Source organism: Pan troglodytes, chromosome 6 (assembly GCF_028858775.2).
Source record: "Pan troglodytes isolate AG18354 chromosome 6, NHGRI_mPanTro3-v2.0_pri, whole genome shotgun sequence".
Taxonomy (NCBI): Eukaryota; Metazoa; Chordata; class Mammalia; order Primates; family Hominidae; genus Pan; species Pan troglodytes.
This window is the reverse complement of record NC_072404.2, coordinates 10,537,690-10,821,651: the sequence shown is the minus strand read 5'-3', so window position 1 is coordinate 10,821,651 and position 283,962 is coordinate 10,537,690. Positions and strand designations below refer to the sequence as shown.

At 51.4% G+C, this 283,962-nt stretch overlaps 4 protein-coding genes, 1 long non-coding RNA gene, 1 other non-coding gene and 1 pseudogene across 17 annotated transcripts; 4 read left to right on the top strand and 3 right to left on the bottom strand.

Annotated features, from left to right (window-relative positions):
- Positions 1 to 10,690: 10,690 nt before the first annotated feature.
- RADIL (Rap associating with DIL domain) lies at positions 10,691 to 95,004 on the top strand. 5 transcript variants are annotated; one of them, XM_063815209.1, is made up of 16 exons: positions 10,699 to 10,813; positions 16,213 to 16,811; positions 57,772 to 58,019; positions 59,281 to 59,913; positions 62,342 to 62,379; positions 72,012 to 72,172; positions 77,212 to 77,324; positions 78,106 to 78,343; positions 79,251 to 79,423; positions 88,976 to 89,126; positions 90,941 to 91,149; positions 92,025 to 92,098; positions 92,319 to 92,440; positions 93,802 to 93,941; positions 94,344 to 94,445; positions 94,630 to 95,004. In XM_063815209.1, the coding sequence occupies exons 2-16, from the start codon at positions 16,277 to 16,279 to the stop codon at positions 94,687 to 94,689; spliced, it is 2,997 nt and encodes a 998-aa protein (XP_063671279.1). In that variant the 5' UTR covers positions 10,699 to 10,813; positions 16,213 to 16,276; the 3' UTR covers positions 94,690 to 95,004. The 5 variants fall into 5 exon arrangements, with proteins under 5 accessions (XP_003318330.4, XP_063671279.1, XP_016812534.3 ...); XM_016957045.4 differs by having other exon boundaries at positions 94,344 to 94,483; XM_003318282.7 differs by having other exon boundaries at positions 10,691 to 10,813; positions 92,098 to 92,440; positions 94,344 to 94,483.
- LOC129144520 (large ribosomal subunit protein eL22-like) lies at positions 28,503 to 29,023 on the top strand (annotated as a pseudogene).
- Positions 32,361 to 36,681, top strand: PAPOLB (poly(A) polymerase beta). Its single transcript, XM_016957046.4, has one exon. It carries the CDS (start codon positions 32,582 to 32,584, stop codon positions 34,493 to 34,495), a length of 1,914 nt encoding a protein of 637 aa, XP_016812535.1. The 5' UTR covers positions 32,361 to 32,581; the 3' UTR covers positions 34,496 to 36,681.
- Positions 95,005 to 102,568: 7,564 nt separating the features above from the next.
- On the bottom strand, positions 102,569 to 118,895 carry AP5Z1 (adaptor related protein complex 5 subunit zeta 1). 6 transcript variants are annotated; one of them, XM_003318281.7, is made up of 17 exons: positions 118,669 to 118,850; positions 112,962 to 113,099; positions 112,520 to 112,706; positions 110,809 to 110,953; positions 110,470 to 110,579; positions 109,918 to 110,086; positions 109,245 to 109,385; positions 108,841 to 108,878; positions 108,609 to 108,771; positions 107,876 to 108,054; positions 106,529 to 106,671; positions 106,011 to 106,151; positions 105,323 to 105,434; positions 104,373 to 104,470; positions 103,706 to 103,838; positions 103,410 to 103,624; positions 102,569 to 103,182 (listed from the first exon to the last, which is right to left on the bottom strand). In XM_003318281.7, exons 1-17 carry the CDS (start codon positions 118,707 to 118,709, stop codon positions 102,912 to 102,914), a joined length of 2,424 nt encoding a protein of 807 aa, XP_003318329.1. In that variant the 5' UTR covers positions 118,710 to 118,850; the 3' UTR covers positions 102,569 to 102,911. The 6 variants fall into 6 exon arrangements, with proteins under 6 accessions (XP_003318329.1, XP_063671281.1, XP_009450815.2 ...); XM_063815211.1 differs by lacking the exon at positions 112,520 to 112,706 and having other exon boundaries at positions 118,669 to 118,895; XM_009452540.5 differs by having other exon boundaries at positions 108,609 to 108,878.
- A 12,485-nt stretch (positions 118,896 to 131,380) lies between these two features.
- Positions 131,381 to 252,106, bottom strand: FOXK1 (forkhead box K1). 3 transcript variants are annotated; one of them, XM_063815212.1, is made up of 11 exons: positions 251,833 to 252,106; positions 249,524 to 249,635; positions 248,863 to 248,894; positions 153,088 to 153,273; positions 139,435 to 139,591; positions 138,667 to 138,813; positions 136,869 to 137,062; positions 134,855 to 135,021; positions 134,467 to 134,751; positions 132,775 to 132,999; positions 131,381 to 131,873 (listed from the first exon to the last, which is right to left on the bottom strand). In XM_063815212.1, the coding sequence occupies exons 1-11, from the start codon at positions 252,021 to 252,023 to the stop codon at positions 131,593 to 131,595; spliced, it is 1,977 nt and encodes a 658-aa protein (XP_063671282.1). In that variant the 5' UTR covers positions 252,024 to 252,106; the 3' UTR covers positions 131,381 to 131,592. The 3 variants fall into 3 exon arrangements, with proteins under 3 accessions (XP_063671282.1, XP_054543345.1, XP_003318328.3); XM_054687370.2 differs by lacking the exons at positions 249,524 to 249,635; positions 251,833 to 252,106 and adding an exon at positions 250,514 to 250,669; XM_003318280.6 differs by lacking the exons at positions 248,863 to 248,894; positions 249,524 to 249,635; positions 251,833 to 252,106 and adding an exon at positions 211,347 to 211,928.
- On the bottom strand, positions 204,637 to 204,741 carry LOC112209940 (small nucleolar RNA U13). The gene has a single exon (XR_002944924.1). It is a non-coding gene; the product is annotated as a small nucleolar RNA U13 (small nucleolar RNA).
- LOC107975685 (uncharacterized) lies at positions 210,156 to 249,083 on the top strand. The gene is made up of 3 exons (XR_001719056.4): positions 210,156 to 210,421; positions 245,835 to 245,968; positions 248,573 to 249,083. It is a non-coding gene; the product is annotated as an uncharacterized LOC107975685 (long non-coding RNA).
- Positions 252,107 to 283,962: the final 31,856 nt, after the last annotated feature.

Below are 283,962 nucleotides of genomic sequence, written 5' to 3'. Positions count from 1 at the left end.
TTGGTCAGAGGCATTTGAACCAGAGTGACTCCATCTTGAATAGGGGCTGAGTAAAAAAGACTGAGATCTACTGGGCTGCATTCCTAGGAGGTTAAGGCATTCTAAGTCACAGGATGAGATAGGAGGTCAGCACAAGATACAGGTCGCAAAGACCTTGCTGATAAAACAGGGTGTGGTAAAGAAGCCCACCAATACCTACCAAAACCAAGATGGCGAGGAAAGTGACCTCTGGTCGTCCTCAATGCTTACACTAATTATAATACATTAGCATGCTAAAAGACACTCCCACTGGCATCATGACAGTTTACAAATGCCACGGCAATGTCAAGATGTTACCCTATAAAGTCTATAAAGGGGAGGAGTCCTTAGTTCTGGGAATTGCCCATCCGTTTCCTGGAAAACTCATGAAGAATCCACCCCTTGTTCAGTATATAATCAAGAAATAACTGGGCCGGGTGTGGTGGCTCATGGGTAATCCTAGTGCTTTGGGAGGCCGAGGCAGGCACATCACCTGAGGTCAGGAGTTCAAGAGCAGCCTGACCAACGTGGCAAAACCATGTCTGTACTAAAAATACAAAAATTGGCCGGGTGTGGTGGTGCATGTCTGTAATCCCAGCTACTTGGGATGCTGAAGCATGAAAACTGCTTGAACCTGAGAGGTGGAGGTTGCAGTGAGACGAGATTGCGCCACTGCACTCCAGCCTGAGTGACAGTGCTAGACTCTGTCTCAAAAATAAATAAATAAATAAATAAATAAATAAATAAATAAAAGAAATAACCATAAAATAGCCAATCAGCAGGCCTTGGTGATGCTCTGCCTATGGAGTAGTCATTCTTTTATTTCTTGACTTTCTTAATAAACTTCACTTTACTCTGTGGGCTCTCCCTGAATTCTTTCTTGGACGGGGTCCAAGAACCCTCTCTTGGGGTCTGGATCGGACCTTTCTGGTACCACTTTTGCTCAAGGCAGCTGCAAGGGTCCTGCTAGCTTCAAGGGGAGTGCGTGTAGACCCCACTCCCCCACACCTGATAGAGGTACAGCCACTCCTCTTACAGCAAGACGAGTGCATAGGATGGGATCTATGTATTGAGGTGGCTATCTTAGAAACCACAATTAGTCAGCCGGGTGCGGTGGCTCGCGCCTGTAATCCCAGCACTTTGGGAGGTAGAGGCGTGAAGATCATGATGTCAGGAGTTCGAGACCAGCCTGGTCAACATGGTGAAACCTCATCTGTACTAAAAATACAAAAAATTAGCTAGGTGTGGTGGCACGCCTAGTAGTTCCAGCTACTCAGGAGGCTGAGGCAGAAGAATCGCTTGAACCCAGGAGGCAGAGGTTGCAGTGAGCCAAGATCACACCACTGCACTCCAGCCTGGACGACAGAGCTAGACTTCGTCTCAAAAAAAAAAAAAAAGAGAAATTGCAATTAGTCATAAACTCTATCACCTAGAAATCAACACTCTTAGTATGTTCTACCTGTCCTGCTTGCACATCTTTTAATTAATTAATTTTTTCAGATTTATTTATTTATTTAGAGCAGAGTCTTGCTTTGTCACCCAGGCTAGAGTACAGTAATGCGATCTCGGCTCACTGCAACCTCTGTCTCCCAGGTTCAAGAGATTCTTCTGCCTCAGCCTCCCGAGTAGCTGGGACTATAGGCACCCACCAGCACGCCCAGCTAATTTTTGTATTTTTAGTAGAGACAGAGTTTCACCATGTAGGCGATGCTGGTCTTGTACTCCTGACCTCAGGTGATCTGCCTGCCTTAGCCTCCCAAAGTGCTGGGATTACAGGCGTGAGCCACTGCGCCCGGCCTTGATTTATTTTTTATTTTGTTCCTTTAATTCACAAATAAAAATTGTTTGTATTTATCGTCTATGGTGTGATGTTTTGAAATATATATACACATGGTTGAATGGCCCAATAGAGCTAATGAACATTTGCATTATCTCACTTAATTATCATTTTTCATGGTGTGAACCAAAAGTATCTGAGACAGGTCTCAATCCATTTAGAAAGCTGATTTTGCCAAGGTTAAGGATGTGCCTGGGACACAGCCTCAGGAGGTCCTGACGACACGCGCCCAAGGTGGCTGGGGTACAGCTTGGATTTCCACGTTTCAGGGAGACATGAGATATCAATCAGTATGTGTAAGATGGACAGGGGTTCAATCAAGAAAGGTGGGACAACTTGAAGCAGGGGGCGCTTCCAGAACATAGATAGATAGATATAGATAGATAGATAGATAGATAGATAGATGATAGATTAGATAGATAGATAGATAGATAGATACATAGATAGATAGAGAGATAGGTAGGTACGTAGATAGATAGATAGATAGATAGATAGATAGATAGATAGATAGATAGATAGATAGATAGACAGACAGGTAGGTAGATAGATAGGTAGATAGATAGATAGATAGATAAATAGGTAGATAGGTAGGTAGGTAGATAGATAGATAAATAGGTAGATAGGTAGGTAGGTAGATAGATACATAGATGATAGATTAGATAGATAGATAGATAGATACATAGATAGATAGATAGATAGATAGATAGATAGATAGATAGATAGACAGACAGACAGACAGACAGACAGACAGACAGGTAGGTAGATAGATAGATAAATAGGTAGATAGGTAGGTAGGTAGATAGATAGATACATAGATGATAGATTAGATAGATAGATAGATGATAGATTAGATAGATAGATTGATAGATAGATAGATAATAGGAGACAAACAGTTGCATTCTTTTTTTTTTTTTTGAAATGGAGTTTCGCTCGTGTTGCCCAGGCTGGAGTGCAGTGGCGCAATCTTCACTCACTGCAACCTCCGCCTCCCGGTTCAAGAGATTCTCCTGCCTCAGCCTCTCAAGTAGCTGGGATTTCAGGCATGCACCACCACACCCAGCTAATTTTTTGTATTTTTAGTAGAGATGGGGTTTCACCATATTGGCCAGGCTGGTCTCGAACTCCAGTCCTCAAGCGATCCACCCGCCTCGGCCTCCCAAAGTGCTGGGATTACAGGCATGAGCCACCGTGTCCAGCCTCAAACAGTTACATTCCTTTGAGTCTTTGATCAGTTTTTTCACTGAATACACAATTTACATGTGAGAGTTGGGTAGACGAATAGTCATTTATGCCTTAGATGGGCTTAGTGAACCTGCCTTTTTTTTTTTTTGAGACGGAGTCTCACTCTGTCACCCAGGCTGGAGTGCAAGGGCGCGATCTTGGCTCATTGCAGGCTCCGCCTCCCGGGTTCACACCATTCTCCTGCCTCAGCCTCCCAAGTAGCTGGGACTAAAGGTGCCCGCTGCCACGCCCGGCTAATTTTTTGTCTTTTTAGTAGAGACGGGGTTTTACCGTGTTAGCCAGGATGGTCTCGATCTCCTGACCTCGTGATCTGCCTGCCTTGGCCTCCCAAAGTGCTGGGATTACAGGTGTGAGTCACCGCGCACGGCGAGAATCTGCATTTTTATTAATACATACTAGGGCAGAGGAAGCAATCAGATATGCATTTGTCTTCAGTGGGCAGAGAGATGACTTCGAGTTCTGTCCTTTGTCCCACACCTGTGAAGACCAGCTGTCAATTTATGTTGCCGGGGGAAATTCAACAGAATTGTTTTAGGGTAAAGATCTTGAGGCCCACAAGGAATTTCCTTGTGGATAAATTGTGAGGGAGCTATGTAGCTTTTTTTTTTTTTAATCTATGTAGCTATCATTTAGGAATAAAATGGGAAGCAGGTTTACCTGAAACAGTTCCCAGCATGACTTTTCCCTTTGGTTTAGTGATTTTGGGGTCCAAGATTTATTTCCCTTTCACAGTGGTGAGATTGCACATCTTTTAAAAAACATCTTGGCCAGGTGTAGTGGCTTACACCTGTCATTCCAGCACTTTGAGAGGCCGAGGCAGGAGGATCACCTGAACCCAGCAGTTCGAGACCAGTCTGGGCAACATAGCTAGACCCCATCTCTACAAACAATCAAAAATATTAGCTGGGTGTGGTGGTGCATGTCTGTGGTCCCAGCTACTCAGGAGCTGAGGCAGGAGGATTGCTTGAGCCCGGTGAGCTATGACTGCACCACTGCACTCCAGCCTGGGTGACAGAGTGAGATCCTATCTCTGAAAAAACAAAGTGCGCAGACATAATGATGTCCACCATACAGAGTGGAGGTGGTGTTTAGTTCTGTCTGGCAGATTGGATGATTTGTTCACACATCTTTCTTCCTCCTCATCCCAGACATGGCCACTTACCAGCTTGGGAAGAGCATGCTATCCTGACCCCTGGACGTTGAGTAGCCATGTGATTTGTTGCTTTTTTGTTTTGTTGTGTTTTTTGAGACAAGGTCTTGCTCTGTTGCCTGGGCTGGAGTAGAGTGATGCAATCACAGCTCACTGCAGCCTCCTCCTCCCAGGCTCAACTGATCCTCCTACCTCAGCATCCTGAGTAGCTGGGACTACAGGTATGCACCACTACATCTGGCTGATTTTTGTATTTTTTGTAGAGACAGGGTTTCACCATGTGGCCTAGGTTGGTCTTGAACTCCTGAATTCAAGTAATCCATCTTCCTTGGCCTCCCAAAGTGCTGGGATTACAGGCATGAACCACTGCACCTGGCCATGTGATTTGTTTTGGCCGATGAAATGTCGGTGGATCTAACATTAGCAGATGCTTTAGATAATCTCATGTGGTTTGGCTTGGCCTCTTGCATCTCTGCCATCTATCATGAGAAGACCATGCCCCTGGTAAGTGCTGCTCCCAGAATATGGAAGCACGTGGAGCAGATCTGAGCCCAAACTTTGCCAATTCAAACCCAGCTTTCTAGAGCCACAGGCAACCCACAGGGCTTACCTGCTCTCAATGTTTTGAAATAAACTTTGAAATTTTAGAATACTTTCAGATTTAGAGGAAAGAAGATGAACCTCAAAAACTATGCCAAGGGAAAGAATCCAGACACAAAATGTCAAATACTGTGTGACTCCACTTACATGAAATATCCACGAGAGGTGTGGCCACAGAGGCAGAAAGTGGATTGGTGGTTGCCGGGACCCAGGGGCAGGAGAGAATGGGGCGTGCCTGCCTAACTGGCGTGGTCTCTCCTTTGAAGGTGATAACAATTTTTTTTTTTTTTTTTGAGACTGAGTCTTGCTCTGTCACCCAGGCTGGGGTGCAGTGGCATGACCTTGGCTCACTGCAACCTCTGCCATCTGGGTTCAAGCGATTCTCGTGCCTCAGCCTCCCGAGTAGCTGGGACTACAGGTGCGTGCCATCACATCTGGCTAATTTAAAAATTTTTAGTACAGACAGGGTTTCACTGTGTTGGCCAGGCTGATCTCGAACTCCTGATCTCAAGTGGTCCTCCTGCCTTGGCCTCCCAAAGTGCTGGGATTACAGGCATGAGCCACAAGCACTGCTATTTATAGGTGTGGAGGGCCTGAAGAATGGAATCCAAGGATTAAATCACTTGTTCTGCCACACCCCTCTAGGGATACCAGATGTAAGAGTCTGGGAAGGAAAGGTTGGGATCTAATGCTCCCTGTGCACTTCCTAAAGCCTGCCTCCTCTCTCCTCTGGGCCCCGAAAAAGCCCAGTCTCTGCCCCTGGACGGCCATCCCTTGGGCACCGGAATGTTGGACCTTAACCAGATCCCTTTCCCCTGGGCTCACGTCCTTTCCTGGAGTCAGTTGCCGGATTCTGTCACTCTCTGGTGGCCAAGCAGGACAGCTCAACACTCTATTTTTGGCCAGTGGATTTCCAAAGATACTTAACCCGACAGTTCAAAAACTGCCCAGGAGCCAGATGCTGGGATACGGAGATGAATACAGCTTTGGACTTTCCCTGGAGGGAGGGGGTGAGAGTGGATGGAAATCTATTCCTTCATCTACTCATTTAACAAATATTTATTGAGCACCAGCTAGTTGCCAAGTATAACAGTAAACAAGACACATGAAGCCCTTGCTTTCCAAAAACACAAATTCTAGTGTGTGTTAAATACATAAGCAAATACATTGACATGGTGATAAACTCTATGAATTAAATAAAACAGGTGGTCAGGTTTGGTGGCTCACACCTGTAATCCCAGTACTTCAGGAGCCGAGATGGGAGGATCGCTTGAGACCAGGAGTTTGAGACCAGTCTGGGCAACATAGGGAGACCCCATCTCTACAAAAAATAAAAATAAAAAAATTAGCCAGGCATGTAGTCCCAGCTACTCAGGAGGCTGAGGTGGGAGGATCACTTGAGCCTGGAAAGTCAAGGCTTCAGTGAGCTGTGATTGCACTACAGCCTGGGCAACAGAGCAAGACCCTATCTCTCTCTCTCATGCTCTCTCTCTCTCTCTCTCTTTCTCTCTCTCTATATATAAATTAAACTTTATATATATAAATTATATATTTATAAATATATATAAATTAAATCTCTCTATATTTTATATATATGTATAATATATATATGTATAATAAAATCGAGAATGACTCGGGGGTGATGGTCAAGAGGTGGTCAGAAGACAGGAAGGGAGATGAGTTTCTGTGCTGGGAAGGGGCCCAGCATGAAAACACAGAGGGAAGGCTGTGGGGTCAAGGAGACCAAAGAGGAAAGGTCTCGGAGAAGGGAGATGACCTCAGAGTGCTTGAGGAAAGAAGTTCTGAGGGCTGGAGATCCAAGGCCAAGGAAGAGAGCAGTTGGAGCTGGGTTTTGCAAACCTACTTTATTCTAAGTGCAAAAGGAAAAGTTATGAGAGGGTTATAGGTGGAGGAGTAATAACATCTGGTTTAGGTTTAAGGAACATAGTGTGATTGATGTGGACTTGCTTAATAAAAAGGTAACAAAAGTAAAAGACTGTGGGCGCACACAAGAGGATGTGTAACCAGGTCTAGGAGACAGGAAGATCTTTCTGGATAAGGGGTATTAGTTATCCATTGCTACGTAACAAACTGCTGCCAAAACTGAGTAGCTGAGGTCGATAATAAACATTTATCAGCTGGATGTGGTGGCTCATGCCTGTAATCCCAGCACTTTGGGAGGCTGAGGTGGGTGGGTCACTTGAGGTCAGGAGTTCGAGACCAGCTTAGCCAACATGGGGAAACCCCATCTCTGCTAAAAATACAAAATTAGGTGGGGGTGGTGGCAGGTGCCTGTATTCCCAGCTACTCGGGAGGCTGAGGCAGGAGAATCACTTGAATCCGGGAGGTGGATGTTGCAGTGAGCTGAAATTGCACCACTGCACTCCAGCCTAGGCAACAGAGCAAGCCTCCATCTAAAAAAAAAATTATCATCTCATAGTCTTTGAGGGTTGGGAATTTGGGAGTAGCTTTGCTGCAGGGAGGAGTGAGCTTTTTTGGCTCAGGGTCCTTCAATGGACTCCAGCTGGGATGTCTGTCACCTAAAATCTCCTGGGGCTGGAGGACTCACATCCACCATGGCTCACTGACATGGGTGGCGAGTTGGCCTGGCTGTTGGTGGACACCTTAGTTTCTCACCATATGGACCCCTGTAGAGCTGCTTGAGTGTCCTCCCAACATGGCAGCTGGTTGACCTCAGAACTACTGATCTAAGAGAGAGCAAGGGCAGAAGCCACGTCTTTTATGATTGTGTTCCAGAAGTCACAATGTCATTTTGGCAATATCTTACTGATTACACAAGTCTGCCCTATTCAACATGGGCCTATACAGGAGCATGAAAACCAAGAGGTGGGAATCACTGGGGCCATCTTGGAGGTTGGCTACTACCAAAGAAACGCCTTATCTGAGTCTCAAAGGATGAGTAGAAATTAGCGTCCGGGTGTGGTGGCTCATGCCTGTAATCCTAGCACTTTGGGAGGCTGAGGCAGGCAGATCGCAAGGTCAGGAGTTCGAGACCAGCCTGGTCAACATGGTGAAGCCCCATCTCTACTAAAATTACAAAAATTAGCCAGGCGTGGTGGCAGGTGCCTATAATCCCAGCTACTCAGGAGGCTGAAGCAGGAGAATCGCTTGAACCTGGGAGGCAGAGATGGCAGTGAGCCAAGATTGCCCCACCACACTCCAGCCTGGGCGACAGAGCAAGGTTCCATCTCAAAAAAAAAAAAAAAAAAAAAAAAAAAAAATATATATATATATATATATATATATATACACACATTAAAAAAAAAAAAGAAGTTAGCCAGGTAATGAAGTTTGCTGTTATGGTCTGAATTCTGTCCCCCTAAAATTCACGTGTTTGTTGAAGCCCCGACCCCTCACACCTCAGAATGTGATTATATTTGGAGACAGGGCCTTTAAAGAGGTGATTAAGATAAAATGAGGCTGTTAGGATGGGCCCTAGTCTAATCTGACTAGTGTCCTTATAAAAAGAGGAGATTGAACACACAAAGAGACAGGTGAGAGGTGCACACCCAGAAGAAAGGCCATGTGGGGGCACAGCCAGAAGGTGGCCGTCTGCAAACCAAGGATAGAGGCCCTCAAAGAAGCCAAACCTGCTGACAACTTCACCTTGGACTTCCAGCCTCCAGAGCTGCCAGATAAAACATTTCCGTTTTTTGAGCCACCCGATCTGGCATTTTTTAATAGCAGCTCAGGTAATCTAATACAGTTGGAAAAGGTGTTTGAAGGTCAAGGGACCGGCCTGAGGGAAGATCTCGAGGCATGAAACAGCATATTCATACCAAAAAGTCAGCATTTCTAGATCAAGAAGCAATCTGAAAAGTTTCTCTATAAAGGGCCAGGTAATATTTTAGATATCTGGGGCTGTAAAATCCTGGTTGCAGGAAAGCAGTCGTAGATAATATCTAAACAAATGAGGGTAGCTGTGTTTGAATAAAACTTTATTTACAAAAACAGAAGGCAGCCCAGATCTGGCCCATGGGTTGTAGTTATCCGACCCCTGTGGAAGAAGGATGTGGGGAGTGTGGGAGATGGGCCAGGAGCAGGGTGAGGAATATCTCAGGAGGAAAACCCAGGCCTGAACCCAGGCTCTCCTTCAGCTCTGACCATTGTCTCTTCATGCGCACCTGAATGAAATATTCAAGCACGTCATTCCTTTCAAGCATCCCTTCCTGGGGTAGGCGAGGAGGTTGGTGTGTATACGGAGGGTCCTGTATTCCTGGCTCAGTTCTTGTCTCTACCTCCAGCAGCCTGACCTCTCTGCGTCTCTATTTTCTCATCTGAAAAATGGGAGTATTACTGAACAAAAGGGTTCTGTGCTTGCTCTGCTAGAAGCCAATCTTGATCAGGTGCAGAGGTTCATGCCTGTAATTCCAGCACTTTGGGAGACTGAGGTGGGTGGATCACCTGATGTTAGGATTTCAAAACCAGCCTGGTCATCATGGCAAAACCCCGTCTCTACTAAAAATACAAAAATTAGGTGGGCATGGTGGTAGGCACCTGTTAACCTTAGCTACTTGGGAGGCTGAGGCAGGAGAATCGCTTGAACCTGGGAGGTGGTGGTTGCAGTGAGCTGAGATCACACCACTGCACTCCAGCTAGGGCAATAGAATGAGACTCTGTCTCAAAAAAAAAAAAAAAAAAAAAAAAAAAAAAAAAAAAAAAGCCAATCTTACTGCATTAAGTTTTTGAGACAAAAGCTTTTTTTGTCCGTATTGTGAGTTGATCAATAAGGAGACAGGAGCCTGGCTCAAATCTGTCTCTCTGTGTTGATTTTGAGGCACTATTTTTTATTAGAAAAGGTTTAGGAGGTGGACTTTAGGATTAGCAGGTGATAGGTGGAGGAAAGGGGAGGCCTGGAATGTCTCAGACATCTCTGTCTCACAAGAATTGATGTGAGCATTAAGTGAGGTGACCTAGGTAAAGTTGCCTAGGGCCTGGCACACAGGTGGTCAATAAACGTCTGTTCCCACACTCATCAATGTCTGCTCCGACCTCCATCGCGAATATGGGGTCATGACTACGGAAATCATACCACGATAGCTGTCCACAAAAAGGTTCACTCCCGAGGCCCAGATTCTGCATATTGATATTCCGAACCACCTGAATCTCCCAGGTCTAGCCCACATTCCTCAAAGGGAAAACCCCAGCCAAAGTGCCGAGGACACGAGCTGCTTTTTAAACAAGTCCCCAGGGAGAGCAGTTGGGGCCAGAGCCCCAGAGCTGACCTGGTCTTTTTTTTTTGCATAATTGTAAGCAGGAATGCCATGACCTGATTTGTCTTTTAAAACTCTGGGTGGGAGACAGATGGTAGGGGAGAGGAAATTCCTCCCTTGTTCCTTTTCGATGTCTTAGAAGATGTTTATTAATTGGGGGCACAGCTCTACCCTCCCCTACACCCACTCACTGGGCTACTAGAAGGTGCTGTTTCGAAATAGCCCACCCAACCGCAGGAGCCCAGAGCCCACAAGCAGCTCAGGGACTTAGAACTGGTCCCACCCTTCCTCCGGGGACCCCCCCCCTCCTTAAGCTGCAGTCTGTGGGTGGGCTGCAAGTCCCGCCTCTCCACAACCAGCCCCACCCCTTTCTTCAAAACCCCGCCTCTCCGGTGAGGCCCCGCCCCCTGGAGGCTGCATCCCCGTCCATTGGGCGGCCGGCAGGAGGCGCCAGAGCACAGCCCGCCTTTTCTCGCAGGTTGGCCCCGCCCCTCTCCTGGAGACCCCGCCTCCTCGAGGCTTTCTTTCTGCCTATTGGGCGCCGAGGCCCAGCTCCCGCCCACCTGTTCTCCTCCGCCCCACCCTTTGTGGCCCCGTCCCCTTGAGGCCCCGCCCCGCCCGTTGCGCCGCCGGCAGGAGGCGCCGCGGCACGCGCGGGTCTGGGCGCCGGCCCCAGCCAACGGCGGGTGGGAGCAGCGCGGGAACGTGGCGGCGCGGCGGGTTGTGCCGGAGGTGAGTGTGGGGTGCGCGAGGAGTGACTGCGGAACCGGGGGTGGCTCGTAAGGGGCGCTGCTCGGCCGCTGCCGGGGACCTGGGGCGCGGAGGCCGCGGGGCGCGCTCGGGGACACTCCCGGCCGCTGGTCGGGGCGCGGAGGGCAGGCTTGCCCAGTTGCCATGGGAACCGACTGGCTGTCGGGCCCCGGCCTGGACCGGGGGGCGGTACCCGGAGGCCGGCTAGCGCAGGCAAGGGCGGCCCAGCCTGCGGGGATCCGGGGGTCCGCGCTGCCGACCCCCGAGAGCGCCTGAGCCTGGCTGTCCGCGTGGGCCCCGGACCCCCAACTCCAGGGGACTCTCGGCCCTCAGTTTTCCCGGCTGTGCCCTGGAGGGGGAGCTTCGTCCGGGGCGCGCAGCGGGGGAGCGGGGCGCAGCGGGGGAGCGGGGCGCAGGGTTCCGCGCGCTCTCCCACCTGGGCCGGCGAGACGTCCCCTGCACATACCCCGTCCCGGTTGCAGCCCGATCCCCACTCGTGCGCCAGCTCAAAGCATTGTTTCCCGGCTATTTATGTACCATTTCCAGCCCCTGGACAAATACCGCATCCAAGATAACAGATGCTGAGCCGAGCTCCTGGGGCCTCGCAGGAGGAGCCTGTTGGTGGGGTTGGCAGGGCCCTGGCGGGGCTGCGGACCAGCCTGCCCTGCCCTGTCGCCTGTCAAGTGTTTGGCTAATCTGAATTGCACAGAAGAATCTGATTGCTCGTGTCCCGCGGTTAATATAGGCCACCTCTTGTGCATTCCAGACAGGAACCAGTCTTGAAAGTCCCTTTTGCTCGGGGGCAAGTCAGTCCCCTCTCCAGCAGCTAGCAGGTCAGAATTAAATCTGATTGAATTATGTTTGCATTTGAAAGCGTGGCTCGGGCTGGGGCTGTAAAGATAGGATTCATGGAAGGAGGGCAGAGAGCTGAGTGTGTAAAGTCTGCGCTTCGTTTTCCCTCCTGCTGGAAATGATAATGGGTTCCACATTGTCCTGTTGGAGCAGAGAGGTCGCTCCACCCATGTCGTCAGCGCAGCACTGACCTCACTCCCTGTACTCGCCGCTGGGACTTGAGCTTGTTTTTCATCAGAAACTGGACCCTTCCTTGAGAACAAGAGAAAACATTCTCTAAGAGCAGCACCAGCCAGCGCCCCACACCCTCGCTGTCCGAGCCCTGCGCTTTCCCCAAGTATTTGTGTCACAGAGGAGCGAATGGGGCAGAAGAGGCCGGTCGCACTTCCAGAAAAACAGATCTTGTTACCCAGGGCGTGCTCCGCCCGCTCGGATTTTCCTGCACTCCCCTTGGCCTTTTAAAAAACGAGTCCATCCCATTCTCACAAACAGGCCAGGCTCCGCCTTCTGGGATTCGGAAGCGGGCAGCGTGTGAACAAGTGGGCACCCTCTGGTCTGGCCAAGGGAGGATGACCAAACGGAGAGAAATGCTTTCTGAAAATCCCAAAACATAAGGTTTGTGTGAACAGGGACTTCTGGGGGCTTAAGAAGGAGTTATTGGAAAGGAGTCAATCATATCCTCTCTGCTTACATTTTCTCCTGTTTCATGATACTGCTAACTCTGCCTCTGCCTTCGAATCCGGCTCCGGAAACTGTGGGAAAAGCAGGGGTGGGGGGAATGGGGGGGAACAACATTTCTGAAGTTCAAGCTTCTAAGACCCTGGGAGGGGACCTAGCAGTTGTGTGTTTGTAATTTTCTATTTGTTTTTTATTAAAGAAGAATTATGTAAATGTGGGACCTTACAAAACATATATCCACCCCTGGGCCCCAAATATCAACTCACTTTTCCATTGTATTTGGGGGCCTTTTTATAATTTTTGTCTTTTTTTTTTTTTTTTGAGACGGAGTCTCACTCTGTTGCCCAGGCTGGAGTACAGTGGCGTGATCTCGGCTCGCTGCAACCTCTGCCTCTGGGGTTCAAGCGATTCTCCTGCCTCAGCCTGCTAAGTAGCTGGGGTTACAGGCACCCGCCACCATGCCCAGCTAATTTTTGTATTTTTAGTGGAGACAGGGTTTCACCATGTTGGCCAGGCTGATCTTGAACTCCTGACCTCAAGTGATCTGCCCGCCTCGGCCTCCCAAAGAGCTGGGATTACAGGCATGAACCACCACGCCCAGCCAATTTTTGTCTTTTTTTTTTTTTTTTTTTTTTTTTTGAGAGGGAGTCTCGCTCTGTCGCCCAGGCTGGAGTGCAGTGGCATGATCTTGGCTCACTGCAAGCTCCGCCTCCCGGGTTCACGCCATTCTCCTGCCTCAGCCTCCTGAGTAGCTGGGACTACAGGTGCCCACCACCACGCCCGGCTAATTTTTTGTATTTTTAGTAGAAAAAGGGTTTCATAGTGTTAGCCAGGATGGTCTCGATCTGCTGACCTCGTGATCTGCCCGCCTCAGCCTCCCAAAGTGCTGGGATTACAAGCGTGAGCCACCGTGCCCAGCCATCTTTTTTTTTTTTTTTTTTTTTTTTTTTTTAACAGAGAGGGTCTCACTCCATTGCCCAGGCTGGAGTGAGGTGGTGCAATCATAGCTCACTGTAGCCTGGAACTCCTGGGCTCCAGTGATCCTCCTGCCTCAGCCTCCCGAGTAGCTGGGACTACAGGTGCACACCATGCCCAGCTAATTTTTTATTTTTATTTTCTATAGAGACTGGGATCTTGTTATGTTGCCCAGGCTAGTCTTGAACTGCTGGCCTTAAGCCATTCTCCCGCCTTGGCCTTTTAAATACTTGGCTCTGCTTCATGACTTTTCTGTGATATGGGCTTTCTCCTGCCTGGAGGGGGCTTCCCCAGTTTTTGGTATCATATTTATATCAGCATTCAGACTTCATCTCCGGAGGCAGAGGTTTCCTGAGCCACAGCTGCCTGGTGGCAGAGGCTGTACCATCCACCACCTGCACTTTGCCTTTGCACCCTGGGGAACCCGTTGGAAATGAGCACTATGAAAAGGTGGTGGCTGACCCTCTGCCAGTGTGTGCTGCCTGGAGGCTTCTAAGCCTGGGGCATCTGGAGAGGCGCTTTGGAGCCGGGTTGTGCAGCTCTCATGGATGGTTAATAAGTGCCGGCTGGAGAGGCTCTTTGAGGGGTTTTGTTCTGTGATTCCAAGTACTCACTTTGAAAACTGACCACAGGAGACTGAGGTCAGACTCGAGGGCGATTTGAAGCCGCTGGTGTGGTGTGCACAGGCCAGGCCGCACGTTTGTGATGTGAGCACTGTCTGAAAATGCTTTTGTTGTAAATGAAACCGAGGCCTTTGATGAGTCCGTGGGGGAAGCTGCGGCCGGCTCTGAGCTTCTTAGGATTTGACAAGGCCACTCGTTGCACCTTCCTCAGAGGAAGAGAAACAAAGGCTTTGCTCCTTTACTCCTTTATGGCCTGGCTCGATGGAACCTCAAGGATCCATCTGCTTATGACCTGTACTGGGAACTCCGTGACACCTGTTACAGCAAATTCACCTCTTCAGAAAGCCAGGCACAGCGAAAGCCTTTGCCGTGGTGAAGTGTCCGCAGTGGGCTATAGGAACAGGAGAAGGGCCAACCACCCACCCCGCAGGGCAGACGTCCGCGTTGGGAACCGAGTCTCTGGTGTGCGAAGCTGTCGGAAGTATTTCTGAAGAGTTCAAGGTCCTCGGAGAAAGCGCAGCTGCTGGCTGACCTGGGCTGGTTCTGGAGGAAGCGAGTGGTGGTCTGATTTCAGGACTCACCCATGACAGCTCTGGCGGGCAGTGAGAGGCTCCAGAGAAGACGACCCACGCCCCGGTGATATTAGAAAGAGGCCAGTTCGCAGTGTCAGCTTTGGAGGCCGGGACGGTTCCACTGTTTAGTTTCCTAAGGGACAGTGTGGCTCCTTTTCTTTGGAGGGGTTCCCTGGTTGCTTTCTGTGGCCCTAGGCAGCCACCGTCCTTTCCAGAAGCCTTTTGCAGCGCCCACAGCGCGACGAGTGAGTCAAGCCTGGACAGTGTCAGTTGGCTGCTGCGGGGTTTAGTACTGACCCCAGTCGCGGTGGCAGGCGACCTGTGCTGTGTTCACTGGGACCTGGCCACTCTTTCCAGAGCTTTCCAGAAAATAGGCTTTCCTCCTGGCTCACTCGTCTGCCGCCTTTGTCTTTGGTGAGAACATGAGCACGGAAGTGGGGTACAGTAATGGGGAGATGTGTGCGCAGTTTTCCAGTATTTTCCTGCCTTGCAGTCCAGCCTCACCTTTTACAAATCGGAGACCTGCCTTCCTTTTTCTCTGCCCTCCTGCCCCCACAGAGGTTCTGGAGGGAGACTGAGAAACCATCTGGAACTCCTGGCCCTGGGCACGCTAAGGACATTAGAAGTGTGATTGTATGACACGCCAACGCGTCCCAGGCTGTTTTCCAGTTTCCCCAGGAGACTGCATCTCTGTGGCCTGGAGCGCCGGGCACCCGCGGCCTGTGGTGGGCGGGACGCACGCATTCCGGCCATGCCTGCACCGGCTCGAGAGGGGCCCTTTGTGCCCGCTGTGCTTGCGAGGCCACTCAGTGCTGCCATCCCAGGGAGCATCTCCTTCAAGCCAGGACGGGTCTCTTGCCCAGAGGGGTAGATTCTGGGGGTTTGTGTCTGGAATGCCTGATGGTCTATTCTGTCAACGTGGCTGCGATTCGCCTGTTTTCCTGGTTCCACTGTGTTTGTGACCCATTTCCCACGTCGCAGCCTGTGGGGTAGGAGACACGAGGTTTACGGAGAAGCGAAGCTTTGCCCTCGGGCTGCCCGCTGCTCTTCTGTGGCTGTGGCGGTGCTGGGGGCGGCTCCGGGTGGGGCGCTCCTTGATGCTCACTGCACACGGGCGCTGCGCCCAGCACTTTCCAGAAATCCAAGCCCTGCAGCGGAGCGTGTCTTACTTAGGCGACCTCATTGTGTTTCCCAGTAATGGCTTTCCTTGAAGGGCGCTCCAGCCCGTTTAGTCCTCTCGGTCTCTGGTGGCCCTGCAGGCTCCAGCCACATCCTCTGCTCAGGTGCTCTGGTGGCAGGTCTGCGGGGCCAGGATGCCCATGGCCTGTTATGTCCATTAGATTTTGAGATGGGGTCTTGCTCTGCTGCCTGGGCTGGAGGGCCGTGGCACGATCATAGCTCACTGCAATCTTGAACTCCTGGGCTCAAGCCATCCTCCAGCCTCAGCCTTCAGAGCAGTGGGTACAGTGCACACCACCATGCCTGGCTAATTTTTAAATTTTTTGTAGAGCCGGGGTCTTACTATGTTTCCCAGGCTGGTCTGGAGCTCCCGGGCTCAAGCCGTCCTCCCACCTTGGCCTTCTAAAGCGCTGGGATGACGGGCAGGAGTCACCGCCTGTGGCCTCATTTGCTCTTGGTGGTCGCGATGGTTGGCGCTAACCTCTCTCACTTTTTCTCCCAGGTCACGGCCTCCCCACATCCTTCGGCTGAAGCCCGCGGTCCTCATCCATGAAGCCTCACCCACCATGTTTTATGGGACGCACTTCATCATGTCCCCGCCCACCAAGAGCAAACTGAAGCGGCAGAGCCAGCTGTTGTCCAGCATGCTGTCCCGGACGCTGAGCTACAAGTACCGGGACCTGGACTCCACCTTCTCCAGCCTGGGCGCCAGCGACGACCCCGCCGAGCTCTCCACCCAGCTCTCGGCCCCTGGTGTCCTGAAGGTGTTTGGGGACAGTGTCTGCACAGGAACCCACTACAAGAGCGTCCTGGCCACTGGCACCTCCAGCGCCCGTGAGCTGGTGAAGGAGGCGCTGGAGCGGTACGCCCTGGACCCCAGGCAGGCCGGCCAGTACGTGCTGTGTGACGTGGTGGGCCAAGCCGGCGATGCCGGGCAGCGGTGGCAGGCCCAGTGCTTTCGGGTGTTTGGGGACAGTGAGAAGCCCCTCTTGATCCAGGAATTATGGAAACCCCGAGAAGGTTTATCCCGGAGGTTTGAGCTGAGGAAGAAGTCGGACGTGGAGGAGCTGGCAGCCAAGGAGGTGGACACCATCACGGCAGGTGAGGGGGGCCACAGGTTCAGGAAGAGCCATGGGTCTGAATGCTGAGAAGGCCAGCCGAGGTAGGCGGAGAAGGAGTGGTGCAGGGGACACGCATGGGGCGGGCTCGCTCTGCAGGAGGCAGTCGGAGCCCGTGTCCTGGATGTTTGAAGGCTTCCTCTTTTGTTTTCTGAGACAGGGTCTTTCTCTGTCACCCAGGCTGGAGTGCAGCGGCACAACCACAGCTCATTGCAGCCTCCTGGGCTCAAGCGATCCTCCCACCTCAGCCTCCTGAGTAGCTAGGACTATAGGTGCACCACCACACCCAGCTAATTTTTTACTTTTTGTAGAGACAGGAGTCTCGCTGTGATACCCAGGCTAGTCTTGACCTCCTGCCCTCAAGCGATCCTCCTACTTTGGCCTCCCAAAGGTTTCGTCTTAAACTCACCATTTTCACCTCAGCTGTCTGGGAAGTCGTAGTTTGTCTACATGGCAGGAGCCTGGCTGGTGTTCCTCAGAGGCTCCTGATATATTCTTGCAATATTTGAGGCCACATCTGTTCTTTTGTCTGATCAGATTATTGTCCAGCTCTCCAGCAGTCATCTCATTGACCACAGCAACCACGCACGCCTTGTTAAATACAGTGTCCCGCCAAGTCCCTTAGCACCTGCAACCTTGTCGGGGAGTTTTTGGGGCAATGAAGTGAAAAGACAATCAAGGAATCCGTCCCAGGCCAAAACCTACGTGGCTTTGCCGGGTTGCAAGGTCTCCAGAGGTGACCACGGTGCACTCGGCGTACCGTGGGTCTGTGGGTGCCTGGGCGGTGGGAGGCCTTCCTGAGGAGGGCCTGGCCACGGGCAGCCGATCATTATCAGTCTGAGGAGTGCCGAGAGCGCGGGCGGTGTTGAGTGCCTGCCGCAGGGCTTGATAGCCTCGGGGCCTGGGGCCCACTGTGTCTGGTGATTTATTCACTTGGTGGAAAGAAGTTGATTATCTTAATAGGTGTGTGTCATAAAAAATAATTTTGGCCGGGCGCGGTGGCTCACACCTGTAATCCCAGCACTTTGGGAGGCCAACGCAGGTGGATCACCTGAGGTCAGGAGTTGGAGACCAGCCTGGCCAACATGGTGAAACCCCGTATCTACTAAAAATACAAAAATAAGCCAGGCGTGGTGGCAGGCGCCTGTAATCCCAGCTACTCAGGAGGCTCAGGCAGGAGAATCGCTTGAACCTGGGAGGCGGAGGTTGCAGTGAGCCGAGATCATGCCATTGCTCTCCAGCCTGGGCAACAAGAACGAAACTCAGTCTGAAATATAAATAAATAAATAAAATAAATTTGGCCGGGTGTGGTGGCTCACACCTGTAATCTCAACACTTTGAGAGGCCAAGGTAGGAGGATCGCTTGAGCCTAGGAGTTTGAGAGCAGCCTGGGTAACATAGTGAGGCCCCATCTCTACAAACAATAAAAAAATTAGCCAGGCATGGTGGTGCATACCTATGGTCCCAGCTCCTCAGGAGGCTGAGGTGGGAAGATGGCTTGAGCTGTAGATGCTGCAGCCGGGATTGTACCACTGCACTCCAGCCCAGGCAACAGAGTGAGACCCTGTCTCAAAAAAATAACAATAAAAAGAGTAACTTGTGGTTGCTTTAATTATGGCTCTTAAAGTCTGCTCAGACAAGCACCCCCAATTGCCTGCACCTGGGGATCCTTCCTCCACCCAAAGGTCGCCACTTCTGGGATTTGGTTTTCATCCTGACCCTGCCATGTCACGATCCGGTGGTCCCTTGGAAGGACCGGTGATCCGGTGGCAGAGATGGGGTCCCTCCCCTCCTGATGCAAAAAGACCTCCTGTGAGGCCAGGAAACCCGACAGGGAGGAGGCGCATGGTGGGATGTTTCCTGCATGGGAACAAAGGCTCTTCAATGTCAGACACAGAATTTCAGTCATTCTTCCACCACGCGTCGCCTCTGCCAAGCGGAGGGCAAAAAGCGAGTGGGACAGGGCCACCTTGGGGCTGCAGAGCACGGGCCAGGGTTGCTGCTGTGTGGCTGGGGATCAGCCTGGCCTGTCCTCAGGCCATTGCGTTGTGTGTCACCGGGCGAGGAGGAGCCCTGGGAAGGCCCGCCTTCTTCACAGGTGCTGGGTGACTGCCAGTGTAGGACGGTGGGGCCAGAGTGCATGTTGCAGGAGACAGGAGCTTGTCTGAGGCTCACGTGCTTCTTTTTTTTTTTTTTTTTGAGATGGAGTCTCTCTCTGTCACCCAGGCTGGAGTGCAATGGCATGATCTCAGCTCACTGCAACCTCTGCCTCCCAGGTTCAAACGATTCTCCTGCCTCAGCCTCCTGAATAGCTGGGATTATCGCATGCACCACCATGCCTGGCTAATTTTGTTGTTGTTGTTGTTGTTGTTGTTGTTGTTTGAGACAGAGTCTCGCTCTGTGGCCCAGGCTGGAGTGCAGTGGCGCAATCTCGGCTCACTGTAAGCTCCGCCTCCCGGGTTCACACCATTCTCCTGCCTCAGCCTCCCGAGTAGCTGGGACTACAGGCGCCTGCCACCACGCCCAGCAAATTTTTTGTATTTTTAGTAGAGATGGGGTTTCACCATGTTAGCCAGGATGGTCTCGATCTCCTGACCTCATGATCCGCCCGCCTCGGCCTCCCAAAGTGCTGGGATTATAGGCGTGAGCCACCGCACCCGGCCAATTTTTGTATTTTTAGTAGAGATGGGGTTTCACCATGTTGGCCAGGCTGGTCTCGAACTCCGGACCTCAGGTGATCTGCCCACCTTGGCCTCCTAAAGTGCTGGGATTACAGGTGTGAGCCACCACACCTGGCCAAGCTCACGCACTTCTTTTGGAATCATTCCTGTTAAATTATTCCGGGCAAGCGAAAGCGCCCCTGCTCACAGCCTGTCTAAGCTCGTGGCGGTTTTCCAAACCTGCCAAAGAGAGTCCATCAGGCTGCCCAGCCATACTGACACACTCATCTGGGCTGCAGCAGGTTGTGTTACCTACCCAGAGCTGGCCACCTGGGCCTCGGGGACTCATCCTTCCTTGCTGACCTTCTCTGGCTGTGGCCCAGGGACTCCTATAACCCTCAGCCATGCCAAGAAGGTTCACCAAGGCGGCTGGGTGGTTTGAGATGGAGCGGCTGGTAGAGGCATGCACACATGCTTCTGCTCATTACAGAACGGTTATTGAACCTCTGCATGAAGCTGGGGGAAGGCTAGACCCGGGGGGTCCCCATGTGGATAAGCCAGGCTCCGCTGGGGATGACCCCGCACAGACCCCACTGTAGCTGGACAGCCCCGCCTCAAACGGGCCCGCGCCCAGAAGCTTTGCGCTAGAGCGTGTTCGGTTGTTGTGGTGACACATGGGTACCTGGACAGAGAAATGTCCACACAGGTGCTCACACACACAGTCTCCCACTTGGAACTGTTCCCTGCGTGAGACACCTGCACGGCCTTTCCGTGGGTTGGAGGTGGCCTCTGTGCGCATCCCTGGAACCCGCCTCTGAGAGGTCTCTCCTGCTGGCTTGGAGGCACGGAACGGGGAGGGCGCTGAGCCTTTGCTGTGTCCCACGTCCCCCTGAGTGAGTTTGCAGCCGGCACTAGGCGATTCCTCCCTCGCCCCTCCAAGGGGAACGACTGAGAGCCAGAGAAGGGGAGGAGGTGGGAAGCCGAGGGGTTTTTTACTGTAGCAGCTTCTCCAGCAGCCATGGGCGCCAGCCTGCCTCAGGTTGGAGTGACGTGGAAGAATCGTGGTGGGGAGGCTTTCCTGACACCCACCGTGTCCTCTCCATTACATACCTCTGGTGATGGTGAGCTCTGCGCCTTCCAGCAGCCCACCTGTCCTGCGCCTCCCTGGGCACCGATGGGGCTGCTGTGGTGTCTGTCCTGAGAGCGGCCCTCAGTGTGGGGCATGCGTCACTGTGTCGCTTTGGGGGAAGGTGGGGGGCTGCAGTGAAACAAATCCTACTGAAGTGGGTGGTGTAGTTTCAAAAGGACGGCGGGATGGCAGGATCACATCTGCCCCCGCAGGGCAGGCCCAGTGAGGTCCAGCGCACGCCAGGGCCCCTTCAGCTCCTGCATTCTCTCCCAAGAGGACCCAGCATGGGGCTGTCCCTGATCCCTGGTGAGATAACAGTCTGATCTCACCTGGAAAAAGTGGTGAGAAAGGGAAGGGACCCCTGGCCTGTGCATGTGGTGATGTGGTGTGCACGTGTGACTGTGTGTGTGTGTGGTGTGCATGTGTGTGCATGCATGTGTGACCATGTACGTTTGTGTTAACGAGTCCAGCCCCAGGTTGCTCAACACTGTAACACTGTTTTTCAATAATTTCCCATTACTCCTATGGTAAGAGTCACACTTGGCCGGGCGCGGTGGCTCACGCGTGTAATCCCAGCACTTTGGGAGGCCGAGGCAGGCAGATCAATTGAAGTCAGGAGTTCAAGACCAGTCTGACCAACATGGTGAAACCCCGTCTCTACTGAAAATATAAAAGAATTAGCCGGGCATGATGGTGCATACCTGTAATCCCAGCTACTTGGGAGGCAGAGAATCGCTTGAACCCAGGAGGCGGAGGTTGTAGTGAACTGAGATCACACCACTGCACTCCAGCCTGGGTGACAGAGCGAGACTCTGACTCAAAAGAAAAACAGAGTCACATTGGTTCTGGGTTGGGCTAACGGGTTGCACCATTTCAGGGGAAGCATTTCGCCAGAGTCTCTCAGGGCTCTCCCCTGCCCCTCACCTCGGACTCCCCTACAGAGTCAGGTGGGGAAGGTGTCAGCCAGGCGCTTCCTGCCGGTTCACTCATCACTTAGTTCACTGCTACCCCCCTGTAGAAATGCACACAGGCACTTTGGGTTTTTGTTTTCCATAAATGTCTCCTTCTCATGGCCACCAGGTCCCCCCTGATTTCCAGAGTCACAAAACCTAGAGGGTCTCTTCCAGGAGGAGGCTGGTGCTGGAGGTGTGGCCGGGCTGGAAGTGGCTTTCACTCCCCTTTCCTAGAAGGCTGTATTTAGGGCTGGTGCCCCACGGAGAGGGCCTGGGTCCTGTCACCGAGATAAGACAGCAGTCACTTAGGTGCACTGGGGAGGGGCGATGACAGGGCCATGTGGTTTTTGTCAGGGGCTGGGGAACGGTGAGGGGAGGCTTGGTTTGCCTTTGCAGGAGGGGTAAGTGTTAAACCCGCGCAGAGCCCCGGGAGGGCTGGCCTTCCTTGCTTTCTCCCTTCCTCCCGTTACATTTTAGGTTGGGGCATCTTTGCTGAGGGAGGCGTCCGTGGTTGCAGGGCGATGAGCAGTGTCCCTGGCTCCTGTGCCCCCACCCCCAAGTTGTAACAACCAAACATGTCTGCAGACATGGCCAGATGTTCCCTGGAGGCAGACCTGCCCTCGATTGAGAGCTGCAGTATTGGACCTGGCTGCCTGGACTCGGTCACACGAGCCCCTGCCCACTGGGACCATGTGGCTGAGTACCCGCCCCAGGCCCTCAGGCCTGATCCACAGTGGCGACATTTGTTTCTCCTGGGCCACTCTCGGAGAGGCTGGGTGCCTGGCAAACCCAGGGTCTCAGGGATGGTGACGTGCAGAGTCTTGGCATTCATGCGTTCCTGGAGACAGGGACATCACCGTGGCTTTGGATACCCCCTTTGTAAAGAGGCACCCTAGAGAGTTTGTAAAGCCGCCGAGGTTTAGCCAGGAAGGTTCAGGCTAAACAAAGCCTGGGAACACCACCCCAGCACTCACTGGGCTTTTGACTGAAAAACAGCCCATCCAATGTCTGGTATACAGTAGGTGCTTATTAAATACCTGTGGAAGGGTTGGTGCCCTGAGGAGAGGAGGCCCCTCTGTGGGTCTTAGCTCCTATGCGTCTGCAAGACTCCCGAGTGGGGTCCGTTTTCTTTGTGTGTGTGTGGGAGGGTGGTGTGGGGACGGTGTGGCCATCCAGGAGTGTGGATGTGGCTTGAGCGACGGAGGAACCTGCAGCCCTGGCCACCCGGCGGCGTGGTGGGCTGCCCTCCTGCCCCCAGTGCTGCGATGGAGCTGACAGGCGGGTGGCAGGTCTGTGTTGTCACTGAGTGCCAGCTCTGAGTTTGCATTTGTCGTCCCGCCTTGTCACTCAGGACAGGTAGCAGGACTCGGCCTCCCCGATGACAGCCAGGGGTGTTCGGGCCGCAGGGACTGTTGTGTGCATGCGGGAAGCGCCGCTGCCTTCCTCTGCCGACGGGGTGCCGTGAGTTCTGTCCTCCCTTGTCCGCAAACCTCTTTGTGGTTGTTTTCATTTGAAATATTTTTCTTCCGCTATGACTCTGACTTGAAAATAACTCTTATCTTAGCACAGTGGAGGTGAAAAGATTGCTTTTCCTCTTTTTACATGGGAATAACTCACTGCCACTTAACTGGGACTTCCCTTCCAGTGGATTCCCAATGACAGAGTCACAGTGGGAAACGTTCATTGTATGTGGTCTGGCTAAAAACAAAACAACCCCAAACCTTTTTTCACCAGCCTAAAACTAGAAAAGTTGTTGAACTTTAAAGACATGTTTGAGCATTTCCAATTCAAAGAGAAAATAAAGTTGAATGGTTAGTTGCTCACAGCCAGTTTCATCCTTCAGTTTACTGCTTACACTTAAAAAATCAGTAACCTTCAGTTTGATCATAGAGGCACCATTGACAGCCCTGTTGTCCCCTGAGCTGAGTGAGTCCCGGAGGGGCAGCACCCCCTCCTGCCCTGGGGACTCGGGTGACGTCCAGCTACGTTCCATAAGGGGCCACTGACAGAGTTTAGCATTAACACCAAAAACACAGGGGGATGTTGTCGCTGGTGTGAACTGTTTGAAAGACATAAAATAGTCGGGCATGGTGGCTCACACCTGTAATCCCAGCACTTTGGGAGGCCGAGGAGGGTGGATCACCTGAGGTCAGGAGTTCCAGACCAGCCTGGCTAACATGGTGAAACCCCGTCTCTACTAAAAATATAAAAAATTAGCCAGGCATGGCGGTGGGCACCTGTAATCCCAGCTACTTGGGAGGCTGAGGCAGGAGAATTGCTTGAACCTGGGAGGTGGAGCTTGCAATGAGCTGAGACTGTGCCACTGCGCTCCAGCCTGGGCAAGAGAGCGAGACTCCATCTCAAAGAAACAAAACAAAACAAAACAAAACAAAAAACCACGTTAATATCTGTTGGTTCCCAACAGTGACCTATAATGTTGGTTGAAAGACGTTTGGGGATCTGTTTAAATCATATTGAGTAGTGTCTCTCATGGTTTTAGAGAATATACTGACAGAGAATGTATCGTTCTTTTGTTTTGAGGGTTTAAGTGGCAGAAGTGTTTTCAGAGGTTTCAGATATATACAGACTGAGAGGTCAGCTCGCCCTGCGTCCCCTTCCCTGCCGTGCTGTCCTTGCAAGACTTGGTGTCCGTCTTTGTTTTTGTTGTTGTTGCTGTTGTTGTTGTTTGAGACAGGGACTTACTCTGTTGCCCAGGCTAGAGTGCAGTGGTGCAATCATGGCTCACTGCAGCCTCGATCTCCTGGGCCCAAGCGATCCTCCCACCTCAGCCCCTCTGAGTAGCTGAGAACACAGGCACATGCCAACACACTCGACTTATTTCTTTATTTTATTTTTTTTGGTAGAGATGAGGTCTCACTATGTTGCCCAGGATGGTCTTGAACTCCTGAGTTCAGGTGGTCCTCCTGCCTTGGCCTCCCAAAGTGCCGGGATTTCAGGTGTGAGCCACTGCACCTGGCCTGAGTGTCCATCTTTGCGAAAGAGTCAGATTCTCGAATGCCTATGATAGGTTTGAACAAGACAAGCAAGAGTGGGAGGGATTGACCTTATTAGTCTTGAGACATACCTTAAAGCCATGGTGATTGAAACTATGTGGTTTTAGGGGCAGGAAGAGACAAATAAAGCAATGGAACAGAAGAGAGAGTGCAGATGCAGACCATATACCCTGTGGGAATTGGGTGGGCTATAGCATGCATCATAAATCCTGGGGAAAGAATTTTGTAAATTATGTTGGGATAACTGGCTTCAGCTATATGGAAAAAAAAAAAGGAAATTGGGTCCTTCCTCTAAATGCATCAGAGACCTACGTGTCAAAGGTAAAATTATATAGCCAAATGAAAGATTTCATAAAGAAGGCTTAAAAAGTGCAAAGTGGTTGGGCATTGTGGCTCGCGCCTGTAATCCTAGCACTTTGGGAGGCTGAAGTGAGAGGATCACTTGGGCCAGGAGTTGAAGCCCAGCCCGGGCAACATAATGAGACTCTGTCTCTACAAAAAAATATGAAAATTAGCTGTGTGTGGTGCCACAGGCCTGTAGTCCCAGCTACTCAGGGGGCTAAGGTGGGAGGATCACTTGAGCCCAGAAGGTCAAGGCTGCAGTGAGCTGTGATCATGCCACTGCACTCCAGCCTGGGCAACAGGGCAAGACCTCATCTGTTTTTGTTTGTTTGTTTGTCTTTTGAGATGGAGTCTTGCTCTGTCACTCAGGCTGGAGTGCAGTGGTGCAATCTCAGCTCACTGCAACCTCCACTTCTCGGGTTCAGCCCATTCTCCTGCCTCAGCCTCCTAAATAGCTGGGATCACAGACAGCTGCCATGAGGCCTGGCTAATTTTTGTATTTTTAGTAAAGACAGGGTTTCACCATGTTAGTCAGGCTGGTCTTGAACTCCTGACCTCAAATGATCTGCCTGCCTCGGCCTCCCAAAGTGCTGGGATTACAGGCATAAGCCACTGTGCCCAGCCTGTTTTTTTGTTTTGTTTTGTTTTTAAAGTGCAATCTGTAAGGAAAAAAAGTAGATAGATTTGACTATATCAAAATTCAAAATTTTTCTTTGACCAAGGACACTGTATAGATAAAAGATAGGTGATATACTAGAAGAAAATGTTTGCAATATCTAAAACTGATGTGATGAATAACTAGAATAAAGTAATGCATGTCTAAAGATCAGCAAGAAAACGGCAAAACATCCACTAGAAAACGTGAAGCTGGCACAAGTTTGCAGCTGGAGGAAGGTGAAGCAAGTGTGGCTAACACACACGATAGGGGAGGCTAGCTTCACTGATGCTGTTGCCACCCACAGCTGGCTCTGGCTGCAGAGGAAGCTAGACAAAGATTTCGGCTCTGCACCCTCTAGTACAAGGCAAAGAAGTTGTGAGGGTTGCTGATAGCTAATCCAGAGACTGCCACCCGTACACATATATGTTATTTAAAAAACAACAGTTCATGGCCGGGCAGAGTGGCTCACACCTGTAATCCCGGCACTTTGGGAGGCCGAGGCAGGCGGATCACGAGGTCAGGAGATCGAGACCATCCTGGCTAACACGGTGAAACCCTGTCTCTACTAAAAATATAGAAAATTAGCCAGGTGTGGTGGCGGGCGCCTGTAGTCCCAGCTACTCGGGAGGCTGAGGCAGGAGAATGGCGTGAACCCGGGAGGCGGAGCTTGCAGTGAGCCGAGATCATGCCACTGCACTCCAGCCTGGGCGACAGAGCGAGACTCCATCTCAAAAAAAAAAAAACACGGTTAATTTCCCCATAATAAGAAACCAATGATGTCAAAGTCAAAGTTATGAAAGTTAGTTTACTCTGGCCTGCAGCCATGACTGAATGCCTAATGCAGGACAGCCGTCTCACCAATATGGGGAACAAGGAAGTGCAGAGAAAGGGCCAAGCTTCTCTCTGCTTTGTGTGGCCATGGGTTTCCAATCTGTTGGCAGATGCTCTGGTGGATGGATAGGATCATTTTCTTTTTTCATTGTCATTGTCCTTGGGAACCCACTCTAGTGTATTAATGAATACCATTCCAACTTACCTTTCATATATTTGGATTCATATGTATCCTTAATACATAAATAATATTTCGTATATGTTTAATTTACCTAAGTGGGATTGAGCTATAAAGCTCATTGTTCCTTTTGTAACTCACATTACATTATTTATTTATTTATTTATTTATTTTAAAAATAGAGACATGGCCTCACTATGTTGCCAGACTGGTCTCAAACTCCTGGGCTCAAGTGATCCTCCCACCTCAGCCTGCCAAAGTGCTGGGATTACAGCCATGAGCCACCACACCTGGCCTCACATTATGTTTTTAACACCTACCCATGGTGCTCTACTCAGCTCATTGCTTTTGACTGATTCATAGTTTTCCATTATATGCCTAGACTACATATTCATTTCCTTAAGCACAGACACTCAAATTGGGTACAGCTTCTTCCTACTAAAATGGTGACACAATGAACCTGTTGAGGGCTTGTGCAGAGTTCTCGGAGGCATTCTTCCAGGAACGGAGCTGCTGGATTACAGAGCATATGTGCATGTCATTTCCTGGTGAGCATGGCTGGACAGTGGCTTCCTCAGAAGCCTCATGTGCCTGTGTGCCCCTCCACACCTTTAGGCGCTGCTTTAGTCCATTTCTTGTTGCCACAGCAGAATACCTGTGGCTGGTAATGTATAAGGAAAAGAGGTTTATTTATCTCACGGTTCCACAGGCTGCGAAGTTCCAGGGCACGGCCCTGGCTTCTGGTGAGGGCTTCTGTGCTGCATCATCACATGGCAGAAAAGGTCAAAGGGGAAGCAGACAGGTGCAAAGAGGGAAACCTGAGGGGTGCCCTGGCTTTATAGCAGCCTACTGTTCTTGGAAACCAATCCATTCTCGATCTGGTCTTGCCAGAACGAGAACTCATTTACTACGGTGAGCACAGTACCAGCCATTCATGAGGGATCTGTCCCCATGACCCAAACACCTCCTACTAGGCCTGCCTCCAGCACTGCCCCTTTGGGGATCAAATTGCAACATGAGTTTTAGTGGGGACAAACAAACCCCATCCAAACCATAGCACTGATTGTGCTGCTCTCCTCACCCCTCACTGACCCAGGATAAGTCTCCCCTGGAGACACTTTCAAATCAAAAGGCATTGCAGTGGAGTGGAGTGTTACAGGAATGCAGCCATAGAAACTCTGTAGCTGTCTTTTGTGAGCAGCTGTGAAACGGACAATTAAATGATTTCCCCAAGGTCACAACGTATAGATTTGAAATTGCCCCTCTATCTAATCAAAACTCAAGAAACAGGTTTTCTAGATATTGATTTCCCAGAGACTTGAATGAGAAATATTTTTTTGTTCTCATTTGTTCATAAGTAAAATTTGGCTACTCTGTGTTAGGCATTTGACTAGGCGCTGGATATGTTGCAATAGACAAAACAAATCCATTTCATGGATTTATAAATAAATGATTTCATGGAGTCAAGAGTCTAGTAGGCAATCAAAACAAAGATGTGGCTGGGTGCAGTGGTTCATGCCTGTAATCCAAGCACTTTGGGTGGGCAAGACAGGCCAGAAGTTCAAGGCTGCAGTGAGCTATGATCACACTACTGCACTCCAGCCTGGGTAACAGAGGAGACCTTATCTCTTAAAACACACATACACGCACACACACATGCACACGCACACACACAGATATAATCACTCAAAAAACATGTACAGTCATGCACCGTTAATGATGGTGATATGTTTTGAGAAATCCATCATTAGGCAATTTGTCATTGTTGGAACATCCTAGAGTGACTTACACAAACCTAGATGGTATAGTTTACTACACACCTAGGTTATATGGCATAGCCTATTGCTCCTAGGTTACATACCTCTACAGTATATTTCTGTATACTGAATGCTAAAGGTAATTAGAACATAACGGTAAATATTTGTGTGTCTAAACATATCTCAACACAGAAAAGGGGTTCACTCACCTCCCTTTCTGCCTCCGCTGCTGCCATGGCTCCTGTGAAGAACCTTGTGGTGAAGGGGGGCAAAAAAAATAAGCAGGTTCTGAAGTTCACTCTTGATTGCACCCACCCCGTAGAAGATGGAATCATGGATGTTGCCAATTTGAGCAGTTTTTGCAAGAAAGGATCAAAGTGAATGGAAAAGCTGGGAACCTTGGTGGAGGGTTGGTGACCATCGAAAGGAGGAAGAGCAAGATCACTGTGACATCCGAGGTCCCTTTCTCAAAAAGGTATTTGAAGTATCTCAACAAAAAATATTTGAAGAATATTGGCTACGCGTAGTTGCTAACAGCAAAGAGAGTTACGAATTACATTACTTCCAGATTAACCAGGACAAAGAAGAGGAGGAAGACAAGGATTAAATTCCATTTATCTGAAATATTTTGTATGAGTTCTTGAGTAAAACTTGGGAACCAAAAAAAAAAAAAAAAAAACCACACAGAAAAGAAACAGTAAAAATACAATATTGTATTCTTGCAGGGCCATCATTGTATATATGGTCTGTTGTCCAAAATGTCATAATGTACATGACTACAACTACAAGTTGTTTTATGTGCTATGAAAAAGAAGCACAGGTGCTCATTTGGAATGGGGGGTGAGGGAAATTCACTCTGAAGAGGTGAAATGTAAGCCAGTCTCAAAGATGACAACACACCAACCAGGTAGAGAGCAGTGGGCAGTCGGTGGGGCAGGAAGAGCATTCTGGTCAGACAGAACAGCATTGTGTGAAGATCCAGGGATGAGAGAGAATGAAGCAAAGGCAGGCACTGCAAGAAGGCCATTGCAGCTGGTGCAGAGGGGAAAGTTGCAGAAGGTGCGGCTAGACAGATAGTTGGGGAAAAGATCAACCTGGCTTGTTATGTATTTTGGATTTTACACTGCGTATAATGGGAGGTCATTGGAGGGATTAAAAGATGACTCTGGCTCCTAGGTAGAGAATACTTTGAAAAGGTCAGTAATAGGAGATTAATTCAGTTGTTGTAGAAGTTGAAATGAGAGTTGATGGTGGCTTGGGCTAGAGTTATAAGGGAACAGGTAGAAAGCAGTAGAGGGATTTTAAGTATATTCTGGAGGTGAAATCAACAGAACTTGTAAATGAATTGGATGTTGAGGATGCAAAACAGGGAGGTGTCCAGAATGACTCCCAGGTTTCTCGTATCAAGAGTTGGGTAGAAAGAGATGTCATTTCCTAAAATGGAGACTACTGAGAGAGAAGCAAACTATGGGAGGATGAGTTAGAGTTCTCTTTAAACTATGTTAAGTTAAAGACATCCAAATATAGGTGGCAACCACAGGCAGTCAGATAATATGGATCTGGAGTTCAGAAGAGAGTCTGATTAAAATATGAATTAATCTGTAAGTAAGTGGTATTTAAAGCTGTGGAAATCAGCAGATTAACCAGGCAGTGAATGTACATGCAGTGAGGAGAAATGAGGGCTTAGAATGGAAACTGGAGGAACTCCCAACATTTAGAGGTCAAGTAAAGGAGGAGGAATCAGCAAATTCGACTGAGGAGTGGCCAGACATGTGGAAGACAACATAAAGAGTATGGTGTCGCAGAGGCCAAGATGAAGCTACCATAGGTCAAAGAAGATGGAAATCATTGGGGTCATGGATTGGGCAACATGGAGGTCACCAAAGACCTTGCTGATAGCTGTTTTTGAGCATGTAAGCCAATGTTGAAATGGATTAAAAAGAAGGTATTTATATTTCTGGCAATATATGGGATTAACTATCCCAGAAAATCTTTCTATGTAAAGTGCCTGGAAATGTTGGATAAATATAAGAAATCATTTTTTTGAATGCATAGCTGAGTACCCAGGAAAATAAAGGAAGTCTCTAGGGCTGGAAAAAAAAGAGATACCTTGAAACCTCAGGATTTTAGCTGATTCTGAAACTAGAACCGCCCTAGAGGCATTGGCCAGTCTTGGAAACTGAGAAACTTAAGTTTAGCAGCTGTCCAAGAAGAGACAGAAAGCTCTTGGGACCTTAAAAGGTAGGGAGTTAGAATTGAGACCCCTCCAAATACAATTGGAATCCTCAAAGGGTGACACATTGAGTGAAAAAATGGAGTAAGAAGAATCTGTTACCTGGTGAAAGGAGATGGCAAAGGAAGTTCTCTCTCTTGACTTGGGTGGGAAAAACTAAAGACTGTTCCTTAAAATTGAAAACCACATGTCCTCTTACATGTATTTGGGGTTCAAAGTTGCACCATCTAGATGTTGTGGATAATCCCTGGATAAGAAATTACACTGACTGCAATTCTATAGTGTACAAGAACATCTACTGGAAACAAAGCAACTCCTCTTTGGAAGGACACAGCCTCTACACAGGCATTCCAAGCTTCACCAGAAATGAGCTCACAATCCAAAATTACAAGACCCAAGAGGTAATACCACTCTGAGTTCTTGGATAACAACAAACTATACACTTTCTCAAGAGCATTCGGAATTAGAATAATTAGTTATAGAGTACTAAGTATGTTTAACACGTTTAAAGAAATAAAAGGTAGGGGGAAAACCATGAAAGAACAGAATGCCATCTAAAAGGCAGAGAAGCTTGGAAAAGAACAAAATAGTGAAATATAAATATTTAAGTGGATATTTCAATGATGCTTAAACAGCAGACTAAATACAACTGAAGAGAGGACTTGGAGGTAATCTGGCATCACCCAGAAAGACACACGGCTTAAGAGACATGGAGGACAGAGTGAGAAGGTTGACAACGTGTCTAGATGAAGAGAATCAGGAGACAAGTGGGAGAACATATTCCCAGGAAGTGCCCAAGAAGCTTCTGGAGATCATAAAAAGCATGACTTCTGATTCGGGAATCATAGTGTATCCTGGGTAAGATTATATTTTTTATTTTTTATTTTTATTTTTAATTTAATTTAATTTTTTTGAGACAGAGTTTCACTCTTGTTGCCCAGGCTGGAGTGCAATGGTGTGATCTTGGCTCACCGCAACCTCTGCCTCTCAGGTTCAAGCAGTTCTCCTGCCTCAGCCTCCCGAGTAGCTGGGATTACAGGCATGCACCACCACGCCCGGCTAATTTTGTATTTTTAGTAGTGACGGGGTTTCTCCATGTTGAGGCTGGTCTCCAACTCCTGACCTCAGGTGATCTGCCCGCCTCGGCCTCCCAAAGTGCTGGGATTACAGGCGTGAGCCACTGTGCCCAGCCTGGGTAAGATTATTAAAGAGAAATCTATGCCTGGACACACAGTGGTGGGATCACAGGGCACTAGGGACAGACACTTTTATAGCTGCCATAAGAAAAGACAGACGAGCAGTAGTTCACCTAGCTGCGGAATTCTCAACGGGAACCAGAGGACAGCAGTATCGCGCCCTTAAAGCATGGCCAGAACACAAATGTCGACCTCGAAATGCAGCCCCAGCTAAACCAACGTCCAGCAACGGCCCAAGAAACAAGACAGAAGCTGCTTTCCACCGCGGGTTCCCACCACGAAGGGGTCTTTGGACTTCCAAAGGGTGCACGCTAGGGTGAAGAGTGCTGAGGGTGCCCCCAAAAAGGATGCACATCTGCGATGTCGAGGGACTTGGAGAGCAAAGAATTAGATGGGTAAAGTTGGGCAAATATGTAAAATAGTGGCAATAAAGGGTTGAGTTTGGCCGGTCGACAACGTGAATCCTGCCCACCCCCATGTATAGCCCCCCGCGCAGCGGTAGGAGCCCCAGCCCAGAACGCCGTGGCTCCCGTGAGCCCTCGCGCTGGCGGCGGGTGCGCAGGCGCCCGCGCGTGTACGGTAGGTTCTGGAACGCAGCCGCTGAGGGGTCTGGCGCCATGTTGGGGCTGAGGGGAAGGAGGAGAAGCTCCTGAAGCGGCGGGCGCGCAGAGGGAGTGGGAGTGGGGTCGGACCAGGGCAGCTAGAAGCCCTGCCCTTCCCGCCTCAGCGGATCATGACCCGGGCGGCGGCCGCGAAGGTCGCGGTGGTGGGGGACGTGCCCTGGCGGGGCGGGCGCTGAAAGATGATGCCGTTTCCGGTGACAACCCAGGGACCACCGCAGCCGGCGCCGCCGCCGAAGCGCTACGGCGTCTTCTCGCCTATCAGTCTAGCGGTCCCCAAGGAGACGGACTGCCTCCTCACCCAGAGGCTAATAGAAACCCTCAGGCCCTTCGGGGTCTTCGAAGAGGAAGAGGAACTGCAGCGCAGGATTTTAGTTTTGGAAAAATTAAATAATCTGGTAAAGGAATGGATACGCGAAATCAGTGAAAGCAAGAGTCTTCCCCAGTCTGTAATTGAAAACGTTGGAGGAAAGATTTTTACGTTTGGCTCTTACAGATTAGGAGTACATACGAAGGGCGCAGATATTGACGCCTTGTGCGTTGCACCAAGTCATGTGGATCGAAGCGACTTTTTCACCTCATTCTATGCTAAACTGAAACTACAGGAGGAAGTAAAAGATTTAAGGGCTGTCGAGGAGGCATTTGTGCCAGTTATCAAACTGTGTTTTGATGGGATAGAGATTGATATTTTATTTGCAAGATTAGCACTACAGACTATTCCAGAAGATTTGGACTTAAGAGATGACAGTCTACTTAAAAATTTAGACATTAGATGCATAAGAAGCCTTAATGGTTGCCGGGTAACCGATGAAATTTTACATCTAGTGCCAAACATTGACAACTTCAGGCTGACTCTGAGAGCCATCAAACTGTGGGCCAAGTGCCACAATATCTATTCCAATATATTAGGTTTCCTCGGAGGTGTTTCCTGGGCCATGCTAGTAGCAAGAACTTGTCAGCTTTATCCAAATGCAGTAGCGTCAACTCTTGTACGGAAATTCTTCTTGGTATTTTCAGAATGGGAATGGCCAAACCCAGTGTTACTGAAGGAGCCTGAAGAACGGAATCTTAATTTGCCTGTATGGGACCCAAGAGTAAATCCCAGTGATAGGTACCATCTTATGCCTATCATCACACCAGCATACCCACAGCAGAACTCCACATACAACGTGTCTATTTCAACCAGGATGGTCATGATTGAGGAGTTTAAACAGGGGCTTGCTATCACACACGAGATTTTGCTAAGTAAGGCAGAGTGGTCCAAACTCTTTGAAGCTCCAAGCTTCTTTCAAAAGTACAAGCATTATATTGTACTTCTGGCAAGTGCATCAACAGAAAAACAACATTTAGAATGGGTGGGCTTGGTGGAATCAAAGATCCGAATCCTGGTTGGGAGCTTGGAGAAGAATGAATTTATTACACTGGCACATGTGAATCCACAGTCATTTCCAGCACCCAAAGAAAATCCTGATATGGAAGAATTTTGTACAATGTGGGTGATTGGGTTAGGGCTAAAAAAGCCAGAAAACTCTGAAATTCTCAGCATTGATCTCACCTATGATATCCAGTCTTTCACAGATACTGTTTATAGGCAAGCAGTGAATAGTAAGATGTTTGAGATGGGTATGAAAATTACTGCAATGCATTTAAGAAGAAAGGAACTTCACCAGCTGCTGCCTCATCATGTGCTTCAGGACAAGAAAGCACACTCAACAGAAGGTAGAAGATTGACAGATTTGAACGACAGCAGCTTTGACTTGTCTGCAGGCTGTGAAAACAGCATGTCTGTGCCTTCATCTACTAGCACTATGAAGACAGGCCCATTGATTAGCAGTTCTCAGGGTAGAAACAGTCCTGCCTTGGCTGTAGTGACAGCATCTGTGGCTAACATACAGGCTACTGAAATTTCCTTGCAACAGGTGAATACCAATGAAAGTTCAGGGGTTGCATTAAACGAAAGTATTCCTCACGCTGTCTCTCAGCCTGCCATTTCTCCATCACCAAAGGCCATGGTCGCCAGAGTTCTTTCTTCAACATGTCTCATAAGCCATCCAGACCTTCAGGAAACTCAGCAACAAACATATCTAATCCTATAGTTGGAGTCTAGAGGATATTCTTGCCTCATAAAGAAAAAAGGACCAAGAAAACCAAAACGGAAGAGGAGAAACTCAATACAAAGACAAGTACAACTCCATTAGAAAAATTCAGACAGCATCTTCTCTATTGGCCTCTCGGGGAACATCAGTATAGATCTTTCCGGTATCCCTGTTCTCCCTGCAAATCCAATTCCTGTTATCAAGAATTCAGTAAAACAGGTTGAATGGTTAAAAACAACCTCAAGGGTCCGTGAACAATATCTGCGAACTGAACCTGTTGTCTTCAAATACTAAGGAAGGAGAATGAGGGGTACGGGACTAGATATGACTTGAAATAGATTGAGGCTCATTTGGTAACTTCCTTTACTGAGCCAGTCTTGATCAGAAGTCCACATTAGTATGTGACAGCTAGAGGTACTGTTATTAATGTATCAGCAACAGTTACATTAACTATTTCAAAGGACTACTGCCCTTAAAATGAAAAAACCTTTCAGCTATATTTGTACCCGTGACTGACATCTGGACTGGATTTATGCTTGATGCATTGTTGGGAAAATATGCAATACAAACTGGTATCAGAATCCTTATACTGATGAGGCACTTTATATTTTTTATTAGAAAGTAGAACTAATTTTAGATTTTTCAAATTGGTGAATTTTATTTTTCCCTGAAGAGGTTTCTTCACTATTAATCTTAAAATTGGATACCATTGTGCAGTGGTGTACTATACTTCAGAGAAAGCATAAAAGTACATCTAGCTCAGTCCCTATGAGGTAGCTGTAACCCTTTAAAATGAAATGTCAACTTTAAGGTATGTTTTTGACATCAACCATTAGTAGGTCTTTGGTTTTGATGGCACACTATGGAGAAAGGACACACTGGTTTTAATCTGTAGAACTGTTTTAGAGTAATCAGCAATCAAACATTTTCTTTGAGCTATCAAGGCTCCATATTCTCTTGTCCTCAATCATTAGTCCTAAAACAAAAAAGCTTTTTGCCTCCCTCTCTTCTCTTTGCTTGTATGCACACAGTATGCTTATGTGTCATTTCACAAGAAAAAAGGAATAATATTCTCTAAACCATGATGTGAAACTGACAATCCTGTGGGCACATGGCACAAAACACCAAATATTGGTTATGACGAAACACCACATTTTAGCAAAACTTTACTAAATGTAATGTCTATGAGATATGTTTCTGATCTTGGATGACCATTTGATCACTGCATATGAGAAGTTTTGTTCATTCCACAGAATACCTCCTTATAGGAAAGTTAATTTCCAATTGCACACATAAGCAAAAAGGCATTTTCTTCAAGAATTTTAAACACTTTTATTTTTAAACGATTTATCAAAATTCATCTCTAAATTTTACATGTAGAAACATAAAAAAGTAATTTTTAGCAAGCACTTGACATCTTACTGGCTTTCTGCTCTTTTAGTCTACAAAAGATCAGCAATACTTTAAGTTTAAAAAAAGTCATAATTAAGCAGTAGAGCATCTATGATTAGGAAATGTGAGGGGCAACAGATGTGAATGAATGAAGGTTGAGTCTTTCTTAATCTAGACAGCAAACTTAACAGGCTTTCCAATTAGCCTTGCTTTAACCGCCCCCCCCCCACCCGTCCTTCCTCTAACTCTGCACTTTTCATGTTAAACTGCAATTACTTAAACTCTTTTCCTGTCCTTCTGCATTAATTTTCCAAAGTTGGAATATAGGCATGTCCTTTTAGGCTGTAGAGACTTTTCTTTCACCATTACTTTCTGATATCTAGTATACAGTATTTCTTTTTCTCACATCTTTGCCCTTTCACCACAATAATAAATCGGGTGAAGTGTGCACAATATCTGTATTTTGAATGGCTATGGCGTTAGGTTGAAATGGCCAGGCACAAATTTAGTCTGGTCATTTTGTTTACACATTGGGAAAAAAATTAGTTTATTAAACATTACCTGTAACTATGTCTGTTTTACCAAGCTGGAACCTTGGGACTTTTTATTTCTAATTTTTATTACCTGAATGTCAGACCATTTTTTCATGTGATGAACCTAGTGAGTGGAGTTTGCTTTGTTTTATGGTATCTGTACTCCTGGTATATTCAAGCACTGTTTTGAAAACAGATGACTTATTTCTCCATTAAAAATGCAATAAAAATAAATGGCAAACAAGCAAAGTGAAACTAAAATACTGGACAATAGTACGATTTAAATCTAAGATATGAATTCAGATGTACTTACATTGTTCTGAAGGAGAGTAGAGTCACTGATGAACTTTTCGACCTTACTAAGTCTAGAATGTAGTAATGTTTAGGGAAACATGAAAAGGTTAAAATTTCAAGTAAGTAAAAGTAAAAAATGAAGTTAAGCTGAATCCAGAAGAAGGCAGGAAAGAAAGGGGGAAAGCATACAAAAAAATAGAGTAAAAAGAAAACACGATCTATGGTCATGGAAATGAAACCAAGTATATCTGTCACTACAATAAATGGACCAAACTTCCTGATTAAAAAAGGCAGAAATGGTCAGATTCCATGGGAAAACCAAGTCCAACTGTATGCTGTTTTACTTAAAAGAGACACAACCAAAATAAAAGAATGGAAAAAAGGCACGCTAATGAAAAGAAGCTGGGATAATAACAACATTATTCAAGTAAGTGTCAGAGCAAAAATAATTATTAAGGGCAAGAGCACCATGCATTAATGATAGAAGTCCTACAGCATCAGGAACATTTAATGATTTAAAACTTGTCTGCACCTAATAACTCAGCCTCAACATAAAATAACAAAGATGAACAGAAATTGCTAAATGTGTCATTATCATAGAAGATTTCAAAACAGCCTTTCATTAATTGATATCAAGCAGATAAAAATAGAAGGGAAACAGTTTTTGAACACAGTCCGGTGTAGTGGCTGGTGGACTTTTTGCATTAAGGACCAGACAGTAAATATTTTCAGCTTTGTGAAGCCATCCGGTCTCTGTCACAGCTACTTAACTCTGCCTTTGTAGAGGGCAATCAGTCATAGACAATATGTAAACAGATGGCCAGGGCCGGATTTCTCACCCATCCCTATCAGCCATTGTTTGCCATGAATGATCTGGTGAATGTTTATTATAGAACCTTCCACCCCACAATTGGAAAATGCATGTTATTCTCAAGTAAGCATTGGGCATGTACAAAAATTAACCTCTTGCTATATCAAAAGTAATATTTAACATACTTCAAAGTATCTGATTTATAGGACATGTTCTCTCACCACAGAACAGTAAGTTAGAAATTAAGTAACAGCATAAAGAAGACACAAAAAAGCTCAAGTCATGAAAGAAGAGATTGGTACAATTAAGAGATTTTGTTCATCAGATAATGAACCGTGAAAAGTGAAAAACTGAAAAACAGGCCCTAAGCTGGGAGAAGATTTTGTGATAAGATAAAACTGACAAATGATTACTATCCAGAATATATTAAGGGTGACAAAGGAAAAAGTCTGTTTTAAAGATCAACAGGCCGGGTGCGGTAGCTCACGCCTGTAATCCCAGCACTTTGGGAGGTCGAGGCGGGTGGATCGCTTGAGACCAGGAGTTCGAGACCAGCCTGGGCAACATGGCAAAAACCCATCTCTACTAAAAATACAAAAATCAGCTGGGTGTGGTGGCATGTACCTGTAGTCCCAGCATGTACCTGTCAGTCCCAGGAGGCCGATGCAGGAGAATCGCTTGAACCCAGGAGGTGAAGGTTGCAGTGAGCTGAGATCAAGCCACTGCGCTCCAGCCTGGGTGACGGTGAGAGTCTGTCTAAAAAAAAAAAAAGCTGGATTCAGTGGTTCATGCTTGTAAGCCAAGCATTTTGGGAGGCCGAGGCGAGCAGATCACTTGAGGCCAGGAGTTTGATTCCAGCCTGGCCAATGTGGTGAAACTCCACCTTTTGTATTTTTCTCTACTAAAAGTACAAAAATTCGCTGGGCATGGTGATGCGCACCTGTAATCCTAGCTGCTTGGGAAGCTGAGGCATGAGAATCACTTGAACCCAGGAGACGGAGGTGTCAGTGAGCTGAGATCAGGCCACTGCACTCCAACCTGAGCGACAGAGCAAGACTGTGTCTCAAAAATCGAAAACAATAAAATCCCCAACAACCCAGTTTAAAAAATGGGCCAAAGAAGCGCATAAGCACTTCACGGAAGAGGAGCTAGGAACGGCCAATAAACATGAAAAGATGCCCAATCTCAGTAGTAACAAGGAAAATACAATATAAGACCAGAGAGGTATTTCTTTTTTTTTTTTACAAAAATAAAAAAGTCTAACACTGTCTAGGTATGGTGAGGATGAGGAGCAATGGAAACTCGAACACGGTGCCAGTGAGAACATGGTGCAAATTGTTTTGTCCCCTTTGGGAAGCAGCTTGGTCTTATCTAGCACAGTTGACGGGCCCACACTCTGCGTTCCAATTAGTCTCCTCGTAGGTCTTCACCCTCGTGCTGCGGGACACTGATGTACTTCATCTTACTGATCCCCTTAGTCTTTGGGGTGACCAGAGTCTGTGGGACCACAGCCGTGTCCAGAACTCTACACACCTTCTAGTTTACCTTCAGTGTGCCATTTAACTACCATAATTTTCTCTGGTATTTCTCGTGGTGGTAGAAAAGTCAGGAAGCATTTGAAAATGAGTATGAGAGTGTTTATGTCAATGTTTTGTAGTAGCCGAAAGTTCCAAACAATCCACATATCCATCAATGAGGGAATGGCTGGATGGTGGCATATTCATGCAATAAATACCATAAAGTTGTGAAATTAGACCGTAGCTGCCTGCGTCAGTGTTAGCTGTGTGTCATCGTGTTGAGGGAAAAGCACAAAAATGCACACAGTGTGATACCATTTACATAAGGTTTCAAAATAAGCAAAGTAGAGCAGTATAATTTAGGGTTCCAAAAATGTGTGGTGTAACTATAAATGAAAAAAGGCCATGTTAAATACGGAATCCAGGAAAGTGATTCCCTTTGGTAGGGTGAGAGGTGGGGACAGGCAAGAAGATGTGCTTGGGAGGGTTGATGTGATTCTGGAACTAGTCCATTCTTTTTAGGTTGGGTGGTGGATGAAATGGTGTTCATTTTGTTATTAGTCTAAGTTACAAATGCTTTCATATGTGTGAAATATAATTAAACAACCAATACCAAAGTGGTATCTTTTTGTTTTTGTTTGTTTGTTTGTTTTGAGACGGAGTCTCGCTCTGTCGCCCAGGGTGGAGTGCGGTGGCACCATCTCGGCTCACTGCAACCTCCGCCTCCCGGGTTCAAGTAATTCTCCTGTCTCAGTCTTCCGAGTAGCTGGGATTACAGGCGCCCGCCAACATACCCAGCTAATTTTTGTATTTTTAGTAGAGACAGGATTTCACCATATTGGCCAGGCTGGTCTTGAACTCCTGACCTCAGGTGATCTGCCCGCCTCGGCCTCCCAAAGTGCTGGGATTACAGGCGTGAGCCACCGCGCCTGGCCCAAAGTGATAACCTCTTTATCAACAATGACAAAGACCAAACACCACCCTCCCCAGAAACAAAAGCAAACAGAAAACCCCACCTAATGCCGCCTCATGAGTTCGGATTGCATTTGGCCAGGTCAGAGTAGCCTGGGCACAATACAGCTTTATTTCACCTAACAGTAAGTTCAGGGCTGGTAACGGTGGCTTTCCTGGTCACCAGGGACCAGGCTTTTTCTCCTTTCGGCCCCATCATTCTAGTTCATGCCTTCTATCTTCAGGGTTACCTCAAGGTGCAGGATGGTGAATGGGGCCCCTGCCATCACATCTTCATTTAAGGCAGGAAGAAAGAAGGAAGACGGGGAAGGGCAAAGGTGTACCTGCAAACTGCCCACCTATGGAGCTTTCAGAGAAGTCCCAACAGCGGCATCCCCTCATCTTTCACTGACTGCACCGTAGTCACATGGCTGTGCCTACCTGCAAGGGAGACAGGAAAATGTCTCTTTTCTTAGCTGGGTACATCACCTCACCGATAGCTTAGGGCTTATGGTATTAAGAGGAAGGAGAGAATGTCTAGTAAATGGCAATGATAGTCTTCTCTTTCACAACACACATATATTTAGAAGTTCAAAATCACTTCCAAATAACTTTCCATGTACACCCAGCATTTTTTTTTTTTTTTTTTTTTTTTTTTTGAGACAGAGTTTCGCTGTTGTTGCCCAGGCTGGAGTGTAGTGGCGTGATCTCGGCTCACCGCAACATCCGCCTCCCAGGTTCAAGCGATTCTCCTGCCTCAGCCTCCCAAGTAGCTGGGATTACAGGCACCCACCACAATGCCTGGCTAATTTTGTATTTTTAGTAGAGACGGGGTTTCTCCATGTTGGTCAGGCTGGTCTCAAACTCCTGACCTCAGGTGATCTGCCCGCCCTGGCCTCCCAAAGTGCTGGGATTACAGGTGTGAGCCAACACGCCCGGCCTACCCCCAGCATCTTAAAGTCACCAGTGGCACATGGAATCTCCATCATTCTTTGAGTATTTGACTTCCTTTCTGCTATTTAAAAGGCCCATGTGTTTAGGTGAGGCCCACCTGGATAATCTCCCTTTTGATGAACCCAAAGTGAACTGATGAGAAAACTTATTTACGTATCTGCAAAAATCACTTTTGCCATACAACAAAACATAATCATGAAATGACACGAACAGTTCCCACTCACACTCAAGGTTGGAGGGCGGGTTATGCAAAGCAAGAGTCACTGGGGGTCATCTTAGAATTCTGGCTGCCACAGTCTGCCCTCTGGCCTCCAGTGATTCATAGTTACACCCGCATGCAAAATACACTCACCCCATCTCAAGGTCCCCCAGTCTCATCCTATTATAGTATCAGTTCAAGTCTAAAATCTCATCATCTTAATCTAAATCAGGTGTGAATGGGGTGTCTGGGTATAATCCATTAAGTACCACTCTTGGGGCGCTAGTTCTTTCCATCTGTGGACCTGTAACACTAAAGACACAAGTATCTGCCCCAACCCTCCCAACTTGCAAGGGTGGGACAGGCATAGGGTAACAGTCACTCTGGTTCAAAAGTGAGGGAAATGGGCCAGGCGTGGTGGCTCACGCCTGTAATCCCAGCACTTTGGGAGGCCGAGGCAGGTGGATCACGTGAGGTCAGGAGTTTGAGACCAGCCTGGCCAATATGGTGAAACCCCATCTCTACCAAAAACACAAAAATTATCAGGGTGTGGTGGCACATGCCTGTAATCCCAGCCACTCTGTGCTATGTGGGCAACATAGCAAGACCCCCATCTCTACAAAAAATAAAAAATTAGTCAGGCATGGTGGCACACACCTGTGTTCCCAGCTGCTTAGGAGGCTTAGATGGGAGGATTGCTTGAACCTAGGAGTCTGAGGTTGCAGTGAGCTTTGAACATGCCACTGCACTCCAGCCTGGGCAACAGAGCTAGACCCTGTCTCAATAAATATGTAAATAAATAATAGGAGAAAATGGAAGGTAAAAAGGTGCCACTGGCCTGGCCCAAAGCATTTTTGAACTCTAGTGAGGCAAATTCCAGTGGAAGTTCTTTTGTTCCGTTCCAAGGCCTAGGGTAGTCTCTCAGCTCTGCCCTCTGTCCTCTTGGTGCCACCCTCTGGGATCTTGGCTTCATCCTCTGAGTCACCTTTCCCTCTGCATGGACGGTAGCATGTCTATCAGCCCCACTTCCTGTCTGTAGCCACCCCCTTCATTTTTCAGTGTCTCTGTTCCCTTCAGTCTAGGCCAGCCAGTGTTTCTGCTGGTATAATTTTCTGAAAAGCCTGTGGGCTGGATGAGGATTTCCTGAGAATTCACTCCAGTAGGCAGAAGCCACATCCATAAATGTCTCTGAGATAATCCCTTCTCTACTTTCAGCTTCTGGTGAGATGGTGGAGGGACAGTGCTCTTGAACTTTCTTGAGGTCCTCTGTTTTGACTAAGAAAAATATATGAGGAACACCCTGACTCTACTGAGTCATTTATGTGGCCAGGTACCCTGACCTTTTGGTCTTCCTGGGTTTCAGCAAAGGGTTGTCTAGACCCACACTTGGTTTTTCCTCTGTGCCTCTCATCAGAAGCCATTTCTGACTTTTGGCATCTCTTGTCATCTGGGAAGGCTGCGCATTTTCAAACTTGTCCAGTCCTGGTTCTTTTTTTGCTGAACAGTTCTTTAATTTCTCTCTCTCCTGTTGCCTCTTAACCATAAGCAGCAAGAAGAAACCAGGCAGCACCTTCTACACTCTGCTTGGAAACCTCCTCAGCCATCTCTTCAGGTTCACCATTTGCAAATTCTCTTTCCAGCAATTGCAGGATGACATATTCAGTGAGCTCCCTGCCCTCACATCACAAGAACACACCTTCCTCCAGTTTCCAGTAACATGCCCCTCGCTTCCTTCTGAGCCTTCGCTGGCAGCCTTGTGAGCATCTAGGTTTCTGCTGTTTGCAGCAATTTTGCCTTTCTCTGAGGTGATTTAGGAAAGTTCTCACTTTATTCTGAGAAAGAAGCAATGTCTTTACTGTGCACATTTCCTAGTAGCCTGTTCAAGGGAATCTAGACTTTTCCCATCCTGCTTCTCAGAGTCCTTCTAGCCTCCACCTATTGCCTGGTTACCAAAGCACCTTCACATTTTAGGTATTTGTTACAGTAGCACCCCATTTCCTGGCCCTAAAATCTGAACTTTTCTTTTCTTTTTTTCTTTTTTTTTTGAGACGGAGTTTTGCTCTTGTCACCCAGGCAATGGCATGAGCTCGGCTCACTGCAACTTCCACCTCCCACATTCAAATGATTCTCCTGCCTCAGCCTCCTAAGTAGCTGGGATTACGGGTGTGTGCCACCATGCCCGGCTACTTTTTCTTGTATTTTTAGTAGAGATGGGGTTTCACCATGTTGGCAAGGCTGGTCTTGAACTCCTGACCTCAGATGATCCACCTGCCTTGGCCTCCCAAAGTGCTGGGATTCCAGGTGTGAGCCACCAAACTCGGCCCTGAACTTGTTTTCTATTGCTTGCAACTACAAGTGCAGCTTAAAACTATACTATTTAACTTACATTTTCCACAAGTCAGGAGTCTGGGCACGGGAGAGCTGGACCCTCTGCCCAGGTCTCACATGGCTGCACTCAAGGTATCGGCTGGGCTGCGTTCCTCTCTGGAGCTCAGGGGCCTCTTTCAGACTCACAAGGTTGTTGGCAGAGTTCAATTCTTTGTGGTTTTAGGACTGAAGTCTCTGCATCTCTCCCCTCGTCTCTCACTGGCTCACAGCCGTGGACCACTCTCAGCTCCCAGTGACTGTTGTCAGGTTGCCCCGTGATGCCCTGGACAACTGCCCTGGCATCACACACGTCTCATACTTCAAACCTCTCTGACTTCTCTTCCGTGACCAGCTGGAGAGAACTCTGGGCTTTGAAGGAGCACACGTAATTAGGTTCAGCCCAGCAAATAACCTCCATATCTCAAGGTCAGCTGATAGACAACTTTAATTATATCTGCAGAATCTCTTCTGCCATGCAGCATAATCACAGAGTGAGCCCAGGGGGGCAGAGACCATGGAGCCATCTTAGAATTCTGCCCACCATAGTGACCTTCCATGCTTTTTCTGTGCTTATATTATTCTGCAGGGGACTTCTTACACATGTATATACATACATACAGGGTTCTTTCTGTCAAACGTTTTTTTTTCTTTTTTTTTTTTTAAGGGATCGTCTGTGTAGTGTGGGTAAAAGGAATGAAGAAAAAAATAAAAAGAAAACAATGAGGGAATCATATACTTACTTTTCTGTATTTTTCATACCAGATCCTCTCTGGAAATTACATCGTGTGTTATACCTCCAATTCATTCATCTTAATGGTTATGGAATATTCCTTGGTGTAGACGAAACACTCTATGTATTTGGGGATTGTTAGGAACAATTTTGCAACATACATTCCTACATATACTATATTTCACCAAATAAAAGATGTTATCAGTAGTAAGATCACCAGTGTTAACCACCATAAAAAATACAATTAAACTAGGACATAATACTTTCTTATTACCTAGGATTTTTATTTTTGTACTTAAGCTATATTGTAGCTAAAGATTTATTTCAACACAGATTTTGATCTGTGTTCATTTTGTGCGTACGCAGAAAGGTATGCAGGAGTGAAATGAATTTAGAGTGTAAGTCTTTTCAAATGAGAGCCGTCCCTGTCCACACTCCCCACACAGTATCATTTTCTTTGTCCTCAAGAGGATTGGTGATGTGGCACCCCCTGCTGTCTCTAGTACATTCTTCCAAGCCACCTGCCATTCGGTCTGCAGGTTTGTTGCAGATAACAGCTGGAAGGCATGTTCATGCCTTGGATGGTCCTGAATGAACTGAAATGTTTCAGAACCTTGCCCCAGGCAACAAAAACCAAGCTGTAGCCTCACAGCTGCAGCCTGGCCGACATTCCACAGAATACAGGATGCCTTCCAGTTCCAGAGATGTTAGAAGATAAACACGTGTGTTTAGGAGTTGATGGAATTGATCCCATCAACGTTCATTCATTCATTAATTCATTCTTGCAGTAGAATGAAAACTATGTACACTTAAATATTTTTACTTATTTTCACCAAAGTTATATATATATGTGCACAGTTAAAGCAATAGTTTCTCATTACTGATTAAAAGCAAAACAGCAGTTCTCTGCCATAGCCGTTCCTTGTTCCCAGTTTTGAACTCCCCATAACCACTTTCAACTGTGAACTCTTTCTTTCTGGCTTTTAATTCCTTTTTTTTTTTTTTTTTGAGACAGAATTTCCCTCTTGTTGCCCAGGCTGGAGTGCAATGGCACGATCTCGGCTCACCACAACCTCTGCCTCCCAGGTTCAAACGATTCTCCTGCTTCAGTCTCTCGAGTAGCTGGGATTACAGGCATATGCCACCACGCCCGGCTAATTTTGTATTTTCATTAGAGACGAGGTTTCTCCATGTTGGTCAGGCTAGTCTCAAACTCCTGACCTCAGGTGATCTGCCCGCCTCGGCCTCCCAAAATGCTGGGATTACAGGTGTGAGCCACCATGCCCGGCCTAATTCCCTATCTTTAACAAACGTATCCTACTATGTCTTGATTTTTAAAAATTTCAGACATTTTCTAGTGACTTCCTTCAGTGGAAAATGAGAACTTAGGTCTTTTCACCACCCGCCTCTCCAAATTTCCAATTCCTATTGCCCGATCTTCTCAATATAGCCATGTTTTTTTTAAAATTAATAATCAGGGTTTACCTTTTTACGATCATGTATAGCTTTTCACAACTAAAGATGGGTCTATACGAATATTGTTTTTCCTTCCTGTCCAACTTTTATTTTTCTTTGTAGTTAATTATTGTCCTTCTTGCTTGTCCATTCTTTTCCTTGCTACTTTTCATTATTTCCACATTCCCTTAACACTCTGTTGTCTTCCCTCTTTTAAGATGTTCAGATATATTCGATATCTTATCAATTTCAGCTTCTCGGAGCTATCTTCCTTGTCTCTGTTGGACTGGGGGCTTATGACGTAAAGAAATGTATTTGCTGGGTTTTTTTGAAAAAAACTTTTATTATAAGAGGTATTTTTATACCATAAAATTACCTGTTTTTAGTATACAATTGAATGAATTTTTAGTAAATTTACAAAGTTGTGTGATCATCATCACAGTCCAGTCTTAGCAATTTTTTTTTTTTTTTTTTTTGAGACGGGGTCTCACTCAGTCACCCAGTCTGTGCAGTCACCCAGGCTGGAGTGCAGTGGTGTGATCTCAGCTCACTGCAACCTCCACCATCTCCCAGGTTCAAGCAGTCCTCCCAATTCAGCCTCCCGAGTTAGCTGGGACTACAGATGTGTGCCACCATGCCTGACTAATTTTTGTATTTTTGGTAGAGACAGGGTTTCACCATGTCACCCAGGCTGGTCTCGAACTCCCGAGCTCAAGCGATCCGCCTGCCGCGGCCTCCCTAAGTTGCTGGGATTACAGGCGAGAGCCACCGCACCCGGCCGGCACGTTTTCATCACCAAAAGATCCTTTGTGTCTATTAGCAGTCAGCCGGTCCCACCCCCAGACCCAGGCAGCCCCTGATCAGTTTTCTGGCTCTATACATTTGCTTTTTCCAGATATTTCATATATATAGAGTCATACCTGTGTGTTTTTTGTTTTTTGTTTTTTTTGCATCTAGCTTTTTTCACGTAGCATATTTTTGAGGCTCATCCATGTTGTAAGAGGTATCATCAGTATTTTGTTCCTTTTCATTGCTAAACAGTAGCCTATCGTATGGATAGATTTTGTTCATCTGTTCACCCGTTGATGGACATTTGGATTATTTCTCCCTTGTTGACTATTCTGGATAATGCTGCTGTGAACATTTGTGCATAAGTATTTGCGTGGACGTGTATTTTTTACTTCTCTTGGGCATATACCTAGGAGTTGAACTTATGAGTCACAGGTAAATTCATGTGTAACATTTTAACACACCGACAAGCTGTTCTCCACAATGGCTGCACCATCTTACTTTCCAGCAATCGTGTATGAGGGGTCCAGTCTTTCTGCACTCTTGATATTGTTTACCTTTTTTGTTGTTGTTGTTTGGTGAGACAGAGTCTTGCTCTGTTGCCCAGTTGCAGTGCATTGGCATGATCTTGGCTCACTACAACCTCTGCCTCCTGGGTTCAAGCGATTCTCCTGCCTCAGCCTCATGAGCAGCTGGGATTACAGGCACTTGCTACCACCCCCAGGTAATTTTTGTATCTTTAGTAGAGACGGGGTTTTACCATCTTGGACAGGCTGGTCTTGAACTCCTGACCTCAAGTGATCCACCCACCTTGGCCTCCCAAAGTGCTGGGATTACAGGTGTGAGCCACCATGCCTGGCCTGTTTACCTTTTTTATTATAACCATGGTAGTGGGTGTGAAGTGGTATCTTATTGTGGTTTTCCTCTGCATTTCCCAAATGGCTAATGATGTTGAGCATTTTCTATTGTATTTTAATGTACTTATTGGCCATGTATATTTATTCTTTGAAGAAATGTTTATTCAAATCCTTGTCCATTAAAAAATGTGGTTGTGGCTGGGCACGGTGGCTCATGCCTATAATCCCAGCACTTCGGGAGGCTGAGGTGGGTGGATCACCTGAGGTCAGGAGTTTTGAGGCCAGCCTGGCCAACATGGTGAAACTCCATCTCTACTAAAAATACGAAAATTAGCCAGGCATGGTGGCACACACCTGTAATCCCAGCTACTTGGGAGGCTGAGGCAGGAGAATCGCTTGAACCTGGAAGGCGGAGGTTGCAGTGAGCTGAGACAGCACCACTGCACTCCAGCCTGGGCAACAAGAGCAAGGCTTCGTCTCAAAAAAAAAAAAAAAAGACAGATGCAGGGGAGGGAAGGGAGTTGGAATCATTTTCTAGATGGCAAGGGAAGACTCCCCCACCAAAGTTAAAACTCAAGCTACTTAAAAAAACAATAGGGCCGGGCGCAGTGGCTCACGCCTGTAATCCCAGCACTTTGGCAGGCTGAGGCGGGCGGCTCACGAGGTCAGGAGATCGAGACCACACTGGACAACATGGTGAAACCCCGTCTCTCCTAAAAATATAAAAATTAGCTGGGCATGGAGGCAGGCACCCGTTAATTCCAGCTACTCAGGAGGCTGAGGCAGGAGAATCGCTTGAACCAGGGAGTCGGAGGTTGCAGTGAGTCGGAGGTTGCAGTGAGCCAAGATCGCACCACTGCACTCCAGCCTGGTGACAGAGCGAGACTCCGTCTCTTTAAAAAAAAAAAAAGAAGAAGAAGATTGTAGCTCTGGGACAAAAGAGACAAATAAGCAGTGGTGCCTGAGATGAAACAGCGCCCTCCATAGGGCTGTCGCTGTTGGTGGCGTGCCCAGCGCCATGCTGGACGCGGTGAGCAGGACTGTGCTTCGCTGGTCACCGTGACCCTCTCTAACGAAGGGCTCACAGCTTCCCGGGGTAACTGGCTACGGCCCATGGTTTCGGCTGGAGGAAGTTCTCGGTTACGCCACGCTGCTCTCTCCTCGGCACAGCCCCGGAGAGCTCTGTCTCCATCTGTGTCTGCCTAACAAATGGCTTAAGCATTTTATCTCCTCAGTTACCCATTATCTTAATTAGGTTTTCAGTTGCTTTTCAGAGGGCGCGATTGTTGTTCCCTGAGTAAGACTCTAATTAGTGTGAGGCGGTCCAAGTTTCATCATGGAAATAATACCCTAGAGTATGTAAAAAAATAATTTCTTCCCCGTCTAAAAAAATGGAACCTCTCAATTTGCTGAAAATTTGGAAAGTAAGTGAAAGTATAGAGAAAGGAGGAGAAATCACGTGTCAGGTCACCTCCCGGAGAGAATCATTTTCAACGCTTTGGTGCTTTTCATTCTGGTGTTTTCTTAGTGTATGCATTCATTTACTTCATTTATTGATCGATTAGAGATGGGATTCTGGTGTTTTCTCAGAATATGCCTTCATTTTCTGACTTCATTTATTAGAGATGAGGTCTTGCTCTGTCACCCAGGCTGGAGCCCAGTGGCACAATCATAGCTCACTGCAGCCTCCATCTCCTGGGTTCAAGTGGTACTCCTGCTTCCACCTCCTGAATAGCTGGGACTAAGATGTGTCCCACCACATCTGGTTCATCTTTTTATTTTTGTGGATTTGGGGTCTTGCTGTGTTGCCTAGTCTGCTCACAAACTCCTGGCTTCAAGTGATCCTCCCGCCTCAGCCTCCCAAAGTGCTGGGATTACAGGCATGAACCACCATGCCCAGCCTACATTAGCTTTCTTTAGGTTAGGTTTCTAAAGTATTCTGTAAATATGATTTTCATATACGGGATACCTCTCGCTTCTTTCTTCCTTTTTTTTTTTTCCTACGTAGGTCAAATTCTAACACCCCTCGTTTCTTAATTCGGTCCCTTTCCTCAGTCCTAGCACTCAGGGGCTACATGTGGTTGACTCCTGGGTCATGAATCCGACATGATTTGCTTCTGATCTTTAAATATATTACTGGCCAGGTGCAGTGGCTCATACCTGTAATCCCAGCACTTTGGGAGACTGAGGCCGGAGGATTACCTGAGCACAGGAGTTTCGGCCAGCCTGGGCAGAATAGTGAGACCCTGTCTCTACAAAAAATACAAAATTAGCTGGGCGTGGTGGTGTGCACATGTAGTCCCAGCTACTTGGGAGACTGAGGCAGAAGGATTGCTTGAGCCCAGTTAGGTGGAGGCTGCAGTGAGCTGTGATCGTGCCATTGCACTCCAGCCTGGGTGACAGAGCAAGACCCTGTCTCAAAAACAAAACAAAACAGCCTGAATTTTGCTTATTCACCATGTCTAGTCACCTTGCTAAATTCACTTGTTAATTGTAATAATTTTTCCATAGATTCTTTTGCATTTCCTACATACACAATCACATTGCCTGCAAAATGATAATTGAACTTCTTTCTTTTCTTTTCTTGTTTTTTTTAGACGGAGTCTCACTCTGTTGCCAGGCTGGAGTGCAGTGGTGCGATCTCGGCTCACTGCAACCTCTGCCTCTCGGGTTCAAGCAATTCTCCTGCCTCAGCCTCCCGAGTAGCTGGGACTACAGGCGCGTGCCACCACACTCAGCAAATTTTTTGTATTTTTAGTAGAGACAGGGTTTTACCATGTTGGCCAGGATGGTCTTGATCTCTTGACTTCGTGATCTGCCCGCCTCGGCCTCCAAAGTGCTGGGATTACAGGTGTTGGCCACTGCGCCTGGCAACTTCTTTGTTTTCAATCCTGTATCTTTCCCCTATTTTTCCCTGCCTGTTGTACTGGCTAGGACCTAGTACAAAGTTGAAGAGAAGTGGTTACAGCAGGCATCCTTGTCTTGTTCCTGATGGCAAGAGGAAGTTACATATACATTCTCCCTAGAATTGTTTCCCTAATGGCAGAATTGGTTCCCAAAACGAGGCTAATATGTTCCTGTCTAGCCACAGTTCCTTCGTAAGGCTTTTTTTTTTTTGAAATGGAGTCTCGCTCTGTCACCCAGGCTGGAGTGCAGTGGCGTGATTTCGGCTCACTGCAACCTCCGCCTTATGGGTTCAAGCAATTCTCTTGTCTCGGCCTCCCGAGTAGCTGGGATTACAGGTACCCACCACCATGCCTGGCTAATTTTTGTATTTTTGGTAGAGACGGGGTTTCCCCATGTTGTCCAGGCTGCTCTTGAACTCCTGACCTCAGGTGATCCACCTGCCTCAGCCTCCCAAAGGGCTGGGATTACAGGCATGAGCCACCATGCCCAGCCTTTGTAGGGTTTCTATAATGAGAATAAAATGGAATTAGATGCAAAATGCCCAGAGTCAGGCTGGCCATGGCATAGAGAAATGCTTACCAAATGATGCATGAGAAGTTCTTTTTTGTACATTTGAAATGATTTTCCTTCAAGGACTGCTTGATGGTCTTACGGCTCTGTGTCCTTTGCTAGCTTAGAAAAGGGTGCCTCAGCTAACAGAAGACTCGTTTCAGGCCCATCTGACCTCTGTGTTTTGCAGCAGTAACTGCAGAGTTTATTTAGCAGCGCGTCCCCGGTTGTTACTAGGGGCCACTTTAAAATCATCTCTTGGCCGAGCACGGTGGCTCACGCCTATAATCCCAGCACTTTGGGAGGCCAAGGCAGGCAGATCACGAGGTCAGGAGATCGAGACCATCCTGGCCAACATGGCGAAACCCCATCTCTACTAAAAATACAAAAAATTAGCTGGCGGGGGTGGGGGGTAGTGGGCTTCTGTAATCCTAGCTACTCGGGAGACTGAGGCACAAGAATCGCTTGAACCCGGGAGGCAGAGGTTGCAGTGAGCTGAAATGGCACCACTGCCCTCCAGCCTGAGTGACAGAGCAAGACTCCTTCTCAAAAAAAAAAAAAAAAAAAAATTGTCTCTTGCCGGGCATGGGGGTGCGCACCTATAGTCCCAGCTATTCTGAGGCCCTGAGGCCAGAATTTCGAGGCTGCAGGGTGTTATGGTGACCACGCCTGTGAATCCACACTGCACTCCAGCCTGGGCAACATAACAAATAAGTAAAATGGTCTCCGGTTCCCCAGTAGTGGTAAAGTTCCCCAGCCCAGGAACGTTTCATTATCCCCTCCGTCTCCACTCCTAGTCACTTCATCTCTGAGGCCCGCGAGTGGGGATGGGTGACAGAAACGGTTCCAAGTTGTATATATCATTATTGCAAACCATCAAGAGCCAGGGAGGGAAGAGAAAACAGGATCAGGAGGTGAAAGCTGCCGGCTGAGTTTATAGAGGAACTGAGCGACGTTCAGGAAGAGCCTGTGTTTTTCTTTCCAGGGCTGTTCAGAGTCCGTGGGAGCTGGTGACGGTCACCAGCTGCTTGTCCAGTTTCCCTGTGCACCCCCGGCACGCAGAGCCCTGCCCTCTCTGCCAGCAGTGGGTCACTAGGCACTGCCTTCTCGAGGAGGGGAGGGGGGTGGCCTAGACAAAGCCATGTGGCCGTGGCTGCATGCTGTCTCCCTCGCCGCTTCCTCCAGCAGCGAGTATCTCACCTGGGAGATGAGGCTGTGCTCAGCAGCTCGGCTTGGCCCAGGCTGGGGAGGAAGGCCGCTAACAGAGCTTCAGGGACACGGAGCTCAGCCCTCCTTTCCTTACGGCCTCTGCTGTGAGAGTAGAAGAAGGATGTCAACAACGACCGTCCCATCCCCATCTTCCCCATTGCCCCGGCGCCCTGCACTTTCTACTCCTTCTATCCCAGTGTCAAAGGCAAACATTTCATGACCAGGCAGACCTGTCTGCAAATCATGGTCCCTTACGAGGCCTACGCTGCTATTCCAGCCTCTGGCCTTGTTGCATCTTTTTTTTTTTTAGAGACAGGGTCTTGCTCTGTTGCCCAGGTTGGAGTGCGGTGGTGTGATCGTAGCTCACTGCAGCCTCGACCTCCTGGGCTCTGGTGATTCTCCCACCTCAGCCTCCCAAGTAGCTGGGACTGCAGGCACACACCACCACACCCAGCTAATTTTTGTATTTTTTGTAGAGACTTGGCGACGTTGATCAGCCTGGGCTTAAACTCAAGCCATCCTCCCGCCTCGGCCTCCCAAAGTGCTGGGATTACAGGCGTGGGTCACTGGGCCTGGCCTTGTGTTCTCTTCTTAAAATGTCAGAAAGTGTACATTTTGCTTCTGAGGCTGGGACCCTGTGTATTAGCAGATGTTTGGAGCCAGGCAGTTTCCTGAGGGTTGCTGGGGGTGAAGCAGGGCTGCCCACCAAGGTCCTAGTTACCCAGACCCCACCTTATTCCTGGGCCGGGTTGTTTTTCTGCCTCTCCACTAGAGTGGATCAACAAGGGGCAGCAGGGGAGACCCGCGCCCGCCGGCTTCCTCTGCAGGAACCGACAGACACTTATCCTGAGAAGGATTGAAATCAACACTAGATCAAACTGGATGCTCCCACCAAGCTCTCCCAGCGCTTGTGGGTGTCACTTTGCTCCCTGTAAGGAACTGCTGTGGACAGGGCTTTGGGGGAGGGGGAGTGCCCTGGCAGTGGCTCCTCTCCGTGGCTGCTGTTCTAGAAACTTCCAGATGGCATTTACCAATACAGATTCCTGGGCATCCCTTAAACCTACGCAGCACCTCTGATCCCAGTGAACTCAGTCACGCCAGGGCAGGAACATTCCCAGGGGTCCTTGAAGAAGACGAGGGCGTTGGGGCCACAGCTGACCTCGGCTAAAACCAGGCGGCCTGTCTTGTCCCTCACATGGGGTAGGCAACAGAAGACATGGGCGTATTCTGGCTTGCAGCCTGGAGGTGTCTCCTTCACCCACAGCAAGGTCTGGCGCTTTATTTAAGATGAGTAACTTCCCATCTAAAATTACTGTTATGAAAGGCTGCGGCCGTCCTGCCATTTTGCTTTATTAGAATTCATTTGTTTTGAAGTAGTGGTTTCCTTTCGTTGTTGTTGTTTTGTTTTGTTTTGAGACGGAGTCTCGCTCTGTCGCCCAGGCTGGAGTGCAGTGGTGCGATCTCGGCTCACTGCAACCTCCACCTCCTGGGTTCAAGCCATTCTCCTGCCTCAGCCTCTCGAGTAGCTGGGACTACAGGCGCCCGCCTCCACGCCCAGCTAATTTTTGTATTTTTAGTACAAACAGGGTTTCACCATGTTGGCCAGGATGGTCTTGATTTCTTGACCTCGTGATCCACCTGCCTTGGCCTCCCAAAGTGCTGGGATTACAGGCGTGAGCCACCGCGCCCGGCCAGAAATAGCGGTTTCTTGATGATGTATTTCTCACTGAACTTATTTCATGTTGGCGGAATCTCCCATTGGTTGCATAAGGGCCCCTGGGGTGACCCTGATCTTGGCAAAGAGCACACCTATATAAGACCCCCAAACCAGGCAGTCCCTAAAATTGCAAAGCCCTGGCCTACCCTTCCTGAGCAGTGTGCTGCCGGGTCTGAGGGCCTTGACAACTCCACGCTGTGTGTCTAGCGATGGCGCCATGCGATGCTTCTGAAGGTGGCTGGGGTCAGCGTCGCGAGGGATGCTCTCCACGTGCCTCGGCTCCTGTCTCCCTCCACCCAAAGGCCAAGTGGGGGCGATTTCTGTCCCAGTTGAGGCAGATCCGCCCTGGGTCTGCACAGAGCTGAGACACTCAGGTGACTCAGGTGACGAAGCTGTATCAGGTCAGGCACAAACAGGGCACGATTGCAGCTCTCTCTATGGGAACTTGGGAGGCCATGTCGGCCCCGAACAAGCCTGACAGCTGACCCCCTGGGAGCAGAGTGCTGGGTCCCATCTCCCGCAGCCTCGTCTTGGGACAGGGCCAAGTCACAAAGCCACACGTGAGCAAGAGGCCTTTCAAACTTCTGTGATTTTTACTTTAACAAAAGTGTTTATGCTGGGCACGGTGGCTCACGCCTGTAATTCCAACACTTTGGGAGGCCGAGGTGGGCGGATCACTTGAGGTCAGGAGTTCGAGACCAGCCTGTCCAAGACGGTGAAACCCTGTCTCTAAAGATACAAAAATTAGCCCAGCATGGTGGCACGTGCCTGTAATCTCAGTTACTTGGGAGGCTGAGGCAGGAAAATCACTCGAACCCAGGAGGCAGAGGTTCCAGTGAGCCAAGATTTTGCTACTGCTACTCCAGCCTGGGCGACAGAGTGAGACTCTGTCCCAAAACAAACCAACAAGAAAGCTTTTAAAAATAAAGTATCATCAGTTACATTTATCTGACACCTGGGTTCCCACCTCCCAGATTTGACAGGTAAAGATTTTTATCATATTTGTTTAGAGTTTAAAAAAATGAAATAAGTCAAACATGATATAAAGTTATGATAATATATTTATCATAAATTATATATAACATATATTCTGTTACATACTGGACACTATACTAAATCCTATGAAATTGAAGTCATTTTTTCCACCACGCCTAGGCTTCCCCTGCCACCTGTTGAAGACAGCCGCCATGTGGTAAACGCACTGTGTGCATTTCTCTTTTATAAAATAGCTCTACACTGACCACACGCTTGGCCATAAAACACATTTGTTTGAATTCTCAGCGAATTAAAAAAAACTGAAATTATACCAAGCACACTCTCCGACCCCAGCCCAATAAAAATAGAAATCAGTACTAAGAAGATTGCTCAAAACCATACAATTACATGGAAATTAAACAACCTACTCCTGAATGTCTTTGGGGTAAAAAATAGCTTTGCATGCGCATATATAGAAACCATAAGCCATGTACAGTGGTGTTTTAGGTGCTTTTAAAAAAACTGAGCCAACGCGTCATATCATGTGTTACATCACGTCACGTGTTACCTGCAGCTTGCTCTTTCACCCTGTGGTCACGTACAGAGCTGGCTACGGTCTTCTCTCTGCAGAGCTCTCCTCCCGTGCATGGCGGCTCCCTGTGGGTGGTGATTGGGTGGGTTCTGGGCTTTGCTAACTCAAGCGGTGCTGAATGCACGTGTGCATGCATGTGTGCACGAGTGCACGGGTCCTGCTGGCTGTTCCACAGCAGGGGACTGAGGAGCAGAGTGGCGTGGTCAGTTGCTGTCCACACTGGCCATGCCCACAGCCGTGCCAGTATTGGCAGTGGCTGCTGCTGCTGCTTCACCTCCCCCACACCTGCACTCAGAGGGAGGCTCTGTCATGCTTGTGGCCTTGGGTGCAGGGACAGCGCCACCGCCCAGAGGAGAGGCCTCACCTCCGGCCCCTCGTTGGAGGCTGGCAGCCTGGCCCTTCTGCACACATGCAGGCCTACCCAGCACCAGGAAGGAGACCCTGGGAGTGGCCCCTGCGTGTCAGCATTGGTTCCGACCTGCAGAGAGCCCAGCCCTGGGCCTCAGGAGGCTGTGGAGCCTTGCCTGGAGGAGCAGGGTACACTCAGCTGCGAGCCACTTGCCTGGGGCTGCAGCCCCAGGGGACACAGGCCTGGGACATCCCGTGCCGCATTTGTGGCCAGGTCCCCTGGGAGCCCCTGGGACTCTAGGAGGAGAAGCAACCCTTCCTGCCCCATGGCCCTGGGACTTCCAGCAGGTCACTCTGAGGTCACCTCCTACAACCTGGCCCTGGACTTGGGAGAAAGTTGAGGGCCGGAGCATCATTTGGAGCTGTTTTTGTTCTTCTTTCGGATCTGGCCCCATAGTTGTGCAATGAGGCTGAGCTGTGGGGCTGGTAATGCTTGTGGGAGTGGCAGGTGGGATGAGGTAGGGGAACTGGGCCCCACCTGCTGGGCACCTGCCGCCTGCCAGGCTGGGCCGGGTTCTGCAGCCGGCAGGAGCTCGGGCGGTGAGCAGCCCAGCCCAGCAGCCTCGCACTGCGGCTGGGCGGCCTCCCTCACGCCCTGGCCCCCTGCGGGCTGCAGATGCACAGGCTGCCGGCTGCCTTGGGAAGGACGGCGGGGCTGCTGGCGCTGGTAAGGGTCGTCCTCGGCCAGCTGCCGCCTCCCTCCATCCGGCTTTTGTTTGGTTTTATTGGGAATGGTTGGAGGAAAGGCCGCCACAGATGGGGACGGATCTTAACCTGAAAGGCTGCGTACAGGGAACTCAACAGAGGGCTCAGAAAAGACAGCGCTGGGTCAGCTGGGGACTGGTGAGCGGTTTTCATCTATCGCAGCCGGCTGGCTTTCCCAGAGCATGCATTTAGAGAGCGTGTCTGTATTTATGAGATATTAAGTCTTCTAAGGGTGTGTGTTATCTCTGAACTGTGCGCATGTTTGTGTGCATGTATGTGTTAACATGTGTGGGTGCATGTGTGTTGGCGTGTGTGTATGTGTGTGCATGTGTGTTTTTGTGTGGGTGCATGTGTGTGCATGTGTGTATGCGTTTTTGTGTGGGTGCATGTGTATTTGTGGGCATGTGTATGCACACGTGTGTTTGTGTGTGTGCCTGCTTTGGCTTGGGGGTATCAGAGGCAGCCTTGGGAAGGAGGCAGCGATGCTGTTGCAGGAGCAGGCCATCGGCAGCCCCATGGGCTGGGGTGATGTGGCACAGTGACACCTCCTCCTTGTAAAGTAGGGGCACGATGCTGACCAGTCCGTCTCATCTCATCAGAGCACCCCCCCAGGGGAGTTTCGCCTGGTGCACAGATGGATGGGGCAGGGCTCTGGAGGCGGCGTGGTGACCCTGCAGAGGCCCAGGCTGCTGTAGGAAAATGTCTGTGGTGTGAGGCCTGTGGGCCGTGGTGCTGGCTGGTTGGGCAGGCCGCGGTGCGACCCTGGGCTGCTGCAGGGGAGGTGTGGTCCCCTCAGCCTGAGGATTTGACAGGCAGGCTGCCTGCTCTGAGACTGTTCTGTGGGTGCCATGGTGGTGCCAAGGCACTGTCTGGTTTTTTGAGGGGCGTGGCTAGAGGGCAGAGTCCTTGAGTCTCCACCAGACCTGTTTTGACAGAACAGTAACAGGCATTAGGAGACGTGGCTTAGTGGGATTTGAACTCAGAAGGACCCGGGACATGGGCGCTATTAGACTTACCTATTTTTTTTGGCGGGGGATGGAGTTTCGCTCTTGTCACCCAGGCTGGAGTGCAGTGGTGCAATCTCAGCCCACTGCCACCTCCGCCTCCTGGGTTTAAGCCATTCTCGTGCCTCAGCCTCCTGAGTAGCTGGGATTACAGATGCGCACCACCACGCCCAACTAATTTTTGTATTTTTAGTAGAAATGGGGTTTCACCATGTTGGCCAGGCTGGTCTCGAGCTCCTGACCTCAGGCGATCCCCCCACCTCGGCCTCCCAAAGTGCTTGGATTACAGGGGTGAGCCACCGCGCCCAGCCCTGGTGTTAATAGACTTCTAACTGTTCACCTTGTGTTGCTTCTGTTCCAGGGATAAACGCCCAGGCCCGGAGGCTGCAGCGGAGTCGCGCGAAGGGAACCCCGGCCCTGGCCCTGGGGGATGCCCGGAGCTCCCCTCCACCCCGGTTGCGCCGCACAGTCAGTGAGACCAGCCTGAGCCCAGTGAACGCCCTGCCCGCTGCCGCCCAGGGCCCCGAGGAGCCCGGCCCCGACGCCATGCGGTACTCGCTGTACCAGTCCCCGCATCTGCTCCTTCTGCAGGGCTACAGCCAGCAGCACGTGAGCCTCCCCTCCTGACACCCACTGCCTGGTGCCACTGCGGGGACAGCAGGCGGGACTCAGAAGTCAAGGCCTCCTCCTGCCTTTAGCCCAGTCGGCCGCGAGCTCTGTGGCTGCAGCCTCTCTGGCTGTGCCGAGGCTGTGGAGTGGGATGGCGGGGGCACATGTGGAGTCATGCACATTTTCCCTGTCCAGGCCACGGTGGGTGGCAGTGGGGGCTTCTCACTTCCCCAATCCCAGAGTGGGTGCCCTCAGCACCAGGCGCCTTCAGGGAGAACTCCTCACGCCTTCCCAGCCTTGGTCTCCCGCCTGGCTCTGGGGAAGGGCATGGGCAGTTGGCCAGGGCCAGTCTGCTTCCTGCTTCTAGCGAGGGGGCTGCTGAGTCACCAATTGGTGGCCACATTCTCTGAAGGGGCACCGAGCAAAGGCCCATGCCACCCCTATCTGCCCAGAGCCGTTTCTCACCACTTCCATCAGAGCAGGCAGGCTGTCGCCCCGAGCAAATGCCAGGCGCAGGGCCACCTCGCCTCACCTTGCCGGACACTTGCCCTGCCAGACAACTGTTTTCCCCACCCCCTGCTCACCCTACCCCCGCCCTCCTGTGCAACCAGCTCCTTTGCTGCTCATTTCCATGAGCACTTTACAGCCATAGGGCTCCTGTGCCCAGGTTTTAGGTGGCATCTTCCCTCGGGGCAATGCTTTCACACAGGGGGCAGTGCTCTCACACAGGCGGTGGTGCTCCCACACTGGGGGCGGTGGTGCTCCCACACTGGGGGCGGTGCTCCCACACTGGGGGCGGTGCTCCCACACTGGGGGCGGTGCTCCCACACAGGCGGTGGTGCTCCCACACAGGCGGTGGTGCTCCCACACAGGCGGTAGTGCTCCCACACTGGGGGCGGTGCTCCCACACAGTTTTGGGGATGATCTGGGGGAAGTTATGTAGTCCTTGGCCCGTTCTGTAGAACCAGTGCCTGTTTCCTGGCCAGCCCTGACCTGGCCTGTTGCTGTCTCAAAGCTGGGTCTCTCCTGGGTCTCTCGTGTGCTCCTCCGGGAAACCGACCTCCTCTGGGATGGGCCCGGACATCGAGGGGCGGGTTCCTGAGAGCTGTCGGGGTTCTGGTGTGGGGGTGGCCAGGGACATGGAGAGCCCGTGGCGACAGCATCCCAGCCAAGCTGCTTCAGCAACCAGTGACTAGACACGGGACGCTTTTCCCGTGTGCTGCTCGCATGACGCCTGCCCTGAGCGGAGTCTCTGTTTCAGGACAGCCTGGTGTATGTGCTCAACCGGGACCGGCACACGGTGGGCCAGCGGACCCCCTCCAGCAAGCCCAGCATCAGCCTCTCAGCCCCCGACATCCTGCCTCTACACTGCACCATCCGCCGACAACCGCTCCCGGACAGCGGCCAGACCGGGGGGAGGCTGGTCCTGGAGCCCATCCCCGGGGCGCCCATCTCCGTCAACTTCTCCGAGGTGGGGCACAGGACCGTGGTGCTGCACCACGGGGACCTGCTCTCCCTGGGGCTCTACTACTTGCTGCTATTCAAGGATCCCGCGCAGGCCCAGCCCCTGCCCGCCCGGGCCTTGGCGCGCCTCCGGGCTGTGCCGCAGAGCTGCCGGCTGTGCGGGGCCGCGCTCGGGGCCCGGGGAGCCGCCTCCCCTACTCAGGCCGCCCTGCCCCGGCGCCAGCAGCTGCTCCTGGAGTTTGAGCCCCACCTGGAGGACACGCTGCTGCAGAGGATCATGACATTGATCGAGCCGGGGGGCGACGACCACAAGCTGACCCCCGCCTTCCTCCTGTGCCTCTGCATCCAGTACTCGGCCACCCACTTCGAGCCGGGCACATTCGGGCAGCTCCTGCTCAAGATAGCCAGGCGGATCCGCGAGACTGTCTGGGTCAGTGTGCTGGGGTGGGCGGTCTGGGTCCTGTGCCGGGCTGGGGGAGGAGGGGCCCGGAGCTGGCCCCGGCTGGGAGGCGGGAGCGCCTCTATCTGACCCCCACGGTGCTGTGCTGCTGAGCTCAGGGCGGCCTTTCCCTGCCTGTCGCTGCCCCCCAGCCCCACAGGCCACCAGAAGCAGCCCCAGAACCCAAGGTGTCAGCTGCAGCCCTTTGCCCCTGAGAGTGGGGTTTGCGTGGGGTCCTAGGTCTCCTCCTGAGCTCTGGGCTTGTACCCTCCCTGGGGTCCAGCTGGGCCCAGCACTGTCACGTGCCAGGAGTGAGCTGCCCCTGAGCCTGGGCACCACGAGGCCGAGGTGACATTGATAGCTCTCACAGGCCCCTGCCCAAGAGCCCCAGAAGCCCCTGTGTGTGCTGGTGCCCTGTGCTTGCTGCCAGGGGCCGGTTGAGCACATACCCACTGGAGCCATCCCTGATCCGAGTTTGGAGGTGCAGGGCCTGTCACCTTTTGTGCGTTGACAAACTTTCCTCCAGGCCAGCCTCTCTCATCCCCGGCCCTGTGGACACTGTGGCAGGAGAGCTCCTTGCTGTGGGGCTGGCCTGTGCATTGCAGAGGATTCAGCAGCATCCCTGGCCTCCACCCCTAGATGCTGGTCACCCCCTGCCGCCCCGCCACACACACACACGCACATACACCCATGGCTGCAGGCATTGCCAGTGTCCCCAGGAATCCAGTGTGGCCGCCAGTGAGCAGGACCGCCCTGGGCCCATGAGTGCTGGAACAGGCATCACACAGTCATGGCCCCCTGCTGGGCCCCACCCCACAGTGACTTGGCTCCCAGGGACCCAAAGGACAACTCGTAGTTGTTCAAGTTCGTTCAGAGACCCTCAGACCCTCGCTAGTCTGGGCCCTGCTTATCCCCGGCAGACATGGGAAGGGGGAACCACTTGACTGTGTAGAAACCTTATCAGTTTCTCATATCGAAATCCACATTTTAAATGTCTGAGACTTTTAAAAAGTAAAAGCCAGCACAGGCTGCCCTGTCCAGAGGTCAGTGGGAGCCGTCTCTGTGCACCGTGGGTGTTGTAATCCGGGTGTCCGTGCCTCTTCCCCTCGGGTTCCCGGCTTGGGATTTGATGGGAGTGCCACTGCAGCGTGCCCGTGTCCCCTCCGTGCAGTCATGGACACAGGGCCAGGTGATGTCCCTGTAGTGTGTGTCCACATCGTGGCCACTGTGACCGAGAGTTACCTGCTGGCCAGAAGTCATGGGTTTTCGCACGATCATTGTCATTTCCCGAGTCTCCTCTGCGCCAGGCACTTACTTGCAAACCAAACGCTGTTTAATTTCTTTATCACAACCACCCTGACGATGTAGATGCCACATCCCATGTCACAGTCAGGGAAACTGAAGCCAGGGGGCCGTAAGTCACTTGCTGAGGGACCCGGGTCCCAGCCTGTGTCCCAGCCACCTGGGGCTCGCTGTGTGGCTGGCCCACTCCCCGCAGCACACCAGGGCTCACCCTGCCCCTATGCTACAGGCTCTGAAACAGAGGCTCCCAGAGGTGAATTGCCTGGTCCAGAGATTGAGCTGATAGACATGAGACCGAGCCTGAGTCCACCTCTTCCCCCTGCACCCACTGTGGGAATCCGAAGCCTCCGCTGGGTGCTGTCCAGATCCCATGCGAATATCATTTGCGCGTTTGTTTCCTGAGAATGTGCAACTGTGTCGCCACTGCCCCGTCCTCATTCCTTACCAAATATACACGCTTAGAGTCTACACGCACTCAGCCATCATGGTTACATTCAGCCGCATAATAACTTACTACTCAGGCAAGAATAATTCTTTTTTTTTTTTTTTTTTTCTGAGACGGAGTCTTGCTCTGTCACCCAGGCTGTAGTGCGGTGGCGTGATCTCGTCTCACTGCAACCTCCGCCTCCCAGGTTCAAGGGATTCTCCTGCCTCAGCCTCCCAAATAGCTGGGATTATAGGCATGCGTCACCATACCCGGCTAATTTTTGTATTTTTAGTAGAGCTGGGGTTTCACCATGTTGTCCAGGCTGGTCTCGAATTCCTGACCTCAAGTGATCTGCCCGCCTCAGCCTCCCAAACTGCTGGGATTCCAGGCGTGAGCCACCTTGCCCAGCCTCTACTATTTTTTAAATAGCCGGTTGTTATGTAAGCTAGAGAGTTGTGAGATACTCTATTGTAGGAAACTTGTAGGTCATAGTCGGTAATGGAATGGGAAGATGTTGAAGTCACATGGAAAATGTCCTTTCCAGCACAGCTTGAATAAATAGTCAGCGTCACACAGGATGCCTGGGGCAGCATGGCTTGTTTTCCTGTCGATGGTATAATGTGTATTTGAACGCGTCCCTGTGTTAGCCTGTTTTTCTCACTTGCTTTTTCTCCCGCTTTGTAATTGTAGGAGAAAACCAAAGAACTAGCAGAGAAGCAGGCGCAACTGTGAGTATGACCTGGTTATTGTGCCCGCCTCTGGGCAGCAGGTCCTGGGGGCTCACACTTCCCGGGGGAGCCAAGTCCCGAGGGATCTCCCCACGCCTTGGGGTCAGCTCCAGGCTTTGTCCTTCCATCCAAGCTGCGGCCTTTTTTGCTTCTTTAGTCATCACCCTGGGAAGCTCTGAGTTTTGGGAAATTGCTTCAGGGCACCCTTAAGACTGGATGGGTGAGGTCTTCTTTTTTTGTTTGTTTTTGTTTTGTTTTGTTTTGTTTGCTCTATCGCCAGGCTGGAGTGCAGTGGTGCAATCTCTGCTCACAGCAACCTCCACCTCCCAGGTTCAAGGGATTCTCTTGCCTCAGCTTCCCGAGTAGCTGGTACTGCAGGTGCGCACCACCATGCCTGGCTAATTTTTTTTTTTTTTGTACTTTTAGTAGAGATGGGGTTTCACCATATTGGCCAGGCTGGTCTCGAATTCCTGAACTCAAGTGATCCACCTGCTTTGGCCTCCCAAAGTACTAGGATTACAGGCGTGAGCCACTGTGCCTGGCTTTTTTTTTTTTTTTTTTTTTTTGAGAATCTTCACAATTTTATTAGTTTATTTATTTTCCACTTTTATTTTAAGTTCAGGGGTATGAGTGCAGCTTTGTTACATAGGTAAACTTACGTCGTGCGGGCTTGTTGTACAGATGATTTCATCACCCAGGTATTAAGCCTTGTACCCATTCATTATATTTCCTGATCCTCTCCCTCCTCCCAGCCTCCACCCTCTGAAAGGCCCCAGTGTCTGTTGCTCACCTCTCTGTGTCCATGTGTTCTCATCATTTAGCTCTCACTTGTAAGTGAGAAGGTATTTGGTTTTCTGTTCCTGCGTTAGTTTGCTAAGCATAATAGCCTCTAGCTCCATCCATGTCCCTGCAAAGGACATGATCTCGTGCTTTTTTTTGTTTTTTTTTTTCTTTTTTTGAGATGGGGTTTCGCTCTTGTTGCCCAGGCTAGAGTGCAATAATGAGATCTCGGCTCACGGCAACCTCCACCTCTCAGGTTCGAGCGATTCTCCTGCCTCAGCCTTCTAAGTAGCTGGGATTACAGACATGCACCACCACGCCCAGCTAATTTTGTTTTTTTTTTTTTTTTGAAACGGCATCTCGCTCTGTCACCCAGGCTAGAGTGCTATGGCGCAATGTCGGCTCACTGCAAGCTCTGCCTCCTGGGTTTACACCATTCTCCTGTCTCAGCCTCCCGAGTAGCTGGGACAAGAGGCGCCCGCCACCACGGCCAGCTAATTTTTGTTTTTTTGTATTTTTAGTAGAGACGGGGTTTCACCATGTTAGCCAGGATGGTTTCCATCTCCTGACCTCGTGATCCACCCGCCTCGGCCTCCCAAAGTGCTGGGATTACAGGTGTGAACCACCGCGCCCAGCCACTAATTTTGTATTTTTAGTAGAGATGGGGATTCTCCATGTTGGTGAGGCTGGTCTCGAACTCCTGACCTCAGGTGATCCACCTGCCTCAGCCTCCCAAAGTGCTGGGATTACAAGCGTGAGCCACTGTGCCCGGCTGATCTCGTGCTTTTTTATGGCTGCACGAGGCCCTCTTTTGAGCCTTCTCCTCCCTTGCTCTCCCGATTCTGTGTTAGAACTAACCTGCTCCTTCAGGGAAAGGCGCAGCTCCCGGGTTAGAGGTAAGGCAGTGCACCGCCACTCTCCAAGGGTTGTTTGCGCAGAAAGCACTATCTCTACCCTAGACGCTGCTGGGGCACTTGGGAAACCATTCGGTTGATCTGATACAGACGTGCGGCCCCTGCGGCCTACGCTCCCACTCTCGAGTGGGCCCTAGAGAGACACCTGCTGGTGGAGGGCAGTGTGTCCGCACGGGAGCTGAAGCCGCCACGTGTCTCCTCCTGGTGGCAGGGAATGACTTTCAGCCACTGCTCTCTCAGTGCAGCTGAATCCAAGACAATGTTGGGAAAAAGCACCTAGCACAGTGTCTGTGATATGGTTAAATGCCCACACACACACACACACACACACACACGTATGTATGATATTCACAGCCAAGCCATCCTGTTTAAGACACACACGTGAGATAACACTGACGAAGGCAGAGTGGAAGGTGGTGGCCACGCTAGGCAGTGAGGGAGGGGGTGTGTCTGGGGGGGCTCAGGCTGAGTGGCTGGCAGCATCCCCTTAAGTCAAGCTGTGGTACACAGAGGTTTGCGTGATTCCCATCTGTGCCTTTATTAGTCTGTTCTCACGCTGCTAATAAAGACATATCCGAGACTGGGTAATTTATAAAGGAAACAAGTTTAATGGGCTCACAGTTCCACGTGACTGGGGAGGCCTCACAATCATGGCAGAAGGCAAAGGAGGAACAAGGGCACATCTTACATGGTGGCAGGCGAGAGAGTGTGTTCAGGGGATCCACCCTTTCTAAAACCAACAGATCTCGTGAGGACTCATTCACTATCAGGAGAACAACATGGGAAAGACCCGCCCCCATGATTCAGTTACCACCCACCGTGTCCCTCCCACAACATGTGGGAATTGTGGGAGCTACAATTTAAGATGAAATTTGGGTTGAGACACAGCCGAACCCTGTGAGTGCCTCATGTACCAAAAATGGTCCATCCATAAAGCCCATTATTGCCATATGTGCCTGCTGATGTCTACCCTGGGTCCATCCTTCTTTCAAAGGTAGGAGGGACAGGCATGGGACAGCTTGGGGACCACTGACCTGGAGTCCCCAGCATCCCCACTGCCCGGCCCAGGGAGAGCTGAGCTCCGAATACCTTCCACTTTCACTGGCAAACACCCGCTCCCTAGAGCCAGGTCCCGATGCCATGCACTGGGGGTGGGTCCTGGCCTCTGAGATCTGGGACTGTGTGAGGGACCCAGGCTCTGCCTCCCAGCCTGACAGGAGGGGGCTCCATAGAAGCCAGGCCCCGGACAGCATCGAAGGGTGATGGACAGCCTGACCCACAGCGAGGAGGTCCAGGCCCGGGCCCCTACAGTGGCACCTGACATCTTGTGGGCTTTCAGTGTTGAGGAGAAGTTTGCATGGGAGTTGGGAGTGGGCCCAGTAACAGGCGTGGTGGCCTCCCTCTGGGGGTCTGCTCCAGGACAGCTGGAGTTCTAGTGTTGAGGCAGGGTGTGGAGGGGATGGGAGTGTACCCAGCCCTCATCCTCCTAAGTGCTGAGGTGCAGGGAGGACTGGAACCTTCCACCCCGGCGCCTGTTTGCTGGGCAGCCTGCAGTTTGAAGCTGAAGCGCAGCTCTGGGTGGACCCAGCTTCCTCGTTGACGGGAAGGCCCGGGCCCTCCCTGCTGCAGCTGCCCGCTCATGCTGTGTGTACCAGAACCGTCATCATTAGGGCCTAAAAACAGCCGTTTCCATCCCTCATGCATGCCTGGAGGGCTTTTCCTTTTTCCTTTGTAAAATAATGAATCACTTCCAAAACACAGAACAGTACGGAATCTGTCACTCGCCCGTGATCCCACACCTGAAACTGATGTTATGATGATGATGATTTGGGATTTAATATTACTAACATTTTGTTTGCCCTGTTTGCCTCAGATCTTTGTGTTCTGTGTTTCAAATTGTGAATGATCACTGAATTTGACTAAATCATTTTCTGCATCTGTGATCAACATATTTTCCCCCTTTAATCTGTTAACGTGGAGTGCTACATTCCTAGGTTTTCTTTTTTTTTGAGACAGGGTCTCATTCTGTCACCCAGGCTGGAGCGCATTGGCACGACCTCGGCTTGCCGCAACCTCCACCTCCTGGGCTGAAGCGATTCCCGCTCCTCAGCCTTCAAGCAGCTAGGACTATAAGTGCGCGCCACCATGCCCGGCTAATTTTTGTGTTTTTTGTAGAGATGGAATTTCACTATGTTGGCCCAGGCTGGTCTCGAACTCCTGCGCTCAAGCAGTCCTCCCGCCTCAGCCTCCCAAAGTGTTGGGATTACAGGCGTAAGCCACTGCACCCAGCCTATATTTTTAATATTTTGAGGAGCCTCCATACTGTTTTCTGTAAAGGCTGTACTAATTTATATCCCCACCAACAGCGTGCAGTCCTTTTGAACACCTGTGATCTGTCATTGTTTTGATAATGGCCATTCTAACAGGAGTGAGGTGGCGTCTCGTGGTTTTGATTGGCATCTCCCTGAGAATTAGTGATGTTGACTGTTGATCTTTTAATTAGGATTTTCCCATCTGAATTTATCGGTAAAATTGGTCTACGTTGTTTTTTTTTTTTTTTTTTTTTTTTTTGCACTGTCCTTGTCTGATTTTAGTAACAAGGTTCACAGAACATGAATTGGGGAGCTTTCTCCGTTTCTTAGTTCTCCGGATCAGTTTGTATGAGGTAAGGGCTGGCCCTGAAGGTTTGCTGGAAGAACATCTGGGCCAGAGTCCTCGGGGAGGGAGACCCGTGTTGGCCGAATCCCTTTCTTTAATGAAGATTGGTTTACTTCATTTTTTATTTATTTCTTTTTTGCGATGGAGACTCGCCCTGTCCCCCAGGCTGGAGTACAGTGGCACGATCTCGGCTCACTGCAACCTCCGCCTCCCAGGTTCACGCCATTCTCCTGCCTCAGCCTCCCGAGTAGCTGGGACTACAGGCGCCTGCAACCACGCCCGGCTAATTTTTTGTATTTTTAGTAGAGACGGGGTTTCACTGTGTTAGCCAGGATGGTCTTGATCTCCTGACCTCTGGTGACCCACCCACCTCGGCCTCCCAAAGTGCTGGGATTACAGGCGTGAGCCACTGTGCCCGGCCCTTTTTTTTTTTGAGACAGTCTCGCTCTGTCGTCCACGCTGGAGTGCACTGGTGCAATCGCATTTCACTGCAGCCTCCGCCTCCCAGGATCAAGCGATTCTCCTGCCTCAGCCTCCTGAGTAGCTGGGATTACAGGCGCCTGCCACCATGCCCAGCTAATTTTTGTATTTTCAGTAAAGACGGGGTTTCACCATGTTGACCAGGCTTGTCTTGAACTCCTGACCTCAAGCAATCTGCCCACCTTGGCCTCCCAAAGTGCTGGGATGACAGGCGTGAGCCACGCTCCTGGCCTGTCCTGATGATTCTTATTGGCCTAGAATCTTTCTTTCCCTGGGGTGAGTACCACATCCCCTTTCACTGGTTTACTATTCGCCTCATCAGTTTTTTCCATGCCCGTACATGGAACCAGGGAAAGTTTAGGTTCACCCGTTCTGTGTCCTTTTGTTTTATGTTTTGAAAGCCATTGTTTGTTCACCTGTCTTATCTTTGTTAATGGGCAAGTCGAATTATTTAGGTTTATTGCCATTCCTGATGTCTTTGGCCACATTTTTACCATCTGTTTTGCACTATTTTCTGTGCGTTTTGCCTTTGATTTTTATACTTTCCTATCTGATTGGGTTTTTTTTTTTGAGACGGAGTCTCGCTCTGTTGCCCAAGCTGGAGTATAGTGGCTGGATCTCAGCTCACTGCAACCTCCGCCTCCCGGGTTCAAGCGATTCTCATGCCTCAGCCTTCAGAGTAGCTAGGATTACAGGCACGCACCACCACGCCCGGCTAATTTTTGTATTTTTAGTAGAGACGGGGGTTCACCATATTGGCCAGGCTGGTCTCGAACTCCTGACCTCACGTGATCCACCCGCCTCAGCCTCCCAAAGTGCTGGGATTACAGGTGTGAGCCATCACAACTGGCTTCTGACTGGATTTTTAAAAACTCCCCTTTTCCTTCTTTATTAGTTTCTGAAAATATTAATATCTTCATCCTTTTGTGGAACACTAGATCTTAGGATGCTTCGACCCCCATCCTCACTTCCGGGCTTTCATTTTATTACTGACATTATTCCAGCTTCAGCTTGCTTTTAACACTACTGTGTCTCAAATCATTCTTTGTTTTTACTTCATTTAATTTAATTAATTATTATTTTTTGAGACAGGGTCTCACTCTGTTGCCCAGGTTGGAGTGCAGTGGTACAGTCACAGCTCACTGCAGCCTCAACCTCCTGGGCTCAAGTGATCCTCCTGCCTCAGCCTCCCGAGTAGCTGGGACTACAGGCATGCACCACCATGCCCTGGCTAATTTTTTGATTTTTTTTGTAGAGACAAGACTCAAGTGATCCTCTAGCTTCAGCCTCCCAAAGTGCTGGGATTGCAGATGTGAGCTACCGCACCTGGCCCCAAAGAGCACCTTTAACAGTTTCCTGCAACATATTCACCATTTCATTTCCCTTTTTTTTTTTTTTTTTCTGAGACGGAGTCTCGCTCTGTAGCCCAGGCTGGAGTACAGTGGCACAATCTCGGCTCACTGCAACCTCCACCTCCCGGGTCCTGGTTCAAGAAATTCTTTTGCCTCAGCCTCCTGAGTAGCTGGGATAACAGGAACATGCCACCACACCCAGCTAATTTTTGTATTTTTAATAGAGACGGGGTTTCACCATGTTGGTCAGGCTGGTCTTGAACTCCTGACCTTTGTAATCTGCCCACCTCGCCCTCCCAAAGTGCTGGGATTACAGGCGTGAGCCACCGCACCCAGCTTTTTTCTTTCTCTCTCTCTTTCCTTTTTTCTTTCTTTCTTCCTGGGTGTGATGGCGCTGGCTGAGCTGTCTGTGGTTTGCTTTCTCACTCACAACCTCTCCAGGTGGGTGGATGTGGCTGACCCATTTTTTGGGGCACGCCATTCCCTGGTCCTCTCCTGATGGACGCGACAGGCATGCATAGGCTGTGGCCGGCAGCCCACGCTCTGGTCTCTGTGCTCCTTGTGGGCCCTGCGAGTGTTTCCATCGCCTTGGTTCCCAGGAGTGGGACTCCAGTGCTTCCCTCCACCCGCAGGAGATACCCGCGCCTTGACCAGCCTGCCTCAGCCAGCTGCGCCCGTTCCTCCTGCCGGGCCGTGCTGCCCCTGCTGAGTGCCCTTCCCCTCTGCCCTCTTCTAGAACTGCCCCAGCCAGCTGCGCCTGTTCCTCCTGCCAGGCTGTGCTGTCCCCCCCCGAGTGCCCTTCCCCTCTGCCCTCTTCTAGAACAACATGGGTTTTCCTTTTCCACCAGACCTGCTCCTCCGTCCACACAGGCCTGGGTAGGATGGGCTGGATCTTCATCATTCCCTGGGCCCCCACTCACATGGCCCCAGGTTGGCAGGTGGGGGCGCGTTCAGTGCCAACCTGGCCCGAGTCTGATCCCGAAACTCCAGTTGCAAAGCCTGGTCATTTGTTTCCTGGGAGAGGCCTGTCTACCCTCCGGGTTCCGGTGAAATTGAGAAGGGCAGCAAATTTTGAAAACAAGATGGAATTAGTCTCCGAAGAGCCCAGCGAATCCTTCTTTAACTGTATAAAAAGCTCCTTCTGCCCATCTGCAGACATGCGTGTCCTTCAAGCCAGTGTCCAGAATGGGCAAAAAGGAGCAGGACTTTGAGCTGTGCCAGACACATGAGCAGGCAGCGGACCTGCTTAGCCGCCAAAAACAGGAGAGACGGTCTCAGTGCAGTTTCTTCCCTCCCCGGGTGTGTGCACGCGAGAGAGGTCAACATTGTTTGTGGACAAAAGTGAAGTGACGTCAGAGAGAGCAGGCAACACTTTGGGTACCGGGGAGAATCTGGGACGCAGCCTGGGGTTCCTCCCCCAGCCCTGCTCGGCTGCCCAGCTGGGGAAAGAACAGGGAGGAAAACAGGGCCTCAGCCCTTCCCAGATGCCCTCACAAACTGGCTGCCTTAAGGTCCTGGTGGCATTTCCTGTGGGCTTGGCACCTTTCAAAGGACCCCAGGCCGGGTCCACACACCTGGGACTGAGCACGCGATGGTCACTCTGACGGCCGTCCAGCCTTGAACCTGGCTCTGCCCCGGGACTGGGGTCAGGCACTGGGCTGGCACCATGCCCTGCGGCCAGCAGAGTGGCAGCTGCCTGGCTCACCTCTTAGAATCCCCCCAGTAAGGGACACAGGTGACAAGGGGTACCCGGGCCAGCCATGGGGCAGGCAGCAGGGCCGCCCTCCACACCCCAGGTAGACCCAAGTCAGATCTGCGTGATTTGATCTGTTTGCAAAAGGATCCCTTCTGCTCACTGCTCAGGGGCACACGGCTATTTGTGTCCGCCAGGTGCGATTATGGAGACTTAGGGATGAATGCATCCTCTGAGCTGCCAGGACCCTGGGGCGTCCCAGGCATCTTGTCCAGTGGCTTAATGCTGAGCTGGTGCATGGACCAGATGAGGAACCTGTGAGAAAGATGTGTGGCTGGCATTTTAAATGAGGAATTACCCGGGCACCTCAGCACAGCCTTGCCACGTCCACCCCTCAGACGTTCCAAGAGGCCGCTGAGGACACTAGAAGGCAGTGTCAAGTCACACCAGACAGACACATCCTGTGGCTGGTGCCAGAGATGTGGGAGAAAGGGTTTGGGAGCTCTGAGCTTGGAAGCCAGCCTGACGGTGGAGGCTGCCGCTGAGGGAGGAGGCAGCCCTGATGATGCCGTCATCCCCTGAAAAGGGAGCACTGAGCCGGAAGGCAGCAGGCCTGGGAGGGAAGGGTGCCCCCCCACCCCTACCTGCATTGGGCTGGCCAGGCAGGGGCCTGAGCTACTTCTACTTTTGTTACTCAGAGTAACAATGAACCCCATGGATACAGAATCAGGGCTAGGCATGGTGGCTCATGCCTATAATCCCAGCACTTTAGGAGGCCAAAGCAAGAGGATTGCTTAAGGCTAGGAGTTCAAGAGCAGCCTGGGCAACATAGCAAGACCCTGTCTCTAAAAAAAAAAAAAAAAGTTTTTTAATAATTAGCCAGGGATGGCAGTGCATGCCTGTAGTCCCAGCTACTTGGGAGGCCTCCGAGGTTCAAGCGATTCTCCTGCCTCAGCATTCTGAGTAGCTGGGATTACAGGCACCCACCACCACGCCCGACTAATGTTTGTATTTTTAGTAGAGACGGGGTTTTGCCATGTTGGCCAGGCTGGTCTCAAACTCCTGACCTCAGGTGATCCACCCGCCTTGGCCTTCCAAAGTGCTGAGATTACAGGCGTGAGCCACCACGCCTGGCCTCAGTTTGGGTTTCTAACGATTGCCTCTGAGTCTTCAAATCGCATGCTTTGCCTGCTACCCCGCGATTCATGGACTTTACACGTGATTTTCTGACTTCCTGCTTTAATAAAGTAGCATTTCATTTTGCCTTTGTGCACCTCCCAAAATAGCTCTATTATTGTTTATTTCCTTTGGTAATTACCTTGTTAACTTAAATAATATAATGGAACTGACATTTCTTGTTCTAAAAACCATGGACCAGCCCCCACCCCCATGCACGCATACACGCACACACATACATATTGGCACACATTCTCTCAGCATTCACAGCCACTTTATGATCTCATTCCAAAAGAGAAGACATGCAAGCCATTTACTTACCAAGGTTTTTTACCTATGGCTGTGGCGCCCAGCTGTCTTCCTGCTAGGTTTGTAGGGGCCTCTGGCTGTCGGGTGTTGTAGGCAGGTGCCAGGCGGGTACACGTATTGTTAAATGTCCCCGCCCAGCAGTGTCAGGTTGATGGTTGCAGTTGTTGTCAGCGTCCCATGAAAATGCGCATCCTTACGTAGAAAGAGTGGTAGATTCAGCCTCCCGAGGGTCGGGTCCCCGCGTAACTCTTAGTCTTTCTGTCTTGGTAGCCAGGAGCCCATCTCGCTGGCCAGCTGCGCCATGGCTGATCTGGTTCCAGACTTGCAGCCCATTCTTTTCTGGATGTCTAACTCCATCGAGCTCCTGTACTTTATCCAGCAGAAATGCCCACTCTACATGCAGAGCATGGAGGAGCAGCTGGACATCACAGGTACGGCTGGCGCTGCCCTCCGTTCCCCCCGCCAGCACCCCAGGCAGGGGAGTGTGGCATCTCCTCGCCGTCCTCGGAATCTAGTTGGCCATGATAGCAGGGGTGGATTCATGCCGGGGGCTTCCTCAGCCCCTAGGCTGCCATGTGTCAGTTGCTCGGGGACGGCCTGTGAGGCTGGTGCTGGTGGCACGGGCCAGTCTGGCACCTCCCTCCACAGCACCTTGGCACTCAGTCTGTCCCCATCATTCCGTGTGCTCCGTGTGGTGGCGTCCCCTTGACCGCAGCCCCACTCTTCTGCTTGCAGGAGGGCCCGGGGGTTACACAGATCACTCAGTAGGGGAGACACAGATGCCACCGTGAACCAAATGTAAGGGGCGGTAGAGAGAGCGTCGGCCATGAGACCGCCGCCCGTTCTGAGACACACCGTTATTCCAGAAGGACAGATGTTGCCAGTCATTGTTGTGAAATTGTAGATTATGTCGGTTTCACAGATTAAGATGTGGGAAATACACATTTCAGGATTTCTTTTTCTTTTTTTGAGACGGAGTCTCGCTCTGTCACCCCGGCTGGAGTGCAATGGTGCGATCTTGGCTCACTGCAAGCTCCGTCTCCCAGGTTCAAGCGATTCTCGTGCCTCAGCCTCCTGAGTACCTGGGATTACAGGAGCATGCCACCTCGCCCGGCTACTTTTTGTATTTTTGGTAGAGATGGGGTTTCACCATGTTTGCCAGGCTGGTCTCAAACTCCTGATCCGTCCCACCTCAGCCTCCCAAAGTGCTGGGATTACAGGCATGAGCCACCGTGCCTGGCCATCATTTCAGGATTTCTGAAATGCAGTAGGAAGTGTTCTGAAAATACTAAGGGAGAGGGATTCCATCGGGGCAGTCTACGGGGCTTCGTGAGGAAGGTGGCATGGGGCCGGGCCCGGAAGCCGGGGTAGGATTTCGGCTCGTGTGTCTGCTAAGGACTGTGTGGGGCCTGGAATGGAGCCAGACGGGGCAGCAGGACTGTGCCGCTGTGCTGCGGAAGTGAGAGCCGGCCCAGGGGACTGGGGGCCAGACCTCTCATGGGAAGCCTTGGTTCTGCCCCCAACGGCCTTGCTGTCCACCCACTGCCCTCACATCTGTGGGGTGGGCTGTCAGGCGGGCACAGTGCCAGAGGGTCCTGAGTGGCCGTGGCGTGGCGGTCCGGCCTCTGGAGGATCCGGGTAGTGAGTGGTGCATTCAGAGCTGCTCCAGGCTGCGTCTCTGAGCTTCGAGGGAGGCGCAGGCCCGGCTTGCAGGGACAGGAGCTCCCACAGGCTCAGTCTACCAGACGCTGCGGGGTCTCTGTGTACTCAGCTGTGTCCCCGTCCCTGGGAGGGGGCTGTGGCTGTGGCTGCATCTGAGACAGCCCGGAGGACACAAGGCCAGGCGAGGTACTGGCCAGCCTGTGTTGGGGGCGCTGGGACCCTGCTGTGCCCCCCCATGCCTTAGGGGCAGGTTTCCTGAGAGGAGGGGCTCTCCGTGGTGAGAGGGAGGTGGCGGGGCATCTGCACAGTGACCCTGTGGTGGGACAGGCTCCCACAATGCGTCGGGGCCCAGTCCTCAGCCTCCGGGCGGGGGCCGGGCTGCAGAGACCAGGCTGGACTGAGGGTGCATGGAGGAGGCCGGGCTGGCCCTGGCCATGAGGTTGTGGGGTGGGGCCCCCGCTCCTGGGGGAGGCAGAGCCGGCCAGGATCTGTCCGAGTTCCTTCCTGCCGGCCACGGTTCCTTCCCACTGTTTCCTTCTCCCCTCCTTCACAGGGAAGGGGATGTGGGGATCTGCCAGGGTCTCCCCAGTCTGGGAATCGGGGCTGCCTTCAATATGTGGGGGTAGTGTCAACCCCTCCTGGCCTCGGTGGGCATCCGGGCATCTGGCCTGTGCCCTTGCCCCCCACGTGATGGGGCAGCCCCTGCCTGTCCATGGGGCCTGGGCCTAGGGTAGACCTTTCCTCTGGCTTTTTCCTGGAAAGTGACGTAAACGACTGTGGGTCCCTAAGTCTCCACGCAAGGTTCCCACCTCCAGCTGCCCGGCTACAGGCCTCCCCTGGGGCTTCTGGGCTCCCGGGACTACAGCGCCCGTTGCCTCTCCCTGCAGACCTGACTCTGCCATCCTCCAGGGCTGGATTTGCAGCCGGCAGGTGGCCCTGGGATGGAGGCAACTCCGGGGTTGCGGCCGGCCAAGGGTGACCCTCACTGACCTTGCAGTGCACTTGGTCCTTCCGTGTGACAGGGGGACGGGGCCAGCTTAGGAGCCCCTTTTGTTCCGGCCCCCACAGAAAGAGTCAGCTCAGGGACCTGTGATTTTTGGGCTCCGTGTTCCTGGAGAGTCCCCAGCTGACTTTCCACGTGGCTTCGTGGCTGCCTGGGTTTGGTGGCCGCAGGCAGCTGGGTCCCATGTGGTCCCCGTGCTGGCTGCTCTTCATGGGAAAAATTGCTCTGGGCTGTTGGAGCTGCTGCCTTTGGTCTTGGGAGGAAGTTATTTTTGGTCAGGGGCCTGAGTAGTGTTTGGCCCGGCGATGGGAGTCGGGGCCCAGGGATGCCTGCAGGCTCCGGGTGTCGAGGGCCAGGCAGGCACCAGGGAACAGAGTGGGAAATAGCCCCTAGCAGGGGCCGGAGGGGCAGAGCCCCGTCAGCCTCCCGACCCTCTGCAGGAAATGTCTGTGGGAAGAATTCGGAGAGCAGGGCTGTCGCGTCCCGAGGGTGGGTCACGTGGCTGTTGTCATTCCGCAAACACTGTTTTGTCCAAAGCTCTGACCCAGGCCCCTCCCGCGCCGCCTTACACCATCGTGTGCGCCTCAGATTCTCCTCGTGGCTGGAGCTCAGTGCCTTCTTCTTTAGGGATAGGGCCAGCTTCCTCAGTGGTCCTGGAGTTTCGGGGCAGGGCAGGGGCAGCCGGCTGGTGTGTCCTCTTAATGGCTCGTGGGTGTCGGAAATCCTCAGAAATCCCCACCAGCCCTGGTACCACAGGGAGAGGCGTCTCGCGGGGTTTAGAAATGGAGTCTCAGGGCTGGGCTCACACCTGTCCTCCCCGCACTTTGGGAGGCCGAGGCAGGCAGATCACATGAGGTCAGGAGTTTGAAACCAGCCTGGCCAACATGGTGAAACCCTGTCTCTACTAAAAATACAAAAATTAGCCAGGCGTGGTGGCATGTGCCTGTAGTCCTAGCTACTTGGGAGGCTGAGGCAGGAGAATCACTTGAACCTGGAAAGCTGAGGCTGCAGTGAGCTGGGATTGTGTCATTGCACTCCAGCCTGGGCGACAGAGTGAGACTCTGTCTTTAAAAAAAAAAAAAAAATAGAGAGAGAGAGAGAAATGGAGTCTCGGGGCCGGGTGTAGGGGTGCATGCCTGTAATCCCAGCACTTTGGGGGGCCAAGGCGGGTAGATTGGAGTTCCAGACCAGCCTGGGCAACATAGTGAGATCCCATCTCTACCAAAAATTAAATAAAAGAAGAAATGGAGTCTCAGGCCCGTGGTGGGTGGCTGGAGGCTGCTTTGTGGTTTCATTCAGCACAGTCCCTGCCACCTTCTCCTGTCATTCCCATGCCCCGTTTCCCTCTTCCCACCAGTGCCCTGCCCCTGCCCAGGGAGTGATGTGGGGCTGGGTTCTCAGACCTGGCAGCCTGAGGCAGCTGGGGTCAGGGCACCAGGACAGGTGGACGGGACAGAGCTCAGCCTCCTGACCCGCCTGCCGTGGCTGTGAATATCCTTTGCTGGCACTCGCTGTGGGCGCCGTCGGGCCACCTTGTGTGTCTCCACAGGCCTGGAGGCTTCTGGGCAGTGTTGAGGTTGGCAGAGCCCGAGAGCCCCTTACTGCCCCGGACCCCGGGGTCCCTCCAGCTGCCCTGCCTGGTTCCCAGATGTGACCCTGTGGGGCAGGCACTGGGGGGCTTCACAGGTTCTTGGGGAGTGGGCTTGGTGGGTGGGGGCCAGGCAGCCCCAAGCCCCTGAAGGAGGAGCACCAGGAGCAGCAGAGCGAAAGTGGCAGGGGCTTGTCCAGGGGCTTGGCGCACCATTGTCCTGGCCATGAGTGGGCCGGCCTCCGGTGCAGTCTGCCCGGCAGAGGGGCAGCTGGGGGCCTGTGCTCCTGGGAGGCCCGCGTTGGGGTGAGTGTTGGCCTGGCTCACCAGGCGCCGCCCATGCAGCCCTGGCAGGTGGCCTGGACAGGCAGCCCCCACGATGCGGCCCCTCTGCCCCTTCTGGAAGAAGGCCCCACAGGAGGGAGAGGAGGGGAGCTGTGGCCGCCTACCCGGCTGACAGGGAACACCACCGTGGTTGGCCGCCCACAGTCCCAGGAGAGAATGAAGGCGCCCAAAGGCGGAACACCCAGGGTCCTGGCCCCTTCCCCAGGTGCTGATGGGACCCTCAGTCACTGAGACCACCACATGCTCCCTCACTTTCTGGAAGCCCCCGGGGAAGGCTCCACCCTGTCGGGGGCCTCCCACCTTCACAAGAGCCCCCACCCAGACAGCAGGAACCACTCCGTGGGCAGCTCCCCCCAGCCTCAGCTCCAGCCGCCCCAGCTGACACCCGGGGGTGGGGGTGAAATAGCTGATTTGGGCTTTTTCTTCCCAAAAGACTGTTAAGATTCCACAGAGTGGCGGCCACTCAGGGGCTGCTGTCAGAGTCCTGTGACCCGTGTCGCGAGTGAGAGGTGACCTGTGGGGAGGCAGTTAGGACCTGCTATGTTGGGTGCAGTTGGTTGTAACAGAAAACGTATCCAGAACGTGGGAGTGAATGAGCGCTTGGGCTGGGCTGGGCTGGGCATTGAGATGTTGGGTGTCTGGACCCCTCCTGCCCCTCCCCGGCATTCCCCTCCCCAGGTAAGAGTGGCGGCAGGTTTGCTGCGCTCGTCCCAGCCAGGGCCCAGAGTCCCTCGGCCAGTTTATCGCATCTGGACCCCAGATGGGCGCGTTGGGTGGTGCCTGCGCCAGGGAAAGAGCTGGCGGCTGGCTGAGTTGCTGCGTTCCTGAGTGCTGTGCCCGTTGTGACCATTGGTGTGGCTGTCTCCCGGCAGGCTCGAAGGAATCGCTGTTCTCCTGCACGCTGACGGCCAGCGAGGAGGCCATGGCGGTGCTGGAGGAGGTGGTGCTGTACGCCTTCCAGCAGTGCGTCTACTATGTCTCCAAGGTGCACGGACGGGCTCTGCTTCTGCACTCAGGCAGCTCCTGGGATCAAGTGGGGCTCAAGCTTGTGCCTATGGCTCTCCTAGGACCCTTCTGGGGGGCTGAGGGAGGGGACCGTGACAAGCTCCACTTCAGCAGGGAGCAGTGGCTGCAGGTTCTGCACAGGCCCAGCTGCACCCCCCACACCCGTTCCTCCTCAGGTCGCACAGAAGCCCTAGAACCATCCCAGCTCCCTTTCCCTCGCCTTGAAACGCCCCCTTCCTGCCAGTATTTCGAGGGTCAGGGATGAGGTGGGGGAGGCCCCAGCATGGGGCTCAAGGGACATGGCCCTGTTGTCACCCTGGACCCACGGGTGCCAGAGGTGCTGCCGCTGGTCCCCCTGTGGCCCTGGCCAGCTTGGGGTGCATCGGGGGTGCGGTGAGCCACTTTCTGGGGGAGTGGTGGCTCTCCCGTCATTACCCACGGGTGTCTCCAGCCCCTTTGTTGGAGCCCATCCCCCCAGGCGCCACCTCTGTGCGCCTTCTGAGTTCATCTGTGCCTCCGACAGCAGATCCCCCTGAGCCCCCTGCACCCCACCTCTGCTCCCAGCAGCCCCAGGAGGCAGCTCCTGTGTCCCCACACCCCACACTGGACATTTGCAAAGCCATGGCCTGTCCAGCAGGAAGCTACCGAGGCCGGGTCCCTGCAAGCAGTGCGTGGGTGGGGAGCTCGCTGGGTCAGGCCCCCCGTTCGGCCGCCAGCGCTCCTGGAAATGCTGGTTGCTGTTCTCCTCTCGCCCCCGCCAGTCCCTGTACATCTGCCTCCCGGCACTCCTGGAGTGCCCGCCATTCCAGACGGAGCGCCGTGAGAGCTGGTCCTCGGCCCCCGAACTGCCCGAGGAGCTGCGCCGCGTGGTGTCTGTGTACCAGGCAGCCCTGGACCTCCTGCGGCAGCTGCAGGTGCACCCCGAGGTGGCCTCGCAGATGCTCGCCTACCTCTTCTTCTTCTCCGGGACACTGCTTCTCAACCAGCTCCTCGACAGGGGTGAGGGCCTCGTGCAGGGTTGAGGGGTCGGGGGCTCACATTCCTGGACATGACGGCTGCTGGCCCCTCCCTCGCCAGCTCCTGGAGGCGGCTCTGCCCTTTTCGGGCTCCTGCTCCCTAAGCATCTGGTGTCCCTGAGGGGTGAGAGGCCAGAGTGAGGGGGGACAGATCACCATAGCCCATCCTGTAGGAGCCAGGGTCCCATCGGGGTTTCAGAGAAGCCACGGCCGAGAGGTCTGCATGGGACCCCTTCCCCGTGACAGGGAGGGAACGGGCTCAGGGCATCACTGGACTGTCCCAGAACTGCCCGGTGGACATGTCAGGGCCAGGATGGAACCCAGGTCTGTGCAGCCGCGGACTCTGGCCTTGGACCCTGCCTTGTGGAGTGACTTCCCACATCACCTGCGGGGCTCAGGAGCACTGGCCACTCCCAGCCAGGGCCACTGGGGGGTGTGGGGAGACCCAGGTGGGGGCAGGCCCCCAGCACATGTGTATGGGAGTGGGAGAGGGTCCCAGCCAGGGCCACTGTGGGGCACAGGGCTCAGGAACACTGGTCACTCCCAGCCAGGGCCACTGGGGGGCGTGGGGAGACCCAGGTTGGGGCAGGCCCCCGGCACATGTGTCTGGGAGTGGGAGAGGGTCCCAACCAGGGGCTGCACTGTGGAGTCAGCGGCAGTCACAGCCCACCCTGCCCTGCTACGTTCACCTCCCACCGTACCCCCGCTCCAGAGAGGGGTTCAAGGCTGGTCAGTTGCCTTGAAAACCGAGGGAAGGTCTCCTGCCTGTCATCGAGCTGTGATGTCCTCAGTGGTCCAGAGCCGGGAAGGGCAGGCTCTGGGGACAGGCCCATGTCTGTGTCCCCCCGGGAGGGCAGCCCAGGCATCACCCTCCTTCCTTCCCTCCACAGGCCCCTCCCTGAGCTGCTTCCACTGGCCCAGAGGTGTCCAGGCCTGCGCCCGCCTGCAGCAGCTCCTGGAGTGGATGCGGAGCGCCGGCTTCGGGGCGGCCGGAGAGCACTTCTTCCAGAAGCTCTCCTGCACCCTCAACCTGCTGGCCACGCCCAGGGCCCAGCTCATCCAGGTAGGGGTGCGCATGGGAGGCGGCGAGTGTGGGGAGGGGCGGGACCACATGCTGTGGGTCCCTGGCTCACAAACCAAGCCTGGGGGCTGGGACGGGGCTTCTAGGCTGGAAACCTCAAAGCTTACGTAGGTAATTAGCAAAGTTGCTTCCATTCCATGGCTGTGTCCACCTGCGGTAGACAGGATAATGGCCCAAAGATGTCTGAGACCTGTGACCGTCTTACCCTGTGACCGTATGACCCCACATGGCAAAGAAGCCTCTGTACGTGTGACTACGATTAAGGACCTTGAGATTCGGAGATGACCTGGGTATCTGGGTGGCCCAGTCCACTCAGACAAGTCCAGAAGGGTGGGTCAGAGAGAAACAGAAGAAGAGGGGATGTGGCTCTGAGGCTGGAGGAGGGGCCAGGAGCACAGGAGTGCAGTGGCCTCTAGAAGCTGGAGTGACCCCAGCTGACAGCCAGTCTGGAAGCGGGACCCCAGTCCTACAACCACAGGAATTGAATTCTGGCAGCAACCGGAAGAGCAGGGAGACAGATCCTCCCCCGGGAGCTTCATCTTGCTGTCAGCTCTGTGAGACCCGGCTGAGCTGTGGAGCCGTGGAGCTGTGAGTGCACTGTGTGGCCGTGACCGCCAGGCGTGTGGGCATTTGTCACAATGGCAATGGGAAACCGACATGCCCCTCCCCCCGCCGCTTCCCTCGCTGCTCACCACCCCCCTCCCAACACAGTCAGCCACTCACCACCCCCCTTCCCAACACAGTCATCACAGGTAATTAATGGAAATAGACCGATGGTTTCCTCTCCTGCCTGGAAAACGCTGAACATGCTGTACGGTGATGGTGACAGTGGCCACAGGGCAAATCGCTTGAACCCGCGAGGCAGAGGTTGCAGTGAGCCGAGATCATGCCACTGCACTCCACCTTGAGCGACAAAGTGAGGCTCTGTCTCAAAAGAAAAAAAAAAGTGAAGCATTTTTATTGACTATAGAAAATTCGTAAAATGAGGCTGTCTGGATCCTACGTGTGGCAGATTGAACACATGAATTTAGTTTGCTTCTCCTACGGTATCACCAAACAGAAGTAAAGCAATGCTTTTTAATGCCACAAACCCATGAGGATAAAGTCTAGAGGCAAAAGCAATGCGATTTTGGAAGGTAGAAAGCAGATGGGTGAAGAGCAACTGCCTTAGCAGATTGAAGAAAGCTGACTCGGCCAGGCACGGTGGCTCATGCCTGTCCTCCCAGTGCTTTGAGAGACTGAGGTGAGAGGATCGCTTGAGGCCATTGGTTTGAGACCAGCCTGGGCAACACAGCGAGACCCCATCTCTACAAAAAAGAAAAAAGCAATCTGACTCCTGAGAAGCAACCCAGTTTACAGGAAGCCACCAAGAGCTCAGGAATTGGTGGCACCAGGTACCTCTGGACACCGATGTCAAGATGGGGCTAAAACAGAAGAACAGTTGATAGACATTGTGGCAAGCACTGAGGCTTGGATGGAGCAGCTGAGCCTGCAGTGCCACTGAGGACAGCCCGCACAGCCGGAAAGAAACACAAAGTCATCTGTTGAAAGGCGTGAGCGAGCTCCTGAAGGATGAGGAGAGAGTGAGCCTCCACAAAGAGCTGACTGAAGTTCCTGTTGCTTTTCCCTGGGGACATTTGCTGTCCTGGGAGCAGGTGACGGTGTGAGGCTGAGAATCTAGGCTTTGTCCAGGCAGGGGCCACTGGTGGGGAAGCAGAAACCGGAACAGCACAGCACTGGCCATCTCACAGGAGAGAGGCAAGCTCAGAGACTTCAGGGGCCTGAATTGCACGGCCGGCTTTTCCCTAAGACACTTGCCAACATTCTGAATCTCCAAGGAGTGCGATGGAGAGAGGCTTTAAAACGGAACCAAAAGCATTGAAAAGGGGAGTGGAATCTGTGGTGCCTTCACAGTGTAGAGGAGACAGAGATGACGAGTCCAGGACCCCTTGGGAAGTAAACACCAGGCCCCCAGTGGAAACACTGGGGTGAGAGGCAGGCATGGGGCAAACGCCTGTAGTCCCAGCTACTTGGGAGGTTGAGGCAGGGGGATCATTTGAGTCCAGGAATTAAACGCTTCAGTGAGCCATGATCACACCACTGCACTCCAGCCTGGGCAGCAGAGGAAGACCTCAACTATGACAGAAAGAAAAGAAAGAAAGGAAAGAAAGAGAGAGAGAGAGAGAGAGAAAGAAAGAAAGAAAGAAAGAAAGAAAGAAAGAAAGAAGAACCTTGGGGTAGGGATCAAGCAGAGGCTGTCTGAGCCTCACCAAAAGCTTGCCAACCCCAACTCAGCATTAAGTTCATTGGCAACAATGAAGATACAAAATATCCAAACCTGTGGGCTGCAGTTAAAGCAGTCTTAAGAGGAAAAGTTATAGCCTTATATGTATATGTTAGAAAACAAGGAAGGCCAAGCATGAATAATCATGAGGTAAGAAAGAGAATGACAAATCAAACCCAAGGAAAGCAGAGGAGATGACGGATGAGAGCTAAAAATCAGTGAACTAGGAAGCAAACAGGGTTGAGATAAGCAATAAAGCCAGGAGTGGGTTCTTTGAAAAGTTGAATAAGAGGCTGGGTGTGGTGGCTTACACCTGTAATGCCAGCATTTTGGGAGGCTGAGGCAGGTGGATCATTTGAGGTCAGGAGTTTGAGACCAGCCTGCCCAATATGGCAATACCCCGTCTCTACTAAAAATACAAAAATTAGCTGGGCGTGGTGGCACGTGCCTGTAATTTCAGCTACTTGGGAGGCTGAGGCAGGAGAATCCCTTGAACCTGGGGGGCAGAGGCTGCAGTGAGCCGAGATCATGCCATTGCACTCCAGCCTGGGTGACAGAGCAAGACTGTCTCAAAAATAATAATAATAAAATAAAAATAGAAAGTTGAATAAGGGAGAAAACACAATTGCTAGTATCAGAAAAAGGAGGCCATCACTCAGATTCCACAGTAAAAATTAAAAATTAGTAGTAAGAGGAGATCATAACCAACTTTTTGCTGATAAATTTGACAATTTAGATGAAATGGACAAATAAGAAAAAGAATACTTATTGAAACTGATTCAACAGGAAGTTAAAAATCTGAATGGTCCTGCATGCTTTAGAGAAACTGAAAGGCTAGGTGTGGTAGCGCCCACCTGTAATCCCAGCACTTTGGGAGGCCAAGGCAGGAGGATCCCTTGAGACCATGAGTTCAAGACCAGCCTGGGCAACATGGTGGAACCCCTATCTCTACAAAAAACACACACAGAAAAAGTAGCCAGGCATGGTGATGCATGCCCGTGGTCCCAGCTACTTAGAAGGCTGAGGCAGGAGGATTCCTGGAGCCCAGGAGACTGAGGTTTCAGTGAGTTATGGTTGTGCCACTGCACTCCAGCCTGGACGTCAGAAATGAGACCTTGTCTCAAATTAAAAAAAAAGAATTTAAATTGATTAACATTTTCCCCTGAAGAAGATTCAAGGTCCAGATGGTTTCATTGGTGAATTATTTTAAACATTAAAGAAGAAATAGGCCGGGCGTGGTGGCTCACGCCTGTAATCCCAGCACTTTGGGAGGCCGAGTTGGGTGGATCACGAGGTCAGGAGATCAAGACCATCCTAGCTAACAAGGTGAAACCCCATCTCTACTAAAAATACAAAAAATTAGCCGGGCACGGTGGCGGGCGCCTGTAGTCCCAGCTACTCAGGAGGCTGAGGCAGGAGAATGGCGTGAACCTGGGAGGCGGAGGTTGCAGTGAGCCGAGATGGCGCCACTGCACTCCAGCCTGGGCGACAGAGTGAGACTCCATCTCAAAAAAAAAAGAAAGAAAAAAAAGAAATAATACCATCAGTACCAAATTCTTACCAGAAAGTAGAAAAAGAGGAAACCCTATCTCACTTTAAAACATCAGTAATACCTTGACAGCAAAACCCGAAAAGGGGCTGTAAGAAGAGAATTACGCATGAAAGATGGACAACTTCATTTGTCATCAGAGAAACGCAGCCCAAACTCTCCACATTTCAGGCTGGTCCGAGTGTACTGGTGTTTAGAACTAATTCATCACAACCAGTTACAGATTTTGTTGTTTCTTCTCCACTCGCATTGCTTCACTTGACTAGCCTTAAAAAACAAAAGCAAAAACAAACCTCAGCAGTTTTTTTTTGTTTTTTGAGACGGAGTCTCGCTCTGTCGTCCAGGCTGGATGGAGTGCAGTGGTGTGATCTCAGCTCACTGCAACCTCCACCTCCTGGGTTCAAGCAATTCTCCTGCCTCGGCCTCTTGAGTAGCTGGGGTTACAAGCATGTGCCGCCACACCCAGCTAATTTTTGTATTTTTAGTAGAAACGGAGTCTCACCATGTTGACCAGGCTGGTGGACAAACTCCTGACCTTAGGTGATCCGCCCACCTCAGATCCCCAAAGTGCTGGGATTACAGGTGTGAACCACCACGCCCGGCCTAATCTCAGCGTTTTAAACACCGAACACATGAGAATGGTTGAAAGGAAGAAAGCTAGGCCCTGGTGAGCAGGTGCAGTGGTTTGAACCCTCAGGTGTTCCTGGTGAGGTTGTAAATGAGGCTCGCCACTTTGGAAAGCTGTCTGGCAGCGTCAGCCGAAGCTGACTGAGGGCATGTGCTCCGATTGAGCAATTTCCCCGACGGAGATGCTTCCGTGGGTCCCTCGCCACGGCCCGCTTAGGGATGCTTCCAGTGGCGCCACTCGTAACCGCCCCAGACTGGGAAAAACCCATATTCTATTTATCAACAACATGAGGGATGAATGAAGCAGTCTCTTCAGTACAGTGAAATACGGCAGAGCAACGTGACTGAGCAAACTCGTTCCGGGGAGACACGGACACACCTGAACCGTCGGCTGGGCACTTTGGGAGGCCGAGGCAGGAGGATCACTTGAGCCCAGGAGTTCCAGACCAGCCTGGGTAACACAGTAAGACCACCCCACATCATCTTTCCAAACATAATTTTTTTTAAAATTAGCCAGGCATGGTGATGTGTATTCCCAACTACCTGGGGAGGCTGAGGCAGGAGAATTGCTTAAGCACAGGAGGTCTGCAGTGAGCTGTGATCGTGCCACTGCACTCCAGCCTGGGTGACAGAGTAAGACCCTGTCATAAAATTAAATAATAAAAGAAAATAAATAAGGCCGGGCATGGTGGCTGACGCCTGTAATCCCAGCACTTTGGGAGGCCGAGGTGGGTGGATCACCTGAGGTCAGGAGTTCGAGACCAGCCTGGCTACCACAGTGAAACCCCATCTCTACTAAAAATAGAAAAACTAGCCAGGCATGGTGTAAATATACAAAAATTAGGCAGCTATTCAGGAGGCTGAGACACATGAATCACTGGAACCCGGGAGATGGAGCTGGCAGTGAGCCGAGATCACGCCACTGCACTCCAGCCTGGGCGACAGAGCAAGACGCTGTCTCTATTAAAAAAATACAAAAATTAGCCAGGCGTGGTGTAAAAATACAAAAATTAGCCAGCTACTCGGGAGGCTGAGACGTATGAATCACTTGAACTCGGGAGATGGAGGTTGCAGTGAGCCGAGATCACGCCACTGCACTCCGGCCTGGGCGACAGAGCGAAACCCCATCTCTAAATAAATCAATTAAATAAAATAAATAAATAAATAAAATAAGATATAAAATACTCCTGAAAGGGCAGGTTGAGCTGAAGGAGTCGAGTTCAAGGAGCGTGTCTGCAGGGCTGGAAGTGGGGCGGGACCTGCCGTGGTGCCTGGGCGGGCCTGGGGGCTCCCGAGCAGCCGCCGCCCACGTTCTCATTCTTGTTTTGGGGGCTGGGCACACAAGCGTGTTCCTCGGGGGAAATTCGTTGGCTTGTGCGTGTCAGATGTGTGGTTTTCTGTGTGCACGGAAAGGAGGCAGCAGCGACACTCAGGATCTCCGCCTCCCCCTGCTCAGCCGGGCAGGGATATTTCTAGAACGTTGAAAACAGGAGTTCTCCTGGCTAGGGAAACTAGGCCGAGCCGAGGGCAGGAACCTCGTGCTGGAAAGGGGCCCCGGCCTCTCGCCCAGCTTGGCAGCCAGGCCCGAGCGCCCCTGCGGGAGATGGGCAGGCCCGAGTCGGCAGTGACAGCCCGGGGAGGCGGGGGACAGCGCCAGGGGTCTTCCAGAAGCGTTTGGGCCACCCCACGCTGAGGCCACAAAGCGCCTGTCCTGCGCCCCGCATCCTGAGCAGAGCGTCTAAAGGAGACGCGGAGGGGCAGTGGTGTTGGAAGGGGACGCGGAGGGGCAGTGGCGTTGGAACGGGGGGCAGTGGCGTTGGAAGGAGACGCGGAGGGGCAGTGACGTCGGAAGGGGATGCGGAGGGGCAGTGGCGTCGGAAGGAGACGTGGAGGGGCAGTGGCGTCGGAACGGGGGCAGTGGCGTCGGAACGGGGGCAGTGGCGTCGGAAGGAGACGCGGAGGGGCAGTGGCGTTGGAAGGAGAGACCAGGGCCGCAGGCTGCTTTTTGTAAAGGGCCAAGCTGTGAGGACTTCGGGCTTTGCGGCCGCTTTTGTCTCTGTCCCATCTCCTTCTTTGTTTTGTTTTTCTCAAACCCTTTAAAAACGTGAAAACCATTTCTAGCTTGGGGGCCCTATAAAAATAGGCCTCGCGGGCCCTAGTTTGATGACCCCTGAAACAGACAATTCAAGGAGAAGCTTAGTGAAAGAGTCACTTATAGCCTCATAAAAATAAGAGACGATATAGTATACATAAAATAATAATAAGATTGTATCCATGAGAGAACAAGAGCGGTCTTGGAAAATAAAACTGTGGAAGCAGAAATAAAAAGCTGTGCAGAGCCTGGGAGAAAAGCCCTCCAGAGAGGAGGGTGAGGAGCGGGGAGAGAGAGGGGGCAGAGGGATGCCAGGGTAGGGAGGGGAGTAAGAAGGGAGAAAAAGATACAGGGAGAGAGGGGAGAGAGAGAAGGACGGGGGAGAGAGGAAGAGGGGAAGGAGAGGAGGAGAAGGAAGAGAGGAAGAGGGAGGAGGGAGGGAGAGAGAGAAGGAGAGGGAGGAGGGAGGGAGAGAGAGAAAGAGAGGGAGGAAGGAGCTGAGAGAGACTGAGGGAGGGAGAGAAGGAGAGGGAGGAAGGAGCGGAGACGGAGGGAGGGAGAGAGAGGAGGAGAGGGAGGAAGGAGCGGAGACGGAGGGAGGGAGAGAGAGGAGAGGGAGGAGGGAGGGGAGAGAGACGGAGGGAGGGAGAGAGAGGGAGAGAGAAGGAGAGGGAGGAAGGAGCGGAGAAAGATGGAGGGAGAGGAGAGGGAGGAGAAAGGGGAGAGAGGGAGGGACAGGGAGAAGAAGAGGGAAGAGGGAGGGGAGAGAGACGGGGGGAGAGAGGGAGGGGAGAGAGATGGAGGGAGAGAGAAGGAGAGGGGGAGGAAGGAGGAGAGAGAGGGAGGGAGAGGAGACGGAGGAGGAAGGGGAGAGAGACAGGGAGGGGGAGAAGGAGAGGGAGGAGGGAGAGGAGAGAGATGGAGGGGGAGAAGGAGAGGGAGGAGGGAGGGGAGAGAGAGAAGGAGAGGGAGGGGGAGGGGAGACAGAGGGAGAGAGAGAAGGAGAAGGAGGAGGGAGGGGAGACGGAGAGAGAGAAGGAGAAGGAGGAGGGAGGGGAGACAGGGAGAGGGAGGAGGGAGGGGAGACAGGGAGAGGGAGGAGGGAGGGGAGACAGGGAGAGGGAGGAGGGAGGGGAGACAGGGAGAGGGAGGAGGGAGGGGAGACAGGGAGAGGGAGGAGGGAGGGGAGACAGAGGGAAGGGGAGAAGGAGAGGGAGGAAGGAGGAGAGTTCTGTTCCCTTGAAGCTGATCTCTTGGCCCCGACCTCCGGCCCCCTCTGACACCAACCCCGGACCAAGCACAGAAGTGAGAGTAGAGAAGGTTCTAGGAACTCACAATTAAACAGAACCACCCCCGGGCAAACCAGAGGCTTTCTTGAAGTGTGTGTAAGGGGTGAGGGTGGTGGGGGCCGGTGGTGTTGGAGGATGTCGTTCTGTGCCCTCACCCCTCCTGCACAATGCCCGAGACACCGATTGTCCTTCAGCGTGGACATCTGGTAGCCACAGCCCAGGCCCCTGGATACGGGCAGAAAAACACATGGGAGAGAAACAGAGCGAGGAAGCAAAGGTGAGAACAGAGGGGACCCACCAGCGAGGCCACATCCAAACAGTGGGAGTCCAGAAAGAGCCAGCAGAGGGGCGGAGGGCGCGGGGAAGGCAGGTGCAGGCAGTCTCCAGAGCCACGCATCGAGGTGGAGGAGCTGTTGCCAAGAGTGGGTTTACAGCAAAACTCAGCATCCCAGGACTTCAGGACGATGTGTGCAGAGAACCCACAGGCTTCCAGACAAGAATCAGTACAAGGCAGATCCTGAAGATCTGCACTCAGGTTGCTTTTGGACGAGCAGCACGGGAGTCACAGGACAAAACAGCACCTGCAGAATCCGAAGGGTGACGCCCTCCCACCTGGAGTTCTGTGCCAGCCAGATGACCAGTCCAGGGTGGAGGTGAAGACAGTTCCAGCACGCAGGGCAGTGGGTTTCCTGCAATGCACCCCTTTTGGGAAGCTACTAGATCTATTCCATAGAAACAGGACAAACCAGAGAGCTGAAGAAATGAATTGCAGAAAATAAGAACCGGCTGGGAGCCGGGGAAAGGAACCCCAGAAGGATGATGATGGAGGTCCCGGCAGGCCGCAGAGGCTGTTTAATTTTATTGGAGGAATCCACCCTTCCTTACGGTGTAGGCTTTTTGTCTTGCCTAAAACGTTTTCCTGGGCCGGACCCAGTGGCTCATACCTGCAATCCCAACACTTTGGGAGGCTGAGACAGGAGGATCGCTTGAGGCCAGGAATTTGAGACCAGCCGTGGAGTTTGAGACCAGGAGTTTGAGACCAACATAGTGAGAACTCCATCTCTACAAAACAAACAAACAAACAAAAAACTAATGAGCTGGACATAATGGTGCAAGCCTGTGGTCCCAGCTACTCAGGAGGCTGAGGTGGGAGGATCGCTTGATCCTGGGAGGTCGAGGCTGCGGTGAGCTGTGATTGAGCCACTGCACCCCAACCTGCATGACAGCATGAGACTCTGTCTCAAAAAACAAGCAAACAAACAAATGTTTTCCCTGCCTCCTGTCACCTAAATGATGAATGTCCCTGCCTTCCAGGCAGGTTTTTAGCCAACTTGATTGACTTCTTTCACACCGTTGGAGGCAGGAATCTGATTTCACTGTTCATTTCCCAATAGTGGTTTCTCTGGTTGGCGGCCGCCTGTGAGGCCGGCCCTTGCTTGAGATGGGGGTGGGTTCCCTGGGCAGGGGGTTCCCGATGGCACTGGCCGGCCTCTCCCTGGAGCAGCTGCCCTTGGAAGTGCCAGGGGTGAACTGCTGCTGTGACACCGTCCCCCTCACAGATGGCCCCTGGTGGGAGTGAGGACCACAGGGCCCCTCAGCTGGCTACCCCCAGGCCACCTGTGGAGGCCATCCCTCTTTGGGCTGGGGTCTGCACCCAGAGACCTGTGACCATGAGCTCCTTCTTGTCACCCAGATGAGCTGGACAGCCCTGCGGGCTGCGTTCCCCGCCCTGAGCCCAGCACAGCTGCACCAGCTGCTGACTCACTACCAGCTGGCCTCGGCCATGGGCCCCATGAGCGCCTGGGAGCCAGGGGCCCAGGACAGCCCCGAGGCCTTCAGGTCAGGTAAGCCCTGCCCCAGGGCAGGAGAGGGCTGGTGACTCAGTGGGAGACTCGCCCCGAGGCTGGAGGCAGCATGCTCTCATCCCAACTGAAGTGGAGTGTGGGGGACCTCTCTCCTGGGGACCTCCCTGGAGGAGCCTCCACCCAGAGGACCCCCCCGCCCCATCCCCAACCTGGGGATCCGGGGACCTCCTCAGCGGGGGAGTCAAGGAGCCGAGAGTCCAAGCCGAAGTTCCAAACTCCAGGCTCAGGTCCAAGGCCCCCTCGTTCCCTCACGGAGCCGGAGGATGGGGCCTCCCCTGTTGTATGGCTACCCAGGAAGGGAGCAATGGTGGTACACAGCCGTGGGGACGCATCCCTGAGCCATGTATGTGCACACGCACACACATATGTCCATACGGAGGGGTCTGTGTGCGTATACATGTGTACGTGCATACATAGGGGTGCGTTTTATTTTATTTTATTTTTTGAGACAGAGTCTTGCTCTGTCATCCAGGCTGGAGTGCAGTGGTGCAATCTCAGCTCACTGCAACCTCCACCTCCCAGGTTCGAGCGATTCTCCTACCTCAGCCTCCCTAGTAGCTGGGATTACAGGTGTCCGCCACCACGCCCAGCTAATTTTTGAATCTTTAGTAGAGACGGGTTTCACCATCTTAGCCAGGCTGGTCTCGAACTCCTGACCTAGGTGATTCGCCCACCTCAGCCCCCAAAGTGCTGGGATTACAGACATGAGCCACTGTGCCTGGCCGAGGGTGCCTTTTATTGATTGATTGACTGAGACAGAGTCTCGCTCTGTCACCAGGCTGGAGTGCAGTGGCTCGATCTTGGCTCACTGGAACCTCCACCTCCTGGGTTCAAGCGATTCTCCTGCCTCAGTCTCCCAAGTAGCTGGGATTACAGGTGCGTGCCACCATGCCTGGCTAATTTTTGTATTTTTGGTAGAGACGGGGTTTCACCGTGTTGGCCAGGCTGCTCTCGAATTCCTGACCTCAGGCGATCTGCCTGCTCCTGCCTCCCAAAGTGCTGGGATTACAGGCGTGAGCCGCCGCCCCTGGCCAGGGGTGCATTATAATGTGTAGATTATACACACATCTCCCTTCATTTGCATTATGTGTTAACACCTCAACAAAACAGAGTACGGGATGGCGGGAGGCGCAGAGGCGATGGGGCCTTGGATGCCCCGCCGCAGCCCCGGGTCACCGTGGAGAACATCTCTGAACAGGACCCCTGGCTCCACCTGACACCTTCTAAGTCCTCCGTCCGCATTGATTCATTTCTGTGGCCTGAATTCTGTGCTGGGAGCTAGGAGCTCAGTATGCACGCACTCTACCGCCGCCTGAAAGGCGCTCCTGTTCCTGGGGACAGAGAGCAGCCCGCACACAGGCCGTTTGGGTCCCGTGATTCCTGCAGGGAGGCAGTCGGCTCCAGCCCTGGGAGCACCTGGGAGGAGCTTGCGTCCAGCTCTGCCGGGCTGGGGGAGCTCCAGTTACCCGGAGACACCATCAGAGACCAGTGGGGCAGAGACAGGCCCAGTGCAGAGCGGCTCAGTGGGGCTGGAGGGTTCCTGGCAACAAGGCCTTGTTCTCAGTCCTGAACTGCTCAGACGTCATACCGGGTGGTCAGCGGGGATTCAGAAGGGATGAGTCCTAGGGTGGGGCCAGTTACTGTGGCCAGGATCCCAGCCTCCTGTGTCCACAGGGCAGGGGACTCAGGGCTCAATCTGCTGGCCCCTGGGTTCCCACACCGTTGGGCGGGGTGGCCTGGCGAGGGAGGCAGCTTCTCCTGTGGCCATTACGGGCATCTTCTCTCCCCCGCAGAGGATGTCCTGGAGTCCTACGAAAATCCCCCACCCATCGTCCTGCCCAGCGACGGCTTCCAGGTGGACTTGGAAGCCGACTGCCTGGACGACAGCATCTACCAGCACTTGCTCTACATCCGCCACTTTCTGTGGGGTCTGCGGAGCAGAGCCAGCCCCGGCAGCCCTGGCAGGCCTGGCAGTGGGGCCTCCCAGCCAGTGTGCCCCGAGGTACCTGGGGAGGGGACCCCCCAGCCAGCATGCCCCGAGGTGCCCGGGGAGGGGGCCCCCCAGCCAGCGTGCCCCAAGGTGCCCGGGGAGGGGGCCCAGCCAGCGTGCCCCGAGGTGCCCAGGGAGGGGACCCAGCCAGCGTGCCCCGAGTTACCTGGGGAGGGGGCCCCCCAGCCAGCATGCCCCGAGGTGCCCAGGGAGGGGGCCCAGCCAGCATGCCCCGAGGTGCCCTGGGAGGGGACCCAGCCAGCGTGCCCCGAGGTGCCCGGGGAGGGGCCCAGCCAGCGTGCCCCGAGGTACCAGGGGAGGGGGCCCCCCAGCCAGCGTGTCCCGAGGTGCCCGGGGAGGGGACCCAGCCAGCGTGCCCTGAGGTGCCCGGGGCGGGGGCCCAGCCAGCATGCCCCAAGGTGCCCGGGGAGGGGGTCCAGCCAGCATGCCCCGAGGTACCCGGGGAGGAGGCCCCCCAGCCAGCGTGCCCCGAGGTGCCCCGGGAGGGGGCCCAGCCAGCGTGCCCCAAGGTGCCCGGGGAGGGGGTCCCCCAGCCAGCGTGCCCTGAGGTACCCAGGGAGGGGCCCCCCCAGCCAGCATGCCCCGAGGTACCCGGGGAGGGGGCCCAGCCAGCATGCCCCGAGGTACCTGGGGAGGGGGCCCCCCAGCCAGCGTGCCCCGAGGTGCCCGGGAGGACAGGAGAAGGGTTGGAAGCTGGGCTGGGGGCAGCAGGCGGGAGCTCTGGGAACCCTGGGAGTCCTGGCCCAGTGCAGGCTGTGCTCTGGATGGCGGGGAGCCCCTTTGCCTCTTGTGCGTCTCAAGCTGCACAGGCTGCGGGAGTCCTTTGCTGACCTCTGCCCCGTGGCCTGACGGCCCTTCTGCTGCAGGCTGCCCAGTTGCCCGAGTGCTGTGTCCACCTGGCCACTCCTCTGCCTGAGCTGTCACCCTTCCTCTCCCCAGGGTATGCACCACGTGGTCCTTGACGGGCACCTGGAGGCCCCGAGCTGCCCCCTGGCTCCCAGGGACCCTGGCCCAGCAGCCCGGGAAGTGGCCCCGGAGCGTACTCTTCCCTTGAGGGGGGCTCCCTGGGCACAGGCACCCCCTGGAAGGCAACCCGGCCGTGGGGGCTCCCAGGCTGGCCCCCCGCACACGGACTCGTCATGCTTGCTCACGCCTCCCAGCACTCCACTTGGCCCTGAGCCTGGGGACCCCGACTGGGCAGAGTCCGGCGGCCCCTGTGGAAAAGCGCTCCCAGAGAGGCAGAGGAACGGACGCAGCGGCCTCCGGGGTGCAGCTCCGGAAGGTGAGCCCTGCCTGGTGCTCAGGCGGGAACCCACCCCAGACCCCGCACAGCACCTTGATGGCTGGTCCCCTGGGATCGTTCCACCCTTGGGTCCTGGGTTTCATTACCTGCCCCACAGACACCTGCAACCTGAGACGGGGCCAGATGGAGAGGGCTCAGGGCTGCTCAGCCCCCAGCAGCTGGACCACACGGTCGCTCAGTCGCTGACACGTCTTGGGCAGATACTCACTGTGATCTGGGAGGGAGAGAGTCTAGAAAGTGGCTCAGAGTCACTCCTGCACTGGGCAGAGGAAGGGATGGCTGAGCCAGTGGAGAGGATGTGCTGAGGGGGAACCCAGGGGTCTTCAGGGAGAAGGTGGAGCTGGAGTCCTCCAGGGCAGGGCCTGTGTGTGCCTGTGTGCTTGTGCGTGTGGATATGTGTGCTCACAGGTGCATGGGTGTGCTGGTGCGTGTGTGCATGGGTGTGTGCATCTGCATGGGTGTGTCTGCATGGTGTGCATTGTGTGTGCATCTGTGCATGGGTGTGTCTGCATGGTGTGCATTGTGTGTGCATCTGCATGAGTGTGTGCATGCATGCATGGGTGTAAGTGCACGTGTGCATGGGCATGCTTGCACATGTGTGCATGGCTGTGAGTATATGTGTGCATGAGTGTGTGTGCGCAGCTGGCCTAGGCTGGGGAGGGCATTGAGGTTGAGGCAGCCCCAGCCGGCCCTGGCCTCCTGTGAGGGGCTTGGGTGTGCCTTGCAGGAGCGAAGTGTCCTGGGTGCGGGTGCAGAGTCAGAGTGTCCCCTGTGGCTTGGGGCCACCTGGCCAAGCTGGGTCCCAGGCAGGCCACCTGCTCAGGTACACAGCTCATCTCTGACCTAAGTGCCCCCACAGCAGGATCACCATTATGGAGAGGGCACCAGCTGGTGGCCCTCAGGGCAGGTGCTTGGGCTGGGCTGGGCTAGGGCCTGGGGCCCCGGTCTGGTCAGCGGTGGGAACCCCTCAGGGTGCACATGGCCACATCTGGGTGTGGAGGGAGGAGGAGGAGGAGCAGAGATTGCTGAGGAGGCGGCATAGAACCGCGTGGGTCCCTGGAGCTGGAAAACAGCCGCCCCCAGAGGGGCGAGTGTCCTGGGACTGCCAGGGGCGGGGACTGAGGTGCTCCCTCAGGGAACATGGGGGTGTCGCCCATGGGCGGACCCCGACCCTAATGTCTGGGTTGCCGGTCACATTCTGCCTGAACAGTGTCTCCTGGGAGCCACAGGAGGCTATCCCATCCCTGACCCCCTACAGAGGCAGCCAGGCCAGGACATCCCATTCCTCGTCGTGATTCCTGGCGCCTCACTCCCACCCACCTTTCCTGGCCCCCACCCAGGAGACTCTGCAGCCCTTGCGGACGAGTCCCCTCCAGCCCCGTCCAGCCGCAGCTCCAGCACCGAGGACTTCTGCTACGTCTTCACGGTGGAGCTGGAACGAGGCCCCTCCGGGCTGGGGATGGGCCTGATCGACGGGATGGTGAGTGGCCCAGGACCCCCGCCGCACCCCCATACTGGCTGCCTGGCCCCGCCTGTTCATGCAAGCCTGGCCGCAGCTTGCGTGGCCATGTGGCTACAGGAAGGCCTTTGGGGAGGAGAGTGGGGTTGGCCTCTGCAGCTGGGACGGAGAACCCAGCCTGTCCAACGGCCACGCCCCCTGGGCCTGCTGTCTCTTGCCTCTGTCCTCAAGCCTTTGGGGTCTGTCCTGGGCCTGTGGGGACGGTGGTGTCCACTGCTTTTCTGGAGGGACGCGTGAAACCATGAGTGGGCCTGGCCGGATGCCAGGCGGGGGCCTGTAGGTGCCAAGGGAGGGGCTGCGGTGGTCCTCGCTGGGGACAGCGAGTCGGGCCTGTGGAGCTCTGAGGCCTCTGCTTGTCCCCAGCACACGCACCTGGGCGCCCCCGGGCTCTACATCCAGACCCTGCTCCCGGGCAGTCCCGCAGCGGCTGACGGGCGCCTGTCGCTGGGGGACCGTATCCTGGAGGTGAATGGCAGCAGCCTCCTGGGCCTTGGCTACCTGAGGTACCCCCACTGCATGCACGCCCGGCCCCTTCTCCCAGATGCCCTGCTCAGGGGAGGGGACCTGGGGTAAAGGAGGGGCCCGGCTGCACCCTGTGGGGCTCCCCTGGTGCTCTCCTGCCCACCCCCACCTCTGGCATGGATTTCAGAGCCGTGGACCTGATCCGTCATGGCGGGAAGAAGATGCGGTTCCTGGTCGCCAAGTCTGACGTGGAAACAGCCAAGAAGATCCATTTCCGCACGCCCCCTCTCTAGGGGGGCTGCGAGGACACCCCCCCAGGCCCGGCACCCGGTCCCACCTGATGACACTGGGCTTCCTCCCGCCTTCGTCCCTGTTTTGTAACTGACCAAGTTGGGTCCCGGGTGGGGAGCCTCACCCTGGGGACACGCCTGTTGATAACACACATCTTAGTGTAGGTTCTATTTATATGGCAGATGACGTGAAGTTGTGATGTTTGTTACAGAGCTTTTATGTTTAAGGACTTCAATGGAGAAGTACGGTTCAATAAACTATTTTTCCCGTTCTTAGAGGGTGCCCTGCTGGGGTCTCAACTCGGGCAGCAGGCGTGGGCTGCTCGGAGGGGCTGCAGGGGCTCCCCATGGCCTCTGCCTGCCACTGGCACGGGAGAATGCGGTGACAGCTGTCACCAGGGGATCATCTGAACTGACTCTCCCTGCCCCCGTCCCACCCAGACACAGGGCACTGCAGGAAGCAGCTCCAGCAGCCCCTCCCAGCTGAAGCAGGGCCAGACCTGGCAGAGGATGCTGGACTTCTGATCCTGCTGCTCAGCACAGGCCCCAGAGAAAGGTCTAGACACCCAGGGGTTGGAAAGTGGACCGGCCTGATGGTCTCTGAGGCGCCGAGCCCACCCTGGGCCCTGCCTCCTCTCCCAGGACTCCTGCTCCCTCCTGAGTTCCTCTCCACTACTAAAGCCACCAGCGTGGCCCTGATACCAGGCTGGCGGCCCCAGGCCCTTAATCCTCACCAGCGTCCCCCTGGCCACCGGCCCTAACCCGGGCAGGAGGCCAGCGTCCCTCTCCACCAGCCAGCTGACCATGCGCAGGACCAGGGCAGGGCACTTACCGCCTCGGGGTGACAGCGCGGGTCGCTGGGCATCTTCAGCAGCTCCACCGACTGGGTGTGGGCGGCTTCCGCGCCCTCCTGGCTGTGGTGGAACTGGTGGCCCAGGGTCATCTTTGATAGCAACAGAGAAACCCTGGGGAAGAGGGGCCCGGCCAGTCAGTTGCAGATACACCTCTCACGGGGACAGAGGTCTGCGCTGGGTCCCCAGATCGGTGTCCTGGGTCCGTCCCAGGCCCTGGGCCTCGTGCAGCTCCACGCTGCCCCCTGGTGTGCGCTACGGCGAGGTGCAGCGCGTCCGCCCCGCGCCCTCTGCTGACCCGCAGTTCTGTGTGCGGCTACGCATTGCGCCTGGCTCGAAACGGCGACCACTGCCAGGTTCCCAAAATAGTGGATAAAATATATATATATATATATAGTGTTTGTATATATATTTAAGATATGTAAAATATATGAATATATATAAACATATAATTATATATGAATATATTACATATTCATGTATATGTAATATATTCGTATATTTTATAAACGTTTTTTATATTTTATTATATAAAGTATAAATATTTATTTAATTTTTTTTATGAGACGGAGTCTCGCTGTGACCCAGGCTGGAGTGCAGTGGTGCGATCTCAGCTCAGTGCAACCTCCGCCTCCCAGGTTCAAGCAATTCTCCTGACTCAGTCTGCTGAGTAGCTGGGATTACAGGCACCTGCCACCACGCTTGGCTAATTTAGTACTTTTAGTAGAGACAGGGTTTCACCACGTTGGCCAGGCTGATTTCAAACTGACATCAAGTGATCTGCCCGCCTTGCCCTCCCAAAGTGCTGGGATTACAGGCATGGGATTACCGTGCCTGGCCTTGTTCTGTTTCTTTTCCTAGGCGTCCCACAACGTGTGTGTTAGCACTGCCGAGAATGTCTCACAGCTCTGGACGGTCTGCATTTCTGGACCTGGTGCAGATCCCAGGATCCTGGACTCTGATTTGATGCCTTAACGGTGGAAGGGGGTTGAGTATATTTTTTATGTGGGAGGGGTGTGGACTGTGGCCAGAGGAAAGACAGTGGCAAGGCATTTCCAAAGGTGGCCACCAACAGTTCCTCCCACAGAGAGAAGGGGGCTTATCTCTTCTTCCCTGCAATATTCTCCGGCCTTCTGACTTGCTCCGAACAACAGGATGCAGCATAAGTGATATTCTGGGACCTTCCAAGCCAGACTGAAGGGCCTTTGGTTTTTATTTTCATGCTCCTGGAACTCAGCATCCATGGAAAGAAGCTCTTGGCATCAACCCAAGGAAGGGAGGCCCCGTGGAGTTGGGGAGGCCCAGCCAGCCTCTGGCCGCTGAAGCACCCAGCTGAGGTACAGGACTGGTGAGGGCCGCCACTGGCTGTTCTGGTCTTGCTGAGCATCCAGGCGAATGCAGTCCCACCAGTGATCCCGGGGACACCACGTGGAGCAGAACGACTTCCCACCCAGGCCCCAGACAATCTACAACACTGTGAAAGGTAACACTTCTTATGGGTGTTTTGTTTTTTGGTTTTTTTTTGATGGAGTTTCACTCTTGTCACTCAGGCTGAAGTGCAATGGTGCAATACGGCTCACTGCAACCTCCGCCTCCCAGGTTCAAGTGATTCTCCTGCCTCAGCCTCCTGACTGGGATTACAGGCACCTGTCACCACACCCAGCTGATTTTTGTATTTTTAGTAGAGACCAGGTTTCACCATGTTGGCCAGGCTGGTCTCAAAACTCCTGACCTCAGGTGATCTGCCCGCCTCGGCCTCCCAGAGTGCTGGGATGACAGGCGTGAGCCACCGTGCCCGGCCTGTTTTTGTGTTTTAAAAGCATTTTATTTTGACATAATTATAGATCCAAAGGAAGCTGCAAAAAATAGCAGAGTCCCGTGTACCTCCACCAGCTTCTCCCACTGCAAAACCTGAAAACTGACATTGACTTGTTACTATTAATATAGCAGTTACGCTTTGTACATATTCAGTTGTCACCACTTTTTAAGTTAAAGTGAAATTCACATAGAGTTAGCTATTTAAAGTGTATAATTCAATGGCAAGCAGCACATTCACAGTGTTATGCAACCATCACCACTGTCTAGTTTGGTCACCTCCAACGGGGAAAACACGGCCACTAAGCAGGCTCTCCCCATTCCCTTCTGCCCCTAGGCCCTGGCAACCACAAACCCACTTTCTGCCTCTGTCTACACCTCTTGTGGATATTTCATGTAAGTGTTATCAGAAAGGGGTCCTGATCCAGACCCCAAGAGAAGGTTCTTGAACCTCGAGCAAGGGAAAATTCAGGGCAAGTCCATAAAGTGAAAGCAAGTTTATTAAGAAAGTAAAGAAACAGGCCGGGCGCGGTGGCTCACACCTGTAATCCCAGCACTTTGGGAGGCCGAGGCGGGCAGATCACGAGGTCAGGAGATTGAGACCATCCTGGCTAACACGGTGAAACCCCGTCTCTACTAAAAATGCAAAAAATTAGCCGGGCGTGGTGGCAGGCGCTTGTAGTCCCAGCTACTTGGGAGGCTGAGGCAGAATGGTGTGAACCTGGGAGGCGGAGCTTGCAGTGAGCCGAGATCGCGCCACTGCACTCCAGCCTGGGCAATAGAGCAAGACTGCCTCAAAAAAAAAAAAAAAAAGAAAGAAAAGAAACAGGCGCAGCGGCTCATGCCTATAATCCCAGCATATTGGGAGACTGAGGTGGGTGGATCACCTGAGCTCAGGAGTTCGAGACCAGCCTGACCAACATGGTGAAACCCCATCTCTACTAAAAATACAAAAATTAACTGGGTGGGCCAGATGCGTTGGCTCACGCCTGTAATCCCAGCACTGTGGGAGGCCAAGGCCTGATCACCTGAGGTCAGGAGTTTGAGACCAGTCTGGCCAACATGGTGAAACCCCGTCTCTACTAAAAATAGAAAAATTAGCTGGGAATGGTGGCAAGTGCCTGTAATCCCAGCTACTCAGGAGGCTGAGTCAGGAGAATCACTTGAACCTGGGAGGCGGAGGTTGCAGTGAGCTGAGATTGTGCCATTGTATTCCATCCAGCCCGGGTAACAGAGCAAGACTCTGTCTCAAAAATAAATAAATAAATAATAAAATTAGCTGGGGGTGGTGGCACACACCTGTAATCCCAGCTACTCAGGAGGCTGAGGCCGGAGAATCGCTTGAAACCAGGAGATGGAGGTTGCAGTGAGCCGAGATTGCGTCATTGCACTCCAGCCTGGGCAACAGGGCAAGACTCTGTCTCAAAAATAAATAAATAAATAAATAATAAAATTAGCTGGGGGTGGTGGCACACACCTGTAATCCCAGCTACTCAGGAGGCTGAGGCCGGAGAATCGCTTGAAACCAGGAGGTGGAGGTTGCAGTGAGCCGAGATTGCATCATTGCACTCCAGCCTGGGCAACAGGGCAAGACTCTGTCTCAAAAAAAAAAAAAAAAAAAAAAAAATGGCCACTCCAAAGGCAGAGCAGCAGCATGAGCTGCTAGTGAGTATACTTAGAGTTATTTCTTGATTATATGCTAAACAAGGGGCGGATTATTCATGAGTTTTCTAGGAAAGGGATGAAGATTTCCTGGAACTGGGTCCTTCCCCTTTTTAGACTACATAGGGTAACTTCCTGACGTTACCGTGGCATTTGGAAACTGTCACTGCGCTGGTGGGAGTGTCTTTTAGAATGCTAATGAATTATAATTAGCAACTAACGAGCAGCAAGGATGACTAGAGATCACCGTCGTTGCTGTCTTGGTTTTGGCCAGCTTCTCTACAGCATCCTATTTTATCAGGAGTGTCTTTGGGACCCGTATCTTGAACCTGTACCTTGTGCTGACCTCCTATCTCATCCCGTGACTAAGAATGCCTGTCCTCCTGGGAATGCAGCCCCGCAGGTCTCAGCCTCGTTTTTACCCAGCCCCTATTCAAGACACGGTTGCTGTGGCTCCCACGCCTCTGACCTGAGTCATGCAGTATGTGGGCCTTGGGTCTGGATTCTTTTGTGTCCGGAATTGGTGGGTTCTTGGTCTCACTGACTTCAAGAATGAAGTCGCAGACCCTCGCGGTGAGTGTTACAGTTCTTAAAGGCCGCGTGTCCGCAGTTTGTTCCTTCTGATGTTCGGATGTGTTCGGAGTTTCTTCCTTCTGGTGGGTTCGTGGTCTCGCTGGCTCAGGAGTGAAGCTGCAGACCTTCGCGGTGAGTGTTACATCTCTTAAGGCGGTGCATCTGGAGTTGTTCGTTCCTCCCAGTGGGTTCGTGGTCTTGCTGGCTTTAGGAGTGAAGCTGCAGATCTTCACGATGAGTGTTATAGCTCATAAAGGCAGTGTGGACCCAAAGAGTGAGCAGCAGCAAGATTTATTGCAAAGAGCGAACAAACAAAGCATCCCGGTGTGGAAGGGGACCCGAGTGGGTTGTCACTGCTGGCTCGGGCAGCCTGCTTTTATTCTCTCATCTGGCCCCACCCACATCCTGCTGACTGGTAGAGCCCAGTGGTCTGATTTGGCAGGGCGCTGATTGGTGCGTTTACAATCCCTGAGCTAGACACAAAGGTTCTCCATGTCCCCACCAGATTAACTAGATACAGAGTGTTGACAAAAAGGTTTTCCAAGTCCCCACCAGAGTAGCTAGATACAGAGTGTTGATTGGTTTGCATTCACAAACCCTGAGCTAGACACAAGGTGCTGATTGGTGTGTTTACAAACCTGGAGCTAGATACAGAGTGCCGATTGGTGTATTTACAATCCCTGAGCTAGACATAAAAGTTCTCCAAGTCCCCACCAGACTCAGGAGCCCAGCTGGCTTTCACCCAGTGGATCCTGCACAGGGGCTGCAGGTAGAGCTGCCTGCCAGTCCCGTGCCCTGCTCCAAAGGCACTCCTCAGCCCTTGGGTGGTCGATGGGACTGGGTGCCCTGAGCAGGTGGCAGCACTCGTTGGGGAGGCTCGGACTGCACAGGAGCCCACGGAGGGGAGGGGGGAGGCTCAGGCATGGCGGGCTGCAGGTCCCCAGCCCTGCCCCGCAGGAAGGCAGCTAAGGCCCAGTGAGAAATCGAGCACAGCAGCTGCTGGTCCAGGTGCTAAGCCCCTCACTGCCCAGGCTGGCGGGGCTAGCCGGCGGCTCCGAGTGCGGGGCCCACCGAGCCCACGCCCACCCGGAAGTCGCGCTGGCCCGCAAGCACCGCGTGCAGCCCTGGTTCCTGCCCGCGCCTCTCCCTCCACACCTCCCCGCAAGCTGAGGGAGCCGGCTCTGGCCTTGGCCAGCCCTGAAAGGGGCTCCCACAGTGCAGTGGCGGGCTGAAGGGCTCCTCAAGTGCTGCCAAAGTGGGAGCCCAGGCAGAGGTGGCGCCAAGAGCGAGCGAGGTCTGTGAGGACTGCCAGCAGGCTGTCACTTCTCACTTTCACTTAGCATATAATGTTTCTAAGGTTTATCATCTTTTCTGTAAATCTGAAACTATTCTAAAATTTCAAAGTTTATTTAAAAAAAAAGTTGAGAGCTGGTGAGCTTTGCCCTTTTCCCAGCTGCCTCCTGGAGGCCACCTGAAGGTTGCTGGGGTCATGCCTGGGCTGGGGTCATGCCCTCCGAGGCCCTGTGGCCATGAGCTCCTTCTTGTCACTTGGATGAGCGGGACGGCCCTTCAAGTCACACTCCCAGTCCTAAGCCTGGCGCAGCTGCACGGGCTGCGGACTTAGCACCAGCTGGCCTGGGCGGTGGCCCCACGAGTGCCTGGGAGCTGGGAGCCAGGACACCCCCGACGCCTTCAGGTCAGGGAAGCCCCGCCCCAGGGCAGGAGGGGAGCTGCGGACTCAGTGGGAGACTCATTCCGAGGCTAGGGGCAGCCCCGCGCTCTCTGAGCTTCAGGATGAGCCCAGCAGCGCCCCCACACCCCCTGCTGCAGGCGGGGTCGTGCACCGCACTGGGAAGTGATCCCAAGACCCGCGCACTGGCATGCACGTGTGCACGCACGCCTTGGTATGCACAGTTCTACACGTGCGCTGCTGTTTCCACGTGGAAACACAAACACAGTGCTGCCGACGGAAGCGCCAGCCTTTCCTGCGGCCCCGGCTCAGCGGCCCTGGGCTGTCATCGCAGGCCGCGGGGGACACCACCCGTCCTGGAGCTCGGAACGCGACCCAAGGCCCAGGCTGTGGGGCAGGCGAGCGCTTCCTGGGCTGGAACCTGGCGGTGAGGACCCCGCGGTTCGGCTCGGGCATCTGGGGAGCTCCTGAGCCCACACGGTGTCCCCTGCTCCGTTCCTTGCGCGTCACTCGCCCCCTCCATAGTCCTGAGGCTGGGCAAGGGGCAGGACCCTGCAGTCGCCTTCAGCGTGTGGTTTCTTAGCCGCGGAGCTATGGGGGATTGGGGGCGGGGCCGAGGCCGGAGGGGAGGTGGGCGGGGCCACAGCAAAAGAGTGGGCCGGGGGCGGAGCCAGAGTGGGGAGGGGGAGAGTTTGAGCCTGGGGGCGGGGCGTGAGGCTTTCGGGGCGGCGGCGCCCCCTGGCGGCTGAGCCCGTCCCAGGCACCGGGCGGAACGTGGGACGCAGCTGTGCCTTGGTAGTCCGGCGGGTGGGACCACAGGGCCCAGGAAGGTGGCGGGGCTGGGGCAGCACGCTCAAACACCTCCCCTTCGCGCGAATCCAGTGTTCTGAGCTCCACTCAGGTGGCGCAGGTGGCTCCCTGGGGCCTTCCCTCCGAATGGCCAGAGGCCGCAGCCTGCATAGGCGATGGCGCTTGCAACCCTCCCCCGGTCCCCTTCATCTTCAGGCTATTCAAGGGCATCAAAAGGGGCACTGACAAGCGCACCACCCAGAGCGGTGACCACACCCGGGAACTCGCGCTGCTGCCTTCTGGGCTGTGCACAAATGACCTGGTTTCTGTAGCAGCAGTGGCACGCCGGGCTGAGCCTCCAGGACTGGCAGCAGCTGCCAGGGGTTCCCATCCCTGGTCCTCTCCCCAGGGTGCAGGGCAGGTAACGGAACTGATCGCGCACTCTTCACACAGACGCTTATTAAAGGAGATTTACTTTTACTGCAGCTCTTCTTGCCCATCAACTGTCCAAAAACAAAAGACTAGGAAACAGACCCAGCAGCCTCCACCCAGCCACAGGGCCTCAAGCCTCCAATCAGAGCTGCTCCATGGTTCCCCTCAGCTCAGCTCAGTGTTGCCTGGGAGCAAAAGGCTCGGAGACAAAGCCCAGAGGGTGAGCAGGGGGGCCAGCCCCGCGTGTCTCTGAGGGTGCCAAGCCCACCGTGGGCCTTGCCTCCTGAGCTCCTATCAGCCTGGCCTCAGTAGCAAGCTGGCCGCCCCAGGCTCTTAATCTGCACCGAAGTCCCTGGCCACTGTCCCTTCACCCTGGCATGAAGCCGGCCTCCCTCTCCACCAGCCGGCTGACCGTGCGCAGGGCCAGGGGCAGGGCCGTGTTGGCATCGCGGTGATAGCGGGGGCTGCACACCTCCGTGCTGGGTGTGAGCACAAACTGGGCCACGCTGGGCATCTTCAGCAGGGTCAGCAGCTCTGTGGCCCGGGTACGGATGGCTTCTGCGCCCTCCTCGCTGTGCGTGGAGCTGGTGGCTGGACTGTGAGCCAGGGTCCTCATCTTTGACAGCAATAAAGAGGCCCTGGGGAAAGAAGGTCCCTCCGTCAGCTGCAGATGCTCCCCTCCCAGGACAGGGGTCTGTGTGGAGGGGCCAGGCCTGAAGCGCCCAGCAGAGTGGCTTTAGCTCAGCAGGGCCCACCCAGGACCTGCGCTGCTGCGACCATTTCACAACACCTGGATGGGAAGACCTCAGAAGCCACCTCTCTTCCCCAGGAGCCAGAAGGCTTCGCTCCCTCCCTGACCAGGCACCTGGGGATCAGATCTTGGCTCCGGGAGGCCAGCTTCGTCAGCGTGGTCATCAGCACGGTGACCACCTGGGGGGGACACCTGGGCAGGGCAGCAGAGGGGCGGCACTGGGTGACCTCGAATAGCAGGGCCTCCAGGGCTTCGAAGAACTTGTTGATCTGCTCCACGGTGCACCTCCGATCGTAGGTCACCGACAGGTACTCGCCGATGGCCCACACCTAGGCCCGGGGACAGAGATTCAGCCCCCACCCAGGCTTCCTCGGTCAGGAGCGGCTGGGGGAGGCCAGCGCCCGCCTTACCACGCTGGTGACGAGGCTCGCCCTGCTGCAGAGACCATTCACGCTGCCCAGGAACTCCAGCAGGTCTCTTGCCAGCTCCACCACCAGGGAGGGTTTCAGCGTACACAGGGCCAGGAACTGAGAACTCAGCACACTGCGCAGAAAGCCGGGTCCACGCCTGCTCTGTGCAGACCTCTGACCCCATCCCCATCCTGGCCACCCCATTCAGGCCAAGGGCCTGGAGGGACCCGGGAAGCGTCTGAGTGGTAGGTGTATGCTGCACCCTCCGATAGAGGGACACAGACGACTGCCAGCCCTAGAGAAACTGTCCTCCTCACTGGGGAGAAGGCTGGCACCAGCGCTGGCCTAAGGCCCGGGCTCAGAGTGGAACCAGGATGGGCCTGCATGCATCAGGCCTTTGGAGAGAAGGACCCCAGGGGACAGGACGTGGAAGAGGGACCTGAGCTAACCCTGAAGAGGACACGCTCGGCAGAAGGAAGGACAGGGGAATGTTCTTGAGAGGCAGAGAGGAAGTGCCTGGGGCTGGGTGTGGGGCTGTGGGTGGGGGTGGCAGGGTCTGAGGCTGCTGAGGGCCCAGCAAGGGGTGGTGCCGAAGCCACTGAAGGGGAGGGGAGAGGGGGAGGGGTCCAGGAGGCACCCGCCCAGGGCTGTGGCAGGAGGGACCTACCTGTGCACACCGGCAGCGTACCCTGGGGCCGGGTAGAGCGAGTCGCTCCTGCCCAGGAGCAGCAGCGCCAGCTGGTTGATCAGGGACCCGTCAGCCACCTGGGGGTCAGGAGTGGGAAACAGGCTCAGCCCCACCCCCACTGCAGGCCCTAAGGTTGGGGGTGAAGCCATGGTGAGGGCTGGGGGGCAGCTGAGGGGCTGGAGACTCCTCGTCCACTGCCTTCCCCAACCCCCAGGGACACAGAGACTCAGCTGGCAGCATCCAGGCACAGGGAGGGAAGCCCTGGGCCGACCCAAGTGCCCCCGGCAGAGGTGTCGCTTCTGTTCCACGGCTCCTCTGCCAACTCCCGCTCTGCAAGGCCAGGCACACGTCTTGTTTGGCCAAGGGTGCGCCCAGGCAACGCCCAGCCCTGTGCCCAGCCCCCTGCCGGCCTCCCCACCTCCCAGGCTCTCCTGCACTGGCTTGTAGAGCTCCCCGAGGTGGGAAGCAGCAATGGGGGAGATGGGGGGCACCAGCCTGTGGGAGCCTTTATTTTGGCCTCAGATGGGGATGCTGAATTATCAGGGGCAGCAGGGGGACAAACTGCTCCGGCCCCAGCTGTGCCGCCAGAGCCCAGGCCACTCACTTGCCCTGTCCTGGGGATGGAAGACAGGGCCTGCTGGGGCAGGGGGATGGAGCCTGCTGGGATGGGAGACAGGACCTGCCGGGATGAAGGGGGATGGGGGACAGGGCATGGGGAACGGGGCCTGCTGGAATAAAGGGGACGGGACAGGGGATGGGGCCTGCCGGGGCTGTGGCATGTGCCTCCCTAACCCTCACAGTGGCCATGGATGGTGGGTGTGGTGGGAGCAGCCTTCTGCAGAGCTCAGGAGGGCCCCACAGCGCTGGCTCTGGCCTGCCCCTTGGTTGTGAGGCCCGTGGGAATGGGGGGCCCTAGGCGGCGAGCTCACCTGGGTCACTGCTGAGAAGAATGCCTGCAGCAGCGTGGGCACGGCCTGGGCACACTGGGCCACGCGGGCACAGCCGGCCATGGGCTGTAGCAGCTGGTGGAGTGGCGCCAACCTGAGAACACAGTGTGGCCGTTTGAGTGCCGCCCGCTCCCCGACCTGGTGACTGCAGGCCAGGGCCAGGCACCGGGGCCACGTCGCCACTGCTCCCTCTCGCACAGCTGAGCCCGCTCCCATCCTCACTCATCGCCTCTTGGGACCTCCTGCTCCCCTGGGTTTGGGGAGACCCCTGGCGTCAGCACACCCGGGACAGTAAAGCCATGGGGACAAAGGCTGGCGTGGGCTGAGGGCAGGAGGCCTGTGGCCAGTCCCAGGCCTCCTGCTTCCTGGGCTCAGGCTCGGTTTGTCCATCTGCAAAATGGAGCACCCACAGGGCGGACCCCCAAGCTTATGAGGGTTGATGTGGGCAGCAGAGAGAGCTGAGACCAGGCCCCGCCCCCGGCAGACCCGTGGTACAGAAGCAGGGCCTCTATAATGGTGATGACAGTTGCTCCCCAGGGCGGGGACGCAGCCTTGTCTGGGACACAAAGCACCCTGGCCTCAGCCTAGGGCTGAGCAGCGAGCCCCACCCCAGTGGCTGTGGCCTGGCTCTCTGAGCCACTGGTGGCCCCCTGGCCCTAGGGCCCCGTACCTCTCAGTGGTGCCACTGGCCTTGGGGCGCAGCAGGTATTGGAAAAGACCCTGGAACTGCGGGTCCCGGAAGGCCTCCAGGCAGCTGGGGGCCCTGAGAGAGGTGTCCCAGAGTGGCCTCTCGGATGCAGCCGGTGCTGACCTGCGTGGACAGACGCCCAAGGCCAGGCTGGGATGCAGCCCCTGCACTCAAGGGCATCCCCATCAGGGAGACACACGGCAGGTGTCCCTAATATCACAGCACCTTGGGTGCCGGGAAGGGCTTGGCATGGGAGGCTCCAGGCCTGGGCGTGAAGACGGGTGAGGCACTCCAGGGTGCAGGGGCTGCCCTGGGCGAGTGGCCAAGGGTGACAGACACACTCTGTCCTAGAGGTGGCTTTGCAGGGGAGGACTGGTCAGGTGTTGGGGGGGGAGGAAGGAGGGTCCCCGGTGTAGGGGTCAGGAGCAGCGAGGAGGGGGCCCAGTGTGTGGAACCAGCTGGCTGGGAGACGCAGCGCTGGCAGAGGGTGAGGGGCCCACCTGAGCTGCAGGTCCAGCACCGCCGTCAAGCAGGGCAGGTCCAGCAGCGCGTGCAGCATCTCCAGGGCTGTGCCAGCGTCCACCAGGGCCGGGAGGAGTGCCACAAACTCGGAGGTGAGGGGTGGGCTGTTCCAGGCCAGGAACTGTGGGCACAGCACAGCGGTTCGGACACAGCTCGGAGCTGTGGAGCAGGCGGCAGAGGGAGCAGCCAGCTAGGGCCCCACAGCTGTCCCAGACCTGCAGTCCCCAGGAGGGCTTCTACATTTGCCTCCTCCCGCTTTTTATTTTTTTGAGACAGGGTCTTGCTTTGTCGCCCAGGCTGGAGTGCAGTGGTGCAATCATAGCTCACTGCAACCTCAACCTCCCAGGCTCAAGTTATCCTCCCACCTCAGCCTCCTGAGCAGCTGAGACTACAGGCACACACCACCATGTGAGGCTGTTTACTTTTTGTAGATAAGAGGTCTCCCTGTGTTGCCCAGGCTGGTCTTGAACTCCTGGCCTCAAGATCCTCCCGCCTTGGCCTCCCGAGGTGCTGGGATTACAGGTGTGAGCCACTGCCCCCAGCCTGTATCTACTTTTGTACCAACAGGTCAATAATTTTCCACTGTCCTGGTTTTTCTCCAGAAAGAGGATTCCCCACCTCAGTTGAAAAGACCTTACAGCGAGGCGAGGCTGCAAAAGACACTTCAAAAGCAAATGGCACCAGGCCGGGTGCGGTGGCTCATGCCTGTAATCCCAGCACTTTGGGAGGTCAAGGCGGGAGGATCATCTGAGGTCAGGAGTTCGAGAACAGCCTGGCCAACATGTCGAAACCCCATCTCTACTAAAAATACCAAAAATTAGCTGGACATGGTGGTGGGCGCCTGTAATCTCAACTACTCAGGTGGCTAACGCAAGAGAATCGCTTGAACCCAGGAGGCGGGGGTTGCAGTGAGCTGAGATTGCGCCACTGCACTCCAGCCTAGGTGACAGGAGTGAGATCTATCTCAAAAGAAAAAAAAAAGGCAAATGGCACCCAAGTGCCCAAGGCACCAGGCAGGGCTCCCGGGGGAGGGATCCTACCAGGCGGCAGCCCTGCCCCAGTGCTGTGAGAACAAACTCACCGTCTTGTGTCACGCCCCCCTCTCCAAAACACCCACAAGGGAGTTCTTGGACAGCACCGTCGATCACGTGACGCTGCAGGGACACCCCAGATCCCCATCTCACCCTGCACACCGCATTCCAGGCCCGGGACTCACAGGGCTCTATGCTCAGCCAGGACTCGCCCTGAACCCCACTGGAAAGAGGGGAGGAGCCCCAGGGACTTACCATGCCCCTGCCCTGGCACCCAGGGATGCCCAAATATACCTTAAAGAGGTTGGGGAAGCTCAATCTGAGGGTGCTGAGGTGCCCGCTGAACAGGTGGAGGTTGTCCCTGCAGAACTGGATGAATTCAAAGGCCAGCATGGGGCTGTGGAACTGCTCCACCGGGATCCTGGTGAACAGGTGCTGGTAGACGGCTTCCGAGTCCACTGCAGCTGCCTCCCCTGCAAGACCAGGGCCCGCCAGGGCACACGTCTTGACCTCGTCCTGGCTGTGCTTCTGTGACTGGTTAGGGGCCCTGAGTCTCAGGCCTGCTCTCCAGGACACCAAGGGCTCCGAGGCGTCCTACGCTGGGACGCTGGGGAAGCGGCACTTGGTCTCCCTCGCCCAGGGACATGGACAGCTCGTGAGTCACACAAACTATGGCACATTCTTTGGAAGGTGCTGGTTCCTAGACTTTCAGGTTTCCTGGGCTAGGGACACAGCAAAAAGAGTTTATTTCTCTATTTAAAAGTTTAAAAATTACCAACATCTGGCACAGCAATCCATCAAAAAGAAATATGAGCTGGGCATGGTGGCTCATGCCCGTAATCCCAGCACTTTGGGAGGCCAAGGCAGGAGGATCGCTTGAGGCCACGAGTTCCAGACCAGCCTGGGCAACACAGCAAGACCCCTGTCTCTATTCAATCAAGAAAAAAAAAAGGGAAGAAGAAATTCCATCCTAAAACTAAAGGCAGAAGCAGAGCCCCGAGTCAGTGCCACCCCACCCTGGGCTCACCGTGGCTCAGGAAGAAGTGGGCGAGGGGCAGCAGCACCCGCACAGAGGCCGGGTCCCCGCGCACCCGCCCGTGCAGGGCCTTCAGGCAGGAGAGACTTCGGTACAGGAAGGACGGGTCCTGCCGGCACAGCACGTCCAGCACCAGCACAGCCTCCACCAGGCACTGCGGGACGTGGACCACATCAAATGGGCCGAGTCGCTGCCTCCCATCCCCTGGTCCCCAGCCACTTACAGCTTTCTGCAGGTCGGAGTCCCCCTTCCTCAGGGCTCCTGGAAGGAGGGGAAAAAGTCAGCCGGCTCTGTCTCAGCCTTGGAGTGGCCCAATGAGGGGGCAGCTTGTGCTCTGGAAGCTCCAGGCAGGACCGGGAGCAGGGGGGTGGGACAGGCCCCCAGGAGGACTTGAGTGGGACTGAGGCGAGGGGCCCAGGCGGGACAGGGCCGGGCTGGGGGCTGGGGTGGAGCCTGAAGAACACTTGGGGCTGACCCCAGAAGCAAAAATGCCCCTGCTCCAAACCGGCTACCCAGGGACCCCCTCTGTGGAGCAGCAGCTCAGGGAAGCTGTGCTGGCCTCAGGTCGCCTTGCAGAGCAGGTGGGTCGAGCCCTGGGGAGGCCAGTGCCCTGGGTGGGGGACTCACGTCGGTTACTTTGCTCAATGAGGCGCTGGCAGTACTCGAAGGCCACCTCCCGAAGCCGCTCCCGGGGCGGCAGCAGGCGGCCGGCAGAGGAGGTGGCGGAGATCACCGACAGAGTGGAGCCCTCCTGCTCTGACCTGTCATCTGCGGGAGGTGGGAACTCTCAGCAGGCTGACGTGTGGCTCCCCGGCTGGGACATGCCTGCTGCCCTGCTTGGAAGGGCAGGAGGAGAGCACAGGCCGCAGCCCCTCCCGGGAGGCGTGAGGCGTCACTGTCTCAGGACGTCCACCCACCCGGCAGCTTCCCCATCACGGCCGCCCTTCAGGGTGGCTGAGGCTTCTTCCCCAACAAGTCCACAGAGCAGCCGGGAGGAGCTCAGTGGCGTCACTCCAACAACCTTAAGGGTGCCTGCCTTAAGTGGCAGCTCTCACATCTGCACATTGCATGAGGGTCACGGGGTGTCCAGAGGATCCCCGGTGCTGACCCTGGACCCCAAAGATGCTGGCCAGGGAGTGCTCTCAGCCTAGCTCCAGGTCAGCAGGCTGCGCTGCCCACTCCTGACCTCTGCTGCATCCTGGGCACACCTGAGTCCCCCCACCTCCGCCCGTGTCCCCCTGCGACCAACCCATAGTGTGCCCACCTCCCACCCCTGACGTCATCCCCCCGCCCCGCACACCTGTGTCCAGGGTGCCTGGGCCCTCGGGGCCGCTGTGCAGCAGCCACGCCCGCAGCATGGAGAAGGCCTGCACGTTCAGCCACTGGTCTTCTGTGAAGCGGTGGCCGGTGGAGAGCACCGTGAAGAAGTCTGTGGCTACTGCCCCGTCCACCTCGGTGATGGGGCCCGGCTGTGGGAAGGACAGGCAGGAGTGGGCGGAGGGGGCCGAGGCCGGGAAAAACGCCAACCTTTAGCACAAGCTCCTCAGGAGGTGGAGGAGAAGCTGCCTGAACATGAGCCCGGGCAGCGGCCCGCCCTGTGTGATGCAAAAACACCATCCCCACCTGACCCCCGGGCAGACGCGCATCGCACACCCTGCTCCGCAGGCCCTGGGAATGAACCCACGCACAGACCCCCAGAGCCACACGCGTCAGGGGGCTGTGGCCCTGCCTGACCCAAGCCCCTGGACCCTGTGGAACGACAGCAGGCCTCGCCCCTGTGGGCGCAGGAGCTCTCGGGGAGGGGTTGTCTGTGACTCTGTTCCCCATGGTTCCAGAACAGTCCCAGCCTCACCTGCCGGGCCCTGGGCGTGGAGAAGAAGCTGCCGGAGTGCGGGAGCCCTTGCTGGAGGCTGGCGTAGCGCAGCCAGTCGACCAGCCGCTTGCTGAGCAGGGTGGCCTGGTCTGCAGTGGGTGGGGTGGCATGGGGAGGTGAGGTTAAATCCTACGGATGCCCGGGTTGTTGGGATGCTGGCCGATTTTTCTCAGAAAACAGAATCCTGCAGCGTCCCAAGCCCTCGGGCCTCCCCGTGTCCCCCACCCGCCCCCCACACTCCCAACCCACCATGGGCCCTCAGGGAAGGACCTGGGAAGGCAGACCCCCCAACAGCCTCTTGGGAGGGGCCCCACGTACCCTCCTGGAGGGTGCCCGGGCTGAGGACCACGACCTTGGCCATGACGGGGAGGAGGTGTCTGAGGCTGGGTCCCTCAGGCTGCCGGCTCTCCAGCGCTCGCAGCACGCCCTGGCCCACGGCTCTGACCTCCTCGTTTCTGTCACCCTTGAAATCAAACAGGGCAAACGCTGGGGTACTGGCCTGTGCCAGAGACCAGCTCCCCCATTTCGGAAGTCTGTGTGACACTCCTGAGAAGCGTCGGTTGCTGAGACCCCAGCCTAGCAGGTGGCAGGGAGGATGTCGTGCCCAGGCCCACCCCAGGTCACAAGGTGCCTGCTCCGCCTCCAGCCTCTTTCCCTGGGAGCTGCATCGCTGAGGCTGGAGGGGGCCTGGGTGAGGGCACGACTGAGTCAATGCTAAAAACACACTGGCGGCCACCATGGGCCTGGCCGCAGCCACAGGACATCTCGTCCTGCGGGGCCTCCAGTGTGGATCCCAGTCTTTAAACCACCCACCTCACTTCGCACACCCAGGTGCTGAAACATCTGAGCAGCACCAGAGACACCCAGCACAGGGGCAGGGTCGTCAGGGCAGGGAGGAGGGCGGCTGGGTGGCTGGGAGGCCACGTGCCGGGTGGGGGGTGCACCGCTGGCGCCTGGCAGCAGTTCTGCAAGATCATCTTCCACTGAAAAAAATGAGTTGCTTGAGGAGAAGGGCGGGTGAAACAAACAAGAAGAGCCGGAGTCATCTTGTTCCAAAGGCCAGGAGCTACCACAGCATTACCGGGGTCATCTCGGAGGCCTGGAGGTGGCCTGCAGGAGGTCTGTGAGGTGAGGGGGCTGGGCACCAACCAGGATGACCCCAGTGATGAAGTACAACGCCCTGAGTACGCCAGGGCCCACAAGCTCTTGCCCACACAGAACTAAAGCAACCGCAGGCTGCACCCCAGCATAGGAGGCAGCTCATGACACTGCAGACTGGGAACGTAGGGAAAACCCCAGCTCCATCGCAACCTTCCTGCAGACTCTGCACCCCGGGGCAACCCATGAGCAGAGATAGCAGCTTCTCTCACACAAAGGCAGCCTGTGAACCCCTGGATCCCCACGCTGAGTGCCCAGGCCTGCTCCCGACACAGAGGGAGGGAGGACATGGACTTCGCAAAAACTCCTGGCCAAGGAGGGTGGATTGCTTGAGCCCAGAAGTTTGAGACCAGCCTGAGCAACATAGTGAGACCCCGGGTCCCTACAAAAAAATACAAACATTAACTGGGTGTGGTGATGGATGCCTGTAATCCCAGCTACTCAGGAGGCTGAGGTGGGAGGACTGCTTGAGCCAGGGAGGTCGAGGCTGCAGTGAGCTTTGATCACTCCATGGCACTCTAGACTGGACAGCAGAGTGAGACCCTGTTTCTAAAAAACAAAACAAAACAAAAACCCCAAAAAGAAGGTCTGGAGGCCCAGCCTCCACTGACTCGCTGTCTCAAGGCTCTGTCTGAGAAACCAAACTCCACCACCTCTCCTGAGCACCAACATACCACGTGGGCCTGCTGGGCATGGGACCCCGTTCCAGTCAACAGGGCATGCCCCAGCCTCAAGTGTGCCAGGCACTCAGCACCGAGATGCGTCTAGAACAAGCAGCCACCTGCCAGCTCTGGCGCCCCTGCTTCCTGTCTCCCCTGTTCCTTGGGAAGCAGCCATCCGGTGCCAACTGGGGTGGTGACTGCTGCGCTACCTGGGCCAAGAGAACGGAGGCCGCCAGGCTCAGCTGCCGGCTGTTCTGCGTGTGGTCCCAGGCCAGGCTGAGGCTGTCAGAGGGGGACATCTCTCGCAGGATGGCGGCACAAAGCACCTGGAGCTGTTCGGGGCATGCAGGCAGGCCGAGGGTGGCCTGCAGCAGGTCTACGCATGTCTTCTCCAGCCTGGAAGGCGAGATGCCCGTGGTGGGCGGTAACACGTCACGACCGTGGCAGGAGCACCCGGCGCCCCAGAGCACCTGGCCGGGCACCCTTGGGCCAGTGGACAGAGCATTTTACATGAGGATGGACCTTCAGCACTGGTTTAAGTGGACAAATGACTCAACCCCCAAGGAGCATCTGCAGTGACCTGCTGGGCGTGGGCTGGGTTCTCCTGGGGCTGCTGTGTGAGGAGCTGGCCTGAGCCGTCGCCACACTCACCTCCGGCTGTACTTCGTGGCTGAGATGATGAGGAAGAGCCTCTGCAGGGAGTCGAGGGTGTCCGGCCCCAAGTCCTCCGCCTGCAGCAGTTTACAGATCCGGGAACAGAACTTCTTCAGCTCCTCGTCCTGGATCTCCCTAAACAAAGAAGAGGACTTCACGACCCAGAAGCACTCGCTGCTCGGAACCAAAAAAAGGATAACCCTTGGAGCAGGGAAAATCCCTCTTTAGAAAAGAGAAGCCGAGTGTGTGGAGGAACACGGTTCCACGGCTCATGGCTCTCGAGATAAATTCGCTGATTCCCTGAGCTGGTTCCTCTCACCCTGGGATTTCCCGATCCATCGCTGCAGGGCACTATGATGAATCTCACTCACAGAGGCCCCACGCACTTAGATTTTCTTGTTCCCAGGGCAGAAGGACTAAAACCGATTCTTTTTAGGGGTCTCATTCAAGAGTAGGAAATTTACTCTAGAATAAGGTGCCTTTCAAAAGATGTCTTCAATGAGCCTTTTGCTTATGGGAACAAGAATAAATTTTTTTTTTCCCTGAGATGGAGTCTTGCTCTGTCACCCGGGCTGGAGTATAGTGTCATGATCTCGGGTCACTGCAACCTTCGCCTCCGGGGTTCAAGCAATTCTCCTGCCTCCGAGTAGCTGGGATTACAGGCACCCACCACCACACCCGGCTAATTTTTTTGTATTTTTTAGTAAACACAGGGTTTCACCATGTTGGCCAGGATGGTCTTGATCTCCTGACATCGTGATCTGCCCACCTCGGCCTCCCAAAGTGCTGGGATTACAGGCGTGAGCCACCGCGCCTGGCCTACGCCCGGCTAATTTTTGCATTTTTAGTAGAGACGGGGTTTCACCATGTTGGCCAGGCTGGTCTCAAACTCCTGACCTCATGATCCGCCCACCTCGGCCTCCCAAAGTGCTGGGATGACAAGCGTGAGCCACCACGCCTGGCCTGAGAATAAAATCTTATATATTAAAGAACAAATGTCATCACATATTTAAGGTAAGCCCATTATGTTTTTTTACTCGAATAACTAATTGGCTTAATTTTAAAATCTCCCTAGTAAGCCACAGGTAAGATACTGAATAAAGTTCCAAATGGAAGCCTGTTTTTAGGTTTCTATCCCAGTCTAAAAGAAAGAACCAATAATGCGCAAAGGGGCTGCTGTGCCAGGGGACTCTGGGGACTCCCTGAGAAGGGCCCCCTACGTGGCTGTGCCCTCCCCAGGCCACCTGTAATCCCAGCACTTTGGGACGCTGAGGTGGGAAGATGAGTTGAGCCCAGATGTCTGAGACCATCCTGGGCAAAACAGTGAGACCCCATCTCTACAAAAGAATTTAAAAAATTCGGCCGCGCACGGTGGCTCACACCTGTAATCCTAGCATTTTGGGAGGCCGAGGCGGGCTGATCACCTGAGGTCAGGAGTTCAAGACCAGCTGGCTAACATGGAGAAACCCCGTTTCTACTAAAAATACAAAAAAAATAGCTGGGCGTGGTGGCACAAGCCTGTAATCCCAGCTACTCAGGAGGCTGAGGCAGGAGAATCACTTGAACCCGGGAGGAGGAGGTTGCAGTGAGCTGAGATCATGCCATTGCACCCCAGCTTGGGCAACAAGAGCAAAACTCCGTCTCAAAAACAAACAAAAATAAAAATAAAAAAAATTCACTGGGCATGGTGTAGTCCCAGCCACTTGAAAAGCTGAGGTGGGAGAACTGCTTGAGCTGGAAGATCAGGCTGCAGTGAGCTGAGATTGTGCCACTGCACTCCAGCCTGGGTGACAGAGTAAGACTCTACTTCAAAAAATATATATATATAATATAATATATATGTTATATATAGTTATATATGTTATATATGATATGTTATGTCATATATGATATAATAATGTTATATACGATATATAACATGTTATATATCGTATATAACACGTGTTATATACGATATAACACGTGTTATATACGATATAACACGTGTTATATATGATATATAACACGTGTTATATATCACATATAACATGTTATATGTGATATATAACACGTTATATATGATATATAACATGTTATATGTGATATATAACGTGTTATATGATATATAACATGTGTTACATATGATATATAACGTGTTGTATGTGATCTATAACATGTATGATATATAACATGTTATATATGACATATGACATAACATGTTATATACGTTATATATTATTATATATAATGTATATATACATTATTTCTAACGTTATATACGTTATATCTAATATATATGTTATATGTTATATATTATGTTATATATGTTATGTTATATATAATATATGTTATATATAGTTATGTTATATATAACATGTTATATATAATATGCTCTATCTCAAAAATGTATATAATATATATTTTATATATATTACATATAAAAATATATTTTTATATCTATCTATCTATCTATATATTTTTTGAGATAGAGTCTTACACGCTGTCACCCAGGCTGGAGTGCAGTGGCATAATCTCAGCTCACTGCAGCCTGATCTTCTAGCTCAAGCAGTTCTCCCACCTCAGCCTTTCAAGTAGCTGGGACTACACTAAGCCCAGTGAATTTTTTTTCTTTTTTTGATTATATTATATATATAATATATAATTATATAATATATAATATATAATTATATATATTATATATGTACTAAATATATATGTAATACATAATATATAAAATGTTATATATAAATTATATATACACACATATACATATATACACACAACGGAAAATCTTTCCCAGAAAGGTGGAACCCCTCATCCCGATTTAATTCCCTTCAGCATATCCTCCAAGTCTCAAGCTTCTCTCTAAAATCCAACCCACCCAAACCCTTCAATAGCTCCCCACTGCTTTCAAATCCAAACTCCTACAGACCCTAACGCTGCCTACAAGACCCCGGCCCTGCCTTCCTTCTCCAGACTCCATGTCCTGTTTCTCTTGCTTCTGTCCCTTCGCACAGACCCTGTGCCTGAAACATGCCCCACTAGCTCCCGAGCTAGTGGGCTGAGGCTCTTCCTCCTGGAAATCCCCAACCTTGCGGGGCACCCCTCCATGCTCCCATCCTTTACTCGCTTCCCGCTCTCTCCATTTATCCTTCAGCTTACAGAGCTATCTTTGATCACTTTTTCCACCCTTGCTTTCCGTATCTCTGACACATTTAGAGAGAAACTAAAGTTCACTCCAAATCTTTTTGGCTTTCTTTGGAGACAGGGTCTCCCTCTGTCACCTGAGCTGGAGTGCAGTGGCACCATCATAGCTTACCACAGCCTCAACCTCCTTGGCTCAAGTGATCCTCCTGCCTCAGCCTCCTGAGTAGCTGTGACTACGGGTACGTGCCACCACACCTGGCTAAGTTTTTTTAAAATTCTGTTTTGTAGAGACGGGTCTCGCTATGTTGTCCAGGCTGGTCTCAAAGTCCTAGCCTCAAGCGATCCTCCTAACTCGGCCTCCCAAAGTGTTCGGATTACAGGCGTGGGCCAGTCACTGCGCCTGGCCGGCTCCAAACCTTAACCCTCAAACTACAGTCATTTATTTTAAAATATCATCAGAAATCACAGGCTTAAGAATATTGTGAAAACCGGTAAGCCCTAATAGATTAGCCTTCTTGAAACCCTAACAGAGGGCAACTGCAGAACTCATGTATGTTACATAGGGAAATTCAACCACACTCTGTCCTCAAAAACGGCTGCCCACCCGAGCCAGGGAGGCAGAGAAACAGGTATCTAAATAGTGAGGGCTCAGCCGGGTATGGTGGCTCACGCCTGTAATCCCGGCACTTCGAGGGGCCGAGTCAGGCGGATCACCTGAGGTCAGGAATTCGAGACCAGCCTGGACAATGTGGTGAAATCCCATCTCTACTAAAGATACAAAAAATCAGCCGGGTGTGGTGGCGGGCACCTGTAATCCCAGCTACTTGGGAGGCTGAGGCAGGAGAATTGCTTGAACCCAGGAGGCGGAGGTTGCAGTGAACTGAGATTGCGCCACTGTACTCCAGCCTGGGTGACAGAGGGAGACTCTGTCTGAAAAAAGACTCTAATAAAAATAAATAAATAAATAAATAAATAAATAGTGAGGGCTCTTCCTTTTGTCTTTCATGTCACAAGTTTATGACCTTGAGCAGAATGTGACTGGGAATGAAGTTCTCAGTGGGTGTTTTTCCTTGTCTCTTGGCAAGGACCTTGGGATTAACATGTTACATGCTGAGATGCCAGTATTTTTCATTTTCATATAGTCCCCACATTCACATGAATGACATATCTGTCCAGGATTGAAGGGAAGGTTGCCTATGTTGAGCTGCTGGGAGATGGTGCTGCATATTCACCAAGCCTCTTCCTAATGAGTGGACTCTTAAGGGTTATTTTGATCAGAGATTTTTGTCCTGTTCAGTCTTTAGAACTTAACCTGCCTTCAAGACCTCACTCACTATAATCACAGCAATTTCAACCACCCGAATCTTTCCCACCAATTGGTCTAGCTCTGAATCCAGGTTTGCTTGTTTGTTTTGACATGGAGTCTCGTTCTGTCACCCAGACTGGAGTCCAGTGGTGCGATCTTGGCTCACTGCACCCTCGACCTCCTGGGTTCATGCACTTCTCCTGCTTCGGCCTCTCACCTCACCAAGTTTGTTTACGTTTACCAAGGGGCTGTAGTGCTGGCTGTATTTTCTTTACTTTTTTTCTTTTTTCTTTTGAGACGGAGTTTCGCTCTGTCCCCCAGCCTGGAGTGCAGTGGCGCCATCTCAGCTCACTGTAACCTCCACCTCACAGGTTCAAGCAATCCTCCTGCCTCAGCCTCCCGAGGAGCTGGGATTACAGGCACCCACCACCACGCCCGGCTAATTTTTTTTTTTTTTTTTTTTTTTGTATTTTCAGTAGAGACGTGGTTTCCTCACGTTGGGCAGGCTGGTCTCGAACTCCTGACCTCAGGTGATCCGCCTGCCTTGGCCTCCCAAAGTGGTGGGATTACAGGCGTGAGCCACCACGCCCGGTCAGCATTTTCTTCTTTTAAACATGTAGTATGAAGTCTTTGCCTGTTTGGTGGACCGTGAGTCTGTTCAGTCCTGGCTTACACTGTTTTCCCCCATGACTGATTAGTTGGTGAGAAAGGAGCTACTCACTCGTTACTGGGAGTCCAGACACAGCCTGAAACCAGCCTGGAGGGTGATTTCTCAGCCTAGCTAATACATCCGCGCAAGAGAGATCTTTTTAAGTCACAAAATCCTCCCACGGTTCCGTAAAGCCCTCGGATGGCCTCCAGCTCCCCAGCCTGGCACACAGCCTTATTCCTTAGCAGGCCTCCGGACACTCTGACTTTGCGTTCTTGACTGTGAGGCACTGAAATCTCCCGGCTGCCCGATTTCCTGCCAGACGCGGAGTTCTCACCGCCAAGCCTTTGACTAAACTGTCGACTGGGTCCCACCCCACTTGCTTTCACTCACCAAGACTCTGTTCAGGTGTCACCTCCTCCGGGGACCCACCATGACCCTCCCCGACCTCCTCACCCCAAGCCTGGCCGCCGTGTTGCCTTCCCCGATCCCCAAGTCTCGAGGGCGAGTCCAGTCGGGTTCCTGCAAGGCTGGCGCCCGAGCCCCTGCCCTGTGAGACCCACCCCCGTGTGCCCCTAGGGAGAGATGCAGGAAGGAGGGCCGGGGCCGCAGCTCCCCCGTACCTGGCCTGGTGGAGCAAACTCTCCGCTCCTGCCGAGAACATCACGCCGCCGCCACCAGACACGCACGAACCTCGAAAACTCCAGGAGCTGCAGCCCAGAAGCTCCGCAGCCCGGTCAACTTCCGGGACCGCATCACGTGAGCGCAGCGGCCTTACGTGGCTGCGTCACGTGCCGCATCACATGAGCAGGAGGGACAGGTTGCCGACCAATGGGCTTTGGCGTGGAGCGACTGGGGCGGGGCGTAGGTGCCGCGGCCGGGGGTCCGGGTGGGCGCCTGGGAGTTGCGGAATCTTGCGACCCCGGAACCTCGGCACTCTGGAGCCCCGGCGCCCTTCGACCCCGGAAAGCATTTCGGCGGAAATTGGGCGCCTGGGGCTTTGGAAGAGGGCATTGCTGGCCCCAAAGTGTCACTGCCCCAGTTCTGGTTTCTGTTTCGTAAACAGCTTTGTCGTGCGGGAGTCCCCTTGCTAAGTACGACCTGAAAATCTGATGCAAACTCCGACACTTGTGGGCTGAGCCCAGCAGCGTCCAGCAGTTTGCAAGGAATAGCCGCGGCTCTGGGCAGTTTTGGGGATTTTTTGAGCTCCCATTTATTGAGCACCCATCCCGCGCTGTTCCTGCTGCTTGAAACGAAAAAATCCCTTATTCAATCCCCACGGTATTCATGGGATCTCGCGATCTCTGTTGTACAGATGAGGCCACAGGCTCGGAGAGGGGAAGTTTCTGTTCATTCTAACGGATGTGTTGGGTGCCCAAATGTGCTGGGCCCTGGCCATAAGTTTGCCATCCTGCAGACGGCCGAGGGACACAGGGCGACACGCCAGCGTCATGATAAACGCTGTCACAGCCTGACCTGGTTGGGGGTCCAACCGGAGGAGGAAGGCTTCGGCGACTGCGGCCTAAGATGAGCCCAGAGGGTGTCCAGACCAAGGGGTGGGGAGGGGCGGGCCTAGGGCAGCGATCTGCTTCCTATGGCTTAAATGCACCCCAGGGGGAAACTGACCTCTGGCCACAGGGAAGATAATGGATTGGGAAGCTCCCGAGGGAGAAAGGAGGCTGGTGCAGTTGTCCAGGGAAGGGAGGTCGCCCCGAAAGTAGGCAGATTCAGTACCATTTAGAGGTAGGATTTGCACGACCTGTGATTGAGGAATTTGCAGGCAGGAGGAAGAAAGTGGAAAAATCAAGGGTAACTTCATGTTTGTGGGGTGTCTGTCTGGGGCAGAAAAGGACGAGAAAATTTGTGCCAAGAGTCATTCATTAAGTGGACAAGCGATGATTGAATCCTAGCTGCGCTAGGCACTGCTGAAGGTTCTGGGGAACAGGGTAGGGGGTGGGAATCAATGTTGCGTAGATAGGGTGGGTCAAGGTTAGGCCTTGAAGGGATAAGCTCCGAGAAGACCCCTGGATGGAAGGAAGGAGGAGGAGGAGGGAGGGCTTCCTGCAGGAGTTCCAAACATGGCTTTGAGATGCCCTAGGGCGCCCAGTGATGTCTGAGGGCACCTGGTGCAGAGAATGAAGAGATGGGAATCGGTGGATGGTGAGCGGTGGATGGGAGTCGGTGGAGTGCGGCGGGTGCCCCTGGAGCCGCAGGTTGAAGACTGGCAAAGGAAAGCTGGTGACAGGTAGTCTATGGAAAGCCTACTGCCAGTGTTTAACGTTTACTAGGGTAAAACGTCCACACCAAAGCGCACAAATCTTAAATGAACTCCACTTTTTACATTTCTAGAAATCGGTGGTAAATTGGCAAATATCTTAAGCCTCGGCTCCATTGGCGACGGTGGGGAGCCGGGGGTTGATTTGTGTTTGATAATTTCTGTGGTGTAAATTTTCCTGCCATGGTTTGAGTTCAAGACCTAGACCATTTCCAGCTCCCCAGAGGTTCCCCGCTGTGGCCCCCTCCCAGTCAACGCCCACTCCCCTCCCCCACAAGTAACTGCTAGTCTCTCTTATCACCAGAGATTAGTTTTGCGTCTTTTTATACTTCATGCAAATGGAATCCTACCGTACTTAGCTTTTCTTGTTCGTCCATGAATATTTGGTTGGTTTCCAGATTTTGACAATAACGAATAGAGCTGCAGTGCACAATTGTATGTCTTCTGGGGTTCTGAGAGATGCACCCCTCTTTGTTGTATAGATACCAGGTTCACAGGGCAGCTAACTTTAACTGAGATTCCAACTGTGTGCCAGGAATCTCAATCTCTCTCTCCCTCTCTCTCTTCACACAGACACGACCTTAAGCAATTTTACCAGGGGTAATATTTGACTTGTTTCTTACAAAATATTTACATTAGTGTAAAATATTATTTTAAGGTCTCACTAGTGAAAAATGGTTGTGCTAATCAAAAGCAAAAAAGGCCAGGCACGGTGGCTCACGCCTGTAATCCAAACACTAGGAGGTCGAGGCAGGAGGATTGCTTGAGCCCAGTTCAAGACCAGCCTGGGCAACATGGCAAGGCCCTGTCTCTAAACAAGCAAGCAAACAAACAAACACAACGACAACATCTTAAAAAGGAAAGATGCAATTAATAATTAGCCAACGCAGATCCCTGGAGGAAGCCTACATACGCTTCTCACTTATGTTTGCTATTGGGCTAAAATGTTTTTCTTTTTTTTCTTTTTTTGAGACTGAGTCTTGCTCTGTCCCCCAGGCTGGAGTGCAGTGGCGTGATCTCAGCTCACTGCAATGTCCACCTCCTGGGTTCAAGCAATTCTCCTGCCTCAGTCTCCCAGGTAACTGGGATTACAGGTGCAAGCCACCATGCCTAGTTAATTTTTTGTATTTTTTTTTTAGTAGAGACGGGGTTTTACCATGTTGTCCAGGCTGGTCTTGAACTGCTGACCTCAAATGATCCACCCGCCTTGGCCTCCCAAAGTGCTGGGATTACAGGCGTGAGCCACCGCGCCCAGCCTGGGCTGACATCTTAAACTAGAACTGATCTGTTAAAGTTATGTTAGCCTCTTACAATGGAAATGGAGTAACTTGAAGGAAGACAGAGAAGCAGTGAAACCTTACCTGCAACGGTGGGTAACTGTGCCATTGGAAAAATGCAAGTTATTGAACTGAGGGAGTCATATGCAAACACTACAGAACCTTGACAGAAGAGAGACATGTGACAAGCACGCACCACTCTCAAGTCTGTCGGAGGCAGTCACACAGACACACCCAAGGGTCTCATAAGTCTGGGGGACTCTCAGAAGAGACAGTGACTGATGGCATTGCAGCTGAGCTTCGGGGCGCCAGGCCTGTGGGGTGGGGGTGCCTGTGCCGCACGTGAAGAAGTGGGGCGCATTGCAAGCTGAAGTCCCACAGCTGGTAAGGACACAGTAGGAACTTGAACCCAGGTCTGTGTAGTTCCAAAGTCAATGCCATCCCCACCCCCCAGGCCCCACACCTACAATAAGTAAGGCCTGAGACAATTTCTACCCACGTACATTTCTACCCATCTTGGACATGGATAGAAATTCTCATCTAGCCAAGGGCCAGCAGGAAGGACCCACAGTTGCCCAGGAGCCACTGGGGCAGCAATGAGTACCTGCAAGTGCCCCCCAGCCAGGATGTGGGCGTGTGCCAGGGGCAGGGGGTTGGCTCGGCTGGTTTCTGCCTTTGCCACGTCTGAGGGGAGACACACGTTGTCTTCACATTCCTGGAGCTGCAAACATCCTCGCTTAGAGCACTCTCAGTGGGTGGCGGTCACCGAGTCCAGGAGCCACAGGCACCTGCAGAAGCATCTCCTGTGTGAGCCAGGAACGGGATACCAGGGACCTATGGGCGACTTCCCTTAGCAGCAGCCGCCCTTCAGCCTCTGGAGCAGGGGGGCCCAGTGCCTGTGTGTCCAGGGGGTCAGGAGCCTGTGTGTCCAGGGGGCCGGGAGCCTGTATGTCCAGGGGCTCAGGGGTCTGTGTGTCCAGGGGTCAGGGGTCTGTGTGTCCAGGGGGTCAGGGGTCTGTGTGTCCAGGGGGTCAGGGGTCTGTGTGTCCAGGGGGTCAGGAGTCTGTGTGTCCAGGGGATCAGGGGTCTGTGTGTCCAGGGGGTCAGGGGTCTGTGTGTCCAGGGGGTCAGGGGCCTGTGTGTCCAGGGGGTCAGGGGCCTGTGTGTCCAGGGGGCCGGGAGCCTGTGTGTCCAGGGGGTCAGGTGTTTGTGTATCCAGGGGGTCGGGAGCCTATGTGTCCAGGGGTCTGGTGTCTGTGTGTCCAGGCCGTCTGTCTGTCCGCCACCTTCAGTAGCCACCTGCGCAGAAGGACCATGCCGGAGCCGCAGGGTCATTTCTTTAATATAGAATTTTATTTCTGGTTATAGAAACAAATGCTAAGAGGAGAAACAAAACTTCCCCATCCACATACAACAATTTAATAGATAAAAGAACAGTTAAAATAAATGAAAAACAAAAAGTAGAAATTTTAAACTTTGTTATAGCTTTAAAACATTAACGTCTGATACAATTAGAAATCACATTCAGATCTCAAACTCTTAAAAAAAAGTATGGCTCCTTATTAAAAAAATACTGTATCCCATTTGAAATGAAAACACAGGTCGCCTGCTGTTGACATGGGTGGGGCTGTCCCTTCCTCTGGTGTCGTGCGTGCCCCCTCCCGGTGCTGGGGTACAGCCACACCCCCCCCACCGGGCGCCCACCTTCACTCCTCCAGGGTGAGACACGCAAGGTGACATGACCAGAACTTCACATCCAATGCTCTAGAACTGACATTTCCACTTCATAGGACACTGCTGCTTTTAAAAGCACTGATTATCAAACATGTTGTGAAAAATACTTTAGACAGGCAGCCACTGTAAAAAAAAAAAAAACACTCACATACACACACACACACACACACACACACACACACCGAACAACACCTGCCCCTCCCAAGTTATTTTTACAGGAGAATAATCGTTCAGATTAAAACAACAAGAACAAAAACTCAATATTGGCTTTAACCCCTCCTGCACGTGTGCTGAGCTGCCGGCCTTTGTCATCTGCAGGGCACGTGCAGCCCAAGTGTCTGGACTCAGCGACATCTCAGGACAGACTCTGGAACACGGCTGTTGTCTCTCCTCCCACCCCCCTTTTCCTGAAACAGAAATCAAGCCACATACATGAAGGTATTCTAGGTATCCAAAAAGCCTTTCTTGAAAGAAAGAAGAGCCAAACTTAAAATACTTGATTTGATTATTATTTTTGAGACAGAATCTCCCTCTGTTGCCCAGGCTGGAGTGCAGTGGCATGATCTCGGCTCACTGCAACCTCCATCTCCCAGGTTCAAGCGATTCTCATGCCTCAGCCTCCCTGGTAGCTGGGATTACAGGCACACGCCACCACGCCTGGCTAATTTTTTGTATTTTTAGTAGAGACAGGATTTCACCATGTTGGTCAGGCTGGTCTCAAACTCCTCAGGTGATGCGCCCGCCTCGGCCTCCCAAAGTGCTGGGATTACGGGCATGAGCCACCGCACCTGGCCAAATATTTGATTTTAAATTCCCATTGTTACTGATTAAAAAAAAAAATCTGGACCAGTTAACCTGGAGATTTAGAGGCTACAGACACAATTTAACATCCATACAGGCCTGTGAACTTCATGCAGAGAACAAACAAACAGAAACTCTAATTCAGAGTCTCTCATTTCAGCTTAGCCAACACATTTGGAGACTTAGGGGCCAGTTCTAGAAGCTGCTTTTAACTCTAGACTCGGAGGGGCAGGTCCTGTCACCGAAGGGAGGAAAACTCTTCTTGGCTATCAGCCCGGATTGAAGCCACTTCGCTTCCCCTGGCCCCAGCTTTCCTGCACTCTTTTCACCGTGTCTGACACAGGGCAAACCACCAACCACTCAAATGAGCAAACAATTCCAGAAAAAAGAATCCGAGATAAAGAATAACCAACTAGGAGTCTTTCCATTGTAGTCTCACGCTAAAAACAAAACAAAACAAAACAACAAAAAACAAAAACTGGGTAAGGAGCAAAAAAAGTGACAGAGGCCAGGCGCGGTGGCTCATGCCTATAATCCCAGCACTTTGGGAGGTTGAGGTGGGCGGATCACCTGAGGTCAGGAGTTCAAGACCAGCCTGACCAACATGGTAAACACTCTCATCTCTATTAGAAATACAAAAATTAGCCGGGTGTGGTGGCAGGTGCCCGTAATCCCAGCTACTTGGGAGGTTGAGGCAGGAGAATTCGCTTGAACCTGGGAGGCGGAGGTTGCAGTGAGCCGAGATTGGGCCACTGCACTCCAGCCTGGGCGATAGAGCAAGACTCCATCTCAAAAAAAAAAAAAGTGGTGACAGAGTGACTTGGAGACCGCTTCAGTCACCTTTGGCAGCCTCTGGTGGCCTGAAATCTGGACGATGGAACTTAAGACGCAACTGGGTCACTGGGGCCTGGAGCGGGATGGGGGCGGGGGGTCCCCCGCAGCCAGTGTTCGGCAGCTTCACCAAAGCAAATAAATACATTCACGGCTTCTCCCTGGCCCCGGGATTTTTCTTTTCAACGCATTTTCCCCATGGCGAGAATGACAGGGCAGGTGCAAAGAGTGACTAAGATTCTTCCGAGGGGTTTCTCCCTGGACAGAAAGAAAGATGCCTAAAAATAAACTGACTGCCCTCTTAGTGATATTCTCTGATACTCCAAGCAGCCAAAACCAGCCATTAGGATGAGTAAAAGAAAAAAAAAATCCCAAAGGCTCACCAATTCAGAGGAGGAACGCTCACTTCAGTCCTGCACAAAAATACAAGGAAAATGCCAGTCTTGGTGACCCGCAGAGCTTCCGGGTCACACTCAGGCCTCCCGGGAATGGCTGGCCCCGAGGGAAGGCCTCCACTCACTGACCCTCAGGGTTTCATTCTCCAAGGACTGGGCTGTTTCTCAGGGCAGGAGTCTGACCTCCCAGCAGCTGGCACAGACTTGGATGTGACAGACAGGCACGGCGAGGTTCATCAGTCAGAGACGAATCCTCCTCACCACTCTCCCCGCTCCCCCCTCTCTCGTGGCCTTCTGATTTGCCCGGAGAGCCTTCTCACCCACCTCCAGGAAAAGCCAGCCCAGCTTCACACCCCCAGGTAGCACCCCTGCTCATGGTGCATGGCAGGCCTAGCCCTGGGCCCTCCACCCTGCCCACCTTCCCGGAGAGGGTTGAAATGTTCCATCCAGCAGCAGAGCTGAGGGCTGCAGCCTCTGCCTGAGGAGGAGTTGGGACGGGGCCGGAAAAGCCCAGCAGAGACAGGGTCCCATGCCCGTGGGCTCACAAGACAACCCAAGACTGAAACTATTTTCCCTAAAGAAGTCAGTGAAATGGGTCTATTTTTAAAATTTCAGTCCAGAGGGAAATGTGTGTGGTTGTAGCCCCAAAATCCCATTCTTCCAAGCAGCTGTGACTTCGGGGTTTGGGTGACAGGGAGGACAGAGGAAAGGACGCGGCAGCTCTAATGGGACAATCCTTTCCACAGATTCAACTCCGACAGAATTCAAGCCGCACGGTGTGGGTAAGGGCCCCCTTCTCGAGGCACGGACCCCACTCGCCACCCTGCGAGGGGCCGCGGTACCCACCGAGATCCCCTGCAAAGCACAGATTCCAAACCCTCCCTCTGGTCACCAAATGTAGCAGCTTTTCGTATCAAAACCCAACCAAAAAAACAGTAAGTATGTGATGAAAACCGTGTCCTGAGCACTGAAAAACAGGCCTGGAGAAAGGAACTTTGAAAAGAAAAGGAAATTGTAAGATGCAGGAAAACAATCTAAAAATAAGGGACAGAACCGGGCGAGAGACCATTTGTTATATTTTAAATTCTACCCTCATTTCCAAGAGCCAAAATACATTACCCAGGAACCTCCGGAGCTGAGTCCCGTCTACAGACTAATCCTGTCTTCATAGCAGCACATGTGAGCAATGTAAAGTATTCTCATTAAATAATATTGCTTTGAAGCAGCGGTATTGTCAAGGAGGCTCGAGGCGAGGCCGTGGGTAAACACGTTTTCATCAGGAGTGTGGCGCAGTCCCCGTCGTGGCTCCTTGCAGCAGACCTACTGCAGCCAGGCCGCCCGCAGGGCCGAGGAGGCCTCCATCCAGCATCCTGGGGCTCTGCGTTTGCAAAGAGCCTTACGATCATGTTTTGTAACTTATTCCAGCGTGAGGAGCGCGCGATTCCGTCCTGCAACGTGAGGCGGCATGCCGATGACTCTGAAGCCTTTTTTAGGGGGACTTTCTCAGGGCGGTGAGGAGGAGCCCAGGATGGACTTGGGGTGTCCTCTCTAGAGAGGTCAACAGTTCCTCATCCCGCATGAAGTCACTCAAGGGCAAAGCAGAATGTGAGGCTTCTGAAGCAAAACAGACCTGCACTCCCGCCGGCTCTGAAAGCGAAGGGGAAAATCCTTTCTTCTCCGACGCCTCCCCGTGTTCCATTACGTTTTCATTTTTCCCACTGAGGTCTGTTCTTTGTCTCCATAAAAACACTCATTTCAAAGCCAAGGAAAAGCTTCCTCCTCCTCCTGAACTCACTGAATCGCCCAAAGAAGGGATTTCTCTCTCTCTCAAGATGGAGCCCTCACCCGGGGCTTTCTGGAGAGTCCCAGCTCCCCGGGGGTGCTCCAGGGAGGGCCCTCTTTATGCAGAGGACACAAGAGCATTCGCTGAATGATGCCTGTGATCTCAAACCAGTACAGAAAACGGACCCAGGAGCCGGGGAGGCGAGGCCCAGCTGGGCTCAAAACTTCTTGGGGGCTTCGGCAGTCTGGAGGGGGCAGGGTGAAGCCCCCGTCCTGGCCCAACTCCACCGAATCCATCTCCTCCCTGCCTGAGAAGCACAGAGTGCGGTACCTAGGAGCAGGGAACACTCAGCAACTCAGAAACTCATTCCCAGCTTTTTCACTTGGCATTGTTCTTAAATCAAAGAAAAGGGAAATACAAATAAACAGCAAATCCCAAAGAGGACCTAGCAGACCTCGGGAAGGAAAGTGAGGGGCGGCAGGTGTGAGACACACATGGCTCCACCCGCCTGGTCATGGTCCCCGCCACCAGTGTCTTCCCAGCACTGCCTGGAGGGTCTCTGGATAGGGACCTGAGGGTCTCTGCATGGGGACCCCACACCAGTGTCTCATTTCACCCAGAGCGCATGGCGCCCTCTAGCGTGAAGCCAGTGGGAGAAGACTGGGGCGCGGCAGAACCATGAGGCCATACTCGGCCCAACTGGTGAGGGATTAACGTTGAGGTTTTTAGGAATGTAGAAAGCAAGCAGAAGAGGGATGGTCCACCTGGGTCCCTCAAAGGCATGAGTGACAGATTCCACCCTCAACGGAGGGCAGGTGTCACCGGGACAACTCCCACATGGAAAGAAAGACACAAGTGGCTGAGGACGGGCACACACCGGGATACTGGGCACCATGCCCTAGACAGCCAGGTCTCCCTGAGCTCCTCTGGCCCCGCTGCTCCGTGGACACTGGGCTGGTGGCAGAAGCTGGCACGAGAGAGTGTGCCCTGAGCCAGCTGCTGCCCTAGCAGCCTGGGGACGCTCAGGCCCTGCTTCCCCACTTCCCAGGGGCCACCAAATGGCCTCGGTGGATGCCTGTGCTCTACTTAAGACGTTCTTTTTGGGACTTACCTCCTAGCCAAAGCGGGTGTTTTCTTGTATTTGATAAACCTGGCAATTTATCCACCAGGAATCAGGAGACAGAAGCGGGTTACTGGGCCCAGGGGCTCTGAGGGAGCCCCTTTCCGAACAGGGCAAAGCAGGAGGGGCCCTTCCCAAAGCCACTACTGTGACCTGCTGTTCTCATCCGCTGTGGACCGTGCCCCCAGTCCCTGGTGACCAGAGAGCAGGCCCTCAGCCTCTGCCTCCCCAGTGACCCCAGAACGGGGCTGGAATCAGCTACTTTTGCTCCCCACATTCCTGCACATTGCTCGGGTCAGCTCACCCTTGAGAACCTAGAGAAGGTTCTTAGTCCCGGCTCCACACGGCTCAGGGTCACAGGCCGCCCAGGCTGGGGGCTGAGGCTCTCCCGGTCCCCCTAGCCTGTGCTCTTGCTTCTGCGAAAGCGCCTGGCTGGGAGGCGCTTGCTGGGCTGGCTCAGGGCACACAGGGAGGGCTTTGTGGCCGGGACATGCAACCCTTTTGGGCCCTGTCCCTTCCTGGGCCTCTGGCTACCGGTTCCAAGACAAGTTCCGGCATGAGCCAGGCATGGTACCTGCTCAGATGACCAAAAACTCTTTCAAAATCTCATGGTTATGAGCCCAGAGCAGTGGATCCAGGACCCAGGCCTCCTCTCCTTGCCCTCCTCTCCCTGCCCTGCTCCGAGTCTGAGCCGACCCCTAGGACCACGTCCCTTCATCCCTCTTTGCAGTCCCCGCAGAAGCTAGACAGTGCAGAACCCCACACGGCAGAATGCAGCCCAGGAGTCCTGTGCTCGCCACCTCCCAGCTCCATCCGCCACCCCCTTTCCACGCCCTTGGCAATGAAGCAGTGAAATCAGAGAACGCTACCGCTAACAGGAAGAATGCGCTGCGTCTCAGAAGCCAGGAAAGCAAGTGGGTCAGGGCCAGCCTGAGCAGACCAGGCCAAAAGGCGACCTCGATTTGTGACCAACACGTGGTGCAATCCCAGCACACGGCGCTCCCTGCAGACATCAGCTTGTATGAGGAGGCCAACCTGCAGTGGCCCAGAAGCAAAGAGAGGTCTCCCATCAGGGTGGCCACAGGCAGCCCTGAGGACATACAGTCACCACGGGGGAGAGAGCAGCAGCAGGTAATCACAGAGGCCCCCCGTGACGGGCGCTCCCGGGAGGGCGCCGGCTCAGGCCACACAGGCACCGGTGTCGGGGAGCCACCTCCAACCCCCACCCCCCGTTCTCTCACGCCATGCACGCACACACCAGGCACCACGGAAAGAAAAGGCCCACAGACGACAGCAGGCGACACAAGCGTGAAACGGGGCGCAATCTCTCACCCTCCACGGACGTAACTGCACCCAGGACAGCCGGCTGTGTTCATCCTGCCCCCGTTTCTCTGAAACCTCACCCAGGGCAACAGGTACGGACTTCCACAAAGAGCTTATTTCCCATGGAAAGGTTAGTGCCATAGAAACGACTCAATTTGGGGGGCTTAGAAAAACAACGGAACAGGGGAAGGAAACCGAACAAGGGGTTTTCTCTATCTAGGTGGAAGGAGGGGGCCCACAGAGGTTCTGCACTTGTCCTGGGGGACGGGGACTCTGATGGGGGCCACGGGCGACCCCACTCCACTGCACAGCACGTGTGTCCTCCCGCACTGCCTCGGAATCACTTTGAAAAGTGTTCTCCCTTCTTCTTCAGGGAGACACCTGTCCAGCCACCTCCCTCAAACGCCCTCCAGGCACCTGGGTCCCTCTGCAGCTCTCCCGCCAGGGCCCGGGCAGAGGCTGCTTTGCTGGTGAGAGGCTGTGATGCGGAGGACGGGCGATTTCCAAGAACCACTGCTCCTCAGGCACTTCCGGAGCTCTGCGTCGAATCTGTCGCTGTTTCTCGTTGTGGTCCCGGACAGGAGAGCCAGCGCCAGAGCGGCCAGCAAAACTGACAGCTGACCTTTACGAGGACGCACTTCGCATCTCCAAGACACACTGAAGGACTCCTCTCTCCTTCCCGAGCTGGGCTCAGCATTAGACAGCTCTGGCTCAACGCCGCTTGGTGACAAAGATCCAGGCACCACTGGCTGTCTTAATGGAAGTGCAGGAGGGGGCTTCCTCAGGGACCCCAGAACCACCCAACTGGCTGGAGCATCCCGTCCTCCGGTTCTCACCGTGTGGCAAACAAAACCAGTCGTGTTGGCGGGGGCTGGGCGTGGAGGCACAGGCCTGCTCACCACTGCTGCTGGGGTGGGGTCTCCTGCTCACGGACAGCCCAGGGAGGGGCCCTGGAGTTTCAGGCAGGAGAAATGGTTCCAATTGAAAAGAGCAGATCAATGTGGGAGTGGTGAGGACTCTGTAACTGGGTGAAAAAGCAGCTGGAGCAGATGGCGTTTGGCACTGTTAGGTCCCCGTGTGGCCGTCAGCACCCGGACATCGGAGCCACGGAGAATTCGGGAAGGTCTGGTCTGCAGAGCAGCGGCCCCGATCGTCCCCAGCAGCGCGATGTCTGCGGCCGGCGGATCCAGGCTCACCTTTCATCCTAGGAGCCTTCCACCGCGAACGCCAACCCAGGAAGCCGCCGCTCTTACTTGAAGTTATCAGACAGAGCGGCAGGTTTACTCTTCGAGGGGATTAAACCCAGCGGGAACCCTGGACCTACGGCCAGTCATCAGACCGTCAACAGGTAAAATCCTCAAAAATACATGATCCCTTTTGTGTCTGTCTCAGGTGTACAATGAAGTCTGAATTCCATGTTTAAACAAACAAAGAAAAACTTGGGGTCTGAAGTGAAATCGCACACCCCCCGAGTTAATGCCAACACTCTCTATGTCACGTTCCGGGCGGAGAGGCTGTTAGGCGGTCCGTGGCTCGGCAGCTCCTGGCTTCCCAACAGGCATCTGTCCGGTGCCCAGGCCTCCCCGGCAGCCTTGGTGTGTGCCTTGCTGCGTTTCTGTCTGTCCTCCCGGACAAAGGCGGCTGGCCATGCAGCGCGGAGCAGAGGGGCTGTCTTGACACATTCCTCAAGATGCTGAGCTCCAACCTCCTCCCCATGCCCGACAGGGAGGCCTGGGAAGAGGAGGTGGTGCCGAGGGAGAAGGAAAGGAAAGCAAAGAATTCCCAGAATCATACAATCAGTTGTCTGAACTTGTTTATGTGTTTTTGTTTTAAACCACGGGAAGGCAGGTGATCAAATGGAAAGGGCTGGGTGTGTCCAGGTGCCGCTGATGCCCGCAGGCCGCCGCGGGCTGTTCTCCTCCGTCTGTGGGTGCGGCCGCCTGAGCTGCCGGGTCCAGCTTCGGGGTCGCCGCTGGGTGAGTCCCACTCCCCCGCGTTGCAGGTGACCTCACTCCCCAGTGCCTGGCCCCTGGGGGCCGGCGGCTGCGATCACTCCGGCTGGTGTGGTCACAGCCCCACTGGGCTCCTCCACCCGGGACCTTTTGACCTCGGGCTCTCCAGTGGAAGAGGCGGAGGCAGAGGCGGTGGTGGCAGTGGCTGGGGTGGTGGTGGCCGTGGCTGCGACGGCTGCTGCCGGCTCCTTGGGCCCCACCTCGCACACCCGGGTGACCACCACCGGCGCGGATGAACTCGCTTGGGTCGCAAGGAGCTGCAAAGGGCTGGTGAGGGCTGGAGTGGAGGAAGAAGAGGGTTACTCTGGGGTCTGGTTAGGACCCAGCTGCTTTTTTCAAGTCCCCTATACAGGGGCTAAGCCACTAAGCCGGAACCGGAGGTCAGTGCACCCCTGCCAGGCAGGACAGCTCCCCTTGCTCTGCTCCCTGCGGGCCCCGCCGTCCCCTCCCCACCTCATCTGCCCTGTCTCTGCTGGCTCCAGCCTGTTGGGTGGAGGCCCCTCTCGTTGCTGTCTAGATCCTGCTGGACATCGACGGCTTGCCTCACTCCTTTACACAGATGCACTGCCCTGAGCCACCCCACTGACACCCCGCCCGGTGCCCTGGCACCCTGCACCCCCGCCCAGCACCCTTGCACCCCAACTCTCCTCCTTCCTTCGACCTCTTGCCTCACCCCATGGAGTGTGAGCTCCAGAGAGTGGGCAGATCTGGGTTTTCCTTCCACCCTGTTTTCTTCCCCTCCCTTTTTTTTTAAGGGACAGGGTCTCGCTCAGTCACCCAGGCTGGCAGGTAGCGGAGCAATCACAGCTGACTACAGCCTCACTCTCCCGAGCAGCTGGGACCATGAGTGTGCAACACCACACCTGGCTAAGTTTTTGAACCTTATGTAGAGATGGGGTCTTGCTATGTTGCCTGGGCTGGTGTCGAACTCCTGAGCTCAAGCGATCTGCCTGCCTTGGCCTCCCAAGGTGCTGGGATGATAGGTGTAAGCCACAGTGCCTGGCCCCTTCCACCCTCTTTTTCTTTGCATTACCCCAGTGCCTGGAGTATAGCAGGTGCTCAATAAATTGAACTGAGTGGAGGATCAGGAGATACTGGGAGAACATTCTCGTGCCGCACTGACTACCGGGAGCCACAGAGCTTGGGATGTGGCGTGGAGAACAGGGCCAGGGCCTCACCGTAAGCGTTGCCGGCTAAACTGTTCGTGGGAACCGCATGCTTTCCGTTCTGAGTCACGGCCCGGACTGGAAGGTGGTGCTGCCCGAGGGTCACGGGTGTGGCGGGCTGCAGGATGGTGACCGTGTGTCCGGGGACCCCGGGGGCCATCTGGCTGGCCACCGTCTGGATGACTCCACCAGCCGCGGGGATTGTGGCAAACGCAATGGTGGGTTTCTCCTCCAGGCCTGCGGGACAGGAACCAAGTCAGCACCACACTCGGCCAACGAAACAATCAATTTCCTCGACGCCTGGGCAGCAGGTCGGCCAAGTGGGGAAAGTGAGGTCAGCACTGGGAAAAAATTGGTTTGCTAGAGGAAAATCCTATGGGTGAAATAGGTTTGGGAAGAAAATTACTAGGGTTTTAGAACAATATTTTACTTATTTATTTTTTGAGACAGAACAGAATTTTGTTGCTCTGTCGCCCAGGCTGGAGTGCAGTGGTGCGATCTCGGCTCACTGCAATCTCCGCCTCCCAGGTTCAAGCGATTCTCCTGCCTCAGCCTCCTGAGTAGCTGGGACTACAGGCGCCTGCCACCACACCCAGCTAATTTTTGTATTTTCAGTAGAGATGGGGTTTCACCATGTTGGCCAGGCTGGTCTTGAACTTCTGACCTCAAGTGATCTGCCTGCCTCAGCCTCCCAAAGTGCTGGGATTACAGGCGTGAGCCACCGCACCCGGCCTAGAACAGCATTTTAAATACCTTAGCTTTAACCAACCCAAATTTAGTCTGAGAAAGAAAATGTATTACTTAGAATGAAATGATCCTGATTACAGCTGTAACTTGGCCTTCCCTCACCAAACTGCAGTTTCATTACGGCAGCATTGAAACAAACGCCACCGCGGAAAGGAAGTCCAGGGTGGAGAGTGGCGTAGGAGGGCGCTGCCTAACTGCAGGCATTCCGGAGAGGAGCTTCTGGGGTCAGCTGCATGTTCAGTGTGTACCCCGTCAAGCCCTGGGATCGGATTTCTTTTAGCAATTCAGAACTACTTTTTCCCTAAATGACTTCTAAAGTCTTTAACTTACGAGGGAGTCGAAAAGAACAGTCTTCCCAGGCTCATTCTTTCTCCTGCAGAAAACACTAAATTCCAAATGCATGCAAGGCCGCAACACAACTCAATTTAACGTTACCTTAGGGCAAGGACACAGCTATGGGCATCCGAGGGCCCTATTCAACAAGGAAGGACGCATCTGCGGAGATTCATGCGGTTTTTTTTTTGAGACAGGGTTTTGCTCTGTCGCCCAGGCTGGAGTGCAGTGGTGCAGTCTAGCTCACTGCAACCTCTGCCTCCAGGCTTCAAGCGATTCTCTTCCCTCAGCCTCCTGAGTAGCTGGGACTACAGGAGCGCACCATCATGCCTGGCTAATTTTTGTATTTTCAGTAGAGACGGGGTTTCAGTATGTTGGCCAGGCTGACCTCGAACTCTGGACCTCAAGTAATCCACCCGCTTTGGCCTCCCAAAGCACTGGGATTATAAGCATGAGCCACCTGCCCAGCTCATGCTGATTTAAAGGGACAAGGCAGCGAGAGGCAGAAGCAGAGAATCATCCTCCTCAAGCCCCAGGCCCAGGCCAATGGCGCTGCCTTGGGGACTTGCCGGCCGGGACCACCACAAAGGGTCTTGCGAAGGCTGCCAGCCGCGGCTGCATTACCTCTGGCCTCGCCGCCCAGGTCCAGCACGGCTGCGCCCGCCGCATCATGGGAGCCCCCCGCCGCGCCCTGGCTGGTGAGGATGTATCCGTTGGCCGAGTTGGCAGATGTGGTGACCACCCTGACCATGGTGACGGTGGGGGCCTGCTGCACGACGTGGATGGCGTGGCCCGCGGGCTGCTGTGAGGTTACGATGGAGGCGGGCATGTAGGCCACGGGCTTGGCCACGAGGCTGGACGGTCGGGGAGGCACGGCCATGATCACTGGCTGGGCGCTGACGGGGGAGCCTGCACGGAGGGCGGAGAGCGGACGGTGACCCCTCCCGCACCCCCACGAGTCCCGCCCCGCCCCACCCCGCCCTGCCCCGCAAGAGGGCCGCCCGCTCCTTACCGGGTGCGCTTTGGGAATACCGGTACTCTGGGACAGAAGCTAACTTGGACCCAAACTCAGGGTCGTGTGGAATGGGGGAGCCCTCCCGAGACAGGCACTCTGGGGTCTGCAGGCCGCTGGAGCGAGGGGACATCAGCCCGGGGTGTGTGGGCGAAGCTGGAGCGCTCCTGGAAGACAGGCAAGGGCCGCGGCAGTCAGCGCCCGCGCTGAGGGATGCGAGGACGTTTCCGAGACATCACACATCTCAGCGCCGTCACCCGCCCATGCTCCCTGAAGCTCGTCTCTGTCCTCCGCATTCAGACGGTGAGAAACGCCCCCGTAACCTGCACCCAGCCTTTAAAACTCCATTTGAGTGGGGGCTGCATCGGGGGAGGCTCCGTTCCATGGGAGGGGACGGTATCACGTGAGGTGCTGCAGTGAACGCAACAACCTACGCAGTTCACTTCCACCGAGGTCCAGCCAGGTGTCCATGAAAATGGCCCGGGCCTTCTGTGCCAAAAACATAAGCTTCTGTTTGGTGGGCGCAACCGTCCCACCATGAAAACTCTACCCCTGAGAGGGGTGTTTGAACATCATTTGGAGCTCAGTTGAAATGCTGCAAATGACGTTCGAACACTTTTTTGAAGTCCTACCTCAACCATACGCCCAGTTCACCTGAGAATAACAATGCCAGACCCTGTGCTCGAAATGAATTTTCAGATATTTCAATCTTTCATCAAATCGTGTTGGAAACAGAATTTTGAAATGGGAAGCACGAGAGGCTAACGTGTCCTTCCACGGGGAAGGATTTCCGAGACTGCCGCTCAGGAGATCTCCTCCTGGACACCTGGGACGGCCTCATCTGATGGGCAAGCTGGGAAGCGCTGCCCAGACCGCTCACAGGCGGTGCATGCTCCTCCAGACTGGGCTTGGCCAAGACTGAGCTGGGCAGGGGAGGCCCTGACGCAGCAGGTGGGCAGCAATGGCTGGAGGAGGGTCTGTCCACCCCGCCTGCAGCAGAGCTGCGTTCCCAGCATCTGCGAAAAGCAAAGGCGGTTGTGGGCTCCCCAGGTCATACCCCTCATCTGTCCCTTCGAAGATTTGGCTCTCCCCGGGTCCTCTCACACACTGCAACAGAAAGCTTAAGTGCTACCAAAAGACCCACAACCGCAATCCATTTATTCTTGGCCTTAGGAACCGTTCCCATTGCTACACACATTTCCACTTCTAAGAACTAAAATCTTATTTTTAATACAACAGTCAGTGGCTTACTTAGTAACCTATTTTAGGAGTTCTTGGTCCTGAGATATTCTCTCAAAACAAAAACAGAAAATGGTGCAGTCTTGAAGTGCCGAAACGAGCAGTCACCCCTCGGTACTTGAGGGGAGAGGGTTGTGGGTACCAAATCTGCAGATGCTTACCCAAGTTCCTCATAGAAATGGTGTCTCATTTGCATACAACCTGTGCACATTCTCCTGTAAGCTTTAAATCATCGCCAGGTCATTTATAATCCCTAACACAATGTACCTGCTATGTAAACAGCTGTTGTAGTGTGTATTGTTTCATTTGTATTTTTTTTTTTTTTTTTTGAGACGGAGTTTTGCTCTTGTCGCCCAGGCTGGAGTGCAGTGTACATAAAATCTCGGCTCACTGCAACTTCTGCCTCCGAGATTCAAGCGATTCTCCTACCTCAGCCTCCCCAGTAGCTGGGATTACAGGCACCTGCCACCACGCCCGGCTAATTTTGAATTTTTTTAGTAGAGGCAGGGGTTTCACCATGTTGGCTAGGCTGGTCTCAAACCCCTGACCTCAGGTGATCCACTTGCCTCGGCCTCCCAGAGTGCTGGGATTACAGGCGTGAGCCACCGCGCCGGCCTTTTTTTTTTTGGAATATTTTTGACCTGTGATCAGTTGCATGCCCGCACACTGAGCCTGAGCCCACGGATCCGGAGGGCTGACTGCGCCACGTATCTCTAAACTCCAGGGCAGCTCAGCTTTCCTAACAGCTGGAGGACGGGCGCCCAGAGAGCTTTACCTTGAGGACAGAGGCCCGAAGGGGGTGCGGAAGCAGGAGACACCCCTCTGCCTCCGTTTCCGGAATGCCTGTTCCACGAGCTTGGCTTCAGAGGCAGGGTCTATTCGCCAAAAAGACCCCTTCCCAGGCTCCTCCTGGGAACGTGGGACTTTGATAAAGTAACGGTTCAAAGAGAGGTTGTGCCGGATAGAATTCTGCAGGGAAGCAGAGATATTCACCCGTCACCAGCAAATCAGAAAACGAGTCCCACCCACCTCAAATCTGCAACAGATGTGGGACCAGGGTGAGGGGAGGCCGTCCCACTGTGCAGAGTGCTGTGCTGGCTGGGCCTCACGGGAGCAGCACCGAGGCACAGGGCAGGTCATTCCTATCAAAATTTGACACCGCATAATTACCATTTTACCTTTTTTTTTTTTTGACGGAGTCTCATTCTGTCACCCAGGCTGGAGTGCGGTGGCACGATCTCGGCTCACTGCAAGTTCCGCCTCCCGGGTTCAAGGGATTCTCCTACCTCAGCCTCCTGAGTAGCTGGGACTATGGGCGTGGGCCACCATGCTGGGTTGATTTTTTTGTATTTTTAGTTGAGATGGGGTCTCACACTCTTGGGCTTAACCAATCCTTCCACCTCGGCCTCCCAAAGTGCTGGGATTACAGGCGTGAGCTACTGTGCCTGGCTGCCATTACCACTCTTTACAGAAAAAGTGAAACAGAAAGACAGATCCTGGTCTAGGAGCACATCTGGGAGAAAGAAAACACTGGGTCTTGGCCGGGCACAGTGGCTCACGCCTGTAATCCCAGCACTTTGGGAGGCCGAGGCTGGCTGCATTACCTGAGGTCAGGAGTTTGAGACCAGCCTGGGCAACATGGTGAAACCCCATCTCTATTAAAAATACAAAAAATAGCCAGGTGTGGTGGTGGGCGCCTGTACCCCAGCTACTTGGGAGGCTGAAGCAGAAGAATCGCTTGAACCTGGGAGGCAAAGGTTGCAGTGAGCCGAGATCGTGCCACCGCACTCCAGCCAGGACGGCAGAGCGAGATCCTGTCTCAAAAAACAAACAAACAAACAAAAAAAACCAAAGCTAGTGGATGGCCTACACTGACTTTGGAGAAAATACAGGCAAATGCAACACGCATCAGTCATGGCTGGTGTGGACAAAGCTCTTAAAATCCCAACCACAATTCAGATATGTGGATTGTTTGAATAACAGTATATGGTACATTTTTCCAACTTAACGTGGGATTGTAAGGTACAGCAAGCACAAAAATCTAACCAGGTGTACATCCATCTTCTCAGTTCTGGGGCTCAGAAGAAGGAAACTAATAAAAAAGAGTATTTAGACACAATGGTATCACAGTGCTAATGCCTTTCAGGTGTACCATATGCCATCCGTGAAAACATCCCTCTTTTATATTTATCTTCTTAGTTAAAAAAATATTTTTTTCTTTGTAGACACAGGGTCTTTCTCTGTCTCCCAGGCTGGAGTGCAGTGGTGTGACCATAGCTCACTGCAGCCTCCACCTCCTGGGCTCAAGTGATCCTCCCACCTCAGCCTCCAAGTAGCTGGGACCACAGGCGTGCACCACCACACTCAGCTACATTTTTAGTAGAAAAGAGGTTCTCTCTATGTTGCACAGGCTGGTCTTGATCCTCCTCCTGCCTCGGCCTCGCAAAATGCTAGGGTTCCAGGCGTGAGCCCCCTCACTGGCCCTCTTCTGTTTTAAGGGAAGCGATACGCCTGTGAGTTCCATGTTCTAAGGGCCTTCAGAGGCGATCCGGCCCCCGGGGACTCGGCTTCACCTGCCAGCCTTTGTCGGCTGTCCGGTAGTAGGGGTAATGCTTGGTGATGTGGGCGTAGATCCCGCTCAGGGTCAGCTGCCGGTCCTGGGCGGAGGAGATGGCCTGCACGATCAGCTGCGCGTAGGAGAACGGCGGCTTTGACTCATCCTGCGGAGAGACACGGCTCACGGGATGAGCTCCAGCAAGGTCCCCGAGTCCACCCCACCCACCCGTCACAGCTGATGGGGAGGAACCTTCCCACGAGAATGTGCGCGTCTTGCCGGCACCCGTCCCAGTGCCCTCCAACTATCCCATTAATGTGCTTGCATTCAACTAGGAACAACCATTTTTGCCTCGTGGGAAGGAAAACTTCGGTTTTATTATAATTTAATTCTGAAATTTCTCACCTCTTCCACAAATCAATTTGAAAACAGCTGTTGGACAGAAATGAACTAAGACAAAGTTATAAGGAGAACGCCATCCTGCTCAAGGGCTGTATGAAGGCTTTGACGCCGGGCTGCCAGCGGCAGATGAACAAGGAGCGTGGCGGGAGGGGCCCTCGGTGACGGCGCCACCCCTGTCACCAGCAAATGACCAACGGGGATGATTTGGGCACGAAAAGGAGAAAGGGCCGACGGCTCTACCGCCAGCTGCGGCTCCATTCCCTGTGGGCTGAGACCACCTCGAGCACACGCCCGCGGGCCCTGGGCTGTCTGTGCCGCCCGCGCCGGGTCACTATGGCCCGATCCTGGGTCACCAGGTGCACCACGGCGCCGGGTGGGCTCAGACCTTGGGGCTGTCTCCTCCAGACGTGTCTGCCTGCTGCTCCGACGCGGCCTTTGCTGCAAACTCTGCTGCCAGCTGCAGGTCCGAGGTCACGTTCTGCACAAAGCGGTAACTGGAGGAGCCGGCACCGCGTGGACTGGCTGGGCAGGAGTTGGGGACGCTGAGGAGAGAGAAGGACACTGTAAGTTCATGGCTCTGAAGAGGGGGCCCCTGTGGGGCTCAGGACTTCAGGACCTACCCAGAGGGTGGGGCTGTGGGGAAGAAGCTCACACTTTCCAATTGTAAGCGCCACCACACTGCCCGGCCAAGGTCACGCAGCGTCGGGGACAAGATGCTGGAAACGGCAGGCAAGTTTCCTTCCAGTGGTGACTTCTGCTCGGGGGCTGAGAGCACCGCGGGCCCTCCTCCTGCCATTATGCAGGGCCCAGGGCAGCACCTGGTCAGGCAGCTCTGTGGGGCCCCTCCTCAGGTCCCCCCCCCCCACACCCCTACAGGACTTGCACCCTACAGGATGTGCACCCGGAGCAGGTAGCCTCCGCGGGCTGCTGGCTCCTGCACAGGTGTCCACAAGGCGGCGCTGTGGGAAAAGGCTCGGGCCCAGGACAATCCCGTGTGGTCACAGAAGCAGATGCTGGAAAGAGGCTGTGGAGGTGCCATTGCCCCGCAGGATGAAGGCGTGGCAGGTGGCTCTCCTGGAGACACCGCCCTCAGGAAGAGATGACCCCTGCAGTTTTGCCCTGAACCGCTGAGATGCCCCTGCCCTCATCCCCTCTCCCTCCCAGGCTGGAGCAACCACAGATGGCTGGGAGTGACCTACACCCCCGGCTGCAGGTGAGGCTCTGGGTTGAGGCTGGGACCATGGGCAGGAGGCTGCGTCCGTCCGGCTGAGGGGTGTGCTCTGGCCTGCTTCCCTAACTCACTAAGGCAGGCTTCCGTTAGCAAACCACGGTGATGTTTTGCTTCTGAAAATGATTTCTATTACAGGTATTCAGAGAAAGCCAATGAAGACACGAAGAGTGGGTACAGAACCTCCCGAGAGAAAGAGATCCCACTGTCCTGAGCTCACGGGCACCCACCTGGCCCCGTCCTGAGATGGACCCTGCCCACCTGTGATGCTGACATCCCCCCTCTCAGCTGACTTAGAGCCCCCGTGGCGGGCAGGATGCTCCCTGCTGCACTGCCCTGCAGGCCACCCAGAACCATCCAGAACCACCCAGAACCATCCAGAACCATCCAGAAGGTCCATTCTCCTCCTCCCGCCTTGCTGCCCCTTCCTCTGCCAGGAACATCCTTCCCTAACTGTCCAGGCACAAGACTCCTAGATCTCCAAAACTTAGGTTAAGTAGGAACCCCCTTGGGTGCAGGCGGGGCTCAAGAAACATTTTTTGGATGGAGCAGAGGAATGAATGAAAAAAAATCCTGTGGCTGAAAAAAACCTGACAGCTGACGTTAATGATCAGTTCAGGTCTGGGGCATTTTCAGGAAGGACTCAGTGTCACCCACACGGAACGTTAAGGACCCTGATCTGGAATTCCCATTCTCTCTTACAACGGACTCCCCAAATATGGCAGAGATAGGTAAGTTCCACACGTGTCGAAACTTAAATGAACACCCACAAATGGCTCGATCGAGGTAGGAAACAGTCAAAAGGAAACCTTTTCTGAATTTAGTTCTGAATCCAAAATACAAAACCCAAGTTTACAAGTAAGATGAGAAGGGGAGAGAAAGGTTTTGACTGATAACAGCACAGAGCCCCCAAAATCGGCTTTGTCAAAGGCCTCTGGGAACCAAACACCTCCCTGCTGAGGCAGGATGGCCTCGTGGCCAGAGGGGCTGCAGACAATGGGGCCAGCACGCGCCTGTGCACCCGGTCCCAGACCCAAAGCCACTGGACGTCCCCCTTGGACTCAGCAGGAAGAACTGAAATGTCAGTCCTTGCTGGGGACCACTGAGCCGAGGTGTCACTCACATACACTCTGATCTCCGGCCACAGGCTGGGGAATGGCCACTCAGCTCGAAAATCTCGTCCGAGGCCCATGAGGTGGCAGGCGGGCTCCTGGATCCTTCCTGAGGACCAATGAGGGGCACCCCCCCGCACTCCACAACAAACAGTGATGGCCCAGCACGTGTGGCAGGGACCTGCTCCTGTTCCCAGCAGTTATTTTGCAAAAGATCATAGAAAATTCATGTCTGCCGGGTGCGGTGGCTCATGCCTGTAAGCCCAGCAATTTGGGAGGCCGAGGCGGGAGGATCGCTTGAGCCCACATGGTCGAAACTAGCCTGGGCAACATAGTGACACCCCCATCTCTACAAAAAAATCAACATTAGTTAGGTGTGGTGGTGTGCACCTGTAGTCTCAGCTACTCAGGAGGCTGAGGCAGGAGGATTGCTTGAGCCCAGGAGTTTGAGGCTACAGTGAGCTATAATTGTGCCACTGCACTCTGGCGGAGCAAGACCCTGTCTCTAAAAATAAATAAATAAATAAACAAACAAACAAAGTTTTAACATTTTAAAAATTAGCTGGGCGTGGTAATGCACACCTGCATTTCCAGCTGTTCAGGAGGCTGAGGCAGGAAGATGGCTTGAGCCTGGGAGGTCGAGGCTGCAGTGAGCTATGATCACACCACGGCACTCTTGCCTGGGCAACAGAGTGAGACCTTATCTCAAAAAACAAACAAAAAACCTCATGGAGTAAAACCCACAGGAAAGGTTGTCACTCCACAGAGAATGATTTCAAGTGGAAATAAGAAAGATTGGCGAAGCCTGGCTCCAACACGGGGGAGAGAGGAGGGTGGTTTCTCTGCCACTTTCCCCAGCACTGGACCTGGCCTGGGCTGCCGGATCCTGGTGTCACTCCAGCTGGGACAGGTACGACACCGCAGCTTCTGAGGTTTTCCAGCCACCTGGGCTGAGGGACCACATGTGTTTGTTCACATGGCTCCTCCAGCCCTCGGAGCAGCCCGTCTCTCAATAAGCCCCATTCAACTGTCCTCCGCAGGCGGGCCTTGGCCATGGGGCTGTGCCTGGTACCAGGCTCCTGATACCAAGGCCCCCGATACCAGGCCTGCAGCTGAGGGAGGCGGGAAGCAGAGGCTGCTCGAGCCTCACAGCCGCTAAGAGCTGTAAAGTGCTCTGGGGGAAGACAGGTCTGAGGGCGCCCAGCCAAGGTGGGATGGGACACCCAGCTCCAAAGCCAGAGGCCTTGGAGCCGTCTGGAAAACTAATCAAGACATCCCGTGTCTGATGCTGGGAGTCCACGGAAACATTCCCTTAGCAATCTAAAGAAAATGCTGGGCCGGGCACGGTGGCTCACGCTTGTAATCCCAGTGCTTTGGGATTGGTAATCCCAATGCTTTTGGGATTACCCGAGGAGGGTGGATCACAAGGTCAGGAGAGCGAGACCATCCTGGCTAACACAGTGAAACCCCGTTTCTACTAAAAAAAAAATACAAAAAATTAGCCGGGCATGGTGGCAGGTGCCTGTAGTACCAGCTACTCTGGAGGCTGAGGCAGAAGAATGGCATGAACCTGGGAGGTGGAGTTTGCAGTGAGTCGAGATTGCACCACTGCACTCCAGCCTGGGCGACAGAGCAAGACTCCATCTCAAAAAAAAAAAAAAAAAGTGCTGAAGGCCAGGCACGGTGGCTCACGCCTGTACTCCCAGCACTTTGGGGGGGCCAAGGTGGGCAGATCACCTAAGGTCAGGAGTTTGAGACCAGCCTGCCCGATTTAGAGAAATCCCGTCTCTACTGAAAATGCAAAATCAGCCAGACGTGGTGGTGCATGCCTGTAATCCCAGCTACTCGGGAGGCTGAGGAAGGAGAATTGCTTGAACCCGGGAGGCAGAGGTTGCAGTGAGCCGAGATTATGCCATTGTACTCCAGCCTGGGCAACAAGAGTGAAACTCTGTCTCAAAAAAAAAAAAAGATGGGAGACCGAGGCATGTGGATGACGAGGTTAGGAGATCGAGACCATCCTGGCTAACACGGTGAAATCCTGTCTCTACTAAAAAATACAAAAAACAAAATTAGCTGGGTGTGGTGGCGGGTACTTGTAGTCCCAGCTACTTGGGAGGCTGAGGCAGGAGAATGGCGTGAACCTGGGAGGCGGAGCTTGCAGTGAGCAGAGATCGTGCCACTGCACTCCAGCCTGGGCGACAGAGCGAGATTCTGTCTCAAAAAAAAAAAAAAAAACGCTGAAAACGACGGCATACACGTGCACCCATTTCCTCCTGCGGGAATGAGAAAGAGCAGGAAGCTGAGGGGACCCCACTGCTCCCTGACAGGGACCCCCAGCTCAATTCCAGGAAACAGGGAATCACTCCTTCTGGGGTAAGTACCCCAGGCCTCGGTCAGGCCCCCCCAGTCCCTAGCTGCCCGGGTGTGGGACGCAGAGGCTGGACAGTGACAGCCCACAGACGTCGCGGGAATCAAACGCCTGTGCCCCCCGATTGGAGGCTGAGAGAGGGAAGAAGCACAGTAAGCAGCTCACCCCTAGGCCCTGATTTTGCTTCCTTTATATGGAGGACAATTCCCAAGTCACATTTCCGCCTCAGGCGAGAGAGCTGGAGGATTCTGAGTAGGGGTCTCCCGGAGCTGTGCTCGCAGGGACAACCCCATGCTGACCCACCCCGGGCAGCCTCCACCGCATCCAGGGGCCGGGCCTAGAAGGTGCCACTGGGACCACCCAGGACATGCCAGTGCAGGGAGACTGGAGAGGGACGGACGGGCTGTGGGACACATGGGTCGCTGGGTCACGTTATGATGAGAAGTCATGCTGAGAAAGGCAAATCCAACAACAGACCTAAAGCCACCTCTGGAGCCGCCAGCTGGGCTCCGTCCGCAGAGCCTAAGACAAGCCTTCCCCAGGGCACAGGGCTGCGGTCCTTCCAGTCCACCCTCAATGCCCTTGGCTCTGCTCTGAGGCTGAGAAGGCCACCCTGAGAGGCCTAGGGTCGAGACGGTTATCGCTTCCAGCAGGCCCAGGGAGGGCAGTGCTCTGTCAGAAGGGACCTGATCCCTCCTGAAGCCCTAGAGACACAGAGGGACCCGCCTGGAGGGGCTGGAGGAAGGAGCTGCGACGGAGCCTTGTGGGCAGTGGAGGGGCGAGAAGGCTGCCGGGGTCTGCGATGTTCTTTGCGTCCCAAGGCGGCGCCTGAAGCCTCCTGGGGGAACCTCCCTGCAGAGGAGGACGCTTGGGGTCTCTGCCCCAGCCCCTGCTCCAACACCAGCCGCTCTAAGAGGGTTTTTAGGACCTCACTGTTAAACACAACAACCGGCCAAGGCATATCTGTGGTTTGAGGAAGCTTCTACCAGGTGGGACATGGTACAAAACAGAAGAGAAGAGGGACCCAGGGAAGCCTACGGGAGCTCGGGAGGAGATGAGACATGGTTCCCGTCCCTAGGGAGGTAACGATGCCGTCTCTGTAGGACAGTAAGAACAGCATGCAAAGCACACCTGCAGAGCAAGAACACGCTCTTCAAATTAAAAAATAAGAATTCAAAAGAAGAGAAATACAAATCCAAGAAAGGGTAGAAGGAGAGACTGGAGAAAATCTCTCAGAAAGTAGAGAGAGAAAGGAAAGGAGAGGCATGAGGGACTCAGCTCAGAGGCCCGCCGGGCACAGCCAGTCCCAGAAGCGTGGACAGGAACCTGGGGGTCCAGGCGAGGTGGCTCACACCTGTAATCCCAGCGCTTTGGGAGGCTGAGGTGGGCAGATAACTTGAGCACAGGAGTTCAAGACCAGCCTGGGCAACATGGGGAGACCCCACCTCTACAAAAAATACAAAAATTAGCCGGGCATAGTGGTGCACACCTGTAGTCCCTACTACTCGGGAGGCTGAGGCAGGAGGCTCGCTTAAACCCAGAAGTACCAGCCTGGGCAACAAAGTGAGACCTTGTCTCTTAAATCAGTAAATAAATGAAAAGTCTGTCTCCTGTGCCCTTTCCCAGGAAGCGACTGGGGGATGGACTCTAGTAAAACAAAGGAACAAATCAGGAAAGAGGAAGACGTGGGAATCAGGAAACAGCCCTCTCTCCACCACCACCTCCTGAGGGGATTCCCGGGATGGTGGAGAAGATGATCCCGTGGTCAGAGGGGCCCAGAGGAAGGCCTTCACAGTAAAGGGAGAAGAGGCCATTATTAACCCCAAGAGCGGGGGGAGTGTGGCGGAAATAAGCCAAAAGTACAAGGAAGGAAATGGCTAAGCGCTACAATCACTACACGGTTCTAATACAGAAAACGCTCATGCAAGGTAAACCAGACATGATGACGTAACTTTACTGGGATGGGGAGGGGGGAAGCTAAATCCTTAATTTCCATAGAGGAACCTCATGTGTAATATCTAAAACGGAAAAACCAAGAGACAGTCACGTACGAATACGACTCAGAGACACAGAAGTGAGAGAGAAGGGCTCAGCTCTGGGGAGCGTTGTGTGGGGGAATTTTCACTTTCTGAAATGTTTGCATTTTGTAAGATGCATATAGATAGATAGATAGTCTCTTCGTAATCTGAAAAAGGAAAAATAAACAAATAGGGAAAGAAAATTTTCAGAGGCAGATTTCTTAGAATGATCTTAAAGAATGTGTTCCTTTAAGATAAATCCGACATTGTAAAATGCTGGGAAGCTGTTTTTAAAAATTAACTAGCGGATCGCTCCTGTAGTCACGGCTGAGGTGGGAGGATCGCTTGAGTCCAGGAGGTCGAGGCTGCAGCGAGCCGTGACCGGACCACTGCACTCCGGCCTGGGTGTCAGAACAAGACCCTGCTTCAAAACAAAACAAAACAACAAAGGCAACAACAACAACAACAAAAACAGGCCCAGGCTTGTAATCTTGGCACTTTGGGAGGTCAAGGTGGGAAGACTGCTTGAGGCCAGGAGTTCAGGACCAGCCTGGGCAAGATACCATCTCAACAAAAATAAAAAATGAGCTGGGTGTGTGTGGTGGTGGGTGCCTGTAGTCCTAGCTACTCAGGAGGCTGAAGTGGGAGGATCGCTTGAGCCCGGGAGGTTGAGGTTGCAGTGAGCTGTGACTGTGCCACTGCACTCCAGCCTGGGCAATAGAGTGAGACCCTGTCTCAAAAAACAAACAAAAACAAAATCAACCCCCCAAACCCAAATTGGAACCAGCATTAAAAATAATAATTTAGAAAATAAAACTAACTTGTTTCTGAAGTGCACTTTGCCCTGGTGAGAATAACCAGCATGGTGGCTTCAACAGGAGCTGCTCTCATGTGAGGCATAGACCTCATAGAGCTGAGTGGGTGCTTGAGCGGAGAGGCGGCCCCGCAGCTAGGCAGGTTCCGGGGTCAGCTCCGTGTCTGCAGGCGCCTCCTGCTTCCCCTGAGGCTCATGGAACCCGGGAAGGGCTGTCTTCGTGCGTAACGTGCCTGCACAGAAGCCATGCAACAGGCCTACTCCACACAAGCCGCTTGTCAGCCGAGGTTGACCTGAGAAGTCGGGCGCTAGGACCCTCCCTCAGATTACAGGAAACGTGGGTGTGGGGATGTCCTTTCAACAGATTCGGACAAACACAAGGACTTCCCTACCAAGCTTCATTCCGAACTCCCAACACTTTAGCGCCAAAGTCGCCCCTCGAAGGGATCTAGGCAGGAGGGAAAAATAAAAGGAAGACAGAAAGTCCCAACCTTCCCATGTGGACGAAGCAATAGTTACTTCCCCAGAGTTCTCAGCTGGGAAAAGACATAAGAGGGTGTGGTGGGGTGGGGAGGGGCAGCAAGGCCTACAGGGACACGGACAGGCAGACAAGGGAAGAGGGACCCTCACTGGATTTGCAAATGCTGGCACAGCCAGCCCAGATCAGCCAGGCAGGATTCCCGCTAGGGGTGATTCACACATTCGCACCACAATCCTCCTGCAGCCCTGCTGAAAACACACGGAAGGCTGCAGCCACAAACTTGTGTTTTTTAATTATTATTTTTTTGAGACAGGGTCTTGCTCTGTTGCCCAGGTTGGAGTGCAGTGGTGACATGATAGCTCGCCACAGCCTCCAACTGCTGGGCTCAAGCGATCCTCCTGCCTCAGCCTCCCGAGTAGCTGGGTCTAAAGACATGAGCCACTGCACCTGGCTAATTAACAAAATTTTTTTTTTTTTAGAGATGGGGTCTCACTATATTGCCCAGGCTTGTCTGGAACTCCTGGCCTCAAGCAATCCTCCTGCCTCAGCTTCCCAAAGTGCGTCACCACGCCCAGCCAACCAGAAACTTTGAAAGAGATGAATCACCCTGCAGGAAGGAACCAAAGTTGTCAGAAAAAGAGTATTTCTAACGTAGATCCAATAACCTCCAAACTCAAAAGACCTCTAACTTTACAAAACAACATAAACCAAGTTAGGACTGAATGTTATCTAGCAATAAGACAGAACTGTTTAAAAATCATGATTAAAAGGGAAAGATTTTGAAGTCAGTTGCTGCATTTTTACTGTATATTTACATACGGCTGACCTTCGCCGAATTGTACGAGTTACTTTCATTTTTGATCTCCACGTTGGAGAAATCAGGAAAAGCCTTAAGAGAAACAGCTCCTGAAGTCTTGCCCTCATGAGCAAAAACAGTCACTCTCTGTGCAATGTCCTTTCACTGAATTTCAGCAGTTTTCTTAAAACTCTACCTCTAAGGAACACTTTTTAGACTGGTGTCTGTCTGATGGAACCTAGAAAATGATTAACTACTTTAATTCTTTCATTAAATACTTTAATTCCTTCCTAAAAACACTTTTTTTTTTTTTTTGAGATGGAGTCTCGCTCTGCCGCCCAGTCTGGAGTGGTGCAACCTTGGTTCACTGCAACCTCTGCCTCCTAGGTTCAAGCAATTCTCCTGCCTCAGCCTCCCGAGTAGCTTGGATTACACACCTGGCTAATTTTTGTATTTTTAGTAGAGATGGGGTTTCACAGTGTTGACCAGGCTGGTCTCGAACTCCTGATCTCAGGTGATCCGCCTGCCTCAGCCTCCCAAAGTGCTGGGATTACAGGCCTAAGCCACCGCGCGCCTGGCCTGTAAAAACCCTTCTTTGCAAAAAGGAAAGAAAAGGTCAAACTTCTGCTAAAGATAGCAGAATTTATTTCAAAGAGAGTTCATTCATTTTCTGGGTGGAGTACTTCAGGGCAGAAAAAAATAAATCAGAAACACACACACACACACACACACACACACACACACACAACCACACACCCACACCCATACCCACCCACCCTGGGAAAAGGAGCGAGGGCCTGCGAGAAACGGAAAGGAAGGCAGGAGGGTGGGGCGGCGGGCGGGGGCAGGGGCAGCTGATCAGGGAGGCTCCCCCAGGAAAAAGCCGCTCCCAAGCCACTCCCGACTCCTGGGAATGAGGGGCCCTGGGCGAGCCCGGCCTACACCGAGCCAGCCACTCCACGGCCAATGAGGACTGGCGAGGCGAATGCACACCAAATTAGGAAGGCAGGCACCGCGGAGGCGGGGCGGCACCGGGAGGGGACAGCCTTGCAGGCAGCCAGCTCTTCTGGCCTGGCCCCGCTCCCACCTCCCGATCTGTTAGGGAGCGCAGCCAGAGAGGAGGAGAGTGGGGAGGTGGCAGGGAAGGGCAGGGAGTGTTTGTAAACACACCGGCTCCACCCTACAGCAGAAACTCAAACTGAAAAGTATCTTGGCAGGGAAAACCTCAAGGGCCTCTGAGGTTTCTAAACACTCAATTGAATTCCACGGTGCTAAGATAAACGGATGTAAACAGAGAGGCTTTTATTGTAACAATGGAAGGCCAAAAAGCCAGACAGCCAGTCCCTAACTTACTGCTTTCTCCGCGCAGAATTCTCCCTAACAAGAATCCGGTCTTTGCACAGGGCGGTTTCAAAGAACAGGACTGGGCGGAAGGAGGGGAAAGGGGTGGCCCCCCACCTTCCTGGCTCCCGCAGCAAGAGCAGGGCGGGTGCAGGCCCAGGGAGCTGCTCGCACCCCCTGACGGGGACTCGCAGTCACAGGAGGCCGCCACCCAGCTTCCCAGAACAGCTCCAGCTGCAAGAGCTTCAGGTGCTCAGTACACAATTTCTTTACTCCCAGCTATAAAAAAGAATGAAATCTTGACCTGGGCAGCAACGCGATGGAGCTGGAGGCCCTTGTCCCAAGTGAACTAACTCAGAAACAATACCTCACAGCGCCTGCTCTTGCTTACAAGCAGTGGCTGAACAGTGAGTACCCGGGAACAGGAAGATCGAAACAATGAGAAACTGGGACTCCTAAGCAGGAAGGGAGGCGGGAGAGGGCGAGGGGTGAAAGATGACCTACGGGGTACGCGGTTCACCCTTTAGGTAACGGGAACCCCAGAAGCGCAATCCCCACCAGTATGTAATATACCCATGTCACAAATATGCACGTGTACCCCCTGAAGCTAAGATAAAATAAAAATAAACAGTATTTTCCCTGCCGTAATTTAAAACACAGGTATCACTTAAGTCCTTCGCAAACCACGACCTCTCTTGTAATAAAAGCGACTTTACTATGCAAATTTGGATTAACACTGGGAAATAGTTTTATTTTTTTAAGCCCCCTCCCGGAGCAAACCAAAACATTTTTCTTTCAATACAGTGAAACCCCATCTCTACTAAAAATACACAAAAATTAGCTGGGCGTGGTGGCATGTGCCTGTATTCCCACCTACTCTCAAGGCTGAGACAGGGGAATTGCTTGAACCAGGGAGGTGGAGGTTGCACTGAGCCGAGATTACGCCACTGCACTCCAGCCTGGGCGACAGAGCAAGACTCCGTCTCAAAAAAAAAAAAAAAAAAAAAAAAAAAAAAAAAAAGCTTCTGTTTAGCTGGATTACAACCTGCTGATTTATAACCCACTGCCAGGCTAAGGCGGGGGCGCTGGCCTAGCCCTTCCTCAGGAGCCCCGGATCGCTGCCTGGCCTGCTTCTCTCTGGACCTGAGGCCTTTGCTACCCACCCCAAAAGCAGCAGGACCAGCATCTTCTGGTGTGAGCTTCCACTAGCACGTGAGCTGGTCTTGGCCACCATTTCTACAGCGCCTTTAAGGTGGTACTAGGTGAAGACTTAAGTACATATACTGTGCTCAACTGCTTTCTTCAGATGCAATTCCCATAACATACAATTCACCATTTATTTATTTACTTAGAAATGGAGTCTCGCTCTATCGCCCAGGCTGGAGTGCAGTCGCGTGATCTCAGCTCACTGCAACCTTCACCTCCTGGGTTCAAGCCAGTCTCCTGCCTCAGCCTCCCGAGTAGCTGGGATTACAGACATGTGGCACCATGCCTGGCTGATTTTTGTATTTTTAGTAGAGACGGGGTTTCACCATGTTGCCCAGGCTGATCTCAAACTCCTGGCTTCAAGTGATCCACCCGCCTTGGCCTCCCACAGTGCTGGCATTACCGGTGTGAGCCACCGCGCCGGGCCAGTTCACTCTTTAAAGTGACTTTTAGGATATTCACAAAATTGAATAACCATCACCACTATCTACTTCTGGAACATTCTCAAAGCTGTATGGACTGCATAAAATACTGCATGTGCACTGCTCAGCACAGGGCCAGGCGGGCACACACCAGGCTTTCGGTCACTTAGGATTCACCATCATCGTCATCCCAGAGGGTCATGACGTCACAGCACTGGCTCAGACGGGAACCGAGCCCGGGAAGGTGGGGGGCTGAAGTGACCGCACAGAGTCACACAGGTGACCATGCCCGGCCTGAGCCCGGGGCCTCGCCTTTCCGCAGCGGCACTGTCCCTGAACTTCTCTCTCCACGAGAGACACTCCCACCCACTGGCTCTGGAAAAAAGGAGACCTACTCCAGGCAACTCAAGTGGAGATGACTCCCACCTGGTGACTCCCACCTGGTGACTTGTGGTCAGTCACTTGTCGGCAAAGCAGGTAGAGGAGCTGCGCCCCTGATGGCTGCGTTCCAAGAGAAGCCAGTGTGTAGTTCTAACTGTGGACCCTGAAAAGGTGCAGGCCACGTACGGGCTGGGTGTGTTGGCTCACACCTGTAACCTCAGCACTTTGGGAGGTGGAGGAGGGAGGATCTCTTGAGCCCAGGGGTTTCAGACCAGCCTGGGCAACATAGCAAGACCCTGTCTCTACAAAAGATAAGAAAATTAACTGGGTGTGGTGGTGCATGCCTGTGGTCCCAGCAACTTGGGAGGCTGAGGTGGGGAGACCACTTGAGCCCAGGAGTTGGAGGCTGCAGCGAGCTATGATTGCGCCACTGCACTCTAGCCTGGACGACAGAGTAAGACGCTGTCTCTGAAATACAAACAAAAGCCCTTTCTTCTCCTACAGCTGCAAGAGGAAAAAAAGAAAAAAGCAAGCCAAGGTGCGGCCGGGGTTCAGCAGAGTGCGCAGATCAGCAGGGAGGGACTGACGTGACCAGCCCGGGATTGCCACAGCGCTCGCTCCAACAGATCAGCATGCCCAGAGTGTGCTTCACAGATGTCCCCAAGGGCCCTGAACCCCTTTCAGGGTATATGTGAGGTCAACACCATGTTCACAACAGCCCTAAGATGTGATCTGCTTTTTCCACTGGGGTGACCTTTGCTGGTGACGCACGAGCGACGCAGAAACTGCTGGTGCCGCGGAGGAGCCACAGCTCCGGCACCAAACCACGCGCAGCCACGCATCTGCAGGGCCACAGACGTGCGGTTGGGAGAGAAAAGCCAGCCACGTTTAGAAATGTCCGCAATGAAGAGGTAAATCATTAAAGAATGTATGAACCCTCCAGCCTCAAGTACACGTCTGTTTTTGCATCCCTGTATGACAGGACCAGGGCCAGGGCTGTGTGCCACGCATCCAGGCTGTTGCCTGAGGTTCGTGTGTGACTCAGTCCAGGGCTCACCGGCACTCCCTACACAAAGCTCTGTTTATACTTTTCACCCTGCAACCCCTACTCAGGGGCTCATCATTGTATAACATGCCAGAGATGAGGAAGTTTGAGGACTTTCTTCAAAATCTAGATTAATTTCTAAAAGGTCATAGAGAATTTTCACAAATGAAGCTTAAAGAAACAAAGTTCACCAAATCCTGGTGGACAAATATTACTTTAAAACATTTTCAGCCGTGCGTGGTGGCTCACGCCTGTAATCCCAGCACTTTGGGAGGCCAAAGCGGGTGGATCATTTGAGGTTGGGAGTTCGAGACCAGCATGGCCAACATCGTGAACCCCCGTCTCTACTAAAAATACAAAAAATTTAGCCAGGCGTGGTAGCAGGCGCCTGTCATCCCAGCTACTCGGGAGGCTGAGGCAAGAGAATCCCTTGAACCCGGGAGGTGGAGGTTGCAGTGAGCCGAGATCGCGCCACTGCTCTCTAGCCTGGGTGACAGAGCGAAACTCCATCTCAAAACAAACAAAACCATTTTCAATGTCCTTTAAAAAAAACAAAAAACAACAAAAAAACCTGTGCTTGCTTTAACAAGCCCTAATATGTAAAATTTCCAGTGGGAAAAGTGATGATCAGGCAGTGATTTTTCCCTTTGTAAGAGAATTCACAGAAATTTCAGCCAGGTCCCGGATGGACGTACAACACTTTCTGTATTTCCATGCACGTGCAACTTTCCAGAGAGATTTGGAACCCGGTGCTGCGTACGACAGGCACGCTCGCATCATCCCCCTCTCTCCTGGGGGCCCAAGGGCAGGCTGGGGGGCTGCTCACCTGATGGTGCCCGTCGGGGAGGGGACGGGGCTGACCATGCTCCGGAGGTCTGGCTCCGGGATGTGGATCTTCAGAGGGGAGATCTGTGGGTACAGTGGCCGCAGCGGGGAGGCTGGGGCCTCTTCTTTGTGGTAGAGCGACGTGAACTGGATCTTGATGGCCGTGCTGGGAAACCGGAAGGTACACCTGCAACAGGAGGAGGAGCGGGTGTGAGGTGCAGGAGGAGACTCAAGAAGACGCCAACACCCAGGGAAGGTGCGTGTCTGTGTGTCTAAGTAACTGGACCGTAACTCTCAAACCTGGGCCCCAGAGAGCAGTTTCGATGCTTTTATCAGGACACTTAGGAACTGAGACTTTGGCTTATTTGGAAGTCACTTGTCTTTCTATTTCTTTATTTTATTTTATTTTACTTTTTGAGAGGGAGTCTCGCTCTGTCACCCAGGCTGGAGTGCAATGGCGCGATCTCAGCTCACCGCAACCTCAGCCTCCTGGGTTCAAGCAATTCTCCTGTCTCAGCCTCCTGAGTAGCTGGGATTACGAGCGCCCACCACCACGCCCGGCTAATTTTTTGCTTTTTTTTTTTTTTTTTTTTTTTTTGAGAGGGAGTCTCACTCTGTCGCCCAGGCTGGAGTGCAGTGACACGATCTCAGCTCACTGCAAGCTCCGCCTCCTGGGTTCACACCATTCTCCTGCCTCAGCCTCCCGAGTAGCTGGGACTACAGGCGCCCGCCACCACGCCCGGCTAATTTTTTGTATTTTTAGTAGAGACGGGGTTTCACTGGGTTAGCCAGGATGGTCTCGATCTCCTGACCTCGTAATCCGCCCGCCTTGACCTCCCAAAGCGCTGGGATTACAGGCGTGAGCCACCGCGCCTGGCCAATTTTTTGCATTTTTAGTAGAGACGGGGTTTCACCACGTTGGCCAGGCTGATCTCGAACTCCTGACCTCAGGTGATCCACCTGCCTCAGCCTCCCAAAATGCTGGGATTACAGGCAAGAGCCATTGTGCCCAGCCGTCCGTTGTCTTTCTACTGTGCGTGAGAACAGAAGAGATATAAATATCCCCAGACAAGTGCCGCTGATGCCATCTCCCACGCAGGCTCCAGACAGACACGGCTACTTCCTGTCTGCCAGGGCAACTGCTGTGGCACCCAGGTGGGATCTGCCACCTCTCAAAGGACACACTGGAAGACTGAAATAGCACGGCAGCCACCTATGCAGACATTTTCAAGATGATTCCCTGCCACTGCCTAGAAGATCTGACAACGGAAGGAGCAATTCCACCCCTGCTCCGGCAGGCGGGAGTCGCAGAGAGCGTGCATTATCCACCCAGAGCTTAATGGACCGGCTTCACGATCAGTTCTGGGCTTAAAACCGTGAGCCTCGGTTTTTCTACTGGAGACGACCAAGTGCAAACAAAGCCAGCCGCAAGCGTCAGGGTCAACACCAGTGTGCTGTGAACAGTATCCAAGGTTCATCTGGCTTGAAGAAACTGCCACTTTTTACAAAGCTGAGCATTACTTATCCAGCTCACCTTTCAATTTCTAAACTGAAGAGGCAGCAACTATCAAGTTGCTAACTGCGGGACTCAGTTAAAAACAAAACAAAACAAAAACAAAAACAATGTAAAGCAGCAGCCTGCCCACACAGAGATAAGGAACGCTGGCCGCCTGCGCAGCTGTTTGGAAAAGGCTCTTGTTTAAAATTGTGGGAGGGGGGTAAGAAAGAATGTACATAAGCCACCAGTGATAATGCGCTTTTCAGAGTTCCCGAAGGCATTCAGGACAGGCAAAGTACTCAACACTTGAGAGACGCTAAGGTCTCTTGTAGTGGAACCTGCATGAAGCACCAGGCTGCTGGGTCTATGCCTGACTGTGTTTTTAAATCTGCAGCAATGTTTAAATAGTGAATCTACGTAAAATCCTGCATGGACGTGCGCAGACACCCCTCTTTCATATGAAAGTCCCTTTGCTCTTCGTCAAAGCGTTTTTGAAAGACAGGACTGAGGAGCAGGTCAGAGGGTGACGAAGGGTGCCTGGCTGTCGGCAGGGGGTCCTCTTGAGTCTTCTTCCCAGGGACCCGCTTCAAAGGAAGTGACTCAGCATTAAAAATGTGCGGCTCCTCCCATAGGTCTGCTAGCCAGGCTGCCCACATGGAAGAGAGAAAATCAGGCACTTAAGCTGGCTCAACTGGGCCAGTCCTGATTCTCCCCGAGATACTGGTCAGAGGAGGCTGGGCCGCATCATTCAGTGCCAGGCGCTGTCAGGCCTGTGGGCACCAGGTTTCTATTTCCAAACACAAAAGGGACTCTGAGACTGTTTCCAAGATGAGAAGCTGTCTGGGAGGCACGGCCCAGCGAGTGAATCTTGGCGGTAAGGGTGGTTGGTCGGTCACCCCTGAGGTTCAGAAGGGCAGCCCAAGGCTATTTGAAAATACTCCAGAATTCTGTCCTCTTAAGTCACATTGAGAGGAACGTCTGATGTCCTTTACACTTTCTTCAGTCCAGCCCAATGGAGATTTCCCGCATCAGTATTTTGACTAGAAAGCTCCATCACCCATTTTCTTTTTTCTTTTTTTTTTTTGAGACGGAGTCTTGCTCTGTCATCCGGGCTGGAATACAATGGCGCAAGCTTGGCTCACTGCAACCTCCACCTCCTGGGTTCAAGCGATTCTCCTGTCTCAGCCTCCCGAGTAGCTGGGATTACAGGCACGCACCACCACGCCCGGCTAATTTTTGTATTTTTAGTAGAGATGGGGTTTCACCATGTTGGCCAGGCTGGTCTTGAACTCCTGACCTCAGGTGACCCAATCACCTCGGCTTCTCAAAGTGCTGGGATTATAGGCATGAGCCACCGTGACTGGCCACATCACCCTTTTTTTTTTTTTTCTCTTTTTGAGGCAGAGTTTGGCTCTTATTGCCCAGGGTGGAGTGCAATGGCGCAATCTTGGCTCACCGCAACCTCAGCCTCCTGGATTCAAGCGATTCTCCCGCCTCAGCCTCCCGAGTAGCTGGGACTACAGGCATGTGCCAACACGCCCGGCTAATTTTGTATTTTTAGTAGAGACAGGGTTTCTCCATGTTGGTCAGGCTGGTCTGGAACTCCCGACCTCAGGTGATCCTCCTGCCGTGGCCTCCTAAAATGCTGGGATTACAGGCGTGAGCCACCGCACCCGGCCTTGCATCACCCATTTTCTAAGATGCTCTATGAAGCCCAAGGGCTCTTCAGTCCTGGGGGCTGTTAGCTTTTGTGGGTCCCAGAGCTGACATCCACCCAAGCTGGTGTCTGAGGATGGGACTGGTGTCCCTGACCTAGGGAAGCAAGGAAAGAGGTTTGGGGCCAGCATCTGGCTAAGGGTCCAGGCAGGGGACCTAAGGTGAACTCCAGCTGTGAACAACGGTGCTGAATGAACACAGTGTCCATGTCTATATCAACACATGCACACACACACACACACATGCACGCACACATGCGCATGAACGCACACATGCATGCACGGACACACCCACACACCCACACACACACGCACATGCACGCACACACACCTACCCGTTCCACCAGTGCTGGACACGATGGCAGTCATGATGACAAATGTTTAAAGATAGCTTCTATGGCCCTTGCCATTTGTCTCTTTTTCTCCAGTTCCCTCAACCACTGCACATCAACGAAACAAACCATGTTCTCCTATTTGTCAGAAGGGCACAGTTGAGACCTCTGACTTTCTGTGTTGTGAAAGTCCCTATGTTAATATGGGATCGGATCACGCTGCAGCCATCAAGGCCAAGTAGAAAGAAGATGTGGCTTCTGGCCCATGACTGAGGTCACAAGAAGAAGGGGATCCTGGAGATCGGGGTTTGGATATTAAGACATGAAGAGGTGTTTTTTCGTAAGACATTTGCACACGCACATGCACACACATGCACAGAAGAGGAGCATGGTCCCCCTCTGGACTGGCACCTGAAAGCCAGGTACTAGCCAGAGCCCATCTGACCTTGGGCTAAATCACTCCCCAACTCCAGTGGGGTGGAAAGGCCTTCCCAGGCTTGACTTCTCCCCTTCAAAGAGCAAATTGTGGCAGGAATGAAAGCCGTAAGGTGTGCGGATTTGAGACAAAGGTGAACGCCACCAAAAGAGAAAATTGGTTTAGAACCACTCGACCTAACCTCTCTGCGCTTCTGTGATCTTTGCTAATAAAACAGAATGGTTGGAATAGAAGACACCATCTCAAAGGTGCTTTCCAGTTCAAAACCTGATTATGGGCTGGGCACGGAGGCTCAGGCTTGTAATCCGAGCACTCTGAGTGGCCAACGTGGGCGGATCACCTGAGGTCAGGAGTTCGAGACCAGCCTGGCCAAAAGGCAAAATCCCCCTCTCTACTAAAAATACAAAAAATGAACCAGGCATGGTGGCACACACATGTAATCCCAGCTACTCGGGAGGCTGAGGCAGGAGAATTGCTTGAACCCAGGAGGCGGCCATGTCAGTGAGCTGAGAACGCGCCACTGCACTCCAGCCTGGGCAACAGAGCAAGACTCTGTCTTTAAAAAAAAAAAAAAAAAAACTGATTCTAGATGATATGTACATGTATACTGAGTTTTCAGTAAAACAAAACGATGTTTTATAGGACAGGCAGGGATCTAGGGATCTAATGCCATCTATAGATGACAATTTCCTACTGTAATAGTAGCTTTCCAATTGAAGTTTAACAATAAATATTTTCACAGTATCTGCCGTAAGAGTGACTGTCCTGAGGCAGGTGGCCTCGTTACTAGGAGGAGGAGAAAATGCTATGAAGCATGCTATTTGATTTTATTTATTTTTTGAAACAGAGTCTCACTCTGTCACTCAGGCTGGAGTGCAGTGGTGCGATCTTGGCTCACTGCAACCTCCGCCTCCCAGGTTCAAGGGATTCTCCTGCCTCAGCCTCCTGAGTAGCTGGGATTACAGGCATGCGCCACAACGCCCAGCTAAGTTTTGTATTTTTAGTAGAGACGGGGTCATGTTGGCCAGGCTGGTCTTGAACTCCTGACCTCAAGTGATCCACCCGCATCAGCCTCTCAAAGTGCTGGGATTATAGGTGTGAGCCGCTGCACCCGGCTTGATTTTTAAATAGATGTTTCCCCAGCGTGCTCACGGAGTTTGCCAGTTACATCTCTCCCTGTAATATCTTGATGGAGGTGCAGGGCTCTAGCTGGAGTCTGAACGAGCACGTTTTGCATCGTGAAGGTGCTGCACGGTGGTTTAAACCCAGCCACACACACTGCCGGTTTTGACCGGTGGAGATTCTGCTAAGGTTAAGTGTGTCCACAGAGTAGAAATCTCCGTCCACCAGCCCGGCGGAAAGGTTCCTGTACGAGCAAGTGCCCATCTGTGGAGGACATCTCTCCAGAACATTCTTGCCCGACTTAGAAAGGAGCTTAGTGGTTGCCTATGGCTGGAGTGACGGGTGGGACAGGCAGGGGGGATGGAAAATGACTAAGAGCTAGGGGGTTCTTTCTAGAGTCAGGAAAATGTTCCGAGGTTGACTTGGCCGTGCAACTCTGCGAATGCGCTGAAAACCACGGACTGGAACAATGGAAAGGGTTGTAAGGTATGTGCAGTCGATCTCAGGCAAGCTGTGTTTGGGGAGAATTCTTGCCCAAAAGCTCCCACACTGAGGGTCTACTCCAGCCCTGGGTTTTTCCCAGGTCCACCCAGAAGCTGATGGCTCCTGGAAGTTGGGCCAAACTGGTGACTTGGTTGGAGATGACACTGCCTGGCTCAGCCTCAGACCACAGAGCCGTCTCTACACAGCGAGCTGGAACTGGCCACCGCTCCACCAGTGCTGAGCCCGAGTGACTTGGGGCATGTCATGTGCCTTCATTCCCATCCCCTCCTTAGGCCACAAATCCTACCACCTGCCCGGCCAAACAGAAAGCTGTCAGGAAAATAAAAATAGCTCACTTAATTCTCGATGACATAAATATAAATACAATTGTCATCATTTCAGACACAGAGAAATAATCAGAGAGGGAAGGAAGAACCCGTGAAAACTTCCGGAGGCGATTTTTAAAATGAATGTGACAGATCGCTCCTGTCCACCGCTGTCCCCTCGCCCTGTCTCTCCCAGCAGAAGGACGGGTTTACTTTCTGGAGGGGGTGAACCCGAGGCCTGGACGAGGGCACCCAACACAGAAGCAGCAGACGGTGACATCTCACGCCAAAAATAGCCTTGCGACCTGAAATTCTGCAGGAGGACCGGAGGCTCTCAGCCCCCCAAGCTTCCAGAGCTGAGCCCAGCTATCAGCAGACGATGGCCCAGGAGAAAAGCCTGAGACCCAGCCTTCCTGAGCCTCCCATGAAGCCCCAGGGAGGGAGCCCCGTGCACCGATGCCCACGCACACTTGGGCAGCGGGGGGGTGGGCCGGGGGGCACCTCCCCTTCCACAAGAACAGACACTTGGGGAAAGTCCCCATCAAGGAAGACAGGGACTGAGGCAAAGGAGTTTGAGGGGCAAGGAGGAAGCAGATGATCTGGGGAGTGGTGGAAGCCACAGAGCATCTCATCCTCCCAAGGAGGGAGCGGGCCCTGCACCTGCCCACCAAGGCCAGGCCAGGACCACAAGAGCCACATCCAGGGGAAACGGGAAATCTTGCACAGTTTAAAGTGACTCAGAAAACGTCAAAAGGAAGAGGCTGGATGAGACCTGTCTCAGGAAGGACAAAGAAAACAGGAGCTTCAGAGGCTCTGTCTGGGAGGCCTACGGCTTGAGTTAGAGTCACCTCACACAAGCCGCTCCTTCTCAGGAGCTCTGGGAATGCATCTGCTGTCTCCTAACTGCTGTGGAGTCGCGTGTCTTCTAGGAGCTGAGCAGCGCGGTCACTAAGGTTAAAACACAGGCATCGCTTCAGTGGTTAGGGGTTGAGGACACGGGTGATGAGCTGGAAGTCTGATGGCCTTCCCTGCGCCAGGTGAAGCTTCACCCGCGGCACATGGAGGGCAGACTCCACGTGGCCAGCACCTGCCACCCAGATGAGCTCTGGGGGAAGTCCAGGGTTGGCGCGTGCCGGGAGGTCCCTGTGGCTTCCACAATCCCGTGGGGCTGGCTATGACGGCCAGAGAGAGGACGTCAGCCGGACTAAAGACCAGGGAAAGGCTCCCACCGTCCCACCCAGCCTGCAGCTTCGGGGACCTCAGAGCAGCCACTCCCGTGAGAGAAACAGCAGACCCAAGAGCAAGGGCCAGAAGACGCCAGGCCGGTTTTCACGAGCGATACCTGCAGGATGCAGTTCCCATGTGGGCACTGGGCAGCTTCCTGGACTGTGGCTGAGACTGTAGTTCCCAGAGCACCTTCTCTCCTGCTTCTATAGCAAACATGGAGACAGAGAAACGCCCACCCAACTGAAGACCATGTTTCTCTGCCCCTCTTGCAACCATGAGACTATGAGCTGGTCAACGGGATACAAATGGGTCATGTCTATATGAGGAACCAAGGGCCTTCTTCACTCCTTCCCTTCCCAACGGCCAGATACTGCTGTGATGGCAGGAGCCGAGCAGCCACAGTGGGCCATAAAGGCACACTGCATAACGGAGCAACAAGCAACGTAATAGAAAAAGTCTGGTGCCTCCAGGTCATAGCTGACATTAAGATGGTCATGTGTGGCTGGGTATGGTGGCTTACATCTATAATCCCAGCACTCTGGGAGGATGAGGTTGGAGGATTGCTTGAGCCCAGGAGTTTGAAACCAGCCTGGGCAACACAGCAAGAACCCAGCTTGAAATAAAAAAATAATAAAATTAAAAAAAAAAAAAAGACCGTCACGTATAAAAGAAACAAACTTGGCCCTTGTTATTTTTGACCTTTGTTGCAAAATCAAAACTATGTCCTAACTGAAAGAATCCAGGAAGAGGGTGAAAAGCCCCAGAACAGAAGCTGTGCAGGAGCCCAGAGCTGTGCAGGAGCCCAGAGCTGTGCAGGAGAGAGCCAGGGCTCTCAGGAGAAAGTTCCCAGGAGAAATGAAGGACAGGAATGTTGTGTTACCCAACTGCTGAGCGGAGTTCTAGAGTTGTGTCAGCGTCCAGACATCAATTCACAATAGGTACAGAGAACGCTGGACGAGTAAGAAGATAAAGAAACTCTGCGCTACGGGAAAGAGGCACACGTGTAAGGGGCGTGCGGCGCAGACCTGCGGCTCCAGATGAGGAGGGCAGCAGGAGAGCCAGACCCTGTCTTCTCTAACAGAAAGCCATGTGTGTCTACAACAGGGCGAAAACTCAGTGAATAGCAGCTCAGACTGTTAATCAGGATGCTTTAAAAGCCACTGCCTCTGCGAAGTGAGACCTGAGGACTTCTGTTTGAAGCCTTGCGTTACTATGGCCATTTAAAACTATGCATATTGGCTGGAGCGGTGGCTCATGCCCGTAATCCCACGGTGGTTCACGCCTGTAATCCCAGCGCTTTGGAAGGCCGAGGTGGGACGATCGCTTGAGCCTAGGAGTTCGAGATCAGCCTGGGCAACACAGTGAGATCCTGTCTCTAAAAATTGTTTAAGAAATTAGCCAGGTGTGGTGGCACACACCTATAGTCCCAACTACTTGGGAGGCTGAGGAGGGAAGATGGCTTGAGCCTGGGCAGCGGAGGCCGCAGTGGGCTATGATGGTGAATGAATGAATGAATGAATGAATGGAGAACTGTCAGCACTGGGATCTTTGGTCAGTCTCTTCATACACTGGCCTGGTTTCCCTCATCAGCGAAACTGGGGTAATGATGGTGCATAATCAGAGTTCTTGTGAGGACTGAACAAATGATTCCAAGCAACGTCATCAGACGCACACAGGGCGTGTCACACATAAGGAGCCCTCGCTAAATACTGAGGCGTGGGGGAATATGGAAACGTTTACAACAGCTTGATAAATGTAGCAGAAGCCCAAGTGGAACAGTGCAGCGGCTCACGGCAAGGGAGGTGAAGTCAGACCTGCCTGGCTGGAGCCTGGGCTGCTCGGATGCCCTGGGGGCACCTGGGCAAGTCACTGAATCTGAGCCCCGCCCTGGCCAGCCCGGCCTCTGTGTGGCCTCAGGTCTCCATGCCGTGAACATCAGTCCTGACCGGACGGCTGGCATGTAGCAAGCGGTTACTGAAAATGTGCTTCAGTTATTCTTGTTATTAGACAAGGACTGGAAGGAGAAAGGAAAACAGCCCAGGATAAGGATGGTGTTATAAGGAGGCCTCTCTCTTTTCTTTTCTTTTTTTTTTTTTGAGGCAGAGTTTCGCTTTGTTGCCCAGGCTGGAGTGCAGAGGTGCAATCTCAGCTCACTGCAACCTCCGCCTCCAGGTCCAAGCGATTCTCCTGCCTCAGCCTCCCGAGTAGCTGGGATTACAGGTGCCCACCACCATGCCCGGCTAATTTTTGTATTTTTAGTAGAGACGGGGTTTCACCATGTTGGCCAGGCTGGTCTTGAACTCCTGACCTCAGGTGATGCACCCGCTTTGGCCTCCCAAAGTGCTGGGATTACAGGCGTGAGCCACTGTGCCCGGCCGCCTCTCTCTTTTCAAAAGGTTCTTTAAATGTTGCTACCATGTCCTTGAAGAAATGAAAGACTCAAGAATGGGAGGCAAAAGCTGTTATATACTCCATAACAGGTACTTTTCGAATTTTGCAGGCTGCAACGTGGCTTTAGGATACCCGATAAAGTATTAAACCTGGCTCGCCTGGTTCTGTTAAGTGGTTTGGCTCTGAGGCAGGGGGAAAACGTCCCGCAGGGCCCAGGCCCCCAAGAGTCTCAAGGGAAGGCCGGGGAACAGCAGAGCTTGACTTGCAGGGATGCTCACCCACCACCTCGGGGGCCCCTCACCACCCCCTACCAGCAAGTTCTCTGTGCAGGGACAGGAAGTCAGGTGACGGTCCCAGGGTGGGCCACGTCAGATAAGGCCTGAAACTGGAATGCCGGAGGCCCTGCAGTGTTTGCTTAAACTCCTCCGAGAAATAAGACTGTTCAGCAAATGGTTTTGATTCTTTGTAGAGACAGGGTCTTGTTATGTTGCCCAGGCTAGTCTCCAACTCCTGGCCTCAAGGGATCCTCCTGCCTCGGCCTCCCAAAGTGCTGGGATTACAGGAGTGAGCCACCGCGCCCATCCTCAGGAAATGGTTTTGAAAGAAACGTTAACATATAAAATCCCCAAATCAGAGAATTCTGACAACCTTAAATTTTTTAACCTAAAATACTGTCTTTCTATTAAAAATGGAAGGCATTTATTTATGACAACCCCAAAACGAACACAGGTGGCTGCAGCCATAGGCGCCTCTCTATTGCAGAGACCACGTCTTTGCCAGCGTGCTAAGAGCAGTGCAAGGCAGTGAAGGGACACAGGTTACAGAAGAACCCGCAGCAAGGACGTCTCAAGTGTGGCGGCTTTGGAATATAAGGCACAAACTTGAAGGCGGGGCAGGGGCTGGGTCGGCAAGGTCCCTGACAGCAACACAAACGTCCAGCCCCTCCCCGACAGACACGGAACCAGCACTGGTGCCTGCAAACCACGCCCTCTCCACTGGGCCTGCGTCCCTCCTCCAGGAACCAGAGCTGCCACCGTGACTCCACTTTTGGTCCATGCCGCAGCCTTGTTCTCCTGAACCCCACGGCTGACAGCGGTGGCAAGCTGGGTAGCAGGGTGGTCAGGGACACAGCTCTGTGCCTGCCCATCACTCACCCTGGCCGAGTGTACTCGGCTCTGGGCCCTCCGTTCTCGTAGTGACAACAATGTGGGGGTGTGCGTGGGGTGTGTGAATTAAAACACGGTAGCAGTTTTAGTGTTTGTAAGTTCTTATGTGTTCATAGGGCCTAATTTTTTTAAATAGGGAGAATGCATCTATTTTTGTAATCAGGCAAATAAGCACGTCCTATTTGGAAAAAGAAAAGACAGCGAGATACTCAAGCCCATATGCTGAGTTGGTGACACGCGGTGAAAACCGCAGACAACGGTCTGACCGAAGCCGGGCTTTCTTTTTCCTTTTCTTTTTTTTATTTAAATTTTTTCGACAGAGTCTCGCTCTGTCGCCCAGGCTGGAGGGCAGTGGCTGGATCTCAGCTCATTGCAAACTCCGCCTTCCGGGTTCAAGTGATTCGCCTGCCTCGGCCTCCCGAGTAGCTGGGATTACTGGTACCCACTACCAGGCCTGGCTAGTTTTTGTATTGTTAGTATAGACGGGGTTTCACCATGTTGGCCAGGCTGGTCTCAAACTCCTGAGCTCAGGTGATCCACCTGCCTCGGCCTCCCAAAGTGCTGGGATTACAGGCGTGAGCTGCCGCACCCGGCCAGGGTTTCTTTTTGAAGCTGAAGTCTCCGTCTCTGTCTCAGGAAGACCCTGGAGGAAGGTGGCGAGAGACCTCACTGAATTAGGATGGAGCCCCACAGAGGCGGCCAAGCACAGCCATGGCCACCGACCCTCCCTGGGGCTCAGGTGTGTGTCCTGCCGGGTGGGGCTCCCGGGGCCCGGCAGTCCTGAGCACCCCATGGCAGCACGGGCGAGGACGGCACCCTCGGTGTTCACAGCTCCTTCAAAATCCCCCCACCTTCCCTTCGCGGAAGGAACGCTCATCGGTAGGTGACTGCTTCCCAATCCCGCCATGGGGACCCGCGGTGACTCCCACAGCTTTACTCTGCAGAGTCTAAGGGACCCCCAGATGACTGACACGGCCAAACGGCGGTGGCCCCAGCAATCTGCATTTCTAGCAGACGTTCCACTCCCCAGACAACCCTGCCTGGCCCAGGAGAAAGCCACTGCCCGCTGCTCCCGAAGAGGATCCTGAGGATCGGAGAGTAGGCTCCGAAACGACCTCCGCTCCCCACCATGCTGTGTGGCTTAAACAGACATAAAAAGACCGCGTAAAGATGGACTGGGCTCTTTAAGACAGTGGACACAGACACAGTGTTCTGCAACCCTCTGGGGCTGACCCGGGCAGAGCTTGCTCGCGACGAGCAGTTCAGGTTATCTTTCATCTTCTGTCTCTACGCTGGTTTAAGAAAATGCTTCTGGGAAGTCAAAATGGCTTAATCTGCAGATCTCAAAATGCTGTCCACAGTAATTCCACGTAGTCATTATTCACTGGCCACCTGACTGATACCAAGTACCAGACGCTGGTTTATCTGCATAGACTTTGCGTCCTCTAAGACTGCTCCCCAGGGTCCCCTTCTCTATCTAGGCAGCCTTCCTTGAATTCCCTGGCTCACTCTCATGCCCGACTTAAGAAGAATACGTTTTCTTTTCTTTCTTTCTTTTTTTTTTTTTCAAAAAGAGACGTGGTCTCACTATGTTGCCCAGGCTGGCCTCAAATTCCTGGCCTCAAGTGATCCTCCTGCCACAGCCTCCCAAAGTGCTAGAAGTATAGGCTTGCACCACCACGCCTAGCTGGTAGCAGGTTCCTGGAGGAGGAGTCCTATCTGCTGCTGGTCTGTTCTCCCCACAGCACGTGGCTCCCACAGGGCAGAGGGTCAGTACACACACAGCACGTGCACTTTAGTGCACACGAGGAAGAGTTCATAACCATGCAGTTCTCTCAGGAATGTGGAGTCTCCCAGGAGGTAAATGCATATAAACAAGTTTATATGTGAGGTGGAATGAGCTTAATGCTCAACAGCGGCACAGCCGCAGCCGGACAACCCCGAGGACTGAGGGTTAAAATCTGGGTGCTCTTTGGAAATTCCAAAAACCACAGAGAAATGATTAGACTTTTCTGATCCTGGATTAACCTTGAAAGGACAGCAACAATACCGCCTTTGCTGTGTTAGGATCGATGATCCAAAGAATCAGAGAACGTTTGGCAGGCAAGAAAGAGTCGTGTCACATCTCCACTGGAGGCGGGGGGCTGCCAACAGAACTGCTCCAAACAGAAGCTTGTGAGCCGGTCCCGGCTGCCATCCAGGGCCAGGGCAGTCCCCTGGTTGCTGTCCCGGGGGCCCAGCTGCCTGAGGTCAGTGCCACTAAACATGGCTGGGGAAGGGCCCCTGGAAATATCTGTGCAGTGATCGGTATCTGTCTATACCAATGCCAGTCCAATCGGCAAACACACGCCACCGACTGTCTCCATTTTACAGGCCGCTTTTCCTCCCCTCCCGAAGGACGGGTGTCCAAGCACCAACGTGAAGACGACGGACAGACCCAGGAGAGGTTCAGGCGTGGCCACAGGAGAGGTTCTCTGGCAAACAAGTTATAATCTCGTTTACTCTGGTAAAGTGTTTCCTCCGTGCGCGGGTTCCCACCCAGGAGCGAGCACTCTGATGTGACATCGAGGAGTGACGGGCAGGTGGGACAGGGCCCAGTCTGCCGCAGGGACGGACAGCAGGCCGCCCTCAGCACTGAAGCCTAAATGGAGAAACACCGCGCTTTAGAACAACCTGCAAAATCAGGCCGGGCGCCGTGGCTCAAGCCTGTAATCCCAGTACTTTGGGAGGCCAAGGCAGGAGGATCACCTGAGGTCAGGAGTTCAAGACCAGCCTGGCCAACATGGTGAAACGGGTCTCTACTAAATATATAAAAACTAGCTGGGCGTGGTGCTGCACGCCTGTAATCCCAGCTACTCCAGAGGCTGAGGCACAAGAATCACTTGAACCCGGGAGGCGAAGGTTGAAGTGAGCTGAGATCACGCCATCACACTCCAGCCTGGGTAACAGAGTAAGACGCCCTTGCCAAAAAAATAAATAAATAAAATTTAAAAATAAAGTAAAAGAATAACCTGCAAACCTTAACATGAAATTCTATAATAATAATAGGCTGGGAGCAGTGGCTCATGCCTGTAATCCCAACACTTTGAGAGGCCAAAGTGGGAGGATCACTTGAGGCCAGGAGGGCAAAACCAGCCTGGGCAATAGAGTGAGACCCCATCTCAACAAAAAATAAAAATAAAAAAATTAGCCTGGCATAGTGGTGCATGCCTCTAGCCCCAGCTACTCCAGGAGACTGAGGCAGGAGGATCACTTGAGCCCAGGAATTCAAGGCTGCAATGAGTTATGATTGTGCCACTGCACTCCAACCTGAGTGACAGAGCAAGACCCCGTTTGTAAAAAAAAAATTAAAATTAGTAGTTGACAACTAATATCTGCTATTATTATATATACCAGGTACTGTGTGCTAAGCACATTAAGTAAATTAACTCACCAAAATATCCCACTTCTCTGAACACTCTGGTGATGTATGAATACACAGAGTTTGAGGGAAAGCGCCTGTGTTGTCATTTCCCCCTATGAATAGAGTGGGCGAAAAGAGAAGACTTGAGGGCAAAGCAGCTGCCGCCCTGCAAAGGGGAGAAGAAACAAGAGCGACATGACAGGCGTGAGCTCCCGCTGTCTGTCTTCTGGACCCAGGCACCTCCAAGGCCCAGGCACTGTTTTTTTTTTTTTTTGAGACGGAGTCTCGCTCTGTCGTCCAGGCTGGAGTGCAATGTCACAATCTTGGCTCACTGCAACCTCCACCTCTCGGGTTCAAGCGATTCTCCTGCCTCAGCCTCCTGAGTAGCTGAGACTACAGGCACGTGCCACTGTGCCCGGCTAACTTTTTTGTATTTTTAGTAGAGACAAGGTTTCATCATGTTGGTCAGGCTGGTCTCGAACTCCTGACTTCAAATGATCTGCCAGGCCCAGTTTTGCTAAAGCTGGTGGAGGAAACGCTTTCAGAAGCAGAGGGCAGAGTCCAGGAGGGGCCTGCCAGGAAGGTGATCGCCGTCCTGCCGCGGCCAGCTCCAACAGACGGTTTGCAGCACACGTCTCGTGCTTCCTAAGTAAAAGCATTCGTTGGCCAAGAACAAGAACGTTCTGGTGAAACACACGGAAGCCTCCTGTCCCTCACTGCATAGACATTCCTATCCAAATTCAAAGTTATTTATTTTAAGACTTTCCCTTTAGATACCATCCTTGAAGACATCGGCAAAGCTCAAGAGAGCCCACAAATGCAAACCCCAATCACACCCCAACAGAGAGCAAAAGGTCTTCGCTGCTTAAAAAAAAAAAAAAGTTCTGTTTGTTGAAAGAAAACAGGGACAGTGTCTAAATGGCTTGACAAATCACTTCCTTGCTTCAGCCACTGCAGCCGAGCTCAGCTCACCTTCCTAATATGGGGAATCCCACCAGGCCCAAACCCACACCCCCGCCAGCCAGAAGCCCCAGCCCACGCCCAGCACATGTGCCCCTGGCTCCCTACCCCTCTGAGCGCGGGCACCTTGCCTGGATCCCAGCCTGTTGCCCTGAAGAACTGAAACCTACGGGGCAGCCCAGCCCGGGCAGCCACGGCAGTTGACGGAGATTGAGAAATCACATGTAAGTGGCATCGCCACCCACTGGGCCAGTCGGCAGCCTGGGTGTGTCCACTGCCAAGCAGTAGAGCTCCCGTCCTCCCAACACAGCCACACGCCCAGAGCATGGGCGAGGCCCGGAGAGTCCGTTCACACAGACTGGCCGGAGGGGCCCGGCCGCGCAAAGGCAGTGAGGTCCTTGCTTCTCACTCCTGCGGAGCGAAAGAGAAAGCGGACATCTGGCCCCGGGCCTCTGCCTGTGGGCAGAAGGCCGTGTCCCCCTGGCTGGCTGGGCTCCTGAGACAACAACTAAGCCCGGTTTCACTTTGGGCAACAGCAGTGAAAAAAAATCCGATGACATCACCCCCACCTATTTCTGAACAAAAGCAGCGCCCCCGGTCAGACCAAGGGACTGGGCTCTGTGCTCGCTGCATTTCCCGGAGCCGATGGCGTCGGTGCTCCAAGGGGCGTTCTGGCCACTTGGGCCAAAGCCTGGGCACTGCTATTCTCAAGAGGCAGCTCCGATCTACCCCCGCGACCCTAACTTGCAGTGAAATGAAACAAATTCAGAGAGAGAACACGCGCCTGCAGGAACTGCGAGCGAGCACAGCACAGTGGGGTTTAGGGCAAGGTGGGCGCGGAGGACGCTGGGGGTGGCGGGTGCACCGCGCTTGGATGGGCTCGGGGGAGCTCCTGCTGGGGACAGAGGGCAGCAGGCAGGGTTAGGAGGGCGGGGCTCCCCCCAAACCCACTTCTCCTCTCCCTGTCCCCACTATTTTTCTGTGTGGCCACGCACTCAGCTAAAAGATGACTTTCCTGCTCCCCTTGCAGCTGGGGGCCAGCAATGCAAAGTGGGTGTGGTCTACGGCACAGCCCTCGTGGGAGTCTCTGAAGAGGTGGGCAGAGAGCTACCCAGAGGATCACCGCCCACCATCCCTCCCTCCTCTCTCCCCTCTGGAATGGAAACATAATGACCGGGGCACTGGCAACCATGCTGAACACTGAGGCCACCTTGAGCACTGAGACAGAAGCTTCACAGACCAGTGGAAGCAGCCTGGCTGTCTGCTGAGCCCAGAGCCCTGGCCTGGACCACAGTCTAGGATGGGGGCCGTGGAGCCACGCAGCGCACACACACACACACACAACGAGGCACAGACCCCTGATTCACACATTTGGACAAAATAGAAATGCTTGGCTTCAGAGAGAAATTAAGTCAGAGCTCCCCAACCAAAGAAAAAGCGAACTCTGGGCCAGGCACAGTGGCTCACGCTTGTAATCCCAGCACTTTGGGAGGCCAAGACACGCAGATCACTTGAGAACAGGAGTTCGAGACCAACCTGGCCAACATGGTGAAATCCGTCTCTACAAAAAAATACATAAATTAGCCGGGCGTGGTGGTGGGTGCCTGTAATCCCAGCTACCCGAGAGGTTGAGGCAGGAGAATCGCCGGAACCCGGGAGGCGGAGGTTGCAGTGAGCCGAGATTGCACCACTGCACTCCAGCCTGGGTGACAGAGGAAGACTCCATCTCAAAAAGAAAAAAACAACAACAACAATCCCCAAAACACAAACTCTGGATGTGCACAGAATCCCAGCTGGGAGCACGGAGGTCTTGGGCGCTGCCTGGTGCGCAGCCATTCAGAGCACCAAGAGCTGCTATGGCAAGGTCATTACCATGTTCACTCACACAACTTAATAATCCAAAGTACCAAAAGCCCTCGAAAAAGTAGGCAGCAGAAGACGCAGGGTCATTTAAGGTTTTAAAAATCGAATGGGCTGAGCACAGAGGCGCACGCCTGTAATCCCAGCACTTTGGGAAGCTGAGGTAGGAGGATCGCTTGAGCCTAGGAGGTCGAGACCGGCCTGGGCAACATAGTGAGACCCCCATCTTTACCAAAAATACAAAGAAGTCAGCCAGGTGTGGTGGTGCACACTGGTAGTCTCAGCTATTTGGGAGGCTGAGGCGGGAGGATTGCTTGAGCCCAGGAGGTTGAGGCTGCAGTGAGCTACGATTGCACCACTGCACTCCAGCCTGGGAGACAGAGCAAGACCCTATCTCAAATAAACAAACATTGGTAGTAACGGTTTTGAGAGAAAGGAAAAGCTTCCTGCACTGCTGCAAGTCTCCACGCTCGGTCCTGTGCCGTGTTGATTGTACCACAGCAAGGAGGGACCTGTGTTTGTAGAGGCACCGTGGGCTGACGGGATGGACAGGCCCGAGAGGCGACAGGAAGGCTCGGGGCTGCATTTGCTATTTTTAGTCTGCAACATTATTCAGCTGAGCAAGATTATTCCAAGATGGTCCCTGAAGGAAGAATGCAAATTTAGTCAGCTGGGAACGTCCAAAAAAAAAACCCCACAGAAAACAAAAACAGCTTTGAGAAGACAAATTAAGCCAATGTTTTCAGGCAGTATTTACCAACAAGCTCTTTTGCTATATTTGTCACTCTGGAGTCGGGCAGCAGCCACATCCTTCAGGGTCCAGGCCCACTTGCTCGGTGCAGAGCCGGGGGACGTGCAACGTGCAAGCCGCCCTGGGTGTCCACCCACCCTATGGGTGACCGCGAGCAGGCGCCCTGCACCCAGTGCTTTGAAGCTTGCTCCGCTCACAGCCACGGCGTTGGAGTGAGCACGGTGCCGTTACCATCATCGTCAACAGGCTTGGGAAGACGGGTTTTTGTTCGGGATCACAAGCTGATACAGGTTGTGTGGTGATCTGAACCCAGCGCTGCCTCTTGCCTGGATCTCAGGTCTGAGGGTGCCTGCGTCGGCCACCTGCTCCTGGGGGTTCTTCCTACAATGACTGCCCTGCCTCTGACCACACCCTCTTCCATCAACAGCTCTGCCCACAGGCACCTCACCTGGATGCCAATTCTGCGGGAACCGGAGCCCAAACGAGAGAGGGATGGAGAACGTGTACAGACACAGCAGAGGGCTGTGGAGGCCTGTGGCCAAGGCAGCAGCAAAGGAACGGAATCCCTCAAAGCCAAAAGCCATGCTGGGCGGTTGACTCTCCCCAGATGTGCAGCCGAGCATCTGAGGTGGGTCTCCTACAACTTCCTCGTTTCACCCAAGGAAAATCCCGTTTCTCAGAAAACACTAGAGACAGCACATGAATGTGCATGAGTGTGCGCCTGACGTGCATGTGTGCCCGTTGTATACGAGTGTGCCCGTGCTGCACGCAGGTGTGCGGTTAACAGGCACGAGTGTACCCGTCCCAGCACGCTGGCACCGGGCTGAGGCCACTGGTGCTGAGCAGCGCACTGCCCTGCCGTGTATGTCCGGCACCGCTGCCACTTGGCCACGGGACCTCCTCTGGCCAGGATCTCAGGGAAGGCCTCTTCACAGGAGAATGGTTTCTAAGCCTAGGAAATACGAACGACCAAAGTACATAAGAGGCAACAATGGGAATCTGGGTAAAACCTTAGAGAGTTTGTAGAACAACAGATTTTGGAATCTGAGGCAGGGACGCTTGGGAAAGGCAGAGAATGCAAAGTCAGCTTGCACGGTGCTGGCATTTATTTCCAGGCGGCCGTGGACGTGAAATCCAGCATCTGCTGAGACACAGACACCTCCTGCCCCGCCATCTTCTGAATCAGGGCAGGATGTGACCAAGAGCCCAAGGCCCCACCAAAGTCCCCTCCTCAAGCACGTCCCGCCCACAGTCAGGAGGCTGCTGGGATGGGTGGAGGGTATGGGATGCAGCAGGGTCACCAGTCTCACCCCGGCTGCCTCCTCTGGGAGAAAGTAACACGGCTGTGCGTGTCCCCGTTACTCCTGCACGAGAAAGGGATGCATTTACATTTGAGAAATCTAATTTGGAAAAACAAAACTCAAATATTAAAATGAAAACAGGCCGGGCGTGGTGGCTCACGCCTGTAATCTCAGCACTTTGGGAGGCCGAGGCAGGAGGATCACATGAGGTCAGGAGTTCAAGACCAGCCTGGTCAATACAGTGAAACTCTGTCTATACTAAAAATGCAAGAATTAGCTGGGCGTGGTGTCTCACGCCTGTAATCCCAGCTGCTTGGGAGGCTGAGGCAGAAGAACTGCTTGAATCCAGGAGGGAGAGGTTGCAGTGAGCCAAGATCGCACCACTGCACTCCAGCCTGGGTGACACAACAAGACTCTGACTCAAAAAAAAAAAAAAAAGAAAAAAAAGAAAAAGAAAAGAGAAAAGTCCTTCTTAGGCTGCCATCTGTGAGCTCTTATCATTGGAGAGCTGGAATTATTCTTATTCTCAAAGTTTCAGAAAAAGTTCTTTCTGAAGTTAACTGACAGCCGACGCCTGGAGATTAGAATTCAAGGCATTTTACTGAGCCACTGTCACCTGCAGGAAACAGGCTGGAGGTCGCAGGGAATGGTCGCTTCTCACCAAGGTAATCAGAAGGTTGCACCATTGTGGGCTGCAGCGACACAGGGCTAGGCCGGCAGCTCAAGGCTGGGGAGCTCCGGGGGGTTCCCAAGGCCCCTGTGCACTGCCACACACAGGCAAAGCCCCCACGATGTCCAGGATCCAAGCTCCAGTCTGAGCTGCTGCACTGAGCCAAGCGTGCAGACTCAACGGAGAACCTCCTCCAGGGCCCTGATGCGCAGAGGGAGGCTGCTGACTCGGGAAAGCACTTACGGCAACAGTGACAGAGTAAAGCAAGAAAGGGACGGGGCACGGAGGGCCCGTGCAGAGAAAACTACAAAACTTAACTGAAAGACAAAAAAGACCTAGGTAAAAAGCTAAATTTGGGAGGCCGAGGTGGGCGGATCACATAAGGTCAGGAGTTCGAGACCAGCCTGACTAACACGTGTGTTGAGTTTTTTCTTTCTTTTATGGATCCCCGTCTATACTAAAAACACAAAAATTAAGTGGGCGTGGTGATGCATGTCTCTAATTCCAGCTGCTCAGGAGGCTGAGGCAGGAGAATCGCTTGAACCCAGGAGGTAGAGGTTGCAGTGAGCCAAGATCGCGCCATTGCACCGAGATCGCGCCATTGCACTCCACCCTGGGCAACAGAGACTCTGTCTCAAAAAAAAAAAAAAGCAAAAAGCTAGGCACGCAGCATACAAAGCCAGTTTCCAACAGGTCTGCCTAATTCTCAGGAAGCATCTGCCTGCTCGGGAGAGATGGGGCTGAGGCTGGAGTCTCCCCGGCCTGGCTCTGCCAGCATCGAAGTTGGCCACAGGCTGCCCATCCCCACTGAGGCACAGGGGAAATTTTACATCTAAAAAGTACAGCAGCTGAAATGAAACCTCAATGAATGGGCTCACACAGAATGAAAAAGCCATAGGAAAGAAATCAGCGAGCTTGAAGCTGAAACAGTAAAGATTACCCAACCTGAACAACAGAGAAAAAGAGGCTGAAAATAAAATCTTAACAGTCTCAGGGACACACTAGACCATACATAACAAAAGCTCTCCCATGCATGTCACTGAATCCCAGAAGAAGAACAGAAAGCAGATGAGGCAAAAAACCCTCAAAGAAATAATGGCTGAAAAATGTACAGATTTGGCCAGAATGATAAACCTACAGACTGAAGATGAGTGAGCCCCATGCAGGATGAACCCGAAGAAACTCAACCAGGCTTCTGAAAACCAGAAACAAGGCAGCCAGGGAGAAACCAATGAGGGAAAAACTATTCAAATTTCAAAAAATCCTTCAGGACCTGGGGCTTGGTGAAGAGTTCTTAGCCATGACACCAAAAACAGGATCTATAAAAGAAAAAAAAAAAACTCAACACATCGGATGTCATCAAAACGTAAAGCTCTGGATGGGCGCAGGTGTCCAATGAGAGGATAAAGAGGTCACAAGCTGGGAGAAGAGACTCCTATCTAGAATACAGGAAAAACTCAAAATTCAGTATAAAAACCAAACAATTCAATTAGAACGAGGACAAAACACACGAGGAGGTATTTCACTGAAGAGGCTCTGCAGATGGTAAATAAGCACATGAAGAGATGTTCAATGCAGGCCGGGCGCGGTGGCTCAAACCTGTAATCCCAGCACCTTGAGAGGCCAAAGCGGGCAGATCACCTGAGGTCAGGAGTTCGAGACCAGCCTGGCCAACATGGTGAAACCCCATCTCTACTAAAAATACAAAAATTAGATGGGCATGGTGGCGTGTGCCTGTAGTCCCAACTACTCAGGAAGCTGAGGCAGGAGAATTGCTTGAACCCAGGAGGCAAAGGTTGCAGTGAGGCAAGGTCTCGCCACTGCACTCCAGCCTGGGTGATGGAGTGAGATTCTGTCAAAAAAAAAATGTGCAGTGTAGTTAGCTATTAGGGAAACACAAAGCTAAGACAGCTACCTACTCCCTAGGCACCGTGGCTCACACCTGTAATCCCAGCACGTTGGGAGGCAGAGGCGGGAGGATCATTTGAGGCTGAGTTTGCAACCAGCCTGGACAACACAGCAAGACCTCATCTCTATTAAAAGAATCTTTTTTTAAAATTAGCCAGGCATAGTGGTGCACGCTTGTAGTCCCAGCTACTCGGGAGGCTGAGTCGGGAGGAACACTTGAGCCCAGGATTTCAAGGCGGCAGTGAGCCATGATTGTGCCATCGCACTCCAGCCGGGCAACAGAGTGAGACCCTGTCTCAAAAACAAACAAACAAAACAAACAAACAAAACAAAAAAAACAAGGTTGGCTGTGGTGGCTCATGCCTGTAATCCCAGCACTTTGGGAGGCCAAGGTGGGTGGAGCACCTGAGGTTCGAGTTCGAGATCAGACTGACCAACATGGTGAAACCCCGTCTCTACTAAAAATACAAAATTAGCCGGGCGTGGTGGTGGGTCCCTCTAATCCTAACTACTCGGGAGGCTGAGGCAGGAGAATCGCTTGAACCCCGGAGGCGGAGGCTGTGGGGAACCGAGATTGTGCCACTGCACTCCAGCCTGGGTGACAAGAGTGAAACTCCGTCTCAAACAAACAAACAAAAAAACAAAAGCTACATACCTATCAGAATGGCTAAAATTAAAACAAATACAGCAAATGCTGGTGAGGCTGCAGAGACACTGGGCTTCTCATACATGGGTGGAAGGAAGGTAAAATATGGCAGCCACTCTGAAAGCGAGGTCGGCAGTTTCTTTAAAAACAAAACCTATGCCAAGGACAGGCCTTAGCCACTGCACTCCCGGGTACTCACCCTGACAAGCGAAACCTAGGTCCGCTCAAAACCTAAACATGGTTGCTCATAGCAGCTATTGTATTTGTAGTAGGTCGAAAAATGGAAAAACTAATGTACTTCAGTAGACAGGGGGTCAAACAAACAGGGGAACCTCCACCCAGTGGCATCTCAGCAATAAAAAGGAATCCACTCCTGAGGCCCACAACTCAGAAAAGACGGCCCTGAGCTGCGGACGAGCCCGCTTCTGAAACCTTCTCATAACGACAGGCCTGCAGCCATGGAGACGCATTTACTGGTTGCCAGGGTTACAATGGCTGCGTGACCGCCACGGTGGGGATGGCTCTGCGTGGTGACCGAGGTGGCGGTCACGCAGAGCCACACGGGATGAGATGACGGAACCACACACAGCGCACCGATGCCAACTTCCCGGTTGTGATGCTGATGGACGCGTCGGAGGAGGCTGGTGGGCTGTGCAGGGACCTCTGCAACACGTCTGCTGCTCCTTGTGAATCTGTGATTGTTTCCAAATGGAAAGTGTGTCCATGGAGCTGGTGGGAACACGGGCAACAGGGCCCCCAGAGGTAGCGACCCCCACTTTCCTTTCCTTCAACACTGAAATGGCACACAGGGGGAGTAAAAAAACATAAACCAGGGTCTGTGGACATTTATCAGGAAGAAAACGTGACGAGGCAAAAATGCTTAATATTCTCCCACTTTTACAATAGAAAACCATCACCCAATCTGAGACCAGAGCCCAAAGACGCGGGCAACACACGGCGGTGGTCGGTCTTCACCTGGAGCATGGACTAGTGTGTTTGTAACTAAACATACACGGTGCAGCAAAGCTTCAGAAGAAACAGCATTTAGAGGCAGGGTTCAAGCGCCTCCTCGTGCAGATGAAGCTGCAATGCTCAGAGAGACAAGGAGGCCACCAGGACCAGGCGGGCAGTGAGGTCAGGTGCAGGGAAGGGCCCTGCCTCTGGGGCTAGGGTGGAGTACCTCCCGTCACGCGCTTCACAGACACTTGCCTTACAGCTACGCAGCCCAGACATTTGCTTCCCAGCCATGCACCTCCCGCCACTGCCTCCCAGCCACGTGCCTCCCAGCCAGGCACCTCCCAGCCATACGCCCCCCAGCCACATGCCTCCCAGCCACACACCTCCCAGTCATGCACCTCCCACCACCACCTTCCATCCACACACCTCCCGCTACCACCTTCCAGCTTTATGCCTCCTGCCACCATCTTCCAGCCACATGCCTCCCAGCCACACACCTCCCCAGTCACGCACCTCCCGCCACCACCTTCCATCCACACGCCTCCTGCTACCACCTTCCAGCCATATGCCTCCCGCCACCACCTTCCAGCCATACGCCTCCTGCCACCACCTTCCAGCCACATGCCTCTCGCCACACACCTCCCAGTCATGCACCTCCCACCATCACCTTCCATCCACAGGCCTCCCGCTACCACCTTCCAGCCATATGCCTCCCAGCCACACACCTCCCAGTCATGCACCTCCCACCATCACCTTCCATCCACACGCCTCCCGCTACCACCTTCCAGCCATATGCCTTCCCAGCCACGCACCTCCCAACCACGTGCCTCCCGCCACCACATTCCAGTCACACGCCTCCCAGCCACCTCCCAGCCACATGCCTCCCAGCCACACGCCTCCCACCACTACCTTCCAGCCACGCGCCTCCCAGCCACCACCTCTCAGCCACACGCCTCCCAGCCATGCGCCTCCCACCACGTACAACTTGCCCTTCACCTGGGGATGTGCTGCACATACAAGCCAGACACAAACCAACCAATTTTAATCTCTATTAAGATAAAGAAAAATCAAGCAATCAGCTTAAAATAGTTCATAAAATGAAAACTTGTAGACACCTGTTTTGTGACGCCTATGTAAGCCAGCTCCAAACCAGTAAAATGGAGATACCCACAGCCCCTCTCACACAGCTTCCAAGGAGCACCTCCACCCGGAACCTGCTGTGCCCTCACTGGCCTCTGTACTCACCCGCTTCCAAGAGCAGCACTGGGTCTTGAGAAGGACCCAGGCTCAGGCTCTGGCCCTGCCCGTGGCCACAGCGGGCCACAGTGACATGTCTGGGGCCCCTCCCACTGTACTGGCTTTTTGGAGGTGGCCCATTCTGCTGGTTTGTATTTCTTTTCTCTTTTTTTTTTTGGACACAGGGCCTTGCTGTGTCACGCAGGCTAGAGAGCAGTGGTGCCATCATAGCTTATGGCAGCCCTGAACTCCCAGGCTCAAGTGATCCTCCTGCCTTAGCCTCCCAAGTAGTTGGGGCTATGGGTGCATGCCACCACATCCAGCTGACCACAACAAAATTTTTTTTTGTAGAAACAGGGTCTTGCTATGTTACCCAGGCTGGTCTTGAACTCCTGGCTTCAAGTGAACCTTCACCTTGAAGTCTGTATTTCTTTCTTTCTTTTTTTTTTTTTTTTGTAGATAGGGTCTTGTTCTGTTGCACATGTTGCACAGGCTGGAGTGCAGAGGCGCAATCTCAACTCACTGCAGCCTCTGCCTTCTGGATTCAAGCAATTCTCCTGCCTCAGCCTCCCAAGTAGCTGGGATTTCAGGCACCCACCACCATGCCTAATTTGTAGAGACAGGGTTTCATCATATTGGCCAAACTGGTCTTGAACTCCTTACCTCAAGTGATCTGCCCACCTTGGCCTCCCAAAGTGCTGGGATTACAGGCGTGAACCACTGCGCCTGACTGAGGTCTGCATTTTTGATCCTTTAAGCACAGACAGCAGATATTGGTGGCCAATGTTGAAGTTCAGCAACGGCCATCCTGTGACCAGTGGCTGGAAGGATTGTCTTGTGAGTTTTGCTTTTCCTACATTTCTTTAAATATTCAAAGAGCCGGCTGTGGATGGGAGTGCTCTTTGGTGGATTCGCTGAGAGGGAACCTCAGGGTGCCCGGAGCTGGCTTGGCCAATGACAACCAATCTAACAGCGTGCACTACAGACTGACTTGGCAAGCCCTGGTTCCTGCCAGTCAGTCACAGCAGGGAACAAAAGGGATGGCCGCAAGAACTCGCAAAGTTCCGTATTTCACAACACCAGAGCATTTCAAAATATCCTATTCATTCATTCTAAACTTGGCTCTGCTTAAGTGGAAAGCTGACTGCTGATAGATGAAGAGCTTCTCAGAGCTCGGGCATTCCAGCTCCTACCGCCGGCCAGCGGGGCCCGAGTTCCAGCCAACCCCCTAGAAGGAGGGAGGCAGGGCAAGGATGGGTGCACAGACGATCTGGACCACCATGCGATCCCATTCCTGTACACGGGCCGCCCACAGCTGAGCCCCCTGAATACTTGGGCTTGATCCTATCGGCTTCACTCTGAGACACACTTTGCCAGCAAACTGAAGCCATGACTTACGATCTCTCCTTGAAACAAAACACCATGCACCGTATCACAATTTCGCCATGCCCGATATCATCACAGTTCCACCGTGCCCCGTATCGCCACAGCTCCACCGTGCCCCATATCGCCACAGCTCCACCGTGCCCCGTATCGCCACAGCTCCACCGTGCCCCGTATCGCCACAGCTCCACCGTGCCCCGTATCGCCACAGCTCCACCGTGCCCCGTATCGCCACAGCTCCACCGTGCCCAGTATCGCCACAGCTCCACCGTGCCCAGTATCGCCACAGCTCCACCGTGCCCCGTATCGTCACAGTTCCACCGTGCCCCGTATCACAATTCCACCGTGCACTATATCACAATTCCAGCTGCACTGGCTTTGAATATTTTCTGTACTAAAGCCGTGAAACTCATCTGATCAGAAAAGCTACGCCCCAAGCCTATGTAACCTCTGATTGTCGCTGGTGTGTGGCTTCTGTTCTGTACCAAGGAAAAGATGCAGAACCACGTTACAACAAGACGCTCCCTGAATACACACAACTCCACGTGCACGCAGACTTCCCAAAAGCACACAAAAGCATGATGCTCATCGCAGCTCTCTGGAGAAATCGGACTCAGGTGGACAAAGCATCTGGGTTTTATGCCCTTCCTGTGCAAGACGCTGGGAACTGATTCTCTAAGGAGGGAAACTGAGATGAGAGAGAGGAAAAAAAACCAAAACAAATTTTTTAACCGCATACCTTTTGAGTTTTGAACTGCGGGAATGTAACGCCTACTTAGAAAATACGTAAGCCAAAATCCTTAAGATGAGCCTTGAAAAAACAAAGCAAAGCAAGCACGCACTCCTACTTTCACATACAAAAGTAATGTCTTTAAACCTAAACTTTTCCTTTCAAAGTGAAAAGAGGGGCCAGGCTGGTGGCTCACGCCTGTAATCCCAGCATTCTGGGAGGCGGAGGTGGGCGGATAGCTTGAGCTCAGGAGTTGGAGACCAGCTAGGGCAATGTGGCGAAACCCTGTCTCTACTAAACAAAAATTAGCCGGGCATGGGGGCACACGCCTGTAATCCCAGCTACTTGGGAGGCTGAGGCAAGAGAATCACTTGAACCCCAGAAGTGGAGGCTGCAGTGAGCCGAGATCGCGCCATTGCACTCCAGCCTGGGTGACATAGCGAGACTGTCTCAACAAACACACACACACAGTGAAAATAGGGTCAACATGAAAAGATGATCTCTGTTCTCTCCTTGTTCTGTCTTGTAAAGGTGACAAGATTTGGGAGTTACGGGCCAGTTTTCAGAGCTCAAGAATAGATGACTTTAAAAACCATCTTAAAGATGGGTAACAAATCAAGAGGCTGGGCACAGTGGCTCCCATCTGTAATCCCAGCACTTTGGGAAGCTGAGGTGGGTGGATCACCCGAGGTCAGGAGTTCAAGACCAGCCTGACCAACATAGTGAAACCTCGTCTCTACTAAATACAAAAAATTAGCCGGACGTGGTGGCGCATGCTTGTAATCCCAGCTACTTGGGAGGCTGAGGCAGGAGAAATCACTTGAACTCAGGAGGTGGAGGTTGCAGTGAGCCAAGACTACCCATTGCACTCCAGCCTGGGCAACAAGAGCAAAACTCTGTCTCCAAAAAAAGAAAAGAAAAAAAGAAAAAAGAACTCAAAAGAAAACATGGGGCTGGGTGCGGTCGCTCACGCCTGTAATCCCAGCACTTTGAGCGGCCAAGGCGGGCAGATCACGAGGTCAGGAGTCGGAGACCAGCCTGACCAACACGGTGAAACCCTGTCTCTACTAACATTACAAAAATTAGCTGGGCGTGGTGGCACGTGCTTGTAATCCCAGCAACTCGGGAGGCTAAGGCAGGAGAATCACTTGCACCCGGGAGGGGGAGGTTGTGGTGAGCCGAGATCGTGCCACTGCACTCCAGCCTGGCGACAAAGCAAGACTCCGCCTCAAAAAAAAAAAAAAAAAAACAAAACAAAAAAACACGGTGGTTATGCAAATTCTCTTGTTTAAGGAGCTGACCTCGCAGGGCTTTCCTGGCCCAGAAGCTGCGGTGGCTGCACCGTGGTCTAATTCTTTCTCTGCCTTCGTTTTTTCCGCGACACCAAGCCCAGTGAGCGGGAATCCCAGTGAGTGGGAATCCCAGTGAGCGGGAATTCCAGCCCGCCCCAACCCCAGAGCCTAGCTTGGGGCCTGGCACAGAGCACTGTTACGATCAGTACAGAAAAGAAATAATAATTTTCAACGACTTTAAAATTACACAATGGGCTGTGACCAGAGCTATGAACTTTGTTGACTATTTCAAAATGTAAGTAACTAGCAAATTAATAGGGCAGGAAAAGAATTCTTTTTTCAAGCCACAAATGTACTTGGATTAAATGACCTGAACCAAAGTTATCTATGAGCTCCAGATGTGGAGTTATCGGCCTAAGGGGGCCAGGAAGAAGGCATGCCCCCTTTGCCGGCATGGGTCATTATCGCTCCTCTTTAATGTATTTTAAAAATGAAATCTCCTTTGGAGTTCTGCAGAAGTCACAGAGCTCTGAGCACGATTTAAAAATAAATGTCACCTCTTGTCAATTGGAAATAAACAGAACAGAGAGCAATGATTCATCCCCTACCACTCCATCCTCATCACGCCGCTGTGTGTCAATAAACCCTGCCCTGGCTGTTTGAGCAGTGTTTAATCATAAACGGATTTGAACACACTCTGCAGCATAAACAGAACCAAGTATCTCCTATCTGAGAGAGCAACAGATGAGCGAGGTAAGAGGATCGGAAACCCTTGAGGTGTAAAATGAGAAGCCTGATCGCTGGTACACTTAAAGACAAACATGACCAGTCTTTTCGAGACTGCAATAATACACCCAGAATTCAGAGAGCGGCGGTTTGATTCTAACAACTCTCCGTGTTCCTTCTCAAGTAAGCGCGCGGGGCAGGACAAATGGGTTCAGCTGCCTCTGAGAAGTGTTTATGCCTTGATGGTAAATAATCAAACTGAAACTAACACGTCTCCTTTCCCTTCTCAATTATGATGATGTAAGGCGAAAGGCGTCTGAATGCGGAGCCTTCACTCCAAGGAACGGTCAATCCTCAGTTGGGGTTCTTCAAGACCACCGGCAATCAATACCAATTTACAGCCCTTTTTACATTCTCTTTAAAGCAGCCGCATTTATGGAGACAGGAACCAAGTGCCGGAGTAAATCGTTTCCAAGTCCATTACTGCACCGAGGCGGGAGATGCTCTTGGTGAAGTCTGACACATCGAACGTCTCACCCCAGGGAGGCGACCATCGGGGAAGGGAAGCGATGCTTGGATTTCATCTCAACCCTACTCCCCATCTTATGGTATAAAGGCAAATAAGCTGTCACAATTAGATGATGGATAAAAAGTGAGAGACTGATTAAAAAAAAAAAAAAAAGCACAGATGATCCACCTCTGAATATCAAAGAATCTGAACTTCCAGCTTCGGACTTGGTGGGCTCTGTGACCTGCCGCGTCCTCCCTCCTGCTCGGCGGCACCTGCCCTCTGCCCCTACCCCGGAGTCCCTGCCCCATCTCAACCTTGAGTCATAGTCCATCAAGTTCTGCCTCAGCTCCAGGCCCAGCTCACAGGTCCCCCGCCTTGACACCGGCCGGCCGCAATCTTTTCTCTCTGACCTTGCGTTGCTTCTCCACGGTCCATGGCATCTGCCCTGGAGGCAGTACGTTGCCGACTTGTGGCTGAGCCCAGCCTGGTGGGTGACACAGAGCTGGCCTCCTGACAAGACACAGCAGCACCACTGCCCACCCCTTATGGGTGATGCAGATACGAGAGGGTATGATGCCCTTAGTAATTATTCTCACTACCGCCCATCCACACAATGCCGAGGAGTGGCACTCTTGAGACCCACTCTGATCTCCCCATCCAACTGCTCTAGGAGCTTCTGCCAGTTCTCCAGTGGCCATGGGATGGGGCACACCTCTTCACACTCTTCACTTGCCAAGACGTCTGAGGGCCACTGAGAAAGTCACATCTTCCTTAACTCCAGATCTCTCCCTCCTCAACATCCAGGAATCACTCCAGGGAGAGCTGGCGGCTGGCTGGGACCCACCCCCGGACTGCCACACCCTCTCACAGGAAGCCCTTCCACGCTGGGCGTGTTTATTACTGCGCCCAGCCTCCCTGACTGATACATCCCATGGACACTTCCCAGGACACTCAGCCTTCCCACCCTGTGCAAACACCCCCAGGTGTCGGGACCCAGGAGGGCACACAAGCACAACGCTTCCTGAACAGAGCTGAGCACATGCTGCCCAGGGCAAGGCATCAGGAACGGACATCCTGCTTGAGTAGAAGAAGTCAGAGAGACTAAGTAGGATCCAGGCCCAGCTTGGCCCTGCACAGCTGATGGACAGCCGTCTCCATCCATCTCCATCTTCTCTAAGCGTTCTCTAAAGCCAGGCGGCTCTGCAACTCCGTGAAGCTCAGGCACCATGATGGGGTTTCCCAGAACCCAGTGGCTAGGACGGTGTCGACAGGTAATGCTGACAGACACATCTCTACCCAGAAGGAACTACACAGACGAGGAGAAGGAACAAGAGTCACAACAAGCTGAAAACAAATGGGAAAAATCCACGACGGGGAATGGCTGTAATTCTCAGTGGTGGGAACCGGTGGCTCCAACTGAGCTCAGCTTCTATGAACAGCATCGTGGCCCGTGCAGACCAGCCCAGAACCTGCACCGCTGGGGCTGCAGAGCCACCACCGCACCCTCGCCCTGAATGTGACCCTCCCTTCCAAAGCAAGAACATGCCCTTTTGGTCCCACAAGGAGCAGAAGGCCATACACCCGGCTGCACCCATTTCTCCAAAATACACAGCTATTTATTATCATTATTATGTATTTATTTATTTATTTTTGAGATGGAGTCTCACTCTGTTGCCCAAGCTGGAGTGCAGTGGCGCGATTGAGGGTCACTGCAACCTCCACCTCCTGGGTTCAAGCGATCCTCCTGCCTCGGCCTCCGGAGGAGCTGGGATTACAGGCGCCCGTCACCACGCCCAGCTAATTTTTGTATTTTTAGTGGAGACAGGGTTTCACCGTGTTGGCCAGGCTGGTCTCAGACTCCTGACCTCAGGTGATCTGCCTGCAAACTCCTGGGCTCAAGCAATCCTCCTGCCTCAGCCTCCCAAGGTGCTGGGATTACAGGCGTGAGCCAGTACACTGGCCTATCCTGTACTTTCTGAGACCTCTGTTATCTTAGAAAGGAAGCAGGCATTTGTGTTGTTTGCGACTGAGGAAACTGAGGCTTAGAGCAGATGAACTACTCGTCCAAAGTCATCAAAACAGTCAGTCACAGATTCTATTTAAGTGCCAACCTTCTCATTCAGATGAGGAAACCAAGAAACTGAATTTTGTGAAATTTTTTGACAATACAATTAAAACCGTAAGAAGAAGTGGTGCTGAACTAACTGACCGCCACACAATTTAACGTTTAAAAATCATGGATTTTGCCTGTTTTTCTACCCCTTCACGCGGGAACAATGTTAACGCCTAACACACAGGCTTCCGTGTTCTTCCGTGTTCAAACGTGTCACGCGTTGTTCTAAGTGAACTCATTCGATCCTCTCTCCCTCCTTGGAGGTGGGGATGGCTTTTGGACCTATTTTACAGACAGTGAATTGCTGGCTGAACAGCGAGAAGACGGACAGCACATCGTGAGGTCACTCAACGCCAAGAATTATCATGACACTGTGGAACTTCACTGCTCCAGGGTTCAAACCAATGGCGTAAAATGCAATTTGACGTTTTTTATCATGTGAATTACGCTTTACTGCGGCAAAATCAGTTCATGAGTTTAACAAAGTTAAAATCTTCTGCAACCTCCCCTTTTCTAGCAGACCACACGGGCCTGCTGCAAAGCCAACTGTGCACAGACAGGGCTCCCAGAGAAGGTCCGCCTGCCCCGGTCACGGGCCAGCCTCGATCCACCAGCAGGGGTCGCGGGCCAGCAGTGGTGGGCCAGCCTCGATCTGCTCGGAGACATCGAGTCCAGATGAGCAGCCTACGTGGACTGTGCGCTTGGGAAGAGCCTGGCCCTGTCCAGACCCTGAGAATGGAAGCGGAAGCCAGGCTCGTGGACGCAGCAACGTGACACTGGGAAGGAGGCACAGCAGGCGGCCTCACGCTGACCTGGCCTAACAAGGAGGGATCCCGGACGGATCCAAAACATGCAGTGGGGATTCTCGGGATGACAGGGTGGGGATGCCAGGCAGCAAATAGCGTGGGTAAGGCACGGGGGGATCCTGGGGCCTCGGGCCCCCAGTGTGCACAGCAACAGCTAGGCGAGGCTTCCAGGAACTACATTTTCCCACCAGCCTCTTTTCTTTTTTCCTTGTTTTTCTTTTTCTTTTCTTTTCTTTTTTTTTTTTTTTTTTTTTTTTGAGACAGAGTCTCGCTCATTGCCCAGGCTGGAGTGCAGTGGGGCGATCTTGGCTCACTGCAACCTCCACCTCTCGGATTCAGGTAATTCTCCTGCCTCAGTCTCCCGAGTAGCTGGGACTACAGGCACACGCCACCACGCCCAGCTAATTTCTGTATTTTTAGTAGAAACGGGGTTTCACTATGTTGGCCACGATGGTCTTGAACTCCTGACCTCAGGTGATCCGCCCGCCTCAGCCTCCCAAAGTGCTGGGATTACAGGCGTGAGCCACCAAGCCCGGCCTCACCAGCCTCTTTTCTAAAAGCAGCACTTGACGGCCACCGATATCCAACCAGGCTCCGAGAAGTTGTCAGGAATGAAGTTCACCCCAGGCTGGGAGCCCCGGGAAGGGAACAGCCTCCCGCGCGCTGCAGCCACAAAAACACCAGGGAGAACTCTCCTTACCAGGCCACACACAAGTTTATACCATTGGGGGCAAATTGCTATACTTTTATGATATCAATTTCTTAAACCTGGTCATCTTTAGTTCTTGTTCTGCCATGTAAAATTCCACCCTAACCCTGGAGAGAGACTTTGGATAACTGAAGGTCAAGTTAGAGTTAACCTAATCAACCTTTCCCAAGGAAGTGGTCTCTTCCCAAGATCCACTCTTATTTACCTTCGGGTGAGCTTCCCCCGACCAGCAGCCCTGGATGAAGGAGGCCGGATCCCGATCCACGGGGGCTTCCAGTTTTCCGAAGGGCGGCTGGGGTCACTGCGGCAACTAGGTCATGTTTACAAAGCATCGGGGACTCATTTTTAGAGACCTCTCTGCCAGCCAGGATAAAAACTGAACCCAAACAAAGCCACACAGCATCAGCACCAAAATCAGCATCTGAAAAAGCCTTTATTTGGTGGAAGACTCGGGCCCTTCAAAGAGCACATTCCAAGCACTCCTGGAGGGCGGGGCGGGTTCCAGGCTGGGAAAAGGAACTGGTCTCATCCTTCCAGTTCATTCCCCACCAGTTACTAGGCGGTACCCCAGCACCAGGGCACTCTCTCCCTCCACATTTACTCAGATTTCAGAAAACAGGTGAAAACAGGCTGAGCGCAGTGGCTCATGGGTGTAATCCCAGCACTTTGGGAGGCTGAGGAGGGTGGATCACTTGGGGCAGGAGTTCGTGACCAGCCTGGCCAACATGGTGAAACCCCATCTCTACTAAAAATACAAAAATTAGCCGGACATGGTGGCGGGCCCTGTCATCCCAGCTACTTGGGGGGCTGAGGTAGGAGAATTGCTTGAACCCAGGAGGCGGAGGTTGCAGAGAGCCACGATCGCGCCACTGCACTCCAGCCTGGGCAACGGAGAGAGAGTCCGTCTCAAAAAAAAAAAAAAAGTGAAATGGAGTACTGGTCGCACACGCATGAATCAGATACGAATGGCACCGGGGAACACGCCAACTGCAAAGACCCAGTGAGGCAGCCTTCTCCACGCAAACCCGGAAAGGAAGGCGTAAGAGACAATTCACCGACTCCCACACCCACCCTCTCGCTGCTGCAGATACTTGAGTCGCTAAATACATCTTAACACTACCAAGGCGAAATTACCCATTTGGGGAAACTGGGTCATAAAGTAGATTAATAACACGGAAAGCCTGCCCAGGGAGAGGCCTGGTTTCAGCAGCATTGCAGGATGTACTAAACTAGCTTAATTGTTATGTAAATTGCACTCTCCGTCCCATCTGTTTATCCCGGATGGCCCATTCATCACAAGAGTTTTCCCTGAAATAAGCACTGAGCCAGACCTGCTCTTTACCAGCGTCCCCTCCACCAGAACACCACCCTGAACGCCCTGAGCTCCCCGCGCCTCTTCCCTCTCCGTTAGCGTTTGGGCAATGTCTGTGTCCACCGCACCAGGGGTGGTAACAAAGAGGGCAAGGTAACATCATGGGAAACCCGGAGGGGAGACATCGCTGCTTCTCTAAGATTGGAAGGTGGCCATTACGGACAAAGGCAGGAAGCAACCGTTAGTTTTTAGTCTTTTATTTTAAGAAGAAAATGCAATGGAATTCAATTAGGGCATGAAGTAGATAAGTTATTTCCTGGACAAGGGTAGAGGGAAGTGGCCCGGAAGTCTAGGGCACAGCCCTCCTTGGAGAAGGAACTCAGAAGTCCCGGGGGGAGGTGAGAGGGAGAAGGCACAGGCCGACCCAGCAGTTCCAGGCTATAGGGGCATTGGGGGTCGGCATCCGGGCGGCCAAGGAAGGTCAGCCCAACTCCGGGGTCAGCGATGACCTGGCTGATACTGACAAAGGAAATCATGCCTCATTCACAAAGCTTGCGAACGTTTCACCCTGTACGTGTCTTTCACGAGGATGATGCAGACCTCCTTTACATTTCTGCACTCCGAAAACAATTCAGACAGAACTGTAAATCACATTTTGCTTTTTGGTGACTGTTGGCATTACCTCATCCAGCTGGTGGGGTGGGTGTCAGGATTCTGCCCACATTGAGGAAGGGTGGAGAGGTTCCTTCTTGATAGGAGGGAACCACAGACACCCAGCCATGCTGCTTGGGACTGTCTCCGCTGGGCCCCCAACTGTCAGCATCCACAGCCCCACCCCACTCTAGGGCCAGAGGCCTGCATTCCTGGAACTTCCCTGACCACCTCCCCTTGCTGTTTAGCTGGAGGGAAGGAGTGTCACAGATATAAACTCCTAACTTAGGGTGCCAGAGCACTTTACCCACTTAAACAGATCATTCACAGAAAAGGGGTATTTTATTTTAAGTATTTAAGTCCCTAACCAGTTGTGATTCTGATCAGCAGCCGTTGTGAATATGCAAATACAAGGTTTCAGCCAAGTCCCTGCTATAGATCTCTTTAAATGGAAACAGGAGGAAAACACGCTGAAATGACGTTCGCTGTTACCTTTGTGGAGAGTTCTATGTGGCTTTTCTCCTGCTCGCATTTCTGTATTTTTCAATTTTCTATAAGCATGGATTGCATATATATATATATATATATATAATTTTGAAAGTCTGAAACGATATAGTTTATATAGATATATAACCTAAAAGCTGAGCTCTTAAAATTGGCTTTCTTTTAAAATTGGTTCCTACAAAAAGAAATGACATGTGAAGGCCGTGGCGGTGGCTCACACATGTAATCCCACTTTGAGAGGCTGAGGCGGGGGGGGGTCACGAGGTCAGGAGATCGAGACCATCCTGGCCAATGTGGTGAAACCCCCTCTCTACTAAAAATACAAAAATTAGCCGGGCGTGGTGGCACAAGCCTGTATAGTCCCAGCTGCTTGGGAGGCTGAGGCAGGAGAATTGCTTCAATCCGGGAAGCAGAGGTTGCCGTGAACAGACATTGCGCCAGTGTACTCCAGCCTGGCGACGAGAGAGCGAGAGCGAGAGCGAGAGAGAGAGAGAGAAAGAAAAAGAGAAGGAAATGACACATAAGAATTCTCACTTAAGGCCAGGCATGATTGCTTATGCCTGTAATCCCAGCACTGCGGGAGGCCAAGGTGGGAGGATCGCTTGAGCCTAGGAGTTCAAGACCAGCCTGGGCAACATACCAAGACCCTGTCTTTACAAAAAAAAAGTTGGCCAGGGTGATGGCATGCGCCTGTAGTCCCAGCTACTGGGGAGGCTGAGGTGGGAAGATGGCTTGAGCCCAGGAGTTTGAGGCTGCAGTGAGCTGTGATCATGCCACTGCCCCCAGCCTGGGTAACAGAGTGAGATCTTGTCTCTAATAACGGCAACAAAACAATAAAATTCTGACTTTAAAAAATTGGAGAATGTAGACTGATGAAAAATAAACTTTTAGGCCAGGTGCAGTGGCTCATGCCTGTAATCCCAGTACTTTGGGAGGCTGCTGCGGGCAGATCGCCTGAGGTCAGGAGTTCGAGACTAGCCTGGCCAACAGGGTGAAACCCTGTCTCTACTAAAAATACAAAAGTTAGCCGGGCGTGGTGGCATGTGCCTGTAGTCCCAGCTACTCGGGAGGCTGAGGCAGGAGAATCACTTGAACCAGGGAGGTGGAGATTGCAGTGAGCTGAGTTCATGCCACTGCACTCCAGCCTGGGTGACAGAGCCAGACTTTTTCTCAAAAAAAAAAAAAAGAATAAAACATAGATTGGTTTAGGAGGCTGGCTGGAGGCCAGGAGTTTGAGACCAGCCTGGGCAACACAGTGAGGTTCTATCTCTACAGAAACAACAGAAGAAAAAAAATTTAAAAAGTATAACTACAGATGGGCCCGTGATCCGAGCACAGCCTGACGCTGCTGTCACTGATGTCAGCCTTGCCTAGCACACAGGGCAATCCCTCCTGCTGCGTGGATCCCAGCTTAGCTTATCCACTTCCGAAATAGGGAAAACATTTATTCACAAAGTACCCGGTAATCCTTTGAGCATTTTTTTTTAATTTTTGAAAAATATTTATTTCTGTTTTGATGAAAGGAATGTTTCCTTTTCTTTTCTTTTTTTTTTTTTTTTTGAGACAGAGTCTCACTCTGTTGCCCAGGCTGGAGTGCAGTGGCGTGATCTCAGCTCACTACAATCTCCACCTTCTGAGTTCAAGTGATTCTCCTGCCTCAGCCACCCGAGTAGCTGGGATTACAGGCGTGCCCCACTACGCCCGACTAATTTTTGTGTTTTTAGTAGAAACGAGGTTTTACCACATTGGCCAGGCTGGTCTCAAACTCCTGACCTCAAGTGATCCACCTGCCTCAGCCTCCCAAAGTGCTGGAATTACAGGTGTGCGCCACCACGCCCGGCCAGGGATGTTTCTTAGCAATGCATTTTAAAAAATCTTTCACCTTTAAATGAAAAATGTCCATAGTGTACCCTTGGTAGACCCTTTCGGTGTGGCTACTGGCAGACGCTACCAGGGTTAGACACTGATCGGAAGCCTCACCATGAGTAATTCATTCCCAAGTTATTTTGTTAAGCATGCGGTAGCCAGTTTTCCACACGTAGGGGTACGTATACACGCATTTTTTCCCACCAGGTTTGGTTTTCTGTATTTATAGTGACTGGGAGTATTTAGCCTTCATGGTCATAATGTAATGTGACTGCCATATGTTACTTTTCTCCCTTCCCCAGATTAAATCATGGTTAGGGGAGTCTCTCTAAAGCTCTCGGCAGGCTGCGAGTCCCTTTTCACCTACTTTTATCTAGTCACGATGCTCTGAAAGTGCCTCCTGAGCACTGAAGGGCCTCCTGGTCGCCCGAGCAGCGCTATGTCAATTGCATGGCGCACCAGTCCCCCGCTGCAGCTCTACCCGGGATCATTTGGTCTTAATATTCAAGCTTTTAGTTTGGCCAGATATAAAAACAATTCTTAATGATGTTCTGTCCCCAACCCTAAGATGAGCAAAATGTACCCAAGTCTCCTGGGCACCTTCAACTTGCTGTGGCTCTTTCCCTCCCGTGCAGCAGGGTCGGGCCACCCTGGGGGAGCCTTGCGGAGCGAGGACACCAGGACCCTGCCCTGTGCCGGACGCCACCAGCCCTGCAGACGCGGGTTCTCCGCATGGCTTGGGGCCACGAACTTCAGGGAGTTGTCCTCCCATCCCCTGAAAGCCAGGCTGTCACCACGCCCTACCCACTCCATGTCCTAAATGCTCTGCCCCCTCGGGTCCTCCCCCTCCCTCCCCTCACCCCAGAGCTGAGAGGCCCAATGGCTGGAGGTCTGTCTCCCTGACTCCTCATTGCCAGCTCCTGCCTGTAACTTAGACCTCGGCTAAAACAGCGCTTCCTCAGAAACGCCCTCCCAGCCGCCTGCCCTGGAATCCCCTGAGAGAGCCAGTCTTCCCAGTCCAGCCCAGCCCAGCCCAGCCCCCGACACAGAGGCGCTCTCACCCAGCAGTGCAAGCAACCAGGGGTCTCGGTCCCCAACCGGACCTGGCAGGGGGAGCTGAGGACGGCCTTTTAGGTGGAGACACAGGCCAGGAGCTCAGGAGGACGAGCAGGACACGCAGCCCTGGGGACGAGGACAAAGGAACCCAGAACCCGAGCTGGGTAGGGCGGGCAGGCTGGGTCTGTCACCCAGAGGGACACAAGCTTCCATCCCCTCTGGTCAGAGCTGAGAAGAGGAAGGCAGGGGAGGAGGGCAGAGGCCCCGTCAAGGCCCCGTCCAGGATGGGGGGATACACCCACTAGGGTTACGCATGTCTGATGGCACCAACCTATGAAGCGGTCTTTCCAGAGAAGTGGAAAACACAAACAGGATCATGAAGAAGATGTCACGACACCACTAACGCGAACCTGAAAACTCACGTGAACTAAACAATGAATGCTGGCCAGGTGCGGTGGCTCATGCCTGTAATCCCAGCACTTTGGGAGGCCAAGGCCGGTGGGATCACCTGAGGTCAGGAGTTTGAGACCAGCCTGGCCAACATGGTGAAACCCTGTCTCTACTAAAAATACAAAAAAATTAGCCAGGCATGGTGGCGCGTGCCTGTAATCCCAGCTACTCCGGAGGCTGAGGCAGGAGAATCACTTGAACCAGGGAGGTAGAGGTTGCAGCGAGCCAAGATTGCACCATTGCACTACAGCCTGGGCGACAGAGTGAGACTCTATCTCAAAAAAATAAAAATAAATAAAAAAACCCCACAAACAACAAATGCCTCTTAGATGTCTACGTGTGTATGTGACATACGCGGGAGGTCTAGGGTTAAATTCCTCCAGGAGCTGCCTCTGGAGAAGGGACAGGAACAGGAGGGGAAGGTGGAGGACAGGGGACCTCAATTTTATCTGTCATGTGTCTCTTTAAAAAGGGCTTAAAAACATGACAAAATATGAAAAGCACGGATTCTTAGTGGGTACAATACGATTTGGTTTTGTTGTTGTTGCTTTTTGGGGTTTTTTTTGAGACAGGGTCTTGCTCTGTTGCCTAGGCTGGAGTGCAGTGGTGCAGTCACAGCTCACCGCAGCCTCAACCTCCCAGGCTCAGGCGATCTTCTCACCTCAGCCTCCCAAGTAGCTGCGAGTACAGGCAAGCACCACCATGCCCAGATAATTTTTTACTTTTTATTTATTTATTTATTTATTTTTTGAGACGGAGTCTCGCTTATCGCCCAGGCTGGAGTGCAGTGGCGCGATTTCCGCTCACTGCAAACTCCGCCTCCCGGGTTCCCACCATTCTCCTGCCTCAGCCTCCTGAGTAGCTGGGACTACAGCGCCCACCACCATGCCTGGCTGATTTTTTGTATTTTTAGTAGAGACAGGGTTTCACCGTGTTAGCCAGGATGGTCTTGATCTCCTGACCCTCATGATCCGCCCGCCTCGACCTCCCAAAGTGCTGGGATTACAGGCGTGAGCCACTGCGCCTGGCCTTTTACTTTTTATTTTTTGCAGGGACAGAATCTTGCTATGTCGCCCAGACTGGTCCCGAACTCCTGAGCTCAAGGGATCCTCCCACCTCAGTCTCCCAAAGTGTTGGGATTACTGGTGTGAGCCACCACGCCCGGTCAATAGTACTTGTTACATATCCTTTGTACTTTTCCACATTTAAAAAAATACCTTAAAACACATACGAATTGGCTGGGCACGGTGGCTAAAACTGGGAACTGTTTTGAGATCAAACCTTCTTATCTCAGTGTCCTCCCTAAGTTTTGGCCAGTCTCTGTACCCAACAAACGTTACTCAAACTAATTCAAGGTAAAACCTGAGTTTGTCTCTTCTAGCCCCCCTGTCCTTGAGCTCCCATTCTCTAGATAAGCAGCTCAGAAAAACACAAGAAAACAAACCCCTGCTGTTTAGCTCTGATCGTGCAGCCTTCACAGCCGCAGGGAGCTTGGAGATAGGAAGCCCGTTCTCCAGCCAGTGCAAGATGCTGCCTAGGAATGACAGCCTTGCTGGTGAGCGGCTGCCCCTGCTGGAACAGGCTGGGGCAGGGAGCTCAGCAGACCTGAGGGCCAGTCTGCTCCACTGTGAGCAGCTCAAAGCACTGCAGCCATTTCCCACTGCCCTGCAACAAACTCCGCTTCTGACATCACAGGATGAATAATACATCCTTGACAGTAACAGCAGCGATGATGGCAGCACAGACGCATGTATGTGGGATGTTTATCTATCAGCACTGTCTATGTGCCAGGCACTGAGGTAAGTACTTGTTTGTTTGTTTTTTGAGACAGGGTCTTGCTGTGTTGCCCAGGCTGCAGTGTGGTGGTGCGATTATAGCTCACTGCAGCCTTGACCTTCTGGGGCTCAAGGGATCCTTCCCCCTCAGCCTCCCGAGTAGCTCGTACCACAGGTGCATGATACCACGCCTGGCTAATTTTTGTAATTTTTGTAGAGACGGGGTTTCACCATGTTGCCCAGGCTGGTCTTCAACACCTGGCTTCAAGCGATCCTCCCACCTCGGCCTCCCAAAGTGCTGGGAGGGGATTACAGGTGTAATCCCACTGAGCCACCACATCTGGCCCAGTAAATACTTCTAATGTATCTCTAGTAATTCTCACAATTACTTATGAAAAAGGAAGTGTGCCTACTTTACAGATGGGCAAACAGGAGCTCGGGGTCAATCCACTTGCCCAAGGGCACTCAGCAAAAGCCAGACCTTTAGAAGCTAAGCTAATGGAACTTCTGATCACTTTCTTACACCAGGTTATTTTTGCATTCAGATCTCTCCTATTTGTTTATTCATTTTGCCAACAAATATTTACAAAGTGCCAACTATGTGCCAAGCATATTGGTATGTACTGAGGTTATGCAATAAACAAGAAAAACGTGGTCCTGCCCCCACAAAACTCAGGGTGTCTCGGATAAATATAACCACAAACAACGACAGGCCACACAGGGTGCCGTGGGGTGCTGCAGTGCACGCCAGTGGGGCCTAAGCTCAGCCAGGCACCGGGGAAGGCCTCCTGACGGAAATGGCTCTCAGGCAGGCAGAGCAATATTTACTCTGAAACGCTTCACAGGCGTTTCTTTCCAAGCTAGGAACAAGAAGGAGCCCATTATCATGGTACTCGGTCAATGTTATTTGGAGGTCCTAGCCGATTCAACCAGACAACACAAAGAAATGAGATCTAAGATACTGGAACAAAGAGAAGAAGTATTATCTGCACATGAGGATTATGGCCCAGGAAACGCAAGCACATGAATTAAAAAACTGTTACCAGAAATGTAAATGTGACTAGACAGAAAATTAATATTTTAACACTTGTACTGAATCTCAAAAATTACTTAATTACAAAAGAAAAAACACAGCAACTCTTTGGTGGAAAAGCCGGCCAGACAACACCTAAACCAAGTGATCAAAACTAACCCTGTGAGGCCAGGTGCGGTGGCTCATGCCTGTAATCCCAGCACTGTGGAAGCCTGAGGTGGGTGGATCACTTGAGGCCAGGAGTTCGAGACCAGCCTGGCCAACATGGTGAAACCCTGTCTCTACTAAAAATACAAAAATTAGCCCAGCATGGTGGCGGGCACCTGTAATCCCAGCTACTCGGGAGGCTGACACAGGACAATCGCTTGACCTGGGAGGCAGACGCTGCAGTGAGCCGAGATCGTGTCACTGCACTCCAGCCTGGGTGACAGAGTGAGATGTCTCAAAAAAAGAAAACCTAACCCTGTGGATAAGGACCCCACGAGTCGTGTCACTGCACTCCAGCCTGGGTGACAGAGTGAGACTGTCTCAAAAAAAAAAAAAAAAAACTAACCCTGTGGATAAGGACCCCACGAGTCCCACGGCCAAAGATGCTCGACCTGAGTGAAGTTGGGATTTTGTCAAATCGGACAAATGTACGTGGAGAGCCAGCCCAGAACATAACTGGCCTGTTTTTAAAAATGTCAAGGTCAGTAATGACAAAGAAGGGCTGATGAACTGTCCCAGATTCAGATGACTAAAAACGCAGGACAACAGCATGCCAAACTCCATCCTGGGCTGGAGCCCCAGCAGGCGACAAAGCACTGCACTGGGCGATACTGGGACAAATGGCAAAAATGGTATGTGGGCCGGGCACAGTGGTGCACGCCTGTAACACCAGCACTTTGAGAGGCCGAGGTGGGTGGATCATTTGAGCCTAGGAGTTTGAGACCAGCCTGGGCAACACAGCAAGACCCCATCTCCATAAAAAATAAAAAGCTAGCTGGGCATGGTAACGCAGGCCTATAGTTCCAGTTACTTGGAAGACTAAGGTGGGAGGATCACCTGAGCTCAGGAGTTTGAGACCAGCCTGGGTAACATGGTGAAACCCCATTTCTAGAAACACACAAAAAAATTAGCAGGGCGTGGTGGCACGTGCCTGTAGTCCCAGCCACTCAGGAGGCTGAGGTGGGAGGATCACTTGAGCCTGGGAGGTCGAGGCTGCAGTGAGCTATGACTGTGCCACTGTACTCCGGCCTGGGTGGCACAGGGAGTCCCTATCTCAAACAACAACAACAACAAAGAGGTACGTGGACTGCACATGAGCTAATCATATGGGATCATCGTTAATGTTCCTAAATTTAATAACAGACTGTGATTATGTAAAATATCCTCCACCCCATTTTTGGGTGTCCTGGGGTAGGTGTGAATAAAATATCTTTATTCTTGCATATGATGAAGCGAGAAAAAAAAAATCCTTATTCTTAGGAAATGCATGTTGTGGTATTAAGAAAAAGGGTACTATATATATATATATACACACACACATATATAAAATCGCACTCTCAGATAACATACATATATAGAGAAAACGCTAAACATGGCAGAGCACTAAAAATGAACAAATCTGGGCAGAGGACATGCAGGAGTTATTTGGACTCATCTTGCAACATTTTTGGAGGCGTGCAACTTTTTCAAAACGTAAAATTTTAATAACAAATTAGGGCTGGGCACAGTGGCTCTCGCCTGTAGTCCCAGCACTTTGGGAGGCCAAGGCAGGAGGATCACTTGAGGTCAGGAGTTCAAGGCCAGCCTGGCCAACATGGTGAAACCCCATCTCTACTAAAAATACAAAAATTAGCCGGGCATGATAGCGCACCCTTGTAATCCCAGCTACTCGGGAGGCTGAGGCAAGAGAATCGCTTGAACCCAGGAAGTGGAGGTTACAGTGAGCTGAGATCACGCCACTGCACTCCAGTCTGGATGACAGAGAGAGACTCCATCTCAAAATAAAAAAAAGAAAAAAAACTTAGTTACTATAAAACTCATACCAAAGACACACACACACACACACACACACACACACACACACAGCCTATCTTTCCTGTATGTAAACACTAACCTTTAGAAAATAATAAGAAAAAAAGATCCTATTCATATTCCCAAAACCCAGGATTCAACCTGACAAGAAACACAGGCGGTTCGATGTGGAGAGAAATTGGTAATAAAAGGTGCTGATGAACCCAGGTAAACGCACTGATGTGGAAGGGTAGAAGTCTGTGGCCTAAGGCAGGGGTGTGCAGACGGGCCACCAGGCATGGCCAGAAGGAAATAACACAGGCTCTGGGGTCCACATGGTCTCCAGCTCAGCTCAGCAGCCACAGACAGCACTTAACAAATGTGCCTGGTGTGTTCCAATAAAACTTTATTTACAAACACAGGCAGCTGGCAGGGTCTGGCCCACAGGCTGCAGCTGGCTACCCTGATCTGAAAAGTTGGCCGTGAATACCGGCTAGCTGTTCAGTGGGCCACTGTCATCTTCTTCCTGAGCACGTTGCCTTCCCTTGGAGTGGCCGGAGACTGAGCTCTGGGCACTGGCTTGAGTGGAAGTGAGATCTGCTACTTCTGGGCCTGGCCTCCCCTGAGCCTCCCTCTTTTCCTCCAGATGCAGACAGCACTGCAGCAGGTGCAGCCATGCCCAGGCCGCCGGACTCCAGACAGTGCCAGCCTGGGTCCCTGAATCACACCTTAAGGGAGGCATTTTCTTTTTTTTGCTTATTGAGACAGTCTCGCTCTGTCGCCCAGGCTGGAGTGCGGTGGCAGGATGATCTCGGCTCACTGCAACCTCCGCCTCCCGGGTTCAAGGGATTCTCCTGCCTCCGTCTCCCACGTAGCTGGGACTACAGGAGCACACCACCATGCCTGGCTAATTTTTGTATTTTTAGTAGAGATGGGGTTTCACCATGTTGGCCAGGCTGGTCTCGAACTCCTGGCCTCAAGTGATCCACCCACCTCAGCCTCCCAAAGTGTTAGGATTACAGGCGTGAGCCACAGCACCTGGCCCGAAGGAGGCATTTTCTGCCCACCATTCAGAAACATCTACTGTGGACTTTCCATAGGCAAGGTTTTGGGGTTTATCTATTAGAAGGGCTAGCAGGTTATAGCAGATGACACCTGGAAGTGTGTCTTCACTGGCACTGGGCGAGGCACTGAGAACAAAATGCCTCCCGACAGAACCAGCCCCTGCCCACGAGGGACTCGCAGCTTCTGGGAGACGGAGACACCCGGTATTCACACCAACGCTGAATGACCACCTCGCAAGTCCCACCAGCTCAAAGCACGAGTACTCCGAGGGCTTATTAAGCAAAGGCTACCTGGTACAACCGTGTGACGGGTAGACGACAGACATGTCACGCGCACACACCTGCTTATCAAGGAAATTACAAATCTGCAAGGACATGAGCAAAATACTAATATTTATGAGCTCACCTGTAATCCACCCACAGCCAATACACACAGTAAATCCAAGCTAGACAGAGCCTCGGCGATTTATTTCCCCTACATCAGCAAGCTTGTCCCTCTTCTTTATTATCCATCAGAATCTCCTAGATGATTTGCGTCTTTCCTTTGGCTTCAAGAAGGAGAGTTAAGACAGGGACAAATGGAAGCCTCCCCTCCTAATGTATGTCAGGGGTCAGACTCAGCACAAGATTCTTTTTTTTTTTTTTTTTTTTGAGACAGAGTCTTGCTCTGTCGCCCAGCCTGGAGTGCAGTGGTGCATCCTTAGCTCACTACAGCCTCCACCTCCTGGGTTCAAGAGATTCTCCTGCCTCAGGTTCCTAAGTAGCTGGGATTGCAGGTGCACGCCACCACACCCAGCTAATTTTTGTGGGAAATTTTTTTTTTTTTTTGAGACGGAGTTTCGCTCTTGTTGCCCAGACTGGAGTGCAATGGCGCCATCTCGGCTCACCGCAATCTCTCCCTCCTGGATTCAAGCAATTCTCCTGCCTCAGCCTCCCAAGTAGCTGGGATTACAGGCATGCGCCACCACACCCGGCTAATTTTGTATTTTTAGTAGAGACGGGGTTTCTCCATGTTGGTCAGGCTGGTCTCGAACTCCCGACCTCAGGTGATCCTCCCACATTGGCCTCCCAAAGTGCTGGGATTACAGGCGTGAGCCACCACGCCTGGCTAATTTTTGTATTTTTAGTAGAGACGGGGCTTCGCCATGTTGGCCAGGGTGGTGTCGAACTCCTGACCTGTGATCCTCTCACCCTGGCCTCCCAAAGTGCTGTGATTACAGGCATGAGCCACCGCGCCCCGCCTTGAGCCACATTTCAAACACTCAACAGCCACACATGCCTAGCGGTGGCCATGTTGGACAGCACAGATATAAAACATTTCTACCACCACAGAAAGTTCTACACTCGCCATGGCATCCCTGATTGGCCAATCCAAAGGTAGGCAGGCCTGTAAAATCTGTCCACACCACAATTTACGGAGAAAAAGAGAATTGCAAAGGAAGCTGGATATTCTAGCAAAATCTTCTTGCAGGTTAGGAACCAAATTAGGGCTGCAAGTGTTCCCTGGTTAATATGGACTCCAACCCGAGGGAGGTGGGTGTTCTTAAGGGAAAGATGTTTTCATCAAGCAGCGATGAATCACTGTTCCCAATGCCAGGGCTGTACGGCCAAGCAGACAGAATGGCTCCATCCCAAGGGCAGAGGTAGCGGACACAAACTTTGCAGTTCTCCTTCTTCTGGAGCCTCATGGCTAAGGCCGGCCTGTTCTGTTGTCTGGCAGTATCAGCTATCATTTTAAACATTCTTTCAAAGCCAGCTCCAAAGAGTTACTAAGTTTACAAATCATTTTTCATTGACTAAGTTCCAGCCACAGCTTCTTGGTAAGGCGCAGGAGGTTCCCTAATTTCATCAGTAAACTGTATCCAAGTCACAGGATGGGAGGGTGTATTTCTGGGAAGGTTTTCTATAGACGACTAATCCCACCCGGGGCGGCTTGGGCATTTATCCGGGCGTCAGTCCCTTTGGCTCCTGGGTTTGGGGAATGAGACGGTCTCTGCTGACAGACGCCCTGCAGCTCCCTGCTACTAACTGACCCCTGTGGACTCCCAGTCACCAGGTGAGACCCACACGGGCCATCCTACAGACAAGGCTGGCACAAAGCTCCAAATCTAGGCTATGATACTATTTTTGGGTTCCATATGCTGCCCCCAACAAAAACAAAAATAAAGACCAAGCCCCAGAATCCATTTGTGAGAGAGGGCACTGTTGGGGTCTGTGGGCGGGGCTGGGAGGAGCCTCTATCACAACTGTAGGTCTGGAAAAACAGTAATGACCTTTCCCCCTCGTGATACAAATCACAAGAAGCAAAGCTTTTTCACAACAGGCAGAAGATTGCTTTTATTCTCTGTGTACTGCTGATTTGCTGTGATTTATAGTGAGAAGGGAAAGAGAGAGAAATTTCCTCCAAGAGTTCCTATCAGACTGGGGAGGGAGAAAATGAATTTTTATGTTTATCCAAAGTGGCATAGTTTTTCAGAAAGTCTGCTTATTTTGATGTAAATGTTCCAAAGTAAAAAATAAAATAAAACAAAAAAAAAACCTAGAAAAGTTTCATGAAAAATCCCACACAACAATGTCTCCATACAAACACATTCTGGCTGGGCGCGTGGCTCAGGCCTATAATCCCAACATTTTGGGAAGCCCAGGTGGGAGGATCATGTGAGCCCAGGAGTTCAAGACCAGCCTGGGCAACATAGTGAGACACTGGTCTCTATAAAAAATAATAAAAAGAAAATTAGCCAGGCATGGAAGTAGGCACTGTAGTATCAGCTACTCAGAAGGCTGAGGCAGGAGGATCGTTTGAGCCCAAGAATTAGAGGCTACAGTGAGCTGTGATCATGCCACTGTACTCCAGCCTGGGCAACAACCCCTTGTCTCTACAGAAAAATAACTTTTGTTATTTTATTAAAGAGATTATTTGAAGCCAGATGAGGTGGCTCACACCTGAGCACACTGGGAGGCAGAGGCTAGAGGATCACTTGAGCCTAGGAGTTCGAGGCCAGCCTGGGCAACAGAACAAGACCGTCTCAAAATCAAACAAACAAACAAACAAAAAACCAAGACAAATTCTGTTACTGACTTTACTCCAGGACTCACCTGGGACACCCCAACCCTGTCCCACCTCCCCCATCACTCTGCTGTTCTCCAGGGGAAGGGACACCCACATCCGTGGCTGAAAGGCCAAGGGCACCATCAGAGAGCGGCTTGGGCGACAGAGGCCCCCAGGGAAAATAATGGCAGTAACTAACAGGATGAATCGTGCCACTCTAAATCATCAAAAAATTACTGTACATTTAAAAAAATATACTAACTGTAGCCAAGTCATATCACAACATGCTAATAAGGCCAATGACTAAATTATATAACTTTATTTCTATAAAAATATGCTTTTGCTGTGAACCTAAAACTGCTCTATAAAAAGTCCATTTAAAATATGCTGTGTCACTCAACTTTTAAAACAGCTTTAAAAATTAACTGACTACAAAAAGCCTGTTCCTATAAAAGATTTCTGTTTTTAAAAACAGAGTTTATTGGGTTCGAAGGGATCAAGTTTAACTATCAGCTGAACCTCAGGATAAAACAGACTTTGTTTTGTATAATTAACATTAGAAGATCTGCATAACTCAATCAATATTCTTGCCAATGGCCAATGTATGATGTTACAAAATCACACAGGGGTGGCAAAGGACTCATTCAAAATGAAAGAGCAATAGGTTTTAATGTAACACAGTATAAAACATCTACGGATATTATAGCAGAGGATGACTTAAGGATATTATAGCAGAGGATGACTTAAGGCCAGGAGTTTGAGACCAGTCAGGGAAACGCGGCAAGACCCCATCTCAACCAAAAATAAATAAATAAATAAAAGAAATTAGCTGGTCTGGTGGTGCTCACCTGTGGTCCCAGCTACTTGGGAGGCTGAGGCAGGAGGACTGCTTGAGCCCAGGAGGTCAAGGCTGCAGTGAGCTATGATTGCACCACTGCACTCTAGCCTGGGTGACAGAGCAAGATGCTGTCTCAAAAAAATAAATAAATAAAAAGAAACTACCCAGCCGGGCGCGGTGGCTCAAGCCTGTAATCCCAGCACTTTGGGTGGCTGAGGCAGGCGGATCACCTGAGGTCAGAAGGATGACCTGAGGTCAGGAGTTCGAGACCAGCTGGCTTACATGATGAAACCCTGTCTCTACTAAAAATACAAAATTAGCTGGGCATGGTGGCACATGCCTGTTTATCCCAGCTACTCGGGAGGCTGAGGCAGGAGAATTGCTTGAACCCAGGAGGCGGATGTTGCAGTGAGCTGAGATCGTGCCACTGCCCCTCCAGCCTGGGCAACAGAGCAAAACTCCGTCTCCAAACAAAACAACAAAAAAAGAAACTACCCCTTGTCAGGTTTTAGTGAGGTCTCAAGGAACATCCACAATATCTGAAAAGGCTACAAAAATACTCCCTTTTCCAACTACGTATCTGCAGGAGGCTGGCTTTTCTCCATGTACTTCAGCCTGAACACGCATCACAGCCGACTAAAAGCGGAGGCAGCCATGGATTCCAGCTGTCTTCTATTAAGCCAGACATTACAGAGTTCTACCAAAAAACTCTTATTCTTTTCTTGGGGTGGGGGTATATAGTTTTTTTTTCATAAAAATATTTTTGAAATAGAGTTATTATTACCATTTTTGAGTAGATAAATAAATATGTATATTTTAATTTCTAATACGGTCAGTGTCAACAGATATAGCTCATATAAACCAAAGCTCTTTGGGGTCCCCAGTAATGTGTAGGAGTATAAGAGTATAAAAGGGCCTTGAGACTAAAACAAATCTGGGAATTGCTGGTATAAGCAGAGAATGTCCAGCAGCCATTCTGCCCAAAGAGAACCATGCCCTTTGACACTTAGGGGAACAGGTTAGAGGACAGCTTCATAATAACAGGGTCTCTGCTGAGGGGCAGGGCCTCTCACCCTGGGTACATGGGAGCCACTGAGGTTTCTGGGCAGAGAGGCAACATGATCAGAGCTCAGCGTCCTCTGAGGAAACAGATGGAAGACAGTTCACCCCTTTCCCAGCAAGGTTAAATGCAGTACTGAGGGCAGACGAGATTCTTCTTAATCAAATCATGTATAACGGCCTGGGCCGGGCGTGGTGGCTCATGCCTGAAATCCCAGCACTTTGGGAGGCCAAGGTGGGTAGATCATTTGAGGTCAAGAGTTCAAGACCAGCCTGGCCAACATAGTAAAACCCCCGTCTCCACTAAAAATACAAAAATTAGCTGGGCGTGGTGGCAGGCACCTGTAACTCCAGCTACTCGGGAGGCTGGGGCAGGAGAATCACCTGAACCCAGGAGGCGGAGGCTGCAGTGAGCTGAGATTGCACCACTGCACTCCAGCCTGGGAGACAGAGGGAGGCTCTCTGTATGTCTATTGATCAGTTTGTCTACTTCCTGAAAAGTATTCTTAGGAGAGAAAAGCTACGCTTTGCGAGCAGTTCATGATTTAATGATGAAACTGTTATGTTTAAGTAAAGCAAAACATGCCCAAACTCATCTTCACAGCATCCGAGGAAAACATACATCATCAACACTGTAGAAATGGGTCAGGTGAGGCGAGTTCTTGAACCCTGGTTCCTCCGATTCCTGGCAGCACGCCGCACGCCTTCCTGGTTACGCACACTCTGTTTTTTACCCTTTTTAATTACCCGGCAACATTTTACCAGGAAACTAGAAACTCGTGAAAAGTAATAGTCGCAATGAAAATTAAGTACAAGATCGCCCAACAAGTCACGATGCAGGGGCCTATTTCCAGGAAATCAAACTAAAAGCATTTTATATAATCCTCTCATTTTAATATGAAATGCTTTAAATGTAGGGTAATTATGGAAATGAGGCATTGCTGCAATTTGAGTTGTCATTAATTTAGCAAGTTTATCCTCTGACATTCACAAGATGCAAAAACAGCAAATCGTAAATTACTCTATCTCCAAATCAAATGCTTTAGTCTCATTTCAGCACATAATTTTAAACATAGCTGCGTCTTTTTCAAAAGTACTAAATATGAACACCACTACATCCTACACTTTTAGCACCCACAAACCCTTTTTCTCCATCAGTATGACAAAGGCTTTCATGCAAATATTCTAAATTCAGTTCAATAATACTACACGACAACACCCTCCTCATAGACTGACTTTTAAAATTCTATGTAAGTTTTCTTAAATGGGCGGCAAGCCCAAAAAATTCAGCATACACCAAATACTAGAAAGTGGCTCATATTTTTAACATCGACCCAATGTACTTGCTACTTGCCCACAAAGCTTTTTAAAGTAACTTTAACCAGTTGACAGTCTAACTTGGAACAAATTTATGTGATACACAAAAACTGCCAACTAGCAAAACACTAAGAATAAAGCCTTTATTTGGAGATGCCGCATTTCATTTCTTGGCTATCAAGATACAACCGGACTGAAACTAAAGCTTCACCCCGTTCCGCGAAGCGGCTCCCCCTCCAACCTCTGCAGCAGTGATTGTTCTCCCCAGCTCCGGTTCAAAACCATCACCCAACGGGAACGTTCCTTCCTTCAGCAGATCCTGCACCTGGATCTGCTCCTCTCCAGTCCTGGGGCCACCAGGTCTCAGGAGTCGGACCTGATGCCCGTCTTTGTCTCCTCTGTGGCTTCCTTCACTAACAGACCAACCCTCCCTAATCACAGCTCTTCCCTTCGCCTTTGGCACTGCAGGCTGATCCTTCACGTGGAGAAGCAAGACAGCACCACCTGAGTTTTCACGTCTACTCGCTGGAAAGAGACTGATCTGACACCCTTTCTTGTCCCAAGTGCAAAGCACAGCTCAGCACATACGCCCACTCCTGCACCAGCCAAGCGTGACCCACCCAGGCGCTGGGTCACCTAAGGGGACTGGGTGAGGGCAGTGACAAGGATGGGAAAACCCCAGGAGAAGAGGAATGCCGTCACCGTCCTTGATGCCATGTAGTTGGGCATTCGACTTCCCCAGGTCTGGGGCACTTTTCCCATTAATTTCAAGATAATGTCACATCAATCTGTAACTAATTTTATGATGGTTATACAATGTATAACTAATTGTATAACTAATTCCATATTCTTCAAGTGACTAGTTGGAAATAGCCATGAGAAACTGGCTTCCGTATGTTTTACTTATTAATTATTTTTCAGGTCAGACAGGTAACGTGCGACGTCGTTAACAAGGTTCCAGGGTGGCACATCTCACTCGCTGCATGAAAACACCCAATTGTCATGCTCATGAACAACAAAAGGATCTCCGGATGTTTTTATAGGGGCTAAAACGTTTATGTAGTAAAATGCTTTGCTGGTTACAATTACTTTTTCTGCTGGCACATATGCAGAGGCTGTGATCCATAACACCTGCCACTCACAATACGCCTCTCAGCAGGTGGAGCATGGCAACCCAGCCACGTATCCGATGCTGGCAGCCAAAATGAACCACAAAAAAGTACAGGTGGCCGGGTGCAGTGGCTCACATCTGCAATCCCAGCACTCTGGGAGGCTGAGGTGGGCGGATCACCCGAGGTCAGGAGTTCAAGACTGGCCTGGGCAACACGGCGAAACCCCCTCTCTACTAAAAATACAAAAATTAGCCAGGCGTGGGGGTGGATGCCTGTAATCCCAGCTACTTGGGAGGCTGAGGCAGGAGAATTGCTTGAACCTGGGAGGCAGGGGGTTGCAATGAGCCAAGATGGTGCCACTGCACTCCAGCCTGGGTGACAAGAGTGAAACTCCATCTCAAAAAAAAAAAAAAAAGTGCAGGTGAGAACAAATTAAGGGATCCAACGCAATGACCACCAAAAGCTGCTAATGTTACAAATTGGGGGGGACACCCAGACATTTTCACCTCTGCGTGCACCACCACCTAGAAGGCAGTTCTGGCAAAAAAGCAAAACAAAACACTTGAGTCTGATGGAATCCCCGGGTCTAGTAACCAGTTTACAGGAATGACAAGGGGGAGGGACATAGTGAATGCATGGTGGCAGAATCCAATCTGTAAAGGCAGGTGTGGGGAACTACACAGGACAAATGACTCCATGAGAAAAAAGCAGAGGGTGCCGGGCGTGGGGGCTGCAATCTCAACACTTTGAGAGGCTGAGGCGGGCAGATCACTGGAGACAGGACTTCGAGACCAGCCTGGCCAACATGGTGAAACCATATCTCTACTAAAAATTAGCCAGGTGTGGTGGCGAGCGCCTGTAATCCCAGCTACTTGGGAGGCTGAGGCAGGCGGAATCGCTTGAACCTGGGAGGTTGCAGTGAGCCAAGATAGTGCCACTGCACTCCAGCCTGGGCGACAGAGCGAGACTCCGTCTCAAAAAAAATAAAAATAAAAAAAAGAAAAGAAAAAACAACCATGCTGACAGTAAGAGAAACCTACGCACTGATTATTTGAGGACAGTAAGAAATTATTATTCATTTTTTAGGTGTGATAATGACACTGTGGTTTTTTTTTTTTTTTAAGAATTCTTATCTTCTAGAAATTTTGGTTGAAATATTTATAGACAAAGTAAGATGACATCTGTGATTTGCTTCTAAAGAACTGGGGCGAGGGGGAAAGGTGAATGAGGGTGAAGATAAAACAAGCCTGGCCACAAGATGATAGCTGCTGAAGCCGGCCGCAGCCATGTGGAAGCTTGTTACTCTGTGTCTATGTTTGAAATTGTCCATGATAAAAAGTATGTATTTAAAAAAGCAGCTGGGCATGGTGGCTCATGCCTGTAATCCCAACACTTTAGGAGGCCAAGGTGGGAGGATCGTTTGAGAGCAGGAGTTCCAGACTAACCTGGGCAACATGGTGAGACCCTGTCTCTACAAAATTAAAAAATAATTTTAAAAAGTAACCACATTCACTTCAGAAAACATGGAAAACACAGAAAAGTATAAAGAAAAAGACACCCATATGAATCTTACCACTCAAAGTTACCACAAACAGAAGTCTTGTTCTCATTGTGATTATTCAAGCCACCCACATTTACTATAAAAATACTGGGCGAAAAGCCTTTAGAGAAAGAGGGAAGAGCAAGTATGGGATACGCACAGGGTCTCAGGTTCATGAGGAAAACAAATATTTTGAATTTTGAATTGGGTAAATGAAATTCAAAATTAAGTGGCATCAAGAATTCAGTTGGGGCCGGGCGTAGTAGCTCACGCCTGTCATCCTAGCACTTTTGAGAGGCCAAGGCGGGTGGATCACCTGAGGTCAGGAGTTCCAGACCAGCCTGGCCAACGTGGTGAAACCCCGTCTCTCCTAGAAATACAAAAATTAGCCGGGCGTGGTGACGTGCGCCTGTAATCCCAGCTACTCAGGTGGCTGAGGCAGGAGAATCGCTTGAACCTGGGAGGCGGAGGTTTCAGTGAGCTGAGATCACACCCCTGCACTCCAGCCTGGGCAACAGAGTGAGACTCCGTTGCAAAAAAACAAAAACGAAAACGAAAACAAACAAACCAAGAATTCAGTTGGATACATTAACTATGTAAAAAGGAAAAAAAAGGCCGGGCGTGGTGGCTCACGCCTGTAATCCCAGCACTTTGGAAGGCCGAGGCGGGTGGATCATGAGGTCAGGAGATCGAGACCATCCTGGCTAACACGGTGAAACCCCGTCTCTACTAAAAATACAAAAAATTAGCTGGGCATGCTGGCAGGTGCCCGTAGTCCCAGGTACTCGGGAGGCTGAGGCAGGAGAATGGTGTGAACCCGGGAGGCGGAGCTTGCGGTGAGCCAAGTTCGCGCCACTGCACTCCAGCCTGGGTGACAGAGCAAGACTCTGTCTCAAAAAAAAAAAAAAAAAAAGAAAAAAAATTAAGTGGCATCAAGAATGACAGCACACACACACATGTGCACACACACACCTCACCCCCCTCCCCATAACCGAAGGCTGTCTGAATTCCCCCCCGTGACAGGCTCATGGTCCTTTTAGGACACCAGACTAAATCGATGATGCCGTTTTTCTCCTACAGAAGCTGCAAATTCATGTACTCATTAATTTGTTCACTCAACAAACAGAACCCAGTTGTTGCATACCTAATAGGAGCCAGTGCCTGCACTAGGTCTCTGGTGAAAGATCATAAATTCTCGGCCCCAGCCACAGGGAGCTTATGGTCTAGAAGAAACGCTATCACGGAGACCCGGGCAGTTCCTCCAAGTCAACACCAAGCAAAGCTGAATCAGAATCCACACACACTCCCCCTGTGCCTGGGAGCTCTGGCGAGATGCTTACCCACCAGGCGTAGTGTCACCCAGTAGAGCAAGATCAGCTCTAAGCTGGGTCACAAGTCTTTTTTTTCCCCCACCAATAATTAAAAATATTGAAGATTTGGAATTACATACTTCCAGTAACAAATAGGGGTTGAATTCTGGCATCCTTCCTGAGTGGGAGCTCTACTGGAAGTGTGTGTGGCATGTACCTGTCCCAAGGTGAAGAGGGTGGCCCCGGACAACATAGCTTTGGAAAATGGTGTGGGCACCAACACAACATAGACCTCCCACCAAATCCAAGCACGTCCAAGGCAATCACATTCCAACACAGCAAGAGAATCTGTAGTTTACAGTAAAGAAATTCACAATTTCCAGTAGCAGTGGCAATACCAGGTATCAAAGCCGGAGAGAAAACAGACACAGTAATTCCTGACATTCGGTGATGAATTTCCCATTCAGGGTGACAAAAACTTACGCATCTAACTTCCTTGCGCTGAAATCCTTAAAATTTCTTAATGACTTTCAACATAATAGGCTTAAGAATCGTTTTTTGGGTTTTTTTTCATTTTGTTTTTTATTGAGATGGAGTCTTGCTCTGTTGCCCAGGCTGGAGTGCAGTGGCGTGATCTCAGCTCACTGCAACCTCCACCTCCCGGGTTCAAGCGATTCTTCTGTCTCAGCCTCCCAAGTAGCTGGGACTACAGGCGTGATCTACCACGCCCAGCTAATTTTTGTATTTTTAGTAGAAACAGGGTTTTGCCACATTGGCCAGGGTGGTCTTGAACTCCTGAACTCAAGTGATCCACCCGCCTTGGCCTCCCAAAGTGCTGAGATTACAGGCGTGAGCCTGTAGTCCAGGCTTAAGAATCTTTACCTAACCAAATGTAGTCCAGGCTTAAGAATCTTTACCTAACCAAAAAAGTTTATGACAGCCTGTTCTACATATGTGACTACTTAGGTGTTAAGTTTTCTAAAATTTAAAAAAAAAAAAAAAAAAAAGTGAGGCCGGGCGCAGGGGCTCACGCCTGTACGCCTGTAATCCCAGCACTTTGGGAAGCTAAGGCAGGCAGATCACGAGGTCAGGAGATCGAGACCATCTTGGCTAACACGGTGAAACCCCATCTCTACTAAAAATACAAAGAATTAGCTGGGCGTGGTGTTGTGCGCCTGTAGTCCCAGCCACTCAGGAGGCTGAGGCAGGAGAATCTCTTGAACCCGGGAGGTAGAGTTTGCAGCGAGCCACTGCACTCCAGTCTGGACAACAGAGCGAGACTCCATGACAGAAAAAAAAAAAAAAAAAAAAAGCAAATAGCTCTTTTCTAGGAGGGTGGACATGGACATCCACTTAATGTTTTTCCTTCTGCACATTTGCTTTGTTCTTGTAAATTTTACATTGCTGCCTACATAGATATTGCTCACATGTGCAGGTGAAGTCAAATAAAAACAGACAGGCGCAGTGGGCCAAGCACTTCACGCACATCTAATGCACCAAGTCAGCGGGCGGGCATCTGTGTAGCCTGACAGCTCCACCACGATGCCTGGTAATGCACCCACTGAGAACACGAGCTCCCTGGAGCATAAATGTGCAAGGACTGTATACACCGATAACATTTCATAAATAACAGGCTTGCTACTGGCCTATTCGTAGACGATCTGAGGTTGAAATTTTTTCCCCTTGAGTTAGAAAAAAAAAATACCGTGAAAGCCTCCTTCAAGATTCACTAAAGCTGGGTCTGACTCAGGAGTGTACCTGTTTCCACGGCAGGGGCAGGAAACCTGAAAACAAGACTTTAATGGAAGTACTTAGTGAACCTGAGTTATATAAAGGTGCGTCTGTAAAGCAGGCCTCTAAGGGGGGCCTGGGGAGCCTACCTGTCATTTTCTTACTGGAGGGGAGAGTGGCCAGGAAATGCATTTAATGGCCCCAAACGGAGAGAGTGTATTGGTTATGGAAGAGAGAGAACACACTAATATCTGAGGCAAAGAACAAATTTGTTATCTCCTGAGTTCTGATTTTACCAAAATGCACACCTTTCAGCACTGTTAGAAAAAGGTACACTTCCCCTCTCACGCCCCAAGAGGGAGTGAGTCATTGTTGATGTTGCATTTTAAATTATTCAATGCGATATTTGTAACCAAACATGCCAAGACTAAAAAAGGGGAGAAGTTTACAGACACAAACTTTGGGCCCTGGGAATTACCCCAGCAAAAATTCCCCAGACGCAAGGCGTTTATAAAAGGGAGTAATTAGACAGACAACCCTGAACAAGAACCACATTGAAGAAATATAAACACTGGTGATGAGTTAGAGGCAATCACTAAATAGAAAAAGAAAGTGGCTCCAGAGGAAATGAGTAATTAAACAGGCTTTCTCCTGATCAACAGACCTTGAGGTCCGGGGCAGAGCAGAGGGTGCGGAGGGCAGTGGAGCTGGAAAGGAGGGAACCGGAATGGGCGGGAGGTGACCACGGGATGCTACGAAAAGGCACCGACAGGCCTGGGCAGCCGTCCAGGCCCAGCTGGGTCTCTCTGCCCTGGCGACCTCGGGCCCGGGGGAATCTAATTTGATCTTGGGGTCCCGCTAGTGTTCCATCCAAGGAACACTAGTTGGGGAGGTAAACTGAGGCACAGGCTTCCTGTCCTCGCCCCTCCCCGCCAGGCCTCTGCTCCTTCAGCACAGCCCACACTCCTAGGGACCTCGCACTTCCCGGAGCAACACCCTCCCACTGTCCTGGGTGAGTGTGTTGGGGTCCCCCAGGACCCAGACTGGATGGGGTGGGGGTGGCCCAAGGGTCCAGACCAGACAGGGTCAGGGGTGGCCACTGGGGTCCAGGACGGCAGGGATCAGGCACTGGGGTGACTTGAGGCCCTGGCTGGTGGGGGTCGGGGGTGGTCCTGAGAACCAGGTCAGGCTGGGGTGACCCTGGAGTCCAAGCTGGTGGGGGTCCAGGGTGACCTGGAAGGGTTGAGGGTGATCCCCAGGCCCAGGCAGCAGGGACTGGGGTCAGGGTGACCTCAGTAACCCAGCTGGGTGGAGCTGGGGTGGGAGTGGCCCTGCGAGCCCAGGCTTGTGGGGTTAGTGGTCAGGGGTGACTCCGGGGGCCCTAGGAAGTGGGGGTCGCGGTTGACCTTGCGTGTTTAGGCAGGGTAGGGACGTAGATGACCCCAGGGATCCAGGCCAGTGGGAGTTCAGAATGACCCCGGAGTCCAGGCCGATGGGAGCTGGGGCGCAGCAGGGATCTGGGTCAGGGGTCTAAGAGGCCCAGCCAGATGGGCTTGGGGTATGGGTGGCTCCAGGAGCCCAGGCCGGTGGGAGATGAGGTCAGGGGTGACCCCAGGAGCCGCAAGGTGTGGGTCAGGGTTGACCCCAGAGTCCAGGCCGGTGGGGGTCGGGAGCGACGGGGTATCCAGACCGGGGAAAGTGGAGGAGATCCTCAGGCTGGAGCCTCCAGAATCGGGGTCGGGGTGACCCTAGGGACCCAGGAGGCGGGGGTCGGGGTTGACCCCGGAGTCCAGGCCGGTCGGGAGTTACCGGGGGTGGGCCGGGGGGTGGGGGTCGAGGCCGAGGAAGCTGGAGGGGGATCCCCAGGCCCGGGCCTCAGAGATCGAGGTCGTGGGCGAGCCCCGGGTGCGGGCGGCGGGGGTCGCGGGGCCACTCACTGCTTGGGCAGCTGCAGGGCGGGCGCGCCGCGTCTCTGGAAGGCCCCGTCCACGAAGACGCCGTTCTTGCCGAGGCAGCGCAGGTAGAAGTGCGGCTCCTGGAAGCTGAGCTGCAGGTGGCGCCGCGAGATGAAGCTGGACAGGCCCATGCTCAAGTCCACCGAGCCCTGCGACGAGTTGCGGCCGATGGTGACGCTGGGCTGGCGCATGAGGAACTCGAACTCGCGGCCCTCCAGCCGCGCCAGCGCCGGCCCCGGGCTCTGCCGTACCGAGGCGGCCGCCGCGGCCACCAGGGCCGGCGCCGCGCCCGCGACCGCGGAGTCCCCGGATACCCCGGAGGAGCCCCCGGAGGAGCCCGCGCCCGCGATCGCGCCCGGAGGCAGCGGCGGTGGCGGCGGCGGCGGCGGCCCGGGCGGAGGCTGGGGCTGCGCGGGGGCCGGCGGGGGTGCGGCCGCGGGGAAGGCGGCGGCGGCGGCTGCGGCGCACAGCACTGGGCTGCAGGGCGCCGAGCGCAGCGCGAGCAGGGCGCGGGCGCCGCTGTCCTCGCCGACTTCGGCCATGTTCGCGCGGCTCCGAGCGGCCTCCGGCGGCGGCGGCTGCAGCGGCGGCGCGGGGGGCGGGGAGGTCGGGGCGCTGGGCGGGCGCGGAAACCCGGGCCAGATCGCGCCGGCGCGGAGCGGAGCCTCCCAGCCCACCGTGCGCCTCGCCTCGCCCGCCCGCCCGCCGGTCCCGCCCAGCGCAGCCCACGTGGCGCGCGCCAGCGGGGGGCTGGGGGCGAGGCCTCTGCCGGGAGGGCCGGCGGGCCCCCAGTAGAGCTGGGCCCGGCGCACCTCGTCCCCTCCCCGCGGGGCTGCAGGCGGCGGGCGCCCTTTCCTCCATCCGGGGGGAAGAGGGGACCCCTGAAATGCCCAGCCGGAAAGTTTTGAGCCTGGGTCATTGGAGAAAGGGACGGATGACCTCAGCAGTCTCCCCGCCCCAGACACTCCAGGCCCCCAACCCTAAAGTGTAAGATAGACAGAAGATAAAATATATGTGTATTATATACAATACATATGTTTATATTCTAACCTCGCTCTGTCGCCCAGGCTGCAGTGCGGTGGCAAAATCATAGCTCACTGCAGCTTCCACCTCCTGTGCCCAAGTCACCCTCCTGCCTCTGCCTCACAAGTGCCACCACGCCCAGCTAATTTTTTTACTTCTTATAGAGACAGGGTCTTGCTATGTTGGCCAGGCTAGTCTCAAACTCCTGGTCTCAAGTGATCTATCTATCTCGACCTCCCAAAGCACTGGGATTACCCGTGTGAGCCACAGTGCCAGGCCTGATCATTCTTAAGCCCTCAGATTAAAGGTCATCATACTCTACTGTAACTGAAGACCACTTGAGATCCATCCCTGAATCCCTGATCCATCCTTCCTTCCTTCTTTCCTTCCTTCCCTTCCTTCCCTTCATTCCTTCCCTTCCCTTCATTCCTTCCTTCCCTCCCTTCTTTCCTTCCTTCCTTCCTTCCCTCCCTCCCTTCCTTCCTCCCTCCCTTTCCTTCCTTCCTTCCCTCCCTCCCTTCCTTCCTCCCTCCCTTTCCTTCCTTCCTTCCCTCCCTCCCTTCCTTCCTCCCTCCCTTTCCTTCCTTCCTTCCCTCCCTCCCTTCCTTCCTCCCTCCCTTTCCTTCCTTCCTTTCCTTTCCTTTCCTTCCTTCCCTCCCTTCTTTCCTTCCTTCCTTCCTTCCCTTCCTCCCTCCCTTCCCTTCCTTCCTTTCCTTTCCTTCCTTTCCTTCCTTCCTTTCCTTTCCTTCCTTTCCTTCCTTCCTTCCTTTCCTTCCTTCCCTCCCTCCCTTCCTTCCTCCCTCCCTTTCCTTCCTCCCTCCCTTTCCTTCCTCCCTCCCTTTCCTTCCTTCCTTTCCTTTCCTTCCTTCCTTCCTCCTTTCCTTCCTTCCTTTCCTTTCCTTCCTTCCTTTCTTTCTTCCCTTCCTTCCTTCCTTCTTTTTTTTTTTTTTTTGAGACGGAGTTTCGCTCTTGTTGCCCAGGGTGTAGTGCAATGGCGCGATCTCGACTCAACGCAACCTCCACCCCCTGGATTCAAGCAATTCTCCTGCCTCAGCCTCCCAAGTAGCTGGGATTACAGTCATGTACCACCAGGCCCGGCTCATTTTGTATTTTTTTAGTAGAGACGGGGTTTCTCCGTGTTGGTCAGACTAGTCCTGAACACCCGACCTCAGGTGATCTGCCCGCCTCAGCCTCCCAAAGTCCTGGGATTACAGGCGGGAGCCACCGTGCCCAGCCGCCTGCCTGCCTGCCTGCCTGCCTGCCTGCCTGCCTGCCTGCCTTCCTTCCTTCCTTCCTTCCTTCCTTCCTTCCTTCCTTCCTTCCTTCCTTCCTTCCTTTCTTCCTTCCTTTCTTTCCCTCCCTCCCTCCCTTTCTTCCTTCTCTCTCTTTCTTGTCTTTTTCTTTTGAGACAGGGTCTCACTCTGTCACCCAGGCTGGAGTGCAGTGGTACAATAATAGCTCACTGCAGCCTCAACCTTCAGGGCTCAGGTGATTTTCCCACCTCACCCTCCCAAGTAGCTGGGACTATGAGCCACCATGCCCGACTAATTTTTAATTTTTTTTTTTTTTAAGGCAGAGTCTTAATCTGTCACCCAGGCTGGAGTGTAATGGTGCAGTCTCGGCTCACTGCAACCGATTGTCCTGCCTCAGCCTCCCAAGTCGCTGGGATTACAGGCATCTGCCACCACACCCAGCTAATTTTTGTATTTTTAGTAGAGACGGGGTTTCAACCATGTTGGTGAAGCTGGTCTCAAACTCCTGACCTCAGGTGATCCACCTGCCTCGACCTCCTAAAGTGCTGGGGCTGCAGGCGGGAGCCGCCTCACCTGGCCTTTTCCAATTTTTTTATAGAGACAGGGTCTCATTATATTGCCCAAGTTGGTGTTCAACTTTGGGGCTCAAGCAATCTGCCACCTCAGCCTCCCCAAATGCTGGGTTACAGGCGTGAGCCACCACGCCCAGCCTATCTCTCTTTCTTTCTGGAGCCCTTCACTCATTCAATATGCTAGATCCAGCTAAGACAGATCTGAGAGAATGCCCCAGAGAGAAATCTTAGCTGAAAACAGGGAGTGGCAAACGTGGGCATCATTGGGATCCCTTTGGGACTTCAGTAGCCTGGTCCTCCATTGCCAGTTCAGGTTCCCCTAAAAAGGCGGTGCAGTTTCCACATTTCCCTCATTTACGAATTATTAAGGGTGGGAAAGGAGACACAGTTCCCTCCCTAGTGGAGCTTATAGTTGAGGGGGAGATGCAGACATAAATCAAAGACACATCCTAGAAAAAGTAAAATCAAGTCACAGCTGTGATACATCCGGTGAGGGACTGGTGCATGGTGACGTGCAAGTGTAAACGAGAGACTGGGCCTGTCTAAGGCAGGAGCTTCCCTGACCTGCACACCCACGCTCCAGTCTGGGGCTGAAATAGGTATTAATCTCATCTCTCAGCCTTGAATATGTGCATGCAGAGATAAGTGTTTGGGAGGCAAGGAAAGCTTTTTTTTTTTTTTTTTTTTTGAGACAGAGTCTTGCTCTGTTGCCAAGCTGGAGTGCAGTGGTGCGATCTCGGCTCACTGCAACCTCTGCCTCCAGGGTTCAAGCAATCCTCCTGCCTCAGCCTCCCAAGTAACTGGTACTACAGGTGTGCGCCACCATGCCCAGGTAATTTTTGTATTTTTAGTAGAGATGGGGTTTCACCAGGTTGGCCAGGGTTGTCTCGATCTCTTGACCTCATGATCCGCCTGCCTCGGACTCCCAAAGTGCTGGGGTTACAGGCGTGAGCCACCGTGACCGGCCAAGGAACGCATTTTTAGCAGGAGCAGTAACTTGAGTACCTGCTTGATTGAGGTGAGGGGGATGGTAAACAGAGTCAGGGGGCTCCTCCTTGAGGTCTAAGGGATGCCTGATTAGGGAAGTGGTGTGAGACTGTGAGGGTAGTGCCCCTGCCAGGGAACTGTGCGTGATACAGAAGGAAGTATGGGCCGTGGAGGGGTAGGCAGGTGGTCACTGCGTGTGGAACCGAGTGGCCATGTTCAGCTGAACCAGGAGGGAAGAAGGGCTGAGGTGGGTCCTGTACGATCTGGGGCTGGTCCTGTAGGATCTGGGGCTGATCCGAGAGCAATGGGAAGCCACTGAGGGGCTTTACGTGCAAGACAGCAGGCACACCGACATGCAGTATCTGAAATGCAATCACTCTAGCGGCCATGGGGATCCTGAACTGGAAATAGGTCAGAGTGATGGCGGAGGTTGCTCAGGAAGCTGGAGACCAGCGAGAGAGGTGAAAGGAGAGAGGTGCAGAGAAGCAGAGGGATGCAGGAGATACTGATTTCCTGCAAAGGCATTTACACATACTGTTGGTGGGAATGGAAGACAGGGCAGCCTCTGTGGGAAACAGCATGGAGGGCCCTCAAAAAGTTAAAACGAGGCCGGGCCCAGTGGCTCTCACCTGTAATCCCAGCACTTTGAGAGGCTCAGATGGGTGATCACCTGAGGTTAGGAGTTTCAGACCAGCCTGGCCAACACGGCGAAACCCTGTCACTACCAAAAATACAAAAAAATGAGCCAGGCGTGGTGGTGTGCACCTGTCCCAGCCGCTCGGGAGGCTAAGGCATGAGGATTGCTTGAACCTGGAAGGCAGAGGTTGCAGTGAGCCGAGATCATGCCATTGCACTCCAGCCTGGGTGACAGAGCGAAGCTCTGTCTCAATAAATAAACGAATAAATAAATAAATAAATAAATAAACTAGAGTTCCCATAAGATGCAATGCAGACTTCCACTTCTGGGTTTATACCCCCAAAGAATTGCAAGCAGGGTCTTCAAGAGATACTTGCATGCTCTGTTCACAGCAGCATTATTTATTCACGAGAGCCAGAAGGTGGAAGCAATCCAAGTGTGCGTTTACCCCTGTGGTACCACATACAGTGGGGTATGATTCAGACTTGAAAAGGAAGGAAACTCTAACATACGTGACATGGGAAGTGATGAGCTTTGAGGACATTATGCTCAGTGTAATAAGCTGGTCACAGAAAGACAAATGTGATGTGATTCCACTTCTATGGGGTCCCTTGGGCAGTAAGATTCATAGAGACAGAGGGTAGAATGCTGGGTGCCGAGGACTGGGAGAGGGGAGACCGGGAGTTACTGTGGAATAGGGACAGAGTTTCTGTTGGGCAAGATGAGAACATTGTGGAGGTGGCTGATGGTGTTGATTGCACAGCACTGGGAATGTGCTTCATGCCACTGATCTGTGCACTTGAAAATGGTTCCGACGGCCGGGCGCGGTGGCACATGCCTGTAATCCCAGCACTTTGAGAGGCCGAGGCAGGCAGATCACTTGAGCTCAAGAGTTTGAGACTAGCCTGACCAACATGGTGAAACCCCATCCCTACTAAAATACAAAAATTAGCCGGGCGTGGTGGTGTGCGCCTGTAATCTCAGCTACTCAGGAGGCTGAGGCAGGAGAATCACTTGAACCCAGGAAGCAGAGGTTTTAGTAAGCCAAGATTGCGCCACTGTACTCCGGCCTTGGAGACAGAGTGAGACTCGGTCTCAAAAAAAAAAAAATACGGTTAAGACGTTAAATGTTATGTTATGTGTATTTTACCACAATTGTAAAGAGAGAGATTTACATACAACCTCCTCATACGGTCTCTTCCTTTGGACTCATTGAGATGACTTCTGACTTTTTAATGACAGATTTATTTAATGACAAGAGGCATGTATGTACTTCCAGGCACCATAAGCCTAACAATATTAAATGTAAATAATTGTAGGCTGGGCGTGGTGGCTCATGCCTGTAATCCCAGCACTTTGAGAGGCCGAGGCAGGTGGATCACCTGAGGTCAGAAATTTGAGATCAGCCTGGCCAACAGGGTGAAACCGCGTCTCTACTAAAATATAAAAATTAGTCGGGCATGGTGGTTGGCACCTGTAATCTCAGCTACTCAGGAGGCTGAGGCAGGAGAATCACTTGAACCTAGGAAGCAGAGGTTGTAGTGAGCTGAGATTGCGCCACTGCACTCCAGCCTAGGCAACACAGCCAGACTCCATCTCAAAAAAAAAAAATTGTAGACTAGGCGAGGCGGCCCATGCCTGTAATCCCAGCACTTTGGGAGGCCGAGGTGGATAGATCATTTGAAGTCGGGAGTTTGACACCAGCCTGAGCAACACAGTGAAACCCTGTCTCTACAAAAAAATACAAAAAATTAGCCAGGTGTGGTGGCGCATGACTGTAATCCCAGCTACTTACGGGACAGAGGCTGGAGGATCACTTGAGCTCCGGAGGTCGAGGCTGCGGTGAGCAAGATCACCATACCACTGCACTCCAGCCTGGGGGACAGAATGAGACCCTGTCTCAAAAAAAAAAAAAAAAAGAAAAAAGAAAAGAAAAGAAAGAGGCTGGGCATGGTGGCTCAGGCCTGTAATCCCAGCACTTTGGGAGGGTGAGGGGGGACAGATCACGAGGTCAGGAGATCAAGACCAGCCTGACCAACATGGTGAAACCCTGTCTCTACTAAAATACAAAAAAATTAGCCAGGCATGGTGCCGTGCACCTGTAGTCCTAGCTACTTGGGAGGCTGAGGCAGGAGAATCCCTTGAACCGGGGAGGCAGAGGTTGCAGTGAGGTGAGATCGTGCCACTGCACTCCAGCCTGGCGACAGAGCAAGACTCCGTCTCAAAAAAAGAAAGGAAGAAAGAAAGAATTGTGCACAAACTGACAAACCTAGATGATGTTTTCCCCAAGGAGCAAAACACTGTACAATAATACTGCAAGGAGTTCATGAGGCCAACTCCCTGTGACCTTGGCAAGTCCAGGCATGGGTTTAATCATTTGCCATTCCTTTTTCCTTACGCAGTCAGTCATTGGATATATTGGTAGCTTCCACAGGGAAGGTTTAAAAAGGACCAGTAAAAAGGCATTGACCAACCAAGATGTTAGAAACTGAATTCTTCTCACTCTCTCCAGGTCCAGAGGGCATGTGAAAGCTGTCTCACAAAGCATGCCCTCAAAAAAAGAAGCATAGCTGGCCCGGTGGCTCACACCAGTACTTTGGGAGGCTGAGGCAGGAGGATTGCTTGAGTCCGTGAGTTGGAGACCAGCCTGGGCAACATAGCGAGACCCCCCCATCTCTACAAAAAAATACAAAAATTGGCCAAGCATGGTGGCGCACACCTGTAGTCCTAGCTACTCAAGAGGCTGAGCCTGGGAGGTCAAGGCTGCAGTGAGCTATGATCACACCACTGCATTCCAGCCTGGGTGACAGAATGAGATTCTGTCTCAAAACAAAAACAAAGCAAAAAAAGAAAAGTAAAAAGGTTGCAGCCTGGCGTGGTGGCTCACGCCTGTAATCCCAGCACTTTGGGAGGCTGAGGAGGGTGGATTACCTGAGGTCAGAAGTTTGAGACCAGCCTGGCCAACATGGTGAGACCCCATCTCTACTAAAATACAAAATTAGTCAGGCGTGGTGGCATGCGTCTGTAATCCCAGCTACTCAGGAGGCAAGGCTGGAGAATCACTTGAACCCAGGAAGTGGAGGTTGCAGTGAACTGAGATTGTGCCATTGCACTCCAGCCTGGGTGACAGAGTAAGACTCCATTAAAAAAAAAAAAAAGTTGCAAAGGAAGAGTGAGTTAACCTTTTCAGGCTCCACCATACCCAGGCTCTTACCTTAGCAGAAGCCTGTGAAGCTGGTAGCAGAAACGAGAAGGAACAAAATTAACTCCAAGGCCGTAAGCCATCCACAAGACCACTACACGAAGTTAAGGCTGTGTGAAAGAGGGAGTTTATTTAATTTTATTGTTAAAGAGGCAATAAAATATCTAGAGAAACAGTCCATTAAAAAATTGGCAAATCCAGCCTGGCCAACATAGTGAAACCCCATCTCTACAACAATACAAAAATTAGCTGGGTGTGGTGGCGCATGCCTGTAGTCCCAGCTCCTCAGGGGACTGAGGTGGGGGGATTGCTTGAGCCTGGGAGGTCGAGGCTTCAGTGAGCCATGATTGTGCCACTGTACTCCAGCCTGAGCAACAAGAGCGAGACCCTGCCTCTAAAAATACATTAATTAATTTAAAAATTAGGCAAAAGATGTGAACAGATACTTCTCCAAAGAAGGTATATGGGACCAGGCACGGTGGCTCACGCCTGCACTCTGGGAGGCTGAGATGGGCGGATCACCTGAGATCGGGAGTTTGACACCAGCCTAGCCGACATGGTGAAACCCCATCTCTACTAAAAATACACACACACACAGATTAGCTGGGCATGGTGGCAGGCCCCTGTAGTCCCAGCTACTCAGGAGGCTGAGGCAGGAGAATCGCTGGAACCCAGGAGGCGGAGGTTGTGGTGAGCCGAGATCGTGCCACTGCACTCCAGCCTGGGCAACAGAACAAGACTCTGTCTCAAAAAAAAAAAAAAAAAAAAGTATGGGTGACAAGCAAGCATACGAAAAGATGATCAATGTTATTATTAGGGAGCAACTTAAAACCACAACGAGCTATCACTACACACCTATTCACATTCCTTAGAAAACAAAACTGACAATAGCAACTGTTGGTGAGAATGTGGAGCAACTGGAACTCTCTTATGTTGCCAATGGCATGCAAAATGGTACAGCTAGAAGGGTGTGGGGGCTTGTGCCTGTCATCCCAGCACTTTGGGAGGCCGAGGCAGGAGGATTGCTTGAGGCCAGGAGTTTGACACCAGCCTGGGCAACATAGTGAGACCCCCATCCCTACAAAAAATGAAAAATTATCAGAATGTGGTGGAACATGCCTGTAGTCCCAGCAATGTGGGAGACTGAGGCAGGAGGACCCCTTGAGCCCAGGAGGTAGAAGCTGTAATAAGCTATATCTTGCCACTGTACTCCCGCCTGGGGAACACAGCAAGACCCTGCCTGAAAATAAATAAATAAATATTTTTCGAAAGATTAAAAAAAAATGGCACAGCAGCTTTGAAAAACAGCTTGGCAGTTTCTTATAATGTTAAGCTACACTTACCACAGCATCCCCCGATCTCATTCCTAGCTGTTTACCCAAGTGAACTGAAAACTTCATGTTGACACAAAAACTTGTACAAAAATGTAATAGTGGATTTATTCTTTTTCTTTTCTTTTCTTTTCTTTTTTTTTTCTTCTGAGACAGAGTCTCGCTGTCACCCAGGCTGGAGTGCAGTGGCGCGATCTCAGCTCACTGCAGGCTCCGCCCCCCGGGGTTCATGCCATTCTCCTGCCTCAGCCTCCCAAGTAGCTGGGACTACAGGCGCCCGCCACCTTGTCCAGCTACTTTTTTGTATTTTTAGTAGAGACGGGTTCCACCGTGTTAGCCAGGATGGTCTCGATCTCCTGACCTCGTGATCTGCCCGCCTCGGCCTCCCAAAGTGCTGGGATTACAGGCGTGAGCCACCACGCCCGGCCACTTTTCTTTTTCTTGAGACAGGTTCTCACTCTGTCACCCAGGTTGGAGTGCAGTAGCGTGATCATAGCTCACCGGAGCTTCGACCTCCCAGGCCCAAGCAATCCTCCCACCTCAGTCTCCTGAGTAGCTGAGACCACAGGCACATGCCACCATGCCCAGCTACTTTTTTTCTTTTTTTTTTTCTGAGACAGAGTCTGAGTGATCTCAGCTTACTGCAACCTCTGCCTCCCAGGTTCAAGCAATTCTCCCGCCTCAGCCTCCCACGTAGCTGGTATTACAGGCACTCGCCATCATGCCCAGCTAATTTTTGTATTTTTAGTAGAGACGGGGTTTCAACATGTTGGCCAGGCTGGTCTCAAACTCCTGGCCTCAAGTAATCTGCTCGCCTGGGCCTTCCAAAGTTCTGGGATTACAGGCTTGAGCCACCACACCCAGCTGCAGCTAGTTTTAAAAACATTTGTTTTTTGTAGAGACAGGGTCTCACTATATTGTCCAGGCTGGTCTTGAACTCCTGGGCTCAAGCAATCCTCTCACCTCGGCATCCCAAAGTACTGAGATTACACTCAGTGAATCGCAGTGCCTGGCCAATTTAAAAGCTTGTTGTTGTTGTTTGTTATTGTTGTTGTTGTTGTTTGAGACGCAGTCTTGCTCTGCTGCCCAGGCTGGAGTGCAGTGGTGGGATCTTGGCTCACTGCAACCTCCACCTCCTGGGTTCAAGTGATTCTCCTGCCTCAGCTTCTCGAGTAGCTGGGATTACAGGCGCCTGCCACCATGCCTGGCTAATTTTTGTATTTTTAGTAGAGACGGGGTTTCACCATGTTGGCCAGGCTGGTCTCGAACTCCTGACTTCAGGTGATCTGCCCGCCTTGACCTCCCAAAGTGCTAGGATTACAGGTGTGAGCCACCATGCCCTGTCAAAAGTTTTTATAAATCTTTACAGAGACTGTGTTTATAAACCCAAAGCAAGGCCTAAGAGCTATGCCATGCAATTCAGAAGCCACTAGCCATATATGACTACCTAAACTTATACTCTAATTAAAATTAGATAAAATTAAACATTCCACTCCTCCATGGCAGGCACCACATTTCAAGTGCTTAGTAGACCCTTGTGGCTTCTCTTTGCTCTCTCATGGAGTCCTAGCTGCAAGGGAAGCTACGCTGTTAGGATGCTTAAGCAGCTCAGTAGAGAGGTCACATGACCTCCTGCCAATAACAGCACCAGGTGTATAAGGGGCCACCTTGGAAGCAGAGCCTCTAGGCTCAGGTGGCTAATGGCTACCGTATTGATCAGTGCAGAGGAAGAACACTTCCATCACTGCAGAAAGTTCTGTTGGAAGGTGCTGCTCTAGAAAATGAGGTATAGCTGGGCTATTCCTCCACCTTGTCTTTCCTTTTTCTTCCAAAATCTAGGAATCACACCATGCACCATGTGCTGGGCACACAGTAGCTGTACAAGACCCACGAAGAAGCGATGATGGGGTCACTCTTCTGCCTTAAGCCCAAAGGGTCCTTGGTTTGACCATTGCTCCCAGGTGGACATGTGCAAGGCAGCAGAATACAGCCCCATCACAAGAAAGGGTCTTTATGGAATTCCCTGAACCCAGCACTGGCTGAGTCTGAAAGCAGGCTGATGAAGCAAAGCAGAAGTCTCAGAATCTGAAATCTTTGAAGACCTGGAGCTCAGTAGCTATTTGGCGAATGATTGGGGAACTTGGACCATTCTTCTGTCTTCTCACCCTCTTCCTTTTCCTGTCCACTGAATGTCACCTCCTACGGCTTCTGTATCCTCCGAGGATCCTTCCTGTGTCCCCAGTCTTGCTTTCTGCCTGTTCACTGAGTCTCTAGAATTTCTCATCACACAGTGATGAAAACTCTGACCATTCCTGAAAAGTACTGCACTTTGCTATCATTGCAAAAGCAAGGAGACCAAAAGTGTGTGTGTGTGCATGTGTGCGTGTGTGTGTGCATGCATGTGTGCACACGTGTATGTGTGTATGTGCAGGCATGTGTGTGCCTGTGTGTAAGGCACAGAATTATCTTCTGTGGAAACACTTCCTTACCCATTCAAAACCATAGCCTAAAAATCTAAGAGAGATGAACCCTGTTTCCTCAGCTTGCTTCCAACAGGCGAACTTGCTTTTCTTTCACAGCCACCCTGTCATTTGGAACTCATACATATTTCTTAAACACCAATTCAGGAAAATATACATCTGACTCTGACACCACAGGAAACATGTTCAAACCAAAGCATGGGGAAAAATATTCCTGATGAAATATACTGGCGTTGGGACTTGGAAAAAAGATAGAAGTGTTGTATGTTACTCATTTATTGCTTCATGGCAAACGACTCCTCACCTAGTGCCTTTAAATGGTAAACATTTATCATCTCACAGTTTCTGTGGCTCAGAAATTTGGGAATAACTCACCTGGGTGGGTCTGGCTCAGGGGTCTCTTGTAAGGTGGCATCAAGATGTTAGCTGGAGCTGAAATTTACCTGAGCCTGGAGGCTCCACTTCTGAGGTGGCCCCTTATACACCTGGGAAGTTGGTGCTGTTATTGGCGGGAGGTCATGTGACCTGTCCACTGGGCTGCTTGAGCATCCTCACAACATGGCTTCCCTTGCAGCAAGGACTTCGTGAAAGAGCAAAGAGAAGCCACAGGGTCTTTTATGATCTGGCCCCGGAAGTCTAGTTCTGCCTAGTGTTTACACAAGTCAGCCTAATTCAGTATGGGAGGGGACTACACAGGGGTGTGGATACCAGCAGGAGAGTTAATGAGGGCAGTTGATGTTCCATACATTTATTCAACAGCCATACAAAATACTACTGATAACAATGGAAGCAATTTGAGTCAGTCCATCCCTAACCTGGATGGAGAAGTTAACCAAAGCAGACTGAGATGCTTGCATCACTATCTTAAATCAAAGCAGCATGATGGTGCCATGGGAGGGGTGTAAATTTTGGAGGCAGCTTCATGATTAACAAGCTGTGTGACCTCAGACAAGTTATTGGCCTCTCTGGGCTTCAGTTTCCCTTACTATAAAATGAGGACTAAAATGGATGATGTTGGCTGGGTGCAGTGGCTCATGCTTGTAATCCCAGCACTTTGGGAGGCTGTGGCAGGGGGATTGTTTGAACCCAGGAGTTTGAGACCATCGTGGGCAACATAAGGAGATCTCGTCTCTACAAATAATTTTAAAAATTGGCCAGGTGTGGTGGTGTGTGCCTGTGGGCCCAGGTACTCTGGAGGCTGAGGCAGGAGGATCAGTTGAGCCCAGGCAGTCGAGGCTGCCATGAGTTGTGACAGCGCCAGTACACTCCAGCCTGGATGACAGAGACAAATGCTGTCTCAGAGAGAGGGGAGAGAGGGGCGGGGGGGAGGGAGAGAGAGAGAGAGAATGTCAGTGAGGGTGTGAGACACTTAGAAACTCACTCATGTTACCTCAAGACATGCAGCTTATTTGGCAAGAATGGATTTGGAGACGAGAAAAGCAAGAATCATCGTAGCCCAAACACCAGATTCACAGGAGCTCCCAAAAGCTGCTCAACTGGGAACCCTAGGACTGGACTGAGTTTGAGGACTGGACGTCCATTGGTATCCAGAGTTGCTCCGATGTCCACATCTCTGCCCTGTCTGGGGGCAGGGGATGATGATAATAATGATGATGGCAGACACGCGTATATCAAGCAGGTGCTGTGTACCAAGGCACCGCTCAGAGCATTTTGCAAGCATTCATCATTTCATCCTCACAACACCGTTATGAGGTTATAGCTATTACCCCGGTTTTATAAATGAGGACAATAAGGCATATTCAAGATTAATAACTGGTTAGTCTCTGGTACGCCCCCAGTCCATCCATCCAGCTCTGGTAAGATAGTTTTCCTTGAGGGCAGGCCTTGGAAAGAATAGCAGAGCGCTCTGGTGTATTTCAAAATGTCTGTGTTCCGCTTCCCTCTGCTGAAGCATGAGGGTTTGGCTTTGTTTTTCTCTGATCTTTACTGTGAAAATCTGGTAGGACTTCAAGAGAAAAACACAAAAGTATGAGAGCCCTCTAGGGCTGGGTCCCCTTGGAGATTTTAACACTCAGACTTGTCCATCCGGAGCCTCCAGGAATTCATTTGTTACTGCTTACGTTTTCCTACCCTGCTACTGGTTCCCATGGAATTTTTTTTTGTTTTTTTCCAGACAGAGTCTTGGTCTGTCACACAAGCTGGAGTGCAGTGGCGAGATCTCGGCTCACTGCAACCTCCCGCTCCCAGGTTCAAGCGATTCTCCTGCCTCAGCCTCCCGAGCAGCTGGGATTAGAGGCACCCGCCTCCACACTCGGCATATATATATATATATATATATATATATATATATATATATATATATATGGAGTCTCACTCTGTCGCCCAGGCTGGAGTGCAGTGGCGCGATCTTGGCTCACTGCAACCTCTGCCTTTCGGGTTCAAGCGATTCTCCTGCCTCAGCCTCCCAAGTAGATGTACTACAGGCACGCACCACCACGTCCAGCTAATTTTTGTATTTTTAGTAGAGACGGGGTTTCACCATGTTGGTCAGGCTGGTCTTGAACTCTTGACCTTGTCATCCGCCTGCCTCAGCCTCCCAAAGTGCTGGAATTACAGGTGTGCGCCACCCCACCTGGCCTAATTTTTGTATTTTTAGTAGAGACGGAGTTTCCCCGTGTTAGCCAGGCTGGTCTTGAACTCCTGACCACAAATAATCCACCCATCCACCCACCTTGGCCTCCCAAAATGCTGGGATTATAGGCGTGAGGCACTACGCCCGGCTGAATTTTTTTTTTTTTTTTGAGACAGGGTCTTGCTCTGTCGCCCAGGTTGTAGTGCAGTGGTGCAATGATAACTCACTGCAGCCTCCACCTCCTGGGCCCAAATGATCCTCCCATCTCAGCCTCCTGAGTAGCTGGGACCACAGGCTCACTCCACCATGCCCTGCTCATGGCTTGTGTAAGTCTTAATGTCCAAGGGGTTCTGGGAGTGTAGCTGTATCAGCCCAAGACAGGCCAGGAAAAGAAGCATACAGAATAGCTGACGATCCACAGAGGCTCTGCCATGGGGTGCTGTGGTTTTGAGCCACAGAAACCAACCCCAGCCAACTTAAACAAAAAGGGAATGTATTAGCCTGTAGTTCACATAACAGAAGAATGCCAAGATTCAGGCTTCAGAAAAGACAGGAGTCAGGGTTGCTGTGGGATTCAGCAACAAAAACCCAACGCTGGTGTCTCAGGATGCCCCACGGGGATCAATCCGCTCTGAGCTCTTCCCTTCTTGCATCATTCTATACGAGACTGGAATCTGGAATCCCCGAGGGACCCCAAGCAGCGATCGGCTTAGCAGAGGTTCTGTGCCCAGGCCTGGGCTAAGGGTGGACCGGTGTCTATTACCTTGAGGGGCAGACTCTGGAAGGCTGCATGTGAAGGGCTGGCCGCTCCTTAAAGCAAAGCCTGACTCCTGTTAGCAGAAGGGGAAATGAATGCTGAGCAGGCGAAAACTAGATGTTCACTGCCTCATTCCAGCCAGATGTCGTCAGTGACCTGTGCTCCCGAGCTTCATTTTTGTTTTTTAAAAGACTCTTTAGTTTATCTTTATTTATTTATTTTAGAGATGGGGTCCCACTCTCTCACCCAGGCTGGAGCACAGTGCTGCAATCATAGCTCACTGCAGCCTTGAACTCCTGGGTGCTAGTGGTCCTCCTGACTACAGGCATGTGCCACCAGGCCCGCTAATTTGTTTTGTTTTGTTTCGTTTTTTGAGACAGAGTTTCACTCTGTTGCCCAGGCTGGAGTGCAGTGGCACGATCTCGGCTCACTGCAACCTCTGCCTGCTGAGTTCAAGTGATTCGCCTGCCTCAGCCTCCCTAGTAGCTGGAATTATAGCCATGCCCGGCTAATTTTTGTATTTTTAGTAGAGACAAGGTTTTGCCATGTTGGCCAGGCTGGTCTTGAACTCCTGACCTCAGGTGACCTGCCTGCCTCAGCCTTCCCAAAGTGCTGGGATTAACAGGCGTAAGCCACCGTGCCTGGCCTAATTTTTGTATTTTTTGTAGAGATAGGGCATCTCCCTATGTTGCCCAGGCTGGTCTCGAACCTCTGGCCTCAAGCAATCAATCCTTCCTTGGCCTCCCCAAATGGTGAGATTATAGGTGTGAGCCACCATGTCTGGCAGTTTGTCTTTTAAAACTTTTTTTTTTTTTTTTTTTTTTTTGAGACAGAGTCTTACTCTGTTGCCCAGGCTGGAGTGCAGTGGTGCAATCTCTGCTCACTGCAACCTCTGCCTCTCTACAAAAAATAAAAAAATTAAGCTGGGTGTGGTGGCTTATGCCTATAATCCCAGAACTTTGAGAGGCTAGGGTAGGGGGCGGATCACCTGAAGTTGGGAGTTCGAGACCATCCTGGCCAACATGGTGAAACCCTGTTTCTACTAAAAATACAAAAATCAGCAGGGGGTGATATCAAGTGCCTATAATCTCAGCTCCTGGGGAGGCTGAGGCAGGAGAATGGCTTGAACCTGGGAGGCAGAGGCTGCAGTGAGCCAGGATTGTGCCACTGCACTCCAGCCTGGGGAACAAAGTGAGACTCCAGCTCAAAATAAATAAATAAATAAAATTTAAAAAAATTAGTTGGGTCTGGTGGTGTGTGCCTGTAGTCCCAGCTACTTGGGAGGCTGAGGTGGGAGGATCAGTGGAGCCCTGGAGTTCAAGGCTGCAGTGAGTTGTGATCGCACCACTGCACTCCAGCCTGGGTGGAGACCCTGTCTCACCAAAAAAAAAAAAAAAAAAAAAAGAAAAAAAGAATACCTCCATCATCCTAAAAATTTTCTCCAATTGAAGTCGATCCTCACTCCAGCATCTGCTTTCTCCTTGACTATTTCTACTTTTTTTTTTGGAGATGGAATCTCACTCTGTCCCCAGGCTAGAGTGCAATGGCTGGATCTCAGCTCACTGCAACCGCCATCTTCCAGGTTCAAGCCATTCTCCAGCCTCCCGAGTAGCTGAGATTACAGGCGCCCACCATCACGCCCAGCAAATTTTGGTAGAATTGGTAGAAATTTTGGTAAATTTGTAGAAAAGTAGAAATGGCCCAGGCTCATGCCTGTAATCCCAGCACTTCAGGTATCTCATGCCTGTAATCCCAGCACTTCAGGAGGCCGAGATAGGTGGATTGCTTGAGGTCAGGAGTTCAGGACTAGCCTGACCAACATGGTGAAACCCCACCTCTACTAAAAATACAAAAATTAGCTGGGTGTAGTAGCACATGCCTGTAATCCCAGCTACTCAGGAGGCTGAGGCAGGAGAATTGCTTGAACCTGGGACGCGGAGGTTGCAGTGAGCTGAGATCATGCCATTGCACTCCAGCCTGGGCGACAGAGTGAGAATCTGTCTCAAAAAAAAAATTTTTTTTAATAGTAAAAAATAAAAAAAAAAGAATAAATCCACGACTCGATGGACACATGGATTGCTTCCAGTTTTTGGCCCTATGAATAATGCAGTTGCTATGAACATTCATAGACTAGTCTTTGACGTGTGTTTTCATTTCTCTCCAGTTAGATTCCTAGGGATGGAAGTGCTGGGTTACATACTAAGTATATGTTTACCTTTTGAAGAAATTACCAGACTGCTTTCCCAAGCGGCTGTGGAATTTCACATTCCCAAGAACAATGTATGAGGGTTCTTGTAATTGCTTTTAGTCTCGGCTTCCCTGTCCATTTCCTTTTCTTCCCCTTTCAAGAAACTGGGTCATTTGCTCATTAGAGTTTCCCACAGTCTGACTTTTGCTGATTGCATCATGGTGGTTAAGTTCATCTGAACTCAAATTTTAAAAAATGCATTTCTGACTGCTTACTCAGATATATACATACAACAATATAAAAGTAGATCAGTAAATGAGAAAACAGAAAAACAGAGAAATACTGACCAAAAACGTAAGACTAAGCCATGCATATAGTGAGTACACAAAATACAAACCGTAAAGTTTAATGTAGTTGGGAGAGATGGATTCCAATTTCGGTTCTGAGCTAACTAGCAGCCCAGACAAGGAAGGACACATGTTCACTTATGAGGTTAACTCTCCGTAAGATAAAAACAAGCTGATTGCTAAGTGGAAGCTACTTTTTTTTCCTGGCAGAGACCAAATAAAAATTTGTTTTTCCTTTTTTAATGTAATTTAGTTAATTAATTAATTTTTTTTTTGAGGTAGAAGTCTCGCTCTGTTGCCTAGGCTGGAGTACAGTGGAGCAATCTCGGCTCACCGCAACTTCCACCTCCCAGGTTCAAGTGATTCTCCTGCATCAGCCTTTCGAGTAGCTGGGATTACAGGCACGCACCACCACGCCCGGCTAATTTTTGTATTTTTACTACAGACGGGGTTTCACTATGTTGGCCAGGCTGGTCTCAAACTCCTGACTTTGTGATCCACCCGACTTGGCCTCCCAAAGTGCTGGGATTACAGGTATGAGCCACCTCACCTGACCTAATTTAATTTTTAATAATAGAGGCAGGGTCTTGCTATGTTGCCCATGCTGGTCTTGAACTCCTTGGCTCAAGCACTTTTCCCCTCTGAACCTGCCAAAGTGCTGGGATTACAGGGATGAGCCACCGTGCCTGGCCAAAAGAAAAATTTGAATCATTATTCCTGCTTCTTTATTGAGGATGTGGGAGGAACTCGTGGGAAAGACACCCCCATTGGTGACCAGACCAATGCACAGTGATGTTTGTTGAGAGACTTCAGCAGTGGAAATGGCAGTTGGTTTCTTTGGGATCTGATGAAAGAACCTAAAAAGCCGGGCTTCCGATTCCAAGTCAAAGAAGGCAATTTTATTTATTGTATTTTATTTATTTTTTGAGATGGAGTTTTGCTCTGTCACCCAGGCTGGAGTGCAGTGGCACGATCTTGGCTCACTGCAACCCCTGCCTCCTGGATTCAAGAGATTCTCCTGCCTCAGCCTCCCAAGTAGCTGGGATTACAGGCACCCACCTCCACACTTGGCCAATTTTTGTATTTTTAGTAGAGACAAAGTTTCACCACGTTGGCCAGGCTGGTCTCGAACTCCTAACCTTAAGGGATCCACCCGCCTCGGCCTCCCAAAGTGCTGGGATTACAGGCGTGAGCCACTGCACCTGGCTACAGTGGCATATTATTTGGCAATTAACAGGATTGAAGTTCTGATGCATGCTACAGTATGAATGAACCTTGAAAATATTATGCTAAGTGAAGTAAGCCAATCACAAAGGACCACCTAGTGTGTGGTTCCATTTATGTGAAATGTCCAGAACAGGCAAATCCATAAAGACAGCAGATTAGTGGTTTCTTAGGGCTGGCTGGGATGGGGATGTGGGAGACAAAGGTGATAACTAAAGAGCGAGGAATTTCCTTTTGGTATAATGAAAACGTTGTAAGGCTAGGCATGGTGGCTCACGCCTGTAATCCAGCACTTTACGGGGCTGAGGCGGGCAGATTGCTTGAGTCGAGGAGTTCGAGACCAGCCCGGGTGACATGGCGAGACCCTCATCTCCAGAAAAATTAGCCGAGCCTGGTGGTGCTCACCTGTAGTCCTGTTTACTTGGGACGCTGAAGCAGGAGGATCGCTTCAGCCCAGGAGGCGGAGGTTGCAGTGAGCCATGATCATACTACCGCACTCCAGCTTGGGTGACAGAGTGAGACTCTGTCTCAACAACAACAAAAAAGAAAATGTTCTAAAATAAACTGTGTTGATGGATGCGCAGATCTGTGAATATACCAAAAGCCAATGCATTGTATATTTAAAATGGGTGATTTATATGATATGCGCATTTTGTCTCAGCTGTTAAAAGTTAGCAAAAATTTTGTAGGAACTAAATTCAGTGAAGCATAAGTTAAACCAACTTATTGGAATCATCTTTCTAGGTAAAGTCTGATTCATACGTTTTTTTTTTCCCCCACAAATCTCACAAAATTTCACAGAATTAAAACGTTTTGGTTTCCATTTTAAGTGGATTCATGGTAAGCAGCTTTTTAATGTAGATCGTAAGGTCCTGCCGTATGTCACATCCTCTTACCCCGAAGTGACAAATAGCCACGTGTTTGAGAGGTGTGAGAACAGCGATAAGGAAGTCAGACCCTTCTCCAAAGAAACCAGTTTCCACGCATGGTGGCTCACACCTGTAATCCCAGCACTTTGGGCGGCCGAAGCCATAGGATTGCTTGAGGCCAGGAGTTCAAGATCAGCCTGGGCAACATAGGGAGAACTCCGTCTCTTTTGTTTTGTTTTGTTTTTGGAGACAGAGTCTCACTCTGTTGCCCAGGCTGAAGTGCAGTGGTGTGATCTCGGCTCACTGCAACCTCTGCCTCCCAGGTTCAAATGACTCTTGTGCCTCAGCCTCCTGAGTAGCTGGGATTACAGGTGCACGCCACCCCTCCCAGCTAATTTTTGTATTTTTAGTAGAGATGGGGTTTTGCCATGTTGGCCAGACTGTTCTCATACTCCTGACCTCAAGTGATTCGCCTGCCTTGGCCTCCCAAAGTGCTGGGATACAGGTGTGAGCCACCGTACTTGGCCAGACCTCTGAGTTTTAACTGCAGCTCCAACACTTACTAACTGCAAACCCTGGTCAAATCACTTCATCTTCACGCGTGCCTCAGTTTCCCCACTTTATGTGAATCTGCAGTCTAACTGGGCGTTATATGTGTAAAAACTTGGTGCAGTGCTGTGAATATAAGCACAATCTCAATGTATGCAGCTTATAATTAGGTTGAACCAGATACAACTGCCATTCAAATATGGTCAAATGTGAGGGCCGGGCGTGGTGGCTCACACCTGTCATCTCAGCACTTTGGGAGGTTGAGGTGAGTGGATCACCTGAAGTCAGGAGATGGAGATCAGACAGGCCAGCGTGGTGAAACCTTGTCTCTACTAAAATTACAAAAAAATTAGCCAGGTATGGTGGCGGGTACCTGTAATCCCAGCTACTCGGTAGGCTGAGGCAGGAGAATCGCTTGAACCGGGAGTTGGAGGTTGCAGTGGGCCGAGATGGAGCTACTGCACTCCAGCCTGGGCAACAGAGCGAGACTCCATCTCAAAAAAAAAAAAAAAAAGGTCACATGTTAATTGTCATTACTTTCATATGGCTCAACCTAAAATTATAATCAAAGCTGAAGTAAAAAAAAAACCAAGTGTGGGAGTTTAATTACAAATCTTCAGAGCTCTGAACAGGAAAGAAGGAATTACATGGAGACAAGGAGAGACAATGAAATTGGACATTAGTGAATTACATGCAAGATGTAGGAAATGCTTGTTTCTCATGCTACTCTAAATATATATATTCACATGTTCACTGTTTTGAAGTGAGAGGAAAGGAAAGAGGAAACGTAGCTTCCAACATCTATGAGGAAATTCGTATCCTAGAGAAGGAAATGGAATTTGAGAAGCCCTGGCTTCCAGCCCGTTGTTCGGCCGTTTATAAAAATTGTGGCTGTACTAAACATACACGGTGCTGTGGTGACTGAAAGCAGATGAGATGCAGCCTATTTTGTGTGTACCTTGCAGATATACAGCCTCCAATGATGATGTGTTATGGGGAGGTCACAAAATATACATGAAATCTACAAGGCCGAGCATCCCTTGGCTGATACCTATTGATCATATTTTTCCCTCTGCAGTTTATCGTATTCATGATTCAAAGGAACAAACCAAGCTGGCCAAGAGAGTCTTCCAAAGTTAGTAAAAAAGATTCAATCTGTGAGACATAAGTTTGCCTCCCTCTTTTTATGTATATTAATGCCATACTGCCGAAGCACCTGGCTGTTGAAATGAAAGTGAGCCAGCATATGGATTTAACGGATTTGGAATCCTCCCAAACAAGCATTTTCTTACCAAGTCAATACGAGTAAATGCAGGTACCAAAGGGAACCAAGAATAAAGACATCTAGGATAAAACAATACTTAATGCTTGAGAAAAAAAAACCAGATAAACACCAAATAAAAAAAGAGTACAGGACACAGGATTCTTGAACCCATTACAAAACTAAAAAATTTTTAAAAATTGCAATGGGGTCTTGCTATGTTTTCCAGGCTGGTCTTGTTTTGTTTTTTAAATTGAGATGGGGCCTTGCTACGTTGTCCAGGCTGGTCTCAAACTCCTGAGCTCAAGTGATCTGCCCATCGTGGCCTCTCAAAGTGATGGGATTACAGGTGTGAGCCACCATGCCCGGCCAAAACTAAAATCTGCGCTAAAGTGTGTGTGTGTGTGTGTGTGTGTGTGTGTGTGTGTGAGACAGAGTCTCACTCTGTTACCCAGGATGGAGTTCAGTGACACGATCTCGGCTCACCACAACCTTTGCTTCCTGGGCCCAAGCAAGTGGGACTACAGGCACATTCCACCATGCTCTGCCAATTTTTGTATTGGTTTTAGAGGCAGAGTTTTGCCATGTTGCCCAGGCTGGTCTCAAACTCCTGAGCTCAAGCAATCTACCCACTCCGGCCTCCCAAAATGCTGGGATTACAGGCGCAAGCCACCGCCCCCGGCCCAAAACTAAAATCTTACAACCAAAATTCCCACTAAGAAAGAGCCAAACATGACTGCAAACACAGAAATAAAAATAGTGCATATGTAAAATAGCCATGGTTCCATTTGGTGACCATTTTCACCCAGTAACTGGCCAAGACATGCTGGGAAGTTTTCCTGCATAAACCTCTCACCTTTGGAATATAATTAGTCATTGAAGATTGAAAATGCTAACATATGGAAATGGTTTTCTTTCTTGGGTGCCAGAAATGAGTTTGAAAGAGAGAAACAGGCAGTGTATCCTATGGGGGCCACCAGCAGAAGACCTGGCTTCTTGTCACATCTCTAATGATAGCCATGTGATCTCAGGCAATGTTGCAGGGTGGTTAATGATTGCTATCTGGAGTTAAAGGGCAGGACCACCAGCTGCCTTTCCAATATCCATTCTGCCCTTCCTTCTAATTAACAGGACTCTGTTTTTGACTGGGGTGATAATGAGCCCTGCTTAAAACCTACATCTACGTATCCCAGCCTTCCTTGAAGCCAGAGGTGAGCAAAGTGACCATAGAAATAGCTACAGTCAATGTGTTTAAGCAGAAGTCACAGAGTTTAGGGTGACCAACTCATCCCTGTTTGCCCAGACTTTCTTGGTTTCAGCCACAAAAGTCCTGCATCCTGGGGAACTCTTCAGTCCTGCACAATCAGGGACAACTGGTCATCCCAGCGGAAAGCTCTTTGAAAGGGGCATATGTGGCTCTCAAACACCATTTCCCTCTCTTACTGCATGGGATGTCGGCTCAATGCTGGAGGTGACTATGAAGCAACAAGCATGAACTCAAGGGCCACCAAGTTATTTTAACAGAAAGAACTTGATCTAAAGAACCATTAGCTAGGTATAAAATTGTGACCTCTGTAACTGACACAGTAAAAACAGAATTCTAAATGTATCTTGGAGGTAGCAACTGGATGAAGTAGCTATTACCTGGTAGGGATGAGTGGAGGGAAGGCACCATGTGAAGAGGTTGGAATTATTGAAATTTAGGAACTTAGGGAAGCTGAAACTCTGATTTCTGAAGAGTGGGCTGGCAGGTGCTGGTGATGGTGAAGCGTCACAATGAGGCTATTTTTGTGAAGTGTTGGAAAAATGGCAGGCAGGATTTAGCTGCTGCTGCCAAAGGAAGTGATGGTGCAAGGGTGAAGAAGTTTTGCTGGGAACCTTAAAAAGGGGCAGGAAACAGGTGGAGACCCAAAGGGGAGAAACAGGAAGGAGGAAATTCTTCCTTCCTGTTCCAGCCTTGAAGTCTTTCTCTGGCGCCACCTATGGCAAGAGCCTGAGAAGGAGCGTGCTGGGTAAAGGGAAAAGGGTGCTGCAGATCCCAGCCCCAACATCACAAAGCCTATTCCCAAAAGGGTCACAACTTAATAACTGGCATGTGTTCTATCCCTTTTCCCTGAGAGGAAAATGCTATGCCAATGACTTTGATTATCGTTTCCTTGCCTTTCCTTAGACTTTTAGCACACACGCATGCAACCCTAAATAATGTGGTTTGATTTGAGCTCTTTTTATTTTTATTTATTATTATTATTTTGAGACATGTTCTCACTCTGTTGCCCAGGCTGGAGTGCAGTGGCACAATCTTGGCTCACTGCAACCTCCGTCTTTCAGGTTCAAGTGATTCTCCTGCCTCAGCCTCCTGAGTAGCTGGGATTACAGGCACGTGCCACCATGCCCAGCTAATTTTTGTATTTTTAGTAGAGACAGGGTTTCACCATGTTGGTCAGGGCTGATCTCGAACTCCTGACCTCGTGATCCACCCGCCTCGGCCTCCCAAAGTGCTGGGATTACAGGCGTGAGCTACTGCCCCCAGCCAGCTCTTTTTATTTTTATGATTGGGTTCCTATTGTGTATGGTCTTTTATCTTTGGGCTTTGGGAATTGTTTGGAGATGCATCTATATTTTGATCCTAGCTACAGTCCATTCATTTCCAATGCTTTGCAGTACTCCATTACAGAAATATCCCATTCTTCAAGGGTCCCCAATCCCCAGGCCCCAGACCGGGAATCAGGCCACACAGCAGGAGGTAAGAGGCAGACTAGCAAGTGAAGCTTCATCTGTATTTACAGCTGCTCCCCCTCACTCACATTACTACCTGAGCTCCGCCTCCTGTCAGATCAGCGGCAGTATCAGATTCTCATAGGAGGGTGAACCCTATTGCAAACTGCACATTCAAGAGATCCAGGTTGCACAACTCCTCATGAGAATCTAATGCCTGATGATCTCCCATCACCCCCAGATGGGACTGTCTCGTTGCAGGAAAACAAGTGCCTACTGATTCTGCATTATGATGAGTTGTATAATTATTTCATTCTATATTACAGTGTAATAATAATAGAAGTAAGGTGCACAATAAATGGAATGTGCTTGAATCATCCCAAAACCATCCCCCCTACTCTGGTTTGTGGAAAAATTGTCTTCCACGAAACTGGTCCCTGGTACCAAAAAGGTTGGGGACCACTGCCATACTTTATTCATTCAACTGGTGTTGGACATTTTCAGTTGTTACTCCAATAGCAGGTCTTGTGTGTATATCTGGGTGGTGTGCATGTTTCTCAAAGTGTGATCCTCACACCAGCAGCATCAGCATCACCTAGGAACTTGTTAGAAATACACATTCTCAGGTCCCACCCCTGATCCACTGATTCAAACTCTGGGAGGGGAGCTTAAAGTCTTCCATGAGATTCTGATGCAGGCTAAGGTTTGAGAATAATTGTTCTAGGTTTTGAGTCTAGAAGCAGATTTGCTGAGTCATAGGATATGCAAAGTTCAAATGTTTTAGGTAATGCCAAGCTATTTTCCAAAGCGATTGCACCAATCTACACTCCCACCTGTAGTGTCTAAGAGTTCCCATTGCTTTACATCTTTGTTATCACTTGGCTTTAAAATTTCTGCCAGCCTAAAGGGTATAAATGTATCTCACTACTGTTTTAATAGGCACTTGAATGACGTCTAATGAGATTGAGTGCCTTTTCAAATGTTTATTGGCCATTTGGACTGCCCCCCTTTGTGAATACAAGGAACTTCAATGGACTACAAAAGTCAACCATCAAGAAAGCATATGGGAGAAAAGGAATATTAGAGCACTGTTCCCGTTTCTGTTACATCTCATTTAAGAAATGATATTTCTATTTTGTGAAGTGCCTATTCCAGTCTTTTGCCCATTTTCTAATAGGGTCATCTGTTTTGTCCTTATTGGTTTGAAGTTCTTTGAACAGTAGGAAAATTACTGGTCCTGGCTGGCTATATGTGTTGCAGGTATCTCCTACTACTCTCTGTGACTGGTCTTTTGATTTTCATTTTCTTTTTGTGGCTGTACATTGATGAACATCTTCTTAATTTTAATTCAGTCAAATATATCACTATTTTCCTTTGAGATTAATGTTTTTAATAACTTGTTTAATGGCTGGGCATGGTGGCTCATGCCTGTAATCTCAAAACTTTGGGAGACCGAGGCAAGAGGATCACTTGAGCCCAGGAGTTTGAGACCAAACTGGGCAACATAGTGGGACCCCATCTCTTAAAAAAATGAAAAAAATTAGCCGGGCTTGGTGGCACCCACCTGTAGCCTCAGCTACTCAGGGAGGCTGAGTTAGGAGGATTGCTTGAGCCTGAGAGATTGAGGCTCACTGCAACCTCTACCTCCCGGGCTCAAGCAATGCTCCCACCTCAGCCTCCCAAGTAGCTGGTACTACAGGTGTGCACCACCACACCTGGCTAATTTTTTTTTGGATTTTTTTGGTAGAGATGGGGGTTTTGCCATGTTGCCCAGGCTGGTCTTGAACTCCTGGGCTCAAGCAATCTACCCACCTCGGCCTCTCAAAGTGCTGGGATTACAAGCATGAGCCCAAATTCTCTCTCTCTTTTTTTTTTTTTTGAGACGGAGTCTTGCTCTGTCGCCAGGCTGGAGTGCAGTGGCGTGATCTCGGCTCACTGCAACTTCTGTCTCCCAGGGTCAAGCGATCCTCCTGCCTCAGCCTCCTGAGTAGCTGGGATTACAGGTGCACGCCACCACATCCAGCTAATTTTTTGTGTTTTTAGTAGAGACAGGGTTTCACCATATTGGCCAGGATGGTGTCAATCTCTTGACCTCATGATCTGCCTGCCTCGGCCTCCCAAAGTGCTGGGGTTATAGGCGTGAGCCACTGCGCCCGGCCAAGGACTCCATTTCTTTCTGCCATTCATCCCCTCTATCCTGGTACGTTGGCTCTGATATTTCAAGATGGCTGCAGGGACTGCAGGCCTTCCATCCACAATGCAGGATCCAGATACCATTTTTGCTTTATTCATCTCTTTTTACGAACAAACACCCTTTTTTTCAGGTGCTCCTCTCCCCTAGCATGTTTCCCCTCGTCTCACTTGCCACAATGACATCATGTGTCCATGCTTGGACCCAATTCCTGGAGAGGTGTCTGGGATCACCTTGCTTTTCTTGGCTCTGCCGTGATTCTCTCTTAGGAACTGGGGTTCACCTCCCCTGAAGCTGATGGAAAATGAGTATCTGGACAAAATCTGGGTTCTCTGGATAGGAAAAGGGGGAAGGGGCGGATAGGTAGGCAACCAAAAGGTATGTGCTGCAGCAGGACAGAGACAGAACTCTGGGGACCAGCAGTATGCGAGGGACAGATAGAAGGAGAGATTTGCACACCTGCAAGTTGAAGCAAAAACAGGGAACCATGAATCTTGAAGGTGTTATTCTTTCCAGTACATTTGTTCAATGTAATGTTTTGGGAAATTGCCAATGGTACCAATGTCCACTTGGTAATTCAGAAGGCCAGGTAGTTTCATTGTGGCCCTGGCCTGAAATCATTTCACAGCAGATTGCTCTGCAGCTCAGCCCTGCTGAAGGGGACCAGTGAGAAAAAGGCCTCATTAGAAATGACTGTTACCAAGCAACAAGCTAGCATCTCAAGAATTGCATACAAGGAACTTAAATGGACTACAAAAGTCAATCGTCAGAAAAAGGTAGCATCTGGGAGAAAAGGAATATTAGAGCGTTGTTCCCGTTTCTGTTACATCTCGTTTAAAAAATGATATTTCTCTCAATTAGAACTGCAGCATGCATTCATTGTAGGGAATTAGGAAATATATACATAAAAGAAACAAATCTTATGCCTAACCTTACAGCTGGCTATTTTCAGCTTTTCTTCCTTTTTTTTTTTCTTTCACTTTATGTGGTATTTCCCCATGTTCTTAAAAATTCTTAGTTGACATAATTAAATTTTTTTTTTTAATAGACAAGAGCTCGCTCTGTCACCTTGTCTGGCAGGATCATGGCTCACTTGCAGCCTCAATTTTGTGGGCTCAAGTGATCCTCTGGCCTCAGCCTCCTGAGGAATTGGGACACAGGTGTGCATCACCATGCCTGGTTAATTTTTTTATTCTTTGTAGGGACAGGGCCTTGCTATCTTGCCCAGACTTGTTTCAAACTCCTGGCCTCAAGTGATCCTCCTGCCTTGGGCCCCCCCCCACACCCCCCCGGCAAAGTGTTGGGATTACAGGTGTGAGTCACTGCACTGGGCCAACATCATTTTAAATAACTGTATAGTACATGCATTAATCAAGTACTCTTTGCAAAACACTACAAATTTGTGCTTTGGGAGGAATACCGAAGGGGAAAAAGAGAACAAAGCCTCCCAAAGTGCTGGGATTGCAGGTGTGAGCCACTGTACCCAGCCCTCAGCTGATCTGTAAAAAAATGCCAGTAATGATTGGAAAGTTTCGTATTTTGCTTTATCGTTTGCAGCACAAATCAATGAACGGGATCTTACAAAAAAAAAAAAAATTCAGATAGGCCGGGTGCGATGGCTCATGCCTGTAATCCCAGCACTTTGGGAGGCCGAGGCAGGTGGATCACCTGAGGTTGGGAGTTCGAGACCAGCTTGACCAACATGGAGAAACCCCTCTCTACTAAAAATACCAAATTAGCCAGGCATGATGGCGGGTGCCTGTAATCCCAGCTACTCAGAAGGCTGAGGTGGGACAATGGCTTGAACCTAGAAGGCAGAGGTTGCGGTGAGCCGAGATCGCACCCTTGCACTCCAGTCTGGGCGACCAGAACAAAACTCCGCCTCAAAAAAAAAAAAGAAAAAAAAAAAAACCTCAGAGATGTTTCTCTTGCTCCATCCTCAACACAGGCTTTTGTTTTCCCCAGAGTGAAGGAGACATTAGAAGAATGCTAAACCTTTGCCTCGCTATTCTTATTTGTTGAACTTTGAAGTTAGGCAAAGGTTTAGCATTTTTCTAATGTTTTTTTTCACTCTGGGGAAAACAAAAGCCTGTGTGGAGGATGGAGCAAGAGAAACATCTCTGAATTTTTTTTTTTTTTTGAGACGGGGTTTTGCTCTTGTCACCCAGGCTGGAGTGCAATGGCGCGATCTCAGCTCACAGCAACCTCCGCTTCCCGGGTTCAAGCGATTCTCCCGCCTCAGCCTCCCAAGTAGCTGGGATTACAAGCATGCGCCACCACACCTGGCTAATTTTGTATTTTTAGTAGAGATGGGGTTTCTCCACGTTGGTCAGACTGGTCTCGAACTCCCGACCTCAGGTGATCCGCCTGCCTCGGCCTCCCAAAGTGCTGGGATTACAGGCGTGAGCCACCGCGCCCGGCATATCTGAATTTTTTTTTTTTTTGTAAAATCCTGTGCATTGATTTGTGCTGCAAACCATAAAGCAAAATATGAAATTTTCCAATCATTACTGGCATTAAAAAAAAATCAGCTGAGGGTTGGGTACAGTGGCTCACACCTGCAATCCCAGCATTTTGGAAGGCCAAGGCTGGAGGATCAATTGAGGCCAGGAGTTTGGGACCAGCCTGTGAAACATAGTGAGACTCCATCTCTACAAAAAAATAAAAAACTTAGCCGAGCATGGTGGTATGCACCTGTGGTCTGAGCTACTTGGGAAGCTGAGGTGGGAGGATCGCTTGAGGCCAGGAGTTCCAGGTTGCAGTGAGCTATGATCGTGCTGCCACACTCCAGCCTGGACGACAGAGCGAGACTCTGTCTAAAACAAACAAAAACAAACCAGAAAGATCAGCTGAGAGTTCTTTGAATTCTTCCTGACAAATAACAGAGTAGACCCTCAGCTGTACTGTAAATTTTTCACTTTTATAGGTCTAATCCTTAGGCAGCACCGTAAAGGCATTATTATAATCATCTCTCTAATTAGAGTGTCTTTTTTTTTTTTTTTTTTTTTTTAGTTAAAAAAAAAAAATCTCACAATAGTAGAAGTGGTTTTGACGACCATGGTAGATTTCCCTCTGTGATCTGATCACAGCACATGGCGGGCTAGGCTATCCATGCACCTGTGATGGTTAATTTCATGTATTAACTTGTCTGAGCTAAGGGCCACTCAGGTAGCTAGTAAAACATTATTGCTGGGTGTGTCTGTGAGGGTGTTTTCAGGAGTGATTAGCATTTGAATCAGTAGGTCTGATTAAAGAAGACCCCTCCTCTGCAGGCGCGGTGGCTCACGCCTGTAATCCCAGCACTTTGGGAGGCCGAGGTGGGCGGATCACGAGGTCAAGAGATTGAGACCATCCTGGCCAACATGGTAAAACCCCGTCTCTACTGAAAATTCAAAAATTAGCTGGGTGTGGTGGCACACGCCTGTAGTCCCAGCTACTCGGGAGGCTGAGGCAGGAGAATCACTTGATCCCGGGTCGCGGAGGTTGTGGTGAGCCGAGATGGCTCCACTGCACTACAGCATGGTGACAAAGTGAGACACAGTCTCAAAAAAAAAAAAAAAAAAAAAAAAAGAAGATCCGTCCTCACCAGTGTGGATGGGCATCGTTCAATTCCTTGAGGGCCCAGATAGAGCAAACAGGTGGAGCAACAGCAAACTTGGCACTCTCTGGGCAGAGACATCCACCTTTGCTGGCCCTTGGACATTGGTGCTCCTGGTTCTCAGGCCTTCTGACACAGACTGGGATTTGCACCACTGCTTTCCTGGGCCACCACCTTGCAGATGGCCGACTGCAGGTCTTCACGACCTCCATGATCATGGGAGCCAATCTCGCATGATAAATCCTTTTCCCGCTGGGCACTGTGGCTCACGCCTTGTAATTCCAGCACTTTTGGGAGGCTGAGAGGGGAGGATCTCTTGAGCCAGGGAGTTCGAGGCCAGCCTGGGGCAACATAGCAAGACCACTATCTCTACAAAAAAAAAAAAAAAAAAATTAGCCAGGCATGGTGGTGCACACCTGTAGTCCCAGCTGCTAAGGGGGCTGAGGTGGGAGGATTGCTTGAGCCCAGGAGTTTGAGGCTGCTGTGAGCTGTGATTGCACCACTGCCCTCCAGCCTGGGCAACAGAGTGATCCCGTCTCTAAAAATAAGTAAATAAATGAAAATACAAAGGAAATTTGGACACAGAAACAGATACGCATAGAGGGAAGATGACATGAAAAGACAGGGAGAAGATGGCCTTGTAAAGGTAAAGGATGGAAGGATCCAAGGATTGAAGAAATGATGCATCTGTGGGCCAAGAAACGCCCATGGCTGCCAGGAGCTGGGACAGAGGCCTGAAGCACGTTCCTCCCAAGGGCCTTGAGGGGAATCGTGGCCCTGCTAACACCGTGATTTCAGAATTCAGGCCTGCAGAACCGTGAGAAAACAAACATCTGTTGTTTTAAGCCAAAAATGAAACAAAAGCAGAAGAACACAGAATGAGAAGTAAAGGAAGGGAGGAAAGGAGTGAGCAGGAGGGAGGGAAGGAGACAGCAAAGTGTCATCAAGTAAGTTATGAAATAAAACTTGGTTGCAGCCAGGTGTGGTGGCTCACGCCTGTAATCACAGTACTTTGGGAGGCTGAGGTGGGAGGATTACTTGAAGCCAAGAGTTTGACAGCAGCTTGGGCAACATAGCGAGACACTGTCTCTATCTATTAACAAAACAAAACAAAACAAAACAAACAAACAAAAAAACTTTAGGCTGGGTCCGGTGGCTCATGCCTATAATCCCAACACTTTGGGAGGCCGAGGTTGGGGGAATCACTTGAGGTCAGGAGTTCAAGACCAGCCTGACTAACATGGTGAAACCCCATTTCTACTAAAAATACAAAAAATTAGCTGCGTGTGGTGGCCCGTGCCTGTAATCCCAGCTACCCAGGAGGCTGAGGCAGGAGAATCACTTGAACCCTGGAGGCGGAGGTTGCAGTGAGCTGAGATCGCGCCATTGCACTCCAGCCTGGGCAACAGAGCGAGACTCCATCTCAAGAAAAAAAAAAAAAAGGAAAATTTGTTGGGCATGGTGGCATGCACCCGTAGTCCCAGTTCCTTGGGAGGCTGAGGTGGAAGAATTGCTTGAACCTAGGAGTTTGAGCTGTGATCATGCCAGTGATCGTGCTCTTCAGTCTGGGCAACAGAGTGAGACTCTGTCTCAAAAAAAAAAAAAAAAAATTAGGGAGCTGTTTCTCAGTAACAGACAAACGCACACCCAGGAGCAGCAGGCCTGGCCCCCAGGGGCTGTGAGGCCTTATCAGGGGAAAAGATTGCTTGGTGTTTTAGTCTGTTTAAAAAGAGAGGCCACACTTCATATTTATGGGTTAATGAATAATGCAGGATCAGTTATTGGTTAATGCAGAACAGCAACATCAGGTTAAAAAAAAAAGAGAAACCAAGAAGCTGTGATTCAAGGTTACGTCTAAGGAGGAAAGAAAATGGAAGTTTTGTTTTTTTTCTACCCTGCTCCTAGTAAATGTCTACTAAAAAAAAATCATTTGATCGGGTCTTTGCAGTTTCTAAAATAAAACAAGGGAGGGGCTGCAGGAAGGCGAGACCTCTCGCTCACCCACCCTGCTCCCTGCACGGAGCTCTTTGGGGTCCCCAGTGGAATTGGTCACGTTCCAACCTCCCCTCCTCAATGCACCCAGGCAGGCTTTTCTTGTGTGTTAAGCTGGTGAGAGGGGCCGGGGGAATCTTTCTGCTCAGGCCTCTGCAAACCTCATCCTGCTTAGAAAAGAGGTTTTTGTTTGACTCCTTTTTGGGCCTCTGAGGCGCCAGGGGGAGTGATTAATAGAGAACCACCTCGAGATTTCAATAGAGCAGCAGCATCAGCTCCCAGGGCCAGCCGGGCCTTTGTTCTGCAGAAAACGGCGATAAAGCCCCACGGGCTGCCTGCTGCAATCCAGTCCTCATCCGGCCCCGTTTCATCCCTGCCAGGCCAACCTCACGACCTAAGCCGGCCTGGGAAGATCCGTCTGCCTGCACACGGGGCAGCATGAACAGCAGGGGCCTCCCTGCTTGGCAGAGCGCTTGGGGCTGGAGTGGGGGCCCAGAGGCCCTTGGTTTCTTTTGTGAAATTCTGCAGATGAGAGCAAATGTGCAATAGCAGGGCCGTGATGTTTTGGCTTCCAGGGAAGGGGGACGGGACAGGAGACTCTGAGGCTGGGGTGGTGGAGAGAAGATGCGGGTTTGTGAACGGGAAGATGGCTTTTGGTTAGCCTTGACTGAGCTTTGAGCAGGCTCTGTGGGCCTCTTAATATCACAGCAGAAGCGAGGGGGAGCTCTGGAAGTGAGAGGAGGGTGACAAGGTACAGCAGAGTTAAAGAGGGAGGAAGGCAGCAGTCAGCAGGCCCAGGCCTGGAAACCCTCGCTGGTGTGGATCTCATGCTGGCTTGGTGCTTCCTTGGCTTGCGTTTGTCCCGGAGGTTGGATGGCGGGAATGATCATGTTGTTTTGGTCGCATTAGAGTGAGGATCAAATCAGGGTGCTTCTCTTTCTCAGAGCCCAGGTGCCTTTCCTTCATTCATTTAACAATCACCGGAGGCCAAGCACAATGGCTCATGCCTGTAATCCCAATGCTTTAGGAGGTTGAGGTGGGAGGATCACTTGAGGCCAGGAGTTCAAGACCAGTCTGGGCAACATAGGGAGACCCCCCCCCACACCCCACCCCAATCTCTACAAAACTTTTTTTAAAAATGGCCGGGTGCGGTGGCTCACGCCTGTAATCCCAGCACTTCGGGAGACTGAGGTGGGTGGATCACGAGGTCAAGAGATCGAGACCATCCCGGCCAACATGGTGAAACCCCGTCTCTACTAAAAATACAAAAAGTAGCCAGGCATGATGGTGCGTGCCTGTAATCCCAGCTACTTGGGAGGCTGAGGCAGGAGAATTGCTTGAACCCAGGAGGCGGAGGTTGTGGTGAGCCCAGATCGCACCACTGCACTCCAGCCTGGCGACAGAGCGAGACTCCGTCTCCCAAAAAAAAAATAAAAATAAAATAAAATAAAAAATAAAAATCCCAGCTACACAGGAGGCTGAGGCAGGAGAATCACTTGAAACCAGGAGGCAGAGGCGGAGGTGGAGGTTGCAGTGAGCCAAGATTGCACCATTGCACTCCAGCCTGGGCAACAAGAGAGAAACGCCATCTCAAAAATTAAAAAAAAAGAAAAAAATTTTAAAAATATGGCTGGTGATGTGCGCCTGTAGTCTCAGCTACTTGGGAGGCTGAGGTTCAAGGATTGCTTGAACCCAGGAGGTCGACGCTGCAGTGAGCCATGATCACACCACCACACTTCAGCCTGGGCAGCAGAGCAAGACCCTGTCTCCAAAAAAAGAAATAATAAGAACAATTGCTTGCTGAGTGCCTATGACGGTAGCATCTGATGCAAATTAAAAAGTCAGATGCTCAGCAGGACTTATGGAGCCTTTGCTCAGCTCCAAATATATCATTAGTTACAATATGGAGAGCAAGTAACATGGCTAACAGCAATTTCACACCAGCACATAACTGTTTCATGACAAGTTATCAGAGGCAGTAGCATACAGCAGTTCATGTGGAGGACTGCCTCAGTCAGCTTGGGCTACTATAACAAAAATACCATAGACTGGACAGCTTAACCATTAAAAAAATTTTTTGAGACACGGTCTCACTCTATCACCCAGGCTGGAGTGCCGTGGCATGATCATAGTTCACTGCAGCCTCCATCTCCCAGGCTCAAATGATCCTCCCGCCTCAGCCTCCTGAGTAGCTGGGACTGTAGGCACAAGCAACCACACTGAGCTAATTTTTTCTTTTTTCTTTTTTTTTTTTTTTGTAGAGAAGGGGTCTCACTTTTTGCTCAGGCTGGTCTTGAACTCCTGGGCTCAAGTGATCCTCCCACCTTGGTCTCCCAAAGTGCTGGGAATCCAAGCAGGAGCTCAAACATTTATTTCTCACGGTTCTGCAGTTAGGAAGTCCAAGATCTGATGTCCAGTGGGCCCCACTTCCTGGTTTGCAGACAGCTCCTCTCTTGCTGGGTCCTCACATGGCTGAGAGGGGAGAGCGAGTTCTTTGGTGCTTTGTCTTATCAGGGAACTAATACAATGATCTACTAGTGGGGGAACTAATGCCATCATGAAGGCAACTGCAGGAGCCCACAGGGAGCCTCCGTGGCATTTGGCTGTGATCAAATGCCAGCTGCTGTGCCACTCTCACCTTGCCCAACTCCAGGGGGAAAACCAGATCCAATGTCAATCGTCCCTTATCCTGTCCCCACAGTGGAGAGCCCTGGTGGAAGGGATGCAAGTTTAGTTCATCAAGTACCAGAAAACCCAACTGAAAACGGTCCAAACAATGCTGAAATGTTTCTGTCCATATCATCACTGGGATCTGGATGTTGGAGGAGTTTTGAGGTGAGTTGACCTGGGGCTCCAGCTCCCTCCATGGACGGTGGGGTCTGTGCTGCTCTCCTGCAGAAGCAGGCTCCGCATCGCCCCACGCTGTCCATAGGTCATCCTCTCCCATGGTGTCCAGAGAGGGAAAGGCCATCTCTTCCCACAGATGCCTCTTGGAAGATAGGAACCCTTTTCTGGAATCTCTGACCATAGGCCCCTGCAAATTGGATGCCTGGTCCTCCTCAAATGGCTCAGGGAATGGCGGATATTGACTGACTTCGACTCTTTTTTTTTTGAAGACAGAGTCTTGCTCTGTTGCCCAGGCTGGAGTGCAGTGGCACGACCTAGGCTTACTGCAACCTCTGCCTCCTGGGTTCAGGCAAGTCTCATGCCTCAGCCTCCCAAGTAGCTGGGATTACAGGTGCACGCCACCATGCCCAGCTAATTTTTGTATTATTAGTACAGACGGGGTTTCACCATGTTTGCCAGGCTGGTCTCAAACTCCTGGCCTCAAGCAATCTGCCCATCTTGGCCTCCCAAAGTGCTGGGATTACAGGAATGAGCCACCACGCCAGGCCTGACTTTGATTCTTGAACCACTCACTGGCAAAGGGATGGGCTCATCACCCATGGTGTAGAAATATCCAGGTCCACCAGAAGCTGGAGTCAGCCCCTGCCCCTGATGGCCCCATAGTGGATGAAGGCTACAGTGAAAATAATTGGCTCACCAAATCGTGACAGCTATTCCATGAGTCAGGTACTACCATCATCTCATTTTAAAGATAAGTGGATAGAGGGTCATGGAGACACATAGATAGTTAGGAAGTGTCGGAGCTGAGGTCAAAACTCAGGCACTAGATTCTAGCTCCCAACTTCACAACCATTTCAGTCCCAAGGCCGTGGAGATGGAGTTGGGACAGTAAGCTCTGTAGGGGCAAACAAGCCCACCAAAACCCACCAGTTTTTTCCCCATTGTTAGACCATCTGAGGGCACTCTTGCCAACATTCTGGTACAGTTCTCTGCCCTTTTTAATGTTTATGTTTTGTCTCTTAACCTTTAAAAATTGGGAAATGGGCTGGGTGCAGTGACTCATGCCTGTAATCCCAGCACTTTGGGAGGCTGAAGCAGGTGGATTGCTTGAGGTCAGGAGTTCAAGACCAGCCTGACCAACATAATGAAACCCTCTCTCCACTAAAAATACAAAAATTAGCCAGGTGTGGTGGTGGGCGCCTGTAATTCCAGCTACTCCGGAGGCTGAGGCCGGAGAATCACTTGAACCTGGGAGGCAGAGGTTGCAGTGAGATGAGATCATGCCATTGCACTCCACCCTGGGCGACAGAGTGAGACTCTGTCTCAAAAAAAAAAAAAAAAAAAAAGGGAAATGTAACACACATACAGAAAGGTGCATCCATATGTTGAATAATTATGTATTTGTTTGCTATTCCTGTGTAACAAATGACCACAGGTTCAGCAGCTTAAACCAACATCCATCTAGCACCACACGGTCTCCCTGGGGCAGGAGTCTGGGCACAGCTCAGCTGGGTCCTCTGCTCAGAGCCTTGCATGGCTGTAATCCTGGGTGAGTTGGGCTGCATTCTCATCCAGAGACTCAACTGGGCAAGAATCCTCTCCCAAGGTCACTCAGCCTGCTGGCAGCACGCATTTCCTTGTGGCCATATGACTGATGGCCTCAGCTTCTTTCTGGCCTTCTGCTGGAGGCCACCCTCAGGTCCTGGAGGCTACTCATAGTCCCCTGCCATGGGGTCCTCTCCAGGGACTGTTCACAACATGCTGTTTGCTTCTGCAAGGCCAGCAAGAGCGTCTCTGTCTCCAGTGGACCAAGATGGGGTCTCCTATAATGTCATGTGATCATGGGAGCGATGGGAATAGGAGCCCCTTGCCCCTTCCATATAACATAACCAGATCTGAGCAATGGCACCTGCCCCCTCTGCCATGTTCCACTGGTTAGAAGCCCATCACAAGCCCTGCACACACTCAAGGGAGGGGGTGATACAGGGGTGTGGCTCCTTGGGGGAGGTCACTTTCAGGTGTATCTAAGGGTAACCCATGCTAAGAAATGGAACTCTGTCTACCATCCCCAAAGCCCATCTCCACTTACAGATAAGACTAATGCTGAGTTGGAGCTGTTCACGAGAGCCGATTGTTGAACTTTCAGGATTTCGGTTAATTGGCTGTTAAACACAGTCATTATTAAAAATTAAATTACATTAAGCTGGCCACAGTGGCTCACACTTGTAATCCCAGCACTTTGGGAGGGTGAGGCGGGTGGATCACTTGAGCTCAGGAGTTTGCGAGCAGCCTGGGTGACATGGCAAAACCTCATTTCTACAAAAATACAAAAATTAGCCAGGCATAGTGGTGCATGCCTGTACTCCCAGCTACTAGGGAGGCTGAGGCAGGAGAACTGCTTGAACCCAGGAGGTGGAGGTTGCAATAAGCCGAGATCATGCCACTGCACTCCAGCCTGGGCAACAGAGAGAGATTTCATCTCAAAAAAAAAAAAAATTACCCTACATTAAACTTGCAGTGAAATAAACTCTATTGAAAGGGTCTCAACACTTATCATGTCCTAATTATTTTACTGTAATCTATGCTTTTAAGGTTACTCTACTCCATCTGTATACTGGAAATTATCTTCCCAACTCCAAGTTCAGATACTCCGCATTGGTTCAGATACTCCACTTTGCAGCTTGGAACAACTATTGCAGAGATATGTACACTGTGAAAATCTGAAAATGCTACAGTTCAGGGCTTGGAGGCAAAATCTGGCTCTTGCTTGAGCTAAAAAAAATTTTTTTTACATTGTTAAAGGGTGGTTAAAACAAAACAAAGCAAAACAAAAGAGACTGCGCCAAAGACTCTAAGTGTCTGGAAAAGTGGAAAACACTTACCATCTGACTCTGCAGAATCCATTTGCCAAACCCTAGACATAAGAAAGTAATACAGAAAATTAACAATGTGGTTAAACTTCAAATTCTGTGATGTCTGCAGCCATTATATTGTGAATAGCACAAAATGTTGAGGAACTATTCACCCAGTAATAGAAAACCATGCTCCAATACAGCAAAGAAGTTGCTGACATCATTGAGGAACAAATAAAGTTTGGATCTATATGTGTTTTGCTTCATTTCTTACCTGTTAATATAAGTGAAAATATCAACACTCCTGTCAAACATTACATTTATTTTACTTTTTTTTTTTTGAGACAGGGTCTCACTGTTGCCCAGGATGGAGCGTAGTGGTGTGATCACGGCTCACCACAGCCTCCAACTCCTGGGCTCAAGCAATCCTTCAGCCTCAGCCTCCCAAGTAGCTGAGACCACAGGTGCATGCTACCATGCTTGGCCAATTGTTTTATTTTTTGTAGAGACAGGATCTTGCTATGTTGCCCAGGCTGGTCTCAAACTCCTGGGCTTGGCCGGGTGTGATGGCTCATGCCTGTAATCCCAGCACTTTGGGAGGCTGAGGCGGGAGGATCACCTGAGGTCGGGAGTTTGAGACCAGCCTGACCAACATGGAGAAACCCCTTCTCTACTAAAAATACAAAATTACCTGGGCGTGGTGGCGCATGCCTGTAATCCCAGCTACTTGGGAGGCTGAGGCAGGAGAATCGCTTGAATCCAAGAGGCAGAGGTTGTGGTGTGCCGAGATCACATCTGCACTCCTGCCTGGGCAATAAGAGCGAAACTCTGTTTCAAAACAAACAAACAAACAAACAAACAAACAAAAACAAGAACAACAAAAACTCCTGGGCTCAAGTGACCCTCCTGCCTTGGCTTCCCATACAATCTCAAAGTGCTGGGATTGTAGGCATGAGCCACCCCACCAGACCAAACATTATTTACTGGGAAAATGGTGGGTTGGGTAGCAACTCAACCTTGCATATTACAATTCAGTTTCAAGCACAGGTTGGCTATGGACACGGGAGTTCAGCAATGCTAAAGGAAAGCATTCTCTGAGAATCAACTGACTATGGAATTTACAAACAAAAAGAGCATTGTGTGTTTTATCATTATTTGCAATTGATACGATACACACGCTTCATACCAGTAACATTTATAATAAATGTGTGTGTATATATGCAGTCCTTCCCAAGCCGATTGTTAAACATGTACCATCAGCCTGACCATTAGGATATGTACTTCCTGGCTTTGCTTTATAATGTAACCACGTTTAGATTTTCCGTTGACCTAAATAGAGGTTACCCAGGCACCTCAGAGTCCAGAGCAGTATCTGGCACATAGTAGGTATTTACTATCATGCAATAAGCCAACCATCCACGCCATATATGATAGTGGTCCTCTAAGATTATAATACCGTAAGATTATAATACTATATCTTTACTTTTTTTTTTTTTTGAGATGGAGTCTCACTCTGTTGCCCAGGCTGGAGTGCAGTGGCGTGATCTCAGCTCACTGCAAGCTCCGCCTCCTGGGTTCACTCCATTCTCCTACCTCAGCCTCCCGAGTAGCTGGGACTACAGGCGCCCGCCACCACGCCCGGCTATTTTTTTTGTATTTTTAGTAGAGACGGGGGTTTCACCGTGTTAGCCAGGATGGTCTCGATCTCCTGACCTCGTGATCCGCCAGCCTCGGCCTCCCAAAGTGCTGGGATTACAGGCGTGAGCCACCGCGCCCGGCCTACCTTCTCTTTTCTACGTTTACATACGTAAATACTTACCATTGTGTTACAATTGCTCATATTATTCAGCACATTAACATGCTGTTAAAGGTTTGTAGCTTAAGAGCAACAGGCTGTACCATCCAGGTTTGTGGAATTACACACTATGATGTTCACACAAGGATGAAATTGCCTAACAATGTATTTCTCAGAAGGTATCCCCTTTCCCAAGCGATGCATGACTGTATTCAAGATGCGCTGGCAGCGGTGGCTCAGACCTGTAATCCGAGCCCTTTGGGAGGCTGAGGTGGGAGGATTGCTTGAGGCCAGGCGTTTGAAACCAGCCTGCGCAATACAGTGAGACTCGTTTCTACAAAAATAAAAAATAAAATAATAAAGGATATTGCTGAGCTGGGTGTGGTGACTCACGCCTGTAATCTCAGCACTTTGGGAGGCTAAGGTGGGAGGATTACTTGAAGCCAGGAGTTCGAAACCAGCCTGGGTAACATGGCAAAACCCTGTCTCCTATCAAATACATTAATACAAAAATTAGCTGGGCATGGAGGCTCGCGCCTATAATCCCGGCTACTCGGGAGACTGAAGCAGGAGAATCACTTGAGCCCCGGAGGCTGAGACTGCAGTGAGCCATGGTTGTGCCACTGCACTCGAGCCTGGGCAACAGAGTAAGACACTGTCTCAAGAAAAAAAAAATGTCCCTGGAGTAGATAACTTGAGGAACACTAATTTTACCGAAACAACCGACAATGGCAATGCAATTCTGAGCCTTTGCTATAAAATGGCAGAAAAAGTCAGGAGGAAGTTTGCGTTATGTTTTTATTTTTCCCTGCCACTTGCTTTTTAGTCTTTGCAAACCTTTCTCAAATCCTTTTAGAATAGGGTATGACATTTCTTTCTGTTTTTAAGCAAGAACTATAAGAACTACCACTGACTGAGTGCTTAGGTAACGCCCAATATATTTCACGTAGAATCTCATCAACAGGCCGGGCATCATGGCTCACGCCTGTAATCCCAGCACTTCAGGAGGCTGAGGCGGACGGATGGATTGAGCCCAGGAGTTTGAGACCAGCCTGGGTAACATAGGGAGACCCCTCTTCTCCAAAAAACAACAACAAACTCTCATAAATCTGTAAGAGGTGACATAGTAAAAAATCTGAAACAACACTCTTAATATTTTATCAATTTCCTCCCCCATTCGTTTATTTATTTACGCAGCCACTGACCCAGGCATGGTCATCCCTGCTGGAGGCGGACACAGCCCGCGCCCCCAGGTTCGAGGACACCCAATGTTTAGAAAACGGACCCTGCGAATCCCACCGGCCCCACGTGGACTCTCGGAGGCTCCCTCCTCCCTTTGGAGCCTTGAAGAACGCGCACTAATCCGGCTTCCACCCGTCACTCGCGCACCCGACATTGGGCAGGCGACCCCACCGCCCCGGAATATCCCGGCGCAGCCGTCGCGAGGAGGCAACCGACCCCGCCGCGCCACCGGAAGGCGCCTCGAGACGAGTCGTGCGCACGCGCAATATGCAACGCCGCGCCGCCAGCGGGCGCCGCGGCCAGGCTCGCGCGGTGGGGGAGGGGAGCTGCCGCGCCGGGGCCGGACCACGTGCGCACCACGTGGCGCCCCGGCAGCCCCGGTCCGCGGTAGGGCGGTCCGGCTGGCCACGCTGCGCAGCCAGGAGTCCCCGAGGGTTGCGGGGCCGGTCTCACGGCCGGCGACCCCGCGCCCGCTGACCTCTGACCCCACTCCCCTTAGGGTTACCCCTCGCCGGCAGCCGCGCGGTGTGTTTATAAACAGAGCTCCCGGCGGGCCCCAAAGCCCGGATCGGCGGATTCACGCCAGGGGAACGGAGTCTTCCGCAATTCTGCGCCGCCCGCGCATGCGCCTTAAGGCTGCGCCGCGCTGCTCCTCCTGCGCTTGCGCAGTGGCGGCACAGGGCGGGCCGCGAGCAGGGCCCGGGGCGGGGCCGGGCTCTGCGGCCGGGCAGGGGAGGGGGGCGGAGAGGCGCCCCCGGCCCGTCCCAGCCCTGCTCCTCGCCTTGCGGAGGGTTCACCTGCTGCGTGTCCTTGCGCAGGCCGGCCACTGGCCTCTGAGCCCGGGGCTCTCGCCTGCAAAGTGGGGCCCCTGTGGGTGGTCGTGGAGGTGCAGTGGTGACCTGGATGGACGGCGGCATCGGGCCCCGCAGTGCCCCCTTGGGCAGCTGCACCCAGCAGCTAAGAGGCCCCCTCGAGACACATCAGTCCTAGGGAGGGAGCATACCATGCAGTACGATTTAGCCTTAAAAGGGGTGGAGTGCAGTTTATGTTGTGTATATCTATATATCTCTAATTTTAAATTTTTATTTTTCAGACAGGGTCTTGTTCTGTTGCCCAGGCTGGAGTGCAATGGTGGCGTTACAGCTCACTGCAGTCTCCACCTCCCGGACTCAGGCGTTCGTCCTACCTCAGCCTCCCAAATAGCTGAGACCACAGGCAGGCATCACCACACCCAGCTAATTTTTTTTTTCTTTTTTGAGACGCAGTCTTGCTTTGTCGCCCAGGCTGGAGTGCAGTGGTGCGATCTCGGCTGACTGCAGCCTCTGCCTCATGGGTTCAAGCGATTCTCCTGCCTCAGCCTCCTGAGGAGCTAGGATTACAGGCGTGCACTAACACGCCCAGCTAATTTTTTTGTATTTTTAGTAGAGACGGGGTTTCACCATGTTGGCCAGGCTAATCTCGAACTTCTAACCTCAGGTGATCCGCCTGCCTCGGCCTCCCAAAGTGCTGGGATTATAGGCGTAAGCCACCATGCCTGGCTATGTTTGTTTCTATTTTTGGCAGAGATTAGGTCTTGCTATGTTGCCCAGGCTGGTCTTGAACACCTGGGCTTAAGCGATCTTCTCACCTTAGCCTCCCAAAGTTTTGGGATTACAGATGTGAGCCACCTTGCCTGACCTATATTTTTAATTTAAAAATTTTTAATTGTTAATTTTTATGGGTACATAGTAGGTGTATAGATTTATGGGACACATGAGATCTTTGTATTATAATCACATTAGGGTAAATGGGGTTTCCATCACCCCCAGCATTCATCATTTCTGTGTGATGAACATTCCAATTGCACTCTCTTGGTTATTCTAAAATGTACAGCAAATTAGTGCTGACTGTGGTCACCCTGCTGTGCTAGAAAATTCTAGATCTTACTTATGTATCTAACTATATTTTTGTACCCAGCAACCATCCCCTTTTCCCAGTCCCCCCCACTACCCTAATGTTTTGTATATTTTATCACAACTTTATTTTATTATTATTATTTTTTGAGACAGAGTTTTGCTGTGTTGCCCAGGCTGAAGTGCAATGGCCTGATCTCAGCTCACTGCAACCTCTGCCCCCTGGGTTCAAGCGATTCCCATGTCTCAGCGTCCCAAGGAGCTGGATTACAGGCCACGCGAGGCTAATTTTTGTATTTTTAGTAGAGACGGGGTTTCACCATCTTGGCCAGGCTGGTCTTGAACTCCTGACTTCAGGTGATCCACCTGCTTTGGCCTCCCAAAGTGCTGGGATTACAGGCGTGATCACAATTTTAAAAAGGAAGGAGATTCTGACACCCATTTCAACATGGATGAACCTTGAGGACATGGTGCTGAGTGAAATAAGCCAGACACAGAAGGACAGACCACGCATGATTCTGCTTATATGGGGTTCCTAGAGCCATCAGATTCATAGGTACAGAAAGTAGAATGGTCCTTACCAGAGGCTGCGGGCCGAGGGAGAGGGGTGTGAGTGTTTGATAGGGACAGAGTTTGAGTTTGGGAAGATGAAAGAGTTCTGGAGATGGGTGGTGGTGATCACACAACAGTGTGGATGTGCTTAATGCCCCTGAACTGCACGCTTGAAAATGGTTAAGCTTGGCCGGGTGCGGTGGCTCACGCCTGTAATCCCAGCACTTTGGGAGGCCGAGGAGGGTGGATCACCTGAGGTCAGGAGTTGGAGACCAGCCTGGGCAACATGATGAAACCTCGTCTCTACTAAAAATACAAAAATTAGCTGGGCGTGGTGGCAGGTGCCTGTAATCCCAGCTACTCGGGAGGCTGAGGCAGGAGAATGGCGTGAACCCGGGAGGCGGAGGTTGCAGTGAGCCGAGATCGCGCCACTGTACTCCAGCCTGGGTGACAGAGCGAGACTCCATCTCAAAAAAATTAAAAAAAAAGGTTAAGCTTTTAAATTCTATGCTAAGCCTATTTTACCACTCGCGGTGCAGATCAGATCACATTCTGTCTGTCCCGTGGCCATATCCTCTCTGTGATCCAAGAGGCTCAGCCCTGCTCCCCGATGGGTCTCGCCCCTGCCCGTGTCATCATCTTGAACCCCTCCGGCCCCACCTGGCTGCCTTTCTGACCTCGAACACCCTGCCTCAGGGCTGCTCTGATGTTCTCTCTGGTGGAAATGCTGCTTCTTATCTTCTCATGAGCATGTCCCCCTGGTGTATTTGTTCGTTTCGTAAACGTGCATCCTTCGAGCTGGGGAACTAGCTCAAATGGTAGAGCCCTCGTTTAGCATAAACAGGCGTCCTTGCTTGGTAGATGCCAAGCATTATAAAAGGAGCAGGGGAGACGCAAGTGATGAAAACGGGTAAGGACTCCCCTCTCGTGGACCTTATATTCCTACAGAGGATGTGGTCAGTAAACACAAACAAAACTATCAGGTGGTTGGCGGTAAGCATTGGTGGTTAGGAAAATACCATGATCTGGATCAGGTGATCCTGAAGAACTCTCTGGCAGTGGCCCTTTGACCTGAGGCCTCTTTGACAAGGAGATAGCAATGGGGAGATTGGGAGGGATCAAAAGGGACTTTCCAGGGACAGAGAAAAGCAAGTGCAAAAAGCCCTGAGGCCAGGACTATTTTGGTGGAATAGAAAGACCAGACCAGGTAGTGGGAGCACGTGAGTAAGGGGTGAGGGGGAGTTTTTTTTTTTTTTTTTTTTTTTTGAGACCAAGCCTTACTCTGTTGCCCATGCTGGAGTGCAGTGGCGCGATCTCGGCTCACTGCAACCTCCACCTCCAGGGTTCAAGCAATTCTCCTGCCTCAGCCTCCAGAGTAGATGGGACTATAGGCGCGTGCCACCACGCCCCGATAATTTTTTGCATTTCTAGTAGATACGGGGTTTCACCGTGTTGGCCAGGCTTGTCTCGATCTCCTGACCTCGTGATCTGCCTGCCTCGGCTTCCCAAAGTGCTGGGATTACAGGCGTGAGCCACTGCGCCTGGCCAAGGGGGAGTTTTAAGGTAAAGAAGAAGGCAGAGGCTGGAACACTGGCTCATGCCTGTAATCTCAGCATTTTGGGAGGCTGAGGTAGGAGGATTGCTTGAGCCCAGGGGTTTGAGGCTGCAGTGAGCTAGGACCTCCAGCCTGGGTGACTGCACTCCAGCGTGGGTGATAGAGCAAGACCTTGTCTCAAAAAAAAAGTTTGTTTATATCACATCTCGTTTCTTTTTTTCTTCTCTCTTTTTTTGGCGGGCACAGAGTCTCACTCTGTGGCCCAGGCTGGAGTGCAGTGGCATGATCTCAGCTCACTGCAACAGCATCCTGGGTTTAAGCCATCCTCCCGCCTCAGCCTCCCTTGTAGCTGGGACTACAGGTGAACACCACCACGCCCAGCTAATTTGTGTTTGTGTGTGTGTGTGTTTTTAGTAGAGATGGGGTTTCACCATGTTGGCCAGGCTGGTCTCGAACTCCTGACCCAGGTGATCCACCCACCTCGGCCTCCCAAAGTGCTGGGATTACAGGCAATGAGCCACCACGCCTGGCCTCACATCTCATTTCTAAAAGTTGCTAAACAGGCCCATAGCAATGGATAGCAAAGCGTGTCAGAATGAAACACAATAACTGGGTGTGAGAATGGAGGTTGGAGACTAAAGGGAAATAAGAATAAAAGTAAAGAGGCAACTTTATGATGACCGTGGTCTGGGGGAAGCAGAGGCGCTGTTGCTTGGCAGTGAGGATACTGCCGTGGGGTACAGCCTGGGGACAGGGTAGCCACACCCTCTGGCGGCATCCCCCTTCCCTCAGTGGCACCAATGGTTGATTTTAGAATGAAGACCCTTGGAAAATAGACCTGCACAGAGTTCACAGTGGTCTTCACCGCTGGCCGGCAGGGTTGGGAGGCCCGGCCAGGACTGTAGGTCCTGAAGACCCCCAGGTAAAATTCCCTGACCCCTGAGCTGCACATGTCATGTTCCTCTGCCAGCAGAACCCTAGAACTGGCGAAATCCCAGACACCGTTCCTCCGCAGGGTACCGCAAAGATCTTGTAAAACATGTGCAGTCCAACGTATAATTACGGGATCTCAGACTTGGAGACAGTTCCACTGCAGCAGGAACGATTAGGCCATTAATGTCACTTGTGACACTAGTTAATAGTAAAAGAGATGTATTAATTGAAGCATCTGTTTTTGAAGATGTAGTTTTTCCTCCCCACCAAATTGTAGTATGGTTAGAAGTTCTAAAACTTATTTTTGGCTCAAGTTCCTCTTACGCCCCTCTCTACTCCCCAGCTTGGAGAAAACCCATGAACTTTTTCAATATCAATATAAATATGCCGGCTGGGCGTGGTGGCTCACGCCTATAATCCTAGCACTTTAGGAGGCTGAGGCGGGTGGATCACAAGGCGGGTGGATCACGAGGTCAGGAGATCGAGACCATCCTGGCTAACACGGTGAAACCCCATCTCTACTAAAAATTACAAAAATTAGCTGGGCGTGGTGGCGGGTGCCTGTAGTCCCAGCTACTCGGGAGGCTGAGGCAGGAGAATGGTGTGAACCTGGGAGGTGGAGGTTGCAGTGAGCTGAGATCGCACCACTGCACTCCAGCCTGGGCAACAGAGCAAGACTCCATCTAAAAAAAAAATATATATATATATATATATATATATATATATATGTGTGTGTGTGTGTATATATGTATGTATGTGTATATATATATGTGTATATGTATGTATGTGTATATATATGTATGTGTGTATATATATGTATGTATGTGTATATATGTGTATATATGTATGTATGTATGTGTATATATATGTATGTGTGTATATATATGTATGTGTATATATGTGTATATATGTATGTATGTATGTGTATATATGTATGTGTGTATATATGTATGTATGTGTATATATATGTATGTATGTATGTGTATATATATGTATGTGTGTATATATATGTATGTATGTGTATATATATGTATGTATGTATGTGTATATATATATGTATCTCCCTGGAGATATATATCCTTCTCTCTTTTCCTTTTTTCCTGGCTTTAGATATAAAAAGTATATTAAACACATGTACAAACCAAGTACTAGGAAACTCATGGATCCAGGTTTCTGTACTTTGCATAATCCTTGTTAATGATCTTGCAGCAGGAAACAGAGCTTGGTAACTCAACATTTGAGATCACGCCTGGAATCCTAGCAGTTTTGGAGGCAAAGGCAGGCGGATCACTTGAGGCCAGGAGTTCGAGACCAGCCTGGGCAACATGACAAAACCCTGTCTCTACTAAAAATAGAAAAATTACCCGGGTGTGGTGGCGGGCACTGTTAATCCTAGCTACTCGGGAGGCTGAGGCAGGAGAATCACTTGAACCCGGAGGCAGAGGTTGCAGGTGAGCCGAGGTTGCGCCATTGCACCCCAGCCTGGGTGACAAGCAAAACTCCGTCTCAAAAAAAAAAAAAAAAAAGAGAGAGAATAAAGATAATGCACTATTGGTTTGGAATCTAACATCATCTAATAACATTAGAGCGAGACAGGTCTGAAACAATAACACTCAAAATGAGATCTATGGACCACTGTCGTCTGCCAATTGTTTACTTGTCTATGACAAGTACAGAAATAGATGCTAAGCATTTAGAGTCCGGACTTGGTGGCTCGTGCCTGTAATCCCAGTGCTCTGGGAGGCCAAAAAGGGAGGGTGACTTGAGCCTAGAGGTTTGATACCAGCCTAGGCAACATGATGAAACCCTGTCTTTACAAAAAACACAAAAATCAGCACTCCTGTAGTCCTAGTTCCTTGGAAGGCTGAGACGGGAGGATCCCCTGGGCCTGAGAGGTTGTGAGGATGCAGACCGTGATTGGGCCGCTGCACTCCAGCCTGGGCGACAGAGCGAGACCCTGTCTAAAAAAGAAAAAAGAAAAAAAAGAAATTAGCCAAAAGTGGGTTTCATGAACTTCTCACCTATTTTATTTTTGGGATGGAGTCTCACTCCTTTGCCCAGGCTGGAGTGCAATGGCACGATCTCGGCTGACTGCAACCTCCACCTCCCGGGTTCAAGTGATTCTCCCACCTCAGCCTCCTGAGTAGCTGGGATTACAGGCACCCACCATCGTGCCCAGCTAATTTTTGTATTTTTGTAGAGACGGGGTTTCTCCATGTTGGTCAGGTGGTCTTGAACTCCTGACCTCAGGTGATCCACCCGCCTCAGCCTCCCAAAGTGCTGGGATTACAGGCGTGAGCCACCATGCCTGGCTGTCACCTATTTTAGGAAACCAAAACATGATCCTTCACCACAGATAGTTTCGGAAGAGCCGAAATAAAGAACTGATCAAAAACTTTTTGTGTATAACATGACCTATGCCTAGAAATCCAGCAATTGACTAGAAAACTGCCATGAACAATAAGAAAATTTGGTCTGGGTGTGGTGGTTCACGCCTGTAATCTCAGCACTTTCGGAGGCCGAGGTGGGTGGATCACCTGAGTTTGGGGGTTCAAGACCAGCCTGACCAACATGGAGAAACCCTGTCTCTACTAAAAATACAAAAGTAGCCGGGCGTGGTAGCGCATGCCTGTAATCCCAGCTCCTCGGGAGGCTGAGGCAGAAGAATCGCTTGAACCTGGGAGGCAGAGGTTGCGGTGAGCCGAGATCGCACCATTGCACTCCAGCCTGGGCAACAAGAGTGAAACTCCGTCTCAAAACAAAACAAACCAAAAACAACAACAAAAAGAAAATTCAATAAGATGACTGGGTACACAGTGAATATTTTTTTAAAAAAACAATAGAATTCCACCGGGTGTGGTGGCTCATGCCTGTAATCCCAGCACTTTGGGAGGCTGAGGCAGGCAGATCACCTGAGGTCGGGAGTTCGAGACCAGCCTAACCAACATGGAGAAAACCCGTCTCTACTAAAAATACAAAATTAGCTGGGCATGGTGGCGCATGCCTGTAATCCTAGCTACTTGGGAGGCTGAGGCAGGAGAATTGCTTGAACCTGGGAGGCAGAGGTTGTGGTGAGCCAAGATTGCGCCATTGTACTCCAGCCTGGGCAACAAGAGTGAAACTCCATCTCAAAAAAAAAAAAAAAAAATAGAATTCCAATATACAAATAACAGCTCTTTAGAAAATGTCCCTCTTATGATAGATGCTAAAATGAAAATACCCAAGAATAAACTAAGAAGTATGCAAAATCTTTTGGCATGATTTTCTCCCTTTGAGATCTGAAAGACGCAAGAAATCCTCTTGAGGAAACGGAGGTGCTTTAGCTTGTTAAGAAAGCTCCTGACTCACAGGCTGGGTGGGGTTGCTCATGCTTGTAATCCCAGCACTTTGGGAGGCCAAGGTGGGTGGATCACTTGAGGTCAGGAGTTCGAGGCCAGCCTGGCCACTATGGAGAAACCCCGTCTGTACTAAAAATATAAAAATTAGCCAGGCTTGGTGGCACATGCCAGTAATTCCAACTACTGGGGAGACTGAGGCAGGAGAATTGCTTAAACCCGGGAGACGGAGGTTGCAGTGAGCTAAGATTGCGCCATTGCACTCCAGCCTGGGTGACAGAGCAAGACTCTTGTCACCAAAAACAAAAACAAAAACAAAAAAAGGATCCTGACTCACTTTGAAATAGGACAGGTGAGTGTCCTGGAAAGCCAAGGTGTGGTCCCTGCAACTCATGGCTTCTTGGAGAGCCTCGGCGGCTGATTCTGGGTTCATAAAATGAAGGTGGAGTCCAGAGCATCTGAGATTGGGCAGAAGCTCAGAAGCTAGCTGCGAAGTCCGTGACTCAGGGGTTAGAATCTGCCTGGGAAGGAAACCGGGGACAAGACTGTCCTGTTTTCCATGAGCATTTATGAGAACGATGGCAGACACATGTGTCTGCATGAGCGTGGACATTCCCGTAGGATGCTGGGGAAACTGGTAACAGTCGTTCCTGGGTAGGGGAGGTGGGCGGGGACAGAGGTGGGAGGCATACAGAAATGTCACTGGTTGGTTTTGTTCCTTTTATTTTTTGAGACAGAGCCTTGCTCTGTAGCCCAGGCTGGAGTGCAGTGGTGCGATCATAGCTCACTGCAGCCTCCAACTCCTGGGTTCAAGCGATCCTCCTGTCTCAGCCTTCTAGTAGCTGGGACTACAGGTGTGTGCCACCACACCCAGCTAATTTTTAAATTAAATTAAATTAAATTAATTTTTTAATTTTAATTTTTAAAAATTTTCTTTTTTCCAAAACTTTATTTACATTGAAGAACTAGATTTTTAAGTTTTTTGTAGAGATGGGGTCTCGCATCTCCAAGCTGGTCTCAAACCCCTGGCCTCAAGTGATCCTCCTGCCTTGGCCTCCCAAAGTGCTGAGACAAAGGCATGGGATTATCCCCACACCTGGCCTCAAACTTTCTTGTGTCTATGAATCACCAAGGCTGTGACTCAGCAGGTCTACATGGGGCCTGAGACTGTGTATTTTTAACAAGCCCCCAGCTGATGGCGATACTGCCTGGATAAGGCATTTTACATTTTGTGGAACAAAAATCTTCCAGGTGTTGGCCTGGCATGGTGGCTCACACTTGTAATCCCAGCACTTTGGGAGGTCGAGGTGAGAGGATCTCTAGAGGTCAGGAGTCTGAGACCAGCCTGGCCAACATGGTGGAACCCCATCTCTACTAAAAATACAAAAATTAGCTGGGCGTGGTGGTGTGCGCCTGTAATCCCAGCTGCTCGGGAGGCTGAGGCAGCAGAATTGCTTGAACCTGGGAGGCGGAGGTTACAGTGAGCCAAAATCATGCCATTGCACTCCAGCCTGGGTGACAGAGTGAGACCCTGTCCTGCCACCTTCCCCCCACAAAAAGACACTTTTTTTTTACACAGTCGAAAAATATATTTATTATTATTATTGTTTATGCTTTTTAAAACTTCTATTTTAGGTTCAAGGGTACATGTGCAGGTTTATTATGCAGGTAAATTGCATGTCACAGGGGTCTGGTGTCCGTGACTCAAATAAAGAAAGAAATGAATGTCTTCCTACCAGCACCAGGAACGTTGCACCACCAATGTATCTTTAAAGTGTCCTCGTGGTGACAAAATAATCTGCACGCCAAAGGACACTTAGAGACATTTGTCAAGGCAGGCGGATCACCAGAGGTCAAGAGTTGGAGACCAGCCTGACCAGCATGCTGAAACCCCGTCTCTACTAAAAATACAAAATTAGCTGGGCGTGGTGGTGGGCGGGCACCTGTAATCCCAGCTACTCGGGAGGCTGAGGCAGGAGAATTGCTTGAACCCGGGAGGCTGAGGTTGCAGTGAGCCGAGATCGCGACACCGCACTCCAGCCTGGGTGACAGAGTGAGTGAGACTCTGTCTCAAAAAGAAAAAAAAAAAAAATCATCCAGGCGCTGCTGCTGCTGGCCCTCGCACCACATTTTGCCCCTCACGGATTGACCATGGCTCAGACCTGCACCATGAGCTGCATCTGGGATTTGCTAGAAATGCCTGCTCTCAGGCCCCACCCCAGGCTACTGCCTTGGAATCCGTATTGTGCAAGATCCCTGTAGCCGGCTAGGAACATTGCCATGGGGTGTGAGCGCTGGGCGGGGCACTCCCTGTCTTGGTCCTGTGGTCTCACCAGCTAATAGCGTAGGAGATGTTCTTTGAACAACTGGCTTTCCCCATTTTCTCACCGCTGCACAGCAAAGGGAGAGGAATGATGAGCAAATGTTCCCAATCCGCTCCGACCTTCCCGGATCAAAAGCCCTGGTCACGAGGGTGATGTTGCACGTTTTCCCGCTGAGTTGGCTGCCGCTTTGATCATCCTGGCGAGGGCTCCTGTGTCCTGGAGATGGCAGTGCAGGACGGGAATTGAACAGAAAACCCGCAGCGGCTTCTCCCCGACTTCACGCCATCGGTCCTGCTGTAATCGTCTGAACTGGCCTGTTGTTCTCCGGGGCTCCTGGTCTGAGCTGTAGCTCTTAGAATACATCCAAAGCACCAGTTAGAGCAGCGCCGCCCTGAGCAGCTCTCAACAGCACAACGTGGGACATGGTTGGGAGGCTGGCATGTGTCAGCTGGAGTGGGAGAGCATTCCTTTAATTATCCTACCCACGTTTATTGATCACCTACTGTGTGACAGGCAGCCTGCTGAGTGCTAGAGACGCAGATTCCATGCAAAGGAAACAAATAGCAATTAAGCATCACCCTAAAGCAATGCCCGTGAACTATGCAGACGTGCTACCTGGGGGAGCTGAGAACAGCCCTAAGAAAGGCTTTGACCTCTTCTGGAGGCGAGATCCTAGGGGGCAGCAGCAGGCACTGGGCAGGAAGCATGTTTAGTGGCTTTAAAGCGAAAACACAGCTATGCATGTTTGCACAAAACACAGAGTTCTTGGGCCAGGCGGGTGGCTCATGCCTGTCATCCCAACACTTTGGGAGGTTGAGGCGGGAGGATCACTTGAGCCTGGGAGTTTGAGACCATCCTGGGTAACATGGCGAGACCCTGTCTTTACCAAAAATACAAAAAATTAGCTGGGTGTGGCGGTGTGCACCTGTATTCCCAGCTACTCGGGAGGCTGAAGCAGGAGGATGGCTTGAGCCCCGGAGGTCCGGGCTGCAGTGAGCTATGATTGCACTATTGCACTCCAGCCTGGGTAACAGAGTAAGACCTTGTCTCAAAAAAAAAAAAAAAAAAAAAGTTCTTGATAGTTTCCCCTTCTTGCTGGTAATGAACTAGGCTTAGGCAGTCAAAGCTGGAATTTATAGGCTGGGTGCAGTGACTCATGCCTGTAATCCTAGCACTTTGAGAGGCCGAGGTGGGTGGATTGCCTGAGGTCAGGAGTTTGAGACCAGCCTGACCAACATGGCGAAACCCCATCTCTACTAAAAATACAAAAATTAGCCAGGCATGGTGGCACATGCCTGTAATCCCAGCTACTCAGGAGGCTGAGGCAGGAGAATTGCTTGAACCCAGGAGGCGGAGGTTGCAGTGAGCCGAGATCGTGCCACTGCACTCTAGCCTGGGCAACAGAGTGAGACTCCATCTCAAACAACAAACAAAAAAACCCAAAAAAAGCTGGAATTCATGGAACATGGTGTTACTCCAAGGGTGCTATAGCTTTTTGGTAGGGATGGCCCCAAATTACAGGGAAATACCTGCCCTTGAAGCTCTCAGCTTGTGGTCCCTGAGAGCGTGTACCATGGGCAAGATGTGGCTCTGGGCCATTTGGAGAAGCAATGGCCACCTCTTAGCCACCAGGAGATGCTGCTTTTATTGGAGACATTGAAAAGTGCCCATGAAAAGGAAACGTACAGCGCACCATGGTTTATTAAATGGCCAACACATGCTAGGGGTGGAGGAGAGAGTCGGGGAGTTCAGAGGAAAGAAGGGGGTTCCTGGGGAAGAGTGGGGGTCTCGTACACAGTAGGGTGGGGGCTGAGGGGAGCACAGTGTGGACAAAGAGACTGAGGAGTGGGTGGGCAAGGCTGATGGCAGAGCAGGAGTCAGGAGGGGAGAGGCCAGGCCTCCTCTCTGCACCCACCCGGTATCCTGAGACTCAGATTGAAGGGCTCCAGGGCCCACTTCTCCCTGAAACTGTCAGCTTTGTCTTAAATATGCTCCTACATAGTTTGCATTCTACTCCGTGATATAAGCACGTTTAGCATTAAAATACTGTTTTGAATTGCTCATTCAATTATTGTTTTTCTCTCTCTCTCTCTCTCTCTCTTTCTATTTCTCAAGACAAATGGGGGCTTCAGGAAGAGGCAGGCGTTTTAGGTGCAGGCCGCCCACTAAACTCGACAGATGGATGGGATGGGCGCGGTTTTCTTCCCTGGGTGCATTGGAGCCTTGGTTCAAATCCCATGAGACCTACCCATGTGACCTGGTGGGGGCTCCTTCTCCTCTCGGTGCCTGACTGAGCTCCCCAAAATCATCAGGGGGGATGAATCACCTGAGTGGGGGTGAGTATTGAATGAGTAAATGCCTGCAAAAGACTCAGCATAGCACATAATAAATCTCTAGCAAATGCTGGATGTGACAGACATCTGGAACAGATCACAGAGGGCCTTGAATGGCCCACACTTCAAAACCCATGCCTGGGTGGGGGTGGAAGACTTGGGTCCTCAGAGTTTCACTCACTGTTGGTGGGTGTAGAAGCATATGATCAGGGGTAAGAACCTGGTTGGCACTGGCCCAGGGAGGGGGGTTGAGGGGAAGGGAGGGGGGTCAAGGGGAAGGAACGGGCTGGCTGGGAGGTGGCCCTGTGAAGGGGACCCTGGCAGCAGCAGCAGCTTGCTGATGTACCAGTGAAAATCGGCTTGGAATTGTGCAAGACAGATGCCCATTCAAAGCCAGCAGACTTGAGCACCCTGACCTGGTGGTGTGGAAATGGATCGCCATTTATCAGATTCCAGGGATGATTTTTTTTTCTCACCACAGAAAGGCATCTTCTCACCCTCCTTTTCCTCGAGGTCTCTTCCTCAGATTGTTATTATATATTCTTTGGCTTATTTACCCATTAAAATTATATATTACATATTATATAATATGTAATATATAATATATATTATGTAATAGAGACAGGGTCTCACTATGTTGCCCAGGCTGGTCTCCAACTCCTGGGCTCAAGTGATCCTCCCCCCTTAGTCTCCCAAAGTGCTGGGATTACAAGTGTAAGCCACTGCACCCAGCCTATTAGCCGATTTATTTTAGTTTAGTTTTGAGACAGGGTCTTGCTCTGTCACCCAGGCTGGAGTGCAGTGGCACGATCTCAGCTCACTGCAACCTCCACTTTCCAGGTTCAAGTGATTCTCATGCCTCAGCCTCCAAAGTAGCTGAGATTACAGGTGCGCATCACCACACCTGGCTAATTTTTCTATTTTTAGTAGAGACAGCATTCACCATGTTGCTCAGGCTGGTCTTGAACTCGTGGCCTCAAGTAATCCACCTGCCTTGGTCTCCTAAAGTGCTAAGATTACAGGTGTGAGCCACTGCTTCTGGCCCTGTTTGCCTGTTGTAAATGTCTGTTCATTTAGCATCCATCTCTGCCCTGGATAGTAAACACTGCTGTGAAGGCCGGGGTTGTGTCTCTTGTACGCCCACACCCTGTACAGTACTTAGCACTTGAGAGATGTTCACTAGTGATTTGTTTTTGTGTTGGTCAATCCAAACGCTCGATGTATACAGCATGTCCTTATTTAAGCCCCACAAACTCCAAGAGGTAGGTAGAACCTACCTCTTTTACAGATAAAGAAACTGAGGCCGGGCGCGATGGCTGACGCCTGTAATCCCAGCATTTTGGGAGGCTGAGGCAGGTGGATCACGAGGTCAGGAGATCGAGACCATCCTGGCTAATACGGTGAAACCCCGTCTCTACTGAAAAAAAAAATACAAAAAAAAAAATTAGCCGGGCGTGGTGGCGGGCACCTGTAGTCCCAGCTACTCGGGAGGCTGAGGCAGGAGAATGGCGTGAACCCAGGAGGCAGGGCTTGCAGTAAGCAGAGACCGCGCACCACTGCACTCCAGCCTGGGTGACAGAGCGAGACTCCGTCTCAAAAAAAAAAAAGAAACTGAGGCCGAAAGAGAGGTGGAGTCACTTGTCTTAATGCACACACCTGGACAGCATGGTTGGCGATGGGAACTCAGGTGTCACTGGCTGCACAGACCCTGTGCCTCCCTTAAAACCAAACTGCCTTCAGCCTAAGAGGATGGGCTGTGGGGTGGACACACTGGCTTTGCAAAGATGGCGGACTTTTGGGTGACAGTGTCCAAAGGACGCTTGCGGACTGGAAGGATCTTGGATTTGGGAAGGACAGTGGAGGACACCACTAAGATCTTTCATCCTGGCTGGACTCTTCTTCATCTTCATGGGAGGTGGTTGGTCGTCTGGGACCCGCAGAAATGCACGCGGTGGTGGTAATTTCCCATCACAAAAGACAAACCAGCTCTTTTTTTCCAAGAGGTGTCATTAAGCTCTTCATTCTCAGCCAGTATCTGTTTTTCTGGTCAAGAAAATGATAAACAGGACAGAGCCAAGAGGAGAACTGTGAGGTCTCAGGACCTTTCTCTGGATTGACATCAGCTCATTAATCAAATCTTTGCATGCGGTGGGTCATTCTACTGCATCTGAACCCACACTCAACTCCACTCTCCTCCAGCCCATATTCGTCTAACTCGCCCATGGGATTGTCATGAGACCTTTGTCAAATCTCTGGCTGAAATCCTGATATGCAATCTCTTTAGTCTTCCCTTCTCCAGAAGGAAAATGAGCTTCCTTTGGCTCGAATATTCCTGGTGGGTCCTGGCTGTCTCCTAAGGACCACCCGTCTGTGCCTTGTTCCCATAGGATTTGCAAGATTTTAGAGTTTTTGCCTAGCTGCAAGACGTAGAGCTCTGCAGCTTCCAGAATCTGCCCTTCCTTTTTTTTTTCTTTTTTGCAAAGTGGGACATCTGTTCATCTCTCCTCTCCTTGCACCTTCCTACTCCTTGGGGTTCTCTGAGGATGGAGACCACATCTGTCACTCACTGTCCTGTTTATGGCAGTGGCTCTGGAGCCTGACAAAGCAGAAATGTACAGTAACTGTGGATCTGAACTGAACAAACTCTAATTCTGCAGCTGCGTCCGCATGTTCTGCCATGTCTGCGATCATCTTGATTTCTCTTATCCTAACCTGTCTCCCCCTTTAGTTATTCTTCAAAAAAATTCTTTTTGGTAACTATAAAAGTAACATGTGCCTATCAAGAACCCTAAAAATAATCAAATAAAAATCATCCATAATTTCATTGTTCAAAGATAATGATGACCAGTGACCAGTCTTCCTGAATTTTAATTAATTAGTTAATTAATTTTTAAAGATGGTGCCTCCCTATGTTACACAGGCTGGTTTCGGACTCCCAGGCTCAAGTGATCCTCCCACCTAAGCCTCCTGAGTAGCTGGGATTACAGATGCATGCCACCACACCTGGCTTCTTCCTGAGTTTTGGACTCAAGATTTTCAACACCCTGGGCTGGGCCTGGTGGTTCATGCCTGTAATCCCAGCCCAGCCCTTTGGGTGGCTGAGGTGGGAGGATCGCTTGAGGCCAGTAGCTGGAGACTAGTCTAGGCAATATAGTGAGATACCGTCTCTATAAAAAATAAACACAATTATCCAGGTGTGGTGATGAGTGCCTGTGGTCCCAGCTACTCGAGAGACTGAGGTGGGAGGATCTCTGGAGCCCGCCAGGTTGAGGCTGCAGTAAGCCAAGATGGTGCCACTGCACTCCAGCCTGGGCAACGGAGCAAGACCCTGTCTCAAAAAAAGAAGAAAAATTCCAGCAGCCTGCAGAATATTTCCACCAGTGTATCTCTGAAATATCTCAAGCTCTATCTGACCCCAATCAACCTCACCTTCTTCCCCTTGCACACTGCTCCTGAGTTTCCCGGATTGAATAATAGCATCACCATTCGCCAAATCACCCAAGACAGAAGTCTTGCATTATCTTCTGTTTGACCCCCACCATCCAATTATTCATCAGGACCTGCCCAGTCCAGCTCCCTGAAATGTGGTTTCCCATCATTACCCTCACTTCCCAGTCCTCTAAAGCAGGCCCTTATCTCTCATCTGCCTTATTGCAACAACATTCTTACTGGTTTTCTAACCTTTAATCTCTCCCGCTGGGGCAATCTAATCTCTACATTGTTGCTGAGATAAGATCATGTTTATTCCTCTGCTCAAAAACTTCAACAATACTGTTACAGAAAAATTCGGCAGGACATTCAAAGCTCTACATCATTTGTTCCAAATTTCTGTTCTCTATTCTCATCTCCTACTCAAATGCCACCGCCAACAGGAAGCGTACTCTGATTTTGAAGAATTAACGACCCCGGTCTCTGTTCTCCCATGGTGCTTGGATAGATTATCTTTAACAGTTCTTACCAATCATTTTTTGCTCTGTGGCATGTATATCTTGCTCCCTTTCTAGACTGGGAACTTGTTGATGTCAGGGACTGTTTCACTTCTCTTTGTGTGATTGGAGAGACCCACATAATTGTCCAGGTTGATTTAAGTATAGACTCCATTTGGACATGGAAACTCTCTCTCTCTCTCTTTTTTTTTTTTTTTAAAGAGATGGGGGCTGGGCATGGTGGCTCATGCCTGTAATCCCAGCACTTTGGGAGGCTGAAGCAGGCAGATCACCTGAGGTCAGGAGTTTGAGACCAGTTTGGCCAACATGGAGAAATCCTGTCTCTACTAAAAACAGAAAAATTAGCTGGGTGTGGTGAGGCATGCCTGTGATCACAGCTACTTCAGAGGCTGAGGAAGGAGAAATGCTTGAACCTGGGAGGTGGAGGTTGTGGTGAGCCGAGATCACGCCACTGCACTCCAGTCTGGGCAGCAGAGCAAGACCTTATTTCAAATAAATAAATAAATAAATAAATAAATAAATAAAGAGATGGAGTCTTGATCTGTCACCCAGGCTGGAGTGCAGTGGTGCCATCATAGCTCACTGCAGCCTTGACCTTCTGGGCTCAAACGATTCTTGCATCTCAGCCTCTGGGAGTAGCTGTGTCTACAGGTGCATGCCACCATGCCTGGCTAATTTAAGATTTTTGGTAGAGACAGGGTCTAGATGTGTTGCCCAGGATGGTCTCAAACTCCTGTCCTCAAGTGAGCCTCTCACCTCAGACTCCCAAAGTGTTAAGGATACAGGTATGAGCCACTCTGTCCGGCCTCAAACTCTTTTAAAGCACAAATATGCTATCTTAGTATCACCTTGCATATCTGGAGCTTCAGTTTTCTTTTTAAAAAAAGTTTAAATTAACTGGAATGGACATTATTTTTTCTTTGTTCCCCAGTTCTCCATTCCCCTTGGTTTCCTCTTGAGGAAGTGTCCATCCCTTTCCCCCTGGATGTCACCCAGTGGTGTTGGGTTGAGGTTTGTAAGCAGGGCTCCCCTCCAGAAGCCAAATGGTGTCACGTGAACCAAGGTAGACCCAACTGGTTGCTCTTCCTCTAGAAACTGAATCAGCAGCAAAAGAAGAAAGATTCTAAAAGTCAGTGGGGTTTTTTCCTGCCTTTCTTCCCCAGTCCCTGTTGTGGGGTCCTTTGTTTTAGAATGTGTCAAAATTAGGGCTTTCCTCCCTATATTAGTCCATTCTCACAATATAAAGACCTACTCAATACTGGGTAATTTATTAGGTTGGTACAGAAGTGTGGTTTTTGCCATTACTTACAATGGCAAAAACCACTATTACTTTTGCACCAACCTAATATAAAGGAAAGAGGTTTAATTGAGTCACAGTTCCGCATGGCTGGGGAGGCCTCAGGAAATTTACAATCATGGCGGAAGGCAAAGAGGAAGCAAGGACCTTCTTCACATGCCAGCAGGAGAGAGAAGAGTGAAAGCGCAGGGGAAACTGCCATTCATAAAGCCATCGGATCTCGTGAGAACTCACTCACTACCATGAGAACAGCATGGGAGAAACCACCCTCATGATCCAGTCACCTCCCACCAGGTCCCTCCCTCCCTCAACACCTGGGGATTACAATTCAAGATGAGATTTGGGTGGGGACACAGAGCCAAACCATATGACTCCCCTTGTGAGGTCAGAGCCCCCTTAAATTTTTGAAAATTACAATGAGAGGGAAATTCTAGGACTTCAAAGGGCTTTACTATCCTTTTATTCCCTCATAAACACTGCAGGAGTCCCCCTTTATCTGTGGGGATTATGTTCCAAGAACCCCAGTGGATGCCTGAAACCTCAGATAGTACCAAACCCTAATATACTATGTTTTATCCTATGTGTACATTCCAATAATAAAGCTTAATTTCTAAATTAGGCACAGTAAGAGATTAAAAACAACTAATAATAAAGTAGAACAATTATAACAATGCACTGTAATGAAAGTTAAGTGAATGTGGTCTCTCTCTAAAGTTAAGCGAATGTGGTCTCTCTCTCTCTCTCCCTCTTTCTCTCTCTCACAATATCTTTGTTTGTTTGTTTGTTTTGAGATACAGTCTTGCTCTATCTCCCAGGCTGGAGTTCATAGGCGTGATCTCAGCTCACTGCAACCTCTGCCTCCCGGGTTCAAGCGATTCTCTTGCCTCAGCCTCCCAAATAGCTGGGATTACAGGCATGTTCCATCATGTCCAACTAATTTTTGTATTTTTAGTAGAGATGTGGTTTCTCCATGTTGGCAAGGCCAATCTTGAACTCCTGGCCTCAAGCAATCCACCTGCCTTGGCCTCCCAAAGTGCTAGGATTACAGGCATGAGCCACCATGCTCAGCCTACTCAATATCTTATACTGTACTAATCCTTTTCTTGTGATCTCTCGATCTGATAACCGTGATGGCTACTAAGTGACAACAGGTGGATAGTATGTGCAGTGTGGGTTCCCTGGACAAAGGTACCTATGTCCCAAGTGGGATGGAGCCGAGTGTTGCAAGACTTAATCATGCTGCTCAGAACAGCATGCAATTTAAAACTTATGACTGGTTATTTCTGGAATTTTTCATGTCATATTTTTGGGTCATAGTTGACCATGAGTGACTGAAACTGCAGAAAGCAAAACCGTGGTCAAGGGGGAACAACAGTATATGAAGCCATATGGAGATATTCCCTTGGTGCTTCTAATTCTCTGCTGAGACAGGCTTCGTTGCTTGTCTAAACAACTGGGCTTCTGACCTGGCAAGGCTTATCTGATGTGGGCACAAGAGATCGTCCACCATCTCCAGGTCAGCATGGTGGAGAAAGCCTTCCTGACTGGAGGGATGGTGGAAACATCTATTTGTAACTCTTGTTTTATTTGCAACACTGAGTGGGTATGTTTCTCTCTGGAAACATCATAACTATAAGCAAGCAAAATCGGCCAGGCACGATGGCTCATGCCTGTAATCCCAGCACTTTGGGAGGCCGAGGCAGGCAGATCACCTGAGGTTGGGATTTGGAGACCGGCCTGGCTAACATGGTGAAACCCTGTCTCTACTAACAATACAAAAAAATTATCCGAGTGTGGTGGTGGGCGCCTGTGATTCCAGATACTTGGGAGGCTAAGGCATGAGAATGGCTTGAACCCAGGAGGTAGAGGTTGCAGTGAGCTGAGATCGTGTCACTGCACTCCAGCCTGGGTGACAGTGAGATTCTGTCTCAAAATAAATAAATAAATAAATAAATAAAATAAACAAGCAAAATCTCCCAAGAGGGACTTTTGTTTATTTTTAGTTATTTCTAAAATTAAAAAATATAGAGACAAGGTCTCGCTCTGTGGCCCAGGCTGGTATCAATCTCCTGGGCTCAAGCCATCCTGAAGCCTTGGCCCCCCAAAGTGCTGGGATTAACAGGCATGAGTCACCATGCCTGGGTCAAAGAGAGACTTTTAGAAGGAAAATGTACAGACTTATAGAGTCTCTTTTCTTGTCCCAACCCGTGACTTGGCTTCCAGGAAAGGGTGTGGCTTGCTTCTGCCTGCCAGTGACTGTTTATAGTCCCAGCTGCTCCTGCAAGGTGAGGACTCGCCTTGTGACAATGATGGGGCCACCCGTACCTTCCTGGGTATGGTTCTTGCTTTTTTCTTTGTTTGTTTGTTTTGAGACAGAGTCTCGCTCTGTCGCCCAGGCTAGAGTGCAGTGGCGCGATCTCGGCTCACTGCAAGCTCCGCCTCCTGGGTTCACGCCATTCTCTTGCCTCAGCCTCCTGAGTAGCTGGGACTACAGGCGCCCGCCACCACGCCCAGCTAATTTTTTGTATTTTTAGTAGAGATGGGGTTTCACCGTGTTAGCCAGGATGGTCTTGATCTCCTGACCTGGTGATCTGCCCACTTCAGCCTCCCAAAGTGCTGGGATTACAGGCGTGAGCCACCGTGCCCGGCCCCTTGCTTCTTAAGTCTCGGGATGCCTTTGCTCCTGTTCCTGTTCCAGCCTGGTTCTCCAGATTCTCACTGGTCTTTTGAGCCCTGGGTGGGGACTGAGGGATGAGTTTGCAAGTAGCAGAAAAACAGTGGCTTAAATATCAGAAGTTGGCAGCTCAGCCCAGGTCAGGTCTCCTGCTCTGTGGAGTCCCCATGTCCCAGGCTCTCCTTGTCTTTCTGTCCCCGCCATCCTCTGCATTCTCTGGGCTTCCATTCTCAAGGTTACCTCATGGTCTCAACTGCTGCTGCAGCACCAGCCATCACATCCATATTCCAGATAGGAGGAAGAAGAGTGGTTTAAAGGGCATTGTCTGTGGCACCGTGGCTCAAGTCTGTAATTGGGGGCTGAGGTGGGAGGATCACTTGAGGCCAGGAGTTCGAGACCAGCCTGGGCAACATAGTGAGACTTCCTATCTCTAGAAAAATTAAAAATTTAGCTGAGCATAATGGTAAGCACCCGTAGTCTCAGCTACTTGGGAGGCTGAGGCAGGAGGATGGCTTGAGCCCAGGAGTTTGAGGCTGCAGTGAGCTATGATCACACCACTGCACTTCAGCCTGGATGACAGAGCAAGACTCCATCTCAAGAAAAAAAAAAAAAAAAGGCATAGTCAGCCACTTAAAAAAAAAAATCTTTCCCAGAGTTCCAACCCAGTGACTTCCACTTCTGTCTTATTTTTCATCACAACAATGCATTCTCCGCCCAGAGAGCCATGATCGCACCACTGCACTACAGCCTGGGAAACAGAGTGAGACCCTGTCTCTAAAAACAACAACAGCACACTCTTTATTTTGAAATAATTCTGTTTATAGGAAATTGAAGAAAAAAAGTACAGAGAAGTCCCACGTACTCGTCATTCTGTTTCCTCCAAGGGTAACATTTTGCATATCTGTAGCACAACATCAAAACCAGGAAATTGACATTGGTACAATCCACAGACCTAATTCTGATTTTAACAGCAAGCAATATACATACATTTGTGTGTGTGTGTGTGTGTGTGTGTGTGTGTTTAGACAGGGTATCCCTCCATTGCCCGGGCTGGAGTGCAGTAGCGAGATCATGGCTCACTGCAGCCTTGACCTCCTAGGCTCAAGTGATCCCCCTGCCTCATCCTCCTGAGGAGTTGGGACTACAGGCATGCACCACCATGCCTGGCTATTTTTAAAATTTTTGTACAGACAGAGTCTCACTATGTTGCCCAGGATGGTCTTGAACTCCTGGCCTCCAGTGATCCTCCCACCTTAGCCTCCCAACGTGCTGGATTATAGGCATGAACCACCACGCCTGGCTCTGTGTGTGTGTGTGTGTGTGTGTGTGTGTGTGATGTAATTTTATCACCTGTGCAGATTTGTGTGACGGCCACCACAATCAAGATACAGAACTATTCCATCACTACTCCTTACAGTCACACCCACCCACTCACCCCAGTTCCTAATCCCTGGCCACCACTAATCTGTTCTTCCTCTCTGTAATGTTGTCATTTACATTTAAAGAATGTTTTATAAACGGATTCCTATAGTATGTAACCTTTTGAGACTGGCTTTTTTTCCTCACTCAGCATAACTCCCTTGAGAACCATAAAAGTTATTATGGGTATCTATGGTCTGTTCCTTTATATTAATTATAAATTAATTATATAATTATAAATGAATAAAATTAGAAGTGTTCGGGGTGAGGATGTTACTGTTTTATTGAAGGGCAAGGGGTTTATACTAGTCCGTTGTCACACTGCTATGGAGAAATACCCCCTGAGACTGGGTAATTTATAAAGGAAAGAGATTTAATCGACTCACAGTTCTGCACTGCTGGGGAGGCCTCAGGAAACTTACAATCGTGGCTGAAGGCAAAGGAGAAGCAGGCACCTTCTTCCCAGGGTGGCAGGATGGAGTGAGCTCAAGCAGGGGAAATGCCAGATGCTTATAAAACCATCAGATCTCGGCCGGGGTGCAGTGGCTCACGCCTGTAATCCCAGCACTTTGGGAGGCCGAGGTGGGCGGATCACGAGGTCAGGAGTTCGAGACCGCCTGGCCAACATGGCGAAACCCTGTCTCTACTAAAAATACGCAAAAATTAGCTGGGCATAATGGCAGGCGCCTGTAATGCCACCTACTTGGGAGGCTGAGGCAGGAGAATCGCTTGAACTCAGGAGGTGGAGGTTGCAGTGAGCCAAGATTGCACCACTGCACTCCAGCCCAGGTGACAGAGCGAGACTCTGTCTCAAAAAAAAACAAAAACAGAAACAAAAACAAAAAAACCCCATCAGATCTCGTGAGACTAACTCACTATCACGAGAACAGCCTGGGGGAAATGGCCTCATCATCCAATTACCTCCACGTGGTCCTGCCCTTGATATGTGGGAATTAATGGAATCATGGGGATTACAATTCAGAGTTGTTTTCCGTTTTTGGTTATTATGAATAAAGCAGCTCCAAACAATCATGTATAGGTTTTTGTGTCATCATAACTTTCCATTTCTCTCGTTTAAATGCCCAAGAGTGCAATCGCTAGGTTGTATGATACGTACATGTTTAGTTTTTGAAAAAACAGTCAAACTCTTTTCCAGAGTATCTGTACCAGTTTACATTCTCACCAGCAACATATGAGGGATCTAGTTTCCCTGCATCCTCACCAGCATTTTGTGTTGTTACTATTTTTGTTGTTGTTGAGATAGAGTCTCCATCTGTCGCCCAGGCTGGAGTGCAGTGGCACGATCTCGGCTCACAGCAACCCCTGCCTCCCGGGTGGAAGCAATTCTCCTGCCTCAGCCTCCTGAGTAGCTGGGACTTAGGCGCGCGACACCACACCGAACTAATTTTTGTAATTTTTTTTTTAGTAGAGACGGGGTTTCACCACGTTGGCCAGGATGGTCTCGATCTCTTGACCTTGTGATCGGCCTGCCTCGGCCTCCCAAAGTGATGGGATTACAGGCGTGAGCCACCACGCCCAGCGTTACTATTTTTATTTTATTTTTTACTTTAGCTGTTGTGGTAAGTGTCTCATGATATCTCATTGTGGTTTTAATGGGCATCTCTCCAGTAGGTAATGATATCGAACATCTTTTCATGTGTTTATTTTCCATCTGTGTATGTTTTTCAGTGAAATGTTTCTTCTTTTTTTTTTTTTTTTTGAGACAGAGTCTCGCTCTGTAGCCCAGGCTGGAGTACAATGGCACTATCTTGGCTTGCTGCAACCTCCACCTCCTGGGTTCAAGCGATTCTCCTGCCTTAGCCTCCCAAGTAGCTGGGATTACAGGGACCCGCCATCAGGCCTGGCTAATTTTTGCATTTTTGTAGAGGTGGGGTTTTGCCATGTTGGCCAGGCTGGTCTTGAACTCCTGACTTCAGGTGATCCACCCGCCTTGGCCTGTCAAAGTGCTGGGATTACAGGCGTGAGCCACTGCACCCAACCATGCCTCTTCATTTCTTTTGCCCATTTTCTAATTAGATTGTTTTTTACTGTTGATTTTTGAAGAGTTCCTTTTTAAAAAATATACTCCAAATACCAGTCCTTTGGGGTGCATGTGGTTTGCAAACATTTTCTGCCAGTGTGTAGCTTGTCTTTTCATCCTCTTAAACAGGGTCTTTTTTTTTTGAAAATCAAGATGCGATTTACATACCATAAATTCACCCTTTTAAAGTGTACAATTCAGTAGTTTTTAGTATATTTACGAAATTGTGCTGTCACTGCTGTTTAATTCCAGGACATTTTTTCTTATTCTAAAAATAACGCCACGCCCATGAGCAATCACTTCCCATTCTTCCCTTCCCTCCAGCCCCTATAATCTACTTTTTGTCTCTATGGATTTGCCTGTTCAGCCTATTTCCCATAAGTGGAATTGTACAATATGTGGCCTTTTGTGTCTGGCATCATTCATTTAGCATGACGTTTTCGAGTTTGATCTGTGCCGTAGCATGTATCAGAATTTCATTCCCTTTTATGACTGAACAACCTTCCATTGTATGGAATACCACCATTTATTTGTCTATCCATTGGTATCAGTTGGACTGTGTTTCCCACCAAAGCAAACTTGGCAGTCCTAGCCCCCAGAACCTGTGATTGGGACCTTATTTGCAAATGGAGTTGTTGCAGTTGTCATTGGTGAAGATGAAGTCCCCCTAGAGGGAGGTGAACCTTTAATCCATCATGACTGATGTCCATACAAGATGCACAGAGAAAAGACAAGAGGCCATGTGATAAGAGAGGCAGAGGTTGGAGTCATGCAGCCATGCGCCAAGGCCAGGAAGGTCCTCTCCTACAGGGTCAGGGTGAGCAGGGCCCTGCCAACACCTTGGTTTCAGGCGTCTAGCCTCTGGAACTGTGAAGCAATGCATCTCTATTGTTTTTTTTTTTTTTGAGACAAAGTCTCATTCTGTTGCCCAGGCTGGAGTGCAGTGGTGTGATTATAGCTTACCGCAGCCTCCACCTCCTGGGCTCAAGCGGTCCTCCATCTCAGCCACCTGACTAGTTGCCACCACAGGCGTGTGCCACCATGCCCAGCTAATTACAATTTTTTTTTTTTCTGTAGAGACAGGGTCTTGTTATGCTGCCTAGGCTGCTCTCGAACTCCTGGCCTCAAGCGATCCTCCAGGTGGAGCCCTCAACCAAGTGTTGGGGTGACAGGTGTGAGCCACCGTGCCCAGTTCCATTTAGTAATAATAATATTATTACTTTTATTATTTTTGAGACAGAGTCTCACTCTGTCACCCAGGCTGAAGTGCAGTGGCCCAATTTCAGCTCACTGCAACCTCCGCCTCCCAGATTCAAGCGATTCTCCTGCTTCAGCCTCCCAAGTAGCTGGGACTACAAGTGAGTGCCACCACATCTGGCTAATTTTTGTATTTTCAGTAGACATGGGGTCTCACCATACTGGCCAGGCTGGTCTTAAACTTCTGACCTCAAATGATCCACCCACCTAGGCCTCCCAAAGTGCTGGGATTACAGGTGTGAGCCACCATACCTGGCCTAATATTATTGGACAATTCTCACTCTAGTCCTGAGACGTTGGCGTTCTTGTGTCCATTGCACAGATGGGACATCTGGAGGGCAGAGAGGGCCAGTGGCCTATCCCAGGGTGCGTGGTTAGTGAGTGGCAGAGCTCCCAGGTCTTTGAGCTCCCAGACCTTCCCAGGTCTTTGAGCTCCCAGAGCTTCCACCTGCTGTACTGCATAGCAGACTTGATTCCAGGAGAAGAAAATCTATCTTCCACTTCAAACTAAGGGAAGACCACTGGAACTTAGATTAGTTTATTTAAAATCAAGGTTCAGGTTGGCGCAGTGGCTCACGCCTGTAATTCCAACACTTTGGGAGGCCGAGGCGAGTGGATCACCTGAGGTCAGGAGTTCGAGACCATCCTGGCCAACACAGTGAAACCTAGTCTCTACTAAAATGCAAAAATTAGCCGGGTGTGGTGGCAGGCACCTGTAATCCCACCCACTCAGAAGCCTGAGGCAGGAGAATCACTTGAACCTGGGAGGTGGAGGTTGTAGTGAGACAAGATCATGCCACTGTACTCCAGCCTGGGTGACAGAGTGAGACTCTGTCTCAAAAATAAAAAATTAAAATAAAACAAAATCAAGGTTCAGAAACACATGGGTTAAGAAGGTTTTTCTGGTTGGGTGTAGTGGCTCACGTCTGTAATGCCAGAACTTGAGGAAGCCAAGGCGGGTGAATAACGTGAGTCCAGGAGTTTGAGACCCGCCTGGGCAACATGGTGAAACCTGGTCTCTACAAAAAAAAAAAAAAAAAATTAGCCAGGCGTGGTGGTGCATGCCTGTGGTCCCAGCTACTGGGGCTGGGGGGCTGAGGTGGGAGGATCACTTGAACCCAGGAGGTCAAGGCTGCAGTGAGCTATGATTGCACCACTGCACTCCAGCCTGGGCCACAGAGCCAGACCCTGTCTCAAAAAAATAAAAAAGAAGGCTATTCTGGGAACAGGCTTGTCTGCTGGTGGGTGCCGTCCTGATGTTGGTCATCCTAGACAGTGCATCTCGAGTTCCAAGCTACGGATGTGGGCATGAGCCCTGGAGTGTGGCCCGTGTCTGTCTGTGAACTGAAATAAAACATTGCAACCCGAGTCATAGCCAATCCTGGAAATGATGACGACTGCTTGCAAACACGTTGCAAGCCTCTTGCTTGTGCTTGCAGAAACTTGATACACAGGCCTGTGTTCGGGAGGCGGGAGGCCCGGGCCATTTGGGTCTCCCGTTTCTGAATCTGAAAAATGCTAGAATCCATTTTCCCCTCGGTTTTAGGTCAGGTTCCCCAGAAACAAACTCTGTGGTAAGGAATTGTGTGCAAGCCACGTAGGAATGCCATGGTCCCAGGAGGTCTGGAAGGGAGTAGGAGGAGGGGACCCAGGAGCCAAGCCAGAGTAAGATCCTTTGGCAAAATCCCCCTGGGGTGGCTTTGGCCCAATCCTGCAGGAAGGCACTGCAGCGTAAGTTATGCCCCAGGGTCTGTCCAGACTCAGGCAAAGGGTGCAGGGCTTTCACTTTCTGGAATCTGCTCGCCATTGGCTAAGAGCTGGCTGGGGGGACAGGAACCCCAGGCACCTCTCAATTTCTGCTTGCATAGGCAGAACAGCTCCACAGGGGCCGAGTGTGAGAGACAAAGCACCTGGGAGCAAGGGGAGGAGGAAAAGAGTCGTGAGATCTGCAGGGAGCTCAGACGGTCTCTGCACAGTCATTCTCACCGGCACTTGTGGACATCGAGTCTACGATAACTTCATAGTCTCTCCTGCCTGTTGCTCAGGACTCCTCGATGTCTCCATTTCTGAACTGGTGGGGGGTTGGGGGGCTGCTCTTCCTGCTGGAATCATAAATCAACATTGTCAGGTGCCAACGTGATGATAAATTGTTGGATGATATGCTGATAACGCATAGCGTTTTCATTTCCTCGGAAAAACAAGGCCAAAGACACTTTCGAATTGCAAATGCCAGCCCCGTTACAGGGGCGGCTGCAAGGAAAGATTTCTGGTTAGCAGATATGGGAAGTCGGCCCGAGAACACAGGCAATCAAAGGAAGTGGGTTTCCTCTGCAGGAATGCAAAGTCACCAACTCCAGGCAGTCCTGGAATGAACCTTACACCTAGAGGCGGCGATGCTTGAATGTGGTGGTTTTCTCTCCCTCCACTCTTCCTTCTTTCTGTCTAACACACATATATGTAATTGTCTTTTGAGATGTGTATTGGAGTATAGCATGTAGACAGAAAAACGTGCAAAGCAGGAGTGTGAAAGGATGAAAGTGAACTCACCCACGTGCCTACCGCTCAGGTCAAGAAACAGAACCTCCCTAGCCCCTTAGAACAGCGGTCCCTAAGCTTTTTGGAACCATGGACCAGTTTCGTGGAAGATAATTTCTCTGTGGGCCCGGGTCGGGGAGATGGTTTCGGGATGATTCAAGCAGATTACATTTATTGTGCGTTATATTTCTATTATTATTACATTATAACATAGAATGAAATAATTCTACAACTTTCATAATGTAGAATCAGTGGGAACCCTGAGCCTGTTTTCCTGCAACTAGAGGGTCCTGTCTGGGGGCTATGGGAGACAGTGGCAGATCATCAGGCATTAGATTCTCATAAGGAGCAAACAACCTAGATCCCTCGCATGCGCGGTTCACAATAGGGTTTGCGCAGTTGATCTGACAGGAGACGGAGCTCAGGCGGTAATGCGAGCGATGGGGAGTGGCTGTAAATACAGACGAAGCTTCACCTTCCTGCCTGCTGCTCACTTCCTGCTGAACCTCCCAGTTCCTAACAGGCCAAGAACTGGTAACTGGTACCAGGAGTTGCCTTAGCAGGTTCCCTTGTGTCTATTTTTTTTTTTTTTTTTTGAGATGGAGTCTCACTCTATTGCCCAGTCTGGAGTGCAGTGGTATGATCTTGGCTCACTGCAACCTCCACTTCCTGGGTTCAAGTGATTCTCTTGCCTCAGCCTCCTGAGTAGCTGGGATTACAGGCGTGTGTTATGATGCCCGGCTAATTTTTTTTTTAATTTTTAGTAGAGACGGGGTTTTGCCATGTTGGCCAGGCTGGTCTCGAAGTCCTGACTTGCCTCAACCTCTCAAAGTGCTGGGATTACAGGTGTGAGCCCCTGTGCCTGGCCCCTTGTGTCTCTTTTCAGCCACTACCCATTTACCTCTAAGGGAAACTGCTATCGCAACATCAAACACCAGAGATTAGCTTTGCCTGCTGTTTACGCTTTATGGAAACAAAAATCACATGGGATGTTCTCTTCACTGACTTAAGGTGACTTTTATGAGATTTGTCCTCATATATTACTATGCATAGTAGCAGTTGGTGCATTTGCACAGCGGAATATATTTCCCATGTGAATATAGCACAAGTTACCCTTTCCATTACTGATGGACAGTGGAGCTCATTGCAGTGTGGGCCATTGCAGACAGTGTGCCTATGAATGGTCTGGAACATGTTTTGGGTGCACCCGGTATGGGTGCTGCTGGATATACACCGAGTGGAATTGCTGGGTCATGAGTATTTGTATGTTCAACTTGATTAAGGGCTGCGGAAAAGTTCCAAATGGAGGTGTACCTATTTAACTTCTACCAGCAATGTAGGCACCCCAGTTCCTCTCCAACCTCACCAATGCTTGCTATTTGGAACTTCCATTTTTATAACTCAAAAGAGTAGGATCATTAATTTCAATATTCTCCACCCTCAGGGCTGCTGCTAGGTTTAAAAATTTTTTATTTTTTTGAGACAGGGTCTTGCTCTGTTGTCCAGGCTGTAGTGCAGTGGTGTGATCATAGCTTACTGCAGCCTCCATCTCCTAGACTCAAGTGATTCTCCTGCCTCAGCCTTTCGAGTAGCAGGGACCACAGGTATGCAATACCATGCCTGGCTAATTTTTAAAATTTTTTTAGAGACAGGGTCTTACTATGTTGCCCAGGCTGGTCTTGAACTCCTGAGCTGAAGTGATCTTCCTTCCTCGTACTCCCAAAGTGCTGGGATTACAGGTGTGAGCCACCACACCTGGCCTGCTGTTAATTCTTGTAACACCTTTGTGTGGATTACAGAAGGACAGATTATTCCAACTGCTGAACATTTTTGTGATGTGCCAATTTCGTTGGAGCATGACATGTGACTGCCCTCTGCTGGAAAACTGGGGAAATTCTTAGTACAAATCTTAGATGCCTGTGATAGAAACGGTGCCCTCTTAGGTGTGGTGCCCTTGGGCAGTGCACACTCTAGACAACCATGCATGGTGACCCTGGCTGTTCTCTACTCTTGTCAACACATACTGGAGGTAACGGCGAGGACTGTGGCGGAGGAAGCCCAGTGAAAGTTCACAAAATGGTGGCCCAGGGTTGAATCTGGCCTGCAGTTATGTTTTATTTGACTCACAGTGTTAACAAAAAATATTGGGCCAACATTTTAAAACTAGAGGATGGTGGTTGCCTAAAAACACAGAAAAATTGGCCGGGTGCAGTGGCTCACGCCTGTAATCCCAGCACTTTGGGAGGCTGAGGCGGGCGGATCACCAGAGGTCAGGAGTTCGAGACCAACCTCAACATGGAGAAACACCGTCTCTACTAAAAATACAAAATTAGCCAGGCGTGGTGGCGCATGCCTGTATCCCAGCTACTCAGGAGGCTGAGGCAGGAGAATTGCTTGAACCTGGGAGGTGGAGGTTGCAGTGAGCCGAGACCGTGTCATTGGACTCCAGCCTGGGCAACAAATAAGAAACTCCATCTCATAAAAAAAAAAGAAAAAAAAAAAAAGAAAAATCAGAAAAACCAGAGGCAGAACTAAAGAAATTGGGCCGCCATCCCCAAATTTATATATGTATATAAAATATATATTTTATACTTTTAATTTTTTGAGACAGGGTCTTGCTCTGTCAGCCTGGAGTGTGGTGGCATGATCAGAGCTCACTGCAGCCTCAACCTCCTGGGCTCAAGTGATTCTCCCACCTCAGCCTCCCAAGTGGCTGGGACTACAGGTGCACACCACCACACCCAGCTAATTCTTCTTCTTCTTCTTCTTTTTTTTTTGAGACAGAGTCTCACTCTGTTACCCAGGCTGGAGTACAGTGGTGCAATCTGGGCTCACTGCAACCTCTACTCTCGGGTTCAAGTGATTCTCGTGCCTCAGCCTCCCAAGTAGCTGGAGTTACAGGAGTGTACCACCATATCCAGCTAATTTTTGTATTTTTAGCAGAGACGAGATTTTGGCATGTTGCTCAGGCTGGTCTCAAACTCCTGGCCTCAAGTGACCTGCCCGCCTCAGCCTCCCAAAGTGCTGCAATTATAGGTGTGAACCACCGCGCCTGGCCGACTGGCTAATTACAAAATTATTTTTGGTAGAGACAGGATCTCATTATGTTGCCAGGCTGGTCTCAAACTCCTGACCTCAAGTGATCCGCCTGCCTCAGCCTCCCAAAGTGTTGGGATTAGAGGCATGAACCACCACGTCCGGCCCCCATATTAAAATACAGCGCCTGATCTGCATATGTGTCCCCAGTTAGCCTCAGTCTCCACCACTCTCTATTGTCTCCCATCCCCAATGCCTCTGTCAAGAACAATAGGAAAAGTACAACATGAGGACAGTGCAGCACCAGCCCCCCTGCCCCCACCCTGGCCCCGCCACCAGTCTCTTAACCTGTTGGTGGTACTGGCCTTGCGCTATAGGCATGAACATTTGTGATCGCCGGTCTTGACATTGATCAGGGACAAAAACAAAAACAAAACCAAAAAACCCCCAAAAAAACAAAAAAACAAAAACAACTCAAAGCGATCATTCAATTGCAAAATAAAGTAACTCCTGCCTGTTTTGTGCTGGAGTGAGACACTCAGCTGATGAGACTCTGCGGAAGCGCAGCAGTGAAACAGCATGGAAGAACCGACATGACACATTCCGTTTTTATTTAAGGGACCTTTACCCATCCTTGCATGTAGGCTAGGATAATTTCATTTCTACATTTATTTATACTTATTATTATTAGTTTTTGAGATAGAGCCTTGCTCTGTGGCCCAGGCTGGAGTGCGGTGGTGCCACCATGGCTCACTGCAGCCTCCACCTCCCCGGCTCAAACCATCCTTCTGCCTTAGCCTCCCGAGTAGCTGGGACTATAGGTACGTACCAGCATGTCTGGCTAATCTTTTTTTTTTTTTTTTACCATTTTATTTTATTTTATTTATTTAATATTATTATTACACTTTAAGTTTTAGGGTACATGTGCACAACGTGCAGGTTTGTTACATATGTATACATCTG

Excerpts from the sequence above, each read along its gene's own strand:
- RADIL (XM_003318282.7), top strand. The coding sequence starts at position 16,277 with ATGTTTTATGGGACGCACTTCATCATGTCCCCGCCCACCAAGAGCAAA. Across the intron at positions 59,914-62,341 it reads GGATCCGCGAGACTGTCTGG|GAGAAAACCAAAGAACTAGC; the intron begins GTCAGTGTGCTG and ends TTGTAATTGTAG. Across the intron at positions 62,380-72,011 it reads GCAGAGAAGCAGGCGCAACT|CCAGGAGCCCATCTCGCTGG; the intron begins GTGAGTATGACC and ends CTGTCTTGGTAG.
- PAPOLB (XM_016957046.4), top strand. The coding sequence starts at position 32,582 with ATGATGCCGTTTCCGGTGACAACCCAGGGACCACCGCAGCCGGCGCCG.
- AP5Z1 (XM_009452540.5), bottom strand. The coding sequence starts at position 118,709 with ATGTTCTCGGCAGGAGCGGAGAGTTTGCTCCACCAGGCCAG. Across the intron at positions 108,879-109,244 it reads CATTGAGCAAAGTAACCGAC|GAGCCCTGAGGAAGGGGGAC; the intron begins GTGAGTCCCCCA and ends CCCTCCTTCCAG. Across the intron at positions 105,435-106,010 it reads GCCAGTGGCACCACTGAGAG|GTTGGCGCCACTCCACCAGC; the intron begins GTACGGGGCCCT and ends CTGTGTTCTCAG.
- FOXK1 (XM_003318280.6), bottom strand. The coding sequence starts at position 211,906 with ATGGCCGAAGTCGGCGAGGACAGCGGCGCCCGCGCCCTGCTCGCGCTG. Across the intron at positions 139,592-153,087 it reads TCCCCGACGGGCACCATCAG|CGTCCCCAACTCCTGCCCAG; the intron begins GTGAGCAGCCCC and ends CTCTCTCCTCAG. Across the intron at positions 133,000-134,466 it reads CCTGGGCGGCGAGGCCAGAG|GCCTGGAGGAGAAACCCACC; the intron begins GTAATGCAGCCG and ends CCTGTCCCGCAG.